The sequence below is a fragment of the Tachyglossus aculeatus genome, chromosome 18, assembly GCF_015852505.1.
Source record: "Tachyglossus aculeatus isolate mTacAcu1 chromosome 18, mTacAcu1.pri, whole genome shotgun sequence".
Classification (NCBI taxonomy): Eukaryota; Metazoa; Chordata; class Mammalia; order Monotremata; family Tachyglossidae; genus Tachyglossus; species Tachyglossus aculeatus.
This window is the reverse complement of record NC_052083.1, coordinates 3,213,907-3,502,264: the sequence shown is the minus strand read 5'-3', so window position 1 is coordinate 3,502,264 and position 288,358 is coordinate 3,213,907. Positions and strand designations below refer to the sequence as shown.

The window sequence follows — 288,358 nt, the reverse complement described above, 5'->3', positions numbered from 1 at the left end:
TATTTATTGAGCGCTTACTGTGTGCAGAGCACTGTACTAAGTGCTTGGGAAGTACAAGTTGGCAACATATAGAGACGGTCCCTACCCAGCAGCGGGCTCACAGTCTAGAAGCACTGTACTAAACACTTGGGAAGTACAAGTTGGCAACATATACAGATGGTCCCTAGCCAACAGCGAGCTCATGGTTTAGGAGCACTGTACTAAGCGCTTGGGAATACAAGTTGGCAACATATAGAGATGGTCCCTACCCAACAACGGACTCACAGTCTAGAAGGGGGAGACAGACAACAAAACAAAACATGCAGACAGGTGTCAAAATCGTCAGGACAAATAGAATTAAAGCTCTATGCACATCATTAACAAAATAAATAGAACAGTAAACGTGTCTGCTGTGTGACCTGGGGCAAGTCACTTTACTTCTCTGTACCTCAGTTACCTCATCTGTAAAATGAGGATTAAGACTGTGAGCCCCCTGCGGGACAACCTGATCACCTTGTAACCTCCCCAGCGCTTAGAACAGTGTTTTGCACATAGTAAACACTTAATAAATGCCATTATTATTATTATTATTATTATTATTATCTGCGATTGTCCGAGCGGGAAATCCCAGGGACCGGTGCTGGCCATTGCTTCTGGCGAGTCCAGGTGTACAGGTTCTTGGCCGCCCAGGACTCCTGCCAGTTCTCAATTCGCCATGGAGGATGGGTGTCGGGGAGAGCACAGATAATTGAAATTCAGATAATCTGGAGACCCATTTCACCCGTCACGTTCTCCCTCTTCCTCCTCCAAACCCATAGGGAAGGACCGTAGCTGATTTCCAACCTCTGAAAAATGGAATGAGGTAAGAGGCGCTTTATGTATTTGACGGCGATTCTGACAAACGAGAGGGTAAGGGGAGGGAGCAGACCCTTGGGGAATAAAAAGGACACAAATCTGGTTTTCCCCGATTGGGTGATGCTGATGTGCATTCGCAGAGGAATGAATTTCATTTTAGGGTCTCTGGGTCTAGCTGTGCCTTTCTACTCCCACTGATCCCTGGCCTTCCTGCATTGCCACCATCTTACCTCCTCACCCTGGGCTTCAAGGCTCTCCATCACCTCGCCCCCTCCTACCTCACCTCCCTTCTCTCCTTCTACTGCCCAGCCCGCACCCTCCGCTCCTCCACCACTAATCTCCTCACTGTACCTCGCTCTCGCCTGTCCCGCCATCGACCCCCGGCCCACGTCATCCCCCGGGCCTGGAATGCCCTCCCTCTGCCCCTCCGCCAAGCTAGCTCTCTTCCTCCCTTCAAGGCCCTGCTGAGAGCTCACCTCCTCCAGGAGGCCTTCCCAGACTGAGCCCCTTCTTTCCTCTCCCTCTCGTCCCCCTCTCCATCCCCCTGTCTTACCTCCTTCCCTTCCCCACAGTACCTGTATATATGTATATATGGTTGTACATATTTATTACTCTATTTATTTATTTATTTATTTATTTTACTTGTACATTTCTATCCTACTTATTTTATTTTGTTGGTATGTTTGGTTCTGTTCTCTGTCTCCCCCTTTTAGACTGTGAGCCCACTGTTGGGTAGGGACTGTCTCTATGTGATGCCAATTTGTACTTCCCAAGCGCTTAGTACAGTGCTCTGCACATAGTAAGCGCTCAATAAATACGATTGATTGATTGATTGATTGATTGATTCCCTTCCCCACAGCACCTGCATATATGTATATATGTTTGTACATATTTATTACTCTATTTATTTATTTTACTTGTACATATCTATTCTATTTATTTTATTTTGTTAGTATGTTCGGTTTTGTTCTCTGTCTCCCCCTTTTAGACTGTGAGCCCACTGTTGGGTAGGGACTGTCTCTATATGTTGCCAACTTGTACTTCCCAAGCGCTTAGTACAGTGCTCTGTACACAGTAAGCGCTCAATAAATACGATTGATTGATTGATTGATTGCCACCGAACTTTCCTGTCAAGAACCCACAGATGACTCTCACCTGCCTTGCCTGGGTCGTTCCAGTTTTATTCCGGCCAGCCCAGTTTTCTGCAGATCTGGGCCAATATCATGGAGGGAGAAAGGTTGGCTTCCCTCGGCCTGTAATTTTTTTAAGCATCTGTATTCCCAGCTAGACTGTAAATTCCTAGAGGGCAGGGTTCATGTCTGCTTTTTTTCTTTTCTGTGGTATTTGTTAAGCGCTTACCAGCCCAGACTGAGCCCCCTCCTTCCTCTCCCCTTCCCCATCCCCCCTGCCCTACCTCCTTCCCCTCCCCACAGCACCTGTATATATGTTTATACAGATTTATTACTCTATTTTACTTGTGCATATTTACTATTGTATTTATTTTATTTTGTTAATATGTTTTGTTTTGTTGTCTGTCACCCCCTTCTAGACTTTGAGTCCGCTGTTGGGTAGGGACCGTCTCTATATGTTGCCAACTTGTACTTCCCAAGCACTCTGCACACAGTAAGCGCTCAACAAATACGATTGAGTGAATGAATGAATGAATGTCCCAGGCAATGTACTAAGAACTGGGGTAGATCCAGGCTATTCATATTGGACACAGACCCTGTATCAAATAGGGCTCACAGTCTTAATCCCCAGCTTGATGTGGGTAGGGAATGTGTCTGCCAACCCTGTTATAGTGCCCTTTCCCAAGCGCTTAGTACAGTGCTCTGCACACAGTAAGCACTCAATAAATATGACTGACTTATTGACAACAAAACTGAGGCACAGAAGAGTTAAACTATGTGTCCAAGGTCCCACAGCTGAGAAGTGGCAAAGGCAGGATTGGAACCCAGGTCCTCTGGCCCCCAGGCCCGAACCCTTTCCACTAGGCCCCACGGCTGGTTCTGTTGTACTCTCCCAAACACTTTTTCAGTGATCTGCCAGCAGTAAGCACTCAGTAAGTACGATTGATTTGGTATCTGGAATTCCTGATTGTCAACAGTGGCCACCAAGGAGAGAGGGGGAGAAAGGGAAGATAAGGTCAAAACCCATATGGCTTAATGATTGGGGTTGCAGGATTCAGCGAAGGTGGGCAGTAGTCCATGTTGACCCAACAACAAGTAAAGAGAAGCTGAGGCAGTGGCAGAATCTGGTCTTCCCTCCCCTGGGGCCTAGTCTCCCTTCCTGTGCTATGGACGACTCCTTCACTCTCTCCTGGTCCCTTAGAGATCAGTAAATGGGAAGCAGCATGGCCTAGTAGAAAGAGTTTGGCCTGCGAGTCAAAGAACCTGCATTCTGATTCACTTGCCTGGTCATGGACGAGTCACTTAATTTCTGTGCGCCTCAGTTACCTCATCTGTAAAATGATGATTAAATCCTCCTCCCTCTGACTTAGACTGTGAGTCCGATGTAGGACAGACACTGTCCAACCTGATTATCCCATATCTACCCCAGTGCTCAGAACAGTGTTTGACTCATACAACAACAAAAAACAATGATAATAGATACTAATAACAGTCTAATCTTCCACTTGGACTGGGATCCCCATGTGTGCGGTCAGGAAATGTGTCTGTTTATTGGTATATTGTACTCTCCCAAGCGCTTAGTACAGCACTCTGCACGTAATAAGCGGTCATAAATGATTGAATGAATGGCTGGATCTGACTTGGTTATCTCATATCTATCCAGGTGCTTAGCATTGTGACTGGCTCACAGTAAAAGCCTAGTATCGTGGTTGGCACATATTAAGAGCTATTATTATTACTATTTGCATTACACCTGCAGGGAGGTCCTGGATGCTCTGATGCTATGGCCCCCTTTAGGGATGGAGGAGTTTAGTGTGCCTTTCTTAATCACTTGCTTATTTCCCAAAAGTGATGTAGGTACTGGGTAGATTTGGGCTCACCGGGTGAGCTTAGCCCTCAGCTTGGCCCAGGTCCCAAGTGAAGCTGGCCAAGGGGAGGCTCAGCTCGGGAGCATCTTGGCTCCAGACCCAATGGGCTGGAGTCCTGGTGGGGCACAGTCCAGTAGGGAGAGGAGAGGGCTACCTTCCAACCAGCCCTACCCGCTGCCCGTCTTCTGCCGGAGACCAGAGTATGGTCGAAGAGGGCAGCCCCGAGTCCAGGCCGGATTCCAACTTGGATAATTACCTTCTGCCTCCCTCGGCAATCCCTGCGGTGACGGCCTCCCCACTCCCCTCCTCCCCAAAGCGGCTGCGGCCCTGTGTGTCGGACAGCAGCAGTCTGTCTCCCCAGCTTCCGGGCCACGGGGGTCCTCCTGGTCTCTGCTGCCATGGAAACCCTTTCCTTCCCACTCCGACTTCAGTGGGATGAAATCAGACGCCCAAAGGTTGCCTCCTATCTGTCCTGGACCTGATTCATTAATTCGTTCATTCAGTAGTATTTATTGAGCGCTTACTGTGTACAGAGCACTGTACTAAGCACTCGGGAGAGTACAATATAGCAAGAAACGGACACATTCCCTGTTCACAATGAGCTTACTGTCTAGATGACAGCCATCAGCTGTTGATGTGCCAGGAGGAGAGTTGCTTCCCCTTTCTCCTGATTGGAGAAGTTCTCCTTTGTCCAGCAACCTATACCCAACTTCCCGTTTGCCATCCAAGTCCTTCCCTCTCGCTCTCCTCCTGGACTTGCCTATTTCCTTACTCAGCTACTCCTCCATCCCTCCCTCTCAGATTTACCCTCACCAGACTGGACTTTTTTATTTAATGACATTTGTTGAGTGTTCTCTATGTGCCAGGCACTGGGGTAGATACAAGCTGATCAGGTGGGACACAATCCCTGTCCCACATTGGGCTGACAGTCTTCATCCCCATTTTACAGATAATAATAATGATGGCGTTGATTAAGCACTTACTATGTGCAAAGCACTGTTCTAAGCGCTGGGGAGGTTACAAGGTGATCAGGTTGTCCCACGGGGGGCTCACAGTCTTAATCCCCATTTTACAGATGAGGTAACTGAGGCAGATAGAAGTGACTTACCCAAAGTCACACAGCTGACAATTGGCAGAGCCGGGACTCGAACCCATGACCTCTGACTCCAAAGCCCCGGCTCTTTCCACTGAGCCACAGATGAGGTAACGGAGGCACAGAAAAGTTCAGTGACTTGCCCAAGGTCACACAGTAGACAAGCAGTGAATCTGGGATTAGAACCCAGGTCCTCTGTCTCCCCAGCTTGTGCTCTTTCCACTAGGCTATGTTACTTCTCTTTGGGAAGTAATATATTATTATATATATTATATACATATGTATATATATTATATATATACATATATATATATACACCTGTATATATGTATATGTGTTTGTACATATTTTTTTACTCTATTTATTTATTTATTTATTTTATTTGTACAAAACTATTCTATTTATTTTATTTTGCTAGTATGTTTGGTTTTGTTCTCTGTCTCCCCCTTTTAGACTGTGAGCCCACTGTTGGGTAGGGACTGTCTCTATATGTTGCCAATTTGTACTTCCCAAGCGCTTAGTACAGTGCTCTGCACATAGTAAGCGCTCAATAAATATGTTTGATGATGATGATGATGATGATGATGGGAATGAGCCCAGGGCTGGGAGAATGCCAAAATCCCAGAATGTGCTCTTCGTCAGACAGGTGGACCTGCCGCCGGTGGGACGGGGAGCCACGTGAGCTGAACTTCTGGCCTTTCTCATCCCAGGTCTCTGATGAGGCCTGAATTTCTAGTCAGGGCTGAAAAAGACCCCAAATGGCGATCTCCCGGCCAGAAAGAGTCTCAGGACTACGTGACTCTTGTGGGAGAGGCCTTCCGGGGCTACTGGGAATAATGGCTCTCTTTATCCACGTGGAAATCCCTAGCAAAAGAAGCGATACAAGGGCTTGTTTTTCCAGCTTGCACAACCATTTAACACCGTGCCCCACTGTGAGATCCTGCAACGACTTTCTACAGGCAGACAGAAATAATCACTCTCTTCCCTCAAGCTTCAACCGCAGGGCAGACGCAGGCAGACCGAACAGCCAAAGAGCTTTCTGGAGGTGAAGAAGGCCTTTTCAAGAAAACAGTCACCTTGAAATGAGCAAACAGCATTTAAATTCTCCCTGCCTTAACCCACAAGGAGTTCTGCCCCCAGGCCCTTCCTGCTTAGCAAGAGCGCCAGAGGTCACCTTGCCTGCTCCTCCATCACCTCCCTGACTTGTAAGGCAGAACTGTCTCTCCATTCATTCAATCGTATTTATTGAGCGCTTACTGTGTGTGGAGCACCGTACTAAGCGCTAGTCAGATGGGGAAGTTGTCCCCTGTCATTCCCGGCAGGAGGGTCCATGATCAATCCTTTCCCCCTCTAGGCTGTAAGATCGCTGTGGGCAGGGAATGTGTCTGTTATATTGTCACAATGTACTCACCCAAGCGCTTAGTATAGTGCTCTGCTCTCAATAAATACAATTGACTGACTGGTCTTCAACCTCCCGGGTGCTCAGGGCTCTTGTGGCTCCTCGCAACGACCTCATCCCAGTTCTCAAAGCGTTCCCCCCAACCCAAGGAGCCGGGAAGAGCCACGGTCAAAAATGGGACAGACATTGCCCCCTGCCCCTTGGGCAGCGGGGTCAACGGCCAGAGAGTCCCGTGACTTCACCAGGAGGATGGGGTACCCCTCTCCCATTCGTGCTAAAGATCTGGGTGGATCTGGGAGAGAGGGCCGAATACTGGGAGAGGAGCCAAGGACTGTTACCAAGGCATTTAGAAATGTGGGAGAAATTATTTGTCCACCAGCTCACCCATTTCCCCCTTATCGCCCTTTTGGACAAAGGGGTCCCGGAGGACAAAAGGCAACTTTAGCTGCCAGAAAGAATTACGGGATCCAGGTTCCTCCTCCCTGTGGATTTCGTTATGGGCAGGGAATGTGTCTGCTAATTCTGTTGTATTTTATTCTGCCAAGTGCTTAGTACGGTGCTCTGCACATAGTAAGCACTTGATCAATCCATTGGATTGATCGATTGTTTGTTTGAAGGAAGCAGCGGCCCGCATAGGAGAGTGGGATTCCACTTTGAGTTGATTTGTATTTCTAACATGTTCTTTCATCTTTCACCCCAGTTAGAGGCGGTTGTAAAAGCAATGGAACCGGAGTCAGGAGACCTGTGTTCTAGACTCAACTTCGCCATTTGTGTCCTGTCCGATGTTGGGTAAGTCCCTTTTCTGTGCTACTTGTTAAGTGCTTATTAGGTGCCAAGCACTGTACTAAACGCAGGGATAGACACAAAATAATCGGAGTAGGCATGCTCCCTCTCCCACAGAGAGCTCGCAGTCTAAGTCGGAGGGAAGAGGATTGAATTCCCATTTGACAGATGAGGCAATTGAGGTCCAGAGGAGTGAAGTGACTCACCCAGGGTCACCCATCTGGCAAGTGGCATAGCCAGGATTAGAACCCAGGTCCTCTGGCTCCCAGGCCCGGGCTCTTTCTACTAGGCCATGCTATTTCCCAACCATCCTCCTCAGGCACGCCACCCCTTATTAACTCTCCAAACTCTAATGCAATAAAGAGCGGGGAACTTCATGAGTGGCTTATCCAGTTGGCAGACTGCGACTGTTTGGCTCTGATTCTTTCACTGGCTTTGGTTGGGATGGCAGACACCAGGGCAGAATATCTTCCGCTTGCTGGCCGACAATTTGTTTCTTTGGAAAGCCTCCATCATCCTTGAAAATGCTGCCATTGTTCTCATAGGAAAACAATGACTGCAGTGATGGGCACATCACAGAGGTAGTTAGCTCTTCTGCACACGCGTTGACTGCTTTTTGAGTCTCGACTGAAAGGCTGAGGTGGGAGGCTTCTACCCCCTAGAAGCCCATCCCTCGCAAGAATCCCCCAAACCCAAATCTGCCCACGTTCCAAATGACGGTTTGGCCTCGTCGAATGGGAGTTTCCCGATCTGGAAAGCCCCATCCCTAGCCCGGAAAGGCCAGTTTGGCCGAGGTGGCAATGGCGGTGGCCGTTGCGATTATCCCTGCTGAAGAAGCAGCTGCTGAGAAGCAGCGTGGCTCCCGTGGAAAGAGCCCGGGCTTTGGAGTCAGAGGTCACGGGTTCCAATCCTGGCTACGCCAATTGTCAGCCGTGTGACTTTGGGCAAGTCACTTAACTTCTCTGGGCCTCAGTTCCCACATCTGTAAAATGGGGGTTAAGACTGTGAGCCCCCCATGGGACAAACTGATCACCTTGTATCCTCCCCAACGCTTGAACGCTGCTTTGCACATACTAAGCACTTAATAAATGCCATTATTATTATTATTAAGAAGGATTTTCCTCCCCCTGCTACTCAGCGCCAGCACCAACAGTTGCCACCACGCGTCCGCAGTCCGAGGGGTCTGCCACCACCCTGAGCCCCCACCTCAGTCTAATTCTCAATGTCCTTGAAGCTCTCCTAGGTGTTTTGGTCGGGGCGGGGGGCATCTGGTTGGCCTGTGACCTGTGAGCTGAGCCACAGGGGATATCAAACTCTCACACTGCAGAGATTCCCCGGTCACCACGAAGGCGTGTCTTAGAACTGGACACTGGGTTCCTGTTAGCTCTGAACCTCTGCCCTGTTGCTGGATTCCTGGATTCCTGGATTCCTGGAACAAGAGAATTGCCATGTTCTCCCTTCCCCTCCGTTTCATCGTTCATAACCAACGGAAAGCTGCTTTTGGGGTAACACTGGGGGAGACAAGAAGAGGAGGGAAGAGAGGGGGAGACTAGAAAGGGACAAGGAGAGAGAGGAGATGGAAAGTTGGAAAGGGGAGAGGGAGAAAGTGGTTTGGTTCTGGCACGGTCTGGGGCCTCCTCATCCCCAGGTTTGGCCCTCCTAAATATTCCTTATCATCAGGGAAGCAGCGTGGCTTAGTGGCAAAAGCACAGGCTTGTAAGTCATGGCTTCTAATCTTGGCTCCACCACTTGCCAGCTGTGTGACTTTGGTCAAGTCACCGCACTTCTCTGGGCCTCAGTTACCTCATCTGTAAAATGGGGATTAAGACTGTGAGCCCCCCGTAGGACAACCTGGTAACCTTGCATCTCCCCCAGCGCTTAGAACGGCGCTTAACAAATATTCATTAATTCAATCGTATTTATTGAGCGCTTACTATATGCAAAACACTGTACTAAACGCTTGGAAAATACAATTCAGCAATAAAGAGAGACAATCCCTGCCCACATTGGGTTTACAGTCTAGAAGGGGGGAGACAGACATCAAAGGAAGTAAACAGGCATCAATAAAAATAAATAGAATTATAGATATATGCACATCTAAACAAGTAAAAAGGCATCAAAATAAATAAATTGAATTATAGATATAGGCCCATCAAAACAAGTAAAAGGCATCAATATAAATAAATAGAATTATAGATAGATACACCTCAAAACAAGTAAAAAGGCATCAATATAAATAAATAGAATTATAGATATATACACATCAAAACAAGTAAACAGGCATCAATCTAAATAAATATAAATATAGATTCATTCATTTATTCAATCGTATTTATTGAGAGCTTACTGTGTGCAGAGCACTGTACTAAGCGCTTGGGAAGTACAAGCCGGCAACATAGAGAGACGGTCCCTACCCAACAACGGGCTCACAGTCCTATATGGGCCTTACTGTCTAAATAGGGGGTAGAACTGGTATTTAACTCTCAGATGAAGAAACAGATGCACGGGACAGTCAGGGGATTTGCCTAAATCACACAGGAGGCAAGTGACGAACTCGGGATTAGAACCCAGATCCTCTGACTCTCAAGCCCGTGCTACTTCCCCTTCTCAGCCTGGCCCAGTGTCCATCCAGGATTCAGAGGTCTGCGGATTTGTCAGAAACACACCAGCCCCGGGCTTATAGAGAATCAAACAGTCATTTGACTCGATACAATCGCTCTCTTTTGTGCTGCCCGTCCCACCCCGGTAGAGAAATGGCCAAGTACTTGTCAATAGACCCTGTCTCTGGCACTAATCACGTGCCCCCCAAAGTCATTTCACAGCTTAGTGTTTTTCCAGTTTCAAAGGAATGAATGACACTGGCTGCTTTCTTCCTCCCGAGGCCTGTGGGGAGAAGCCTTGCCGACATGGGCCTGGAGATCGTCTAGATCCTGAATGGAAGGGGAGAGCCAAACATTAATCGAGTGAAAAGAATCCAGCTCTCTCCGGAGAGATAGTCACCCTCCCCCAGACTCACTCCGAGCACCCAGCTTCCCAGTTCTCTGAAACAGAATGAGTAATATTTCCAGCGTTAGAGCTGATAGAGAGTCGACCCCATTGTAGATACAACACATAATTATAATTAGCAGGCAATGGGAGGAAAATGTTTAGATTGGCCTGCCATTTCAGACTGGCTTCAGAATTGGAAGCGACCGGAAGGCTTGTGGAGCTGACATTCAGGTTGAAATAATTTCACACAAGAATAATTCCTTTCTCTAGTTATGAAGTTTCATGGCATGTAAATGTTTCGAAAGTAGAAGAGAGGAGCCTTTCTCTGACTTGAATGGCAGCTTTAGAAACTTGAGTCTTGTGGTTGGGCTATCATAGGAAAGGGGTCTCATTTCAATCTCCTGATAATGGTGAATATAATAATAAATATTATTATTATTATTATCATGGTATTTATTAAGTGCTCATTATGGGCAAGGAACATGCCTCCCAGTTCTGTCACACTGTACTCTCTCAAGAACTTAGTACCCACGTGGGACAACCTGATAACCTTGTATCTACCCCAGTGCTTAGAACAGTGTTTGGCACATAGCAAATACCATCATCATCATCATCAGTGCTCTACACGGAGTAAGTGATCAATTATCTGTTAGCCCGTTGATGGGTAGGGATTGCCTCTGATGCCAAATGGTACTTTCCAAGCATTTAGTACAGTGCTCTGCACACAGTAAGTGCTCAATAAATATGATTGACTGAAATATCACTGATTGATTGTTTACCATGTGACAAACTCTATACCAAGCGCCAGGGTAGATATAATAATAATAATAATAATAATAATAATAATAATAATAATAATGGCATTTATTAAGCGCTTACTATGTGCAAAGCACTGTTCTAAGTGCTGGGGATGTTACGAGGTGATCAGGTTGTCCCACGTGGGGCTCACAGTCTCAATCCCCATTTTACAGATGAGGTAACTGAGGCACAGAGAAGTTAAGTGACTTGCCCAAAGTCACACAGCAGACAATTGGCGGAGCCGGAGTTTGAACCCATGACCCCTGACCCCAAAGCCCGTGCTCTTCTCCACTGAGCCACGCTGCTTCTCTATGTTACGTCAGTTACCTCATCTGTAAAATGGGGACTAAGACTGTGAGCCCCAAGTGGAATATAAATAAAATATAAACCGATCGGACACAGTCCCTGTTCCCCGTGGGGCTCATAGTCTAAGCAGGATGGAGAACCTATATTTAATCCCCATTTTATAGATGAGGAAACCGAGGCACAGAAAGGCCAAGTGCCTCGCCCAATGACACACAGTAGGCTGGTGGTGGCCTCCTGGCACCCTGTCCTTTTCTCTTTCCAACTGGGCATTTCCCTGTAAACTGAGTTCGAGTCTTTCCTCAGGTTTCAGAGCAGGTTGCAGAATAGTCTGACTGGTGGTCTCTTCTCTGGCCCGGTTCACACCGAGTTCCACCTTAAATACTTTTACCAGAAAATCGGAGCCATGAGGCTCTGAGTTTCCATGAGACTCCTGACATAAAGTTCAGTGTGATGGACTGATCAACCGTAGAACGGAGTAGGAAAGCAGACCCTGCCTGCTTGGTGCCCAAAACAGGCAATGCCAGATTATCTGATATGCCTCTGATAAATAATAGCGGTATTTGTGAAGTGCTTATTAGGTAATAATCACTGCGCTGAGTGCTGGAATAGATGCAACGTAATCAGATTGGATACTGTTCTCTTTCCCTTCCTGTGGGGAAGGGAGAACAGGGACCGTCTCTATACCTTGCCAACTTGTACTTCCCAAGAGCTTAGTACAGTGCTCTGCACACAGTAAGCGCTCAATAAATACGATTGAATGAATGACTGAATATTGAACCCCCATTTTGCAGATGAAGAAGCTGAAGCACAGGGAGGTTGTGATTCCCAAGGTCACACAACAAGCAAACGGCAGAAGCGGGATTAGAATCCAGGTCTTCGGACTCCCAGGTTGAAACTCCTCGCTGCAGACGTCAGAGAATTGTAGAACAAACCAAGAAAGAGGCAGGAAAAGTCTGACTAATGAATAAATTATTTAACAAATATTGATTAATCAGTCAGTGATCGCCCCGAATAAATACCTACATTGAAGAGTTTACATTGAAGACGGAGGGTCCGTGACTTGCTCGGAGAGACTGAAGGAGTTATGGCTTCAGTTTGTGAAGAAGAAGCAGCGTGGCTCAGTGGAAAGAGCCTGGGCTTTGGAGTCAGAGGTCATGGGTTCAAATCCTGGTGCCACCACTTCTCAGCTGTGTGACTTTGGGTAAGTCACTTTCTCTGGGCCTCAGTCACCTCATCGGTAAAATGAGGATTAAGATTGTGAGGCCCCAGTGGGACAACCTGATCACCTTGTAACCTTGTAACCTCCCCAGCACTTAGAACAGTGCTTTGCACATAGTAAGCGCTTAATAAATTCTATTATTATTATTATTATTATTATTATTATTATTAAGACGTAGGCTGAGGTGAGATGTGGTGGAGAGAGTGTGGACAAGACGAGGAATTGTTGCTAAATCCTGCAACAGCAGGCTGATAGGACACCCCTAGAAGCTGAAGGGTGGGAAGTTACAAAAGGAAACACTTCTTTTCACCGTGGGTGGAAACCGTATGGAATTTGTTACTGGAAGAAGTTGTACAGGGAGAAAGTACCAGGAGAATCCAGGGGGATGAGTAGCACTAGGGCAAGTGGTCCATAAATGTAGAGGGTTAGGATTAGGAGTCCATGCCTAAAGATTACGACTGATCATCAGGAATGATGATTATTGTTATTATGGTGTTTGTTAAGCGCTTATTATGTACCAAGACAATCATCACACAGTTCCTCCCAGAATCGAGAAGAAGCTTGGCCTAGAGAATAGAGCACGGGCTTGGGAGTCTGAAGACCCAGGTTCTAATCCCAGTTCTTCCACTTGTCTGCTGTGTGAACTTGGGCAAGTCTTTTAACTTCTCGGTGCCTTAGTTACCTCATCTATAAAATGGGATTAAGACTGTGAGCCCCACGTGGGACTTTGTCCAACACGATTAGCTTGTATCTACGCCAGCACTTAGTAAGCTGTCTGGCACATCTCGGCTCCATCAGTTGTCAGCTGTGTCACTTTGGGCAAGTCACTTAACTTCTCTGTGTCTCAGTTACTTCATCTGTTAAATGCTGTGAGCCCCATAATAATAATGGCATTTATTAAGCGCTTGCTATGTGCAAAGCACTGTTCTAAGCCCCATGTGGGACAACCTGATCACCTTGTATCCTCCCCAGCGCTTAGAACAGTGCTTTGCACATAATAAGTGCTTAATAAGTGCCATTATTATTATTACTGTTATTATTATTATTATTACATAGTAAGCACTATCTGTTAAATGGGGATTAAGACTGTGAGCCCCATAATAATGGCATTTATTAAGCGTTTGCTATGTGCGAAGCATTGTTCTAAGCCCCATGTGGGACAGCCTGATCACCTTGTATCCTCCCCAGTGCTTAGAACAGTGCTTTGCACATAAGTGCTTAATAAATGCCATTACTATTATTATTATTATTACATAGTAAGCACTATCTACCTCAGCACATAGTGTAGAGCCTGGTACATAGTAAGCGCTTGACAATTACCATTAAAAATATGTATATATCCTGTTACCGGCTCCTTTCGGGTGCAGACGAGTTGTATGGATGGACCATTGTGACAACTGCTTGTGTTTTTGTGTGCTAAGCCAAGGCGGCTAAATGGAGAACAAGGGAGAAGATGGCATTTTGAAACATCTGTCCAGAGACAGCCAGCTTATTCTATAAAGCTTTCCTGCTCCAAGATTGGATTGAAATAAGTGGCCCCTAGTCAAAGGGTTTCACATTCCAAGACACCCAAGGAGTTATTTTTAACTTGACTTTAGAAACTTTAGAATTTTTGGAAATGAGTGATTTCTCCCATCTGCCAGAAGATAGTAGCTTGACAATACTCCACGGAGTTAATAAAAGAGCCAAAAATAGAAGCGACGGAGCACAAGGCAGCCTTTGTGGAGGAAGGGAGGAAAAGAAGTCTATGCGTCCCCGGCTGATGGGGTGGTTTTGTGTGCCCCTGACAACCACAATAATGTGCCGGGAATACACTGGGAGCAACACAACTTGGGCGCTGCTCTTTCTTGGGAACAAATTTGTGTTAAGCAGCGACTCCTAAAAACATGACACTACTGGGGACGCAGTGTGGCTCAGTGGAAAGAGCAAGGGCTTTGGAGTCAGAGGTCAGTGGTTCAAATCTCTGCTCCGCCGATTGTCAGCTGTGTGACTTTGGGCAAGTCATTTAACTTCTCTATGCCTCAGTTACCTCATCTGTAAAATGGGGATTAAGACTGTGAGCCCCCCACGAGACAACCTGATCACCTCGTAACCCCCCCAGCGCTTAGAACGGTGCTTTGCACATAGTAAGCGCTTAATAAATGCCATCATTAGCATTAGAATAAGTATTACTGGAGTACTTTTCGATCTGCAGCTCCTCGATTGGGGGGCTGACTTGATTTTAATGGCCAAATGAAATGAGCTGGAACTGTCCCTTCCTTCCATTAGGGCAGAAATGGTTCTTTTCCTTTTAATAATAATAATAATGATGATGATGGTATTTGTTAAGCGCTTACTATGTGCCAAGCACTGTTCTAAGCACTGGGGTTGATGCAAGGTAATCAAATTGATCCACGTTGGGCTCACAGTCTTAATCCCCATTTTGCAGATGAGGTAACTGAGGCCCAGAGAAGTGAAGTGGCTTGCCCTAAGTCACACAGCTGACAAGTGACAGAGTTGGGATTAGAACCCACGACCTCTGACTCCCAAGCCCGGGTTATTTCCACTAAACCACGCTGCTTTTCTGTCCCTCCTCCAGCTTCAGAGAAGCAGCATGGTCTAGTGGGAAGAGCAAGGGGCTGGGACCCAGGGGATGTGGGTTCAAATTCCTGCTCCACCACTTGTCTGCTGCGTGACCTTGGGCAAGTCACTTAACTTCTTGGCACCTCGGTTACCTCATTTGTAAAACGGGGATTAAGACTGTGAGCCTCATGTGGGACAGCGACTGTGTCCAACCTGATTATCTTGTATCTATCCCAGCGTTTAGAACAGTGCTTGGAACATAGTAAGCTCTTAAAAAATACCATACCTTCAGCATTTTTTGAGGGCCCTCAGAGTGCTGTGCTGGGTCATTAGGGACCAGACAAAAGAAGTAAAAATAATTATAGTATTTGTTAAGCGCTTAACTATGTGTCAGGCACTGCAAAAGGTATACAGACTGCCTTATCCTTGAGGAGTTTACAGTCTAATGAATATTTTCCTTTTCCTTCATAAAGGGTAATAATGTCTGGGAATTAAAAAAAAGTCTTGAATTTTGAATTTATTGAGTTCATAATAAGGTACAAATACCTCTGAAATAAAGTGACCAGATTTTCAATCCTTAGCACTTACTGAGGGCTAAATTGGTACAGACCACTGTACTAAGGTATGGAAGAGCACAGTAGAGTTAATATACATGATTCCTGTCCTTGAAAAGTTTAAGGTCTAACCAGTGCAGGACATTGTACTGCGTACTTGGAAGAGTATAGTAGTTAGAAAGCATGATCCCTGCCCTCAAGGAGTTTACAATCCATTTGGGGGGCCAGACACTAAAATAAACTACAGGTAGGGTGTGGCTTGTGGAAACTAGATGAGGATTTTGGAGATAAAACCTAGGGTGTGGTCAGAGTAAATAGTCACAGTTTAGATAATCTAGATTAATGAGTAATCTAGGGTACTGAGTAATCTAGCACTTCCTTCTATGCCGCCCCTGCACTTGGATTTGTTCCCTTTATTCGCCTCCCCTTCTTTCCTACAAAGCCGTAATTTCTTTATTTATCTTACTGTCTGTCGCCCCTCTAGATTGTGAGCTCCTTGTGGGCAGGGAATGTTTGTACCAGCTGTTATATTTTAGTCAGTCAAGCGGTAGTATTTATTGAATGCTTACTGCATGTAGAGCGCTATACTATGCGCTTGGGGGAATACACCATAACAGAGTTGGTAGACACGTTCCCCGCTCAGAAAGAGTTTACAGTCTAGAGGGAGAGACTGTACTTTCCCAAGCACTTAGTACAGTGCTCGACACACGGTAAGCACTCAATCAATCCAGGGCCTAGAAATGTGCTTAACAGACACCATTATTATTAATAATTACAGTCGATTGATTGGTTAATATGTAATTATCTCAACAGGTCCACCCGTAGGCCGGCCCTGGTCTGGCTGCGCTGGATTATAGTCAAAACCACACTGCAATTCGGTTAGGACGTAGCTAGAAATCCCCTTCACTTCCACAATCGATCTCACCGTTCCTGAAGAGGAGACTGTGGTGAATCCCTCCCTGAAGTCTGGTGATGTTTTTTCCGCATCTTACATGTGGAGGAAAAGCAGGTGAAAAGCAGGGTGGTCTAGTGGAAAGAGCCCGGTTCTGGGAGTCAGAGGACCTGGGTTCTAATTCTGCCACTTGTTGATCAACCAACAAAACAAACCCACTGCTTTTACCACAAGCAAAACACCAGATTAAACGCTAGACCGGAGAGTGTTCATTTTTGGATTCCCTGCTTCTCTGAAGGTGGTGGTTTTCACTCTCTGGTTTATCCCGTGTGAGTCATGTTCAAACTGAGGTTTATTTGTTCCAGGAAGTGACAGATTAGCAGGCCGATATGTTGCGGCCATCCCAACAGGGATGAACCGGACTGAGCTTGTGATAAAGAGAAAAGGCCCAAAACACAACCATCGGTTGAGATTTCCTGCTTGAAATCTCTGGACATTGGAGGGGGGCAGTGGGGCCGGACATCCACTTGCTCTCTGCAATTGGGTCCGTATCTCTTAAGCCTTCACCTCCAGCCGGTGCAGAGCACAGTTCTAAGCGCTTGGGAGAGTACAATACAGCCGAGTTGGTAGCCATGTTCCCTGCCCGCAATGAGCTTACAGTTTAGAAGGGGAGTCAGACATAAGTCAGCCCCACAGCACTTATGTACATATCTGTAATTTATTTGTATTAAAGTCTGTTTCCCCATCTAGACTGTAAACTCGTTGCAGGTGGGAAACGCGTCCGGTTTATTGTTGTAAGAGTACTCTTCCAAGCTCTTAGTACAGTGCTCTGCACACAGTAAGTGCTCAATAAATACAATTGACTGAGTGACTGACATTAATATAAATAAATAATCCTTCTACCCCGCTGCTTCCCCTTTCTGTAATGTTTTTTAACGGTCTGCCCCTACTTGACTGTAATCTCCTGGAGGGCAGAGATCGTGTCCACCAACACTACTGTATTGTACTCTCCCAAGCGCTTAGTACAGTGCTCTGCATAGCATAAATGCTCAGTAAATACCACCGATTGATAGACTGTTAAGCGCTTACTAAATGCTAAGCACTATACCAAGGGCTGAGGTCAATATGAGATAATCAGGTTAGCCTTGGTCATTTCCCACATAGAACTCACATTCTAAGGGAGAGGGAGAACGGGCATTTAAACCCCATTTTACAGATAAGGAAACTGAGGTACTGGCTGTGGTCATACATCAGCACTTAGAACAGTGCTTTGCACGTAGTAAGCATTTAATAAATGCCATTATTATTATTATTATTATTATCAGACAAGTGGTGGAACCAGGATTTGAACCCAAGTCCTTTGACTCCCCGCCCTGCACTTTTTCCACTGGGCCTGGCTGCTGCTCTAGATTCGATGGCCTAGATGGATAGACCCGATGACTTTATGAGCCTACTGATTCCTCAAGGGACTGTTTTCTGTAGCCTTTTGGAGTTTTACCAGGAAAATGCACAAAAAGAAGGAAAGAGGGAGGGAATTTAGGGGAGACTACCTTTGTAAAGACACTTGATGAGGAGGTGGGGAAAGGAAGCGGTTTTGGTGAATAATCGCAAGATGACAGATAAAATATGACTTGGAAATTTGCTTCCGATGTACTCTTCAGTGCCAATTTTTGAAAAGCTTGTGGTCAATCAGTGCCTGATAATTTGTGACAAGATGTTTTGTTGTTTGTGTGCTCACATGAAGCAACTGTAAACTGCATTCAGGAAGCGCCCTTTGGAAATAGGAGAGCTAAGCATTTGTTCTCTCCCCACCGATAAATATTGAAAGTTGGAACGTGGCCCATCAGATCTATTTTCCTGGGAGACGAGCAGAGCAATGAGGAGGAGGGAAAGCGAGGGAGAAGTTAAAGCATATGGCAGACAACACAGGAAATCTCCTAATTGACTCTGCCAGTGAACTTGCTTTTCTATAATCAAAAGCTCCTAAAAATAAACGAAGCAGAATGAAGAGCAACTCTCACTGAGCACAGTTAGAAGAACAAGTGAATTTATTTTACCGGCGTTTTAGTCCAAAGCTGAGGAGGCTGAAAGAGTATCTGAGGGGAGAACCAGTTTGCGGTAGAATGGAGGAATATGAAGTTCTGTCAGTCAACCAACCAAGAAAAATTAGTGAGCACCTTCTGGGTGCAGAGCGTTGTACTAAGCACTTGGAGGAATACAATGGAGTTAGTAGACACAAACCCTGCCCTCTATCCTTCTAGACTGTGAGCTCGTTGTGGCCAGAGAGGGTGTCTGTTATATTGTTGCATTGTAATAATAATAATAATGACATTTATTAAGCGCTTATTATGTGCAAAGCACTGTTCTAAGCACTGGGGAGTTTACAAGGTGATCAGGTTGTCCCACGCGGGGCTCACAGTCTTAATCCCCATTTTACAGATGAGGTAACTGAGGCCCAGAGAAGTTAAGTGACTTGCCCAAAGTCACACAGCCGACAAGTGGCGGAGCCGGGATTTGAACCCATGACCTCTGACTCCAAAGCCCGGGCTCTTTCCACTGAGCCATGCTGCTTCCCAAGCAGCACGTACTCTCCCAAGCGCTTAGTAGAGTGCTCTCTTAGACTGTGAGCCCACTGTTGGGTAGGGACTGTCTCTAAATGTTGCCAACTTGTACTTCCCAAGCGCTTAGTAGCGCTTTATTAAGTGGTCAATAAATACGACTGATGATGCTCTGCGCACAGTGAGCGTTCAATAAATACGACTGGATGAATGAATGTCCTTACAATCTAAAGGGCTCAGGCTCTGATCTACTCTCTCCTCCAGTCATTCCCCACCACCTCCGCTGAGGTGGATTAAGGCCAAAAGAAGCTCAGATCCCTCCCAAGAACGGGATGTCAGCATTGGCAGCTGCTTCCTCCCGAGCTGCACTCCCTCTTACTGACTGTCTTTGAAAGATAAAGAGCCCCTTCCTCCATTCTACATCCCCCTCCGCTCCCCCAAGTGTCCCGGGCAGCAGTGGATTGGCAGCGGTCGCCCTCAGAGTGGCACTCTGGCCCACGGCCCGGGCCCAAAACAAAGGCCGGCTTGGAACGGGGCCTGAATCCTGGCACTCACGGGAATCTGCTCAGCTCTCGCTCGCCAGTTAAAGAGTCGAGCTAAATTCCACCTCTTGTTGCAGACCGTTTCCATAAAGCGCAGGGGCGAGCCCTACCCCTCCGGGCCATAGAAAAGACCCGGCCGCTGCTCCTGAGGGGCTCACGGGCATTCCCAGGATCCCAGTGGAGTTGTAAGAAAGCTCAGTGTGAGGCGAAAAAGGGGCGGACCGTTTCAGAGAGCTCAGAATCAGAGGCACCGGCAGATGTGGCCGTGTTTCTGGTTTTAGAGAGAGTTACGCACGGAGCCCAGCTAGGTCTCAAAATGCCAAGCGCTGCTAGAAGAGTGGATGCTAAGAAGAGACTCATCTCCTCCTCCTCCATCACCGGTGGATGACTCTACATCATCTCCTATCAAGAATGACAGACAGCTTTGGTTCTGAGATGTCAGGACAAAGAACCTGGGCATGGGAGCTGATTATAGTGCAAATGGCTTGTGGTGTGCCAATAGCACTGTTGCCCCTGCCAGTTATGTTCCCACTGCGGTGCAAAGTGCAGTGACCGAAGAGGTGGACAGCAGTATAGTACAATGCCAAGTGAGACACTGCGGGGCCTAATGGAAAGAGCTTGGGCCCAGGAGTCGGAGGACTTGGGTTCTAATGCTGACTCCGCTTCCTGTCTGCTGGGTGACCTTGGGCAATGCACTTAACTTCTCTGTGCCTCAGTTATCTCAGCTGTAAAATGGGGGTTAAGACTGTGAGCCCCGTGTGGACTGTGTCCAACCGGATTATTTTGTATCTACCCCAACACTTAACACAGTTCCTTTCCCTCATCTGTAAAATGGGGATTGAGACCGTGAGCCCCACGTGAGACAGGGACTGTGCCCAACCCTATTTGTTTGTATCCACCCTTGTGCTTAGTATAGTGCCTGGAACATAGTAAGTGCTTAATAAGTGCCACTATTATTATTATTATTATTATTTCATAGTAGGTGCTTAACAAATACCATTTTAAAAAAAGTATGTGGGCTTTGCCCACATCAGCCAGCTAGATGGGATCTGGGATGTGATTCCCACAGCCGTGCAACGTCCACTGACCCAACGGCAGAGCTGGGTAACAGATCATGAGTCCATATTGGAGCTCACCAGGGCCAGCTGGAGGGCCTCAAGGGGAAAGAGGACAGAAGAAGAGAGGTGGTGTTTGCCCCAGGGAACTTGGGAGAGCGTGCTTTTGGTGTGGAGGCTTTTCAAGTAAATGCAGGACCAGGCAATTGGTCAATCAATCAATCCATGGTAATGATAGAGTGTTTACTGTGTGTACAGCACTGTACCGAGCACTTGGGAGAGCACAGTACAAAAGAGTAGTCCCTACCCACAAGGAGCTTATGGGAAGACAAGTATTAAAAAAAAATGGTAGATGGCTGTGTACATAAGGGGGGATATCAAAGTGCTTAAGGGAAACAGAGCCAAGTACACAGGTGAATCAGAGCCGAAAAAGGTCTGGGGAACGGGAGGGAGGAGGAGAAGAGCTGGAGTGCCTGAGAAATACAGTCCCCAGCAAAGCTCAGAGACTCACCATACCCAGCCTATTGCAGAAAGAAGTATTGAAATTGACCACAAAAAGAAATAGCTTCTCGGTTTTCTAGACATTGTCATTCTAACACAGGCCACCTAAATGTGGCCACCAGAGATGGGGAAAGGTTAACTTATACATTATCCAGTGGTTAGGAAGAAGGGGACAGGGAATAATAATAATAAAATGTGGTATTTAATAATAATAATGGTACTTGTTAAGCACTTACTATGTGCCAAGCACTGTTTTAAACACTGGGGGAGCTACAAGTTGATCAGGATGGACATAGTCCCTGTCCCATATGGGGCTCACACTCTTGGTCCCCATTTTACAGATGAGGTAACTGAGGACCAGGGAAGTTAAGTGTCTTGACCAAAGTCACCCAGCAGACGTGTGGCAGAGCTGGGATTAGAACTCAAGTCCTCCTGACTCTCAGGCCCGGGCTCTATTTACTGAACCACGCTGCTTCTTCGTGTTCAGCACTTATTTTTCAGTGTGTACTCTGCCATTCACAAAACTAGGCACTAGGATAGATACAAGACAAGATGGTTGGATACAGTCCCTGCCTCATGTGGGGCTCACAGCCTAAGGAGGAGAGAAAACAGGTATTTCATTCTTGTTATACAGATGAGGAAGACACGGAACCAAGAAGCTAAGTGACTTGTCCAAGTTCACATAACGGACAAGTGGTGGAGTCGTTATTAGAACCCAGGTCATCAATCAATCCATTGTATTTATTGAGCGCTTACTGTGTGCAGAGCACTGTACTAAGCGCTTGGGAAGTACAAGTTGGCAACATATAGAGACAGTCATCATCATCATCATCAATCATATTTATTGAGTGCTTACTGTGTGCAGAGCACTGTACTAAGTGCTTGGGAAGTACAAGTTGGCAACATATAGAGACAGTCCCTACCCAACAGTGAGCTCACAGTCTAAAAGGGGGAGACGGAGAACAAAACCAAACATACTAACAAAATAAAATAAATAGAATAGATATGTACAAGTAAAATAAATAAATAAATAAATAAATAGAGTAATAAATATGTACAAACATATATACATATATACAGGTCATCTGATTCCCAGGATGTGGTTTTCCCAAAGGTAAGGAGGAAGGCTTAAAAAAACCCAAACAGATTTGAGCATAAAAGGACCCTCTGATCCATCCATCCCACACCTCTTCCAGGGTCAGACTCCTTGCCATTTAAACTTTAATACTTGGCTCAGTTCAATCAGTCATATTTATTGAGCTCTTATTCTGGGCGGAACATTACTGAGCGCTTTGGATAATACCGTAGGAGCTGGCAGACATGATCCCTGCCCTTAAGGAGCTTACAGTCTAGTGGGGGAGACAGAAACTAAAATCCGTTACACGTAGGGGGAAGTGACAGTTCAGTTCTGTAACTTTCAAGGATTGAAATTTTGTGATCTAATAGCTCTGGCTGAAAGAAGATTTTGTGTATCTAAATGTTGTCTTTGAAAATGACCCCCACTTCCCTCTAAACCCTCCCTGAGTCTTGGCTGTATCAGTCAGTTCTCGCCCTCTGGGTGCCAACACCTTATGAACCTATTCTTGTAGTTACTGATAGAGGCTTTACTTCAACAGAGCTCAGCCAACTTAAACATCTTTAGGACCTTGTTATCATCCTCCCAGGTCAGTCCCTAAGGTTCCCAAAATGATCCTGATTCCTCTTTTGGGAGCTCCTTATTCCGTACATTTTTCTGGGACTGAAATTAACTCAGAATTCCAATCACAGACTCACCTGCACCAAGAAGGCAGAGACTATTACTTCTTTGTTTCATGACTCATTACGTTACCCACCATGGCACTGAGGATCAATGATGTTTTGCTTTTGGCTGCTGTGCTTCATTACAAATCCATCGCCGTCCCCTCTTGAAATCAACTACTGTAATTACTAAGCATTCACTTATCTAAAAATCCCCCTTTCCAGCTTCCTCTTTGAATTATTTCAGTGTTTCTCTCCCTTGCTAGATTGTAAATTCCTTGAGGATAGCGATTGTGTCTTCCCCGTCTATTGTAAACTCCTAAGTGCTTAGTACAATGCTCTGCACACAGTAATCTCTCAATAAGTATTATTGAGGGACTGATTTATTCTTCTGTTCTCTTTTGCTCAGACGTAATAATTTGCAGCTTCCCTTATCGCCTTATTTCCATTGCCTTATTTATTTAAAGTCCCTAGTGTGAGTTCCGCGTCCTGGTTGAGGTGCTGACAACACTTCGATTTAGAATCTGCTGTACGTTTTATGAACATGCTATCTATGGTTTCATAAAAATATTAGAGAAGATTCATCACCAGCTTTATGGTGTAGGGACCAACAGGACCCAGCGTCTCGACACACTGGCAACTGTTACTGTTTTCTGTTCAGTGCCTTTGGCCAGCTTCCATTTCGTGTGGTGTTGTCCATATTGCAGCCAATTTGAATTGAATTTGTGAGGAAAATTTCAGAGGCCTCAAAGATTTAAGGTCCCCTACAGTCCCGTTCACCCTCCATGTTTGATTCGGTCATGGAAATGATCGTTTGAGAATTAAGCTTTGATGACTGGGCTTTCCATATTTCTTCAATCAACAAATCCATAAATCAGTGGTACTTATTGAGCGCTTACTGTGAGCAGAGCACTGTACTAAGCACATGGGAGAGTACAATAAAACACTAGAACAGAGTTGGCAGACACATGCCCTTTCCATAACTAGCTTACAGTCTAGAGGGATGGATGTTCTCTTTTCCATGAATTTCTAATATCCCCTGGCTCCAGTTTTGAAGTCTGGCCTCCAGTAGGAGCCATGCAAATGGGAGAGGATTAATCAACAGCTGGTCCATTAGAGCATGAGCTTGTACATCAGACTTCCTGAAGAGTCATGTCCAGCCTCCCTCCTAAGTGAAGCATCAGTCTCATTTCCCTGAAGAGTTCATGACTTTTTCGGTAATACAGGACCACAATCAATTCATTGGCCCATTTTCTCCACGTCCCGCCGGCCAGAGAGAGATCGTGTGGAGCTCCCTATCTGCCTGGAATGCCGCTTCTTAGCAGCAATGCCCTCAATCAATCAATTGTATTTATTGAGTGCTGCTTGTGGGCAGAGCATGGGATTAATCTCTTGGGAGAGGACAACGGAGTTGGTTGACAAGATCTCCGCCCTCAAGAGTCTTATGATCTAGAGGGGGAGACTTACTATCTGGTGGAGGAAACTGCAGCTGGTTTTGCAAAAATGTTAATTCTCTTTCAGTTGTTCAAATATCTTCCCTTCCTCTGGTTCAGTATTGATTTTGAGGTTCTTTGTTCTGCCATGTACTTCTGCTCAGCGAAAGGAGAGGGTCGCATTTCACTCAGCCATTTGTTCCTCCCAGCAGAAGATTCCAGGATTTTGAGTGGCAGGGCCTTGAATTGAGTGCAATGTCTGGTGGAGAGTTCTGGCATTAGAATGGGCTTTCGTCCAGCCTCCCCATCACACGGTCTGCACTTGGCCGGTCTCCTGGCTTACACCTCCTGTTCTGTACCCTGAGGCTCCTCCCTCTCTATTTTGCTAGTGAGTGGCTTTTGTCTGAGATGGCTAATATTCATCACCAGGAAACCTCACTACCGCATCTCAGCCGCTCATGAAGAAAGGTGGCTTTTGCATCTCGGAAACAAATAGCATATGAAGGAGTTTTTTTTTTTTTTAACCAGATAAGAATTGTGGTATTTACGAAGCACTTACTATGTGCCGAGCACTGTGGTATATACAAAGCAATCAAATCAGAAACAGTTCCTGTCTCACACGAGACTCATGGTCTAAGGGAGAGAGAAAATGGGTCTTCAATTCCCCTTATTCAGATAAGAAAACTGAGGCACAGAGAAAGTAAGCGGAGCAAGGATTAGAAGCCAAATCTCCTCACCCTAATAATAATAATAACTGAGGTATTTGTTAAGCACTTACTATATGCCAAGCACTGTACTAAGCGCTGGGGCGGATACAAGCAAATCGGGTTGGAAGCAGTCCCTACCCCACATGGGGCTACCAGTCAAGTGAAGTGACTTGCCCAACATCACAGAGCAAGCAAGCGTCAGAGCCAGGATTAGAACCCAGGCCCGTGCTCTATCCACTGTGCCGCACTGCTTCTACCCTCTTTTCCATAGACCACAACTGGCTCAAGACATCGGTCCCAGATTTTTCTCTTGATTAAATGATGGTTAGCTCCTTCGTCTAGTTTGATATATTCTAGCAATAAATCCAGGCAAGGAAATGACTTTTTTGTTTTTGATCATTGAGCTCCACAAACAGTCCCATGAACCGCCATTAACCACAGGAAAGAAGCTGTTTTGCTTCTAAAGAAGAAAGCACAACCTGTGCCTCAAATAGCTCATTCAAGAGTAACAGGGAGATGTAGTTCTTTTGTCTTGATGACTGAGGAAATGGGAAATCTATCCAGGGTCATGGAAGAGTAATGCTACTGAACAAATTATAGTACATCTAACTTTAGTGCTGTCATGTCTGTGGGACACATTGCATGCAGGGTACAGTGGCAAGTTACAAAACAAAAAGCAAACGCAGTCCCTGCTCTCAATAGGCTTTAATTCTAATAAAGGATACAGGACAGGCACAAATGAACAAAAAAACCCATAGAAATGGCAGAAGCACATAAACACTAATAAAGGTAACGAGAATGCAAACATCAGAAACACAATAAAAACAATCATGATTATGGTATTTGTTAAGCGCTTATTGTATGTCAAGCACTGTTCTAAGTGCTGGGGGAGATACAAGTTAATCAGGTCAGATACAGTCTCTCTCCCACCTGAGGTTCACAGTCATAGTAGAAGTGGGAACAGGTACTGAAATCCCACTTTATGGATGAAGAAACTGAGGCATAGAAAAGCAAAGTGACTTGCTCAAGGTCACAGAAAAGACGAGTGGTGGAGCTGGGATTAGAACTCAGGTCCTCTGATTCCCAGTTACTTGGTCTTCCACTAGACCGTGCTTGACAAATACGATATGTAGAGCTATGGATACGTACTGAAGTGATTGGGGTGATCGCAGAATGGAGGGGGTTGTGTGTGCGTGCGTGTGTGGGTGATTGCGGAGGGGCAGGGGGAGGCTCTGTATAGGAAGTGGGTTTTCAGGAGTGTTTTGAAGAAGAGGTTTCCAGAAGAATAATAGTAACAATTGTGGTATTCATTTAGTGCTTACTCTAATGCCAAATAATGTATTAAGCCCTGGGGTAGATACAAGGTAATCAAGTTGGACACAGTCCCCGTCCTGAGTGGTTCTCTCAGTCTAAGGAGGAGGAAAAACAGGTATTTCAGTACCAGAGGTAAGGGGTAGTGTACACTTGGTGCCAGGGAAGTTAGAATTGCCAATCCATCCATCAGTGGTATTTATTGAGCCCTTTCATTATGTAGACCATTATACTAACACTTCGGTGAGTACATACAGTAGAGTAGAAAGACGTGATCCTTGCCTAGGGGAAGAGATCAGGGGCACACAATAGGTCAGAGAATAAGGCCAGAAGAAGTAGTGCCATTTGGCGAGTGGGAGAGGAAAGGTCGTTAATGGAGATGGAGGGCAGAATTTCAAGAGGGAAAGCAGAGGCTTGACTTCTGCGAGAAGCAAACCAGTCCGTGGCAGGTTTCATAAAACAAGTAACATTTCAATGGTGGATTAAATTATTTACAAATGCACCTGGGTCCAGCTCTATCCTACTGCTTCTGACCTCTCCGCTATATTACAGTACATCTCAATTCCCCTAATCAATAGATCAGTGGCATTTCATGAGCAGAGGATTGTATTAAAGACCTCAAGCAGTCCGAATGTTCCGGTAGAACATTCTGCCCTTAAAGCAGCTTCCAAATCTATCTTCTTCTTTCCTTCTCCCTTGCTCTTAGGAAAATCCATCCCGGGCTGGAAGAAGTGTCTGTGCAGCTAGAAGAGTGGCACAGAACCTTCATTTAACTCAAAAAAATAAGGTGGCCAAATTTCCAGAGTCCCTTTCTTCTGTCTCTGTGTGGCTTTAGGCATCTTCTCTGTACATTTTATCCACATGATAACAGCAGTTCAGATGCCTTCGTAAAGCAGTGCTCCAAGTCTCCAGACCTGGAATTCGCAGGTGCTCTCAACAGGTCAGGTAATGATGGTAAAAGTAATACTAATAATTATGGTTCTTGTTAAGCACTTACTATGTGCTAAACACTGGGGTAGATACAAGTTAATCACGTTGGACACAGTCCCTGTCCCACATACGGCTCAAACTCTTAATCCCCATTTTTCAGATGAGGTAACTGAGGCCCAGAAAAGTGAAGTGACTTGCTCAAGCTCTCACGGTACCAAGTCCTTCCGACTCCCGGGCCCACGCGCTATCCATTAGGCCACACTTTTTCTGGTAGCAGGGTGGTCCTCCCTGATGCTTTCTCTCTGTTTCCTTGTTCTTTCCCCCCACCACAAGTTTGGATTTTGAAATGTCAACGTGCCATGGGGCAGCTTCCTGGAGGAATTTTCAGAGACTTAGACTGGGGCTGTTGGCAGTTTATTAATAGTTCCTTTTCAGCACTCTTAAGTGTCTGATTTAATGCTTTTAAGCAACAGCTGGAAACTATTACTGACATTCTGTCAACTGACCTGGTAGCCCCCGCAGCTAGCTTTTGGAAAACCCAAATAATGTCAGGAAACAGCAGAAAACTAAACGGTCTGTGGGAAATAGTTAAACGTTAGTCTATGGTAGTAATTTCTTTTTTCTTTCATGGGACCTGTAGGCATGGGAGAGGTGAGAGAAGGGGTCCTTGGTCTCCCGGGGGAGGTTTGTTGTGCTATAGGATCTGCGCCCTCCAATCTCCAGGCCAAAAGAAGTACCTCCCGGTTCAGGAGGGAGCTTTCTGGTACAGCTCCCTGCCCCTTTCTTGTTAAAAATAATAATACTTGTGGTATTTGTTAAGCACTTACTCCGTGGCAAGCCCTCTATTAGGCACTGGAGTAGATACCAGACAATCAGATTGGTCACAGTCTCGACCTCACCTGATGCTCAAAGTCTGTGAAGAGGGGGGAGAATGGGAATTTTATCCCCATTTTACAGATGAGGTAACTGAGGCCCTGAGAAGTTAAGTGACTTGCCCAAGGTCATAAAGGAGGCAAGTGGTGGACTCTTATCTATGACTCTTAACGAATACCATAAACATGAATAATAATAATTATGATAATAGTAATTGTATTTGTTAAGTGCTTACTCTGCGTGAGGCACTGTATTAAGCACCAGTGAGAAGAGCATGGGCCTGGGGGTCAGAAGACGTGAGTTCTAATCCTGATTCTGCCACGTGTCTGCTATGTGACCTCTTTGGGCCTCAGTTACCTCATCTGTAAAATGGGGATTAAGACTGTGAGCTGCATGTAGGACAGGTTCCGGGTCCAATCTGATTACTTCGTATCTACCCCGGTGCTTAGAACAGAGTTTGGCACATAGTAAGTGCTTAACAGATACCACAGTTATTGTTATTCTTATGGGTTTGAATGCTGAGCTTGGAAATCCTTCCAGAGTAGCTCCTCCTGAGGCCTACAGAATTGGCAGATAAGGAGAAGCAGAGAGGGAGAGTTACTAGATAACGAATGAATGTGTTGGCTGAAAACGCCAATCAGATGCCTGAAGAGCATCTAATCTGTCCTAATAGGCAGGGAGATTTCTTGGAAGACCCTCCAAGTCAGCAAAGAAAGGGAAAATGGAAGGTGGGAATACAGAAGAACTGATTGAAGTTGCCTCGGAAAAAGCACGGCAGCTCTTTGGAGTGGGAGTCTTATGGTTCCAAAGGCTGATCCACTTCTCATCACACTGGAGGAATAATATCTGTCTCCCTGGCTAGAGTGAAAGCTCCTTGAGGTCTGGAATTGTATCTGCTTGCTCTGTTGTACTCTCTCCCAGGCGCTTTGTACAGTTCTTTGTACACAGTTAAGCACTCATTAAACAATATTGATGATTGAAGAAATTTCATGGTTGCATCAGAAGTGGATTCTAGAAAATGTTTTCCACGTGATATTGGGCTTGTCCTATGCAGACTGCCATTTTTCCCTGGATTGCCACAGTCTCTGTGAGGATGTAAGCCCACCTTATTCTGCCTGCATTAGACTGTAAGCTCCTGGAGGGCAGGGAGCCTGTTGGTTCTCTGTTTGTACTTTCCAAGCATTTAGTACAGTGCATTGCACCCAATAGGTGCTCGCTAAAATGCAATTACTGTGATTGCTTCTAGGAGAGAGAGGCCACAGTGTCCACTGGAGAAAGAGCAAAATGCAACCTCGGACAATTCCAATTTGGTGTTCCAGGAGAATTTGCGATGTGACTGTGAGCCCACTGTTGAGTAGGGACTGTCTCTATATGTTGCCAATTTGTACTTCCCAAGTGCTTAGTACAGTGCTCTGCACATAGTAAGTGCTCAATAAATACGATTGATGATGATGTTGATCATTAACAGCATTTCTCTCTGCCCTTCTGGCCATCAGTCCCGTTTGCCTCCTGGCTTTCTGACGTCCGGCCGGTCCCTCCCCGCCGACCTGCTGTGTACTGTTCCGAGGCTGTGAGAACTACTTCCCAGAGGTGACAAACATAAAAGCTCTCTAACAGGACTCCAGGATTTCGATACCCGGCTTTGGCCCAGAAGCATATGGAGAGGGACACTGGGTGTTGAGATAACAACTGAGGTGGAATGCCACGACTTATTCTGGAGGGGACCATTGAGGCCATCTCAGTTTTGAGTCTGAATCTCCTTCCAGTGCCTGAAAAATATCCCCTTCAGCTGGGGGCTTTGCCAAGGGCAGCTCAGCTGCTCTTGTGCCGATCTGATTGACAGAAACAGACATTTCACTGGGATGACCGACCTTGCCATTGAAATGTTGCTAACTCTTCGGGGCTGAAAAAGCCTCAGTCATGCATCTCTCCCCATTTTTGTTCATTGCGGTATGTCTGAATTGCTATGTTAGTCAGTCAGTCGTATTTACTGAGCACTTACTGTGTGCAGAACTCTGTACTAAGCACTCCGGAGAGTACAATATAACAATATAACAGACACATTCCTTGCTCACAGTGAGCTTACGGTCTAGACGGGGAGAATATTTGCCAAGCTCTCTGCTAAGCACCGGGGGTCGATCCAAAATAATAGGATGGTGCCTGGGTCCAACTGGGACATACGGTCTAAGCGAGGGGGATTAAGACTGTAAACTAGACCTTAAGCTCGTTGTGGGCAGGGGAACGTGTCTACCAACTCTGTTGTATTGTATCATCATCATCATCAATCGTATTTATTGAGCGCTTGCTATGTGCAGAGCACTGTACTAAGCGCTTGGGAAGTACAAATTACAAATTGAAAGTACAAATTGTACTTTCACAAGTGCTTAATGCAGTGCTCTGCACACAGTAAGGGTTCAGTAAATGCGACTGATGGATTGATTGCCGTCTCGGTAGGCTGAACGGCTAGCAGCTTTTTCCTCCTTCGACATCACAGCCCAGGGGTGGAAGGAGAGGCCAGCTCCGGCAGTGTCCTTCCAACTCAAGAAGCAGTGTTGCCTAGTGGATAGAGCACAAGCCTGGGAGTCGGAAGGACCTGGGTTCTAGTCCCGGCTCTGCCACTTGTCTACGGCGTGACCTTGGGCAAGTCACTTTACTTCTCTGCACCTCAGTTACCTCATCGGTAAAGGGGGGATTGAGACCCTGAGCCCCACGTGGGACTTGGACTGTGTCCAACCTGATTACCTTGCATCTACCCCACCCCTTAGAACAGTGCTTGGCACATAGTATGTGCTTAACAAATACCATAAAAAAAAAATCAAGGAGGAGTGTGAAAGTGTCTGGGCTGCAGCCCCAGCCTGGACTTGTTGCCCTGCCTGTCTCTGCCTCGGGGGCCCGTCAGACCCGATCACTTCATTCCTGCTTCGTCTGGTTTCCCTTCATACCTGATGAGATGGAACAGGTTTGGACTAGATCTGCAGACCAAACAAACCAGGAGAATGTGCAATTAATTATCCCCTAATTAATTATTTGTATATTCCATTATCTATTCAGCTACTTCACCTTGACGTAATTGTATGACCTCCCATTACACCCTTATTCTTCCTCCTGGTCTAAGTCTCTGTAAATCATATTTGCCTGCCAGGCCCCCACTCTATGGTTAATAATAATTGATAATAATGATGGTATTTGTTAAGCGCTTACTATGTGCTAAGCACTGGTCTAAGCACTGGTGTAGATACAAGGTAATCAGGTTGTTCCACGTGGGGCTCATAGTCTTAAGCCCCATTTTACAGATGAGGTGACCAGGGCCCAGAGAAGTTAAGTGATTTGCCCAAAGTCACACAGCTGATAGGTGGCAGAGCCAGGATTAGAACCCACAACCTCTGACTCCCAAGCCCGGGCTCTTTCCACTAAGCCACGCTGCTTCTCTAATTAACGATAACTAGGGAACGTTTTAAGCATTTACTATGTGCCAAACACTGTTCTAAGCCCTGAGATAGATACAAGTTAATCAGGTTGGACACAATCCCTGTCCCACATGGGACTCACACTCTTAATCCCCATTTTACAGATGAGATAACTGAGGCACAGAAAATTGAAGTGATTTGTCCAAGGTCACGCAGCAGACAGGTGGGGGAAGCGGAATTAGAACCCAGGTCCTTCTGATTCCCAGGCCTGGGCTCTAGCCACTAAGCTCTTTGCCAGCAGGGATTGTGTCTACTAAATCTATTGTACTTTTCCAAATACTAAGTACAGTGCGCTGCTCACAGTAAGTGCTCAGTAAATAGCAGTGTTTGATACACTTTTTGAGGACAGGAAATGTATGCCTTGATTCTGGGGTTGTCATCAAAGTACAGTGCTTAATGCTTAGTAGGCACTCAGTAAATACCACGAACTGTTGATTCTGGGGTTGTCATCAAAGTACAGTGCTCTATGCTTAATAGGCACTCAGTAAATACCACCAACTGTTGATTCTGGGGTTGTCATCAAAGTACAGTGCTTTATGCTTAATAGGCACTCAGTAAATACCACCAACTGTTGATTCTGGGGTTGTCATCAAAGTACAGTGCTTTATGTTTAATAGGCACTCAGTAAATAACACCAACTGTTGGGGCGTTGAAGTTGAAAGCAAAACAGCTGGCAAGCTCTAGGCAAAACACACAGCTTGCAATTGAAAACCTTAAAATGCCAACCTCAAGAACCATTTCAACAGCGTTATTATCTGGGTTCGGGGGGTTGCCAAGGCAGGAGGAGGCACCCCAGGATATGGCCAATTAGAAGGAAAGCTGGAACTCCTTAGCCATCCTCTAAAATAGCGGCCCCAGAGAGGAAGATTGTTAGCTCCTTGAGGGCAGGGATCACATCTACCAACTCTGTTGTGCTGAGCCCTCCCAAGCACTTAGTGCAGTGCTCTGCACACGGTAAGCCCTCAATAAATACCATTGGTTGGTCGACTGATTGTTAGGAAAACTGCTGCTCTGTACTGCTCTCCACAAGGGAGCTCCCCCAACCCCGGCTCCTGGCTTTGCATTTCTGGGGGGTTGATCTTTCCTGTCCTTGGGAAGTCTGAGTTTAGAAAGAGGGGCCACACAAATCACCCAAACTTCATGCTTCAGAGCTGGCTACTGGACACGCAATGCCCCGTCCTATACTCCCTTCACACAGTGGAACGAAGGAAATGTCTCTTGCTGCTTGCTCTTAGCATGGGGCAAATGATCCCTTTGGCTTTATCACAAAAATTAATTAAAATAGTTTAACAACCTCCCCATTCACTGCTTCTCCTGGCAACGAGTTCTCTCCTCAGCTCCGGGTCTGCATCGCAGATCCGACATCCGATTGTGTCTGGCTGTAGGGAGGGAACCTTCTCCTTCCCAAGCTACAGTGCTGTCCGTGATTCCGCTGAGCCCCAAATCTGTCAGGAAAGCCTGTGGTCTAGTGGAAAGAGCATGGGCCCGGGAGCCGGACGACCTGTGTTCTAATCCCGGCTCCACCACTTCCTGCTGGGTGACTTTGGGCAAGGTATTTAACGTCTCTGTGCCTCAGTTACTGCATCTGTAAAATGAGGATTCAATCCTCCTCCTCCTCACCGAGACTGTGAGCCCCATGTGGGACGGGGATTATCGTGAATTGACCCCAGCATTTAATATACTGCCTGACACACAATAAACGCTACCTGACATATAATAAACGCTTAACAAATACCTTAAAAAAACAAAAATGAAAGAACTTAGAACAGGAGGATGATTCTGTGAGCTCACCACCAGAAGCACCTGGGGGAGAAGATGGGTTGTTCACACAACTTGCCTTTATGTTCAAGTGTACATTCAACTATTTGTTCTGATTTCATTATTTTTTACATCTTGTCTCTCCTGTTAGAGTGGAAGCTCCTTGCAGTCAGGGGATGTGTCAAGTGCTTCTGTTGTACATTCCCAAGTGCTTAGCACAGTGCACTCAATAGGCACTCAATAAATACCATTCAGCCATTACTAGTTCGACATGCTCCGGACACTCTGGATTCAGGGGATTTACACTGTGTTACAGAAATGTGAATGTTGAGTCCTTTTATCATGGTCTAATGTTTTTTCCCCCTTTCTGAATCTCAGTGTGGCCTAGTGGAAAGAACACAGGACTGGGAATCAGGAAACCTGGGTTCTGATTCTGGCTCCCCACTTGACTGATATGTGATCTTGGGCAAGTCACTTCTTGGTGCCTCGGTTTCCTCATCGGTGAAATGAGGATAAAATACCTGTTCTTCCTCCCTCTTGGACCATGAGCCCTTTGTGGGACTGGGATTGTATCCAATCTGATGATCTTGCCGCGACCCCAGTGCTGGTTACGTAGTAAGCGTCAACAAATCTGACAGTTATTATTTTTAGTCTCCTGATGGACCCTTTAGCACATGGGGACTCCCTTATATAATTTGTCCCCAAGTTTCAGGTGAGGATTCTGCCATTGGAGTTTCCCCCAGCAAACTTTGCTGGCCATTGTGCCAGTAAGTAGCCTGCAAACTTTTAAGAGCGCTGGATTCCTATCCAAAGTACCCCTGACTCCACAGATCTCAGGCTCCTAAGCTTCTCTTTTAAAAAAAAAATGCTCCTGGAGCCACAAAGTGGCATTTTATAGAAGGCATGAATAACCCGCCGTCTATCGACATGTCTCGACAGTGGTTCGCTGGATCATTTGGTTTTTAAGGAAATGAAATGCTTGACAAGTTAAAAGGAAGTCAGTTTTCTCAGGGAGGTTTCGGCTCACAGTCGCGGGCTCCTGAAGGGGTAGTTGGCACCCACGAAATCTCCCACCCTAAGACGAAACGGTCCATGGGCCAGGGTGAAGGTGGTGGTTGCGGTGTGGGATTTTTTGCCAAATCATAGCTCTTTCCCAACTTCTACATGAGAAGTCCTCACTTGGAATTAGGTATAGATTTGGAGGTGGAGTCCAGGATTGTTCCTGAGTTCTTTCCCAAAAAAGGAACTTACATCATGCTTTTCCTTCTCCGAGCCCTTTCCAGCCATTAGCTGATCTCTCCCGTAAAGCAGGGCACAGGCCCTTAAAGATGCAAGTTCTAAAAGATGCAGGCAGAAGGTCAGGCTGCAGGAGTGACCCGGATAGAGCCACAGCCCGGGCGGCTCAAGGCTTAAAGGGACCGTCCAGTGCCAGACACTGAAAGAAAAAAGCCCTCGTCTCCCCACTTGGTCAGTGTCCACCCCTTTCATCTCCTTATCGTCTCCTCTCCCATCTCCTCCCGCTCCCCTCCCCCATTTTCCATTGCAGGAAGAGCTTTGTTTCCCATCTGACATGTTTCCTTACAGTACAAAAATACGTTTGCCTTGGAGAAAGGGAAACTCACAAAGTCCACAACCAGAAGGTTATTGACTTTGTTTAGCCTGTGAGCTTGTTGTGGGCAAATAACATGTCTACCAACTCTGTTGTGCTTTCCCAAGAGCTTAGTACAGTGCTCGGTACATAGGAAGCACTCAATACATACCACTGACTGATTGAAGAGTGGGAAAGGGAGGACGTTGCAGAAGCAGCGTGGCTCAGTGGAAAAGAGCACGGGCTTTGGAGTCAGAGGTCATGGGTTCAAATCCCGGCTCCGCCAATTGTCAGCTGTGTGACGTTGGGCAAGTCACTTCACTTCTCTGGGCCTCAGTTCCCTCGTCTGTAAAATGGGGATTAAGACTGTGAGCCCCCTGTGGGACAACCTGATCACCTTGTAACCTCCCCAGAGCTTAGAACAGTGCTTTGCACATAGTAAGTGCTTAATAAATGCCATTATTATTATAACAGGAAGCCCTCACATTGTTAAATATTTTCTCCAAAGTGTTTTTTTTAATGGTACTTGTTAAACACTTTCCGTGTGCCAAGCACTGTTCTAAATGCTGGGATAGATACAAGTCAATTACATTGGATCCAGTCCCCGTCCCACATGGGGCTCACAGTCTATGTAAGTGGGGGAAAAGATTTAATCCCCATTTTACAGAAGGGATAACTGAGGCCCAGAGAAGTGAAGTGTCTTGCCCAGGGTCACCCAGCAGACATGCGGCAGAGCCAGGATTAGAACCCAGGTCCTCTGGGTCTTAGTCCTGTGCTCTTTCCACTAGGCCACGCTGCTTCTACAGGCGGAAGTTACATTTCAAAGATCAGCAGTGGGAGTTAACAGGATGATTCACCTCGCCCCAAGTTGGGTGATGAAAAGAAGATCATAGACTATTTAGTCATCTCAAAGAGGAATAGTGCAACGCCCTAAAGGGTGGAGAGAGTCAGATCACCTAGTGGGTCCGTAACAAGAGACAGCATCTGTCAGGACAAGACCGGTGCCGATTTCTCGTAACGCAGCTTATATTTTGTTGTGTGCAAATATGACGTTTTCCTGTACTGACTAGGCAGGCTATGAAAGGGATAAAGGTGGACTGAGGCCTTCCCCGATGAAGCCGTCTTTTCCCCGTCTCTCTCTCCCTTGCGTGCCATCTATGCACTTGGATCTGTGCCCTTTGGCTTTGGATATTTACCCCACCCCTGACCCCAGAGCACTCATGTACATGTCTTTAATAAATTGTATATTATAACTTATTCATATCCATGTCTGTCCCCCCCTCTAGTTGGCTGTGGGCAGGGAATGCGTCTGCTAATTCTGCTATATTGTACTCTCCCAAGAGCTTAGTACACTGTTCTGCACATTGTAAGTGTTCAATAAATACCACTGATTGATTGCTCGATTTATGGCCGGGATACTCTGTTGTATGGCTGGCCGTTGACCCCTTGTCAGGCAAACTTGCAGTGGATGAAAGGCTAGTGTTGGGAATAGACAATAAATGGAAGGAAGCAGGCTTGCTGATTCCAAGGAAGCCTGTAGACAATATTACAGCAATGTAATATTGCTAGGAGGGAGCAGAGGACAAGGAAGAGGAGGAGGAAGAGAAGAAGAAAATGGAGAAGGAGCAGGGAGAGAAGAAAGAAGAGGAGGAGGAGGAAGAGGAAAAGAAGGAGGAGAAGGAAGAGGAGGAGAGTTTTTGCTTTCCCCCTTTTAGACTGTGAGCCCACTGTTGTGTAGGGACTGTCTCTATATGTTGCCAACTTGTACTTCCCAAGCGCTTAGTACAGTGCTCTGCACACAGTAAGCGCTCAATAAATATGATTGATTGATTGATTGATTGATTTCAAATCTAGGGTAAATGTGAAGATTCTGCAGGTCCAGAGTCAAATTTTTAAAGATCAGCGCAGTGTGATTGAGAAAGACAGAGAAGCAGCGTGGCCAAGTGGAAAGAGCACAGGATTGAGAGTTAGAGGACCTGGGTTCTAATCTGGGCTCCACCACTTCTCTGCTGTGTAACCCTGGGCAGGTCACTTCATTTCTCCGTGCCTCAGTTACCTCATCTATAAAATGGCGATTGAGATTGTGAGTCCCATGTGAGACATGCACTGTGTCCTATCTAATTAGCTTGTGTCTATTCCAGTGCTTAGTGCTTAGTACGGTTCCTGGCACATAGTAAACACTTAACAAACACCACTGAAATAAGGGAAGAATAAACAGAGTGCTGAGTGAAAGCGAAAGGGGAAGAAGGACCTATTGAATCATAGAAATGTATTGTTGGGGGACGATGGAACAAAAAGTAAACTTAGGAGAAGGGCTGAGGGTAAGGGAGAAGAAGGTAAAACCAGAACCAGGGAGAGGTGTGTCCGGGGAATTCGACTTGCCCCATCTAGAATGGCTAATGATAGACCTTGAGGATTCTGGACACTCAGACACAAAATGAGGGTTTCCCAGGTTACACAGCCTGATGTAATGATGCCATTTCTGTGCAGAGTGTCTGAACCTTGTTTGGAGGCAGGAACGACAGACGACAGAACCTAGAATGTTATTTATTCCTACTAATGTCTGTCTCTCCCTCTAGGCAGCAAGCTCGTTGTGGGCAGGTAATGTGTCTGTTTATCATTATCGTGTAATGATGATGATAATAATGGCATTTATTAAGTGCTTACTATGTGCAAAGCACTGTTCTAAGCTCTGGGGAGGTTACAAGGTGATCAGGTTGTCCCACGTGGGGCTCACAGTCTTAATCCCCATTTTACAGACGAGGGAACTGAGGCCCAGAGAAGTTAAGTGACTTGCCCAAAGTCGCACAGCTGACAAGTGGCGGAGCCGGGATTTGAACCCAGGGTCTCTGACTCCAAAGCCCGGGCTCTTTCCATTGAGCATACTGCTTCTCTAAAGCAGTACTCTACCAAGCACTTAGTACAGTGCTTTGCACACAGTAAGCGCTCAACAAATAAGATTGAATGAATGAATGAATGGATAGAGTTTGACCCATGATCACTCCCTCCCCCAATCTAGTCCTAGAGCTCTTGTGTTTTCTGTTTATTTGATGGCATTTGTTAAGCCCTTACTATGTGTCAAACACTATACTAAGCCATGGGGTAGGTATGAGTTAAATAAATTGGACACAGTCCCTATCCCACGTGGGGCTCATGGGTAGGAGGGAGAACAGGTACTGAGTCCCCATTTTACAGCTGAGGAAACCAAGGCACAGAGAAGTTAAGTGATTTGCCCCAAGTCACATAGCAAGCAATTGGCAGAGCAATTAGCATAGCCAGGATCAGAACCCAGATCCTCAGGCTCCCCTGGCCCTTGCTCTTTCCAGTAGGCCATGCTGTGTTCCCGTTCAGTATCCCCGCAAACACAAATTCCACTTCTAAGCCGAGAATCCCGGCAGCACCAGCCGAGAAGGAAGCAAGATGGACTCTTAAACTAAAAATACCGGACATAAAGACATCTGACACCTTTTTTCTGTTGCTTTACACTCTCCCAAGTGCTGAGTGCGGTGCTCTGCACAAAGTAAGCACTCAATAAATAACCACCGAGTGATTAATTGATCCATGCCAGATAGGGCACAGACAAGCTGATAACAGGACGAATGGCCACCAAAGTCCAACCCATAATTTTTGAATTCTATTTATTTCCTATGTTGGGATTCTGCCAATGAATGCATGGTCTTTCTTTTGAAAAATTTTTTTACTGCATTAGGGAACAGTGAGGCCAATGTGAAAACAGCAGAGATAGAGAAGGAGGCTGGAAATGGCTTAATATAATTTTTCTCACTTTCATGTTGCCATTTTCATAAGCAAATAAGGGGAAAATGGGGAAGAGAGGGGTTTTTTTTATGTTTCCTGGTCCCACTTTGGAATCATGATGGGACCGGTCAGGTCTCTCCGTAGGGAAATGATCTGAACCTGGAAAGGGGAAGAGATGAAGGAGAGATAATAGAGGGCACTGATGAATGGGAAATGGAGCCAGGAGAGTTGAAGACCCCACCTGGAAAAGAAATCTAGGCTGATGTCTTGGGAGGATGAGGGGTTAGGGAAGAGGAGATGCCTGAAGAATTTGGGGGAATGATGTTAAGGGCGCCCTGACAAACTTTTTGGAAGAGTAGGATGGAATTAGTATCTATTGGCCAGAGGAAATATGATGTTATAGTGTCTAGGAGGAAAATGTGCCATTTCTTATATTCTTAAGGTCTTCCCGATATCAAATGCGATTGCAGCGTTGGAAGAAACCATCCTATGCTTTCTTTCATTCAGTGGTATTCATTGAGTGCTTACTACGTGCAGAGCATCGTACTAAGCGCTTGGAGAATACAATATAACCATAAAAAGACACGTTCCCCGCCCACAGTGAGCTTACAAACATTGGTCAATTCCTACTGTCATATATTTCCCTTGACACAGGAATGGTCATAAATTTAACCCCTGTGAACTAGGAGAACTGAGTGTAGACGGATTATTTTCAAAAGCCTTGGCGGGAGCGGGAAGAGGAACAAAATTCAGTAGATGACCAGGCTCTCTGGGAAAGGAAAGGAACCTAAGTGGATGGAAGAGTTTGAACAAAGTCAAAGCAGGGGAACTCTGTTCCCCTTCTCAGAACAGTGTTCAGAATCTCCGAGCTGAAATCCAGACCATTTCCACAGTCTCTTGAGGCAGAATGTGCAGGCTGACACAGCCATGAGGCATCATTAGCAGGAGCCCTGGCCCGAGGCCTCAACTTCTCATTGTGAGTCTAAGGATGAATAATAAGTGCTAGGTTCCCGAGTAAGTATGAGATAGTTCTTGTCCCACATGGAGCTCACTGACTAAGTAAGAGGGAGAAGGGAGTATTGAGTCCCCATTTTACAGATGAGGAAACTGAGCTACTGAAAAGATAACTGACTTGCTAAGGTCACACAGTGGTGAGTTGTGGACATGGGATTAGGATTCGGGCCTGTGCTCTTTCCACTGGGCCGTGCCACTTCTCGAAATGGGGGTGAAGACTTTAGGGGTGAAGTGAGGACTGGGGTGGGATAGGCTTTAAAGAGCTAACAGACCAGAAACTCTCCATTTTGGACTTTTCATCCTGATTTCATCCTCATTCATCCATATCAACCTGTATATATGTTTGTACATTTTTATTACTCTATTTATTTATTTTACTTGTACATATCTATTCTATTTATTTTATTTTGTTACCATGTTTGGTTTTGTTCTCCATCTCCCCCTTTTAGACTGTGAGCCCACTGTTGGATAGGGACTGTCTCTATATGTTGCCAACTTGTACTTCCCAAGCGCTTAGTACAGTGCTCTGCACACAGTAAGCACTCAATAAACATGATTGATTGATTGATTGATTGGGAACTCTTAGGTATTGTTAGAGAAGAAGCTCTTGGGCACCTAATACTACTACTACTACTAATAATAATAATAACAATAATTATGGTACTTGTTAAGAGTTTGCTATGTGCCAGGCACTGTACTCCAAGCTGGGGTAGGTAGAAGCTAATGAGGCTGGACACAGTCCATGTCCAGTGCTTAGAACAGTGCTTGGCACATAGTAAGCGCTTAACAAATACCATCATTATTATGTCCCGCATGAGGCTCAAACTTAATCCCCATTTTACAGATGAGGTAACTGAGGCACAGAGAAGTGAAGTGACTTGCCCAAGGTCACCCAGCAGACAGTATTTATTGAGTGCTTTCTGTGTGCAGAGCACTGTATTAAGCACTTGGGTGAGTACAATATAACCATATAACAGACACACTCCCTGCCCACAACAATCCCAGCGCTTAGCACAGTGCTCTGCAAACAGCAAGCACTCAATAAATACCAATGACTGACTAATTGACTGATTCACTGCCCCCTTGTCTCCCATGGAGCGGGCATCTATGCTTGGAAGCACCCAGGAAAAGTTGAAGGCATTGGCCTAAGTCTCCAAGAGTTCATCCTTCCTTTCTTTACTATTGTCCGAACGATAATGGAGGTGATGACAATGAGCATTTCTATTTGAAAAAAAAGATGCATTTTGTTATCGCACTATAAAGGGCCATTTTGAGAAAGTTTATGCTACAAATGCACCGAATTCTTACTTTCCCATAGCCTTCCTCGTCTTACGTCGTCGAGTCGTTTCCGACCCATAGCGACACCAGGGTTGCATCTCTCCCAGAACGTCCCGCTCTCCAACCGAAATTGTTCGGGTAGTGGATCCGTAGAGTTTTCTTGGTAATCGAGTCTCCGTCCTCGACTCTCTCGCGTGCCGCTGTTGCCCAGCACGGGGGAGTTATGACTTGTAGCAGACTGCCTTCCACTCACTAGCCACTGGAATGGATCCTTTCCCACTGCATTTTAACCCCTTTCCCTTCACAACATTCAGGAACTGTATTATGAACGCTATTTCTGTTTCAATATAAAGAAAAACGAGCATTTTTCTTTGCATTATTAAAGAGGAGACTGAATAAAAAAAAACAACTTTTAGCCGTTATTTGCAAAACGCAAATAGGAAAGCATATAATTTGATTTCTGTATTCAAGCCCAAGGGAGTTATTACATTTAAGCCTGGACCCGTGTCTCATAAGAAAAATCATTAAAAATGTTTTGCGAGTGGTTTTTGTTTTTCTCTGCCATGTTTCGGTTTTGCATACCTTGAAAGGTATTATGCTTCTACTCCTTAAAGAGTTTTAGATTGACCTTTTGAAAATATTTATTTGGATGAGTTCTTAAACTTTCCTGGCTTGTCTTCTATTATTTCTAAAGAGAGTTAGTCCTAAAGCTCATTTGTTAAAAGTTGATATCTCTTGAAAAAAAACTCTTCTTTTTCTGATTTCCTGGTCTCACCTTTATTACAGATATTTCCTCCTCTGATATAAAACAAGTTCTGCTTTTTACCTAATGACACTCCTGCAGTAGGGATTCAAAACAAACAAACAAACAAACAAAAAACCCAACTCTCTTCCGAACTAGCATTTTTCAAAATTTGATGCCTTATAGGTCGGAAAGAGCACTTTAGGCAGATGTTCACAATGGACTTCCCAAGCGCTTAGTACAGTGCTCTGCACACAGTAGGCGCTCAATAAATTCAATTGAATGAATGAATGGGTAGGGCTCTGCTTGTCTCTCCTTCCCGTAGCCGAGACTGGTAGCGTACTGGGAACTCTCCAGGTGCCATCCTGAGCGGGACCGTAGTCTTTAAGTCCATCTAAATTCCTTTCCAACCCTGGGCCAGTAAACACATGCTAATACACATGGCTACAGTAAATATATCACCAAGTGGGGCTGTGAATTATGGCAGCAATGGGAGTCATGGAGCCAGATGGGAATATGATCCGGAGTCATTAATATTCACGTAAACTGTCGGGTAAAGTGGAATGAAAGTTATGATATGCACAGACTTTAAATAGTACAAGCAGGGAAAAAGGACCTCTTGCCCAGAGACACAACCCAAAGGGAAACTGGAAACTTTCTCCCGCCTCAGCAGATCAACAGAAACACGTTCTTGTCAACAGTACTCAGTTTAGGGAAGTTGAAAAAGAACAGCCTCTCTCCCAGCTGGTCAAGCTCAACAAAGTGGTAATGTGTGTAGCGAGTGCTTATTGGGGATATCAACGTTATTGTGACAGGAGGGGAGATCCCATCACTAACCCTCAGTCAGCTGTGTGACCTTGGGCAAGTCACTTAACTTCTCGTGACTCAGTTACCTCATCTGTAAAATGGGGATTAAGACTATGAGCCCGATGTGGGACAACCTGATCACCTTGTATCCCCCTCCCCGGTGCTTAGAACAGTGCGTGGCATGTAGTAAGCGCTTAACAAATACCATCATTATTATTCACCAGGACAGCCGGGAGGAGTTTGTGTGCCAGCCCAGAACATCCTTGGGAATTTGGGAAAATGGTTCTCCAGTCTCAATAACTCCGGGCTGAAAATTGGTGCTCATATAATGATGACATTTGTTAAGCGCTTACCATGTGCAAAGCACTGTGTTTGACTTGCCACGGACACACCATCATCATCTTAAATTGCTCCATCAGCATGTTCCAGGCACCATCCTCACTATCAAATCAAAATAATTCCCCTCGAATGAGAGGGTTGTATTCTCCCATTGTATTCCACAACATATCTGTCACTACACACAATCATACCTGAGTACGACTGTTTCTTCTTTTACTTCTCCTTTTTTTAAAAAATTATCTTAGTTCAGGGCTTACTATGTACCAGGCAGTCACTGTAGAGGTAGATACAAGATAATTAGGTTGGACACAGTTGATGTCGGGACTCACAGTTTAAATCCCTGTTTTACAGATGAGATAACTGAGGGTGTAGAGAAGTTAAATGACTGGCCCAAGGTCACACAGCAGACTGTTGTTGGGTAGGGACTGTCTCTATATGTTGCCGACTTGTACTTCCCAAGAGCCTAGTACAGTGCTCTGCACACAGTAAGCGCTCAGTAAATACGACTGAATGAAAGACAATCAATCAATTGGTCAGTGGTGTTTATTGAGCGCTTACTAGGTGCAGAGACAAGCGGTGGGATCGGGATTAGAATCCAGTTCCTCTGATTCCCAGGCCTGAGTTCTTTCCTCTAGGCCATGAGGCTTCTCTTCTGACGCTGGGCGGTGCGGTCTCCAGACAGGTGCACTTCGTCGAAAGCTAGTTCCCTAATTCATCATCATCAATCGTATTTATTGAGCGCTTACTGTGTGCAGAGCACTGTACTAAGCGCTTGGGAAGTCCAAGTTGGCAACATCTAGAGACAGTCCCTACCCAACAGTGGGCTCACAGTCTAAAAGGGAGAGAGAGAGAACAAAACCATAATAACAAAATAAAATAAATCGAATAGATATGTACAAGTAAATAAATAAATAAATAGAGTAATAAATATGTACAAACATATATACATATATACAGGCGCTGTGGGGAAGGGAAGGAGGTAAGATGGGGAGGATGGAGAGGGGAACGAGGGGGAGAGGAAGGAGGGAGCTCAGTCTGGGAAGGCCTCCTGGAGTAGGTGAGCTCTCAGTAGGGCCTTGAAGGGAGGAAGAGAGCTAGCTGCCGAGTTCAATCAATCAATCAATCAATTGAGGGTATTTATTGAGCGCTTACTACGTGCAGAGCACTGTACTAAGCGCTCGGGAGAGTACAATACAATGGAATCTGCGGCCACGTTCCCTGCCCGTAATGAGTTTACCTACAGTTTGAGCCGAAAGGCGCAGGGAATACTTGCGCTGGAGCAGAATCAAGCGGGGTGAGCTAGGATTAGCATTAACGAAGTCCTGTAAAACAGCAGCTAGCCGTCTGGCATCGAAACAATACCCACTCCAACCCCATTCTACTTGGGAGGACGTTTAAAGAAGATAAATGACAGCAGGAAAAGCCCCAACAGCTGCTGCAGGGTTAGTTGAAGTTGGAAGACCACCAACAGGGTGGGCAGAAGGATGAGTGGAACACATTTCAACGTCGCGACAGGGCTGGAGAAGGCCGTCTGGGTGCCTGAGAGTGGGAGGCTGAAGGTTCGACCATTTCATGTTGTGTGACCTTGGGCAAGTCACTTAACTTGTTTATGCTTCTGTTGACTCACCTGTAAAAAGGGGATTAAATACCCCTTCTCCCTCCCGCTTAGACTATGAGCCCAATCTGGCGTAGTACAAGAGCTTAGTACGGTGCTCTGCACACAGTAAGCGCTCAATAAGTACGATTGAATGAATATTTATTGAGCGCTTACTGTGTGCAGAGCACTGTACTAAGCGCTTGGGAAGTACAAGTTGGCAACCTAGAGAGACGGTCCCTACCCAACAGTGGGCTCACAGTCTAGAAGACTGTGAAGTCTAGAATATCAGTCAATCAATCGTAATTATTGAGCGCTTACTGTGTGCAGAGCACTGTACTAAGCGCTTGGGAAGGACAAGTCGGCAACACATAGAGACAGTCCCTACCCAACAGCGGGCTCACAGTCTAGAAGGGGGAGACAGAGAACAAAACCAAACATACTAACAAAATAAAATTAATGGAATAGATATGTACAAGTAAGATAAATAAATAAATAGAGTAATAAATATGTGCAAACATATATACATATATACAGGTATATACATATATACAGGTATGTATATATGTAGAATATGGGATGGGAACCGTGTTTGACCTGATAATCTTGTGTGTACCCCGGTCCTTGGGACACAGTAAGCCCTAAACAAATGCCACAGTTATTATTATTGTTAATAACGTGGCTCAGTGAAAAGAGTCCGGGCTTGGGAGGCAGAGGTCATGGGTTCAAATCCCGACTCTGCCACTTAGCTGTGTGACTTTGGGCAAGTCACTTAACTTCTCTGTACCTCAGTTACCTCATCTGTAAAATGGGGATTAAGACTGTGAGCCCTATGTGGGATAACCTGATCACCCTGCATCCTCCCCAGCACTTAGAACAGTGCTTTGCTCATAGTAAGCACTTAACAAATGCTATTATTATTATTATTATTGTAGGCGTTGTTGTTTGTGTAATTTGATCAGCATGTAGAGGATATTGCTTCCCCCAAATCCAAATGTCCTGGATGTTAAATGAACTTCAGGCCTAAACAGTGGATCATTCATTCAGTTGTATTTACTGAGCGCTTACTGTGTGCAGAGCACTGTAATAAACGCCTGAGAGTGTACACTATAAGAAGAAACAGACCCATTCCTGACACTGAGCATGCTTTACATAGATCAGAAACTGAGGATCACTGGCCTCACCTTCTAGATTGTAAACTCATTATGACAAGAGAATGTGTCTGCTAATCTGTTTTGTGGTACTCTCCGAAGCACTTAGTACAGTGCTCTGCACACAGTAAGTGCTCAATAAATGTCATTGATTGATTGGGCTAACCACCAACATTTCTCTATGGAATTCACTCTACTTTCACCTATCATTGGTCATGAATATACTTATAAATGATTTTCAAAATCACCTTTTTCCCACTTACTTCTGAGCAGTTTGTGCAAGTTCATTGCGGGCAGGAATGTATCTATATAGTTACAATGTACTCTCCCAAGTGATTAGTGCAGTGCTCTGCACCCAGTAAGTGCTCAATAAATACAATTGACTGACTGACTGCAGACAACCTGACTGAGTAAATTACCCAATAAGGCCAAGAAAAATTCATGGTTTTGCTCTCTACTTGAGTGCATTTTTACCTCTGAATGAAGGAGGCTAAATGCGGTCAGTTAGTATTGAGAATGTGATCATCTGATACGCTTAAGCCTGTAGGATCTTTCTTAAAAGTAGCATACCAATGCAAAATAGCACGGGTCTCAAGGGAAGTTTGAAAAATCAATTAGTGTCATGTAGTGGAAATAAAAGTGGGCTATCCAAAAAAAAAAGGAAAAAAAAGAAACCTGCGAGTAAGGTGCAAAATTCAGGGAGCAAAGAGTATTCCGTGTAATTAGTCCAAGTGATTGCAAACCTTTTTTTTTTTAATGGTATTTGTTAAGCACTTACTGTCTGTCAGGCACTGTGCTAAGCACTGGGCAAGATACAAGTTAATCAGGTTGGACACAGTCTATGTCCCACAAGAGATTCACAGTCTTAATCCCCATTTTATAGATGAGGGAACTGAGGCACAGAGAAGTTAAGTGCCCATGGTTACATAGTCTCAAGTGGTGGAGCCAGGATTAGAACCCAGGTCCTTCGGATTCCCAGGCCCGGGCTCTATCCATTAGTTTATGCTGCTTCTCGCTGCTTGTTTTCTTGTTTACTTGTAAAATGCGTCAAGGGAGGCAGAAAGAGCATGGGGCAGGGGGGCAGGAATCCTGGGATCTAGTTCCAGCTCTCCTACTGGCCTGCTGGGTAACCAAGGGCAAGTCATTTCCCTTTGCCTCAGTTTCCCCAGCTGTATAAAAAGGGATGAGAGATAACAGCTCTCCCTACCTCTTAGGCTGGGACAGGGTCTGATCATCCTGGACTTCCCTTAGTACTTAGCACACGGTCAACCTTAAATAAATAGCACTATTACGGGGAAGAAATGAAACAGTTCTAAGTTAAGATGAATTAAAATTAAGTAAAGGGGTCATATTCATGGGCTTCGGGGGGGTTTCCAGGGATGGGAATTTTATTCTGAAAATCAATCCAAGCAATCCAAAATGAAAACAAAGAACAAATGATTTTGTCAGGGATTTGATTGGGTAAGAGGCAAATGACCTTTTCCCTTTTTCATGAAGCAAGTGTATTTTTCAGGGAGGGCGCGGGAGAGAAGTGATTGCAAAGTGGGTTGATCAGTGTGCAAACATGGAGCTGGGGATAAGGAAAACAAACAGTTATTGATATCCAGAAATAACATTCCCCTTTTAAAACCATAACGATAATAACTGCCATGGGGTGCAGCCTTAATCATCATCATCAAATAGTATTTATGAAGCAGCCGCATGCTAGGCTGCTGTGTGTACTGCGAAGGATCAGTTTCAACAAACACAACCCTCTCCCTTCAGGAGCTTAGGTTCTGAAATGGACCACATGGACACAGGCTCGTTCAAAGACGCCGGAGCTCAATATAAAATATGTACGCAACCGTACAGCGCGTTGAGAAGAGGCCGTCTGATATTTTTCCAATTTATCTGGTCTCTAGGTATTAAATGGGGCATTAGCTAGGTTCATTATGATTTCCGTTGAGATTAAATCTCCTGGTTTTGTGATTGGTTTTCAGAAGAACCACTTTCTGAATCCAGTGGATAGTGAAACCCCAGTTTCTTATATTTTTAAACTATGATGCTGTGTTCAAGCTCATAAGCTTTAAGCTTATGTGGGCAGGGAATGTGTCTACCAACTCCATTGTATTGTACTCTCCCGAGCGCTTAGTAAAGTGCTCTGCACACAGTAAGCACTCAATAAATACCATTGGTGATGGTGATGTTGATGATGATGTTGGTGTTTCTTTCAATGCCTCCCCCAGGCCTGTAGGCTCTTGTATCAATAAACTCTACTATTTTCAAGTTTACCAAACACAAGACAATCCGCTCTGCTAGACAGGATATATAGCTCTGCCATTATAACTTTGTCCCAAAACAATTTATAGTAGCTGCTTTGCAACACAATTTGGGTGTTATATTTTATTGTTAAGCTATTCTAACTTGAGATTGAAGACTAGCTGATGATGTAAATTCTCAGCAACATCACCTTGCCTATTAGTATAATTCACAGCAGTCAAGGTAGGACAGTCCTCCAAACACGTGTTCAGAAATGTCAGTCAATCAATAACATTTATTGAGCAACTACTATATGCAGAACAATGTATCAAGTGCTTAAACTGTAGGAGAAGCAGCTTGGTCTAGTGGTTAGCATACGGGCCTTGGTGTCAGAAGGACCTAGATTCTAATGTCTGCTCCACAACTTGTCTGCTCTATGACCTGGGGCAAGTGACTTAACTTCTCTGTGCCTCAGTTACCTCATCTGTAAAATGAAGATTAAGACTGTGAGCCCTTACGTGGGACAGGGACTGTGTCCAACGTGATTAACTTGTATCTACCCCAGTTTGCAAAACAGTGTCCGGCATATAGTAAGTACTTCACAAATACCGTAAAAAATTGTACTCAGTGCTTAAATGTTCTTTAACCATTTTTAGTGTGTATTTCCCTCTCCGTTTTTCACGTAAATAACCCTAAGCATTTAGTGCAGTGCATTACGTTCAGTAGGTACTCAATAAATCCCGACTCAATCCAGCACAACTGGCAGCCTTGTTTTGGACATGAGTTTGCCAAGTTTCACATATGAGATTTTGACTCATGGATTTTTTGGAAGGTACAACTCTTTTGCCTCCATGTCCGTATTTGCGGTTGAATTCTCGGTAGATTTCCTATTGGATTATTCTCCATATTGCTGATCTTTAATGGTATGGAGCCATGACTGGTTTTATTGACCAGTTTATATAGGTTGCAATAGGACCGGATGTACAATATGTCCCTCAATTTTGCAAATTGGAGGAGATGCAGATTGTAAATCTTAATTGCACTTCCTCTTCCTTCTTTAAGTGATGGATTGCAGTATTGGGGTGATTCAAATGATGCACAGGGAAAGGTATGTCTTACTGTCAGCAGGACATGCATTGGGGTTGTTTCTGCAGTAGCAAGGTTTGTGTCAAGACAATCCATGCATCCACCAATCAATCAATCAATCAATCAATCGTATTTATTGAGCACTTACTGTGTGCAGAGCACTGTACTAAGCACTTGGGAAGTACAAGTTGGCAACATATAGAGACAGTCCCTACCCAACAGTGGGCTCAATCAGTGAATTAATTAATGGTATTTATTAAGAACTCACTATGTGCAGAGCACAGCACTAAGCGCTAGGGAGAAAACAATACCACAGAGTTGGTACCCACGATCCTTGCCCACAGTGAGCTTACAGTCTAGAGGGGGAGCTTATGTTTTAGAAGGGGACATTGTATTGTGACATGTCTGGTAGGGACACCTCCACTGCAAGAGATACACATGAGTGGGTAGAGAAGTAGACGGTGTGACCAAATGCGAGGTAATGCCTCTTGAGGAAAATAATCCAAACTTCAGCTGGCTAATGATGGACTCTGAGCTGTCAGTCATGACTAAGGAACAGAACTGGAGTCATTGTCAATGGTTCTCTCAAATCATCAGTCCAATCTGGGTCTGAAGACCTGAGATCCTAAAAAATTCTGGGCATCATGAGGAAGAGCAGGCAAAATAAAACAGAGTAGGTGGGTGGAGTGGCAGCTCATTGCTAAATACTGGGACACCCACTGGAGCTTGAGGGTTCAAAACAGAAAAAAGAAAATACAGCAAGGTGTGAAGTTGGACAGAGATCAAATATTTGCCAGGTCCAAGGAGGAATGAACTATTCAAGGGAAAGATAGGAATGTTCTATCAATTAATCAGTGGTATTTATTGACTGCTTACTTTACTGTACTGTACTAAGAGCTTGGTAGAGTACAACACAACAATATAACAGACACATTCCCTGCAGTACCAACCAGGAATTGCCTCCCCTTCACATTCTCCAGACCATGTTCCTCACTACCCTCAAAGCAACCAGTTCATTGTACTTATTGAGCACTTATTGTGTGACGAACACCATACTAAGTACTTGGGAGAGTACAATACAGTAAAGTAGACATGATTTCTGTCCTCGAGAAGCTTACAGTCTAATGGACTGTGGACCGGGAACGTGTCTGCCAACTGATATATAGTACTCACCCAAAGACTTAGTGTGGTGCTCTTCGCACGGTAAGTGCTCAATAGGTATGATTTATGGATTGAATGAAATCCCCCCCTCCTTTAGGAGACATTAGTAGTTATATGTACTCTATTATCTATTCATTTCTTCATTTTTTCACACTCTTGCAGTTTCCATCTCTGGCTGTGTAGTGCTACCACTGTATGTAAACCATTTATATCAGCCTATCTTCCCCATCAGATTATAAATTTCTCCAGGACAGGGGTCCTGTCTACCATTCTCGCTGTACTCTCCCAAGCTCTACAAATAGTTGGAGGCTCAGCAAATGAATGAATGAATGAATGAACTGACCATTTAATGTGACTTTGTTTCTACTCTGTACGTTCTTTAACTTCTTGGAGTACTCACAGTTTCCATGTTCAAAAGTGTGACTTTTACACCCCCCCCCCCTTTCTCTCTTTCTCCTCCCCGTTCTCTCCATTGGTTGCAGAGTCAGTAGCTATGTGTGTCTGTCCCACCCAGAGCCAGATATCTGGTCACGGCCTATATATCGTACCTGTATACCACAGAGAGATGTGAAGTCAGGCCTAGGGAGAGCAGAAATAGTTGATTTTGGGCCTCAGCCCTTGTCCTTGAGCAAAGCACTTAATTTCACTTCCTCAGTTTCCCTTCCTCTATTTACAGTTAATAATTCTTCCTGCGGGGTTGTCATGAAGATTAGTAAATTAATTGCTATGACTGACTTTGAAGCTGTTAGATATTATCATCCGTAATTATGATTACCTCTGAAAATGAAACATTTCCTTGCAAACAAACCTGTTTTCCTTCACTGGCTGTAGCCGCTGGCTGCTTATTAGAGTAAGATTGCTAGTGAGCGTTGGGCTGCAGGTAGCAATTTGCTTGCACCACTTAGAAAACCGGGGGATGATGGTATTATTATTAAAACCAAACAAGCCCATTATTAAAAACAAACAAGAAGGAGTGACCCTAAAACAGATTTCTCAAAGGCCTCCCAAATTCAGCCCTGGCCCCCCAGACTGCAAACTCTAAGTTTCAGGACTCTGGCTCCACATTTCTCTCACCTCTTCCTCTCAGTCAATTGTATTTATCAAGTGCTTACTGCGTGCAGAGTACCATACTAAGGACTTGAAAGAGTATACATACAGGCGGAGACAGACATCAAAATAAATTACGGCTATGTGCGTGAGCGTTGTGGGCTGAGGGTGAGGTAAATAAAGGGTACAGAGCCAAGTGCGAGGGGTGATGCAGAAGGGAGAGGGAATAAGAAAAATGAGGACTTAGTCAGGGAAGGCTTATTGGTGGAGGTGTGATTTTAAAGAGGCTTTGAAGTGGGGAGAGTGGTGGTCTGTGGTATATGAAGGGGGAGGGAGTGCCAAGTCAGCGGCAGATCGTGGGTTGGTGGCGAGATGGATGAGAAAGAGGCGCAGAGGTTGGCATTAGTGAAGCGAAGTGAGCGTGCTGAATTATAGAAGGAAATCATCAAGGTAAGATAGGAGGGGGCAAAGCGATTGAGTGTTTTAAAGGAGTTTCTGCAGAGTTTCTGATTGACCCAGAGGTAGATGTGCAACCACTGGAGGTTCTTAAGGACTGGGGAAATGTGGACTGAACAGTTTTTTTAGAAAAAAAGATACAGGCAGCAGAGTAAAACATGGACTGACGTAGGGAGAGACAGGAGGCAGGGAGGTCAGCAAGGAGGCTGAAGAAGTAATCAAGGTGGGAAAGGTTAAGTGCTTGAATCAGCACAGTAGCAGTTTGGATTGAGAAGGAAGGGCGGATTTTATTGTTTTTGTGAGGGTCGAACTGACGTGATTTGGTGACTGAATGAATACGTGGGTTGAATGAGAGAGGTGAGTTGAGTACAATGCCAAGGATATGGGTTTGTGAGACCGCGAGGTTGGTAGTACTGTCTACTGTGATGGGAAAGTCAGGGGGAGGACAGGGTTTGGGTGGGAAGTTGAGGTATCCTCTTTGGGACACACTAAGTTTGAGTTGTTGGCGGGACACCCAAGTAAAGATGTCCTGAAGGCAGCCAGAAATACAAGACTTCGGAGAAGGAGAGAGATCAAGCTAGAGGTATAGATTTGGTAATCATCCGCGTAGAGATGGTATCTGAAGCCATGGGAGTGAATGAGTTCTCCAAAGGAGTGGGTGTAGCTGGAGAATAGAAGGGGAGCTAGAAGTGAATCTCGAGGGACTCCTGCGGTTGGCAAGTGAGAGGCAGAGGAGGAGCCTGCAAAAGATACTGAGAATGAGCAGCCAGGAGAGATAGGAGGAGAAAAAGGAGAGAACGGTGGTAGTGAAGCCAGAGCTAGATAATGTTTCCAGGAGAAGTGGGCGGCCCACAGTGTTGAAGGCAGCTGAGCGATTGAACAGGATTAGGATGGCGTAGAGGCTGTTGGATTTGGCAAGAAGGAGACCACTGGTGATCTTTCAGAGGGCAGTCTCAGAGGAGTAAAGGGGGCAGCTGCCAGATTGGAGGGCCTCAAAGAGAGGAGGCAGCAGGCGTAGACAACCCTCTCTCCTTCAATCTTGTCACAATCGATCAGTAAATCAGTAGTATTCATTGACCACCTACCGTGCCACTGGGGACAGAGCACCGTAACAAGAGCTTGAGATATTAGAGAAGCAGCGTGGCTCAGTGGAAAGAGCCCGGGCTTGGGAGCTAGAGGTCAAGGGTTCGAATCCCGGCTCTGCCACTTGTCAGCTGTGTGACCTTGGGTAAGTCACTTAACTTTTCTGAGCCTCAGTTCCCTCATCTGTAAAATGGGGATTAAGACTGTGAGCCCCACGTGGGACAACCTGATCACCTTGTATCCCCTCCCCCAGCGCTTAGAACAGTGCTTCGCACATAGTAAGCGCTTAACAAATGCCATTATTATTATTATTATTATTATTATTATTATATTAAGTGGTGGCCAAATGGAAAGCACACGGCCCTAGGAGTCTGGGGACCTAGGTTCTAATCCTGCCCTGCCACTTGCTTGCTGGGCGACCTAGGGCAAACCCCTTCACTTCTCTGGGCCTGTTTTCCTCATCTGTAAAATGGGGATCAAATATTTGTTGTTCCTCCTACTCTGACTGTGAGCCTAGTGAGGATAGGGACTCCTCTGTTTGATCTGCTTATCTTGTAGCTACCCCAGTGCACAGTACAGCCCTCTGTGGTAATATGTACAAATTTGTATAAATGTATTTGTATTTGTACAAATATTTGTATTTGTAACAAATACAAGGGGTAGAAAACCCCATCCCTGCTCACAAGGATTTTATAATGTACGGCGGGAGTTACAGGAAGGATGGCTCTGGGTTTAGGCAGTTGGCTGACGGCAACCGAAGGGGTTTGTTTCTAGGCCACCAGCCTGGGGTAGATATAATACAATCGATCAGTGGTATTTACTGAGTGCTGACTGTGTGCAGGGCACAGCACTAAGTGCTTGGGAAAGTACAATACAGCAGAGTTGGTGGACATGTTCCCTGCCCATTAGGAGCTTACAGTCTAGAGGAGGGTACTGTTCCCAAGCTCACAGGGTGCTTAGAATCTTACAGGGTGGGAAAATAGGTATTTAATCCCCATTTTACAGACAAGGAAGCAGAACTAAAGAAGTTAAGTGCTTAAGGTCAATCCAAAGTCAGGTGGAGGCGCCAGGACTAGAACCCAGGTCTTCTGACTCTCAGGCCTGTGCTCTGTCCACTAGGCCACAAACAATCTGAGAGAAGGCAATACATACTTGTTGGCTGTGGAAATACAAAGTGATTTGGGGGAAGAAAAATAAATCCTCAAAAAATATAAATCCTATGCGTACTGAAAAACTATTTTGCTGCTTCAAGGTACAAACTGATAATTCCTGAGGTATCTGCATGTGGACCCATGAGAAGCAGCATGGCTCAGCGGAAAGAGCACTGGCTTTGGAGTCAGAGGTCAAGGGTTCAAATCCCGGCTCCACCAGTTGTCAGCTGTGTGACTTTGGGCAAGTCACTTCACTTCTCTGGGCCTCAGTTCCCTCATCTGTAAAATGAGGATGAAGACTGTGAGCCCCCCGTGGGACACCCTGATCACCTTGTAACCTCCCCAGTGCTTAGAACAGTGCTTTGCACATATTAAGTGCTTAATAAATGCCATCATTATTATTATTATTATTTCTGGAGTTCTGTCCATGTCCACATTCAGCTGTGCTGCACCCTTACAAATAGCCCTAGAACAAAATTATGTAGACTGGGGCTAAAATGCTCTTTGAATTCATGTGGTCCTGGTGGGGAAAACATTTCAGGCCCCTAAGCCACCTACTTATGGAGCAGCATTACAGAGATCCTTCTTCTCATGTGCCTTCTCCTTCTTCTCGTCCCCCTCTCCATCCCCCCATCTTACCTCCTTCCCTTCCCCACAGCACCTGTATATATGTATATAAGTGTGTACATATTTATTACTCTATTTATTTATTTATTTTACTTGTACAAATCTATTCTATTTATTTTATTTTGTTAGCATGTTTGGTTTTGTTCTCTGTCTCCCCCTTCTAGACTGTGAGCCCACTGTTGGGTAGGGACTGTCTCTAGATGTTGCCAACTTGTACTTCCCAAGCGCTTAGTACAGTGCTCTGCACACATTAAGCGCTCAATAAATACGATTGATTGATTGATATGTCTGTACATATTTATTACTCTATTTATTTATTGATTTATTTTACTTGTACAAATCTATTCTACTTATTTTATTTTGTTAATATGTTTTGTTTTGTTGTCTGTCTCCCCCTTCTAGACTGTGAGCCCACTGTTGGGTAGGGACCGTCTCTAGAGGCTGCCAACTTGTCCTTCCCAAGCGCTGAGTACAGTGCTCTGCACACAGTAAGCGCTCAATAAATACGATTGATTGATTACCAATCAATCGGAAGCGCTTACCAAAATGCCATCATTTTATTTTCTTTTTACTTGCTAAGCGCTTCCTATGGGCCCAGCACTGTTCTAAGCGCTTGGCGCATAGGAAGCGCTTGCCAAAATGCCATCATTTTATTTTATTTTTACTTGCTAAGCACTTCCTATGTGTCAAGCACCGTTCTAAGCGCTGGGCAAGTCACCTAAGTTCTCTGTGCCTCAGTTCCCTCCTCTGTAAAATGGGGGTGAAGTCTGTGAGCCCCCTGTGGGACAACCTGATCACCCTGTAACCTCCCCAGCGCTTGGAACAGTGCTTTGCACATAGTAAGCGCTTAACAAATGCCATTATTATGATTATTATTTTCTGTGCCTCAGTTCCCTCCTCTGTAAAATGGGGATGAAGACTGTGAGCCCCCCGTGGGACAACCTGATCACCTTGTAACCTCCCCAGGACTTAGAACAGTGCTTTGCACAGGGTAAGTGCTTAATAGAATGCCATCAGTGTTATTATTAAGGGTGGAGTCGGGGGGGTAATAATAATAATAATAACGATGGCATCTGTTAAGCACTTACTATGTGCCAAGCACTGTTCTAAGCGCTGAGGGATGAGCGAGGAGCACCAAGTCTGGAGTCTCCCAGTGTCCGGCAGAGGAGCAGGAGGGTGGGGGGTGGGTTCTTTTAGACTGTGAGTCCACTGTTGGGTAGGGACTGTCTCTCTATGTTGCCAACTTGGACTTCCCAAGCGCTTAGTACAGTGCTCTGCACATAGTAAGCGCTCAATAAATATGATTGATTGATTGATTTTAGACTGTGAGCCCACTGTTGGGTAGGGACTGTCTCTATATGATGCCAACTTGTACTTCCCAAGCGCTTAGTACAGTGCTCTGCACACAGTAAGCGCTCAAGAAATATGATTGATTGATTGATTTTAGACTGTGAGCCCACTGTTGGGTAGGGACTGTCTCTATATGTTGCCAACTTGGGCTACCCAAGTACTTAGTACAGTGCTCTGCACATAGTAAGTGCTCAAGAAATATGATTGATTGATTGATTTTAGACTGTGAGCCCACTGTTGGGTAGGGACTGTCTCTAGATGTTGCCAACTTGGACTTCCCAAGCGCTTAGTCCAGTGCTCTGCACATAGTAAGCGCTCAAGAAATATGATTGATTGATTGGTTTTAGACTGTGAGCCCACTGTTGGGTAGGGACTGTCTCTAGATGTTGCCAACTTGGACTTCCCAAGCGCTTAGTCCAGTGCTCTGCACATAGTAAGCGCTCAAGAAATATGATTGATTGATTGATTGATTTTAGACTGTGAGCCCACTGTTGGGTAGGGACTGTCTCTAGATGTTGCCAACTTGGGCTTCCCAAGTGCTTAGTCCAGTGCTCTGCACATAGTAAGCGCTCAATAACTATGATTGATTGATTGATTTTAGACTGTGAGCCCACTGTTGGGTAGGGACTGTCTCTATATGTTGCCAACTTGGGCTTCCCAAGCGCTTAGTACAGTGCTCTGCACATAGTAAGCACTCAAGAAATATGATTGATTGATTGATTTTAGACTGTGAGCCCACTGTTGGGTAGGGACTGTCTCTAGATGTTGCCAACTTGGACTTCCCAAGCGCTTAGTCCAGTGCTCTGCACATAGTAAGCGCTCAAGAAATATGATTGATTGATTGATTTTAGACTGTGAGCCCACTGTTGGGTAGGGACCGTCTCTAGATGTTGCCAACTTGGACTTCCCAAGCGCTTAGTCCAGTGCTCTGCACATAGTAAGTGCTCAATAGCTATGATTGATTGATTGATTTTAGACTGTGAGCCCACTGTTGGGTAGGGACCATCTCTATATGTTGCCAACTTGGACTTCCCAAGCGCTTAGTACAGTGCTCTGCACATAGTAAGCACTCAATAACTATGATTGATTGATTGATTTTAGACTGTGAGCCCACTGTTGGGTAGGGACTGGCTCTATATGTTGCCAACTTGGACTTCCCGAGCGCTTAGTCCAGTGCTCTGCACATAGTAAGCGCTCAAGAAATATGATTGATTGATTTTAGACTGTGAGCCCACTGTTGGGTAGGGACTGTCTCTATATGTTGCCAACTTGGACTTCCCAAGCGCTTAGTCCAGTGCTCTGCACATAGTAAGCGCTCAAGAACTATGATTGATTGATTGATTTTAGACTGTGAGCCCACTGTTGGGTAGGGACCGTCTCTAGATGTTGCCAACTTGGACTTCCCAAGCGCTTAGTCCAGTGCTCTGCACATAGTAAGCGCTCAATAAATATGATTGATTGATTGATTTTAGACTGTGAGCCCACTGTTGGGTAGGGACTGTCTCTAGATGTTGCCAACTTGGACTTCCCGAGCGCTTAGTCCAGTGCTCTGCACATAGTAAGCGCTCAAGAAATATGATTGATTGATTTTAGACTGTGAGCCCACTGTTGGGTAGGGACTGTCTCTATATGTTGCCAACTTGGACTTCCCAAGCACTTAGTATAGTGCTCGGCACATAGTAAGCGCTCAATAAATATGATTGATTGATTGATTTTAGACTGTGAGCCCACTGTTGGGTAGGGACTGTCTCTATATGTTGCCAACTTGGACTTCCCAAGCGCTTAGTATAGTGCTCGGCACACAGTAAGCGCTCAATAAATATGATTGATTGATTGATTGATTTTAGACTGTGAGCCCACTGTTGGGTAGGGACTGTATATGTTGCCAACTTGGACTTCCCAAGCGCTTAGTCCAGTGCTCTGCACACAGTAAGCGCTCAATAAATACGATTGATGATGATGATGATGGGCGCTGCGAATGCCACCAGCCCGCTGACAGGGGGCGCGCGTGAGCGCGCCCCGCCGCGCCCGTCGGCCGCGCGCTTCCCGCCGTCGCAGCCCGGGCCGCGGGAGCGCGCGCGGGACGTTCGGGCGCCGCGGGAGCGCGCCTCGGGACGTCCGGGCGCCGCGGGAGCGCGCGTGCGCATGCGCGCGGGGCGTTCGAGCGCCGCGGGAGCGCGCTTAGCCAGGAGGGCGGGGCCAGGACCGGCTTCTCCTGCACAGTCCCCGGGGCTCGCGTGCAACCGGGCTCCCACCTCGGGAGCTCCTGCTTATCCACCCGATAAAAAGCAACCAAAAACACCTTTTTTTTTAAAAAAAAAAAATCGGATTCTATTTTTTTTTTTATGGAATTAGCCAAGGCGTAAACCCTCGGGGGGCAGCAACATGGGATGCGCTGATGCGCTCCGGGGCCAGAGCGGGGGAAATAAAGAGGCCCGAAAGGGGTGGAGGGGGTTTTAATTTCTTTTTTTTTTTAATTATTATTATCTTGGCTTCCCCGCCCCGGTTCGGGTGGGCGCGGGGGTTGCAGGGGGCCGAGCTGCTCGGATTGCAAGGGGGAGGAGGAGCCCCCCTTTCCCGGGGCTGCACCGTCCGGGCAATTTGCAAGCTGTGCGCAGCGCACCCACCCTCCGGACGGACCCGGGGAAAATGGAGGCCGTGATTGAGAAGGAATGCAGCGCGCTCGGAGGCCTCTTCCAGACCATTATCAGCGACATGAAGGTAAGGAAAGAGCTGGGCAGGGAGCAGGAGGGGCGGGGGAGGGGTGTGCATGTAGGGGGGGGGGACCCTTCCTGGGACAACTTTGCAAAAACCCAGGCACCGCCCCCCCCATCAATCAATCAATCTTATTTATTAATAATAATAATAGTTTTTATTTTTAAAAAATAATTTTTTAATAATAATTTTTTCGACTGGGAGCCCACTGTTGGGTAGGGACTGTCTCTGTGTGTTGCCAATTTGTACTTCCCAAGCGCTTAGTACAGTGCTCTGCACATAGTAAGCGCTCAATAAATACGATTGATTGATTGATTAATAGTGGCATTTATTAAGGGCTTACTATGTGGCCTTCCCAGACTGAGCCCCTTCCTTCCTCTCCCCCTCGTCCCCCTCTCCATCCCCCCATCTTACCTCCTTCCCTTCCCCACAGCACCTGTATATATGGATATATGGTTGTACATATTTATTACTCTATTTATTTATTTATTTTACTTGTACATTTCTATCCTATTTATTTAATTTTGTTGGTACGTTTGGTTCTGTCCTCTGTCTCCCCCTTTTAGACTGTGAGCCCACTGTTGGGTAGGGACTGTCTCTATGTGTTGCCAATTTGTACTTCCCAAGCGCTTAGTACAGTGCTCTGCACATAGTAAGCGCTCAATAAATACGATTGATTGATTGATTAATAGTGGCATTTATTAAGCGCTTACTATGTGGCCTTCCCAGACTGAGCCCCTTCCTTCCTCTCCCCCTCGTCCCCCTCTCCATCCCCCCATCTTACCTCCTTCCCTTCCCCACAGCACCTGTATAGATGGTTGTACATATTTATTACTCTATTTATTTATTTATTTTACTTGTACATTTCTATCCTATTTATTTAATTTTGTTGGTACGTTTGGTTCGGTTCTCTGTCTCCCCCTTGTAGACTGTGAGCCCACTGTTGGGTAGGGACTGTCTCTGTGTGTTGCCAATTTGTACTTCCCAAGCGCTTAGTACAGTGCTCTGCACATAGTAAGCGCTCAATAAATACGATTGATTGATTGATTATGTGCAAAGCCCTGTTCTAAGCGCTGGGGAGGTTCCAAGGTGACCAGCTGGCCCCACGGGGGGCTCACAGTCTTCATCCCCATCTTACAGACGAGGGAACTGAGGCCCAGAGAAGTGAAGGGACTGGCCCAAAGTCACACAGCTGACCCTGGGTGGAGCCGGGATATGATATTTATTGAGCGCTTACTGTGTGCAGAGCACTGGGCTAATCAGTCGTATTCATTCAATCGTATTTGTTGAGCGCTGACTGTGTGCGGAGCACTGGGCTAAGCGCTTGGGAAGTCCAAGTTTGGCAACATGCAGAGACGGGCCCTACCCAACAGCGGGCTCGCAGTCTAGAAGGGGGAGGCAGACGACAAAACGTTAACAAAATAAAATAAATAGAATCAATATGGACAAAAAAAAATAGAGTAATACGTACAAACATATATACAGGTGATATACAGGTAGAGTAATAGAGTGATAAATACGTACAGACATATATGCAGGTGATATATATATATATACAGGTAGAGTAATAAATATATGTACAAACATGTATACATATATACAGGTGATATACATATATACAGAGCGCTTACTGTGTGCAAAGCACTGGGCTAAGCGCTTGGGAAGTCCAAGTTGGCAACATATAGAGACGGTCCCTACCCAACAGTGGGCTCACAGTCTAGAAGGGGAGACAGAGAACAAAACCAAGCATGCTGACAAAATAAAATAAATAGAATAGATATGTACAAGTAAAATAAATAATGCCAGCTGCATTGCCAGCTCGGCTGGGAGTAATAATAATGGCATTTCATTCATTCATTGATTCATTCATTCAGTCAGCGCTTACTGGGTGCAGAGCACTGGACTAAGCGCTTGGGAAGTCCAAGTTGGCAACATCTAGAGACGGGCCCTACCCAACAATCAATCAATCGATCGTATTGATTGAGCGCTTACTGTGTGCAGAGCACTGGACTAAGCGCTTGGGAAGTCCAAGTTGGCAACATATAGAGACGGTCCCTACCCAACAATCAATCAATCGTATTGATTGAGCGCTTACTGCATTCAGAGCACTGTAGTAGGCTCTTGGGAAGTCCAAGTTGGCAACATCTAGAGACAGTCCCTACCCAACAATCAATATCAGTCGTATTTATTGAGCGCTTACTGTGTGCAGAGCACTGTACTCAGCACTTGGGAAGTCCAAGTTGGCAGCATATAGAGACGGCCCCTACCCAACAATCAATCAATCAATCATATTGATTGAGCGCTTACTGTGTGCAGAGCACTGTACTCAGCGCTTGGGAAGTACAAGTTGGCAACATATAGAGACAGTCCCTACCCAACAGTGGGCTCACAGTCTAGAAGGGGGAGACAGAGAACAAAACAAAACATATTAACAAAATAAAATAAATAGAATAGGTATGTGCAAGTAAAACAAGTAAATAAATAGAGTAATAAATACATACAAACATGCTCACAGTCTAGAAGGGGGAGAATTTATTAGGGAGAATGGAGAAGGGGGCATTTATTAAGCTCTTTCCACTGAGCCACGCTGCTTCTCTAGTCCAGTGCTCTGCACACAGTAAGCGCTTAGTCCAGTGCTTTACACACAGTAATAATAATAGTGACGACATTTATTAAGCACTTACTATGTGCCATGCACTGTTCTAAGCGCTGGGGAGGTTACAAGATCAGGTTGTCCCACGGGGGGCTCACAGTCTTAATCCCCATTTTACAGATGAGGGAACTGAGGCACAGAGAAGTGACTTGCCCAAAGTCACACACCTGGTAATTGGCAGAGCCGGGATTCAAACCCATGACCCCTGACTCCAAAGCCCGTGCTCTTTCCACTGAGCCACACTAAGCGCTTAGTCCAGTGCTCTGCACCTAGTAAGTGCTTAGTCCAGTGCTCTGCACACAGTATGTGCTTAGTCCAGTGCTCTGCACACAGTAAGCGCTTAGTCCAGTGCTGTGTACACAGTAAGCACTTAGTCCAGTGCTCTGCACACAGTAAGCACCTAGTCCAGTGCTCTGCACTCCTCATTAAGCGCTTAGTCCAGTGCTCTGCACACAGTAAGCGCTTAGTCCAGTGCTCTGCGCACAGTAAGCGCTTAGTCCAGTGCTCTGCACACAGTAAGCGCTTAGTCCAGTGCTCTGCACACAGTAAGCGCTTAGTCCAGTGCTCTGCACATAGTATGCGCTTAGTCTAATGCTCTGCGCACAGTAAGCGCTTAGCCCAGTGCTCTGCACACAGTAAGCGCTTAGTCCAATATTCTGCGCACAGTAAGCGCTCAATAAATACGATGGCGTGAATGAATGGGAGAGCCCACCCTCTCTCCACCTGCCTGAGCCTCCCTGCTTCAGACCTCTCCCGGCCTCACCGTTGTTCACCCTTTCTCCATGACGTATTGGTGTCGGGCTTATTTATTTATTATTTGTCTTTTGCGGGGTGTCTTTGGCTCCTGACAGCTCGGCAGGACCAGTCTCGCTGCGCCTCCCCATTCTCGCTTGAGGGGTCAGGGTGGCCTTTCCCTCTCCACCTTCGGGCCACGGTTTCCAAACTCCAAGTGTGCCGTTGTCCGTTAAGTACCTGCCCCTAAGCAGGTGAGAGCCACCAAGCCAACCCTGCCCCAAAAGGGAGGTCGGCCGCCCACAGACCTGCATTTCTGAAGGATGGAGGAGGGAGGGAGGGGTGATATACACCTGTATATATGTATATATGTTTGTACATATTTTTTACTCTATTTATTTATTTATTTATTTTATTTGTACATATCTATTCTATATTTATTTTATTTTGTTAATATGTTTGGTTTTGTTCTCTGTCTCCCCCTTTTAGACTGTGAGCCCACTGTTGGGTAGGGACTGTCTCTATATGTTGCCAATTTGTACTTCCCAAGCGCCTAGTACAGTGCTCTGCAATAGTAAGCGCTCAATAAATACGATTGATGATGATGATGATGATGATGATGGAGAAGAAGTGGGGTTGGGTTGGAAGGAAAGGGATCCTGGACATCTGTCCAGCGTGTAATCGAATTTAGTGCCCATTAGTCCTTTCCAAAGCATGGTTCTGGGCACCCGTTGCTTCCCACTTTGGGAGAGATGATACTCTTAGCTTCCATAACACAGGCCTTCCACCCTCCAGGAGAGTCTTCACAAGGGTGCCATTGATTGAGGCCAAGTTTTAAAGTTCCTCTTCCCTATCTGAAAGTGTTTCTTCTCCTCCTTCTATAGGCACCCCCTTCCCCCCTGAAAAGCTACCTTATAGGAGGCCAGCTTGCATTTTCTGGACTGCCAGGGACATCAGTTTATCTTTTTAGATCTAGAGCGTCCAGTGAATTTGGATTCTTACACTGTCACAAATAGGATCAGCAGAGAGCGGATTTAATTTCTGTGTGAGGGTGTGTGCTTAGGGAGTTCATTTTTGGCCCTTGTCCAGCCGCAGTTTTGTCTCAACAGATCTGGGGAGATAGTATTTAATTAAAAGCTGGGCCTCTGAAGAGAGTAGGCAGGTTTGGAAGCAGCGCGGTGTTTTGTGTGTGGGTGGGTGGTGCCCTGGTGCTGATGGTGCTGGGTGCTTTTAGGTCTTCCTTGGTTTAATGAAGTGGAAAGGGCTGGGGAGGGTTCATTTCGGTTAAATCCACACTAGAAAGGAATGCTCAACTGATAAAGCCTCCCCCCTCCGCCCCCACCTCCAATGTGACCTGGAGTTTGGCCTCTCCTCTCTTTCATTAAGCCTTCCTTGCCTCTCCCCTATCTTATTTCATTCTCTCAAACCCCCAAATCTCCCATCCAAACTCCACACGTCTCCCTGGGGATATGGTTTTGTCGTTCAGCACTAAGCATGTTACACTGCCTGTACTGGCATCTGCAGTGAGACTTGGCTTTCCAGAAATTCCCAACTCAACAGCTTTTAAAGGGCCGGCTATTCCCCTTGGCCAGGGCATCTCCTCCTCCCCAGTCTCTCCACTTCCCCTTTCCCTTTCCCCCATATTGGGGCACTCCCTGGTTTATGGAGTGATTACTGATAGTAACGAAGGGTTCAAGGGCAGAGAGTGGGCTAGTTGCCTCTTTTCTCTCTGGGTTATAAAGAGTAGAGTGAACTCTGAGATTTGGGTTGGGGCCCTGGAGCCCCAAACCAAATGGTGATTTGAGGTGCCTGCAGATTTACTAATTACGGGGGGAGTGGTTTGGTGCTGTATCATAAGTGGTCGGTTGTGTGTTTGGGTTTTCTTCGATGAGCAGATGGGTGAGTATTTCGAGTCATATGGGCCTCAGAAGTGAAAAGGAACGAGCTTCCTCTCGGCAGCCTGGGAGGAACCAGCGCTTCCATCTGGAGTTCTCCCCGCTCTTTGTTCTTTTAATCCAGAATCAGGGCTCAGTTCCTCCTTCCCAACAGCTCAAATCCTCCAACTCTGGGCCGGGGTAGCGTTGGTTGAGGATTTTGGTCACCCCGCCCTTCCACCTGCCTGCCCTTTCTGGGAGGTTTCCTGCAGCAGGCTCTCAATTGAACCTCGGGGACCGTTCAACGGGTGTTTCTTTGACCCTCTGGAATTCCAGTTAAAAATAAACCCTTCTCTGTCTCTTGCCTCTCCCCGCACCGGATTTATAGTCGGTTGTCATTGTGCTGCTTCCCTTTGGAGTACAGCAGGCTTTCTGTGACATCCTGTGTAAAGCTGGCACCGGGATTGGGGTGCTTTTGTCGGGCAGACCACTGGGTCTTGGGATCAGCAGAATTGCAGACCCCTTTTTTGGGGGGTGGATGGGGAGGGAGGGGGAGAGAGAGCTGGGAGGTGTCGAGTGCTTTCCCGATATGGTTTTCTGCAGTTCAGTTGTATTCCCTTACTAGCTTCCCCGCAGGAGTGGCTGATTTTGCTGCCTCTTTCTGCGGAATCAAAGAGGCAGCAGTGACATTTTCAAAGGGAATTTCAGAATTCGGTTGCCATCTAAAAAAAAAAGTCTAAAATGTGCATCATGTCATTCCATTTGTGAAATGTCAAGCCTGGGGAAAACGGATTTGTTTTCAAAATATGGAGCCCAGCTGACATTCTTACTAGCCTGCCTTTGTTTTTCCTTTCCTGTTTTCCTTTTCTGCATTATCTTCCTGTGATGTGTTTATAGCACCCTGGTGCTTCTGTTTAGACTTTGAAGGACAAACGAAACACACTTGAAGGACAATTAAGGAAATGTTCTAACCTCCTGTGGTATAAAGGTAGAGTCATGCTGATTGGGTGGGTGTGTCTGCTTTCTTGGAGTAGTATCGTCAAGGTACTGCTTTTGAGAGAAGGATAAGAGCTTTTGGGTGAGGGAACGGGAAGGAAAATCATCCAGAGGTGGTTTTCCTGCCACCCTCCCCTCCGAGAGCTAAGGCAGTGTCATTCACTTGCACAGGAAGGGAGTCCATTTCCTCTTTGGAGAATGAAAATGAATAATTTCAAGGGCCGGCTGTCATTCACTCAAGGCACTATTCTTAGTGGAAGAACTGGAGATCTCATTACAAGAGGAAATACTGTTTCCTTCAAAACCCTCTATAATATACATGCACACACCAAAAATCCAAAATGACAACTGATGACACATTGTTTGGGGAAGTCGGTGAGATGGAAATATCAATTAAATTGTATTTTCTATTGCTCTTCCATCTTGTGGCTGTGACTGGCAGCTGCTGAGTAGTCTGGACCGGTCCGCAGAGATTGGTCCCATTTCCTCAAGAAATTGGACTCAGGAGGAGAAATGAGACCAGATGTGGAAGCCCTCCTTGTGTTCCATGAAGAAGGATGTTCAGCTGAAGAAGGAACAAAAATAAAATAAAAGACAGGAAGACGGGAGGTTGGATGAGGCTACTCAACAGGGGCATGGCTGGGGTTCCACAAGCCAGTTTGCTACAGGATCTTGAGTGGGGAATGTTAATTATTTGAGGATTTGGCACTTCACTCCAAATCCCAGGGAGAAGATGATCCGGACACACCGAACTCCATGGCAGCAGCACTCTCTCAGACCCGGTGGGCAGCTCTACCAGTCAGTTTTTTTTTTTTTTTTCATGGCATTTATTAAGCGCTTACTATGTGCAAGACACTATTCTAAGCGCTGAACATACGGCAGTTCTGCCATAACACGTGTTTTTGTTATGTGGGAATAGGATTTAATAAACAGTGCGCAGAGCATGGTACTAAGTGCTGGGAGAGAATATGCAGTTGGGAATTAGGCATGGTTATTTGTTTTGGAAATATCACAGTGGAAAAATTGGGAACTGTTCTTCCCACAGCATGAGTCTTTTCTGCTATATATAACATGACCTGTACTAAACTGAACAACACTTGTTGGTTTTGCAGCCTTATAGCATCCAGCATCCTCTATATAAAAGTGGAAACTGTGTGAAGTGGTAGACGTAATGACAATAAAGACTGTCTAGACTGTAAGCTCTTTCTGGGAAAGTCAACCCTGGCCATGTAATTGCACAAGATGTGTCAGTCCCCAATGTTTGCTTGTGTGGTTTACCTTTATATTGTACTCACCAAAGTGCTTAGAACAGTGCTCTGTTCACAGTAACCGTTCAGTAAATACCACTGATTAAAGGAATTTGTAAAGAAAAATGTCAATTTTGAGGGTAGTTTGGCCCAGTGCAGCCTTTAAAACACATTCGTTTCCACCGAGTCAGTGGAAATGGGATTTCCTTATAACATAGGTTCCACATAGTAGCAAGAATGACTGCAGTTGTGGGGTCTTTTTTTTTGTTTTTGTTAATAATGGATCAGTCATGACTGCAAGTTAGGTCTTCTTCAGGCAGCTGTTGGGATTGGAGTTTGGTCTAACGGTCCTCTGGGTGTTAACTGGGTTGTTTTCTTCTTGAAATGATTAACTTGGCCTAAAGAAAGTGCAGATGCATGGGAAAAAAATCCAACATTTTCTTAACACACATTGCTCAAGAATCAGTGTGTCGTGATTTGAGCTGAATCCGCAGGAAAACTCTGCACAAGGTTAGAGTGTCGCCTGTGTTGGGTTATATAACAAGTTAGGTGTGTTCTGGTGTGTCACTGTGTTCTCGGGTCTCTGCCCCAAGGCTTATGTTAGAAACGGTGTTTGTTCCAGCACTGCAACTAGCCGAACGGGACTGGTTCGGTTTTTTACTATCCCTGTCTCATCCCGGCCTCAGCCTCCCTCTGTCGTGATCATTTTTGACCAGTAAATTGCTTTTGCCTCTTCTGAAATCTACACTGTGGTTCCAAATGATCATTTGACAACCTCCCATGACATTTTTCCTTAATAATAATAATGTCATTTGTTAAGCGCTTACTATGTGCAAAGCACTGTTCTAAGTGCTGGGGGATACAAGGTGATCAGGTTGTCCCGCGCGGGGCTCACAGTCGTCATCCCCATTTTACAGATGAGGTAACTGAGGCTCTGAGAAGTGACTTGCCCAAGGTCACACAGCAGACATGTGGCGGAGCCGGGACTCGAATCCACGACCTCTGACTCCAAAGCCCGTGCTCTTTCCACTGAGGCACGCTGCTTCCTTATCTCATCCTAAGAGAACCTGAGAGGGCAGAGATATTGAGTCCAGTTCTTATCGATTGACTTTAGATTCTTTCCTGGTAGTCAAACGGTCTGGTCAGAACATGGGAACTTGTCTGCCAACTAAGTATTGTACTCTCTCAAGCGCTTAGTATAATGCTCTGTGCATAATAAGCAATCAATAAATGCCACTGATGATGATGATGCTGATGGGCTATGCATATCAACTCAGTGCACTAATCTTTTGTTTTAGTGGACTGTCTTGTCTTTTATTTTTCCCTCACCAGCACATAAACAAAACCCACAGGGCCACGAATTGGAGCAGACAGTAGACCTTGGAGGTTATCTGTGGGTCATGATGAACAGAGGATTGTAAGACCCTAGGGGGTTTGAGGGGTGGGGGGGGAATATAATGATAGACCACACAAGCAAACATTGGGGACTGACACATCTTGTGCAATTACATGGCTGGGGTTGACTTTCCCAGCAACAAATGGTTGATGTTTGACCAAGGTTTTACTGCCTCCCGAGTCAAGGGCAAGGAGGGTGAATGTAGGCAGCAGTCAAGGAAAGATGATTGAACATTAGGAGTGGGGCATAGTGGTCTGCTCGGTTTAGAGTGGTAGATTGTTCTTACCACTACCCCCACAACTTAAAAAATTCCTTGTAATAAAAAAAATGAACAAGATAATTAAAAAAAAAATCCCATGTGGAACAGAGATTGTATCCGATCTGATTACCTTGTATCTACCCCGGTGCTTAGTTCAGTGCTCGGCACATAGGGCTTAATAAATATTATTATTATTATTTTATTTAATAAACTCTTAAATCAGTTATCTAAATTCATAGAGGCCTACTGATTCCAACTATACTAAAGGGCATTCTTTAGCTGACTCTGTTTTGTCTGGGTTTGGGAATTGGATGCTTCAGATTCTGGTGGTTTTACAGTTAACTCAGTTATTATGGGGCTGCTTATCCAATCCCTCTGTGCCTGCATTTCTTTCCTTCTACTGCCTGCCATTTGGCCTTTCCACCCTTTAGCACCTCTTGCCAGGAAGTGGGAGTGGAAAAGGAAAAGAGAAGAATAGCTTGTGGGGCAGTTTTATTACTTGTGAACAATTCTGAATATAAATGTTGGGGGTACAGTCGTGGCTTTTGGCTGAAGGGAATCTTTGGATTATTGGTGGATTTCAGTTGGCCATTCGATGACTCTTAGCCAGGGGCCAAGTGAGTTAATACGTGCACCTCAGAAGGGTTTAAATTATGTTGGAAAAGTGAGATCATGTGAATATTCCCTCCTACCGATTTCTTTCCTAATTGGCAAGCTAAACTTCTCGATGCTTCAGACTTCAGAAAGTCTATCTGATTGTCCTTTGGTTTTGAAGAAGACGCACCTTTGGTGAGATTCAGCTAGGAGCGCGTGTAGGGCTGAAAAGACCAATCTGGGATCCACAGTACTGGCCACATTGGACACACAAAAAGATTGTCTTTTTCTGTGGCGGTGTCTTTGACGTTTGTATCGGCTGGAGTTGTTTTTGCTTTTCCCTCTTTGTCTGTCTCTCTGTATGAAGCCACTCCTACTTCAAAAAATAAGAATTTATGATTTCATTTTGATTTGCTTTTACATCCTTCTAAATTCTAAGCTCATTGCGGGCAGGGGATGTGTCTTTTATATTGTAGTGCGCTTCCAAGTGCTTAGTACAGTGTACCGCACACAGTAAGCACTCAATAAATACAACTGATTGGTTTAACCCAGGCTTGCAGATTACAGTTATGATTTTTAAACGGCTTTGTAGTAGGAACAACAAGGATAATGAATGGGTTTGAGCTGCCCTCCTTGTTGAGAGGAAGTTTCTTGTGGGCAGGAAATGTGTCCCATATATCTGTTGTATTTTATCAAGTGACAGAGATGATGCATTGTCCCGGCCTGCTGGGCACTCAATAATAAATCAGTCAGTTGCTTTTATTGAACACTTAGTGTGTGCAGATCTCTGTACTAAGCCTGTGGGAGAGCACACTGTAGCAGAGTTGGTAGAGAAGTTCCCCGCCCATGATGATAAATACCGTAGATTCTGAAGTGGTCTGAGTCATCATCATCATCAATCGTATTTACTGAGCGCTTACTATGTGCAGAGCACTGTACTAAGCGCTTGGGAAGTACAAAGTCGCAATGCTCTCGGGACTGTTCCAACTGTATGCTTCACAAGCCTTATTTCAACACACTGTATCTTCCCCGAAGAAGCTGATAAGCCTTTCCTAACTCACACTCAGTAGTAACATGGTGACAGTCATTTGATAAATGGACCTCTCCCCTCTCTCTAATCAATTTGGCATAAAATGCCGTACCACCTATTCCTCTCTTTGTAGGCGGTATGGCTTGGCCTAGCATCTGCCAGTTGATTCTCAATATTTTCTTTATGAAAAGACCAAACAGCACCAGGCACTGCAAATAGCAAGTGTAACAGTAATCCAAGAGCAATCTTTATTTGCGTACAGTGTGGAATGAGTTTTCGATCGTGCAGCCTCTTTTCAATCTCACTTGGGCATGTGGATAAAATCTCACCACCAACGCCATCATCCTCAAAACCAAAAGACAGCTATATATACATTCTCTCTCTCTCTCTCCCTCTCAATTTGGATGCAGAAGCTTCATATTTATGTGCTGTTATGTCGTGGGTAAAGTTTTGACCTGGTTTCACTGGACACGATAACCTCTATCTACACTAGCACAGTAGTATAATCCTTGACACAGTAAGTGCTTAGCAAATACCACAATTAATAGTAGGAAGAGTATTTGTTAAGCACTTATTGTGGGCCAATCACTTGTACTAAACGCAGGGGGAAAATACGCAAGTGGGAATTAAAAACAGTCTCTGCCTCTTATGGGCAGCCTGAGTTTTCTGGTCCTGAAAATCTTCACAAATATTTAATATAATATATACTACTTACTCTGCACACAGTAAGCACACAATAAATACCACTGATGATGATGATGTATACAAATATATACCTATTTATATATGTATATATATATATATGCCCGAGTGGTTTGAGTTGCTACATATATAGAAGTATATGGGCAAATCTAATACTTCTGAGTTAGAACAAGCACAATCACACCACTTTTGAATTTAAAGCGTGTTTCACCTTTGCATCAAGTTGGTTTCAAGTTCACAACACTGGCCTCCTTTATGGCACTAACTCCTTTTATCGACTGTGATGGGTCCTTGGAGGCGGGTGTGGAAAAAAGAGGGGTGGAGCAGGGGAGGGGAGGGGAGCGTGAGTCACAGGACCACTGGGTAGAGAAATCCAAGAGGGTCAACCCGTCCAGTTCTTCTTCCAGTGAGGTGAAAGTCGACTTTCCTTTCGTGGAACCTCACTGTCTCAATGTCAGTACCTCAGGGTACCCCCATTACTCTTCTTTAATTAGTAGTGCCTGGAACGTAGTAAGCACTTAGCAAATACCACAGTTATTATTATTATAGTTGATTGAGTGGACAATTTGGAGAAACTTTGGTAAAAATAGGGAGTCCGACCTTGGTGCAGGAACCAGTCCCCCATTTATAGCGTTGTCTTTCCTCCTACCTTACCGCGCTGCTCTCCAACTACAACCCAGCCAGCACAATTTGCTCCTCTAGTGCCAACCTACTCACTGTACCTTGATAGCGTCTATCTTGCCACTGACCTCTTGCCCTCATCCTGCTTCTGGCCTGGAATGCCCTCCCTCTTAATATTCATTCATTCATTCAATCAATCATATTTATTGAGCACTTACTGTGTGCAGGGCACTGTACTAAGCGCTTGGGAAGTACAAGTTGGCAACATATAGAGACGGTCCTAATATCCTACAGACAATGACTCTCCCCACCTTCAAAGCCTTATTGAAGGCACATTTCCCCCAAGAGGCCTTCCCTGATTAGGCCCTCATTTCCTCGTCACCCACTCCCTTCTGCATTGCCCTGACTTGCTCCCTTTATTCACCCTCCCCACACCAGCCCCTCAGAACTTACGTTCCTACCCAGGAAAAGCAGCGTGGCTCAGTGGGAAGAGCCTGGGCTTTGGAGTCAGAGGTCATGGGTTCATATCCCGGTTCTGCCAACTTTGGGCAAGTCACTTCTCTGTGCCTCAGTCACCTCATCTGTAAAATGGGGATTAAAACTGTGAGCCCCACCATGGGACAACCTGATCGCCTTGTAACCTCCCCAGCGCTTAGAACAGTGCTTTGCACATAGTAAGTGCTTAACAAATATCATCATTATTATTATTATATCAATATCTCTATCACCCTCTAGACTGTAAGCTTGTTGTAGGCGGGGAATGTGTCTACTAACTCTGTTATATTGCACTTTCCCAAGCGCTTTCCAGTGCTTTGTGCTCAGTAAGTGCTCAATAAATCTCATTGCTTGATTGATTCATTCCTATGGGAAACTGTGTTCTGACTTGTATCTCTACTTCCAGTGTGGTCTCCAGGAATGAATTCTGCCCGAGGGAGAGTGTTCACAACAATTGACTGAGATTGCAACTCAGTACCAACCTCAAGGCACAGCATAGAAGGGAAATTTTGGGGTTTTTTTGTGTGTGTGTCGCACTGTGCTGCACAGAAATAGACTTAGTATTTAAATGGCTTTTTGCTTCCCCCTTCATTTCCCACTATAATATCTTTCCCCACTCCTTATAAGTAGCGAAGCCTGGTAGTGCTTTGCCTTGTCATTCCCCAAGGTCTGCAGGCAGAGAAAGGGAGAGTGCAGAAAAACAGTCTGGACAGCCCTTGCACTCTTCCTCCTTCCTGCTCATTCCTCTTCCTTGGCTCCAGCCCTCCCTCCTTCCCCCCAACAAAAACTTGGAATCCCTCTTCAATGACAAGCAGGCCAAATAGTCATGGTTTATAGATCTGCAGAGTGCCTCGGTGACCATGGTTATTCTGCTGAAGAAGACTATGTGTCTCCCCCTCCCCCTTTTTTTTGTCTTCAAATTAGAAAAATCAGAGCGAGTTCACTTAAAGTTCATTCCACTCTACAAAAAAGCCTGCCTAACCTTGAGCACTCTGGTTTTTTGGTGTCTCCAGACTTGGAACTCTTTGTAAAACTGCTTTCTGAATTTAATTACAGACTTCTCTGTGGTGGAGGTTCAGTCAGCAGGTTCATTCTGTGTTTGGAGAGGTTGATGAATTTGCCAAAACAGATGATTTCTGTACAAGATCTTGGCATGTTAGTTCTTGGCTAAGGGTTCTAGGTTGGGTTTTCTGGAAATTTAAGTGGGTTAAAAAAATATAAGAAAATCATTTGTGTCTTGCTTTATAATTAATTCTTTCCCCTGCCTTCTCCCCAGGGATTCAGAAGCAATAAAATAATTAGGTGGAAAAGCCTTACCTGGGGAATGGTGTACTAAGGCTGGAAGGATCCTCTTTTGATTAGAAGCTTCCTGTGCTTCTTGCTGACCGCTCCCTGTAGGGAATACTTTGGCAGAGAGGACGGCTGGGGAGTTGAGGGGAAGAAGCCTTAAATTGGGTCTCTCTGGGAGGGGAAGGAGTGAAATATTTGACTTGGAACACACAGACTCCCATCGCTCCACCTATCTTTTTTTTCTCCCCACACACCCCTTTCTCTATGTAGTATCTAAACATCTATTATTTAAGGCAGAGCCTCCATTAATGCGGCATCTAGGAAATGCAGAAGTCAAGGTTTTCTCTGTGGAAGTCATCCTGGTGCTCCTTGTTACAAACTGGGGCAGGCTGAATGCATTTATGTTAGGTTTCTTTGTTTGCAAGCTAGATGTTTGTGCTTGAAAAAAGGTGTGGAGATTATTGAGAGCCTTTTAGGAAAGTACCCTGGAGTTAGGGGGAAGTACTGTTTGTTTTATTGTGTGTGTGTGTGTGTGTGTGTGTGTTTCATATTTGGGTGCTTGTTATGTAACAAGTACTGTTTTAAGCACTTGGATGTGTACAAGATAATCAGGTCAGGCACAGTCCTCATCCCACATGGGACTCACAGGTATTAGAGTTGAAATTATCTGCATTACTCTCGTTGGTTAATCAATCAGTTGTATTGATTGAGTGCTTACTATGTGCGGAGCACTGTACTAAGATTATATCAAACTCAGTGCTTAGCATAAGCATTTAAATAAATACCACAAGTAGTAAATTAATTACAGAATTGCGCACCGTTCTTTGTGAATTGTCTCTGAAGTGAAATCTCCTCTAGCTGCTTTTGTCCGGGATGTTGAGATGGCAGTTCATTCATTCATTCATTCAATCGTATTTATTGAGTGCTTACTGTGTGCAGAGCAGTGTACTAAGCGCTTGGGAAGTACAAGTTGGCAACGTATAGAGATGGTCCCTACCCAACAACAGGCTCACAGTCTAGGCAGTTAAATAGGAACTTTGCGCAAGAGTACCTGGGATGCTGATAATGTTTATTTCTCTGCTATTTTGGGTAAGACCCATGGGTATAGCCGGTGGGCAGAATGGCATGATCTTTATTGAAGAATTTGGAGAGGGTTTTTTTTTTTAATCCCCTATTAGAATATCCTCTTCCTCTCCTCCATACATACCCTTCCCTAAAGGCAAAATTAGAAACAGTACATTGGATATCTGAGACCAGAGGATGCCAACTTTTTACTTTGAGCAAGGGGGTGGGGCTCTGAGGGGTAGAAGCTTTCTCAATTCATTCATTCATTTAATCATTCAGTTGTATTTACTGAGCAGCGCTTACTGTGTGAGTAACACTGTACTAAGTGCTTGGGAGAGTACAATACAACAATAAGTAGTCACATTCCCTGCCCACGACAAGCTTACTGTCTAGAGGGGGTGAACAGTTTAGTCCCCTAATTTCTCCCTTTTTCCTCCTCATCCCCCCCGGGAGGTCAAGATTATTCTAGATAAAAGGCTCTAGATAATAATAATACTAAAGGTAAAATAACAGTAGTGGTATTTAAGTGCTTACTGTGTACCAAGTGCTGTACTAAGTACAGGATAGATTCCATTATGACGGACAACAGTCTGTGTCCCACACAGGGCTCACAGGCTGTGGGGTGGAGAGAGCTGGTATTGAATCCCCATTTTATAGGTGAGGAAACTGAGGCATAGAGAAATGAAGTGATTTGGCCGGGCTTACACAGCAGGCAGGTGACGGAGCTGGGGCCCTCTGAATCCCAGGCACGTGCTCTTTCCATGAGGCCAAGGTGCTTAAGCACCGTGCTTAAATTAAAGATTAATATCTTTAATTTTTTGTGTTTTTCTGATCCATCTAATTGCATCTGCATGAAAGGGAGAGTCACTGAAATTTTTCTGCTGCTTCACTCGCCAGTTAATGTTTACAGTGAATAAAGTTGGTATATGGGGAAAGAGTTTCTAGTGTCTGAGTCTGCTTTGCGGTGCCTTGCTTGTCCATGAGCACAGATAATCAAGATGGGCTAGATAGTGACCCACAGTTAGATAGGGACATGGAGGAAGGGGAGGAAAAGACACTGGAAGAATTGGGACGGGGAAGATAAACCTGAATTTCATGAGGCTGCAATCCCAGGTGGCATTGAGGGATTGTCAGTCAATCATTTGCATTTATTTAGCACTTACTGTTTGCAGAGCACTGTACTAAGCACTTGGGAGAGAACAATATGACAGACACATTCCTTGCCCACAGTGAGTTTACAGTCTAGAGCAGGAGACAGACATTCATAGAAATAAAATTACAGGTATGTACCTAAGTGTGTTCTAGACTGTGAGCCTGTTGTTGGGTAGCGACCGTCTCTATATGCTGCCAACTTGTACTTCCCAAGCGCTTAGTACAGTGCTCTGCACACAATAAGCGCTCAATAAATAGAGAAGCAGCATAGCTCAGTGGAAAGAGCATGGGCTTTGGAGTCAGAGGTCATGGGTTCGAATCCCGGCTCCACCACATGTCTGCTGTGTGACCTTGGGCAAGTCACTTAACTTCTCTGAGCCTCCGTTCGCTCATCTGGAAAATGGGGATTAAGACTGTGAGCCCCCCGTGGGACAACCTGATCACCTTGTATCCCCCCCAGCGCTTAGAACGTGCTTTACACATAGTAAGCGCTTAACAAATACCATCATTATTATTATTAATAAATACGATTGAATGAATGACTGAATGCTGTGAATAAAGGGAGCAAGTCAGGGCGATGCAGAACGGAATGGGAGAAGAGGAAAGAAGAGCTTAGTCAGGGAAAGGCTCTTGGAAGAGATGTGTCTTCATTAAGGCTTTGAAGTGAGGGAGAGTAATTGTTGGGTATGAATAGGTTAAGTAAATGACCCCCTGAATATGTTGGGTTCACAGTGCAGGAGAGGGAAAATGTGTGGTAAGAGGGTGGGATGTGAAGCCTGGCTGGCATCTCCAAGAAGGAAAAGACCTACCCATCATCCCTAAAGGCCCCCATATCGAGGGCAGCGACAACAAGACACCGATCGTACGCGAGCCGTCCGAAACAGGAAGTGCACGAGAGGCCGGATGCCTGGAGAGTATTGCCAGCGCCCTTGGATTTGTTTTCGATGAGGCCTCAGTTCCATTCAAGAGCCCCGGGTTGGTGGATTGTCTACCGTGGCAGAACATAGGTCATTAAGGAAGTTTTTGAATTTATTTTAACGGTCGCTCATTGTTTCCAGCGATCGCGTCCTAAGTAGTTGTGCCTTCCAGCCAAGGGGTGGATTGCGTGAAGGGTAGAGCAGGAATGGAAGTCCTGGCAGAGCACAGCGAGGCAACTTGTCCAAAAAAGAGCACCAGAAACAGGGGCAAGGTTTAGAAAAGAGGATGAGAATAATAGTGACAGGGGGCATTTATTACGCACTTACTATGGGGAAAACACTGGTGTAGATCCTAGGTCAGCCCGGACATAGCTCCTTTCCCACACTGGACTCACAGTCTGTCTTATCCTTATTTTACAGATGAGGGGGGAACTGAGGCCCAGAGAGATTGTGACTTGCCCAAGGTCACACAGCAGGCCGCGTGCTCTCCTGACACGCAGCTGGTGCTCTTTCCATTGGGACACGCTGCGTCCCAGCAGATGACAGACAGTGACATTTCAGCCCCTTACACGTAGGCCCTCAGGGGCTTAAAAGCCAGGAGACTGACTGAGAATGATGCAGAAAGGGTCCCATGGAGTCTGGCCAGGGTGAAAACATAAGAAGGCTAATTAGTAGCTTCCAGCTCTCAGGGGTGCCATAATTGAAACATCAAGAATCACCGGATAAAAAAGAAGTCCCAAATGTGGGTTCACAAAGGGAATGTTTGAAGAGTGGAAGGTAAAGAAGAAGGTTGATGTTGTAGACGCCTCGAGGGCAGAAACCTCTGAGCTTGCGTGGGTTTTGTCTCTCGCTACTGCCATTCTCTGGTTGAGCGGCTGGGCTCAGCACGCTTGCATTTCGAGGGGTGTCGAGATGGGATTTTTAAGTTATCGGCAGACGGCTGTTCCCTCTTTGTTTTCTGGAGTAGGTGGCCTCAGTCCCAGTCTAGAATTCCCAGAGAGTGTGTTTTTCTGAGTCACTGGAAAGTGGCTGGAGGGACTTTTCACTTTAGGGGTCAGTTTTGTAGGGGGGCAGTGTAAGATAACTCCCCTACGATATAGAGAAGCAGCATGGCTCAGTAGAAAGAGCCCAGGCTTTGGAGTCAGAGGTCATGGGTTCAAACCCCAGCTCCACCAATTGTCAGCTATGTGACTCTGGGCAAGTCACTTCACTTCTCTGTGCCTCAGTTACCTCATCTGTAAAATGGGGGTTAAGACTGTGAGCCCCCCGAGGGACAACCTGATCACCTTGTAACCTCCCCAGCGCTTAGAATAGTAAGCACTTAATAAATGCCATCGTTATTATTGTTATTATTATTTATAGAGATCTCTACCATTACCATTTTTCATCAGGAAATATTACCCAGCTTCTACACTATAAGTTGTAACGACCCTGAGCACTGTGGGTAGATACAAAGGATGCCTGTCTTTGCCGACAATGTAATGGAGGAAAATCAAAGCAAACCAGTTATATTTAAATAATAATAAATACAGGGCTCAGGTGTACGTAAAAAACACAGCTACAGCAGTAGAGAAGAGGAAAGGATGAGAGTCAGTGTAGTAATTGAACCTGGGGTTGGGGTGGTGAGTCTTGAGGCTTGTGGTGGAGGTGAGTTTAATAAGCACTTAGTACAGTGGTCTGCACACAGTAAGCGCTCAATAAATACGATTGAAAGAACACAGGATTAGGAGTCTGGAAACCCAGGTTCCAGCTCAGGTTCCTGCCTGCTGTGTGAGCTAGGCAAATCACTTAATCTCTCAGTGCCACACATGTAAGGTGGGGATTGAATACTGTTCCCTCTCTTCCTTAGACTGTGAGCCCCATTTTGGAAAGGGACTGATGTCTGATCTGATTAGCTTGCATCTACCCCAGTGCTTAGCACATAGTAAGTGCTTAAGTACAACAGTGGTTACCTTCCCAGTTGGGCTGTGGATTGTGATTTAAATGATCAAGGAACTGGAGCATTAGTAGCTTGGTGGCTGGGGAGAGAGCAACTTGTACCTCTAAGACTGTGCGCTCCTTGTGAGCGGGGGACTTTTCGTCCAACTCTGTTATACTCCCCCAAAGCGCTTAGTACAGCGCTCTGCACACAGTAAGCACCCAATAAATTGATTGTGGCTTCCTTTGTACTTGTAGGGGAAGCTCTTTGAAGTCTTTGGGCAACAGGGCCGTGTAAATTTCCAGTACTGTTATGAATTGGAGAGTAGTATTTGATCCTGGCAAGGGGGCAGATTAGCACACCCAGGTGCTAACGAGTGCTACCCAAATTGGTTAAAACCTTGTGAGCATAAATAAATAGTTTAAACAGACTACTGGCAGCGTGCTCGCTAGGGAGCCAGGGGAAATAAATCAGAACTCCTCCACATCAAACTGAAGAATGCTACATAAACAAACTGTGGAAGAGCCCATGTTAATGGAGAGCAAGGAAGAGGGGCCATTTTCCTTGCCCAAGGTTCCAGTTATGGAGGTTGCCTTGCTGTCCCTCGATTTGGGAAGTCAGGGAGCTCATTCCTGAGGGAGGGGTGGGACGCAGAGAGAAAGGCTGTTTACATGCTTGAGACACTGGGGTCGAGAATCCAGGAAAAATAGCTCCTGCTGTTGCAGTGTTATGTGGCAGTGACTGTTCCTTGGACACTTTTCTCCAACCCAGGGCCCTCCCAGGCAAGTTGCGTCTGTGAGGGGAAGCTCTCCCATGTTGTAGTGAGAGTGACCCTGCACCTTAGTTGTTGTGACAATGTGCTGCCCTTGGCAATATAAGGTGCTATAGAGAGGCTTCCCCAACTGGGTTTTGCACTGTTTTGTGCTGTTCTTCCCTAGAAAAATCATATCTTCTCCAATCAGCCGGTGGGTTAATGGGCTGAGGGAAAGTCTGACTGTTGCTGGAAGTGACCTCACAGGAGGGAGAGGGTGGGAGAAACTACTTTTGTGAATTAGAAGAAATGATGGGAATGGGGACTAGAGAGAAGAAAAACAAAACAAGAGACATCAAGGTGTTACCAAAAAAATTTAAGAAACAGAATATTTGACATCAAGTATTTTTTATACATACTAGGTATCGTGCATAAGCTAGATAACTGAATCCTTTGGAAATATTCCAAAGGGAGCAAATTAGTTTGGGGAATACCAGGGATTTTCTTGCCCAGCGCTTGCACATAGTGCTTAACAAGTACCATTATTATTATTATCATTATTATTATTAGTATTATTATTATTATCATCTCATAGTTTTTAAGGCAGGTCTGCAAAGGAGAAGACCCCATCCACCAATCAATCAATGGTATCTATTGAGCACTGATGATGCGCAGAGCCCTGAACTAAGCTCTTGACAAGAGAGGAAAGGCTTTAAGAACCAGAACCACTATATTCGGTGGAAAAATATGTCCAGTCATCGAGCATTTCATTAAATCACAGTCAGTTTGACTAAGGAACAATTACTCCTTTTTATGTCGCCCTTGCCCTTGGATTTGTACCCTCCATTTTTTCACCCCATCCTAGGGCCCTTAGCACATATGTACATATTCATAATTTATTTTAATGTCTATTCCCCCTTGTGAGCAGGAAACGTGCCTATTAACTCGGTTATATTGAACTCTCAAGCGCTTAGTGCAGTGCTTTGCACACGGTAAGCCCTCAATAGAGATGATTGATTGAAGATTGTTTTGGAAGCCACTTCTGAGGGATCGTTAAGGCATTTTTAGACTGTGAGCCCACTGTTGGGTAGGGACTGTCTCTATATGTTGCCAACTTGTACTTCCCAAGCGCTTAGTACAGTGCTCTGCACAAAGTAAACGCTCCCACCGCCTTAAGCCAATAGGATCTGACCGTGGTCTGCAATCTCAGGGTACATCCAGGAATATTCTCTGAGAGTCCCAGGGGTGGATGAGCCCTCCCGCTTCCAGCTCCAGATAACAAGCCCATTCCTACATGACATTTATGCAGTTCCTCAATTCCTCACAAGGAAGTTCTTGTCTTTTCTCTTCAGCGATTGCTTTTTTAATCTAATCCAGGTCATTGTATACTGTCAAGAAACAGTTAGGTGGGTCTGACATGCTTTGATACATTGTCAAATAGCATTAATCCCCAAAGAGCTTGTTTTTGACAGCTCTCTTCTGATTGAATGGGGAGGTCCCAGATGAAGTCCGGGGCCCAGGGAACGATCGTTCGGAGCAGCTTCTGCCTCATCTCTACTTTGACAAAAACAGTAATGAGACTCCAGTGGGAGCAGAGAAAGTCCTTTTTCAGTAGCTTGAGCGGATTCATTTTCATACTCATTTGTCTCAGTTTTCAGTACTCAACACCATCGATTTCCTTAGGAATGGTGGATGAACTGGCTATTATCAGTCAGTCAATCAGGGGCATTTATTGAGCACTAACTGTGTGCAGAGCACTCTACTAAGTGCCTGGAACAGTACAAGGTCCTTGCCAGAAGGAGCTTAAAACAAGATGTTATTTTTACTTAGTCATAGTAACCTGATTTAGAAAAAATAACAAACAAAGCATCTTTTGCACTGTGTTATCCTCAACAGAGTCTCAGCCCTTGGGTCGGATTGGGACTAGGAAGGGGCTTCTGGGCACTAACTCGTGATGGCCACATATAAGTCAGGGCTCTCTATTTGCCCATAACTATCCATATCTGTAAAAAAAAGGCCTAGTGGATAGAACATGGGCCTAGGAGTTGGAGGACCTGTGTTCTAATCCCAGCTCTGCCACTTGTCTGTGGTGTGCCTTTGGGCAAGTCACTGAACTTCTCTGTGTCTCAGTTCCCTCATCTGCAAAATGGGGATTCGGCGCCTTTCTCCCTCCTATTTAAACTGACCCCCTTGTGGGTCGTGATTATCTTGTATCTACACCAGTGTTTAATACAATACTTGGCCCGTAGTAAGTGCTTAATAAATCCTGCAGTAGTTATTATTATTATAATTGTTGTAGAGTGAAATGATTAATTCAGACCCCAGGAATCAGGAGTTTAGGAGCATTAATCATCTCTTATCTCTACTGTCAAAGGAAGATGAGTAGACTTTAAAGAAAGAAGTTCATCTTCTAGACCCTAAGCTTCTTGAAGGCAGGAATTACATCAATCAACCCTGTTGTATTGTACACTCCCCATGTGTAGCTCAGTAAATACCGTCAATTGATTGATTAATCTACATTGTGGTAGAGAAAGCCGTTAGGCTTCAAGAGGGACAGGGAAGAATTGGGGTGAAGATGAATGTAGGAGGGAAATGGGGGGCACGAGAATGGTGAGGAAGAGGGGACATGTACTTTACTACATTCATACATGTGCCCATAACGATGCATGGTATTGTGGTAAAACTGCATTTAAAAATTATTCTAAAAATCAAGACTTGCACAGATTCAGGTTAGAGTCCCATTAGTCCAAATTAATGAAGTTTGACAATCCTTCCTTCCCTTCACAGAGGAAGTTAGAATTAATATCCAACAATTTCACGGAAGGGTCAGTCTGTCTAGAAGAAGCCAATATCAGTTGTCCCGCAGGCTATTAAAGTTAGTATTTGAGTGTCCATAAAATGGTACATTGAGTTCTCTTTATAAAAGATAAAGCCCTTGTCCTCTAGAAGCATCTATTTCTTTCCTAGTCATCTGCTCCTAATTAAATATTTATCATATTTGTTTTTGTTTTTTTTTTCAGGGGAGTTATCCAATTTGGGAAGATTTTATAAACAAAGCAGGAAAACTACAGTCCCAACTACGGTAAGCAAAAGTGTTCTTTATTCCAGACTACTTCAGTATTAAATGACTCTTTTGGCAGTGGTAACTAACTGACTTAGTTTGCTTGCTTGGAGTTAGATGGGTCATTAAAATGCAATGTGTAACCTCTAAAGAGGAGGATAGATGCCTTTTCAAGGGTTGAATGGGATACTAATGGTATTTTTCATCCTATATGATTGTGTAAGGAATATAGAGTAAGATCTTAAAGGTCTTTTTGTGGTGCAGTGAAATACCATTGGGAAGAACAAATGTCAATCAATATCCAGCCTATATTGAGCCATCGAACCATTTTGAGAACAGCGTGACCTAGCAAGAACAACACAGACTTGGGAGTCAGAGGACCTGGGTTCTAATCTCAGCTCTGTCATTTGCCTCGTGTGTGACCCTGGGCAACTCACTTCACTTGTCTGGACCTCAGTTTCTTCATCTGTAAAATAATGTAGATTCCATACCTGTTTCTCCCTCCTACTTGGACTGTGAGGCTCATTTGGGACCTGATTATTGTATCTACCCCAGCGCTTAGATCAGTGCTTGACACATAGTAAGCACTTAACAAATAACGTTACTGGAATTATCCCCCCAATAATAATTGTGGTATTTAAGCGCTATGTGCCAAGCACTGTACTAAGTGCTGGGATAGATACGCAGTAATCAGGCCTTGAGAAATTGATTAGACTCAAGGGGTGTGGCTCAGGTTATTGGAGCACGTGGTTGGTCTCTCTGTTGGGAATTATTTGTCATGGACTCCAACCCTGAGCTATGCTGGCAAGTGGGAGCGATGCCTCCTGAGTTATAGCCTATAAACTCCTTTTTTTTCATGGTAATTGTTATGCGCTTACTGTGTGTCAAACATTGTTCTACGGGCTAGGGTAGATTCAAGTTAATTAGGTTGGACACAGTCCTGTCCCGCATAGGGCTCACAGTCTATGTAGGAAGGAGAATAGGAGAACTGAGGCACAAAGAAGTTAAGTGACTTGCCCAAGGTCATAAAGCAAACAATTGGCAGATCCAGGATTAGAACCCAGGTCCTCAGACTCTCAGGCCTGTGCTCCTTCCACTAGGCCATGCTGCTTCTCCTCATGGGCTACCAACTCCGTTGTATTGTACCTTCCAAGCACTCAGTACAATCCCTATACAATAAGTCCCTGCTCTATACACAATCAGCGCTCAATAAATACCATTGATTGAGTGACTGATTATAGGGATGAGTTAAATCACCCTTTTTCTTTCCAGTAATCATCATATATCAGGGTCTGAGTTGCCAGTTCACGCCACACAAATGGAACCAAGAAACTGTGTGGTGGCATCATTCACGTATGGGCTTAGAATTAGAATTTTTTTTAGCTTCCAAAATGCTTCCAGGCTGTTAATCCTTTAGAGTGGCAAATCCAAGCGTTCCATTGGAGTCATGATGAAAATACAATGGCAGTGTCATTTCTTCAGCCAGCTCATTCAATTTGTATAATTGACACTTGGCTCGCCCAAGACCCGCTCCAGTCATCAATTCAGCAGTTAAGTGTAAGCGAGACGAAACTGTTGTAAATTCCAGGATATCTGTTAAAAGTGTGAGTGGACTATTTTTGTCCCGGAAGCTGATGCTGATCTTCCCTAATAGCCTGGAAAACCTCTGGAGGATCGGCCACTCTGTACCGGGATGAAAGCGTTTTGCCGAAAGTCTAGGTTCAGTGGACCTGGCACTCGTGGTTTTATTTTCGGTAAATCCACGGCATTCTGCTGCAAGTTCATACGAGCGGCTCTGCAGCCTTTTGCTGCAGCGACCAAGACAGTGAGTCATTCCTCACGCTTTCGTTATCTGTGTGCATTTCAGGACGACGGTAGTAGCAGCAGCTGCCTTCTTGGATGCTTTTCAGAAAGTGGCCGACATGGCGACCAGCACACGTGGTAAGCAGACAGAGGACTGTGCCTGAGCTTTGACGGGCTTCGGCCTGTGGTTTTTGCATTTACAGGGCGATCCTGTTGACGTTATTCCCGAGGGTCTCTGAGCTGGGTGTGCTGCTCTTCTTTTCCTTTATTCAACTTTGTGGGATTCGAGGGTGTTAGAAGGGCGAGAGTGTGGTTAGTTTGTGTCTTTGCCTAGAAAGATGTGGGTGCTGTAATGAGAAACAGTTGAAGAGGATTAAGGAGTGAAGGGAATCAATCCCAAAATACCCTTTTTCTAAAATGAAAATCATCTGTGTTGCCAAATCTGCTATTTTTGTAATAACTGGATTAAGTCCTAACTTTATGGAAATCTGTTTCCCATGCTCATTTTTTTTTATATCTATATAAAATGATCATCTTTTAAAAATCCATTTGAGTCCTGGGTGGTCCAAGCTAGGAATGGGAGGGAATGGTCTTTGCCCTTCCTCCACTCTGGAAGAGAGCAACTTTTCCATCTTTTCTTCATCCCATCTTTTCATGGGTCAGTGTCTTAATCCCAGCTCCGGTGTGATGTCAAATGCTTTTATAAGATATATAGAGACAGCTCATAGAGCTCATCGTGGTTCCGGGAACCTCTTCAGCGTCTGATGTGCTGCAAAGAACGTCACCTGTCGGTTTGGATCTGAAGCAGTATTGGGATTCAGGGGGTGCGTGGTCAACGATTTCCTTCGATAGCACCATAACTTCCGTAGTCCGCTCTCCTAACTTTTTGAAGATTGTCATTATGGAGGCTTCTTTGAAGTCATGTTGTGCTTCTGCAACCTTCTACGCATTGAAGAAGAAACCCAGGCCAATGTCTAAGTGTTAAACTTCCTTCTGGCTTGGAAATTTTTGCCAGTGTGGCACCTGTGCCAGGCCCTTGAATATTTTTCCTGGCTTTGGAATGAATAATAGTAATAGTAATAATAATAATGGTGGTATTTGTTAAGTGCTTACTGTGTGTCAAGCACTGGGGTAAATACACGCTAATCAGGTTGGACACAGCCCCTGTCCCACATGGGACTCACAGTCTTAATCCCCATTTTACAGATGAGGTAACTGAGGTTCAGAGAAGTGAAGTGCCTTGCCCTAGGTCACACAGCAGACAAGTGGCGAAGCTGGGATTAGAACCCAGGTCTTCTGATTCTCAGGCCCATGTGACTGTACTTCAGGCAGGCTCAAATGCTTCTTTTGTGTTTTGAAACCTGTCCCATACAGAATGAGCCCTGCACATTCAGAATTTGTTCTGAATTTACCCATGAGCCTCGATCTCTCAAAGCAAGAGAAGAGAATTTGACTTTTAAGTGATGCTCTTCTGGGCAAGTGTTCAAAATTTCAAGCTAGCAGACCTTATGGTTTCCATAATATTAGCATTTTGCATTGTTTCCCAAAGGAAGTAACATTAGACTGCTTTTGTCCTTTTTAGCAATAGTGTAGAAAATATATTTATAAAATGTAATTTAAGCCAAAACTGTTTTTAAAATTAACACTGACAGAGGGAAATTAATGTGGTAAATTTCTTTCCTCTAATTATGTTCGCAATATTGAATAGCACATAGGAAAGTGTGGTAGCAGAGCTAATTTTTTCTCTCTTTTTAAAAAACTAAATATAATTACTTTATATATTATATTAATAAACTAAGAAGATGTGTGCATTCCCTTTTGCAAATTAGGAGCTAATTGTGAACAACTTTAAAATGAGAAGCAGCATGGCTTAGTAGAAATAGCGTGGGCCTGGGAATCAGAGGACCTGAGTTCTAATCCCAGATCCACCATTTACTTGCTGTGTGACCTTGGGCATGTCTCTTAATTTTTTGGTGCCTCAGTTTCCCCATCTGCAAAATGGGGAATTCATTACCTGTCCTCCCTCCTATATAGATTGTGAGCCCCATGATTATTACCTGATTATCTCGGATCTTCGCCAGTACAGTCTTGGCACATATTTAATGCCTAACAAATACCACAATCATTATTTTATTATTATTATCATCATCACTATTAAAATTGTATTTGTGAAGACATGGAATGAACTTCACATACATGTTGGCTATGGTGAAACAAACCTCAGAGCCTTTTGAATTCTTATGCATTTTCTGTCTCATTCCCTAAACGATCAGAAATTTTGCTTGTACGTCGTAGGAAATCTATGCGGCTCAGAAATCTGGGGCCCAGCAGTAATAGTGATGGTATCTTTAGAGCAGTCACCAGCTGCAGTGCACTGCCCTGAGTGCTTGGGAAAGGACAACAGAAGCATAAGACACATTCCTTGCCCACAAGAAGTTTATGCTCCAACAGGGGAGGCTGATAAACATATTGACAAAAAGTATTCAGGGGAAATAATGGATTGGGAAGTCGGTGCTATCTATCCACCCAAGTGCTGGGGAAGGGTATTAGTAAATGTGGCTATGTTAGAGATGGCATTTGGGCTGGTCCTGTGCCCAGTCGGGGTCTGCCAGGGTTGGCCTGGCCAGGATAACATGAATTGCAGCGGCAGGGGCATTGCCAAAGTAGAATTGGCCACGTCAAGCTGGAAATGTTCCACAGCTTATTTCTGGGCTCTGCCACTTGTACGCCGTTCTTCCACCACCCAGTCATATTTAGTTAGCACTTATTATATGCAGAGCACTGTACTAAGCGCTTGGGAGAGTGCAGTACAACAGGTTTAGCTGCCATGTTCCCTGCCTACAAGGAGCTTACAGTCTGGTTGCTTACAGTCCCAGCTACCCTTGTAACAACAGCCTTTGGCCACAGTCCTTTACCCTTTATCCCTCCCCCCGAGAAGTGCTTTCTGGTCCCACTTCCAGGGTTTGGTCACTACACTTCTAGACTGTGAGCCCGCTGTCAGGTCGGGACCATCTCTATATGTTGCCAACTTGTACTTCCCAAGCGCTTAGTACAGTGCTCTGCACACAGTAAGTGCTCAATAAATACGACTGAATGAATGAATGAATCCTACACTACATCCCTTTTAGACTGTGAGCCCGTTGTTGGGTAGGGACCGTCTCTATATGTTGCCAACTTGTACTTCCCACTTACTGCACTGTACTTACTGCACACAGTAAGCACTCAATAAATACGATTGAATGAATGAAGGAATCGTAGTCCCAAACTGGGTGGTGTAGGGACCATCTTGAGTTTTGCCAGTTTCATTTTGGACTTACCCCCTGGGGCCCCAGACTTTTTTTTTTTTTGATGGCATTTATTAAGCGCCTACTATGTGCAAAGCACTGTTCTAAGACTTGATACCGCAGGCGCCCTCCCGCCTCTATCGGGCTGTTGTGACCCCTTATGGGACTCTCTGCAGGGTCGTTTGCCATGGCTTTTAGGGTTGAGTTAGAAATGGCTTCTCCAGATGGTAATGGTGAGTCACAGCGTGGTGGTGGTGGGCAAGGAGGAGGGCAGCGAAGCCTCAATCCGAAAGCCAGGTGCCAGGGTGCCCTTCTCACGCTGTTGCCGTTTGATTGGAAGCAGGGTGTTATTTTGAGGGCGGAATTTGAGCTGACGGAAGCACTTTTCTCAGTCAGCAGCAGCCCGTCTTGGCTACTATTTAATCTGCCTGTGTCAGCACTGGACTAAGAGGGAAAAATACTGAGGGGTTCGGGGCGGGGGGCGGTATTTTTATGTATGACTGGGTGATGACTTCAGCGTCTGTTTTGCAGACCGAGGGGTGATGTGGAGCTTGAAGCAGAGCATCGGTCTTTAAAACAAGAGTCTGCTTTATCATTTCTAGGGTATTTTTGAAGAAATGTTGTCTGTCTCCCCCTTCTAGTCTGTGAGCCGCTGTTGGGTAGGGACCGTCTCTCGATGTTGCCGACTTGTACTTCCCAAGCGCTTAGTCCAGTGCTCTGCACACAGTAAGCGCTCAATAAATGCGATTAAATGAAATAAACCAGAATATAGTTCCCAGTCGGCTAAAATTTTCCATCGAAGAGTATTTCATTGATGTGTATCAGATAGTAAAGTGCACATGTTTCTCCAGGTGGACTTTGAATTATAAAGGAGACAGCATGACTAGTGGAAAGAGCAGGGGTCTGGCAGTGAGGAGTTCTTTTGACCTTGAACAAGTCACTTGGTTCCTCATTTTCTTCATCTATAAAATAAGATGTCTGCCCTCCCCACTTCTTAATTCGCAAGCCCCATATGGGAGAGTGACTATGTCTGATCTGGTTATTTTGTTTCGGTCCCACTGTTAGCACAGTGCGTGGTACAGATTTAAGTGCTTAATAAATGCCACAATCATGAATTATTTTAGATAAGACAGTAAAAGGGCTTCTCTTACCTTATACTTCAGTATCTCTCTTTAATCAGTTTTATTTACGGAGCGCTTACTGCATCCAGAGGGCTCTGTATGTAATGCTTGGGAAAGTTCTTACAATAGAGTTGGTAGACACAGTCCCTGTCCCCAGTGAGCTTACAGTGTAAAGGGGGAGACAGACATTAAAATCAGTTAAAGATGAAGGAATAGTAGAGTATAAAGATGTGAACCTAACTGCTGTGGGGTGAGGGGAGTATCAAAGTGCTTAACGGGTGCATAGATGATCCAGATCAAATAACTCTTACGCTTATAGCTCTTTCAGGGCTGGAACCGTGTCTACCAACTGTATTGCATTGCACTGTCCCAAAGCGCTTAGCACAGTGCTCTGCACAGAGTCAGTGCTCAATAAAAACCATTACCATTGATTGATCCCTCTGGTGACATGGCTGATCTTGTACATATTTACTTGTCCATATTTATTCTACTTACTTTATTTTGTTACTATGTTTTGTTTTGTTCTCTGTCTCCCCCTTCTAGACTGTGAGCCCGCTGTTGGGTAGGGCCCGTCTCTATATGTTGCCAACTTGTACTTCCCAAGCGCTTAGTACGGTGCTCTGCACACAGTAAGCGCTCAATAAATACGATTGAATGAATGAATGTTGTGTTGAGTTGGAACTCACCGTCTTCATTTGATTACCTTCTTATTGGTGTTTAGTCGGTCATTCAATAAGTCAGTTGTATTTATTGCGCACTTACTGTGTACAGAGCACTGTACTAAGCACTTGGGAGAGTTCAGTATAACAGTAAACAGACACATTCCCTGCCCACAATGAGCTTACAGTCTAAAGGGGGAGGCAGACATTTATAGAAAGAAATAAATGACAATTATGTACCTAAATGCTGTGGGGCTGGGGGGGGGGGATGAATAAAGGGGGCAAGTCATGGTGATGCAGAAGGGAGTGGGAGAAGAGGAAAGGAGGGCTTAGTCAGGGAAAACAAACCTGGTTTGCTGCTTTTTAGTCCACGAAGATTTCCAGTGGAAAGTGAAGAAAACCAGATTGTGAAATGAGCCGATAGGAGCAACTGGCTGAGAGGCTTGTCCTGAGTGACCTGGTGATGCCTCCTCGCCTTGCGAAAATGGGGTTGTTTGGGAGCGGCAACCAGAAGAGGAGGAGAGCAAAACACTCTGGAATGCCTTCAGAATGTTGAAGCCCATCCAAGGTTTAGGATGCTACGTGAAATAACCGTCTCTTGTTATAGCTTCCATTTCTAGGATTTGTGTCGTTGTTGTTGCTGTTCTCCTCCTGGGTTTATTCCCATGTATTCTGATCTGCAAGTGTGGGGGAAAAAAAAACAAAGCAAAAAATTTTGTGTTACTGGTGCTTGCCTGTTAGGACAAAAATATAATTCTAAGGGCATTTGAAGAATGTGTGTGTGTTTAACCAGATAATAAGGTTTATAGTAGCTACCTAACCATTTTTCCCAGGCAGGTTTTTTTTACCTCCTACATCTAAAGTTAAATTTTGAAGTTGCTTTAATCAACCGGCAATAACTGTGGCATTTAAGTGCTTACTGTGTACTAAGCCCTGGGGGAAAATGCAAGATATTCAGGCCAGAGTCCCTGCTCCCCTGGGGCTCACAGTGTAAGTAGGAGGGAGAATGGGTGTTGAATCCCCATTTTACAGATGAGGAAACTGAGGGCACAGAGCATTTAATTGACTTGCCCAAAGTTACACCGCAGGCAGATGACAGAGCCGGAATTAGGACCCAACTCCTCTGACTCACGGGCCTTTGCTCTTTCCATCAGACCACACTGTTTCTCTTGTCAACCAGACGATTAAAAGAAGGGTACTGAATATTATTTTGCTCCAGAGAGACTATACATGGTGATTGGATAATATCTTTTCTCTGAAAAACCTAAGGCACAGTATTGTTTCTTTCTGTACTGTCCACCACTCGACAGTATGACCATCGACCAGATAGTCTGTTACAGTTTTTCGCCTCCTCCCTGAAGTTTGGTCGCTTGATTTGGGAAAGTTAGGCTTTCCGTGGATCTATACATGGTGATATTTGTTTGTTGCAATATTTAGAGTGCTGAGTTTTACCTCACTTAACCCACAAGGCCAAATCCAGAAAACCACAAGTACATAGATTTGCCAAATAGGAAAATACATCTTTACTAATAATATCACTTATTTTAAGCTAATCTTGAATGTGTTCATCATTCTTTAAAACTTTGATCATCTCTTCCATCAGAAATAGCGTTGCTCAACCACTGACATATAAATAGAAAGGAAGATTTGAATACTAGGTCAAACAGTCTTTTATTGCTTGCTATAAAAAAATTCACATCATCCATGAAAACAGGGCATCATGAGAAGGTGAGTGATGCAGTGTCCTTTGAATCCTGAAGGTTGATTAAGTGTTCCTTAAGGTGGTCAGATCAAAGCTCTTTGCTTTAGGCTTTCCTGTTCTTGTCCCTTTTCCAGAATCGAAGATGAAGCAACAGCACAAGTCCTCTTAGATGGCAAGGTTTTATGCAAAGCTTTTCTTCAGACAGGCTTTTAATGCTCACTACTAGTTAAGCCACACTCTACGTTTAAGATTGATGTAGAAGATGTATACAGTGAGTTCAATCAATCACTCATGTTTATTGAGCTCTATGTGCAAAGCACTGTATTAAGCGCTTGGGAGAGTACAGTATAACAGAGGTGGTAGACAAGGTCCCTGCCCAGAATGAGCCCTTTTTTTTCCCCCGGGGGGGTTGCACATTATGGTGTTTCTTCATTTTGTTGGAAAAAAAAATTCTGGTGGTTGAATAGTTAATTCACATTCTCTGAGTAGTTAACTGATATTACCTTATTAGGTAAAACGATTGTACTCTTTAAAATTGTAAACCTGTGAAGGTGATGCTTGTGTATTTTACTACATCACCTCTAGAGAAGCTGTATAAAACTTCTAGGGTAGCGACATTTGAACTTCAAATTGCTGCACAAAAAGTAATACAAGTTACGAAAGAGTTTGAACCCGTTCTAACTGGGTCTCATTTGATGGTTCATAAAGAGAGAATGGCCTGTATTCCTTTTTTTTTTTAAATCTACCCTCTTGAGGAAGACTGGTTTTGATAAGTAAATGGTGTGACCTTTAAATCAGTTCTAAGAGTCCCTGATTCATGTCCTCAGTGTTAACCTGCTTTTCTTCAGCACATAGCAGGTCTTCCTCTGGAATGAAATCTCTTCATGTTAATTTAGTTGATCTTTTTGATGTTAAAACTGTTGGTGCTTAGCAACAGTTTTGTTGTAACCACAACAAGAGGGCTTTTTACATCAATCTCTGACTGATTGGGGAACAACAGTTGCTAAAGATGTGCTGTTTCCATTGTGGTTAACCAGTTGACGTTTAACCTGTCCGTCTTGAAAATGTTTTTAGAGAGACTATGGATGGACTAGCCGTAGAAGAGCAAGCTCGATGTTCATTTCAGAACCTCATCATAAATCCACTGTGTTGGAACTGTAACTGAAATTCTAGAATTCCAGGTAGCTAGGGTTGGTTTGCTAGGGTTCTAGAATCTCACATCAAAGACGTAATTTATAGTTTCATCTATTTGAAAAGAGTTATTCAGCTATTCAGTCCCATTCAGTCTCTATAGTCCTCTAGACTGTAAATTCCTTGTGGGCAGGGAATGTGTTTACCAACTCTGTTAATTGTATTCTCCCAAGCACTTAGTACAGTGCTCTGCACCTAAGTGCCCATTAAATACCATTGATTGACCCCATAAGAATAATGAACAATTGAACCAGTAGTTCTGGAGTTGTTTATAATAAGGTCCCCATGCTTCTCACACCTCCTGCACACTGTAGGGTGTTTTCCTAGGGTGCTTGTGAGTTTGCTGGCCCCAAGGATCCAACCCCCTGCAGTCCAAAATGTTAGATAATGAAAGCTAGGGTGACTGGGTTGAGGGGTTTTATTATTATTACTGGGCTATTTGTTAAGCACTTACTAAGTGTCAGGCACTGTACTATGTACTAGGGCAGAGTCAAGATAATCAGCTTGGTCACAGCTCTTGTCCCACATGGGGCACACAGTCTTAATCCCCATTTTTCAGAGGAGGTAACTGAGACACACAGAAGTTATGTGCCTTGCTCACCATCTGACAGCAGACAAGTGTGGAGCCAGGAATAAAAATCAGGTCCTTCTGATTCCGAGGCCCGTGCTTACTGGTGATTCTGCTTATGTGCAGCGTGGTTAAAGTGACTAATGCCAGGGAGTTGACACAGTGAAATGATATATTCTGCAGTTGCATTCTAGTTGCTAAAATAAATATAATAATAATAATGTTGGTATTTGTTAAGCGCTTACTATGCGCCAAGCATTCTTCTAAGCGCTGGGGTAGATACAGGGTAATCAGGTTGTCCCACGTGGGGCTCACAGTCTTCCTCCCCATTTTACAGATGAGGGAACTGAGGCCCAGAGAAGTTAAGTGAGTTGCCTGAGGTCACACAGCTGACAAGTGGCGGAGATGGGATTAGAACCCACGACCTCTGGCTCCCCAGCCTGAGCTCTTTCCACTGATCCCCGCTGCTTCACATTTGTAGAACAGCAATAAGGTTTTCTTGTGGGAAGTCTGATGTTCATCAACTGATTCCTTATTTTTTGTTCCTTTCTTTACATGAACTTTTTTGTTTGTTTTAATTAAGCTTAGGAAGACACCTCCCCCTCTCTTCCCTCTTAAAATGTAAAATGTTTGGGGGAGCATCTGTCTTGACGATTCCCCCTCTAATTCTTGCATTAAAAAACAAAAGTTCTTCAGCATTGGACATTTCTGAGAGGCAGAGCTCATTCTTTGAGCAGGTGGTGTGCTTAAAATGCCTCGTAGAGCTGCAGACTTCACTTGATTTGTTTTGGCCAGAGTTGGGATAAAAATAACTAATTTCTGGAATGCAAATATAAATTTGAGACTCTTGTGCTTGCCTAGGACAAATATCTCTGTCACGCCACACCATTTTCTCCCACTCCGTCTGGGTCACTTCCAAGCCAAAAGACAAAAACCCAGGGAAATGAAAAATAATTTCAGACTTTTAGTTCCACTTAGTAGTGTCCTGGCCATGCCTTTTTAGACATATTTTGCTTGAAGAATCGGTTGGAAAGGTCAAATCCCTGTGATGAATATTTAGTTCATATTGTCTCTTAGATGATAGTGAGACAGTACTGTTAAGAAATAATATGCTGCTGATTTATTCTGGCAAAATTCTCTTTGATTTTTTCATGATGTTTCAGAATGGGAGTTGTTTTTTAAAACCACATTCAGCTTGCTGAAGAAGTTTCCCATTTTGCTTTTTGGTCTAATGTAGAGAATGTAGTTCAATTCTCCTAGAGGTTTGAGCAAAGAATTAGGTGCTATTTTCAGCTCCAGTAGTTAAAAAAATGTTAGGAGTATTGCATTAAGTGAATGTTTATGTAAAAATAATACTATTTGGGTTCTATTAATGTCTAGTGCCCTTAGGCTTTAGAAAACTTTAGTGTCTTTGCTCCCCAAATACTCGTGATTTCTGTGTAACTCTTTTTTCCCCAGTCGCGGATGGTGTTATGGAAATCTTCGCTATTCCCTGCTGTGCACCAGGGCCTAGGGACCCTGGTTACCATGGAAACTAATATCCAGAAACTGGCTGGGACTTTATTTGAGAGCCGAATTTGAACGTATTTCACAGTTCGATGCAATTCTGTGATTTTTTTCCCCATTTTTTAAAGAAAAGGGAAAAAGCTGTATATAAGCAAGAGGCTTGGGAAATGTGTTTGTTCTATGATAACAAGACCATGTGGCTTTAAAACATGACCTTGGCTGTGGACCATTATTCTAGGGAGAAGTGGGGCTGAGGTATTGAGGGGATTGGATGGGAGGCAGCGTGATCTGAGAGACAGGAAACCTGAATCCTAGCTGTGATTCTGCTCCTACAGGCTGTGTAGACCTGAGGCAGGTCACTTAAGTGCTTAGTACAGTGCTTTGCAAACAGTAAGCACCCAATAAATATGATTAAATGAACTTTTCTGGGCCTCAGTTTCCTCATCTGGAGAATGGGGAGGCCCATACTTGCCTTTCCCTCACAGGGATGTCGGGAGGACAAAATGAAGTGATTGTTGTGAAAGTGCTTTGGAAAAGAAAGAGCTAAACAAATCCAAGGTCAAATTACTGGGGTTATTAACATTGGCTCCTGATGCTTTATTACTGCGAGTAATGTAGCAAAAGCTGAAGGTAACAGCAAAGGGCGGTGATGTTCATAATAATAATAATAATAGCATTTATTAAGCGCTTACTATGTGCAAAGCACTGTTCTAAGCACTGGGGATCAGGTTGTCCCACGGGATGCTCACAGTCTTAATCCCCATTTTACAAATGAGGTAACTGAGGCACAGAGAAGTTGTGACTTTCATTCATTCATTCAGTCGTATTTATTGAGCACTTACTGTGTGCAGAGCACTGTACTAAGTGCTTGGGAAGTACAAGTTGGCAACATACAGAGACGGTCCCCACCCAACAGTGGGCTCACAGTCTAGAAGGGGGAGACTTGCCCAAAGTCACACAGCTGGCAATTGGCGGAGCTGGGATTTGAACCCATGACCTCTGACTCCAAAGCCCATGCTCTTTCCACTGAGCCATGTTGCTTCTGTAAATGTTCTTCGTGCTTGGTGGACGTTCACCCCCTGGTACATTTGGAAATAAATATATAGGTTCAGTGACTTGACCACTGTGCCACTGCCCTAATCCAGGGGGCTTGCCACAGTTCTTTCAGGAGGGTGTTAGTGCTCCTTATATGAGCTAACTGAAGTCTATTTTTCAACCGTCTTTCTCCACGCCCATGTTAGAAGAACCAGATCAGGGGGTTTGGGGAGTGATTACTCACCTTTAGCTCTGGGTGCCATTCTTTGGACTGCCACCTGACCTCATGAAGACCCACCAGCCGCACTTTTTTGCAGGGTAAGAAGTCAAATGTTGTTACGATAGAGTGGCTACCAGTGGTGCTCAAGAATATCAGACACTTCTCTGCTAACCCTTAGAGAAACAGCATGTCTTGGTGGACAGAGCAAGGGCCTGGGACTTAGAAGTACTTGGGTATTAGTCCTTGCCTGCTGGGTGATCTTGGGCAAGTCATTTCATTTTTCTGGCCTCATTGATATGAATAGAGGTAAAGGAGCACTTCCCCCCTCATCCCCTCCACCTTTCCGGCCTTTGTTGGACAGCTGCGTTTCCAATCTGTTTTTTTTTTTTCTTGAAATGGCCACCCTGACTAGTGTTGTCTCCGTTCTGAGTCTTCTCTTTTGGAATTTGGAAAATCTTATTCTACCTCGGAAAAGCCTGCTTCTGCCGGGGAATGGCAAGAACTGCAAATGGGGAGGGAGGATTGTGTATCTGGATGTAGTTGAGCCTTTTGACCCTTTTGGTCGAACAAAAGGCTTGGATGGATTGTGAATCCCGGCATGCCATTTATAAACTCCAGAGCCCGAAAAGTCTCTCACAGAAGGCTCAGCAAGATTTAATTAGAGATTGGGAGTGAAGCCTCCTGGTATCCACACAATTGCAAAATCTATTCTACCAGGTTCATGTGCACAGGATGCAGTGAAGTATGGTAAATAATTAAAATGAATCTGTCTGAAATTAAAGCACTATAGTTACATAATAGACTTTTGATGTTCAATTTGCTTCATTTTTTTGTTACAACTGTAGCCTGAAATAGATCAGTGTCATACAAGACTCTTCAAACAGCCAAAAGAATCTTCTTTTGTGGTATTTGATTGTAATTGAATGTTAAATTCTAATAATAGTAATAATTTGGGATTTAGGTGAAATGAATCCAATGTAGTGCTTTTTTTTCCCCAAAAGGAACAAAACCTGATGCTTTGACTTGCTTTGTATGAAGTGCTTTCTACGTGCAGAGTACGGCACTAAGCTTGGGAAGAGCTACAAGAATCATTGATTCAGACAGGAAGCTCGTCTCTGGACTGTAAGCTCGTTGTCAGCAGGAAATATGTCTGTTATATTGTTGTGTGGTACTCTTCCAAGCGCTTAGTACAGTGCTCTGCACACAGTAAGCGCTCAATAAATACGATTGATTGATTGATCTCCTGGCCCCTGTGGGCTTACAATCTGGAGTGGGAAGAGGCTAGACAAATTCAGAATGGATAACAAGGAGAATTCATTTAAAAAGAAGCAGCATGGCTTAGTGGAAATAGCAGGAGCCTGGGAGTTAGAGGACCTGGGTTCTAAACTCAGCTCTGTCACTTGTCTTCTGGGTGACACTGGACAAGTCACTTAACTTTTCTGTGCTTCAGTTACCTCATTTTTAAAATAGGGATTAAGACTATGAAACTTCTGTGGCATAAGGACTGTGTCCAACCCAATTATTTTTTATCTCTAGAGATACAAGATACAGGTTCAGATACAGTGTCTGACATAGAGTAAATGCTTAACAAATACCATAAATAATAAAAATAACGATGATGACATTTTTTAAGTGCTTACTATGTGCAAAGCACTGTTCTAAATGCTGGGGAGGTTACAGGGTGATCAGGTTGTCCCACGGGGGGCTCACAGTCTTCATCCCCATTTTACAGATGAGGGAACTGAGGCCCAGAGAAGTGAAGTGACTTGCCCAAAGTCACACAGCTGACAATTGGTGGAGCCAGGATTTGAACCCATGACCTCTGACTCCAAAGCTCATGCTCTTTTCCACTGGGCCACAACAAATGAAAACAATTGAACAAAAACAACAACAAACAGAGAAGCATTGCATTGTTACTTGGAGGTGGAAGGGAAACTAGGCCTTGAGCTCTTTTTGCCTCTGGCGGGTGGTCTTCCTTGAAGTTTTGTGGTCCAAATGTTATTTAATAAGCGAAGGCTGCTCTTCTTCTTCACCCCTGGAGCTGGGGGTGGGTGATTAGGACAGGGAGCCCTCAGAGAGAGTGGCAAGATGGTAGGGTGGGCTTGAGACCACCAGGTATCCCCCAAAGGCCATTTCCACTCATGGAGGGCTACCCTCCTTTTGCCTTCTGCTCCCATGGGGGACAATGGAGAGTATGTGGGGGAGTCTGGGAGTTGCAACAGCATACTTGTCGTTAGGAAGTTTTGTTTGTACCAAAACACCCCTTCTTGAGTGACTTCTTTCACCACTTGCCCTGTATTTTGGGTCTTTTGCTGTCAGAGGTCTGAGCTGAGCAGGGTGATTCAGATTTCTCCCTCCTGGAAAGAATGCTGTCTTAATCCCTGAGTCACTGCTGTTTGGAGGGTGGGTGGAAAACCTCCTGCCATTTGTTGATACACAACAAATGGAGCTGGTCGTGAATTTTTGCTTTCCAGGGTGCCTGGAGAACCAGCTCATATCATACTGGAATTCCATGACCCCTACTTCATCTAACACCACAGTCTGTTCTCTGACGAGAGCAGATCTTTTTCAAATTGGGTTTTCCCTCAAATTTCCTTGGCCAGAGAGTGTTAATTCCTCTCTTCTGTTTTATCATTTCCTTGAAGGTTCAAATGCGTCCCTTTTCAAGGGACTGCATTACTGTGTAAGAAAATTTGCTTGTTGCAAGTAGTATTAAACATTAACGTGGTGGTTTTAAATTGTGTGGAGAGGAAATGGAGCTAGTCGGTTCAACTTACTGTTAATTCACTGTTGTAGAAAGTACCAGCAAGGAGAAGTTAAACAGAAGACAATCAGGGATAGGGCTTTAGCCTCTTGGAGGAAGGCTTTTTTTTTTTCCCATTCCTAAAATGTCATGCTACCTTCCAGAACGCTGCTTCTAAATTCACTGCCCTGTAGCTAGCCAAATGAATTCACTTCACTCTCAAGGATGAGACTGGACAATACTGTTGTCCACAGTGAGGTGACCAGTACTACACCTTTGCATGTTTTGGAAAGGAAAATCCTGCTAGCTGGGTCTCACAGATAACTCCCAAGGATGGCTCAAAGACGATAAGCGAAAACAGCCCCTCCGACACAGTCCACATCCCACTGAGGTGTCCAGGGTTGATCCCTCCCAACTTCTACCATATTTGTGTGATTTAAGATGACTGGTTTGAGTTTTTGTTCTCCTTTTTTTAGGATGCCACAGTTTCCTGTGGAAAGGAGCAAAGTCTGCAGCCTGTTTCCTCCGGAGTTGGTTTACACGTGATTGTAGATTCAAGGAATAGGCCAACGTTTCATTTGCCTACCACGGGGCAAATCTCATCTTGCCTATAGACAAGTTTGACCGAATCTAAAGTTAAAATACCCTATTTTGATATCTGGAGAGGTTTTGAAACCTTCAGGGGTTGGGAGATCTACTCTTACTTACTTCTTCCCTGAGGTCTTAATTTGACCTTTGGACAAAGTGCTAAACTCCTCTGGGTCCATTTATGCATTGAAATAAATAGTTCCTCTTAGGGTCTTAGTCTCAGAAATGATTTCTTTTAAACAGTACTGAACATGGTAGTGGTGGTATGTGAACTACTCTTCTGAAAAGAAAGCCTTCTGAATCTGCTGGTCCAGTTCTACTTTAATGCTGCCTGTGGCATTGGTTGATGCGCTGCCTAAGTTGCAGAATTCAGCAACAGCCTTCAGCTTGGTGTTCCTGGCAGAGTCTTGTCTTTGTGTAGGACTTCCTCTGCCTCTAGTTGTCTAATTGGCAGTCCGTTTTGCTTTTCTAATTCCAAAAGGTGATTCATAATCATCCACATGACCGTCTGTGGGAGTGTTTTTACAATAAAGGTGATGAAAATCTGGCCTGCAGGCTGGGTCGGGCGTTCAAGCGGCGTTCTGGCCTGATCGTAACTGGCCACTTTCGCCTGTGGCTGCTCACGGTAACCTTCCGGTAAGTTGTTGCGTATTTCCCCCAAGTGCTTAGAGCAGTGCTGTGCTCATAAGAAGCGCTCAGTAAATACCACTGATGGATTGATTGACTCAGAGGCCAACCGTGTATTGGGGGTTCCTACCAATTCTCCGTGCTGGCTCAGTCAGGAAGGAGCCCACACTGGTGGAAGTGGCTGCAATTCCGGGATTTCAAAACCTCAGCCCATTCACGCTCTTCCCTGTCAACCAGTCTGCAGACACTACCCTAATATCTGGTATTTACAAGGATGAGCTTGAGGGCCCTGATGGTCCCCTTCTCCAGCGGACCGTCAGGGCCTGGAACCTGGGAGAAGAGCTGTCCACTTCTCACCCCTTTAGAGCATCCCATTAGCCCCTGTTCCAGTCCTGGAAAGGTGAAGAGACACCAGCAACCTGAGGCCTCTCAACCTTAAGAGCACCGAAAAGGTTGCGAATGACCCTATCTGGGGCTGTTACGATTTGGACTGAGCTCTGAGGAGCCTGTAACTTTGATTCTCTAGCCCCGATACTCTAATGCACTTAATTTACTTACCCTTGTAAGTTTCTTTTAAGATTTTGTGTGTATATTGTTTCATCTTTCCGTATGTGTCTATCACCAATTCCCTCCCCCACCTTATTCTTAATGATAATAATAATGGTGCTTGTTAAGTGCTTACTGTGTGCCAAGCACTGTTCTTAGGGCTGAGGTAGATACAAGTTAATATCAGGTTGGACTCAGTCCTTGTCCCACACGGGGCTCACACTCTTCATCTCCTTTTTACAGATGAGGTAACTAACACACAGAGAAGTTAAGTGACTTGCCCAAGATCACACAGCAGACATATGGCAGAGCCGGGACTAGAACCCAGATTCTCCTGACTCTCAGGCCTGTGTTCTATCCACTAAGCCACGCTGCTTCTCTTCTTAGACTGAGGCACTCTTTGGGGCCAGGGATTATGTCTAACTCGCATCCATATTTTCTTTTTCAGTTCTTAGTACAAAGCAGGTGCTTAGGAAGTAATATTGCCATTACTTCACTTAATAAATATAGTAAATAGCCCTTGGGCAAAAATAATTGACTGCCCAGTGGTCACCAAGGTACCACTGCAGTAGATGCTTACTGTGTTACCAACCTCCTTCCTTCATTCATTTATTCAATCGTATTTATTGAGCGCTTACTGTGTGCAGAGCACTGTACTAAGCGCTTGGGGAGTACAAATTGGCAACATATAGAGACGGTCCCTACCCAACAGTGGGCTCCCAGTCTAGAAGGGGGAGACAGAGAACAAAGCAAAACATATTAACAAAATAAAATAAATAGAATAAGTATGTACAAATAAAATAAATAGAGTAATAAATATGTACAAACATATATATACATATGTATGTATACATATATCCTTATGAATATTAGAAGCAGCGTGGCTCAGTGGAAAGAGCATGGGCTTGGGAGTAGGAGGTCATAGGTTCTAATCCCTGCTCCGCCACTTGCCAGCTGTGTGACTTTGGGCAAGTCACTTCTCTGTGCCTCAGTTACCTCATCTGTAAAATGGGAATTAAGACTGTGAGCCCCAAGTTGGACAACCTGATTACCTTGTATCCCCCCAGTGCCTAGAACAGTGCTTGGTATATAGTAAGTGCGTAACAGATGCCATCATTATTATGAATGGTCAAGGACTTTCTATGGTGCTCTTGGCTGAGTTGGAAGTTTCCCAGCAGACAAGAATTATATTCTGACACCATCTTCTTTATATTCTTTTTGGTGTCCTTAAGCCTGGCTGCAAACCATAACATCAAACACCAATCGAGGGAAGACGAGGCCATGTATAATCCCTATCTGTATACTCTTTTCAGTGCTTAGTATAATGCTCTGCACACAGTAAATGTTCAATAAATACTTCTACTTCTACTACTACAAGTTAGAGTTTTAATGTGCAGAGTTAGCTTGTGAATTAGGGTAGTTAAGGATAGGTTGTCAATCCTAAAACAATTTACTAGCCATAGATTAGCATTGTGGATTCTTTGGAAATCAATTCAGTTGTTTTGTTGTTGGCTTTAGAAATTGTGTTTAGAATTTGAAGAGAAAGAGAAGATCTCCAGTTGCCCAAATAAATTCCACATGAAGATGAGCCTCTAATTATTGCAAGACTGTTTCTCTTATTTGAAGCTCCATATTCTGTCACAAAGCCACTGTTTGTTGTAGTGCTTGGAGGCATGCATGCGAGAGATTTCTTTTTCCATTTTGTAAACTACCCAAGATGTTCCTTAGGGATAAGGAGAATTAGCTGGAAGCTTTGGAGTCTTTTTGAAGCTCTTAATTTGTAAGCAAATATGCGCATACTTGACTTGGGCACACCTTATTAGTGCCTGGGTGTGCTTTGCCTTAATGTTTTGGTATTCACAGTGTTTTATTACTGATGGACTTAGGGTTGTCCTTCAACAGATGGACTCTGGTGTTGTTGATGATGAACCAAAGGTCAGACTGTAGGCCAGAGTAAACGAGGGTCTGAAAAGTGAGCCATTTAAGTGTGGAGAACTTCTTATGCTAGTGTTTTTTGGGTTTTTTGTTGCTTTTTTGGGGAAAACCTACAGAGCTTTAAAGAATCAAAAACAACCTTCAACTGTCCATCAGAATCAACAAGTGTGAGGTCTTGGAGTTGGCTGTTTTACTTTTCCCCTTCTTCCAGAATAATGGTTAAATTTTGAATACGATAGAAACTCACCAGCCTTTCAAGTCAGTGAATCAGTGGAGAATATCACAGATAAAGGTTTCTGTCACCCAGGTGGGAAATGAACCTCAGGAACCTATGTCCCTTTGATCCCTAATCAATAAGAAATCCAGTTCCTAAGTGAGGACTGTTCCAGATTGATTCTGGCTCCTCTGCATCTCCAGTTTAAGGTGGAAACAAGGCCAAAATGATTCTATATCTACCTTTATGCCCTAGGAAATGGAGGCATGTTCAGGAGCTCTGTTCTGGGTGAATTAAGGACTTGCTGTTTGAGTGCTACTTATAGCCAAATTTTTCTCCTAATGTAGCTTACTTATCTCAGTTCACTAACCAGTGGTCAATCAATCAGTGGTATTGAGCACCTACTATGTGCAGAGCACTGTACTAAGCACTTGGGAGAGTACAATACAACATAATTCAAAGATATGCACATAAGTGCTGTGGGCTTGAGGGTGAGGCAAATATCAAATGCCCAAAGGTCACAGGTCCAAATGTAATTGATAAAGTTCACAATTCCAGGTAATTTTAGTAAAAATATGGTTTTTGATCCCAATTTGGAAGGCCTAAGATAAAATTGGTTTTGGATTACAACACTTTGGCAGCTGTCAGGAACCAATGAGAAGCTGCATGGACTAGTGGAAAAAGCGTGGGCTCAGGAGTCAAAGGACCTGGGTTCTGATTCTGCCTCTGCCACTTGTCTGCTGTGTGACCAGGGGTAAGTCATTTAACTTCTCCGTGCCTCAGTTTCCACATCTGCAAAATGGGGATTCAGTACTCATGCCTCTTACTTAGATTGTGAGCCCTATGTAGGACCTGATTGTCTTGTATCTTCCCTAGCACTTAATACAGTACTTGACGTGTAGTAAGTGCTTAACAAATACTATTATCGTTATTATTATTTTATTATTAATTGGCATAAGCCTGAGAACCGCCTGTGGTATCTGAGGCAGCTCACCAAGGTGCTTCATTTCATGGGGAAGTGGGCCTAGAAGCTAAATTATCATCTTGTACGTACCAACATTAACTTTTCCACTGATACATGTTAAATCAGGATCCTTCTATAGGGGAGAGAGAAATCAGAGGAGAGAGTAGCCAATTCTAGAATTATCCCTCCTTAATTTTGTGTCCCACTCAAGTAATTTTTGCAGGGCAACTAAACAAAAGGAATACTTTGAAGAATTGGTTAGCCAAGAGCCATATGGTTTCTGGTTCCCCATGTAACGCATGGTGTCATGACATTTTGCTTTGCGTGGCACAGTGTGATGTCACTGCACCATGTGGCTGCTTCTTAGTAACAGTGGCTTGTGGCAGCAGCTGTTGCTGCTGGCATGGATGGGAGAGGGAAGGGAAAAGGAGAGAGGGGAAAAGCGGAGACAAAGGAGGGAGAGATGAGGGCGTGAGGGAGGGAATCCGTCAGCCAGCCGAGGAGCTGCTGTGGCCTTGAAATCAGCGTCAAGGTGCCAGCATCCTCCCCATCCCTAGCTCAGCCTTCCCACATGCCAACTGCTCCCTGGAATCGTGTCCTGGCCTGGGCCCCATCGCTTTCCTCCAAAAGCTGTAGCTGACTCCTGGCTCCAGAGCCTGCCCAGCGCTTAGAACAGTGCTTTGCATGTAGTAAGCGCTTAACAAATATCATTATTATTATTATTATTATTATTATAATGTTCACAATGCTGTTTGAATGCCTTCCATGTTGATTTGTGGAGAGCCTGATTTCAGGATTCCTGTTAAAACTTTCAGCGAGTTGATAAAAACAAGTAAATAACTAACGTAAAGAGATGTCCCTCTCTTCTTCCCAGATGCTCCTTATCTCTGGTTGGATCAGGTGTACAGTAAGGGGCCTGCATTTTTTCTCTCTTGAAAACAATACTTTTCCTTCCTTGTTCATCACACTTTACCTCTGGCCACCATTGTGCCGGGGCTGGAAAGTCTCCTATTTTTTAACTTTTTGTAAAGCAGAACTGTGAAGAAGAGACATTTTTCTGATTTTTTTGGAAGTTGGTGATTGGAAAAGTAAAGTAAGCTGGTGATGGGAAAGTAAGATATGCTAAAATTGATTTTCAATTTGATTTCTCGACCTCTTGCCAAAATAGTAGGAGGAGATTACGAAACTGTGTAGACTTTGCAAGCCAACAACATCCCTTAAGTAATATAAATTCAAATATTTGCTTTAACAAACCCCAAAACCTCAAGACCTTGGTTATCATGTGCATGCCAAATGTGAAGTTCTTTGTTTCCTTAGGGATTATTTTAAAGCTGGCAGAGCGGGGAAAATCTTAGGACCCCAAGAATTATCTACCTAAGGCTGTCATATACAATATCAAGTGCATTGTCAGTGTCCTTTGAATCCATTTGTAAATTTGCAGCTCCTAGGAATGTGTTTTCCAATCAGTTTGGTCTGCAAAGGGCAATTCTGCCCAGAGTGCTTTCTGGGGCAGCTGCCACCTGCACATTTCTGACCTAACGAAACTGAAAAGACGTAATTGCTTTTCCAGCAATTCATCTGTTGCTATTTTTCAAAATTTTTTTAAAGCTCCTTTCAAACCAGCTGACGAGCAAGAAATGAAATGCATCATGGTGTTTGTGAATTGCACACAGATTTTGATTTTCGCCTGCTTATTCAGCGCAACATGTTAACATTTCAGATTTGTGAGCTCAACGCCTGAGAGGAAAGATAGTGTTGTTTTTTAACGGGGTCTCCTTATCTTCCTATAGTAACTGGAATTGAGGAGGTCCATCTGGGCTGTTCAGTAACAAACAAAATGAAGTCATATTTCTTAAAATAGTTCAGGGTGGAAATGATGGGAGCAGTTTTCTTTCTGTAGTCTCTCAAGGGTTCTCAAGGATTTAGAAATCTTGGCTTTCCGTTCAAAGTACTTCCGAGTATCAACATCTGGGCTCTGGATGTTCTTGAGAACCACATTTCCACATCAGCACGCCTTAAGTAGTCATTTTCTTGTAGGTGAATATTTATTAAAAGTACTTGTGTTTGTTTACTGAGCCTGGTTGTTGTTTTTTTTAATGATCCTATTCCACTGTTAGAATGACCATTGTGAGACCATGGACCCAACTTTATAATTTATGTATGTCATAAATATTCACTTCTCAAATTTGGGTATAATAGAGGGAAATATCGGCAAATGTTCCTGGATTGTCTGGGAAAATCTGGGCATTTTGTCCATGAGGGGAAGGTGACCAAATGTGTGGGTACTTCTGTTCAACCACGAGAAGCTGTAGGGGCAGAAAATCTCAGTAGACTTAGAAGTATTTGTATAACCTCATGGATGAGAGTTCTTATTAGGGAGGAAGAGTAGAGATGCTAGAAGGGCTAAGAAGAGCTTAATAGACTTGTGAAAATAAACCCATAATGAGTTATTAGAGAAAACATTTAGAACTGTTGGAAATTGCTAATCTTAAACAGGCAGTTAGGTTTCAAGGAAGGCCATCACCCGTTGTATTTGCAAAGCACAGAGCTTAGTGCATAGGAGAACACAGTGGAGTTGAAAGACACAGTCCCTGCGCTCAAAGGAGTGTACACATCTAGAGGGCTAACAGACATTAAAATAAATTACGGATAGGGGAAACCATGGAGTATAAGGGTTCGTACATAAGTGCTGAGTACTCTCTGACAGAATGCTCGCCTTGGATGGATTATTGGTCTGATCCTCTGTAATATTCATTTCATAGTTCCATATTCCATTTTCTGGGTGTAGAATTTGGTGAACCCATTTGGGTAGTTGTGATTTCACTTGTCATCTCCCCAGCATTCAACGCACTTGGAAGGAAATCACATAGTCAGGTAGTCTTTATTTTTTGTATAGTCTTGCTACACCTACTGAGGCTCATTCTGCCACTCGAGCTGAAAGAAAGACAACAAATTAATTAGTGTTCTTCAGGGTAATTGCAAGTGCACTATGGGCCTCTTGATGTCTAGAGATGAGGTGTTTCTTCACAGCATCAGTGTTTCAGCTTGGCTTTTCTTAAACACTGCTTTTGCTCTAAAAAGCTCTCCTTTGTGAATAGCTTAATCAATCGGTGTTTTTAGTGAGTATTTGCCATGTGCAAAGCACTGCACTGAGTGCTAAGGAGAGTTCATTAGAATTAGTAGAACCGATCCCTCCTCTTTAAGGACTTCTAATGGGGGAGACATACAATAATAATAATGATGGTATTTGGTTTGGTTTTTTTGATGGCATTTATTAAGCGCTTACTATGTACCAAGCACTGTTCTAAGAGCTGAGGTGGATACAAGGTTAACAGGTTGCCCCACGAGGGGCTCACGGTCTTTAATCCCGATTTTACAGATGAGGTAACTGAGGCACAGAGAAGTTGTGACTTGCTCAAAGTCACAAAGCTGATAAGTGGTGGATTTGGGATTAGAACCCATGACCTCCGACTCCCAAGCCCATGCTCTTTGCACTAGGCCATGCTCCTTCTCACTTCTCACTGCATACACTAAAGTAAATTAGAGGCAAGAGGAAGCAATAGGGTGTAAAGATAAATATGTAACTGCAGCTGGGGTGGGGGGGGGTAGAAGTATCCAAGTGCTTAGGTGGCACTAGGGAGGAGAGATGATATTCATCAGGGAGGGCCTCCTGGAGGAGGTGTGATTCAGAAGAGTTATGAAGATGGGAATTGCTGAATGGGGATGTATATGTGTTATGGTTATTTCCTGGGTAGAAGTCATTTTCCTACGCAGTCTATTCAAACAGGAAGAATGCTTTATTTGACTAATACTGAGGTTGTGGCCATCCCAGACGACTGAGTCGAATGAGTGTGTGAAAGTATATGCTACCCCTGTTATTCTCAAATTTCTTCTGTAAAGGCAAATGCATCGTGGTCATTTCAGCTGCCGAAGCTTCAAAATAATTTTACAAACTAGGCAAGGTTTTTGGAAGAGTTTCCATCATCCTGTTACTACCTTGACCCACCCACTTGAACAGTCACAAAGTTTAATCTCAAAAGTTTAACAGAAACCACAGGGAATTTTTTATATTTAAACTGCAGCTCTGATAATGTTCCATTTATAGCCCAAGCTCCATTACACTTGTGTTTTCTGCACTCGAAGTCACGACTGCTAATGTGACTTTTAGGGAATAACTGAAAGTTTCCAGAGGAGAAGCAGCATCAAATCCTGGTAGTCACATCTTTAGTTTTAGGATTACATTTGGCTTGACCAGAAAGTCATTGGGGAACCAAAGGACGTTTGTCCAGCAGCATGAGCCTGATTGGATGGACCCCAACATGGTGTGGAAAGAAACAATGTATGGGATGCATGCATGTGTAGTGACTGGGCAAGTACTTAGTGCAGCCCAAGTTTTCCTGAGCATAGGATTTTGTAGGCAGGAAAACTGGGTGTAGTAGTAGAAGATATAATAAGAGTATTTATTAAAGGGCTTTGTGTGAAAAAGAACTGTTCTAAGTGTGGGTGGGGTGGGGAGGGAGGATACAGGTGAGATTTCCAAATCTAAGAAGTAAGGTGGGAGGAAAATGTGTTTAGTACAGTGCTCTGCACACATTAAACACTTAGTGGATTGATTGGTTGGGGACAGATGCGTCAGAAAAATACACAGAAAAATTACACAGTAACAACTTGTATAATAATAATAATAATGGCATTTATTAAGCACTTACTATGTGCAAAGCACTGTTCTAAGCGCTGGGGAGGTTACAAGGTGATCAGGTTGTCCCAAGTGGGGCTCACAGTCTTAATCCCCGTTTTACAGATGAGGCACAGAGAAGTTAAGTGACTCACCCAAAGTCAAACAGCTGACAGTTGGCGGAGCCGGGATTCGAACCCGTGATCTCTGACTCCAAAGCCCATGCTCTTTCCACTGAGCCACGCTGCTTCTCTACTTTCCTTGCTCTCTTCACAAGTTACCATTCCCTTTTCACTTGAGACCATGATAGATTAATAAATGGCATTTATTGAGCACTGTACTAAGCTCTTGAGAGTGTACAATGGAACAGAGCTGGTAAACATGTTCCCTGCCCACCAGGAGCTTCCAGACTAGTGGGGGAAGACAGGCATGAAAATAAATTACAGATATGTATGTAAGTACTATGGGGCTGAGGGTAGGGTGACTATCAACTTCTTCAAGAGTACAATTCCAACTGCATAGGTAATGTAGAAAGGAGAGGAAGATGGGAAAATGAGTGTTTATTAAAGAAAGGCATCTTGGTGGAGATGAAAGCAGAGCACTATACTAAGCACTTGGAAGACTACAATACACATTCATTTCAAAACTCCTCATCTTCACCTGATTGCCGTCTCCTACTTTTCCTCTAATTTTAGAAGTATTGTCTCGTAAAGTGTGTTCTGCTTCTGTATTCTCCCAAGTGTAGCCCTTTGTAAAGTGCCCCCACAGACTAGGTTCTCAATAAATTCCAATGTTGGATAGACCAGAAAGAGAAATCACTCATTTTGGATGAATAGCGACAATGTAAAACATAAAACCCATCTTAAAGGATGTGTGCCTTCTGGAAAATGAGATGTATCCACTTCAGCTCAGCAAGTGTATAGGGATAAATCTGTTTTCTTCATTAGCAGCGTTTGTCACTGGATCTAGCTCTAGTTGTGGGCAAGCGAGTAACACCTACGCAATTTCTCATGCTGTGCCTTCTACTAATTGTTTGGATAATTAGAAAATGAATAACTACTGGCAGAGAAGATATCATTTTAAAAAATTGTTGGATGGAAACCTTCAGTAATTGTACCATGTATCCTGTCTAAATATTTGAAGGTACATTTTCTATTTTCAATGAAGGATTTATTTCTTGCTTAAGAGGGCAAGCCCATGGCAACATCTACATTTTGAAGCAGAGATTTACCTATAAAATGCAGTAAAATTATTTGCCTAAGCAAAGAAACTGGAGTTGGCATTCTGTATTGGCCAGGAGATGTTTCTTTTGGATCTTTGCGGATCACTAAAGTTTTCTGGGTGTGTGAGCCATTGTTACTTGAAGAAAGCTGGGTGCAGCAGCAGGGTTTGGGGAAAATGAAAGGTGAAGGACATTGCTAGACAGCAGATCCAGCTGTTTGGGTCATTGGGTCCCCTCTGAGATTGGCAGCTCCCTTATCAGTGGAGCATGGGATGGGGAGAAGGAGGAGGGAGAGACTGATATGAAAAATATAATAACTGTGGTATTTATTAAGCACTTACTATGCCTCAAGCACCATACTAATCACTGGGTTAGAAGTCACTCCGGGGAAGTATGAAGACACCAGGAGGTTCCAGGCTAGTGTGGCCCAGCTTTGAGTGTGTGAGCCTTGGCAGTTCAACCTGTAAGAAAAAAAAGAAACCAGTCAGTGAGTCAGTCAATCCTATTTATTGAGTGCTTACTGTGTGCAGAGCACCGTACTAAGCACTTGGGAGAGTAGCAGCATGGCTCAGTGGAAAGAGCATGGGCTTTGGAGTCAGGGATCATGGGTTCAAATTCCGCTCCAACTGTCATTTGTGTGACCTTGGGCAAGCCACTTAACTTCTCTGTTTCTCAGTTACCTCATCTGTAAAATGGAGATTAAAACTGTGAGCCCCCTGTGGGACAACCTGATCACCTTGTAACCTCCCCAGTGCTTAGAACAGTGCTTTGCACATAGCGCTAAACAAATACCATCATTATTATTATTATTACAATATAACAATAAACAGACACGTTCCATGCCCACAACGAGCTTACAGTGTAGAGGGGGAGACCGACATTAATATAAACAAGTAAATTACAGATACGTACGTAAGGGCTGTGGGGCTGGGAGTGCCAGTATCATAATATGTTGATCCAGCCTATTTGGCAGCATAGGAGTGACCATGGCAAATAAAAATCAACGAAAAATTAACTTGGCAGCTCCTAGAGACTTCATCCCTTTCTCTGGCCTCGCTTCAGGGCCAGGCTGGCCCCCAGATTCTCATCGGGAGATCGTGAAGCTGCTTTTCTCCTCGCTGCCTCTCTGCAAATAGGCTCTGAGCTGCTTATTTTCCTCACCAGAAAGGGGATCAGTCAGTCAGTGGCATTTAATGAGTGATTCCTGTGGGCAGAACAATGTGCTAAACGCTTGGGAAAATACAATATAATGGAGTTGGTAGATATGAACCCTGCCTAGAAGGAGCTGGCGTTGTTCAGGACCCGTTCAGAGCCAAAAGCCCCCCCCCGCCCCCAATCCAGAGCAGACCGGCACAGCTTCTCCTGGACACTGACCTGCCGAGATTTTCCCGATACCCTGGCAGGTCATTCCAGCCTGTGCCATCCGTTTTGTTGAACTAGTGTCAATCCCCAATGTATCCTGGGAGGTTGGCAGAGGGGCTCACTAATCCCCGCTCAGAAGTGGAAGAACTGGAAACGGACTTTGATTCTTTCGGTTCCTACCAGATGGTAAGTGCCTTGGGGGCACTAACTCTATTGGATTACCCTCAAGTGATTAGTAAAGTGCTCTACACATAGTAAACACTCAATAAATACCAAGAAATCTAAGAAGTTCTGGTAAACTAATAGGAGTCTTCATTTATCCTTGCAGGGTTAAATTTTTATGCTACGGAAAAGAAGCTTTTTTACGAAAATGCCCCCCAATCACGCGCAAAGTCCGGCTTTATATTTTAAAGTAGAGAGAGCACAATAGTTTTGGAATACAACTCTGTTTTTTCCTGGGTCATTTCAACAACTCACTGCATTCCATGGCCTCTGATTTTGTTTGGCCCCAGTCTCTGAGGCACACATTCTCAGGGCGTCGGCAGGCATTTTACAGTCCTCACTTGTGGGCAAAGCAGATGATTTAGTTGCTGCTGTAGGGATTTGCGTAGGTCCAAATCACCTAGAAGGAAAGAATGCAGTACCCATGGTGGAAACGACTCGGGTGAAAAACCCCAGCTGAGCAGGGCAGCTGTGCTGTGAAATAAGGTTTTTGAGTAGAATCCCGAGGGAGAGGGTAATGTGGGGCGGCATGGAATCAGCATGGCCCTTCTATTCCCAACAGTCATTGCTCCACGTTTGGGGTTGGGAATGGAGCATGGGAAGCCTCCCTAAGCAAGGGGCAATTTGCACAGTGTACTTTCTCAATAAATGAGGCATTCTATTCCCCACAGAATGCAGCTTAGTGGCTGGCCTAGTTGGAAACTTGTAATAGTGTTGAGACAGATTCCCATAGTGCCCAGAACTGGATTGAATCCTGGAAACCCCATCTCTTCTGAGAAGTCCTTGCTGGTCAATAAGGGGACTCTAAATTTTCGGTTCAGAATCACCCCACCAGCCACTGGGCAGCTGTTGACAAAACCCCCGTGAGTGGAGGTGGTTGGGGGTAACTCTCACAGCTATCTGCCCAACCACATCATGTGTCTTTGTGTGTGAAATGGACTTTTGCTAAGAATTGTCCCCTCTCTGGCCACGTTACTAATCCGGTCTGTCCCTCAGCTCCCTCAGTTGACATTATGTAGTTTCCTATATGTGGCGTGGACTATTAAATCAATCACTCAAGGGTACTCGTTGGCCATTCCTTGTTTGCAAGAAAATCCACTTCCTGAGTAAAAGTCTGCACTAGAGAAATCGTGTAAAGATCCTTGGAAAGTTGTCCCCCTTATCTTCAGTATTTCTAGCTATCATTCGGCTTCCTGAGGGTGGTATAGGTTAGGAGGAATCATAAAAGCGGAACAGAGGGAAGAGAGGCACTAGGTAATTCTCAAGGTTGAAATGATTTCTCTCGGCAGGGCTCGGGCGAGTTTGACAATTTTAGTGTCCTCCACACTGGGCCCAGGCTTTGTACAAATGGTGTGATGGCTTTAAATTCTTGACAGAATCAATTTCTAATCTTGAAAATATGCTGGGAAGTTTCTACGAGGCAGGAGCAAAGATGAAAATGGGATAAAATTAGAATAGAGGTGCTTCCTTCTTGATGAACGAGTGGGTTAGTGATCTGTGTCATTGAGTGGGAGGTCGGTGCTAATTTTTGATCCTCTGGGCTTTGTGGGTGTGAGTAGAATTTTTCCCCTTGTGAGATAAGATCCCTGAAGTTAACAGCCAGTGATACCAGTTTGTTTGGCTTCCCCGTGAGGGAAACTGTCTAGAAATGGCATACCATAATGAGGAATGGTTTCAAAGCACCAACAGTCCAATATTTGGACTAGAAAACTAAATGGGCCTCAGCGCTTTTATGCTTTTCATTTGGCTGAGTTTTAACAGTTGCAATTTGACAGCTGTATTTTTAAACTTGTAATTATGGCTACCTGTTAACCTGCTCACCGGCTTGTCCTGCAGGTTTCAGACAAATCCTGAAAGGGACAGAGAGGTAATATAAATTATGTAGTCTGAACAATTTATGTTAATGCCTGTCTCCCTCTCTAGACTGTTAGCTCAGTGTGGGCAGGGAACATATCTACCGACTGTCCTGTTGCACTCTCCCAAGTGCTTAGTACAGTGCTCTGCACATAGTAAGTGCTCAATAAACACCATTGATGAGCATGATGATAATGGCTGTATTTGTTAAGCGCTTACTATGTGCCAAGCACTGTTCTAAGCGCTGGGATAGATACAGGTAGTCAGGTTGTCCCACGTGGGGCTCACAGTCTTCATCCCCATTTTCAGATGAGGTAACTGAGGCACAGAGAAGTTAAGGGGCTTGCCCAAGGTCACACAGCAGACAAGTGGTGGAGCCAAGGTTAGAACCCACATCCTCTGACTCCCAAGTCCGTGGTCTTGTCACCAAGCCACACTCCAACCTCCAGTGCGTATGGACCCACATATGGACCAGGTGGTTTAAGTGCTTAGGAAGGGTGCCAGCCTCTTGAATCGCTTCCACGATGGAGCCTCTAAGGCATTCAGGTGAAAAAGTCTGGCTTCCAGGATAGCTTCCAGGATAAAGTCCAGGGTCCACCCGTCTGGCTGGTGGCAGTGCCGCAAAGACGGCCAATGGGAGGAGAGAGAGAGAGAAATCTGTGTTGTTAGGTGTGTAGCTCCACTATTATCCAAGCAAGTTTTCCAGAAATGTTAAACAGCCAAGGAGAATCTGTTTTTGAGTGTTTGACGTTTTTGTGGGCGAACGTAACTTGGGTGATTGATGCAGTTATCAGGAGGGGTTCAGCCCCTGGAGTGCTTGTTTACACATGCAAGAGATTTACCATAGCTGGTGTTACCATGCCATGCTGTGGGGAGGTGTTGAGGCGTGTGAAGTGAAGTTGTTGCTGTGCTGTCGCTTCAGGTGCCCCCCAAACCTCCCGGGGACGCAGCGGTGAAGCCCAGCTTTAGAGGTGGGTGGAATTATTATCATCATCATCATCACCAGTTATCATTATTATTAACATGGTATTTAAGTGCTTACTACGTGTCAAGCCCTGTTCTAAGCGCTGGGGTTAGAGAAGCAGCGTGGCTCAGTGGAAAGAGCACGGGCTTTGGAATCAGAGGCCATGGGTTCAAATGCTAACTCCACCAATTGTCAGCTATGTGACTTTGTGCAAGTCACTTCACTTCTCTGTGCCTGTTATATCATCTGTAAAATGGGGATTAAGACTGTGAGCTCCCAGAGGGACACCCTGATTACCTTGTAACCTCCCCAGCGCTTAGAACAGTGCTTTATACACAATAAGCACTTAATAAATGCCATTATTATTATTATTATACAAGGTATCTTTGGGCTTCTGAAATCAAGGTGGCACCCGTCTACTCTTTGGAAATGATTAGGAATATGAACAATAATAGAGGTATTTAGTAAGCACTTACTTTGTGCCCTGCACTGTGTTAAGCCTCGGGGTAGGTGCGAAACAACCCAGTCAGACCCACTTCCTGTTCCCAACAGAGCTCATAGTCTAAGGGAATCTGGGCAAGCTCAGATGCTTGGAATCAGGACTATTTCTCGGGGCCCCAAGCCCCTGGAAACGTTGAGGCGCGTCAGCTGCTCCCTCATCTTTCACTTCACGCTTCCACTCCCTATGCCTGACTTGCCAAGACGGGGTGCCCAATATCTTGTTAGACAGGTACCTAGCTGGGTACAGGCACACACGTGTGCTCACATGTACCCACCTGCTGTGGAGTCTAATCTTTCTGAGCTAGAAGGGGAGAGCCACGTTTTTTTGTTTTGTTTTGTTTTTGTCCTTGCCCACTGACCTTGCTGTCTTGGGAGGAGCTGAAATATCTCTCTTTCAATGAGAATCCATCTGTTGGTTCTGCTGACGAATTCACTCACTCACATCCTCTTTTTCAGCTGATGGTGCACCTTTTGGGGCACCCATTTTGGAAAGAAGGGAAAAGGAAGTGCCCTGTCAGCCTTTCCACTTGGGTAGGGTCGTGTCCTGTCCTGCCTCCCTTCAGTCCTGCTACCCACTTCTCCTACATCCCTGTGACACTTCAGATGGGTCTTGGGAATCCTCCTTTGCTGCTCTTCTCTGGCTCTGGGCACGTCCTTGATTTTTTTTTTTTTAGCTCCCCCTTAGAAACCTAATCTGTGAGCGTTAGTTAAGTTACCGAGCTCTTGATTGCTGTAATAATAATAATGGCATTTGTTAAGCACTTAACTATGTGCCAGGCACTGTACTAAGCGCTGGGGTTGATACAGACAAATCTGGTAGGACACAGTCCCTGTCCCATGTGAGGCTCACAGTCTCAATCCACATTTTACAGACGAGGTAACTGAGGCCCAGAGAAGTGAAGTGGCTTTCCCAAGGTCACACAGCAGACAAGTGGCCAAGCCGGGATTAGAACCCATGACCTATCTCTTCATTATCTCTTCACTATCTTCATTATCTCTTCACTATCAATCAATCAATCAATCAGTGGTTTTTGTGGTGCACTTACTGGGAGACTGAGCCCCCTTTTTCCTCTCCTCCTCCCCATCTCCCCCTGCACCCTACCTCCTTCCCCTCCCCACAGCACCTGTATATATACGTTTGTACAGATTTATTACTCTATTTTACTTGTACACATTTACTATTCTATTTATTTTGTTAATGATGTGCATCTACCTTTACTTCTATTTATTCTGATGACTTGACACCTGTCCACATGTTTTTTTTTGTTGTCTGTCTCCCCATTCTAGACTGTGAGCGCGTTGTTGGGTAGGGAACGTCTCTAGATGTTGCCAACTTGTACTTCCCAAGTGCTTAGTACAGTGCTCTGCACACAGTACGCGCTCAATAAATACGATTTAATGAATGAATCAATGGGAGCAGAGCTGTATACCTAGTGCTTGGGAGAATACAGTACAACAGAGTTGTTAGACACTTTCCCTGCCTACAAAGAGCTTACAGTCTTAACAGCCTCTTCTTAATATTCTGTGGGAGGGTTGCTATTGTGGAAGCCACAGAGTCTGTTGCAGTTTGGAAAAGTGTGTGTGTTTGTGTGTGTGTTTATTTGTTCATTGGTTCAGACAGCTGACTTTCCTTTCCTTTATGGCCCCGGGGTTCCACTAGTAGCTACCAAACATGGAGCTACCAAGACTCAGGGAGTGGTGGGTGGATAGAGTGTAGGTTTCCTCCTGAGGAATTCCAGCCTTTAGGGCTTGCGTGGGAGAATTCCTCTCATCTCTCTGGAGTTCAGAAAGCGGTTGTGTCGGAAGTACCAGGAAGCATGCCCACTTCCCTCTCCCCTTGTCAGCTGGGAGAGGGAACTCTAAGGAATTTTCACGTAATTTTCACCTCAGTATCGGTTAAGTGCTTACAGTGTATCAAACGCTGGGGTAGGTATATGGTAATCAGATCAGACCGTCCCTGTTGTCCCCAGGGCTTACGGTCATAGAGGTGGGAGTGTGGTCTAGTGCAAAGAGCACAGATCTGGGAATCTAAGAACCTGGGTTCAATTCCCAGCTCTAGCACTTGTCTGCTCTGTGACCTTGGGCAAGTCACTTAATTCTCTGTGCGTCAGTTACTTCTTCAGTAAAGTGGGGATTAAATCCTCCTCCCTCTGACTTAAACTGAGTCCCATGTGACGCAGGAACTGTGTCCAACCTGATTCTCTTGCATCTAACTGAGTGCTTAGTACAGTGCGTGGCACATAATAAGTACTTAACAAGAGCTATTTTTTTTAAAAAGGTAGGGAAAGCAGGTATCTTACCCCTTTTCTACAGATGAGGGAACCGAGGACCAGAGAGAGAGGGTGTGATGTGCCTGTGTTCGTGCAGCACTTTGGTGACAAGGGACTGGGATTAGAACCCAGGTCTTCTGACTCCCAGATTTAGGGGAGGTCAGGTCAGAGAGGCACTTACTCCTGGTGATGATTGGGATTTAGAGGGTAAGTGTAGGTACCATGCGGTGGCATAGAGAGGTGAGAAGGGAAGGACGGGAGCACCAGGCTGATCCTGTTGGACAGAATTTGATAGCAGGTTAGAGAGTTCGTTCTGCCTGATCTAAGTATTTAATGTGCTTCAGTGTTTAATTTTTTAAATGCTCATTTGTGTGAGCTATTTCACGATCAAGTTTCCAACTATGGCTTCTGCTGATTAGCTTACTTTGCTACCCTTCATCAGCCCTAACTAGTTGTCATTTTTAAAGGCTGGCCGAGGTCTTCTGTTTCCTACTCCCACAAAGGGATCCTTGATGACTTCATTGAAATCAAAAAGCTGTTGTTCTCTAAACGTGGGTATCAACGACATCAACTCATCCTTAGAAAGTGTCCTGGGGATGCTTGGGTGATTCGAATTGTGCCGGTTTGATCCAGCCTCTCAAAGGGACTTCCCTTGTTGCTGCTCGTGCAAAGAGCTTTAGTGGTGGTAGTAATATTTGTAGTAATATTTATTGAGGGTTCAGTGGGCGTAAGTCATTGTACGAAGCACAGAACAAGCAAGTGACACATTCTCCCCCTTTTAGACTGTGAGCCCACTGTTGGGTAGGGACTGTCTCTATATGTTGCCAACTTGTACTTCCCAAGCGCTTAGTACAGTGCTCTGCACACAGTAAGCGCTCAATAAATACGATTGATGATGATGATGATGATGATGATAAACTCTAGTGGAGGGAAATAGGCATGAAAGTATTTTCAGAATAATCAAAATGAACAATCAAATGTACAGTTTAATAAACTGATATAAATAAGTGTCAAGGGAGATTATGACTATGTTCCTAAGTGGTAATAATAATAATTATGGTTTTTGTTAAGCGCTTACTATGTGGCAAGCACTGTTCTAAGTGCTGAGGCAGACCAAGGTAAACAGGTTGTCCCACGTGGGTCTCACAGTCTTACTCCCCATTTTACAGATGAGGTAACTGAGGCACAGAGAAGTTAAGTGGCTTGCCCAAGGTCACACAGCAGACAAGTGGCAGAGCCGGGATTAGAACCTACAAGTTCTGGCTCCCAAGTCTGGGCTCTTTCCACTAAGCCATGCTATGGTAGAGAAGGTTGGTGGGGTGGAGCTGGGGTGGGCCTGAAGGGTTGACCATTCCATCAGCTAATTTGTTTTGCAGATACTGCCTCTGTCCTGAAGGTAGGTTAAATGCTGGTTGCTTGAGGGGGAGCATGTTTGAGGAGGAGGAGGATTGGCACCCGCTCCATTGCACACTCTCAGGCCCCAGAGAAGAGGCCCAGGACTGCTTCTGTCCCCATTTGGGCCCAGCATGGAAGCATTCCCGATCCAGGTGCCACCGTCTGCTCGGCTGGCCTGGCAAGGGTGGATTGGACTTCCGAGGGAGTGGCCACCCGGGCGGAACCCTGCCCAGTGTGCCCCGAGGTACCAGATAGGTTCTGTTGGAGGGACGAGGACGTGCTTCTTCACTATGGGGCATGACATGAAGCCTCCCCGCTTAGACTGCCAGCCAACTGCCCGCTGCCCTGTGGCACCCCCCTGCCACTCCCTTTCTCCATCCCCGAAAGAGAGAAAGCAAGGTGACTGCTCAATGGCCTTTCCCTGAGTCAAATGCAATTGCTGATTTCCTGTGGCCTAAATCCGAGATTTGCAGGGAGTGGGGCATTGCTCCCCTCAAGTAAAGGAAGTGCCACGAGCCCCCCTCTGCGCGTCACCTGAGCCGTGGCCCCTATTCGCATCACTAAGCTGGAGACAAGTGGGGGCTTGTTCCTGAAGATAACCGAGCCCCTCCAGGAAACCTGCAGCTAGAACAGGATTGACCAGCCATGGGAGCTGGTTGAGTTTGGTTTTCTGCCTCTTTGGACTTTCACTTCCTTTACTTGACCGTTCTGCCTGTGCTTTTGGAGAAGAGACGAGACACACCCTGAACTTCTTTAGGAGACACCCCTAGATTGCCAGGAGCCCCTTGGCCCTGAGTGGTTTCCTTAGGTAACTATTTTTTCAGTGCCCCGATGACCCTTTTAGAAAAAAAAAAACCTTCCCCAAATAGAGCTGCAGAGCAGGTTGGTAGGAACGTGGAAATGAAGCAATAGCTCTTTCATCTGAAGTTCTGAGTGCTTGGCAAACTTTTTGATCTTCTCACCTTTATAAAGTGGATCACAAGAAGCTCTGCTTCCCAGAATACCACTGGAGTCAGGGGCCAGGTCGATAGCTCATATGCACACTTCTGTCTCACCGCTTAGTACTGTCCTCTGCACACAGTAGGTGCTTAATAAAGGCTCTCGTGATACTACTTTATCTTTGGAGAAGTTGTTTGTAAAACTTCAAAATCTTGGAGTGGGAGGTGATGTGTGAGTTTCCTGAGTCCGTACACTTACGAATAATTTGATATTCTATGCAAATAGGAAGCTTCCCCATTGGGAACACGTCTCCTAAAATGTTGCTAAAGACATTGAATCCAGCTTTATATCTTTAATAATGATAATCGTAATGGTATTTAGCACTTCCTGGGGGCCAAGCACTATGCTAACCCCCGGGATAGGAACAGGATAATCAAATCAAACTCAAGTCTCCATTCCACCCGGGCTTCCAATCTAAGAATGAAGGGAGGGGGAGCAGATACTGTACCCCAGTTTAAAGAGGAAGAAACTGAGGACCAGAGATGGTAAGTGACTTGCCTGTGGTCCCACGACAGGCCTGAGCTGAAATTAAAACCCAAGGCACCTAACTCCTACCATCCTCTTTCTATCAGATCATTCTAAACCCCCTGCGGGCCATAGCGACCTTTCAAATAGAGGTTCAGAAAACACTGGAAGGTGCATCCTCCTTTGACTTGCTGTTGAATTATTGGGTGTCTAAAAAGGATATGTTCAATCAGTTGAAATGTTGTTATACCAGAGGTATATCTGAGACACCAGAGACTTTTGTTTATAATAATAATAATGATGGCATTTGTTAAGCGCTTCTTATGTGTGAAGCACTGTTCTAAGTGCTGGGGAGGATGCAAGGTGATCAGGTTGTCCCACGGTGGGCTCACAGTCTTAATCCCCATTTTACAGATGAGGTAACTGAGGCCCAGAGAAGTTAAGTGACTTGCCCAAAGTCATACAGCTGACAGGTGGCAGAGCTGGGATTTGAACCCATGACCTCTGACTCCCAAGCCCGTGCTCTTTCCACTGAGCCATGCTTCTTCTCGTATCCCCTGCCAGGAAAGAACTGAGAGATTCGACATCTCAGTCCCTGGTACTTTGTCTTTTCCCTCATGCTAGACCTTATGGAAAACGTAAGAATGAGCAGGAAAACAGGATTTCACATGTGGAAAATTTTCTTCCTTTTCAACAAATAGCTTATGATGTGCTGATTTTCACTTGGTGCATTGATTGTATGGGAGTAGGAGCTATACATGCAATAATAACACTGTGACTTTGCATCTTGGACCTTGTAAAATTTTAGTCAAGCCCTCACAACCATCTGAAGAATTGTGCAAATGTACATATTTTCTCTGTACACCATAAGCACTCAATAAATACGATTGAATGAATATTTTCTGATAATTTTGTTCAGGAGTAATTAAGGTTCTAAAGATACACCTCTTTATGGTGCCAGAGAAGGAATGCATAGTGATTTTTGATGAAGATTTTTATTATGTGATTTACTTATTTGGAACAAACCCAGTCTGTCAACTGGTACCTGAACCCAGGCACACCAAGTACAGCTGCCAAGTAGGGGTCTTTTAAGATCAGAAACATTTTTTCCTTGTTGATCTTTGAGAGTGGAAAATGGGGATGTTGAAACTTAGAATTGTTTGTGAAGCTTCACGTACCACTCTCCCTTTCTCACTTTAGCCCCCAGATATTGCATCAGGTGAAGCCTTTATTGGTTAATTTTGTATTATTTGGAGATTCTTTTTGGTGGTGGTTCGATTACTGAAAGTATTCTTAAGTCACGAAATTGTGTATTTGGTGAATTTGATTAAAGTTGTAAAGAGAGGAGATTCCACTAGGCATTAAGTTTTTTTTAGTAGATGGATTGCTTTTCGGAAGGTTAATTTTGAGTAGTTTTGAAGTGCTAAGAGAAGTAGAAGTGCTCTAAACTCTGAGCTTGTTGTGGGCAGGGAATGTGTGATATTGTTCTTTCCCAAGCGCTCAATACAGTGTTCTGCATACTTTAAGCACTCGAGAAATAAAGCAGTCTTTGAACAGGAAAGGAGAATCTTTGGGACTGCAGATTTACAAGCACTCCATTTCTCCCAGAGATTTTGGTAGAGGAAGGAGTCGATGTGACATGTAAACTAACTTCAAAGTTTGGGCTGATTTTTCCGTTCTGTATATTTACATAATAACCGGCCATAGTGGGCATGCCTATAGCGATGGTGCTGAAGATCAAAGATTCATGATAAAAATTCCATTATGATTTGATGGTGGAAAGAAGCAGTTGACCTTTTTGTTATCTGAAAGAAAGTAAGCAAACTGGGATCCTGAAAGACCGTTCTACTGCCTTTCAGAACAGGTTTGATACGATTCAAAGATAAAGCCAATTTGATGTATTAAAAATGTTTGAACACTCCAAGATTAAAAACAGGGTGGGGACAAAGCATGGGAATCTATGTAAAATCAGCAGTTCCTGCCACTATCCCATAAGCCTTTGTCAGTTAGCTGATGGGAGTTAATGAACCATGAGTCATTCATTGTTTTGAGATGAAAAATGGAGAACTTGGGGAGGAAGGTAGGGGAAGAACAGCGGATCTACAGCCATTTTTCACACGTAAAAATGAGATTGTTGAGTATATCTGGCATTCAATTCATTTTTTTTAATGGCATTTTAGTGCTTACTATATGCCAAGCACTGTACCAAGCACTGGGTTAGATTCAAGGTAATCAGGTTGTATACAGCTCCTGTCCCACAGTCTGAATTCCCATTTTACAGATGAGGTAACTGAGGCACAGAGAAGTGAGGTTCCTTGCCCACAGCAGATAAAAAGCGAAGGTAGAATTAGAACCCAAGCCCTCCGACTCCCATGCCTGTGCTCTTTCCGATAGGCCACACTGCTTCTCCTTCCAAGAAAGGGTGGTTGTTAGACATCCAGAGTAATAGGACAGTTTGGTAGGGCAGTAAAGTTGTAAGATGGCTATTTTGCCTTGTCTTAGATCTCTGAATCAAAAACATGAGCTTTTTTTCCCCTTTGAGAAAAGGCTGAAATCCAAGGAAGTTTTGCCTGCTGTTAACATGTGGGTAACGCAAAGCCTTGGCAAGGTTTAATATAACAACAACAGAGGGATCCTTTCAGAGTTAGATCTTTTAAAATATATAATTTGGGGCTAATTCAGTTAAGCGAGGAATAATTAATTTGGCTGCTCCTCCGTGATGAGAATTTATAACTAAACACCTAGGCTGACAACTGCATTGTGATCAGACTGGATAATGAGTATTGACTAAGCACTCGGTATGAGGACTCAAATTTATTCTTTGGGGTGGGAGGCAAACTGGGAAATAGGCTTAATGAAATTTGTAGTTCCTGGTCTCCAAGATGGTTGCTCAATCCGATTTAGTAATTATTTGGACCAACCCGTAATCAGCAAAACATAATTTATGCCACCTTCAGCAAAGACCAACATGACTCGCCCCTAGTTGCAAGACACATGCTTGGTGGAGCCAAAAACGATTGACTCATGTGTTCTCCTAATTCCACAGACTGGCTGCCTCTCATTTGCCTGGAACTAGTTGAGGCCAGGCTGCATATTATTAAAAAAAAATTGACCTTGGAGCAAACCAAATGATAGGAAAGTTTTGCTGACAAGGGGTTAAGCACACAGGGGTGGAGTTGAACACATAAACAGTTGTTGGCATGAACGGTGCTCATTTCCAAAGTAGCCTTCTCCTGGTTAGCTGGAGTAGAGTTGAATCTAAACGTTTTTCATTTGTATTTGCATTTTATGCGAGTTGGAGAAGCAGTGAGTCTTAAGAAATAAGTGGGTGGTCCTGTGTTAGAATGGATTTAGGGGAGAAAATAAGCTTCTGTGGGATTGATTGAAGGAAAATTAATCTGGAATGTCTGTTTAGCAGGGGACAGTCCTAAATTTCAACTCTGTCTTGAATGACAAAGTTTCCTGGAACGTGTTGTCATCTTCCAAGGGTTTTTTGTTGTTGTTGTTGTTGCTTTTTAATAGTATTTAAGCACTTGCTATGTGCCAGGCATTGTACTAAGGGCTGGGTAGGTACAAGATTTTTGGGTTGGAGCCCTTGTAGGGTGACTAGAAGTTCTGGCATAGAAGGGACTGACTGTTTCCTGCTTTAGCGTCTCTGGGCTACAAACGTGGTTGGTATGAATGCTTATCAGCTGTTGGGAGAGGCCATGAATGGGGAAGAAGGCCCTGGGAGTCAGGGATTTGGGGTTTGGGGAGGCCGAGTCTCTCAACCTGATCCTTGAGGCAGGGTTGTTTCCACGGCATTGAGATTTTAATGCTCCAAGTGTTTCTGACAAAATGTCTTCCAGTTTACGGTCAGTAGATTACTATGTTCAGTGGTGTTTCAGAAGCAGCATAGCCTAGTGAATAGAGCACAGGCCTGAGAGTCAGAAGGACCTGTCCTTTAATCCCAGTTCCATCACTTGTCTGCTGTGTGACCTTGAGCAAGTCCCTTCACTTCTCTGGGCCTCAGTTACCTCATCTATAAAACAGGGATTGAAACTGGGAGCCCTATGTGGGATAGGGACTGTGTCCAACCTGATTAACTTGTATCTACCCCAACGCTTAGTACAGGGCCTGGCACATAGTAAGCACTTAACAAATACCAGAAGAAAAGGCCACAGAAAACAGTCAGACATTTGTTGAGCACCTACTGAGTGCAGAGCACTGTACCAAGTAGTAATAGTGTTTATTAAATGTTTACTGAATGCAGAGCACTATACACTAAGCGCTGGGAAAGAGTACACAGGTGAGAACTAGACACGGTCCTTGGCCTTTAGCGAGTTCATAGTCCTCATGTTTGGGAATGTACAACAGAAGCAAAGTTTATGTTTCCTGCCCACAAGGGCCTTACAGTTTGATGAGTAGTATTAAACCAGAGTGGACTTTGGAAGGTCTAATGACTCAACTTACATTAGCATGTTTTGGACACATAATCAGGAGGACTAATTCTCTGGAGAAGACACTAATGCTAGGAAAAGTCCAGGGAAAACGTAGAAAAGGCAAACCAGCAGCTAGATGGATAGAGACCATAACAACGATAAAGGAAGAACCATTAGAAAGGTTGCAGATTATGGCAGAGGACAGAATGTTCTGGAGAAAATATATCCATGGAGTCGCTATGAATCGGAAACGACTCGATGTCACTTAATAATAGAAAGTAATAATAATAGCGTTTATTAAGCAGGTACTCCCTAGAGTGTGTACTGAGTACTAGGAGAAAAAAACACAGGGAGAATTAATTAAGATCCCTGTCCCTCATGAAGTTCACAATCTAAAAGTTTAAATGGGGAGAGGGATGGGAGACAGATACAACAGGAATAAAGGATTCTATCCAAGAACTTGTGATAGAACTGAAGAATTTAAAGTGTATTTCTCTTTCCATTCCATTTTCTGTTGCTTAATGAAAAGGAATCACCTCTCTTTAAGCAAGACTAGCAATGGTGGTTTTAATAGCACTGGAGTCAGGTCATTTGTAACAAGTTCTCCTGGTATCCATTTATGAGTGTATGAGCATTGTAGCATTACCTTTAAATGATCAAAGAACACTGGCAAGTATATATCCTTATAATTAGATATGGTAGATACACTACACAATATATTTTGCTTCTTTTTTTAATTAAAATTGGGTGAACATGTAATAAGGCCCAGTTGTTCCTAAAAATTCACAATTAAAGGGGCAGAGGGATGGTTGCCATGGGAACCTAATGCTGAGGAGTTGCACTCCAGTTGTCCATCCAGAATGAAATTATAACAGGGTCTGGAGCTGTAGGGGGACTTCATTTGGACCATATTTTTTGGTGGGTGTGGGAAACATAATTTTTTTTTCCTGCAGGAAGGTGTGTTTAGTTGGCAAACAGTGGCTACAGTCATAAAAATCACAGTGGAGCAAGGCAGTGAGAATCCGGCAGAGGCTTCAGGAAAATAATTCTCCAAGTAACCTCAAAGTAACACATTGAGCCTTCCCCGTCTTTTTGGTTTGTCTGGTTCTCTTTGTGTTCTTTGCAGCATTGACCATGGCTACTAACGTTTCACTGGGAAAAAGGAGGATGCACTCATCCCCACAGCACTTACATACTTATCTATAATTTATTTTAATGTCTACCTCCCCCTCTAACTGTAGATTCTAGACTCATGGGCAGGGAATGTATCTAGAATCTCATGGCCTAATGGATAGAACACAAGCCTAGGAGTCAGAAGGACCTGGGTTGTAATCCTGGCTCCACCACTTGTCTGCTGTGTGACCCTTGGGCAAGGCACTTAATCTCTCTGTGCCTCAGCTACCTCATCTGTAAAATGGGGATTAAGTCTGTGAGCCTTATGTGGGAAAGTGATTTGTCCAATTGGATTATTTTATATCTACCCCAGTGCCTGGCACATAGTAAACACTGAACAATTTAAAAAAAAAAAACAATTTTAAAAAAAAGGGCATGGCCAGATGTAGGTGGAGCCAAACAATTGTTGAAGGTAGAAGATAATTTTTCAGGACAAGTGATTTTCTGAAAATGATGTGGAAGACTGGAAAGATTGTAAAGGGAGGTGAAAATGAGTATAAATTGACCTGGTGAGGAGGAGAGAGGTCCAGTTGCCCAGTTTTAAATTGGGGGCTTTGCCTTGTATATGAGCTTATTCCTGCTTCATGTTTCTGCTCAGATGGCCCATTCACTAGGTGTTTTTATAAGGAAAAAAATCGTATATCCTGTTTGAAAGCTTTATTTGTTTGCCTCACCATTCAAAAAAAAAAAAGCCCTGAAATGTTCTGATAATGTTCTGATTGGCATTTGATTTCTGACCACCCCTCAGCATTTATGTGCATGTACTTCATTGCTTCCCTTACCTGTAATTTATTGGTTTTTTTCTCCCCTAGTTAGTCTACAACCTTCTCTAGGGCGGGGACCATGTCCACCAACTGTGTTGTGCTCTTCCAACTGCGTAACACAGTGCTCTGCACAAAGTACTAAGTAAATATCATCGATTAATTGATCTCCCTCTGCTTGTGTCAAATTACAGTCTTCCTATCAGCAATGTGATCTTAAAAGCAAATAATAATAATTATTATTATGGTAATTGTTAAGCACTTACCATGTGCCAGGCACTGTACTGAGTGCTGGAAAGGACAGCAGTACTTTGAAAGCATGCATGGTTTTATTTTACAACAAAAAAGACACTCTTAAACCTGATTTTCTGTTCAATCCGTGGATACGTCATGAGATTTCTCCTTATAGGCAGGGAACATGTCTACTAACTTTGTTTTATTGTACTCTCCTGAGCACCTAGTACAGTGCTTTGCACACAGTAGCTGCTCAATACATGCCACTGATTGATTTGCAGTATAATGTAGCTTTCTCACTGTGATTACCCACAATCTCTGAAGGGAAAACTCTTCTGTTTCAGGTAAACCTAATTGCCTTTCCAGTTTAAGGTTGAAGATAGAATGTTCCCTTTATGATCTAACCTGTGGTCATTGAAAATCCCGTCCTTATTCCGTACCATAGTTAGATGAGGATCTGCAGGTGATAAGTGAATTTACACCAGATGCAAACAGAGAGATAAGAAAGCCACAGCTAAAACTGCTTGTTGTCACTCTAGCCGGTTCTTTAGTTTCTTCACCGGAGACTATTGATAATCATTAGTGGGAAAGGAACCTGTGGTGGTAATTTTGTGTAGGTACGTGTGAGGAAAACATAATGGATTTTTTCCCCCCCATCAGAGCTTGTGTTTAGCTGTCTGGTTGGCAAACAGTCTCTGTGGAATCATTGGATTTAGTAACTGAATAGGGTGGATTGGGTATTTGTGGGTTTTGTGGTACATGAGCACTGTGGAGTGGGTGAAGAGAAAGAAGCATGACTTGTGATAAGGCTAAAGTACCTCTTGGAGTAGCCTGAAATTTTTGAGCAGCTTATTTTTCAAACCTGGCTCAGCTTGGAAGTGAACAAATAACCCCCTGCCTCGCTCCCATCCAACGTCTGGGCGGCATGATGCCTCACAGTGGGCTGATGGCAGGGTTCAGGTGACCGGAATATTCTGATGAGGCCCAAGTCATTAAATCTGTCAGGTTTCCGGGATATTTCAGCTTTACGCTCGAATGGCAGTAATTAGATAGGTGACCCATTTCCATTCTCTCCGGGCCCTCGGGAAGGACAGAGCCGGGTTAGAAAAATGAAAAGTGTGTGACAGCAGGTGAAGATTTTTTTTTTTTCCACTGGGCACCCTATAGCGTTTCCTCAGTGCATCTAAGTAGCAGTGAAGAACTAAGACAAGGGCTCGCTCTCCGTGGAAGAGGCTCTTCTGAACTGATCTGGGTTCCCTCTGCAGAATTGCTTGGCTCTCTCGCCAAACTCAGTAGTGAGAGGTGGGGCTGGGTGTTTGAGGGTAAATGCTCACGTGAGCCATTTCCGATTGAAGGGAAACTGAGGCAGCCTGGCAGGGCCCATGCCCCTTTTCCCCATAGGTCAGTCAGCCAGTTTGTAGAATTCTGAATCGCCTCTGCTTTGTCGAAATACAGAATACCATTGCAATGAGGCTTGTGCGACCCTGAGATTTAGAAGGTGCCCAAGTGGATACCCAGGTCATCATCATCTTCATCATCATCAATCGTATTTATTGAGCGCTTACTGTGTGCAGAGTACTGTACTAAGCGCTTGGGAAGTACAAGTTGGCAACATATAGAGACAGTCCCTACCCAACAATGGGCTCACAGTCTAAAAGACTGTCATGAGAAAGGAACCAGTCATAAGCATAAGCCCAATAACAGTAATAATCACAGTGGTATTTGTGAAGGGATTAATATGTGCCAAGCCCTGGGCTTGACATCAGGCAAATGGCAGAGTTGAGAATAGAACCCAGGCTGCTGGTTCCCAGTCCTCTTTTTTTATGGCATTTGTTAAATGCTTACTGTGTGCCAGGCACTGTACTAAACATCGGGGTAGATACATTGTTCCCAGGTTGGACGCATGCCCTGTCCCACATGGAGCTCAGTCTTATCCTAATAATAATAATAATAGTGGCATTTATTAAGCTCTTACTATGTGCAAAGGACTGTTCTAAGCACTGGGGAGGTTACAAGGTGATCAGCTTGTCCCACAGGGGGCTCACAGTCTTAATCCCCATCTTACAGATGAGGTAACTGAGGCACAGAGAAGCAAAGTGACTTGCCCAAGGTCACACAGCAGACAAGTGGCAGAGCTGAGATTCGAACCCAGATCCCCCTGACTCCCAGTGCCCCTCCCATTAGGCCACGCTGCTTCTGTGTCCTCTCACCTAGACCACACCCACTGTTTCTCATACCCCTTAGGATTTTCAGCAAGATTGCATCACCTGGCGTTTTTGAATAAGAAGGGGTGTGTGTTTGTGTGTGCATGTGTGAGTAGGCGCACGTACACATAAAAACGCCTAGTAATCTTTCCACAAGCAATCAGGCTTCTTTTGCTACTGAAAACTTTTAGTTCCTGCCTGAGCTTGCTGGTTGTGAATACATCTGCCCTGCTACTATAAAACCAAAAGAACTGCTTGGTAGCCAAGCCCCTCAGTGATGATAGTACATTTTTTGTGAGGGAGGAAGAGGGGCACTACAAGGCGGAGTATCTGTCACCGTGCTAGGTTTTCTAAGGGAGGAATGTTGAATGATTGATTTATTGGTTAAGCCTTCCCTGATCCATTCCCATCGCACTGAGTTGTCTCAGTCCAACATTCATTCCCAGCACTGTACCGGTCCTCAGCACTTGGTGTTTAGCTGTCAGTTCAATTGCACTTCCAGGTATTTATTCTGATTCCACTGTATGTAAATATTATTAAGTCCGTCTTCTCCCATTAGACGGTAAACTCCTTGTGGGCAGGGTGCGTGTCTTCTGTGTCTTGAACTTTCCCCAGAGCTTAGTAATCAGTCAGTGGTATTTATTGAGCGCTTACTCTGTACTGAGCACTATACTAAGCACTTGGGAGAGTCCAGTTCATTAGAGTTGGTAGACACGTTCCCTGCCTGCAAGGAGTTCACATTCTGCAGTCCATTACACCCAGTGGGCGCTCAATAAATACCATTCTTTTTCTCAGTGGAATTTAGATTATACAGGTGATACCTTATTGTAACAAGAGTTTGTAGAAGTCCAAAAATATATTTGCCCTGGCCAAAGGAAACCAATTACGAGGTCATGTTGCACTTTCATTTCAGCTCCTTATAATGCGGTTTTCCCTGTAGGCCATATCCGAGTTACACACATTGAGGTTTTACTTGTATACAGAGGCCCATCCTTATTTAAAAGCTTTGTTTCCTTTCACTCTTTTGTGGGTGAGGCGAGCACGGAGAAGGTGAGAAGCTGGCCCTGCCTATTCAATGAAAAATGGACTTTGGTGTAATTTAGGTGGCACTCTGTGATTCTTTGCTCAAAGCCCTCCCCCTCTTTTCTCCCTCTTTTCATTCTCGCCCTCCCACTTTTCGTCCCCTTGTCTCTCCCTCTTTTCTTCCCCTATTCTCCTCCTCCTTTTCTTTCTGTCCTTTCTCCCAGGCCATTTTGATCCCTTCCCTGTCCTGGTTTAATTAAGGCCAGAGTCTACTAATTAGGAAAAGAAATGACACGAACAGTGTTCGGAGAACCCCAGTTTGATTGAAGAGGGTTGTCTCCCCATTGTATTTTCTTCCCCATTTACTGTTGGCAAGCTAATTGGCCTGAGATGGTATTGGAGCTGGCAGTCATTTAATTTACTGACCTCAAGAATAATGCTTTGAATCAAGAATGCAGGACCCACTGACTCATGTACTCCTAGCATTACTTTCAAAAAGTGGACAGAGCCAGCCCCTGGGGAGCTCCTGTGTCAACCTTGGGCATTTGCGTGGAAAAACAGCAGTCTTCAGAGCAAATTTTTAAGAGAAGCCCTGTTCAGTAATGCCTTCCCACAAGTATTTGTGATCCAGAATTTGATCATCCTCTGTTTCCACAGTTGAAAGCATCAGCACTTGATTTGAAAAAATGACTGAACAAATCTCCTTTTTTACTTGGAACTTGGAAAATCATAGTTATTTTTTTAATATAGTATTTGTTAAGCACTTACTGTGAGTCAAACACTGTGCTGAGTGCTGGGTTAGCTGCAGGTTAATTAGGTTGGACATGGTTCCTGGCCCACATAGGGCTCATGGTCATAATCCCCATTTTACAGATGAGGGAACTGAAGCCCAGAGAAGTGAAGTGACATGTCCAAGGTCACACGGCAAGCAGTTGGCAGACCCGGGATTAGCTTGCTTTATTGAGTAGAAAAGTTCTTTGGCTTATTTGCATCTAACTGTTAATCCAAATTCCTTGTGTGTGTTGCAGGCTGGGTGGGTGGAGGACAGCTACCTTAAAACAGCCTTTGGCCCAATCGATCAGTGGTATCTGAGTGCTTATTATGTGTAGAGCACTGAACTAAACTTTTGAATTAATGTGACTAAATTAGTGACTGGAGTGGCAAAGTTTAGGTATCAGAGACTTAGCAAAGAGCTTGCTACTCCCATCTCAGGTCAGATTAATAGCAATATAATAATAATAATAATAATCAGTGTGGTCTAGTGGAAAGAGCACAGCCTGGAAGGCAGAGAAACTAGGTTCTAATCCCAGCTCCACCATTTTTCTGCTGTGTGACCTTTGGCAAGTCTCTTAACTTTGTGCCTCAGTTTTCTCATCTGTAAAATGGGTAGTCAATTCCTGTTCTCCCTCCTACATTGACCGTGAGCCCTAATATGGGACCTGATTATTGTATATCTACCCCAGCACTTAGCACAGTGCTTGACACACAGTAAGTGCTTAACAAATGCCACAGTAATTTATAAGGGCATATTGTAAGCACTTACTATGTGTCAAACATTATGGTAAGCACTGTGGTAGATAAAAGATAATCAGGTAGGACACAGAACCTGTCTCTCCTGGGACTTATAGTCTGAAAGGAAGAGAGAACAGGTGTCTACCTTCTAACGTTTCAAAGGGTAACTGGATTCTGAAACTTCCTCAAGAGCCCAAAATTATCTACCTGAGGGCTTTTGGCCACTTAACATCCTGGGGAAGGCCCAAGAAATAAGATCCGTAGGCAGGATATTGAGGGCAACTCCATAGGTCAGTAAGGTGAGGAGTTCTGCCTTTCTCCATTTACTGAATGTGAAAGCAATAGGGCTACTGCAAAATGTCAAAAGGAAATTGTGGATGAGGCCGAGGGCGTGTTTGTTTCGGGGATGTCTTCCTGTGGTGGCACGGGAAGGATTTCAGCGTTCTGACTTGGACAAGATGCTTTATCTTACTGTCTGGGTGAATGATTGAACATGTTTTCCCGAGTGAAGACCATGATGCATCAGTAATTGTAGTTAAATGATCATGGACGGCTTTTAGGCAAAAGAAGCCCAATTTGTCGCAGCTGTCAGAACGGTCATGTCATGTTCATTGCCCTTTTGGGAAATTTTAGGCTGGAAATTCATTTTCAGTTTTGTCTTTGATGCATTTTCTGGCTGCTAGAGGTGACTTCAAAAAAAAAATCACCTTCTCTGTGCGTTTTCCGTTTAGTAAACGTGGGTTAAACTTCCACCAACCTGTGTTGACAGCTGAACATTTCTTCCCGGACAAAGCCTGTTTCATAGACTTACAGGATGTCCACATCAACCGGGAGAAGAATATTAAGCAAAGAGTCGACTAAGCAAAATGTCTTCTGCCTTCGAGGTGTGTCATAGGAGAGAAGGTGGGGAAGATCCTCAGGGAATTCACAGTATTTTAGTGAACTCGTATGTTTTGGTAAAATCAGCTAATCCCTCTGTCACTTTCTTACCAGGAAGGCAAGCTGATGGCAAGGAAAGCCATTAGGGAATCTAAGTATGAATCCATGTGAACCTTAAAATTAATTCCAAATAGGAGGAGAAATTGTATTTGGCCTCATAACATGTAGGTTACATGAAGACATATTTTCATCCTTTCCCATGTTAGCCTGTCCCTCCCTAAAATGGCAGGCATTTCCGTATAATATTAAGCCAAATGAGCATTCCCTCATTTCAGTTCCTCCAAATGTTTCGATTCCTTGCTAGAAAATGAGGATTAATAGAAATAAGGTTCTCTCCCTGTACATATCTCTGTCTATGTCTCTCTCGCATCCCCCTCACTCTCTCTTGTTAGGGTCTTTTGTGTTCGGAGGGCAAGGTAGGCCCAAGGGGGGGAGTGGTGAGGGCTTGATTTAAATTGTAAGCTTGTTGTGGGCAGGGAATGTGCCTCTTTATTGTTGCATTGCACTCTCCCTAGCACTTATTACAAGGCTCTGCACACTAGTGCTCAATAAATATGACTGGTTGAATTACAGGTCAAAACTGAAAGGTCCCTCTAGGTTGTATAGCTGAATGGGCGGGACCGGGGGGAAGGGCGGCCATCAACAGAGTACGTGGGCAATTTAGGAGGAAGTCAGGGGGCATTCCCTTGGTGGATGGAAATTGAAGGCGGGGCCTAGTTGGAAGAACATGGGATGGTGAGTCAGGAGTCCAAGCTCTTCCCCTCGGGGACTTCATTTTAACCTCTCTGTGCGTCATCTTCCCCGCCTAGAAAATAAGCATAAAAATCCTGCACTTCTAATCTTTCAGATTGCAAACCCACGTAGGGCAGGGATTAGGTCTGGTCTGATCATCTTGTGTCTACACTAGTACTTGGCATTGAGGAAGTGCTTAATCAATATCTTAACTCTACCTGAATTAGTTTAAAAAACTTTCTCGTTTGCCACCTTTGTGAGCTGGTGAAGGTGTTCCTTCCCAAGTGCTTAGTACAGTGCTCTGCACACAGTAAACATTCAGTAAATACGATTGATTGAATGAATGAATGAATGTTATTTCCCCATTGCCCTGGCAACGAAGGGGCCCAGAGCATCTGATGGGGTGGTGATTTGCAGTCAGCTGACCAGGAATTGCGTTTTGGTTTCCAGCCCGAGTTGGCCTATTCACACTAGGTTTCCTTTGCCATAGACTGAAATGGAGAAGCAGGGTGACTAGGGGAAAGATCCTGGGTGGATCTGGGGCCAGGCAACTTCTCCGGCCTTGATATTTCCTTACGTGTCAGATTTGATTCCTGTTCTCCTTATCTCATAGGCTGTTAGCCCCATGTGGGAGAGGGGCCGTTGCTTATCTGTTAGTGCTTTGGCAATAGTATGCGCTAAATAAAAACTATAATTATTATTTATCATTATTAGTACTGTAATCACACACGTTGAAACCTGTGACGTGGGAGGGTGGACTGGAGATAGGGCAGGGCGGAGGCAGCACTGGAGGAAATTCTGAAAAATGGTAGGGAAGAACCCAACTATCTGATGGCTTCCTCATCAAGTTTTTTTGTTGTTGTTTTTTTTAAATTTGGAGACAGTTGCGTGTATCCTCGAACCCTGAGGTGAGGCAGCAAATACAGCTCTGAATTTAGCATGTTTCCTTACTACCTCTCCCTCTCCTTTTCATTTCCCAATCTGGCTTCACCTGGGTACTTTATATGAGGTTTTCCAGGAGAAAGAAACAGTCACCCTGAAAGGAGGAAGATTAGTGTTTTCCAATAGAGGTCAACTTCATAAAAGGGCAGAGCGGTCTTCAAAAAAGAGTAGTCGGCAGTAGCATTCATTGAGTACCTAGTCAATCAATAACCCTTAATTAATAATGATGGCATTTGTTAAGCGCTTACTATGTGTAAAGCACTGTTCTAAACACTGGATAATTGAGTGCCTACTATCAATCAATCAGTGGTACTTACAGCACTTAGTACAGTGCCAGTGCTTATTACAGTGCCTGGAACATAGTATGTGCTTAACAAATACCATAATTGTTATTATTATTGCACGTTTACTATATGCAGAGCATGGTACTAAGCCCCTGGGGGAGTGTAGTAGAGTAGCTAGAGAAACAGGGTGGCCTAATGGAAAGAGCACAGGTCTGGGAGTTAGAGGACTTGGGTTCTAATTTGGCTGTCATCCGAGTCTCATCTGTAAAATGGGCATTAACTCCTCCCCCATCTGATTTACCCCATGAGCCCTTTGTGGAACAGGGACTGTATCCAACCTGATTAGCTTTATTTTCCCCAGTGCTTAGAATAGTACGTGACCCATAGTAAGCGCTTAACAAATATCATTAAAAAAGAAAAAAATTGCTGGAACCCTCGAGTGGAGTTTCCCTCCCACCCACCCCTGTGAGTAGCAATTTGTGGTGGAGGCGGGTGGTGGGCTGGACCTGTCGCTGAGCCCGCAAGAGAACAAAAGAGACGTTTTGATGATCTTCAGGGTTGTGATCTTCATTCCGTCCTTGTAATCTGGCAGATGCCTGACTGGAACCGCAGATCGGACCGATAACCGGCTAAACTAGGGAAGCTAAAAAGAGGAAGCAGATTTCAGGGCGTGGGCCCTTCCGGACAGGGAGCCCGGACCTGCGCCTTTATCCTTTTGCTTAGTGAAATATGGGGTCAGAACCTAAGCGGTGACAGACTGTAGAGCACCATTTGGAGGCGTTAAGAGGTCACCTGCAAAGCCAGGCACGATATTGTTGAATTGGTGAAATGGGCAGAATGCTAATGGTAGTAGTAATATCTCCTTCTCCAGCCCAGCCCACACCCTCCACTCCTCTGCCGCTAACCTCCTCACTGTGCCTCGCTCTCGCTTGTCCTGCCATCGACCCCCAGCCCACGTCGTCCCCCTGGCCTGGAATGCCCTCCCTCCGCTTATCTGCCAAGCTAGCTCTCTTCCTCCCTTCAAAGCCCTACTGAGCTCTCCCCTCCTCCAGGAGGCCTTCCCAGACTGAGCCCCCTTTTTCCTCTCCCCCTCCCCGCCCTACCTCCTTCCCCTCCCCACAGCACCTGTATATATGTTTGTACAGATTTATTACTCTGTTTGTTTTACTTGTACATATTTACTATTCTATTAATTTTGTCAGTGATGTGCATCTAGCTTTATTTCTATTTATTCTGATGACTTGACACCTGGCCACATGTTTTGTTTTGTTGTCTGTCTCCCCCTTCTAGACTGTGAGCCTGCTGTTGGGTAGGGACCGTCTCTATATGTTGCCAACTTGTACTTCCCAAGCGCTTAGGACAGTGCTGTGCACACAGTAGGTGCTCAATAAATGCGATTAAATGAATGAATGAATAGTAGCAATAATAATTATTGTAATTGATAAGCTCTTTCTAATAATAATATAATAATGATGGCATTTATTAAGGGCTTACTTTGTGCAAAGCACTGTTCTAAGCACTGGGGAGGTTACAAGGTGATCAGGGTGTCCCACGGGGGGCTCACAGTCTTCATCCCCATTTTACAGGTGAGGGAACTGAGGCCCAGAGAAGTTAAGTGACTTGCCCAAAGTCACACAGCTGACAATTGGCAGAGCCGGGATGCCATGCAATGCACTAAGCTATGGGGTAGATATAAGATCATCAGGTAGGGCACAGTTTCTTCCCACTGCAGACTCACCGTCTAAATAGGAGGGAGAACAGATATTAAATCCCCAGTTTACCAAAGAGGTACAGAGAAGTTCATCAACTGACCCAAGGTCACACAGCAGTTTGTTCTTTGTTTCTGTGGCCCTGCCAGCCGCCAGAAGGATCCAGGCCAGGGCTGCCTTACTTGCCCTCCCGGTCCTGCCTGCCCACTTTACCGTTTAGAGCACGGAGTAATAATAATAATAATGATGGCATTTATTAAGCGCTTACTATGTGCAAAGCACTGTTCTAAGCGCTGGGGAGGTTACCAGATGAGCAGGTCGTCCCACGAGGGGCTCACAGTCATAATCCCCATTTTACAGATGAGTGAACTGAGAAGTTGTGACGTGCCCAAGGTCACACAGCTGACAATTGTCAGAGCCGGGATTTGAACCCATGACCCCTGACTCCAAAGCCCGGGCTCTTTCCACTGAGTCACGCTGCTTTACGGAAGAGCGAGGGACCATTCCCACAGATAAAGGCCATGGGCATTGTAAACATCATTATGGCTAATATAATTACGCGTAAGCTCCGAGTTCAAGGACCTGTTGTACGCAGTAGCCTCTGGTGGTGATGCTGTTGGATCAAATAATCGATGTCCTGTTTTATCCACTAATATGATCAGGGTGGATGAAGACTAATGAAGATTTGTATTGCTAGAGGCAAAATAATCAATCAGACCCTATTTGCCAGACTTTCCTGAACTCACCAGGATCCCAGCCGTGGGGCATCATGGGGAAGCATAAGGAGTTTGATCCTTTGCAGATCTGAAGCCATAGTTATATTGATAGATTCTCTGAAGCCTATTATTTGCTCAGCCTAATTTATCAGGTCTTAGGCCAGGCGGCCATTACCAGTGGCAGAAAGGACCAGTGGGAAAGATTACATGCCTACCGACTCGATCGTATTCCATTTTCAGGGAAGAGGTGAGTGAATTAAACGTTTAGTACAGCGTTCTGCGCACCATAAGTACTCAGTAATCACCACTGATTGATTATGAGAATCCTTTTTTCTTTCCTTCCCCTACCCTCTCCCACCCTCCTCCTTTCCCATCCCTTGCCCCTTTGCCGTGGCCCCTAAGCTGAGACAGAACTCTGAAATTCGTTTACTCTTCCTGTGTAGACTGTGAGCCCACTGTTGGGTAGGGACTGTCTCTATATGTTGCCAATTTGTACTTCCCAAGCGCTCAGTACAGTGCTCTGCACATAATAAGCGCTCAATAAATACGATTGATGATGATGATGATGGACAGGGAGGAAAGGGAAGATAGAGGAACTGTGGGAGGAACATTTTTGGCTTCCTAGCAGATTTTCAAAAGTTGTGAAATGGGAAATCCGGGTGGGACAGGACCGTACTGAGCCGCTGGCTCTGTGCTGTGAGGAAAGCCACAGAAACATTGCTGATTAGACAGCTGGAAAGGTTAGGGAGACTGTGACTTAGAGTCAACTTGCCCTCTCCTATCCCAGGTTTCCAATTCTTTAATTGTGACCACTCTCCCTGCCACCTATCAGTCAATCAATAGCATGTACTGAGCGCTTACATGCTTCAGAGCACTGTACCAAGCGCTAGGGAGAGTGCAGTAGAGTTAGATAAGATTCCTACCCTCAAGCAGCGTATAAGCTTGTGGAGTTTACAGCCCTTGCTCAGAGTGCCTAAGAAGAAGATTGTCTAGCAACCCACTTGATTGTACACCATGTTGGTCCTGTAAATTGAGCACCTGCTGTGTGCAGAACACCATACAAAATCATTCAGTCGTATTCATTGAGCGCTTACTGTGTGCAGAGCACTGTACTAAGCGTTAAGTAATAATAATAATGGCATTTGTTAAGCACTTACTATGTGCCAAGCACTGTTCTAAGTGCTGGGGGAGATACAAGGTAATCAGGTTGTCCCACGTGGGGCTCACAGTCTTAATCCCCATTTTACAGATGAGGTAACTGAGGCACAGAGAAGTTAAGTGACTTGCCCAGAGTCACACAGCTGACCAGTGCCAGAGCTGGGATTAGAACCCATGACCTCTGACTCCCAAGCCCGCACTCTTTCCACTGAGCTACGCTGCTTCTCTTCTACTCTGCTTCTCTACTACTTCTCTCTTCTCTACCCTCTAGTAAGTACTAATTGCTTGGGAGAGTATGGTAGAATTAATAGACATGAGCCCTGTCCTTAAGGAGCATACAGTTTAGACGCACTAATCCCACACCTGCTCTGAATGAAGGAAAGGGTATGTTCAGCCATTTTCCAAAGGTGTTCAGTTCCCCAACAGGCAGTGATGGAGTTTGCTTTGTGAATTCTCCTAGCTGGTTTTTTCATTTGGACTTCCTGTCGTTCTCCCATGTTGGTTATGTGCTGTAAGGTTAAGGTTGGTTGAAAAATAGTATTTTGTGTGTGAACCGGTAACCTCAGTCCCTTTGAAGAATGAAAATATGCGGCTTTCCTTCTTCCCATTACTCAGCTTCCCTGGCAATACCCTCTGCCTGCTCCCTTTCTCCTCTCCCAGCTGTGAACCAACAGATATTCCATTTTCAGGGAAGAGGTGAGTGAATTAAAAATCCATCCAATTTACAGATAGGAACTTGTTTCACAGTTTGATATGAACCCCTCCTTCCCACTTCGTTCCCCTCCTCCTCTTACTTCTTCCTTCCCCTTCCCTAATTTCGATGTACTGTTTTTGGCTGGTGGGTTTTTTGCCTTCCAGTACAGTAAGCCAAACATATCTACTTGACTGTAGAATGAATTTGTAGTCTTCAAATCTCAGAAGGCTTTTTAAAATTCCTTTTTTTGTCAGAATCAGAGACATTTCTTCTAGCAGTGGCTGGATCTTGAACTATATCTTATGAGGACTTTCAATTTCTGCTCTGTACACAAGCACAGCAGGGCTTAAGTAATGTATTTTTTCTTTCCATTTTACAGACCTAAAAGAATGGTTTCTTAAAACACCAACGCAGATCCCCTCTCTACCTGAAAGACTTATTGGCAGCCTGCAGATACTTTTTCAAAAGTCTTTGAGTCCCTGAACCCCCTTAGGCTTGTGAAATTTCATCACGATGGTATCATAACATCAGAAGCGGCCCTGAAAGGTCACCTGTCTAGTCCCCAGGTTGGATGGCAATACGTGTAACGGCTCCTCCCACAATTACATTTCACATTCCCCTTCTACCCAGTCATAATGGAGAGTTTCTGTATGCAGAGTCTCCCGTGGGTTGGATGAGGGGAGTGGAAAAGAATCAGCAAGAGAAGGGAAAACGAGAGACTAAATATATTCAATTTGACTTGGTCCTGTTACCTGATTTTCATTGGTTATGCCCCACTTCCATAGACCCTGGATACCTAGTCCAGTTCTTATTTTTACGGCTGGGTTAAGATATTAGCCGTGACCCTCTAAAACAGTGGAATGTTTAAGAATTGTGCTTTTCCCATCAGTAAACAGGATTAAAGAAGTGGCTCTGAAATCCCTTCTGCTTGACAGCTCTAGGGATTTTTCTTAAAAGCCAGCTGGGTTCTACTTTGGAAAAAAAAAAGGAAATAAACCAGGGCTAGGTAGCCATCCTTCCTCTTTGTGGGTTTGGTGATGAGAAGAGTCATCTTTTACTGAATCTTTTAAGTTTGTGTTAATTGGAGCAACTGCTTTGGTGTCAAGGAGGAAGACTGGGCTTTGTCATTCATTCGTCATATTTATTGAGTGCTTACTGTGTGCAGAGCACTGTACCAAATGCTTATGGAGGATTTTAGGTTGGCGGGCAGGGGTTGACAAACTGTTCTAAGTACTGGGGTACATACGAGCTAATCAGGTTGGGCAGAGCCTTTGTCCCATATGGGGCTCACAGTCTTAATCCCCATCTTACAGAGGAGGTAACTGAGGCCCAGAGATGATGTGACTTGTCCAAGGTCACACAGCAGACAAATGGCAGAGCCGGGATTAGGACCCAGGCTTTTTCCAATGGGCCACACTGCTTCTGTTATAAAAATGCTATATAACTACTGCTGCTGCTACTACACTTCATTCATTCATTCAGTCGTATTTATTGAGTGCTTACTGGGTACAGAGCACTGTACTAAGCACTTGGCAGAGTTCAGTGCTTGCCCTGAACAAGCTTACAGTCTCGAGGGGGAGACAGAAATTAATATAAATACATAATTTATAGTATATAATCGATCCATGTGTTAAGTGCTGTGGGATTGAGGGTGGGGCAAATATCAAAACCCAAAGGTCACAGATCCATGTGCAAGTGAGCCCGCTGTTGGGTAGGGACTGCCTCTATATGTTGCCAACTTGCACTTCCCAAGGGCTTAATACAGTGCTCTGCACACAGTAAGCGCTCAATAAATACGACTGAATGAATGAATGAAGTGTAGTAGCAGCAGCAGTAGTTATATAGCATTTTTATAACAGAAGCAGTGTGGCCCATTGGAAAAAGCCTGGGTCCTAATCCCGGCTCTGCCATTTGTCTGCTGTGTGACCTTGGACAAGTCACATCATCTCTGGGCCTCAGTTACCTCCTCTGTAAGATGGGGATTAAGACTGTGAGCCCCATATGGGACAAAGGCTCTGCCCAACCTGATTAGCTCGTATGTACCCCAGTACTTAGTACAGTTGCTGGTACATAACAAATATCATTTAAAAAAAATATTGAATACCCACTGAGTGCAGTGCTCTGTACTAAATGCTTGGGAAGTATCAAATGAAGAAGTGACCTGTCCCCTGCCTTTAGCCGACTGTTTTCATAGCATGAGCTTCTTTTGCATTTTTCCAAGGAACTGGAGTGGACACCTCCCCTTTCTTAACCCAGGTGGATGGTCATCTATCAAATGGATGATGAGTCCTGCGGCAGCTGCTGCAGCTGTGTTTACTTTGTGAAACTCGGCAACTCCATTGCATCACCCTGATAGTGGATGGGTCTAATGATAAGACCTTGCAGTGCAGGCTTTCGGGAAACCTTAGAGCCAAACCTGAAGCTGTCTTTTAGAAATGATTTCTTATCAGGCATTCCCTAGGAGTTAGATTACAAAACCCCCTCCCTTTCTGCCTAAAACTATCCTTCTTTTTAGGCAAAGCCCAAGAATAATGAGCCGTGTAGCACATATATTGTACTTTACCAAGTGCTGAGTATAGTAGTCTGCACAAAGTAAGTTCTCAATAATTACCATTGATTGATTAATTAAGCACTTGGGAACACAGCCTCTCTCTCCACCACCACCTCACTCTGTACATACCTTAGCACTCTTATCATGTCTCCCAACATGTAACCTATAACAATGTCCATCTCCCCTGCTGGATTGTAAGCTTCTTCAAGGCAGGGACTGTTCCCACTATCTCCATTTCACTCTCCCAAGTGCTTAGTACAGTGCTCTACACAGAGTAAGTGCTCAATAAATACTGTTAGTTGATATTGACACCCTGAGCCTTGGTAGTGTTGTTAGGAGCTGATATTTTGTTGAGATCCCAGCTTTCCCAGGCACCTGGACCATCTGGGCTGTGAAATTGGGAGGTAAAATGACTTCCTTAAAAGTGCAGATCTGTCAGGGCCCTGATTCCTGTGCTAATCTGCTGGTCTTCTGGGGCAGCACTGCTTCATCTGCAAACTGTTCTTGTCCACTCACACTCCATGCAGCGTGGCCCAGTGGATAAAGCACGGGCCTGATTGTCAGAGGCCCTGGGTTCTAATACTGACTCTGCCACTTGACTGCTTTGTGACCTTGGGCAAGTCACTTCGTTTCTCAGTACCTCAGTTTCCTTATCCGTAAAATGGGGATTCGGTTCAATACCTGATCTCCCTCCTACTTAGATTGTGAGCCTCACTTTGGGGCAGGTAGTGTATCCAATGTGATTAACTTGTATCTACTCCAACACATAGAATAGTGTTTGACACATACTAAGCACTTTAACAAATGCCATAATTGTTGTTATTACGATTAGTAGGTGGCCTCCTCTCACATCCTAGAGCTGTTGGGCCGTAAATGTGGAAGTGACACAAGGAAACTTTAAGCCTTCCAGAGATTCAGGGTTCTCCATGGCCTATTGGCCTGCTCCCTCACAGGCCTGGGAGACAGAAGGAGTTGGGTTCTAATCCTGGCTCCACCAGTTGTCTGCTGTGTGACCTTAGGTAAGTCACTTCACTTCTCTGTGCCTCAGTTCCCTCATCTGCAAAATAGGGGTTAAGACTGTGAGCTCCATGTGGGCCATGGACTGTGTCCAACCTGATTAACTTGGATCTACCCCCATGCTGCACCTAGTAAGTGCTTAACAAATACCATTTCAAAACAAGCAAATGAAAAAAAAAAAACCAAACAATTCCTTGATTCCAGGAAGTTCTGATGTCAAAAATGAATGCTTGTAAATTGCACCCCCACCAAAAGCCAGTGCTCTGCACACAGTAAGCGCTCAATTAATACAATTGAATGAAAAGCCAAGCCTCAGCTTCATTAGGAAGCACAGCTGAGTGCCCTGTGCAAGTGTAATCCTGGGGCCAGAATTTCTTGGATGAGGAAGATTGCTGGGTAAGGTTTAGCTCATGAAAATGTGCGCGTGTATTTCCTGTAATGAGCCATAGCTTAGAAGCCTCTTCATCAAGAAATAAAGAGAAGTGGATGTGATTAATGAAGGCATTGCTGACAGGACTTGCAGCTGTAGAAATAAAGCCCTTTCACAGATATTCTAAGCCAGCAGTTTTCCAACTGGGACCGCTACTGATCTGTGAGGTCCTTACTGTTTCTTTGTTTTGGGACTGGGGGAGATTCAGTTGAGGGGAGAGAGAGGGAGACAGACAGGGAGATAGGAGAGGTGTAGTTTCATCCAGTGGCAGTAAGTCATTTGAGAGTTCTCCAAAAGAATGGTGTTGTCTGCTTAAGCGCTCACTATGTGCCAGGCACTGGAATTGATACAAGATAGTCGTCAGACATAGGCCTTGTCCCATACAGGGCTCACAGCCAAAGTGGGACGGAGCCCAGGTATTGAATCTCCATTATGCGGATGAGGAAACTGAGGCCCAGAGAAGGGCAGTGACTTGCCTGAGGTCACACTGCAGGCAAGTTGTGGAGCCGGGATTAGAACCCAGGTCCTCTGACTCTCAGACCTGTGCTGTATCCACTGGACAATGAAGAATCCTGCCTAGGCCGGGCTGCTTCTGCCCCTTTTAGACTGTGAGCCCACTGTTGGGTAGGGACTATCTCTATATGTTGCCAATTTGTACTTCCCAAGCGCTTAGTACAGTGCTCTGCACATAGTAAGCGCTCAATAAATACGATTGATGATGATGATGATGATGATGGGTAGGGGACATGCCCGGTGATCACTGTGGTAGCTTCAACTGGCTGCCTTTGGCTCAGAGCCGGTTCAGAAGGAGGTCAACCTCCACTTCGGTCCTCCTCGGGATGCCAGCCCCCTTCCTTATAATGATTGGGATGGTCACTAAGGGCGTACTATGCCGAACACTGTACAAAATGCTGGGGTAGAGACAGGATAATCATACTGTTCAAATTCCCTGGCCCAGATCAGACTCACAGTCTAAGCAGGAGGGAGGACAGGAGTTGAATCCCCATTTTACAGATGAGGAAATGGGGGCCCAGAGGAGTGAAGTGGCTTGCTGAAGCCACACAACAGGCAAGTGGCAGAACCTGGATTAGAACCCAGATTCTCTGGCTCCCAGCTGCCTTCCATCTGGAGGAATTCTCTCCCTCCCACCCCTTCCGCCCCCCTCACTCATTAAATGCGTTCCCCAACAGTTAGTGTTATCGGTACCCCCAGTTAGTTAACCTCCACCCCTCCGGCTCAATGGGAGAATTAGAGTTTCCACCCCAAATCCCTTTGGCCATGAGAATTTCCCAAATTGTTATCTCCCTGGGCTTGAATACCCACTCGGGCCTTCACAGTAGGAGTGCCAGGAGTCATCTTCTCCTCGTCTTTCTGCCACCACATCCGCACCCACTGGAGCCATCAATCAGCATGCCCATAACCCATCCTCTTCCTCCACCCCCTAGACCGTAAACTCATTGTGGGCAGGTAACGTGTCTGCAAATTCTGTTGTATCGTGCTTTGTCAAGCACTTAGCACAGTGCTCTGCGAATAGTAAGCGCTCAATAAATACCAATGAATGATTGGTTGATCTTTGGAGATGCCAGAGTAGCTTACCCCAGCTACCCAATGATGTGTAGACATGCTTAGTTACCACACTTCTCTGCCCCACTTTACCTACTGTCTCCCCTTCTAGACTGTGAGCTCCTTATAGGCAGGGAACATGTCTATCAACTCTGTTGTATTTTGCTCTCCCAAGCACTTAGTAGAGTGCTCTGCCCACAGTAAGTGCTCAATAAATACCATTGATTGATCGATGGTGTTGTGCCCACCCATGCCCTTAGCACAGTTCTTAACCAGAGTAAGTGCTCTGTACTGCTGATGGATTATATTGAGGTCTCCTGTAGCCTCCCTCCCCGGTGAGTCAATGACGGTGAATGTCCATTTCATAACTAAATGAGTTGTCAGTCGTCAGGTAATAATGAACACAAAATGTGAAGAATGAAATAGTATAGTTGAAGTAGCAGACTCCACGAACAAATTCGGTCCTGGAGAGGTAAGTGTCTGAACCGGAAGAGGAAAAAGAGGTGATTTGGGTTGTTCAGTGACCAAGAGATCAAATCCTCCATTTTGTCTCCCATCTGAAAGACAGTGGCTTTTAACATCAGACTTTCCCCTAAATCTATGTTGGTTTTTGATTCATACCCCCAAGGGAAAGGCTGTTAAATCCCGGTGGGCAGGGCAGGAACTGTGCCTGACCTGATTATCTTGTATCCACCCCTGTGCTTAGCACAGTGTTTGGCACAAAGTAAGCGCTTAACAGATAGTCACCATCATTGTTATTAGTGTGTCAAACTCAGAAGATCCCCGGTATATACTCCCACTCCCACTCGTTCCAAGCCATTTAATTTCCAACTACCTCTGCCCTCTAGCCTCTCAACATTTTTCTAGCTCTTCCTGACCTCTACTGATCCTAAACTGCCCTTAAGATCATAATCAAAGGTTCTGTGGCTACAGTCAGCAGAGCTCCAAACAAAAATCTGGGAATATTACTGTTTAATTTTTTTCACGGTAACCACAACAAAAGGGTTTTGGGAGCTTATGCGGCAGTGAGAACGGAGGCAGAGCCTTTTTTTTTACGGTATTTCTTAAGCACTTACTATGTGTCAGAAACGGTTCTAAGCGCTGGGGTAGGTCCCTGTATTGCACAGGCTCACAGTCTTAAGTAGAGAGAAGGCATTTTGTCAGCTGTGGTATAGCACATCATAAAACAACTGACATTTTGGCAGCCAATTCATTCAGTGATGGCCTAGTAAAAGTTAAGAAGTTTTCAACTCTGTTCCAGCCCAAAGAAGCGGGCTCTTGCGCCTTTGATTCAAACCAGAAATGCATTTCATTGGGCTCATCAATCGGTGGCCTTTATTGATTGTTTATTGTGTGCAGAATACAATATTAAGCTCTTGGGAGTGCGGTGAGAAGCAGCAGACATAGCTGTCCCTGTCCCCAGGTGGCTTACAATCTAATGCTAGGGGAGACAGGTGTGATGCAATCTTTTGTTACCATGGAACTAAAAAAGGCTGGAAGTGGTGTGGATAGAGAAAGTTACGTTGTGACCACCTGCCTTCTTGAAGGGTAGGTGTAGAATTATTATGCCAAGTGTGCCGGTCAGCTGTTCCCCAACTCTACAGAGATCAGAGCTAGAGGAAATGACACTTTGGTCAGCACTAAGAATTTCCTGACCGGGAGGGTTATATCCTGGAATATGTGACAGCGGGAGGCTGCAGCTCTCCTTCTCCGGAAGCCTTAGAATAGATTTTCATTTGTTTGAAGTGGTTTAGGTGTGGTCCTGCTTGGAGGCCAACCCCACGATTCTCCGATTTTATCCAGGCCTGTAATTAGCAGACACGAGACCATCAAATCCTCTCGAGTTTCCCCAGATGTATAATTTTTGCAGGAAGGGCAGCGCTGTCTGTTGTTGTTGTTTTTTAAGATGTGTTTTGAGTGCATTCTCCAGAGGCGTCATCTCCATTTCCCTGGGCTCTGGGTACCGTTTGATCTCTCCTGCTGGAACCTTTTCTGGAGCCCAGAGCAAGTTGCGGTTAATCCAGAGCCGGTTTGGAAGATTGCACTGTCCTTTCCAGCTTGTTTTAAACTTCCCGAGCCCTTAGGACATCGTGTCATACCTTGGGATCCCTCGATAATGCCATTATTGCTGCTGCCACTACCTGCCTGCCTGCTTCAATTCCCAGCAAAACCGAGCCTTGTCCAGGGAGAAGGCTGCACCTCAGGCATGTGTGACATCTTTGTACAAGTGTGGTTGCCCTGGAGGGATTGGAGACCCTAGAAGCCCACCACGGGTTGCCCACATCCCTACCCGGGCTCCTGGAAGAGAGTCTGGGCCAGTTTAGGACTTAATCTGAGCCGCCAAAGTGTAGGGTTTGACTGGAGCCACGCCAGGCTCAGATGAGAGCTGTTCGGCGCTCTACCATTGAGCCAGGTTCTGCTTTCCCTCCGGAATTTTTGCAGGGATAACGGAATTACCTTAGTGTCCACTCTAGCTTCGCCTGCTGCTACTGTTGCTGCCCCACGTCCTATTTTACACAAGCAAGTAAATAAAAGCCCCTCACCGCTCAGGCAAGGAGAGAGGCACAAAGGCGTAGTGTGAAAATTAATGCTGGAGATGGAAAAATGTGAAGTGGGCAGTTTCCTTATCTGTCACCTAAAAAGTTGGACCTAGAAAGCCTTCTTTAGACTGTGAGCCCACTGTTGGGTAGGGACTGTCTCTATATGTTGCCAATTTGTACTTCCCAAGTGCTTAGTACAGTGCTCTGCACACAGTAAGCGCTCAATAAATACGATTGATGATGATCAGACAACACAGAAATCTGGCAGAAGCACTTATCTGGGAGGTGAGGTTTATTTGAAGTCATCAGAGCCTCAGAATGAGCTATCCTGCCTCAGCTGGGCTCTGTGTGGACTGATCAGCTAATTGATTAACCAGCTTTTCACAATCTGGATTGCTGCTTCACAATATCAACTTTTTTTGGTAGCGTTGTTGTGCACTGTACTAAGCATTGTTGTAGATAGAAGCTAATCAGAGCAGTTGCAATTCCTGTTCCACATGGGCTCCCTGTGTAGCAGGGAGAGAGGAAAAAATATTGAATCCTCATTTCATAGATGAGGAAACAGAAACACAGAGAAGGTAAGTGACTTGCCCAAGGCCACCTAGCTGGCAGGTGGTGGAGCCGGATTTAGAATCCAGGTCCTCTGAACTCCCAGGCCTGCACTCTTTCTACCAGTCCACTTCTCCATGTATTTAGTACCGAAGAAGTAGAAAAGATCGAGTGGCTGCAGCCATAATACAGTTCATAATACTCTTACAGTTCAATTTGCATTTTTGCATTTGCATTGCTCCGTAGCACATTTGTATCTGTGTATTTTGGGTTGTGTATTCCAGTATTTAATCAGCTACTTCATCCTGATATGTTTGTGCCACTTCTTCCTGTATATCCTTGTTCTTCCCCCATGCTCCCATTCTTTGGAAATCATTTACTTGCGTCTCCTCCAACAGACTGACTGTCAGCTCCGGAGGGCAGTGGTCGGGGATCCGGCTACTTTGATGCGTGGCTAAGATTACAGTACAGAGCTGTGCATTGGGAGACTCTCAATGAATTCCACTGGTGATGGTGATTTGGGGAGTGGCTTTCTGAATGTGGGGAGAAAAGTGCTGATTTGGCAACCCAACCAAAAGGGTACCTTTTGGGTGGCCAAAAGTGGTTCTCGTCACTGATCGGGGGACAAACAGCATGGCCTAGCTCCGCCATTTGTCTGCTGTGCGACCTGGGGCAAGTCACTTCACTTCTCTGTGCCTCAGTTACCTCAGCTGTATAGCGGGGATTAAGACTGTGAGCCCCATGTGGGACAGGGACTTTGTCCAATCTGAATAGCTTGTATCCACCCCAGGACTTAGTACGGTGCCTGGCATATAGTAAGTGCTTAACAAATACCATAAAAACCCAAACAAACAAAAAACCAGTGGGCGATTGGAAGAGCGCCTGTTTCCTGACTGGGGGCAGGGGAAGCAGAAAGAGAAGGAAGGAGATTAAAGCCCACGATTTTGGCTGTGGCTTCCAGTTTATGTACATTGAACCTGACGGGTAAAGGGCTGGTGGAACCTGTCGGCAAAGATTTAAATTGGCCTCCTTAAGGTTTAAGGTGTTAGGCCTTGGCCGGGACTTGGGGGTGGGGGGAGCAAATAGTCTAGAGCAAATAGATTGAGCTTGGTAGTAAGGGGACATAGGGGGTGAGGGGGTTGTGTTTGGAGGGGAAGGAGGGAAGCAGTTCTTTTGGACACTAATTCTATTGTATTGCATTCTCCCAAGCACTTAGTCCAGTGCTCTGCACTTAGTAAGTGCTCAGTAAATACCACTGGTAGATTGGGACTAGGTAAACTCGTGAGCTTTCTCTCTAGGCTAACTCTCTGCATTTGTGCAGGAATCTATAATATCCTGGCCTCATTCCCAGAGGCAGTACCACCGTATGCAACAAAAACAGTGGCTTATGTGAACCGAACAAGAATGAAATAGGTGAATAAACTAACATTACACTCAGTTGTGAAAACAGTGTGTGTGTGTGTGTGTGTGTGTGTGTGTGTGTGTGTGTGTGTGTGTATATATATATATATATATATATATATAAAGGGTGCTCATGACGCTTGGTTTTGTTTTTCCAATTCTGCATTCCTATGGTGTCGTGAGGGAACATGGGACCCACCATTGCTGGATCAGGAGCAGTGAGCCTTTCATCCCAGCCTCCTATCTCCAGCGGTAGTTACCGGAAGGGCCCGGGTTGGTGAGCTCCTCCCTCCCCCCTGATCTCCATCCTAAGTGCTCGTGGGTGTGACATCCATAACTTACCTTCAATATGGCCCACTGACCTAGTGTGGCCAAAGTGTAAGTCCCTTGCGGGTAGGGATCCCATTTCGAGCTTCTGCTTTCCTTTCCTAAATGTTTAGGAAAGTCCAGTGGACTCCCAGTGAACACTCAGTAAATACCATTACTACTGCTGCTACATTTCCTACTATTAATGATATTCGGTAAGTGCTTACTATGTGCCAGGCAATGTAATAAGCCCTGGGGTAGATTCAAAGCTTATCAAATTGGACACAGTCCCTGTACCACATGGGGCTCACAGTCTTAATCCTTGTTTCACAGATGAGGTAACTGAGGCGCAGGGAAGTTAAGATACTTGCCCAAGGTCACGCAGCAGACAAGTGGCAGAGCTGGGATTAGAACCCAGGTCCTTCTGACTCCCAGCCCTTGCTCTATCAACTATGTCATGCAGCTACTCCAGCTTTTACTGCTACTCCTACTATTGCTACTTCTACTACTGTTAGGAAAAAGCCACCATGTAAGAGTGGGATCTTCTGAACCAAGTCCTCAGTCTTTAGGATGAGGAATTTAATTAAACTTTTGCCCGGGTGTTTTTTAATAGTACTTCATGGAGGTGCCGAAAGAGCCCGCAATGGCTTGTGGCCCCAATTAAAACAAGGTTTCAGGAGCAGGTTATGGCCCAGTTCCGTATTTCAGATGTAAGGGGGCAGGAAACGACCTTCTGTGATAAATGAATTAGCCTACTTAAAAGTCATTGCTGGGTCAGTGAAGAAACACTGCTTAGCTCTGGTCCTAGAGCTTCAGTAGGTAGGAAAGAAAGCCAGATAAGAGGGTAAGAAAGAAACAAACAGTTGTGTGTGTCTCTCTTGATTTTACAGTCGGTGCTGGTATCCATGCTAGTGGCATAGACGGACTCGCCTATATTGTATCTTATCCTAGCCGTACATTGTAGTTGGATACAGTGCAGAAGACACTGGATTAGGACCAGCTAAAATACTGAGGAATTAAGCCTCGGACTCTGCTCTGCATTATGAGCATTCAGGGCTCAGGCCAGGTATCGATGAGCCTGGAAACTTCCCGAGTTCTCTCATTTCCTCATCTCAACTCTGTAGAGGAAGCCTGTTCTAAGAACAGTAAGAGTGGTACCTTTCAAGTGCTCACTATGTGCCGAGCAAGCACTGCGCTTAACGCTGGGCTAGAGAAGAAACAAGGTAATTGTTTGGTTTTTTAGCTCTTGCCTTATGTGCCCCTTGCTTGCCATGTGGCCTTGAGCAGGTCACTGAACTTCTCTGGGCCTGTTTCCTCACCTGTAAAATAGGAATTAAATGGCAATCCCCCCCCCCCCCCGCCCTCCATTTTATAGTGGGAGCTGAATGAGGGACAAGGACTGTATCTGAGCAGCTTATCTTGTCTGTACCCTAGCACTTAGTTCAGTGCTTGGTATATAGTAAGTGCTTACCAAACACCATGATCACTGTGATTATTATTAGGAAGAAATCATTTGGAAGGAGGAATATAACTGGCACCCAACCCCGTGATTTCCAGAAACATTTTCTGGTTCCTCCTCCTCCTGAGTAATGTCACTGAAATTGCCAGATCTATTGGAACATGGAATTGAGAGGTACAACTACCGCAGCCTCTTGGCTGCAAGACAGATGTAAACTGGACTACTGACGAAAGGATATTAGGGGTGAGTAGGAGGAGAGGCACGTTGATAACGGTGCCTTTCAGGTGAAGTTTAGAATCAGGTGGAAGCAAATTGCCTTTTGGCAGACAAGGGCATGCTGGTAGATCAGAATCTTTGAAGAAGCAATGTGGCTTAGTGGAAGTGTTAAATCTGAGTAGCTTGTATCTACCCCAGCATTTAGAACAATGTCTGGTGCATAGTAAGCGCTTAACAAATACCATTTAAAAAAATCTAATCCTTGCTCCGCCCCTTGTCTGCTTCATGACCTTGGGCAAATCACTCAACTGTTCTGGGCCTCAGTTACCTTGTCTATAAAATGGTGAATAAGACAGAGAAGCCATGTGAGACAGCGACTGAGTCCAGCCAATTGTTTTGTACTTACCTCGGAACTCTGTACGATGCCTGGCACATAGTAAGCACTTAACAAATATCATAAAAAACAAAAGCATTTTGGAAATAAGAACAATGCAACAGGCCAGTGGCTGCTTCTTTTTTTGCCTCAATGGCCAATGTTGGTGCAGGTTAAGGCGGTTCAGAGCCACTCCTTTCTTTGGTGGTCCCTTTGAGCTCCTAACCCTCTTCCTTAAGTGTGCTGGGGTTGGAGGTGGGAGACATGTGACCTGACACCCTTCTGGTGTTTATTTTTTAAATAGGAGAGAAATTCAACGTCTGCCAGGGCCTGAGCCAGTGCCCCCAACCCCAGCAGCACAAGTCCTAGCTGGAAATCCAGCCTGGGGCCTTCCCCCTCCGCTTGGACGGCGGTCAATGGGGATGTGTCAGACTGGAAGGCTCACTTGGCACAGAACACGGGTTCTGTTTTTCTTAGCATAACGCAGATGGAGGCCAATGAATGGGCTGTGTGACTGCCCTCTCCTAGCTGGTTCTCACCCACATAAAGTCATCCTCATTTTCGGAAGGAATGGAGGTTTCAGAATATTTTCTGCCTCTGTTTAAAACCGGTTGACTACTGTACTGTTCACCTGGGTAGAACACATTCACACACACACACGTTCTCTCTCTCTCTCTCTCGCTCCTCAGAGGGGTGGAAGGATGTTGTGAAGGAGCAGACCTGTATTCCATGGAAAAGATGGAACTTTTGCGAGCGAAATTCTGGCCAGTGTATATGTGGATCCATGTATCCATAGAAAAGGTATCCTACTGCTCACAGCAGGATTCACACTTGAGTTGTTCTTGCAGCAGCAGTGATGGGTTGCACTGAACCAGCCAAATCCCTCACCCCAGAACCTATCTGTGCCTTCACCTCTTCCTGTGCTAAAATCAGGAGAGGCCTCGTACATGGGGTTGGGCATCTTCTTTGATGGCTGATGAAAAATTCAGTGACAGTCGGCAAAGATGAAACATAAAAGACCAAACAATAGCAGGGAGAAAATGAAAAATAAGACTCCCAGGATGCTTACTTAAAGGCCAAGAACTCACAACAGACATTTCTCCTCTGCTTTCTTCACAGTCAGAGACATTTATTTAGCTCTTAGTATGTGCAGAGCACTGTACGAAACACTTGGGAGAGCACAATATAACATAGTTGGCAGAGACATTCCCTGCCCACCAAGAGCTTACAGTCTAGAAGGGAAGGCAGACATTACTATAAAGAAATAACTTAGAATATATAATATATAGATATATACCTAAGGTTGAGGGTGTGGCAGTGGCTTAGCGGGAAGAGCAAGGGTTTGGAAATCACAGGCCATGGGTTTTAATCCCAGCCCCGCTGCTTGTCTGCTGTGTGATTTAGGGCAAGTCACTTAACTTCTCTATGCCTCAGTGAGCTCATCTGTAAAATGGGGAATAAGACTGTGAGCCCCACGTGGGACAACCTGATTACCTTGTATCTATCTCAGTGCGTAGAACAGTGCTTGGCACATAGTAAGCGCTTAACAAATACCATAATTATTATTATTATCATCAAATGCCTAAAGGTCACAGATACAGTGTGTAAACATCACAGAAGGGAGAGGGAACTGGGGAAAAGAGGGCTTAATTGGGGAAGGCCTCTTGGAGGAGATGTGACCTTAAAAATGCTTTGAAGGTGGTGAGAGTGGTGCTTTGGCTTATATGGAGGGGGCGGGAGTTCCAGGCCAGGGGGAGGATGTGAGAAAGGGGTCGGCAGGGAGATAGACAAGATTGGGGCACAGTGAATAAGCTGGCGCCAGAGGAGCTAAGTACGCGGGCTCGGCTGTAGAAGAAAATCAGTGAGGTGAGATAGGAAAGGGCGAGCTCTGCATACAGTAAGCGCTCAATAAATACGATTGAATGAATGAATGATCAAATGCTTTAATGCCAATGGTAAGGCGTTTCTGTTTGATGCGGAGGTGGTTGGGCAACCATCAGAAGTTCTTGAAGAGTGGGGAGACAGAACCGAATATGAGGTTGCTGCTGCTTCCTGAATCGTGACGGTAAACTCATTATGGGCAGGGAATATGACTGCTAATTCTGTTGTTTTGTACTCTCCCAAGTACTCAGTATGGTGCACTTGCTATAGTAAGCGCTCAGTAGATACCTTTGATTGATGAATTTCTGGTGGCACCATTGGAAGGGTCCTCCTTGGGCCGATGTTTGAAATGAGCCTCATTACGGTTTGGGAGAAATTCCCCTCCTTTACCTATTGGCACTTTCTCGGTTCAGGCAAACCATACCAGATTAATCACAACAAAAGGGAGCTGGGAGCTTATGCGGCAGTTAGAACGGAGGCAGAGCCTTTCAAAGCGATCCACTCCTCCGTTCCGTCCTGAAAGTCTATCTGGTGATATCCCTTCCTCAGCGGTGCCCCAGAATCAGCTTGAAGAAATTTCTGTGCCTCACAAGAGATCCTTGCAATCGAGAGAGCCCTCTTCTTTTGTCTTCATCTGAGTGATGGTTGCCCTGGCAACCCGGCATCCTATTTCCGTGAGCGAGCGAGGAGCCCGAATGTCTTTGCATTGGAGCCCGAATGTCTTTGCATTGGAGCCCGAATGTCTTTGCATTTTGTCTGCGATCCTTCTGTCAGGGTAAAGGTCCCACGGGACGGTGAACGCTTCTGTAGGCCTGGCTGTTGGGCCGTGGACCGCTAAGCCTCAGCGGTTACAAGCGGTGGTGGCAGGAGAGATATTTTGCCCATTTAAAATGACAATTCCCAGAGGAGCAAGCAATGAATAACTTAGGAGACCACACAAGAAAAGAGAGCCCTCCTCCTATCACTGTGGCAGTTTATTAGCATTTCAGGCTCAGGTTGTTCAAGGGAGATAATTGTAATTTCATGGCTGCCCAAGCATTTAGACCCTGGTTGTTGAGGGGACTGTAGCTTTTTCTTGGTACTTGTTAAGCGCTTAACTATGTGCTGCACTAAGGGCTGGGGTAGATTCAAGATGATCAGGTTGAACATCGTCCTTGTGCCACATGGGGCTCACAGTCTAAACAGGAGGGTGTAGGATTGAATCCCCATTTTACACGAAAGCAAACTGAGGCACAGAAAAGCGATTTGGTCATGGTCATATAGCAGGCCAGTGGTGGAGTTGTTAGAACCCAGGTCCTCCGACTCCTGGGCCTGGACACTTTCAACTAGGCGACTCTGCTTCCCCAGCCTTTCTTCCTCAAGCTGAGGATCTCCTTCTTGCTTCCATAGTTACCAAGGCTGTGCGCGTCATTTACCCAAATATAGCAACGTCTGGCTCCTCCTCTAGACTGTAATCTCCTTTTGGGCAGAGACTGTGTCTAACCGCTCTGTTGCCTTTGACTTTCCCAAGTGCTTAGTATAGTACTCTGCCCGCAGTCAGTGCTCAATAAATACCAGTGATTGATTCACCCAGTGGGAGGAGGACTAGATAACACTATCATGTCAAGGGTTCGGTGTTGGCAGGGTGTCTGGCCTACTAGGGGCAACCGCTCTGGATCTTGGTTTCCTCATCTGTTGTGAGCCCCTTGTGGGACAGGAACTCTACCCAATTTCATAACCGTGAATCAACCCAAGGACAATTATTCTTATTATTATAAATCCATCAGTGGTATTTCTTGAGCACCTAGAGTGCGCAGAGCACTGTACTAAGCCCTTGGGAGAATACAGCAGAATTGGTGGCCATATTATTTGCCTACAACGAGCTTACAAATAAGAACTACAGTCAGAGAGATGGGAATGTCCGAAGGTTGCCTTGCCCTTGACTGACCCTGCCTTAATTTTTTTTGTATTCTTGCCCCTTCCTAAAAGGGCTTAAGAAGAATGAGTGAGGTGGATTTCAACCTCAGAAAAGTGGCAGTATTGGAGAGCCTCGGCGGAGACTTCTTAGGAAAGCTTTTTCGTGACAGGTGGTCAATCAATCAGTTGTATTTATTGAGCACGGGAGTGTACACTATAACAGTGGAACAGACACACTCCCTGCTCACAATACAGTTGTCCGCTTGCTTTCAGTACCCCGGTAGACAAAAGAGTCAAAAAGCAAAGCAATGATTGCCGCTAACTGGTTGGAGGGTGCAGAGGGCTTGCTGCAGTACAGCTGGACGCTTCATCAAATAATCATTTCATTGATACGCGATCATTATTAGTTCTGAACATATTCCCTCTAGTGAAGCAGTTCAGCCTGCCCGTTCTCTGCCCTGATTCCTCTATGGTGTTGCATAACAAATGGCTAAGGAAGTGGGAACCATTCAGCCTTTCACAGTGCCCTCCTTTTGGGGCCGCTTAACTGGGTATTCATGTATTCATTAACTAGTTTATCAAGGAGAGGTATTCTTAGGCCGGAAGAAGCGGGGAATTGTATCCTGGATAGCACATTTTAATTGATGAAAAACCTGAATTCCGTGTCTCTTCCCTCCTCCCCCGCCTGACATTCACACTTGTCAGCATTGGCGGCTGTGGGATCTTTTTGTCGGCTGAACCCGTGTTTTGCCGAATGCAGAGTAGTAGGGTCCCCGTAAGGTGTTGAGGGGGCGTCGTGCTAGTGAGCGGAAGTTGCCGTTACTTGCCTCGGTGGTGGCATCACCCAAATCAGCAGCCAAGGAAGCAGGATGTTGGCTTTGAAATGAGTCAACGCAACATGTTGAGGAGCTCTCCCCGTAGAGAAGCACAGCATGGCAGAGTGGATAGAGCATGGGCCTGGAAGTTAGAAGGTCATGGGTTCTAATCCTACCCCTGCCATCCGTCTGCTGTGTGACCTTGGGTGAGTCACTTCCCTTCTCTGTATTTGTTACCTCATCTGTAAAACGGGGATTGAGACCGAGAGCCCCTTATGGGCCCGGGACTGTGTCCAACCCAATTTGCTTGTACCCATCCCCGCTCTTAGTACAGTGCCTGGCACACAGTAAGTGCTTAACAAATGCCACAACTATTACTTTATTATTATTATTATTACATGGCTAGCCCTCCTAAATTCCCACTTCCTCTACCAAGCCCTCCTTAATTAATACCCACAACGCCAAAAAGCACAGGGCAGCTTTTCAGAGGATGTTTACCGCCTGCCCTCTCTGGAGGCCAGCTGTTTGGCTTTTAGATGCCCACCGAACTATGAAATGGGAACAGCCCGTAAATGAGGAGACCGAGGGATGGAACGATGCCACTAGAGAGGCCGATCACCACTGTCCGGATCGAATAACGGCGTGATCGGGGCCCATTGCAGCTTGGGGATTTAGGCGGGAAAAGCTTATTTTCTGGTTGGAAAGGGGCACTGGCGCTCTCACTTTGCAACCACTTTGCCTATTTTGTGGGCTTTAAAGTGTAACCGCACTCCTGTGCCTGTTACCATGGCACCCGGCCATTCATACATACAGTGTTCGTAATTTTAAGCTGCACTTTTACAGTAATTGTGGCATTTAGCTAATGAAGATCTCCACCTGGATTTCATTGTACCTAAAATCTTGGAGGGGGTATGGTTATGAAGGCTCTTTTGTGAAGGATGTCAAGAACAACTGAGATTTCTCTGTAGGAGGAATCATAAGGGAAATTTCACATCAGTGCCTGAAAGGTGAATGAGTATAGGATTTTACTCTTCTTTCCAGTGAGCTTTGTCTCTCAGAAGTGGAAGAGCTCTTGAATGGCATCTGGTCTAATAATAATAATAAGTATGGTACTTGTTAAGCGCTTACTGTGTGCCAAGCACTGTTCTAAGCGCTAAAGCAGATATAAATTCATCTGGTTGAACAGTCGCTGTCTCACATGGGGCTTGCACTCTTAATCCCCATTTTACAGATGAGGTCACTGAGGCCCAGAGAAGGGACTCACCCAGGGTCACCCAGCAGACACGTGGCTGTCTGCCTGTTTGCCTCCAAGCAGGACCTTTCCTTCATCCCACGAGCTCTTGAACGGCATCTGGTCTAATAATAAAAATAATAAGTGTGGTACTTGTTAAGCGCTTACTGTGTGCCAAGCACTGTTCTAAGCGCTAAGGCAGATATAAATTCATCTGGTTGAACACAGTCGCTGTCTCACATGGGGCTCGCACTCTTAGTCCCCATTTTACAGATGAGGTCACTGAGGCCCAGAGAAGGGACTCACCCAGGGTCACCCAGCAGACACGTGGCTGTCTGCCTGTTTGCCTCCAAGCAGGACCTTTCCTTCATCCCACGAGCTCTTGAACGGCATCTGGTCTAATAATAAAAATAATAAGTATGGTACTTGTTAAGCGCTTACTGTGTGCCAAGCACTGTTCTAAGCGCTAAGGCAGATATAAATTCATCTGGTTGAACACAGTCGCTGTCTCACATGGGGCTCGCACTCTTAATCCCCATTTTACAGATGAGGTCACTGAGGCCCAGAGAAGGGACTCACCCAGGGTCACACAGCAGACACGTGGCTGTCTGCCTGTTTGCCTCCAAGCAGGACCTTCCCTTCATCCCACACAGAAGCCTGCCTGTCCTCACTTAAAATGACTGTAGTGATTCCAGAACCTCCTATTTTAGTGCCTTGAATAATTTACATATTATCACTCTATTTATTTATTTATTTATTTATTTTACTTGTACATTTCTATCCTATTTATTTTATTTTGTTGGTATGTTTGGTTCTGTTCTCTGTCTCCCCCTTTTAGACTGTGAGCCCACTGTTGGGTAGGGACTGTCTCTATGTGTTGCCAATTTGTACTTCCCAAGCGCTTAGTACAGTGCTCTGCACATAGTAAGCGCTCAATAAATGCGATTGATTGATTGATTGATTTACAGTGTTCCTGATGCTTGATCTAGCTCCGTGTTCAGTTACAGATTGCTTGGCAGTCAGTTGTTTCTTGATTTTCCCCCACTGGCGTGTAGATCCAGAGGGGGTCCTGGGATTTGGGAGATCTGGCGTGGCTAATACGATCAAATGCGACTAGGAGAACCCTGCCACAATATGTGCTGGTGAAGATTGCCCCCTGCTGCTATGGTGCATTTGAAATCCACGGTGCCTGATGCTCTTTTCCCTTTTTTCCTTTCCGTGCCATGGTTTTCTCAAAGTCTCTGCGCTAAATAGAGGTCCCATTTCCGATTGCTTCATAATAACCATAATCATCATCATCATGGTATTTGTTAAGCGCTTACCGTGTGCCAAGCACCGTTCTAAGCGCTGGGGTAGATACAAGGCAATCAGGTTGTCCCACGTGGGGCTCACAGTCTTAATCCCCATTTTACAGATGAGGTCACTGAGGCACATCATCATCATCATCATCAATCGTATTTATTGAGCGCTTACTATGTGCAGAGCACTGTACTAAGTGCTTGGGAAGTACAAATTGGCAACATATAGAGACAGTCCCTACCCAACAGTGGGCTCACAGTCTAAAAAGGGGAGACAGAGAACAAAACCAAACATACTAACAAAATAAAACAAATAGAATAGATATGTACAAGTAAAATAAATAAATAAATAAATAAAGTAATAAATATGTACAAACATATATACATATATACAGGTGCTGTGGGGAAGGGAAGGAGGTAAGATGTGGGGGGATGGAGAGGGGGATGAGGGGGAGAGGAAGGAAGGGGCTCAGCCTGGGAAGGCCTCCTGGAGGAGGTGAGCTCTCAGCAGGGCCTTGAAGGGAGGAAGAGAGCTAGCTTGGCGGGTGGGCAGAGGGAGGGCATTCCAGGCCCGGGGGATGAGGCACAGAGAAGTGAAGTGACTTGCCCAAAGTAGTCACACAGCTGACAAGCGACGGAGTCGGGATTAGAACCCACGACCTCTGACTCCCAAGCCCGGGCTCTTTCCGCAAAGCCACGCTGCTTCTCCAGTTGCCAGGCTGATCTCTACCTGGATTTTCCGCAGGGCTTTTCACTGTCCGTCCACCTTTTCTCCGCCGACCCAGTTTCAGCTCACTAAGGACTGTACACCGTAAGCTCGTTGTGGGCAGGGAATGTGTCTACCAACTCCGTATTGTACTCTCCCAAGTACTGGGTACAGTGCTGTGCACCCCGTAAGCACTCAATAAATATGACTGATTGATTGATTAAGGGGAAGTTGCTTGGGTATCCTCATGTGCCCTGCTGGGTGAAGGTGTGATGTAATGAACATCACTTCTAGAACCTCACTGTCTGTATTCGTGCTTTGCCATGAGGTGTGAAGATGCAGGGGTGGATAGAAGTGGTGGAACTGCTCTAGAGAGTTGACCTAGTGCAGTTGGACTGTTTACTATCAGTTTGGGCTGAATCATGATGCCACACTTTTGAACCTCGATTGGCAAGTGTCCTCACTGTGATTTTCTACCTCGTCTTCTATCTTTGCATCAGCTTGTGAGACTCTTGAGGGCAGCGATCGAATCTGTTTACTTTATTGCAAGCTCTAGACTCTAAAGCTTGTCGTGGGCAGGGAATGTTTCTGCTCACTCTGTTGTATTCTCTCCCAAACCCGCCCGTGTGCACTGAAAGGCATTCAATAAATACGATTGGTTGACTGATCCCAAGCGCTTATCACAGAGTCAATCGTAGCAATCAAAACTTTGGAAGGCCAAGTTGGGATTGTTTTAATCAGTACTACTTCATTTCCTTGGGACTTCGGAATTGATTTTTTTTTTTTCAAAATGGGGAAAACGTCCCCTAACTCTGCTGAATGACAAACCGGGGTGAATATTTTTTTATTCAATATGATTTTTCCAAATGCTGGTATGTTTCAATTCTCATTTTTTCTTTAAAAGTTCTGAGTTGGATGAGTCAGAAGGAATGTTTTTAGGGCTTGGGCCCGTCTGCAACCCATGTCTCAACCATTCCTTGTTCTGTATTTTCAGGGGGAACCAGAGAAATCGGGTCTGCCCTCACCAGGATGTGTATGAGACATCGGAGCATAGAGACCAAACTTCGGCAGTTTTCCAGGTTAGTAATCATTTCTTTCTTAGCTGAGATCATACGGATTGTTTTTAAATGGTTTAAAAAAATTCAGTATGTTTCTGGTTTCCTGTGAGCTTATTCACGTTAAACGGGGGTGGAGGAGGGGAAAAAATTCAGTGCTACTTTCCCTACAGCAGTGGAAAAAGCAACTAATATTTTCTTTCAAAGAAGGCAGTGTGGCCTGGTGGAAAGAGGTCGGGGCTAGGAGTCAGGAGTCCAGGGTTCTAGTCCCAGTTCTGTCCCTGACCTGCTGAGGAACCTTGGAGAAGTTACTTACTGCTCTGGGCCTCAGTTTTCTCCCCTGTAAAATGGGGGTGATACCCACTGTCCCTATATTTTGGTCTGAATTTTGGGTGGGACAGGAATGGTGAGTTATCTGATTGTCTTGTAACAACCAGAGAACATGGCGCAGACTAGGCATTTACCAAAAACCGTAATAAAGTACAAGTTAGCTTCCGTGAGGTCCTTGTGGATCCTTCCTGCTGATCTGTTTTAGCCCATCAGACTGTCACCGTTGGGGACTTCCAGGGGGTGGGAGAGAACACCTCTTGACTGAAGTAGTGGTCCTTGTTATCTTCCACCACTTCCTTCCCTTTAACAGCTAATCAATCAATGAGGGTCACCAGTTGGCAGCATCGGGCAATGGAAGTGATTTCTTTATTCCCCAGGGCCGCCGGCTCTTCTCCCGGACACTCAGTCATTTCAGCCAGTGGTATTTACTGAACGTCTGTTGAGTAGCGGACAGATGGCGGAGCCAAGAGTGGAACCCAGGTCCTTCTGACTCCCAGATATGTGCTCTATCCACTAGGCCAAGCTGCATCTACAGAGTTGGTAGACCCATTCCCTCCCCACCAGGAGTTTATAGTCTACAGTGTATGAAGAGTGCGAGCTGGGTTTTAAAGGGAGAAGAGAGTCGATAAGTAGGCGAGAGAGAGCTGATTGAGTGCCTTGAACCAAATTGTCAGGTGATACTCATGATGTATATGGGTAGGAAGTCCTGACCACCCATCAAATCCTTGCTGCATTATTTTAATAGAATTGAGTTGCCTGTATTTTGGCAGTGATCTGGAATCTTGATGGATTTACGTTTCTTGCTTTTTGTCTTTTATAACAAAATCAGTGCTTTAATTGACTGTTTGATAAACCCACTTCAAGAGCAGATGGAAGAATGGAAGAAAGTGGCCAATCAGCTGGACAAAGACCACGCAAAAGGTATTTAAAGAGGACATTCAGCTGTGAAAAAGATTTGAAGCCTCTCATTCCAGAGAACACCAAATCTGAGCTGCTAGATACCAAAACAGCTCAGCAAAGAGCATCCCACAGGGCTCACGTGGAAAGTAGGGAATGCCCACATATGGGTGATTCTCCATGTTTACATGTATGTTTGTGTGGGTGGGTGTTTGTACCCATATGTGTATGTATAAATAGGCTCCCACAGATATCACTTTGATATTTAAGTGCTTACTACGTACCAAGAACTGGGGCTAGATAAAATGTAATCAGTTGGACACAGTCCCTGTTCCACATGGGGCTAACCTATAGGAAAGAGTTGGTCTTTGTAATGAAGACTGGTGAAACTGATGGTGAGATTTTATATGTATGTATGTTTGTATCTAAACTCCCTCCCTCCCTGTAAACACGTAAAAAAAAATCTATTCATTGCTCTGCACACAATAAGCACTCAATAAATGCGACTGAATGAATGAATTCATTATTATTCAGTGAAGCATCTTGGCGTAGTGGAAAGAGCATAATACCATCATTATTATTATTGTTATATTCATCATCATCATCAAAAACACTATGTGCTTAGTATAGGAATAGTCCTGTTCTCTGGACCTGATTATCTCTCGGTTTACTTAAGCACTTAGTACAGTGTTTAGCTTGCAGTGCTTATTCTCTGGCCAAAGAGAGTCCCTTCTTCCTGGCTGTTAGCAGCAGTTTGTAATGAATTATGGTATTTCTTAAGTACTTACTATATGCCAAGCACTGTTCTAAGTGCTGGGGTAAATACAGGGTAATCAGGTTGTCCCACATGGGGCTCACAGCCTTCACCCCCATTTTATAGATGAGGTAACTGGAGCACAGAGAAGTGAAGTGACTTGCCCAAAGTCACACAGCTGACAAGTGGTGGAGTCGGGATTAGAACCCACGACCTCTGACTCCCAAGCTCGGGCTCTTTCCACTAAGCCACACTACGTTTGTCTTCACAAATGTACCGCTTCTTCGTTTTCTCCCGGAAGGCCTTGGGGCTGTCGAGCAGAGAGGGTCTTTAGGACTCCTGTAGTGGGGGCGAAAACGTGGGAACCCCATAATTGACAAGTTCACGTAAGTGTGGATGTGGGTGAGAGTTAGAGGTCCAGGGTACAACTCTATATCAGAGTTATCTTATTTCTTATGAGCAGCTGGGATGCCCTCGATATTGTGCAAATCTGGCTTCTGGAAGTTGCCAGCGTCCAGAGGAGGGGACCACTTTGTCATTATTTTAGTCCTGATGGTTCCTCTTGTTGGCATTCACTTGAAATCCCTCTTCGAAGCCCTTTGTGTATTCATCAGAGAAGCGTGATTTAGTCATTCAATTAAAACACCCCCAACCTCTGCCTCTCTTTCGAGCCGGCCCTCTTTAAAAAGAGAGCTCGGGAATTGAGATTGGGAGGGGGCGTCATCCACTGGGTGGGTTTTTACACTCCAGGCTGCCATTCGGTTCTGTGGTCCTAAGAGCAATGCTTTGATGGTGATTGTGATAGAATCTCAGTTGGACGCTTGGAAATGATACACGTGATTAGATGTTTTTAAATGTAAGAATTTATTTTCTTCAAGATCTTTTTTAATAAAGGAAATGCGAATCTAGGCACTAAATGTATTCGATGTTTTACCTCTCTTTAGAATATAAAAAAGCTCGTCAAGAGATAAAAAAGAAATCGTCAGATACGCTGAAACTTCAGAAGAAAGCAAAGAAAGGTAATTCTTACAATTCTAGCATTCCCGTTCTTTCAGAGGCTTTGAGCAGATAGATATTCCTTCCACTCTGCAGTTATGTAGCATAAAATGTTTAGACCATGACAAACCCATATAGCCGATGGATCGTAAGTGGTTAAACAGAAACCGACGCCTCAGCTAAAGTTCTGCAAGTGCCTAGCTAGGTTTATTAACAGGGGCCACTTAAAATAGTTCATGATTCTTATCTTTTGTTTTTCATATTCAAAACCTGACAGCATCCTGGCCTATTGTGCAAATTAATGAAACCTATAAATTTCCTGGATGCCTTAGGAAAATGCACAAAAGCCTTTATGCAAATGTTCTGTAGTAATTATAGCTGAAATTATGCCATTCTTCCCTCCATCTCTCACAGCCTATAATCTCCCAACCCCTTTATTAAATCTTGTAAGATTCATAAAACGGCTGCTGGGGGAATTTGGGAGTGGAGGCTGCCTAGCTTTCACATCAAGGCCTGGCCGTGGTGAAACGCGCTAGCTGACAACCGAGGAAGTGACCCCTTTCCCCCACAGTTTCCCAGCATCAGTCACAACCCATTTACCTCAGAGGCCAACGCTGTGTCGTATTATTTAGTGCATTTGCCAGCAAGGTAAAGCTTTAGCTCTTCTCTTGGGGGTCTTTGGTGTGAGAGCTTCCTGACTGTCGATAGTCATCTGAGGGAGTTTACGTTTAGCAGTGGCAGGAGCTGAAAGGTCCGTGTTGTCCAGATACCTGGGATTTGGTTCCGGCCTTCCTCGGGAGTAGAATCTCTCGGGATGCCTAGGATTGGTTTGAAAGTGCCCTTTGAGGCCTACTTTGATACTGGTTTTTTTTCCCACTTTGGTTGGAGAAAAACATGGTGAGACCAATCTTCCTTGAAGGCTTCTCTAAGTGGTGTCTTCCTGCCCCTCCAACCCCAGTGGGCATGCCCTTCTCCCAGCCCAGGGTGGCTTAAGTAGAGCAGAGTAGGTGGACCATTGGTAAACCTCCAAGACTTTAGCAGGAGGAAGGGAGTTTACTTTGAATTGGCCTTTTCTTTACTGATACTTGTCAAGTACTCACAGTATGCCAAGCACTGTACTAAGTGCTGGGAAAAATACCAGATAATCAGGTTGGACACATTCCCTAGACACATTCTTCTAGACTGTGAGCCCGCTGTTGGGTAGGGACCGTCTCTATATGTTGCCAACTTGTACTTACTAAGTGCTGGGAAAAATACCAGATAATCAGGTTGGACCCATTCCCTAGACACATTCTTCTAGACTGTGAGCCCGCTGTTGGGTAGGGACCGTCCCTATATGTTGCCAACTTGTACTTCCCAAGTGCTTAGTACAGTGCTGTGTACACAGTAAGCGCTCAATAAATACGAATGAATGAATGAATTCCCTGCCCAACATGGGGCTCACAGTCTAAGTAGGAGGGAGTAAGAGTTAATCCCCACTTTGTAGATGAGGTAACGGAGGCACAGAGAAGTTGTGACTCATTTTTTTCTTTTTTTATGGTATTTGTTAAGCGCTTACTATGTGCCAGGCACTGTACTAAGCGCTGGGGTAGATACAAGCTAGTCAGGTTGGACACAATCCTTGTCCCCCATGGAGCTCCCAGACTTAATCCCCATTTTGCAGATGAGGTAACTGAGTCCCAGAAGTTAAGCGAATTGTCCAAGGTCATGCAGCAGACAAATGGCAGAGCTAGGTTTAGAACCCAGGTCCTTTGATTCCCAGGCCCGTGCTTTCTCTGGCAGGCAATGCTGCTTCTCATTGGTTTTCGTAGTCCCTGAAATTCAATCATTCAATCAGTTGTATTTATTGAGCGCTTACTTTGTTCAGGGCAGTGTACTAAATGCTTGGAAAGTACAGTTCAGCAACAAACAGAGACAATCCCTACCCAGCAACGGGCTCACAGTCTAGAAGGGGGAAGAGCCATCTAAGCGCTTGGGACAGTACAATGAGCTTACAGTCTAGCGGGGTTGACAGAAATTGTTGAGGTTCCCCTATTTAAACATTTTGACCAGACTTTAAGGGAAAAGAGCCCAGTGGAAGTGGAAGGGCCAACGGGGATATTGGGTCATTTGGAGAACGTTCTGGAATAAAAAAAGGAAAAATGGGGATATCTTAAAAGAATGGTTGCCTTTGACCATGACCCCAGCAATGTGCTTTGAATGGCGATTCGTCTCTAATGTTGAATAAAATCTGCCTTCGATTCAAATCCCTTATTCTGTTTTGTCCCCTTCCTGGGTTGAGAATATTCCTCCTAAATTGGCCAAGTAGAAATAGCAGTCTATTTCTTCCAGAACTCGTGTTTTTACCCCTCTTGACGTTAAGGATTGTCACCTCCACCGATGTCTTGAATTCAGAATGTGATCCATAAATCAACTGTCCTTGATTATGGAGAAAAGGAGTCAGATAACCTCCAGGCTTGAATCCAGGCTTGAGTCCTATTACATTCTCAGTTATGAGGTATTGGGGACTAAAGAGGAAACTGAAAACTTTTTTTAAACAATTAGTTTTAGTGGGAGGTTCTTCGCTTCTATTTCAAGGTGGTGCTTTTTTTTTTAAGAACCGGATGCAAAATGTCCTAAGGAGAATATTCAGGAGCGGTTTTAATTCTGCAGGATTCTTGAAGGGTCATTCTGAATCTAGCCCCCTGACTTCGCTAGCATAGGTCCCTAGCGTAGATTTTTCTGGAAGGTTTCATTCAGGTTCTCTTTAATTCTTGAAGTTATTATTTTATGCTTGTCTTTAGGCATGTCCTGAAGAAAACTCCACTCTTCATACCTTTTTAAGGCTGTTTTTCTAAGCCTTATAGGACCTTTTTTTGAAGCGGTATATATCAGTGCCCAGAATCTGAATGAGTTAAATTGCACTCTGCACCTGAAACACGTGAGAAAGTATTCAGGCAATAGTAATAGTATTTAGTTTCCTCGCAGCGATAATATTCTTTCAGATCCTCAGTAGCTTCCCAGAGTTTTTGTTGGGCAGAAAATTTGGGTAATAATAATAATTACAGTTATTGTTAGGCAATTACTGTGTGCCAGGCACTGCACTAAGCACTGGGGAGATACAAGAAAGTCAGGTTGTATCTAGTTCCTGCCCCTTCCACGTCTAAGGCTGAGGGAGTATAATTATTGACCCTGGGCTGCCTTATAATTTAGAGAAAACTCTAGGTGGTCTTTCTCTTTTGTATTGTAGTGGCACTTGATACAATTTGTTAGCATGTTTTAGAACAATTAGAGAGTGGCCCTTTGGACACTTTTATTTGAACTCTTATAAACCTGTAAACTTGAGTCCAAAAAATGTTAAGGTTTTCTCTCAAGGATATTTGAACGAGTTTTGCATCCAGATTGGAACAGGGGAAGCCTTTGAGTCAAAGCAAACTTCCATCTCCTGTTTGCAGCTAAATTGCTACCTGTGTTCTTTCAGTGTTCCTCCTTGATTTGCCAAATGAGTGATACAGTGTTCATGAAGATTCAGACGTTTTCTGTTGAATAATTCTACAGGTTTTAGTTGAATTTGTTCCCTGATCAGAAGAAAGTATCTTGGGATACGGTCCGAGAAGAAAACGGAAATGTGGACATAGTACTGCTAGGGCTCCTCTTTTTGAATCCCATGGTGTTTAACAACCTCTCTTGAATTAGGACCTGGAAAGGCCAACTCTTTCTTCTTTCTGGCTGGCAAGGATTTGTACTCGGAATTTAAAAATTAGCCAGGGTGCAAGTCGCTTCAGCAACTTTTGAAAAGCCCAGGTACTCAAAAGCTTCTTATCATGGAAAATATCTGAGGAAGGAAATGGAAAAGGTTTGCATTCCATTCTTCAACCCTGCCACAATTAAATGATTCCTTGAAAATCTTCTAGCTGTCAGACCACAAACCTAATATCAGGAAATCACCAAAGCGGAGAATACAGGACTTGTTGCAGTATAAAATCAGTCCTGTAGTCATTCCTCTCATCCATTCTTTATCATGATGATCTTAAGTCCTTTATATGTTGAAAACCTGTACTTAGTGTGGGAGTAGATAGAAAATAATAGGACACATGGGGCTCCCAGTCTAAGCGTGAGGGAGAAAAGGAATTTAATCCCCATTTGACGGATGGGGAAACTAAAGCACAGAGAAGTTTCTTGACTTGCCCCTTGTCACACAGCAGGCAAATGGCAGAGCTGAGCAGAGCTGGGATTAGAACCCGGGTCTTCTGACTCCCAGTCCTGCCCTCTTTCCACTAGGCTGAGCTGCTTCTATCCCTTGATTTTCTATTCCTCCCAGCCCTTCCTTGACCCCAAACAGTTCCTCCCAATCTTCCCCAATTTTACCCTCAAAAACTTGAAATGGTCACACAGGAAAATTCGTTGAAGTTGGGTCATCTTAAATATGTGTGTGTGTGTGTGTGTGTGTGTGTGTGTGTGTGTGTGTGTGTGTGTGTAAGAGAGAGAGACCCACCCCATTACTGTCCCTAAATGATGGCAATCATTAAAGTGGTCCTGTTCCAATTTTTAAAATTTATTTTTAAACTCAGAAACGAGGTACTGGTGAACGTGACTTAAATGCTCTTACCCCTCTTGTTGACTACAAGTAGTTGTAAGAGCCGTAGTAGTATTTATTGAACGCCCACTAGGTGCAATGCACCATGCTAAGCACTTAGAGAACTACAATACTAAGTGCCGCACTCCCGGCTAACACTCCAGTGGGTTAAATCGTCACAGTGTGGATCTGTAGCGCCACGTTTCAGGCTGATGATTGAACAAGTGACTGACTGGTAGGTCCCCTGCAAGGCTGCCAGTTTGACTCTGTTTTATTTTCCTTTCTGTGTCAATTTTGTGTCCTGCAATTTCCCCTGCGCACCCCCCTGCCAGCTGATGCTCTGGGTAAGTTTGGGCTGCATCCCTGGTGGCTGGGAACGGTGTGGTCCTCCCGGCCGCGAGCTCTTACCGGATGCCCGGTTCCTTGCGAGCTGTCCAGCTTTCCATAGAAATATCAGTAGCCCTCGTGCTTTCCAGGAATGCAAAAACAGGGGCCTGTAGGACTATGCAAAACACCGAAGCGCTCATTATGAAAGTGTTCAAAATCGCCATAATTCAATGTTCAGCTCCAGGAGAGGAATCCGATTGGAACCTTTTCACGCTCCTCGCCCGAGGAAAGAGGAAAATGTTTCAAAAGTCCAGCTACTGAACAAAAGAATTCCTAAATTAGACGTCGTTCTTATTTTGGTGGCGGAGAATCTTAATGTTCAGATTCTAGAAACCGTTTCTGCTCTTTGAAAACCAAATTCCCAGAACTTAAGTCTTCGTCTGATAAGGATGAACGATCGGCATTTGGGTTTCCGCCAAAGTGAAAAATCGGGTCCTTAAAATCGTGCGACTCTAAATGAGCCACTGTTGTTTACGACTCTGAACGATTAGTTATTTCCTAGGTGGTGTTTACGCGTCTCATAATGTTGTTGGGGCAGTCACTGTTTTTTGTACCTAGGGGCTGCATTGCTTTCAGGCTGAACTTGACACAGATTTTTCAGACTTGGAAATGCTCAGAAATCTGCCATTGGAGAAGTGGGTTGGATTATGGCATTGGGGATCTCGATTCTCCTCTATTTTGTTAGGTCAATCAATCAATAATATTTATTAAGCTCCCCCCATTTGTGGAGCACTGTACTAGGCATTGGGGGTGGCCACAGAAGCATTAATAGATATGATTCTTGCCCTCAAGGGGTTCCCAGGCTAATGGGTAATTTGCAAGTGCCAGTAAATCACCATGCAGAAATGAAATCACTGGGTTGACTTCACATACACGGATTTGCTCTTCGGAGTGTGAGACTGAGCTGAGAGAGTGTCATGATGGATGAGAGGGCTGGATTTGATTCCACTTCAGGAACAGAATGTGGAAATTCCTGCATCTTGTGGGTCTCAGTAGTAGTATAATGATGGTATCTTTCAAGTACCTAGTACGTGCCAAGCACTGTGCTAAACACCAGGATAGATAGAAGATAATCAGTCCCTGTTCCACCTGGGGCTCATGGTCGTAGAAGTAAATGTAGCAATGGTGTTTTTTAAGCTCCTTCTAATGCAGTGCAGTGTATGGCGCACATAGGAAGCATATACGTCCCAGTTCCTGCCCACAAGGAGCTTACTCTCTGAGGAGCATTCCCAGACTAACCCGCTCTTTGCTGAGCGGGTTGGCATTTGGGAAATGGAGCCACCAGGGGATTTGGTGTGATCAGAATGGGGAAGGTAGATGGCTGCTCCAGCCCTGCTGCACATTTTGATTAGAGAAGAGAGACTGCTTCTCCCTGCTCCCCGCTCCATTAGACTAGGGAGATCCATGAGAAATAGACTTGGATGGTAGAGAAACATGAAATGCCCGGGCTGAGGCAGTTGGCCCTCATATGGCTCATTACCTATTTGAACCAGGTTCCGAGGCACCTCATTCTCCATCACTGTTGCCTTGGGATGGATATATATATATATATATATATATATATATATATATATATATATATATATTTATATTTATATTGTTACAAGAGGACATTTTGGCCTACAGGTGAGGACAACAGACCCCATTGTGGACCGAGTCACCTTGGGTCAGGGATCCTGCCTGTAGCTTCTGTCCCATCTCCCCGGTGCCCAGTACAGCATGGGCACATTGTAGTGTGCTTTGACGATGTTTCTGGTGGTGCTGATGATGGATAAGGACCTGTACAGACAGAGAGGAGGAGGAGCTTATGGAAGCCCTGGACTTTGGAGGCCCAGCTGAGCAAGAGCTGCATTGGGTCATGGCTCCGCTAAGTAGAGAAGCGTCATTTGGGGCCTAGCTCCTGCTGTTTTAACTGTAGCTCCAGTCCCTGCCTAAAAGTCTGAATCTGTCAGTCCACCCCGCTGCGTCAGCAGACAGAATGGGGTTAGGCTGAAGATAAGGTTGTAAGGTGTGCGGAAAGAAAGCAATGGATTCTTCCTGCAGAAGATAAAACCATTCCCACCCTTTGACCCCACTCCTTCCCTCGCTCGCTTTCCTCCTCTCCTCACCATTCTCTCTGGCCCCAGCCTCTCCTGATTCCCTGACAGAAACCTGATTTCCCCAAACCTAATGCCACAGCTTGTTTCCTCTGCTTTCTCTGTGCTGAGTTGCCCACTGTGGGCAGGGCAGTGGGAGACCAGAATTCAAGCCAGGGGTGTGAGAGAGAGAGAGAGATTAAGGGGATGCAGCCTGACAAGGTCTTGTCCTAGCCTCTGGGGGCTTTGTCTTGTGGAAGTCTCTCTTTTAAAGAAGACTGATGGACAGGCACCAAAAGCGTCTCCAGATCTTTCTTTACCTTTCTCTATACTCCTGGAGGGTGCACATGGCTCCCTGCTTGGGCTAAGGCTAGACAGAGGTTAGAGAGCCGAAGTAAGCAGAGTTTGATGATGATGAGTATAATCATCATCATCAATGGTATTTATTGAGTGCTTACTGTATTCAGAGCACTGTACTAAGTGCTTGGGAGAGTACAGTATAACAGAGTTGATAGACATGTTCTTTATAATAATAATAGTGGCATTTATTAAGCACTTACTATGTGCAAAGCGCTGTTCTAAGCACTTGGGAGGTTACAAGGTGATCAGGCTGTCCCATGGTGGGCTCACAGTCTTAATCCCCATTTTACAGATAAAGTGACTGAGGCCCAGAGAAGTTAACTGACTTGCCCAAAGTCACACAGCTGACACTTGGCGGAGCTGGGATTTGAACCCATGACTTCTGACTCCAAAGCCCGGGCTCTTTCCACTGAACCACACTGCTCTACCTGCAGTGAGCTTACAGTTTCGAGGGGGAGACAGACATTAATATTAAGATATAGTTTATAGATATGCACATCAAGGGCTGTGGGGTTAGTGGTGGGGCAAATAAATGTCCGGAGGTCACAGATCCAAGTGACAGAAGGGAGAGAGAGCCGGGGAAGAGGGGGCTTAATCGGGGAAGGCCTCTTGGTGAAGATGTGACCTTAATAAGGCTGTGAAGGTGACGATCTTTGATTGAACAGTAGGCCAGCATCCCAGCGAGGTAGATCTGTTGATTGGAGTTTCCCCTTCTTGGATGAATACCTGTTAGAGCATGAGCTTTCTGGGTGACATTATCAAGACAATAATAATTACTGTTGTTATTATTAGGGCCTTCATTAAGAGCTTAGCGTGTGCACAGCTCTAGGGTAGACATAAAATGACCCAGCAAGGTACAGTCTCTGTCTCACACAGGGATTACAGTCAAAGAGGGAGGGAGAGCAAGAATTTCTTTTGCCTCCCTGGGTGATATCAACAGACAGTTCTTGTTTGGAATGTTTTTTTAGAGTCCCTTCTCGGGCAAGAAGCTACCTTGCCTCCAGTCATGGGGATCTGTAGGCTGGTGGCTTTTAGAGTCCTTTGCAATAACCATTTTTCCCCACTCAAAACAAAGCCCTGGTGGTTGAGCAAAGGCCGTGAATCTGAAGCTTAGTGGCTGATGGCAGCATCGGAATGCTCTTCTTCTGCATGCCCCAGGTAGAAAAGTATGTCAACCCATCATCATCTTGGTTCATGCACTGCGATGTATAAATGCTGAGAGTCAGTCCTGTCGTCTTGAGTACCAGATTACCTTGATTCCTGCAGACACTGGAAATGGGACGTGTCTAGTCTCGAGGATTATGACTTTCAAGGGGGCACTGTCGGTGAGGGAGAGGGTTTGGAGGGGAATTGTGCCATCAGGACCGCAAAACCTCCCCATGACTTTCTTCTGGTGTGCAGGGCGAGGAGACATTCAGCCCCAGCTGGACAGTGCGCTCCAAGATGTCAACGACAAGTACCTCCTTCTGGAAGAAACGGAAAAACAGGCTGTCAGGAAAGCCCTGATCGAAGAACGCAGCCGATTCTGTGCTTTCATCTCCATGCTGCGGCCAGTAATTGTAAGTTCTGGGACGTTCGGAAGGGTGACACCAGAATGTCCCCCCCCCCTTTTTTTAATGGTATTAATCGCTTACTAGGTGCCAGACAGTCTGCTAAGCGCTAGGTAGATACAGACTCATTAGGTTGGACAGTCCACATGGGGCTCACTGTCTTAATCCCCATTTTGCAGATGAGTTAACTGAGGCTGAGAGAAGTGCAGTGACTTGCTCAGGTCCACACAGCAGACAAGTGGCAGAGCCGGGATTAAAACCCAGGTCCTTCGGGCTCCCAAGCTCGGGCTGTATACCCTAGGCCATGCTGCTTCTCTAGTTGGTTGTTGGTGGCGGCATGGAGGCCAGTGTGTTTCTAGTTTGTTTTACCTGCTCAAGTCATAGAGCGGGACATCTTACACTGTCCAGGGAAAAATGTCAGGCCATCATTTAGTATCTACTGAGCTCCTCCTGTGTGGAGGGCACTGTACCAACCACCTGGGGAAATGCACCAGAGTTAATAATCCATTACCTGGGTCTTTCTGGAAGGCAGACAGATTGGACGACGATTTCAGACAGAACAGAGAGGGCAGAATGGGGGCTGGCTGGAAACTGCTCCGACTTCTACCCAGAGGCATCCGAGATGTACGATTCGCTCCTAAGGGGGAGGAATTGTGGCTGGGGATCTTTCCCATACGGAATTGATTCGGAATCTTCCTAAATGGAAGAAGCAGAAGAAGCAACCCCAGAATGCTAGAAAGTGAGAGGCCCCTAGAGACTTTCTACCCTGTGGAAATTGTGATACTTTTTTCTAAAAAAAAGGAAAATGTCTCTTTCTCAGGATGAAGAAATCTCAATGTTAGGAGAGATAACTCACCTGCAGACCATATCTGAAGATCTAAAGAGCCTCACCATGGATCCGCACAAACTGCCATCATCAAGTGAACAGGTGACACCCTGCAGGTTTTATAAGTAATAATTGTGGTGATTTGTTAAGTGCTTAATATGTGCCAAGCACCATACTAAGCACTGGGGTAGAGACAAGATAATCGGGTTGGACACAGTCCCTGTCCCACACAGGGCTCACGGCCTTAATTCCTGTTTTACAGATGAGGTAACTAAGACCCAGAGAAATGAAATGACTTGCCCAGGATCTCAGAGCAGGTGGCAGAGCCGGGATTAGAACCCAATTTCCTTTGGATGCCCAGGCTGTAGCCACTAAGCTATTTATGTTGCTTCTCTAACCAGGAGCTACAGCTGGGGCCAATCTAAGGATGAGCAGCATACCCTTAGCTCTTTGTCCGGGGTTAATTTCTGGCAGGCGTTACCTCTTTTTTCTTGTTTTTATGGTATTTGTTAAACGCATACTGTTACCAAGCTCTGTTCTAAACTCCGGGGTAGAGACAAGTTAATCAGGTCGGACGCAGTCCCTGTCCCCCATGGGGCTCACAGCCTGAGAAGGACGGAGAACTGGTACTGAATCAGGTATTGAAAAGTCCTTATTTTACAGTTGAGAAAACTGAAATTGCTCTTCAGTTCCAGTTCGGTGTCTTGGGCTCGTTTGCTCCCCTTCCCACTAATTAATGCCTGATGGCTTGTTTCCTATTACCCCTCACTCTCCTCAATTTCTCCTTCTCTGGTGGAATTCATTATTGATAACAGTCCGTGGCATTTACTGAGCGCTTATTGTGTGCAGAGCACTGTACTGAATGCCTGGGAGAGTACAACGGAGTTGGTGGACACACAAGGAGCTCACAGTCTAGACAAGACACCGTGTACAAATATTTGGATTATGTTTTTCCTTAATGATGTTGTGAAGTCGATAAAAGATATTCATGGCGTGTCTTTTCAGGACTCTCCACCAGAGAACACAATCCGGTTTTTCTCTCAGTGGTTAGAATTACGTCATCGTACTGAAGATCCAACTTAAGTCTTTTATTTTCCCTAGTTTTCTTCACCCTAATGGGGGCCCGCATTATTTAAACAGAAAACACCAGTTTTATGTCTGGAGGGAAAGTGCCTTAAGGGTGGAAACATTTATTCTTAAATTGAATGTTGTTCGTCATGTGGGGAATGGTAACTTGGAATTAAAAAAGGTTTTATGGCCAAACCTTCCCTTCCCCACAGCACCTGTATATATGTATATATGTTTGTACATATTTATTACTCTATTTTACTTGTACATATCTATTCTATTTATTTGATTTTGTTAGTATGCTTGGTTTTGTTCTCTGTCTCCCCCTTTTAGACTGTGAGCCCACTGTTGGGTAGGGACTGTCTCTATATGTTGCCAACTTGTACTTCCCAAGCGCTTAGTACAGTGCTCTGCACACAGTAAGCGCTCAATAAATACGATTGATGATGATGTTGATGAAGTAAGATTGTATTTTCCAGTAATAATGGATTGATGAGTCCTGTCCCCTTATCAGTCAGTCAAGCAGTGGCATTTCTAAGTGCTTACTGTATACAAGTGCTTCGGAAAACCTTCACTTACTAGTGTTGATATTCTGATTCTTTGGAGTTGGCACATTTCTCCCTTCATCTAATACGGGAAATAGGAACTGTGTAATCTGAAGGTCTTTTCCTTTCTTAGCAGGTATTTTACAGGATTTGCCCCCTTTTTTTCTTCTCAATTAGGTCATTCTAGATTTGAAAGGTTCTGATTACAGTTGGTCATATCAGACTCCTCCGTCCTCTCCCAGCACCACCATGTCCAGAAAATCCAGTGTTTGCAGGTAAGTGGAAGAAATGAAAGTTTGCTTTTCCATGGGGGAGAAGTGTGCGTGTGTGGGTGTGTGTATGTACATATATGTTTTGGGGGCAGGGCAGGGCAGATTTCGCATGTCCGGACCAAGGACACACATATCCTCCTGGTTGTTCTGTCTCTGAGTAGCTTCCTTTAAGTAGTTAACCTTCAGAGACATGGTACAATAAATACGATTGATTGATTGATTGATGTAAGAGCCAACTTGTACTTCCCAAGCGCTTAGTACAGTGCTCTGCACACAGTAAGCGCTCAATAAATACGATTGATTGATTGATTGATTGAGCCCTAGGCTACTATAGTGGAACAGAAGCTTATAAAACTCCAAGAAGCAGCATAGCCTAGTGAATAGAGCACAGGCTTGGGAGTCAGAAGGACCTGGGTTCTAATCCAGGCTCTGCCACTTGTCTGCTGTGTGACCTTGGGCAAGCCACTTCACTTCTGGGCCTCAGCTACCTCATTTGTAAAATGGCGATTAAGACTGTGAACTCCATGGGGAACGTGAACTGTGGCCAACATAATTAGCCCCATCCCAACCCCACAGCTTTGTCTTCATCTCTTTAAATTATATACTATAAATTATTTATTCATATTAATGTCTAATGTCTACAGTCTAGTCTTCTATACTGTAAGCTCATTATGATCAGGGCACATGCCTGCTAATTCTATTGTATTGTACTCTCCCAAGCATTCCCTACTTGTACTTCCGAAGCGCTTAGTACAGTGCTCTGCACACAGTAAGCGCTCAATAAATACGATTGATTGATTTAATACAGTGCTCTGCCCATAGGAAGGCACTCGATAAGCACCATTCATTGGATGGACTCATATCTACCCCAGCTCTTAGTACAGTGCCTGGCACATAGTAAACTCTTAACAAATACAAATGAAAAAAAAACCCTCCCCATTACGCACTTCATTACTCAGACTGAATTACTGTGAGACTGAAGCTCTTCATTACTTTCCCATCATTTGATTCATTTCATTCAGTCATTGTCATATTTATTGAGCACTTACTGTGTGCAGAGCACTGTACTAAGCGCTTGGGAAGTACAAGTCGGCAACATATAGAGACGCTCCCTACACTTATTGAGCACTTTCTGGGTACAGTGGTTGGAAGACTCCCTTCTAGACCGTGAGCCCGCTGTTGGGTAGGGACCGTCTCTATATGTTGCCAACTTGTACTTCCCAAGCGCTTAGTACAGTGCTCGGCACACAGTAAGCGCTCAGTAAATACGATTGAATGAATGAATGAGAATCCATACAATAGAGTAAGTACACAAGATCCCCGCCCTCAAGAAGTTTATTCTAATAGGACTTAAGTGCTTACCGCATCACCTCTGCATACTGACCGTGAGTGCTCAGTAAATACAGCGTGGCTCAGTGGAGAAGGGGTTGGGCTTTGGAGTCAGAGGTCATGGGTTCGAATTCCGGCTCCGCCACATGTCTGCTGTGTGACCTTGGGCAAGTCACTTAACTTCTCTGAGCCTCAGTTACCTCATCTGTAAAATGGGGATTAAGACTGTGAGCCACATGTGGGACAACTTGATCACCTTGTATCCACCCCCAGCGCTTAGAACAGTGCTCTGCACATAGTAAGTGCTTAACAAATGCTATTATTATTATTATTATTATTATTATTATTATTATTATTACCATTGGTTGATTTTTAGTAGATCCTGGTGGATGTTTTAATAATAATAATAATAATAATAATGGTATTTGTTAAGCACTTACTATGTGCGAAGCACTGTTCTAAGCGCCGGGGGGGATACAAGGCGATGAGGTTGTCCCACGTGGGGCTCACAGTCAACAGTCTTAATCCCCATTTTACAGTTGAGGTAACTGAGACGCAGAGAAGTTAAGTGCCTTGCCCAAGGTCACCCAGCTGACAAGTGGTGGAGCAGGGATTCGAACCCATGACCTCCGACTCCCAAGCCCGTGCTCTTTCCATTCATTCATTCATTCATTCAATCGTATTTATTGAGCGCTTACTGTGTGCAGAGCACCGTACCAAGCGCTTGGGAAGTACAAGTTGGCACTGAGCCATGCTGTGATGCCTGGTGCCGCCTGTGGAATTAATTGTGTCACCTTTCTTTTACCCCCTCCTCTCCCGCTCGTCCTCCCCTCTGCCTGGTCTTTCGCCCGTGACCCTCCCTCCCCGCCCTCCCCACCGTCCCCGCCGCCCCGATCCCTGGTCTCCTGGCCGCGGACGCCCCCGACAGCAGTCTGAACAGCGTGAACAGCAGCGACTCGCGGTCGAGCGGCTCCCACTCTCACTCGCCCAGCTCGCACTACCGCTATCGCGGCTCCAACCTGCCCCAGCAGGCGCCCATGAGGCTGTCGAGCGTGTCGTCCCACGACTCAGGATTCATCTCCCAGGACGCGTTCCAGTCCAAGTCGCCGTCCCCCATGCCGCCGGAAGCCCCCGGTCAGGTGAGGCCGTCCGCCTGACCCTGGGAGCCCGGGCTCTAGAGAGAGATGACAGTAACAATAATTGCGGTATTTGCGCTGGGGTGGATACAAGTAAATCAGATTAGACACAGTCCCTGTCCCACGTAGGGCTCGTGGTCTCAAGCCCCATTTTACAGATGAGGGAACTGAGGCCCAGAGAAGTGAAGTAACTTGCCCAAGGTCACACAACAGACCTTGTTGTGTGGAGCTGGGATTAGAACCCACTTCCTCTCTCAGGCCCGTGTTCTATCCATTAGGCCACGCTGCTTATCTAAATCATGACATGGGAGGAAATGTTGGCGTCTGAGAAGGATCTTCCCTGGGGTCCGTGAACTGGACTTGCTGGGGCCCCAGACTGAGATAAATTGATGGAGCAGGCTGAGCTGTCCCTCTCAGATGGCTCCGAGCGGCGAGTGCTTCTCCAGGCTCCTTTGTGGCTCGCATCCCCTCTTGGCAAATGCCCTGCTTCCCAGGGATCCCTCACCCCAAGGGTCGTAGTGAAGGAGGTATCAGACGTGAACTCGGTCCCGGGTTCTGGGCGGCAAGCTAACGCCGCATCTCTCACGGTGGTTTCTGTTTCTTCCAATGCCCCCCGGTATTGTCCGGGCATCCTTCCCGTGAGGAGATGCCCCGTCGCATCCCTCTGGGGGTCGTTCTCCCCTCTTCCTCCCAAGGGGTCTGTTTCACTAGAGGTGGCTTGGATTTAGGAAGGGGGCCAGATTGAATCATTTGCCCTCAGTTGGGTTAAAGGACTCGGTGCCCAACCCAAAGCCGTTGTGAATTCCATCGGAGGAAAGAGCAGAAGCTGTCAGCTGCGTCTGCTGAGCTTAAGAGTGTGTCTCATGCTTCTGTTGCTGCTCGCGCCAGGCCTTTTTCTCTCCCTTAGCGTCAGCAGATGGGCGCCTGGCTGGGCACCCGTTGAACGTCACGGGTCATAAAACTATAGGCCGGAGTCCACGTTGTGGGATCCAGACTGGCTGAGTGGCAGGGTGCCTCGGGGAAACTGGCTGGGTGGTTCCAGCGCCCTGCTCCCTGTCTGCTTAATCCCCGCAGACACAGCGGCACCTCCAAACGCCGAGAAAACCGGAGTGCAGAAGTGAACATCGTCAAAGCGTTTTCCGACCTCCCACTCTGTCTGGACGCTGCACTGAGCACTTGGGCCAGGCCCAAAGATAATTGAGCCAATTGATCCGCTCCCTGTCTTACCACAAAAGGAATTAATCTGAACAGAAATGTTCATACGGGAGCATTTTGATGCTGCCTCTTTTTATACTGCCAAGATTCCCTCCAAGACCTTAATGATGATGATGATGATGGCATTTATTAAGCGCTTACTATGTGCAAAGCACTGTTCTAAGCGCTGGGGAGGTTACAAGGTGATCAGGTTGTCCCACGGGGGGCTCATAGTCTTCATCCCCATTTTACAGATGAGGTAACTGAGGCACAGAGAAGTGACTTGCCCAAAGTCACACAGCTGACAATTGGCAGAGCATGCATACTTACTATATGTGGAGCACTATACTAAGAGCTTGGGAAAGTACATTAGAGTTAGTAGACATAGTTCCTCCCCTTAAGATATCATGGCAGCATGGAGGCCAGTGTTTCCAGTTTGTTTTACCTGCTGGACTCCTCATCTTCTCTAAGTTAGAATTGTCGGTCCATCACTTTGTATTTATTGAGCACCTCAGGTGCAGAGCAGTGTAACCAGTGCTTGGGGAAGTGCACGAGAGTTAGTAATCCATTCCCTGGCTTTTTTTGGAGAGCAAACAGACGGGATGATGACTTCAGATGGTGCGGAGAGGACAAATGGAGAGCTGGCTGGAAACTGCTCAGTCTACTGTGAGCAGACCACCGTACTGAGCACTTGGGGGACTACGGTACAATAAACTTAGGAGCACAATCCCTGTCCTCATGGAGTTTACCATTTATCCTCAGAATCAGGATCCGTGTGGCATCCATAAGCCTATAGTTTTATTTTCTTTTTCTTCAGAGAAAAGAAGGTGCTCATCCTTGCTGGGGATGCTTCCGCTCGGTTTTCGAAGGGTCTCGCCTTTTCTCTTCTTGTGCAGCACGAATAGAGCTTGTAGATCAGGGGAATAGGAAATCAGGTAGACCCAGGGAGAATGGAAATTCTGGGCTCATGAGTCTACAGTGGAGTTTTACCCTTCTACCCCGTATACCAAGGTATTTTCACAAGTGGGTATTGAAACGTGGCGGAGTCAAGAAGCCAACGGATCGGTTGGCTTGACTGTCACGTTGGGAGAGGATCGCTTTGGAAGGGAATGATGTCACTCCTTTGAATCAGAGTGGTGGGAGAAGTGAAAAAAGCTTGTGAGGCCTGCCCCAGCCCAGTGGGAAGCTGCACACCCCAGATCCATGAGCCCCTCCTCAGCCAGTTTGGCTAGTCATAGGAAAGTAGTTCATTCTGATGAATCCCCCTCCACAGCTCCAGTTAGAAGTGGCTGTGTTCACTCTTCCTCATCCCGTCATTTTCCCGCTTACTTGGGCAAAGGCAAGGAGTTAAACAGATCAAGAACCTAAAGCAAACAGGCTCGACAAATCAGCGCTAATGTACTAAGTGCTTGGAAGAGTACACTGTAACAGAGTTGGTAGACACGTTCCCCGCCCACAACGAGCTTACAGTCTAGAGGGGAGACAGACATTAAAATAAATCAGTTATGGATATGGCCATAAGCGCTGTGGGGCTGAGGGAGGGGAGAATAAAGGAAGCCAATCAGGGCAACTCAGAAGGGAGTGGGTGAAGAAATGAGGGCTTAGTCAGGGAAGGCCCCTTGGAGGAGATGTGGCTTTTGGAGGTGGGGAGAGTAATTGTCTGTTGGATATGAAGAGGGTGGGCGTCCAGGCCAAAGGTGGGACATGGGCGAGAGGTTGGTGGCTAGATAGATGAGATCAAAGTTCAGGGAGAAGGTAGGCATTAGCATTATCTAGCTCCTGTTGGAAAGCTAGATTTGAAGAACGGCTTTGAGTCGATCGAGCCCCCTTTGGTCTTGAAGGCCGAGTTCTCCCGAGGTAGATCGGCCTCAAAATGGGCATCGGCCTACAGCCCACGTCAGCGCCATTCTCCACTGGAGGCCCCAAGCAATGGCGATGAGAAGAATTTAGAGAGAACTGTGCTCAAGTCTGAAAGCAATGCCTCTGGTTGCAGAGAGATTCCATAACCAGTGGAAACGAGTGCTGTTAATCCCAAGAGTTGATCTGGGAAGCTAAGCACGAGGCTGGGCTCCACTACCCCGGTCTGCAGGAGTAGGTCCTCAGGGAGAAAGGGAGGTGAGGAGTTACTGGGGACCCCTTCCTCCGGCCGCTGGAATAGGGGTGCTTTGAGGAATGGCTTTCCACGTGTGCTCGGAGGGTCTCGCTTCGGCCTGCTGCCCGAGGGCAGGCCTCGGAATCCGGCTCACTGTCCGTCGTGCCGCTCAAAACCTGACCGAAAGCTCCGTGTGCCTTACGCGCAGGGTACCGCGATCTGGACAGAGATTCCTAACCCTCTGCTTCTCTCATCCTTCCCTCTTCTCCTGCGTGTGTGTCCGTCTCTCTCTGCGTGTGCTTCTCCCCCACCCCCCCACCCCGGCACCCACCCCCTCCTCCGTCCCCGGCGGCTTGTTTCTGTTTTTTTTTTTTTTTGTCTTTTGTACTTCCTTTTCCTCGCGCTGCCTTGGTGCCGATCCTGCCGCAGAACTCGTCCAGCTCCGCCTCTTCCGAAGCGTCGGAAACCTGCCAGTCAGTGAGCGAGTGCAGCTCCCCCACCTCAGTCAGCTCAGGCTCCACCATGGGGGCGTGGGCCTCCACAGAGAAGGTGAAGAGCAGAACCCCGGCCCGTTAGCCCCCAACAGAACCGTCGCTCCCCTCCCTCCCCCTCAACCGCGGACAATCGCAAACCGGGTCACTCTCCGTTGGGCAGCGGACGGACAGGCTTGCGGGTGGGAAAGAGCCCGTCCCGAGATGGGGCCTGGTTAGAAAGGGGGTGATCGCGGGAGTCAAGGGCTCACCGGGGGTGCGTGTGGAGACTCCCCTCCGTGTCCTCCTGTTTTTTCATGGCCCGGCGCCGTGGGAACGTATCATTTCAGACATGTCACAGCTCACACCTTTAGCCTCCTTTTCATTTGAGAACCTTTTGTTTCAATCTCTAGGGTTTGCTGGGAGCCGCGTGCACCTTTGGAAGCAGTGGGGGTGGACGGTCCGTTTTTGGGCGCCCTTTGGAATTTAATGGTTGGGCGCTGGGCACGGCAGTTAGCGAATTGGGAAAGTGAGGAAACGAACGGAGGGAATGAAGCTCCCCGGCTCAGGCCTGCCGTGCCAAGTTATTCCAAAATGAGATTGAATCCTTGTGGAACTTTTTCCCGCTTCCCGGCCCGCCTCATCAATCCCTAGTCCCCGACCGCACATCCCCGTTGTTTTGCTTTCAAATCCCGTCTCCCGGTTTTTTGCTTTTCTGTAGAATCCGCCAAAGCCATCTGTATTTCCACATTCATCTTATGTTAATTTTTTCCTTTTTTGTTTTGTTTTTTTTGTTTTCCGTTTTGTTTTGTTTCCAGTTGTCTAACGGGTTTTATCACTGTAGCGAGCCCTATGTAGCATCGGGGGGGCTGGCAGGCCTTTTCCCTCATTACCTGCCTGCCTCCCGTGTGGCCCCTCGGGGGGCCCCTGGCCACCCTCCAGACAACGCTCATTATTACACCATTGGCCCGGGCATGTTACCGTCATCTAAGATCCCTAGCTGGAAGGTTTGTGCCTCTCATTTGCTCTCTCTCAGCCTCCTCTGCCCTTCCCACTTCTCTCTCTCTCCCTCTCTCTCTCCTTCTCCCCCCCACACCCATATAAACACACACCCTTTTTCTGCCACCCTTCCCCTCTCCCGACCTGCAGTGCCCACTTCTCACTCTCTGTTTGGCTCTCCTTTTCGGATAACAGCCCTTCAAGGTCAACCCCTAACCGCAAAACCCCACGTGGGGTTGAGGATCTCGTCGATGGGTTATTTTATTCAACCCCGCCTTTCTTGGGTCAGACGTGATTATGAGGAGGGGGAAGCCAACAGCACCGAAAAGGAAAATGGCAGGTGGCGAGGCAGTCAGTCAGTAGTATTTACTGAGCACTTACTATGTGCAGAACACGACACTAAGAACTTGGGAGAGTAGAATAGAGTTAGTAGACATGATCTCTGCCGTCAAAGAACCCACAGTCCAGCGGGGGAGATAGGCACTAAAAGAACTGACAGACTGGGAGGAAGAAAGAAAAGGGGATTTTTTTTTTTACATGTGACAGTGGACTTTATTTCAGTCTCACTTTGGACTCAGGTCCTCTGAAAGAGGACAGGTCCTTTGCAGAGTCCTGAATTGGTCAGACCTAGGATTACAATTAATCAATAATGATATTGATTGAGTGCTTAGTGTGTGCAGAGCACTCAGCGCTTGGGAGAATATAGCAAAATGGAGTTGGTAGACCCAATCCCAGCCTCAAGGAGCTCACCCTCTAGCCGGGGAGACAGGCCTTAAAATAAATTACAGATGGGGAAGCAGTAATAAGGGCTGGGGGTGGGGTAAGAAGTATTTTGACAGAATCATAACTTGTTTCCAGAGGCAAGAGCCAGGTGCCACTGTCACCTGTGTTTGTAGGATCCAGATCTCCTAGGCTCTACCGTCTCTCCTCTCTGTTTTGTCCCGCAACGTGGGAGCTTTTCTCCCCGTCCTTCAGACATGTAGAGCTTTCAGTGCTCAGGAGGAAGGACTTAGCACTTCCCATCTTCTTAACCATCACCTAGGCCAGACCCCACTTGGGTACAGTGGATTTCCAAAAAAAAAAAAGGTGGGGGGTTGTTGTCAGAAAATCCTTACTACAGTGAACTTCATGTTAGCCAACAAGGCCAGAGAGTTCTTAATCACTTAGTACACTTAGTGTGCTCTGCATACACAGTAAGCGCTCAGTAAATACGATTGAATGAATGAATGAATCACTGAACTTCCTCATATTGGAGAAATGCAGGGAGAGAAAAGGGTTTCACCTAGGGAAGTCATGTCAGGGGTGCAGTGTTTACACTCACCTCCTTACTTAAGTATTTTCCAGCTCCTGTTTTAAAGGAGCAGGCAATCAATCAGTCGATATTGTTTTTGACTGCTTATTGATATGTTTGAGCGCTTGCTCTGTGCCGAGCACTGACTAAGCACTTAGGAGGGTAACAGTACCAACAGGAATAATTATGGCATCTGTTAAGTGCTTTAATACATGGGCAAGCACAGTTCTGAGCAGAGCTCACCATTTAGAGGTCCAAAACGGGCTCTGTAGCCATCCCCCTCTCCCCCTTCCCTACCTCCCCTAAAATCAGGCAGGGCTCTTCTGGTCTGGGTGGGGTCCTTCCGTGCTTTGATGGGTGCTGCCCCTCTCGGGAATTAGCTGTAGGCCTCTCCGGCCTAAAGCAGTAGCCCGGTAAAGCGAGTCCCACGCTAACAGTTGTTGTTTCTGTTCAGGACTGGGCTAAGCCCGGTCCCTACGACCAGCCCGTGGTGAATACCCTGCAGCGCCGCAAAGAGAAGCGTGAGCTGGACCCCAATGCCAACGGAGGAGTGCCCAGCATCCCCCCTGCCCCCCCGGAGGAAGCCCAGAGGCCTCGGAGTATGACGGTTTCAGCTGCCACCAGGGTGATGCTTTTATTTTCCGTATCGAGTTGAGCCTAAGCCATTTGCAGCGCCGGGCTCTCTTCCCTTCCTCCTTTCCCTCCGGGCCCCCGACCCCAACTTTGCCATAGCTTGCAGGCCGAAATCGTGAGGACGTCAGTCAGCCGGTCAGTCCGTGGTATTTATTGAGCGATTACTGCGAGCGGGGCACTGTACAGAGCGCTTGGGAGAGTGCGTGCAACAATATAACAGACACATTCCCTGCCCTCAGCAAGCTTACAGTCTAGAGGGGGATGTCTGAGCCAGACTGGGTTTGGAGACCCAGTCTCCGTCACTTGGAAGTGAGTAGCCGTGACCTGGAGGAAGTCTTTGGGACCTCTTTGCTCTAGCAAGTGGGAGAGGGCCTGGCTATTGGAAAGAAATACCCCCCCAGTCCTTTAGCAACTCAAGCCCGCTGTTCAGTCTTCCCCCATCCTCCCTCTGGCAAGAACTCCCTCCCCCTTCACATCCAACATATCACTGCTATCACCGTCTTCAAAGTTCTCCCAAGTCACAGTAATCAATCAATCAATCAGTGCTATTTACTGAACACTTACTATGTGCAGAGCGCTCTGTTAAGCACTTGGGAGAAAGTACAATGCAACAGAGTTGGGAGACATTTTACCTGTTAACAAAAAGCTTCCATCTCTTCCAAGAAGCCTTCCTTAACTAATACCTCATTTGCCCCACCCTATTTTCTCTCCCTTTTTCCTCATCTTTGCACTGGGGTCTATACCCCTTAAGAACTTCGATATTCATCCTACTCCCAATTCCAAAGCATTTGTTGTCCAGATCCTTATACATATTTATTACTCTATTTATTTATTTATTTATTTATTTATTTTGCTTGTACATTTCTATCCTATTTATTTTATTTTGTTGGTATGTTTGGTTCTGTTCTCTGTCTCCCCCTTTTAGACTGTGAACTCACTGTTGGGTAGGGACTGTCTCTATGTGTTGCCAATTTGTACTTCCCAAGCGCTTAGTACAGTGCTCTGCACATAGTAAGCGCTCAATAAATACGATTGATTGATTGATTGATTATACTTTGCTGCTTCCCTTGGGTGTAATATATATATATATATATTTACATATTTATTACTCTATTTATTTATTTATTTTACTTGTACATATCTATCCTATTTATTTTATTTTGTTAGTATGTTTGGTTTTGTTCTCTGTCTCCCCCTTTTAGACTGTGAGCCCACTGTTGGGTAGGGACTGTCTCTATATGTTGCCAGTTTGTACTTCCCAAGCGCTTAGTACAGTGCTCTGCACATAGTAAGCGCTCAATAAATACGATTGATGATGATGATGATAATATATTTTCATCCCCGTGTCCCCCACTAGGTTTTAAGCTTTTTGAGGGTAGGGATCAAGTCTACCAATAACGGAATAATGACAATAATAATGATAATTACAGTTCTTAAGCACTCACTCTGTGCCAAGCTCTGTACTCCAGCGCTTAGAACAGTACTTTGCACATAGTAAGCGCTTAACAAATGCCATCGTTATTATTACTGAGCACAGAAGAAGATCCAGGATAATCAGGTTGGACACATCTGCGGTCCCCTATGTGGTGCACAGTCTAAGGAAGAGGGAGTATAATTTAATCCTCGCTTTACAGTCAATCAGTACTATTTCATCATCATCAATCGTATTTATTGAGCGCTTACTATGTGCAGAGCACTGTACTAAGCGCTTGGGACGTACAAATTGGCAACATATAGAGACAGTCCCTACCCAACAGTGGGCTCACAGTCTAAAAGACTATTTGAGAGATTACTGTGTGAGGCGCGCTGTACTAAGTGCTTGGGAAAGTACCGTGAAGCTGACTTGGTAGACGTGTTCCCTGTCCAATCAATCAATCAATCGTATTTATTGAGCGCTTACTATGTGCAGGGCACTGTACTAAGCGCTTGGGAAGTACAAATTGGCAACACATAGAGACAGTCCCTACCCAACAGTGGGCTCACAGTCTAAAAGGGGGAGACAGAGAACAGAACCAAACATACCAACAAAATAAAATAAATAGGATAGAAGGCAGGAGGAGATGCGAGCCTGGAGGGAGGGGGAGAGAGCAGGGGCAGAGATGTAGATCTGGGTGTCCACAGCGAGCTTCCAGTCTAGAGAGGGGAAACAGAGAAGTTAAATGACTTGCCCAAGGTCATGCAGACCAGCGACAGAGAGGGGATTAGAACCCGCTGTTTAGGGACCGTCTCTGTATGTTGCCAACTTGTACTTCCCAAGCGCTTAGTACAGTGCTCTGCACACAGTAAGTGCTCAATAAATCCGATTGAATGAACCTACATCTTGTGACTCCTGGACCGGATCAATCAGTGGTATTTTTTGAGCGCTTACTGTGTGCAGAGCCCCAGACTACCGGGGAAAAGGTCCTCCCAGCCTCTTCCCTGGGTGGGGGAGGAACCTGAGGGTGCCGCTCATCCCCCTCCCCCCGGGACCCCAACCTCATGGCCTTGTTCGTCCCCAGCCCGGTGAGGAGATGGAGGCCTGTGAGGAGCTGGCGCTCGCCCTGTCTCGAGGCCTGCAGCTGGATACCCAGAGGAGCAGCCGGGACTCCCTGCAGTGCTCCAGCGGGTACAGCACCCAGACCACTACGCCCTGCTGTTCCGAGGACACGATTCCCTCACAAGGTAAACCGGGAGCCTCGGGTCTCTCGTCAACAACCCCTCCCTCTTCTGCCCCCCGCCACGTCTGGGATCGTTCATCGGGAAGGCCCCCCTGTGCTGGTTCGGGACTTCTGGCTCGTAGAGGTGCCCAGAGAGGTGGCCCTGTGCCTGAGGTGAAGAAAGCATGGGGGACCGGTCACATAAAATCCCGTTGCCCCCACCCCACATCTTCCCGAGGCAGAAATCTGAAGGCCCTTTCTGTCCATTTGAAGCAGCCTTGCAGAGAGCTTCAAGCTGCCTGCCCATGACATTTTCGAGGTGCCTCGATTTGACCCATTTTACTAATGTAGCAGTAATTCGTCCGATCAATCAATCAATCAGTCGTATTTATTGAGCGCTTACTGTGTGCAGAGCACTGTACTAAGCGCTTGGGAAGTACAAGTTGGCAACATATACAGACAGTCCCTACCCAACAGTGGGCTCACAGTCTGATGGCCACCAACACCAGAAGATGCATAGAGGCGATTCTTTTTTTTTTTTAAACGGTATTTGTTGAGCGCTTAACTATGTGCCAGGGACTTTACTAAGCACGGAGGGTCGATACGAGGTTGGACACAGTCCATCTCCCTCTTCATATCGGGCAGATAACCACTCTCCCCACCTCCGAAGCCATATTGAGGGCACGTCTCCAAGAGGCCTTCCTTGACTAAGCCCTCATTTCATTTATTCATTCACTCAATCGTATTTATTGAGCGCTTACTGTGTGCAGAGCACTGTACTAAGCGCTTGGGAAGTACAAGTTGGCAACATAGAGAGACGGTCCCTACCCAACAGTGGGCTGATACTGAGAGAAGGCAGGCGATCTCCTCTTCCTCCACTCCCTTCTGTGTCTTTGTACTATACAATACAGAGTTGCTAGATATGTTCCCGGCCCAGCTTACAGTCTGGAAGGGGAGACAGACGTTAATATAAATAAACTTCAGCTAAGGACATAAGTGCCTTGCGGCTGACGGAGGAGCGAATAAAGGGAGCAAATCTAAGTGCAAGGGCGAAGCGGAAGAGAGTGGGAAATGAGGGCTTAGGGAAGGCCTCGTGGGCGAGATGTGCCTTCAAAAAGGCTTTGAAGGAGGGGAGGGTGACCGTCCGTCCGATACGAAGGGGGAAGGTGTTACCAGGCCAGACAAAAGGCGTGGGTGAGAGGTAAGGTAACGTAGCCCAAGGTAAGTTGTCTGTTGTTCGGCCTTCTTGTTGGAACCTTGAATTGTTCAGCTAGCAATCCCTTGTTGTAGGAAAGACCCGGTTCGTCATTCAGCCCATCCCGTTGGCCCTTCTGGGCGTCCCCTTGGCGGGGTGCTCTCTTCCCCCGGTTTCCCACTGAGGAAATCTAAGCGAGAGGTCCGGTCCTCTCCAGGGGACACAGGGGCAGAGCCTGGTGAGGATGGGGACCCTTCGCTAGCCTACCCAAAGGCTGGGCCTCCCTGCCTCTTGGCGGCCAGCGGAGCGGGGTGGAGACGAGCCCGCCGCCCCAGCCGGTTTCTAACCGGGCCGTTTCCCTCAGTTTCAGATTACGATTATTTCTCCGTAAGCGGCGACCAGGAGGCCGAGCAGCAAGAGTTCGACAAGTCCTCCACCATCCCCAGGAACAGCGACATCAGCCAGTCGTACCGCAGGATGTTTCAGACCAAGCGCCCGGCGTCGACGGCCGGCCTGCCCACCTCCCTCGGCCCCGTGATGGTGACCCCCGGCGTGGCCACCATCCGGCGGACCCCCTCCACCAAGCCGTCGGTCCGGCGGGGGGCCGCGGGGGCCGGCCCCATCCCCATCAAGACCCCAGTCATCCCAGTCAAGACCCCGACGGTGCCGGACCTCCCGGGCGGGTTTCTGGGCCCTCAGGGTGGGGTGGAGGAGGGCCCGGAGCCCAGCCCCGAGTCTCCTCCCGCCGGCGAGGGCCCCCAGGGCGGGGGCGGCAGGGGCGGCGGGGGCATGCCCTCCTCCCTGTGGAGCGGCCAGGCGTCCGTCAACCCCCCGGCGCCCGGCCCCAAGCCCGCCGAGGAGCAGAGACAGGCGGCGGCCGAAGGCGTGGCGGAAGAAGCGGAGAGGGCCGGCTCCTCGGAGGGCGACCCCGGAGAGCCAGGGGCCGGGGCCGCCCCGCAAGGAGAAGACATGCTGAACGCCATCCGACGCGGCGTGAAGCTGAAGAAGACGCTGACCAACGACCGCTCGGCCCCTCGCCTCTCCTAGGGTCGGGAGGACCGCCCTCCCGCCCCCAGAAATCCGGTTTCGTCTCCGTCCGTTCCCACCTGCCGTCGAACCCAACCAACCAAACCGTCTCTGGGAAACGCCGACTTGACCGGGTCTCTGGAGACACCCTCCACGAGGAAACAAAAGAGCAAAAGCACCCAGAGTCACCGACGGATCCCCAGTTGGTGTTTTAATCTGTAAATATGCTCCCGCCCCCCGGGGCCCCACCCTGCCCCCGAGAACCATAGCTTGTTTTCATTTCCTTGGACGGTGCCAAATCCCATCGGACTTTTTTATAGAAACCTTTGTACAATTTTAAATGCGTAAGGAGGCAGGGGAGGAACCATAAAGTAGCTGACTTGGGCAAAGGGGCGGACACGCCTGGCTCTCTTGCCGGCGTCCGTAGGCGCGTTGGGATAGCATGGTTTGAATGAAGCCACATCGAGCTTATTCCATACAGATGAAATTGTACTCTCCCGAGAGCTTAGGACAGCGCTCTGCACGTAGTAAGCGCTCGGTAAATACCATAGGTGATGATGACGCGGTGGGCGAGGAGCGAATCCTCATTTAGACCTGCGTCTCGTCGGGGGAGCCGGGAGGAACCGTTGACGACAAAGCAATAGAACACGCGAAATAAAGCTGGAAACGATAGCTTGTGATGGGCGGGGATGGGGAGGATGGGGAAAATGGGGGGTGGGGGGAGAAGGCGGGGAGGGGACCATCGTAACATAGCGGTCGCCGTTCCACAATAGTAGCCCAGCGGGTCGGATTATCAGTCGCCTCACGGCCGACCCATCCTAACAAGCCATACTGGATTGCAGCGTTTGTTATCGTGGGGGTCGCAAGGACTGGCAGTTTCTCCGCAGTCCCCCTCGACGGCCCGACCTGCCCCCCGCGTACGGCTCTACTTACATAGGCTTAGACTTCTTCACTCACTTTTTCCGTCGTGTTCATGCTCTCGTTGACCCCCGACCCCCCAAGTCCATCCAGAAGGGTATGGCGATTTCTAAAATGTGCAAACATTTAACCGACGACTTTGCAGGGAGTTCGTAGATGTATTCCAATGCCTTTTACGTATTCGTGCCCAGCAGGCTGGGCGCCCGGAGAAGCCCAAATATTTTGAGAAGACGTGAACGGATCGAATGAGGGTAAAGAGTTTGGAAACGCACGCGTTCCGGTCCGGGGGCTTGTTTTTCTAACCTTCTTTTCAACGGCAGTTAACGTCGCCTTCGTGTCCAACATCAGAAAGGAAGAACCGAGGATTAATTTCTTGTCACCGGAAGTCCGACCACGCTGCCGCCTTTTTTGTATTTTCGGAAACGTTACCGACGGGAAGGATTTCGGCGGGCGGTGTTTCTGCGGTAGGATCCGGTGCGCTCCGCACCTCCTAAAGCCAACAAAAATTGGCAGATGGTGAGATGCCCGTGAGGACGGCGGCGGGGAAGGGGTGGGGGGTCCGCCGGTGGTCGTGACTTGGCTCAGATCACCGAATTAAAACACCACCACCACCCAACCAACCCCCCTGGGCTGGTTTCCCACCAAAACCTCTGTGGATTTCCGTCGGCTCGAGTCTCTGACTACATAACTTTATGCTTTACTACATTATCGCCTTGGGTGTGAGACTTCGTGTAGCTGTACAGTCCCTGTTCTCTAGAACATTTACACTGCTGTGGTCGCTTACGCCATTTTATGTTATGGCTTGAACGCAAAGGCATGATTATTAGAAACTATTTAAACCTTCCTTTCTTTGAAAAACAAGCTCCTTTCAGAATATAATCAACAGTAGTGCCTGTGGTTTAGCCCACCTATCTCGATGACAAAAAAAAAGAATAGCTGGTGCATTGTGCATTTGACGCTTGAGACGCTTTTTGCTCCAGCGAAAGCCGTTGCGAGGTGATTACAGTAGTTATAGAGTGGTATTTTAAACCTGGGAAATCAATGGCTGTAAACTGTACAGGAGTACAGCTTTTCACTTGTTTAGTTCTTTAAACGTTAGTATAACCTCAGTAAATTTAATATAAAAATGTCGCCAAACTCAACGTAGAAAGAATGTGACAAAACACTTTGGATAGTTCTATTGTTTGTGTTTTTGCATATTGTAAAAGCAGTGTCACGGCTAAAAATAATTAAAAAAAAAATGTTTCTAATCGTAAATTATTGTGGTTTAGTTGCTAGTTTGTACTGAGAGTTGACCTCTCCCCGTGCGGGTTTTTTTTTTTTTTTTGTTCTTAACAACTGGTATAATCGCTGTAGTCGTGTCTCCCTTCTACATTGTAACAATCGCTTCAGCCTACACTATAAATAAAGGATAGCTGGATATAAATCCTGTCTTCCCGTCCTTCCTAAAATCCTCGTGCGTGTGCGTTGGCTGCTAAGGGATGCCGCGGGTGGTTCAGTAAGACTTGCTGGGAACTGTTTCACCTATAACCCCCATTTGGTTGAAGGTCCTTGAGCCCTTTCAGACCAGACGTTGTTGCCAATACGTTGCCAATTTGTACTTCCCAAGCGCTTCGCACAGTGCTCTGCACATAGTAAGCGCTCAATAAATACGATTGATGACGAGGATGATGATGAGCCGTACACCGAGTTCTGCCGTAGTGGGGTTTCTCCTTATCTATCCTGGCTACGACACGAACGGGTCATCATCATCAGTCGTATTTATTGAGCGCTTACTGCGTGCTGAGCACTGTACTAAGCGCTTGGGAAGTACAAGTTGGCAACGTATAGAGGTCGAGGCCGCAGCGCGGGCTTTCGTAAATCTGCAGCTTTTTCCCCCTATCGTCCGTGTTATAATAATAATAATGGCATTTGTTAAGCGCTTACTATGTGGAAAGCACTGGGGGGGGATACAACGTGATCAGGTTGTCCCACGTGGGGTTCACAGTCAATCCCCATTTTACAGATGAGGTAACTGAGGCTCAGAGAAGTGACTTGCCCACGGTCACACAGCAGACATGTGGCGGAGCTGGGATTCGAACCCATGACCTCTGACTCCAAAGCCCGTGCTCTTTCCACTGAGCCACGCTGCTTCTCTATGGGGGAAGAGAAGTGACTTGCCCAACATCACACAGCAGACATGTGGCGGAGCCGGGATTCGAACCCATGACCTCTGACTCCAAAGCCCGTGCTCTTTCCCACTGAGCCACGCTGCTTCTCTATGGGGGAAGCGGCGTGGCCGGAGCAGGAGCCTGGGGGGGCAGAAGGCCCTGGGTTCTAATCCCAGCCACTTCCCGGCTGACAGACCTTGGGCAAGTCCCTTCCTGTTACCTCATCTGTAAAATGAGGATTGTTGGAGGCCCAGGTGGGATCTGGACTGGGTCCAACGTGATCAGCTTGTATCTACCCTAGCGTTTAGTACCTGGAGCATAGTAAGCGCCTAATGGATACCCTAAAAAAAGGGGGTGCGGGGAGACGGCCGTAGCCTGCTACATTATCTACATTAGAGAAGCAGCGTGGCTCAGTGGAAAGAGCCCGGGCTTTGGAGTCAGAGGTCATGGGTTCGAATCCAGGCTCCGCCACCTGTCTGCTGTGTGACCTTGGGCAAGTCACTTAACTTCTCTGAGCCTCAGTTACCTCATCTGTAAAGTGGGGATTAAGACTGTAAGCCCCACGTGGGACAACCTGATCACTTTGTATCCCCCCCAAGCGCTTAGAACAGTGCTTTGCACATAGTAAGCGCTTAACAAATGCCAACGTTATTATTATTATTATTATTATTATCTGTTCCCAAATCAGAGATCTGGCTCGATAGTGAATGTGGCAGGCTTCCCGCCACCACCCCCGCTCAGCAGCGCTTTGGGGAAGGAGGGTGGAATTGATTCACCGCAGAGGCCATTAAGATCATCATCATCATCATCAATCGTATTTATTGAGCGCTTACTATGTGCAGAGCACTGTACTAAGCACTTGGGAAGTACAAATTGGCAACATCTAGAGACAGTCCCTACCCAACAGTGGGCTCGCGGTCTAAAAGGGGGAGACGGAGAACGAAACCAAACATACTAACCAAATAAAATAGAATAAGATATGCGCAAGGGCTCTGGCACACAGTAAGCGCTCAATAAATCACCATCAATCGTATTTATTGAGCGCTTACTATGTGCAGAGCGCTGTACTAAGCGCTTGGAAAGCACAAATCGGCAACATCTAGAGACGGTCCCTACCCAACAGTGGGCTCGCAGTCTAAAAGGGGGAGACGGAGAACAAAACCAAACATGCTAATAAAATAAAATAAATCATCATCAATTGTATTTATTGAGTGCTTACTGTGTGCAGAGCGCCGTACTAAGCGCTTGGGAAGTACAGATTGGCAACATCTAGAGACAGTCCCTACCCAACAGTGGGCTCGCAGTCTAAAAGGGGGAGACAGACAACAAAACCAAACATACTAACCAAATAAAATGAATAGAATAGATATGCACAAGGGCTCTGGCATACAGTAAGCGCTCAATAAATCATCATCAGATTTGTTAAGTATCTGTTAAGTATTTGTTCAGATTTGTTAAGTATCCCCCTCCCCGAAAACCTAAGGACACCAAACATGACTGCAGTTAACGTTGATTTTATTACGGCAAGCGATTCTGGTCTTGCACGGTTAGGGGGTCCCGCCGGGGGCAGGGGTGGTGGTGGTCGGTAACCGGGCGAGGTTACACGGGGCGCTCACGAGGCCTGGTCACAATGTGCCACCACAGCGGGGGCAGATCCCCCTCTTTGCGAGCTGGGGGCAGGGCTTCGGTCTTGGGACCATCAGGCGGAGTTTCCTCCTCGAGCTGCTTCACCTAGAAGAGGAATCGGAATGGTCACGAGGGAGCTGACCGTGCCCTCCCGGAGCAACTGGAACCTCAGCTGCGTCGCTCGTCATCAGTGGGGTAGCGGGACCAGGAAGAGACGGTGGGATGGAAAAGCCAGAACGGCCCCTTGCCATCGGAGACACCCTGCTGACAGGAGGGTGGCTCGGACTTGAGGGCGCCCCGATGGCTTGCTGCCTCCAGGTGGTCCAAGGACCTCCAGGGTGCAGCTCCTGCCGCTCCTTCTCTACAAGCTTCTGCCTTGGAGAGAAATCTCAGTCCATGTCTCCCCACATCTCTCCTCTGCGGTAAACCAACTCCTTACCTTCAGCTTTAAAGCACCCAATCTGCGCACCCCCCTCATCTTCCTATCTCACCTCACTGATTGCCTCCGACAACCCAATCCAATCCACCCGCTTCGCTCTTCTAACTCCGTCTCGACCTCATCTGTCTCACCAGCAGACTCCTCGCCCAAGTCCTCCCTCTAGCCTGGAACTCTCCCCCTTCACATCCAACAGATGATCCCTCTCCCCACCTCCAAAGCCCTCCTAAAAAGCCCATCTAGGACCTCACTTCCCCTCCCTTCTACATCACCTATGCACTTTGATCAGTACCTCTTAAGCATTTGACATTTGGCCCACAGCTCTTCTTTACATATCCGTCTAGTCTCCCTCTTGCCTTAATTTATCATCATCATCATGAATCGTATTTATTGAGTGCTTACTATGTGCAGAGCACTGTACTAAGCACTTGGGAAGTACAAATTGGCAACATATAATTTATTTAAATGTCCCGTCTCCGCCTCTGGACCATAAGCTTTTTGTGGGCAGGGATCATGTCTACCAATTCTATTGGATTGTGCTCTCCCAAGCCCTTAGAACAGTGCTCTGCACACAGTAAGCACTCAAATACCCTTAATTGGTCACTTAACACTCACCAGTGTAGACATCATAATCTCAGTTCCCTTCCCCTTTTCCTCCACAAAATATTTCGTTAGGGCAGCCATAAACCACCTCCAGGCACACCAACAGAAAGCTGAAAAATGACATCCTCCTAGGTTCCCAGATAGTGGGAAGACCCAAAACTGCCACAGTTTTGCTTTTTTAAACAGAATTTGTTTTGCACCTTATTCACAGTTGTACTCACAGAGCCACGGTCAGTAGAACTTGAGCTTGAACGGTCTGTTTCTTCCAAGCCTGAATCTGAAGTTGACTTAAGTAACTGCAGATCAGTTTCCATCAGATGCTAATGGTGCTAATAAGTACCATTTTTTCCCCTCCCAGCCAGCCTCTCTCTCCCTTTGCTTTTCAAACCAATGTCAATTTGACTTTGGCAGTCTGATGAGCTTTGGAAGACAGGGCAGGGCAGTTGTAAAAAAAAGAAGATAAGATGGTTTGCAGCAAGTCCACAGCTAAGAGGTTTTCCCGCAAACTGGAGAGGCTGGTGTCACGAGTCAACAGACATTTTATTAAACTGACCTTGTTGACCAAGGGTCTTAAGTATAAAACACCAGCAGACCTAAATAAACCCTGAGAACGGTATTTTGCGGGTGGAGAAGTCTACGATAAGTGTGTTGTGTGGGTCACTGAAATGCCTGTGGGACTCACCTCTTTTTCCCAACTCTCCATACGCAGTTTCTTCCACTGTTCCCTCTTGGAGAAGTAATCAGGGTACATGGCTTTCTCCGAGGGATGCCAGTAATCCAGGCACCATTCGGGAATCTGCCGGGAAGAGACAGTCTGTCACTGCTTCATATACACTGCACAGGACACGCTGGGTTGGACACAAGCTAAGCAGGTTGGATGCAGTTCATGGTCCCACGTGGGGCTCCAAGTCTTAATCCCCATTTTCCAGGTGAGGGAACTGAGGCACAGAGAAGTGACTTGCCCAAGGTCACACAGCAGACAAGTGGCGGAGGCAGGATTAGAACTCAGTTCTTTCTGACCCCCGGGTCCGTTCTGTAGCCATGAAGCTACGCTCTCATACTGGGACCTTGTTAGTCATCCCACAGAAACAGTGTGGTTCGGTGGAAAGAGCCCGGGCTTTGGAGTCAGAGGTCATGGGTTCAAATCCCAGCTCTGCCAACTGTCAGCTGTGTGACTTTGGGCAAGTCACTTCTCTGTGCCTCAGTTCCCTCATCTGTAAAATGGGGATAAAGACTGTAAGCCCCCCGTGGGACAACCTGATCACCTTGTAACCTCTCCGGCGCTTAGAACAGTGCTTTGCACGTAGTAAGCGCTTAATAAATGCCATTATTATTATTATCCCAGGCCTAAATCTGACCCGAAGCCAGACACTAACCGATCACCTCCCAGTGGACATACTTCCTTTTTAGGAAAGGACACGGCTGAACAGGAGTTCCTACCTTGTAACATTCATATCTCTCATAGGAGGTGCCTCCGGGAGAATCCGGGAAGATGTAGGGCTGAGGGTGCTGTCTCTGCCAAAACTCTTCCTCGGCAGCCTTGAGTAGCTTGGTTGCCTTTATCATATCCTTTTCATTCTTATGTTCTTCAAATTGGGCTCTCATCAAGCAGGCGAAGTAACGGTACTTGTCCCTAAAAAGCAGATGTGTGTGAGGATTTTTATTATTAATAGTAATAACGGCATGTATTAAGCACTTGCACTGGGGTAGATACAAGGTTATCAGTTTGGTCACAGTCCCTGTCCCAAACAGGGCTTACAATCTATTTTACCCAATTTTACACATAAGGAAACGGGCACAAAGACGTTAAGTGACTTGCTTAAAGGGTTACCTTTGGCTAGTGACCCAGCTGGGACTAGAACCATTGTCTCGTTGACTCCCACCCACTAACCCACCCGGCCTCCCATCTAGAAATTCTCGAGAAGTTAATGTGCTCAGGATTTGTAAATCACCTGAAGCTTTTCTTATGATCAGAACCTAAGCTTCCTTTTGGGAGGGAATATATCTACTAACTCCGCTGTATTATACTCTCCCAAGTTCTTAGTACGGTGTTCTGCACGCAGATTAAATACCACTGATTGATTAGACAATGAAAACTTTAAGATTTTTTAATTTTTTTTTGGTGGGGGGGGGGAGCTTGTTTAACCCTAATTTTAAGGCCCAAGCCCTAACTACAATGACACTGTCTCTCTCTCTCTCTCTCTCACTAGTCTTGGGGTGACCTTGGTGAAGTCACTTGAATCTCTGTTGCCTGCCATTCTTCTATATGACCATTCAGGACAATTGCCAGTACATTTTGTAGGCAGTTCAGCAACTGAGAAAACAATGATCGCTCTCATCGAGGGGTAAGAATGTTGATAAACCAGTGGCTCTACGGCCACCGTGGCATTTTGCGCGATTCAGGGTCAATGGCCTAATCAATATTATTTCACTTCTCCCGCTGTTTCAATCTGGATTCCACGCATTTTGCCGGACTGGGGAAATAGTGCCCGGCAGACAATAATAATTATAATGATGGCATTTATTAAGCGCTTACTATGTGCAAAGCACTGTTCTAAGCACTGGGGAGGCTACAGAGTGATCAGGTTGTCCCACGGAGGGCTCACAGTCAATACCCGTTTTACAGATGAGGTAACTGAGGCCCAGAAGTGACTTGTCCTAAATCACACAGCTGACAAGTGGCGGAGCCGGGATTTGAACCCATGACCCCTGACTCTTTCCACTGAGCCACGATGCCTTCCAGCAGGTGCTAAATAATGGTGTTTCTTGTTTAAGCGCTTACTAAGGGGCAGGCACAATGAGTTAATCAGGGTGAACAAGTCCCCTTGGGGCTGAGTCTTAATCCCCATTTTACAGATGAGGTAACTGAGGCCCAGGCGAATGAAGTGACTTGCCCAAGGTCACAGAGCAGACAGGTGGCAGAGCCGGAATTAGAACTCAGGTCCTTCCGACTCCCAGGCCTGGGCTCTATCCACTTGACCACGCTGCTTCTCTTAGAGAGAAAATAGATAATGGTTGTTTTTGTTAAGCGCACACTATGTGCCAAGCACAACACTAAGCGTTGGTGAAGGTATGAGAAAATCAGGTCGGACAATCACTGCGTTGTGGGCAGGGAACGTGACCGCTAATTCTCTTGTGTTTTGCTCTCCCAAGTGCCTAGTACAGTGCTCTGCACATAGTAAACTCTCAATAAATATGACTGATTGATTGTGGGGCTCACAATCTTGCGATTAGCGATGTGGGGCCTGATGCTGCAGCAGGGTGTAGGTGGGTGCCGAGAATGATGATAAAATAAAATAAATAGAATAGTAAATATGTGCAAGTAAAATAAATTCATTCCTTCATTCAGTCGTATTTATTGAGCGCTTACTGTGTGCAGAGCACTGGGCTAAGCGCTTGGGAAGTCCAAGTTGGCAACATGGAGAGACGGTCCCTACCCAACGGCGGGCTCACAGGCTAGAAGGGGGAGACAGACAACAAAACAAAATGTATTAATAAAATAAATAGAATAGTAAATATGTACAGGTAAAATAAATTCATTCCCTCATTCAGTTGTATTTATTGAGCGCTTACTGTGTGCAGAGCACTGGGCTACGTGCTTGGGAAGTACAAGTCAGCAACATCGAGAGATGGTCCCTACCCAACAGCGGGCTCACAGTCTAGAAGGGGGATACAGACAATACGACAAAACATATTAATAAAACAAACAGAATAGTAAATATGTGCAAGCAAAATAAATTCATTCATTCAGTTGTATTTATTGAGCGCTTACTGTGTGCAGAGCACTGGACTAAGCACTTGGGAAGTCGAAGGTGGCAACATCTAGAGACGGTCCCTACCCAACAGTGGGCTCACAGTCTAGAAGGGGGAGACAAACAACAAAACAACACATATTAACATAGTAAAATAAATAGAATAGTAAATATGTACAAGCAAAATAAATTCATTCATTCACTCATATTTATTGAGCGCTTACTGTGGTGCAAAGCACTGGACTAAGCGCTTGGGAAGTACAAGCTGGCAACATAGAGAGACGGTCCCTACCCAACAGCGGGCTCACAGACTAGAAGGGGGAGACAAACAACAAAACAACGCGTACTAATAAAATAAATAGAATATTACATATGTACAAGTAAAACAAATTCATTCCTTCATTTAATCGTATTTATTGCGCGCTTACTGAGTGCAAAGCACTGGGCTAAGCGCTTGGGAAGTCCAAGTTGGCAACATGTAGGGACGGTCCCTACCCAACAGCTGGCTCACAGGCTAGAAGGGGGAGACAGACAACAAAACAAAATGTATTAATAAAATAAATAGAATAGTAAATATGTACAGGTAAAATAAATTCATTCCTTCATTCAGTCGTATTTATTGAGCGCTTACTGTGTGCAGAGCACTGGGCTAAGTGCTTGGGAAGTACAAGTCAGCAACATCGAGAGATGGTCCCTACCCAACAGCGGGCTCACAGTCTAGAAGGGGGATACAGACAATATGACAAAACATATTAATAAAACAAACAGAATAGTAAATATGTGCAAGCAAAATAAATTCATTCATTCAGTTGTATTTATTGAGCGCTTACTGTGTGCAGAGCACTGGACTAAGCACTTGGGAAGTCGAAGTTGGCAACATCTAGAGATGGTCCCTACCCAACAGTGGGCTCACAGTCTAGAAGGGGGAGACAAACAACAAAACAACACATATTAGCATAGTAAAATAAATAGAATAGTAAATATGTACAATCAATCAATCAATCAATCGTATTTATTGAGCGCTTACTATGTGCAGAGCACTGTACTAAGCGCTTGGGAAGTACAAATTGGCATCACAATCACAATGTACAAGCAAAATAAATTCATTCATTCACTCATATTTATTGAGCGCTTACTGTGGTGCAAAGCACTGGACTAAGCGCTTGGGAAGTACAAGCTGGCAACATAGAGAGACGGTCCCTACCCAACAGCGGGCTCACAGACTAGAAGGGGGAGACAAACAACAAAACAACGCGTACTAATAAAATAAATAGAATATTACATATGTACAAGTAAAACAAATTCATTCCTTCATTTAATCGTATTTATTGCGCGCTTACTGAGTGCAAAGCACTGGGCTAAGCGCTTGGGAAGTCCAAGTTGGCAACATGTAGGGACGGTCCCTACCCAACAGCTGGCTCACAGGCTAGAAGGGGGAGACAGACAACAAAACAGAACATATTAATAAAATAAATAGAATGGTAAATATGTACAAGTAAAATAAACTCATTCATTCACTCGTATTTATTGAGTGCTTACTGTGTGCAGAGCACTGGGCTAAGCGCTTGGGAAGTCCAAGTCGGCAACATCGAGAGACGGTCCCTACCCAACAGCGGGCTCACAGGCTAGAAGGGGGAGACAGACAACAAGACAAAACATACTAACAAAATAAATAGAATAGTAAATATGTACAAGTAAAATAAACTCATTCACTCGTACTTATTGAGTGCTTACTGTGTGCAGAGCACTGGGCTAAACGCTTGGGAACTCCAAGTTGCAGGCCCTACCCAACAGCGGGCTCACAGTCTAGAAGGGGGAGACAGACAACAAAACAGAACGTATTAATAAAATAAATGGAATAGTAAATATGTGCAAGTAAAACAAATTCATTCCTTCATTCAATCGTATTTATTGCGCGCTTACTGTGTGCAAAGCACTGGGCTAAGCGCTTGGGAAGTCCAAGTTGGCAACATCTAGAGACGGGCCCTACCCAACAGTGGGCTCACAGTCTAGAAGGGGGAGACAGACAACAAGACAAAACATATTAACAAAATAAATAGAATAGTAAATATGTACAAGTAAAATAAATTCATTCCTTCATTCAGTCGTACTTATTGAGCGCTTACTGTGTGCAGAGCACTGGACTAAGCACTTGGGAAGTCCAAGTTGGCAACATGGAGAGACGGTCCCTACCCAACAGCGGGCTCACAATCAATCAATCAATCGTATTTATTGAGCGCTTACTATGTGCAGGGCACTGGACTAAGCGCTTGGGAAGTACAAACTGGCAACATCTAGAGACGGTCCCTACCCAACAGTGGGCTCACAGTCTAGAAGGGGGAGACAGACGACAGAATCGAACATATTAACAAAATAAATAGAATAGTAAATATGTGCAAGTAAAATAAATAAATTCATTCCTTCATTCAGTCGTATTTATTGAGCGCTTACTGTGTGCAGAGCACTGGGCTAAGCGCTTGGGAAGTCCAAGATGGCAACAGCTAGAGACAGTCCCTACCCAACAGTGGGCTCACAGTCTAGAAGGGGGAGAGAGACAGCAAAACCGAACATATTAACAAAATAAATAGAATAGTAAATATGTACAAGTAAAATAAACTCATTCACTCGTATTTATTGAGTGCTTACTGTGTGCAGAGCACTGGACTAAGCGCTTGGGAAGTCCAAGTTGGCAACATCGAGAGACGGGCCCTACCCAACAGTGGGCTCACAGTCTAGAAGGGGGAGACAGAGAACAAAACAGAACATATTAATAAAGTAAATAGAATACTGCATATGTACAAGTAAAATAAATTCATTCCTTCATTCAGTCGTATTTATTGCGCGCTCACTGTGTGCAAAGCACTGGGCTAAGCGCTTGGGAAGTCCAAGTTGGCAACATCGAGAGACAGTCCCTACCCAACAGCGGGCTCACAGTCTAGAAGGGGGAGACAGACGACAAAATCGAACATATTAACAAAATAAATAGAATAGTAAATACGTGTAAGTAAGATAAATAAATTCATTCCTTCATTCAGTCGTATTTATTGAGCGCCTACTGTGTGCAGGGCACTGGGCTAAGCGCTTGGGAAGTCCAAGTTGGCAACATGGAGAGACGGTCCCTACCCAACAGCGGGCTCACAATCAATCAATCAATCGTATTTATTGAGCGCTTACTATGTGCAGGGCACTGGACTAAGCGCTTGGGAAGTACAAATTGGCAACACATAGAGACAGTCCCTACCCAACAGTGGGCTCACAGTCTAGAAGGGGGAGACAGACGACAGAATCGAACATATTAACAAAATAAATAGAATAGTAAATATGTGCAAGTAAAATAAATAAATTCATTCCTTCATTCAGTCGTATTTATTGAGCGCCTACTGTGTGAAGGGCACTGGGCTAAGCGCTTGGGAAGTCCAAGATGGCAACAGCTAGAGACAGTCCCTACCCAACAGTGGGCTCACAGTCTAGAAGGGGGAGACAGACGACAAAACAGAACGTATTAATAAGATAAAATGAGTCCGTACAAGTGGGCCTCACCTGTAGATGCACCAGGACTCGAGGTGCCTGAGCGCCCGCTTGTAGAGGCGCAGCACTTTCTGTCGGTGGGTGAGGTAGGCCCCGGCCACCGACACCGCCATCTTGGCCCGCTTCACCTTCAGCGGGGAGGGACGGGGGAAGAAGGGGCCCAACGCGCCTGCGCGCCGCGGGGGCTGCCGGGAGTCCGGGGGGCGCGGGGGGCGCAGTGCGCGTGCGCAGCGCGGGGGCTGCCGGGAGTCTGGAGGGCGGGGGGCGGAGTGCGCCTGCGCGCCGCGGGGGCTGGTGGGCGGGGTTTCCGCTTCCGCCGAAGAGGAGCGAGAGGGAGGGGCCGCCGCCGCCATCATGACCCGATTCCCCCTCATCGGTAAGGGACGCTCCCTCCTGGCGGCTCTGCCCTCGTCTTCATCATCATCATCATCATCAGTCGTATTTATTGAGCGCTTACTATGTGCAGAGCACTGTACTAAGCGCTCGGGAAGTACAAATTGGCTACATGGAGAGGCAGACCCTACCCAACAGTGGGCTCGCAGTCGAAAAGTCTTCATTTTCATTATAATGGTGGCGGTTGTTTCAGCGCTTCCTACGTACTGAGCACTGTAGCACTGTACTAAGCGCTTAGTACAGTGCTCTGCACACAGTAAGCGCTCAATCAATACGATTGATTGATTGATTGAGCGCCGGGGGGGATGCGAGGTCCTCAGGTCGTCCCACGTGGGGCTCCCCGCCTTCATCCCCGTTTTAATAATAGTAATCACCATAGCAATAATCGTGGTATTTGTTAAGCGCTTACTAGGTGCCAAGCACTGTTCTAACCGCCAGGGGGATACAAGGGGATGGTAATGATGGCATTTATTAATCAATCAATTATTTATTAATCAATCAATCAATTGATGATAATCGTATTTATTGAGCACTTACTGTGTGCAGAGCACTGTACTAAGCGCTTGGGAAGTACAAGGTGGCAACATCTAGAGACAGGCCCTACCCAACAGTGGGCTCACAGTCTGAAAGGGGGAGACAGAGAACAAAACCATACTAACAAAAGAAAATAAATAGAATAGATATGGACAAGTAAAATAAATAAATAAATAGAGTAGTAAATATGTATTAAGCGCTTTCCTCTGTACCGAGCGCTGTTGTAAGCGCCGGGGGAGATACGAGGTCATCAGGTCGTCCCACGTGGGGCTCCCCGCCTTCATCCCCGTTTTAATAATAGTAATCACCATAGTAATAATCGTGGTATTTGTTAAGCGCTTACTAGGTGCCAAGCACTGTTCTAACCGCCAGGGGGATACAAGGGGATGGTAATGATGGCATTTATTAATCAATCAATTATTAATTAATTAATCAATTAATCAATTGATGATAATCGTATTTATTGAGCACTTACTGTGTGCAGAGCACTGTACTAAGCGCTTGGGAAGTCCAAGTTGGCAACATCTAGAGACAGTCCCTACCGAACAGTGGGCTCACAGTCTGAAAAGGGGAGACAGAGAACAAAACCAAACATACTAACAAAATGAAATAAATAGAATAGATATGGACAAGTTAAATAAATATGTACAAATATGTATTAAGCGCTTCCCCTGTACCGAGCGCTGTTGTAAGCGCCGGGGGAGATACGAGGTCATCAGGTCGTCCCACGTGGGGCTCCCCGCCTTCATCCCCGTTTTAATAATAGTAATCACCATAGTAATAATCGTGGTATTTGTTAAGCGCTTACTAGGTGCCAAGCACTGTTCGAACCGCCAGGGGGATACAAGGGGATGGTAATGATGGCATTTATTAATCAATCAATTATTTATTAATCAATCAATCAAGTGATAATCAATCGTATTTATTGAGCACTTACTGTGTGCAGAGCACTGGGCTAAGCGCTTGGGAAGTCCAAGTTGGCAACATCTAGAGACGGTCCCTACCCAACAGTGGGCTCACAGTCTGAAAGGGGGAGACAGAGAACAAAACCAAACATGCTAACAAAATAAACTAAATGGAATAGATATGTGCAAGTAAAACAAATAAATAAATAGAGTAATAAATATGTACAAATATGTATTAAGCGCTTCCTCTGTACCGAGCGCTGTTGTAAGCGCCGGGGGAGATACGAGGTCATCAGGTCGTCCCACGTGGGGCTCCCCGCCTTCATCCCCGTTTTAATAATAGTAATCACCATAGTAATAATCGTGGTATTTGTTAAGCGCTTACTAGGTGCCAAGCACTGTTCTAACCGCCAGGGGGATACAAGGGGATGGTAATGATGGCATTTATTAATCAATCAATTATTTATTAATCAATCAATCAATTAATCAATCAATTGATGATAATCGTATTCATTGAGCACTTACTGTGTGCAGAGCACTGTACTAAGCGCTTGGGAAGTACAAGTTGGCAACATCTAGAGACAGTCCCTACCCAACAATGGGCTCACAGTCTAAAAGGGGGAGACAGAGAACAAAACCAAACAGACTAACAAAATAAAATATATAGAATAGATAGGTACAAGTAAAATAAATAAATAAATAGAGTAATAAATAAGTATTAAGCGCTTCCTCTGTACCGAGCACTGTTGTAAGCGCCGGGGGAGATACGAGGTCATCAGGTTGTCCCACGTGGGGCTCCCCGCCATCATCCCCGTTTTAATAATAGTAATCACCATAGTAATAGTCGTGGTATTTGTTAAGCGCTTACTAGGTGCCAAGCACTGTTCTAACCGCCAGGGGGATACAAGGTGATGATAATGATGGCATTTATTATTCAGTCATTCATTCAGTCGTATTTATTGAGCACTTACCGTGTGCAGAGCACTGGGCTAAGCGCTTGGAAAGTGCAAGTTGGCAACATATAGAGACGGGCCCTACCCAACAATTATTAAGCGCTTACTATGTGTTTCAGCGTTTCCTATGTACCGAGCGCTTTCTAAGTGCCGGGGGAGATACGGGGTCATCAAGTTGTGCCACGTGGGGCTCACAGTCTTCATCCCCATTTTAATAATAGTAATCATAATAATAATCGTGGTTTTTGTTAAGCGCTTACTATAATAATAATAATGGCATTTATTAAGCACTTACTGCGTGCCAAGCACTGTTCTAACAGCCAGGGAAATACAAGGTGATAATGATGATGGCATTTATTATCCATTCATTCAATCGTATTTATTGAGCGCTTACTGTGTGCAGAGCACTGTACTAAGCGCTTGGGAAGTACAAGTTGGCAACATATAGAGACGGGCCCTACCCAACAGTTATTAAGCGCTTACTATGTGTTTCAGCGCTTCCTCTGTACCGAGCGCTGTTGTAAGCGCGGGGGGAGATACGAGGTCATCAGGTTGTCCCACGTGGGGCTCACAGTCTTCATCCCCGTTTTAATAACAGTAATCATCATGATAATAATCGTGGTATTTGTTAAGCGCATACTAGGTGCCAAGCACTGTTCTAACCGACGGGGATGCAAGGTGATGATAATGATGGCATTTGTTAAGCGCTTCCTATGTACCGAGCGCTGTTCTAAGCGCCCAGGGAGATACGAGGTCATCAGGTTGTCCCACGTGGGGCTCCCCGTCTTCATCCCCGTTTTAATAATAGTAATTATAATAATAATAATCGTGGTATTTGTTAAGCGCTTACTATGTGCCAAGCACTGTTCTAACCGTCAGGGGGATACAAGGTGATAATAATGATGGCATTTTTTAAGCGCTTACTATGTGTTTCAGCGCTTCCTATGTACCGAGCGCTGTTCTAAGCGCTGGGGGAGATACGAGGTTATCAGGTTGTCCCACGTGGGGCTCACAGTCTTCATCCCCATTTTAATAATAGTAATCACCATAGTAATAATCGTGGTATTTGTTAAGCACTTACTAGGTGCCAAGCACTGTTCTAACTGCCAGGGGGATACAAGGTGATAATAATGATGGCGTTTATTAAGCGTTTACTATGTGCAGAGCACTGTTCTAAATGCCAGGGAGGTTATAGGGTGATCAGGTTATCCCATGGGGGCTCACAGTCTTCATCCCCATTTTACAGATGAGGAAATTGAGGCACAGAGAAGTGAAGTGACTTGCCCAAAGTCACACAACAGACAAGTGTCAGAGTTGTGATCAGGTTGTCCCACGTGGGGCTCACAGTCTTCATCCCCATTGTAAATAATGATGATGGCATTTGTCAACCAATCAGTCAATCGTATTTATAGAGCGCTTACTGTGTGCAGAGCACTGTACTAAGCGCTTGGGAAGTAGAAGTTAGCAACATGTAGAGACAGTCCCTACCCAACAGTGGGCTCACAGTCTAAAAGACTGTGGTAGTAATAATGATGGTGTTTCTTAAACGCTTTCCAAGTGCCAAGCACTGTTCTAAGCGCTGGGTGGGGGGATACAAGGTCATCAGGTTGTCCCCCGTAGGGCTCCCAGTCTCCATCTGCATTTGACAGATGAGGTCACTGAGGCCCAGAGAAGCAAGCTCACCTCCTCCAGGAGGCCTTCCCACACTGAGCCCCCTCCTTCCTCTCCTCCTCCTCCCCATCCCCCCCGCCTTACCTCCTTCCCCTCCCCACAGCACCTGTATATATATTTTTTTAATATAGAGATAATGGCATTTGTTAAGTACTTGCTATGTGCAAACACTGTTCATTCATTCATTCAATTGTATTTATTGAGCGCTTACTGTGTGCAGAGCACTGTACTAAGCGCTTGGGAAGTACAAGTTGGCAACATATAGAGACGGTCCCTACCCAGCAGTGGGCTCACAGTCTAGAAAGGGGAGACAGAGAACAAAACAAAACATTAACAAAATAAAATAAATAGAATAAATACGCACAAATAGAGTAATAAGTTCATACAATTCTGTTGTATGTATTGTTTATGTCTATGTATTATGTATGTATATATTCTGTTGTAAGCATTGGGGTAGATACAAGCTAATCCGTTGGACACAGACCCCCTGACCCACATGGGATTCACAATCCTAATCCCCATTTTACAGATGAGGTAACCGAGGCACAGAGAAGTGAAATTCCCGGTTCAGCTCTACAGTTTTTCCCACGGCCCCCGGACCACAATGACTCGTGGCCGGCACAAGTCCAGCCCCAGAGTAGGGTGCTTTGCACATAGTAAGCGCTCAATAAATACGATTGATGATGACGATGACTATAACCTCGATCTCCTACCAGTCCTGTGCACTTTCCACTGGGCTAAGTTACCAGCTAGTCTTCACCTATATTGTAGTGCTCATGAAGAGCTCTTAAGAACACGTATAGCCGATAATAATTTGCAGAAACAACAAAACGATAGATGTAAAATCCTAATGATGCAGTTTGGTTAGGAAACTTCAGTTTTTTAATAAAAGTTGTACTACATCCCCCCCCCCACCAAAAAAATAATAATAAATGCCATCATTATTATTATTATTATTGGTAGCTCCGGCCTGTGCACCTGCTGGCCAGTGGTACTACAGTGGGCAGAGCACTGTACTAAGCCTTGGGAGAGTACCACAGAGTTGGTGGACATGTTCCCTGCCCACAAGGAGCTTACAGTCTAGAAGGGTGCTTGCACATCAATCCCCTTAAGGCAAAACATGACCCTTTTGATTGTAGAAGTCAGTTGCAAACGGACTCTAGAAACCAAGAGTGCATTTTGTGGAAGCTCTGAAATGCAGCAGGTGCTGTAAAGTGAACCTGTAACTTACGTGCATGCATTTGCTCCGTACAGATATTGGCATCAATCTGACTGACCCGATGTTCAGAGGAATTTACAGAGGGATCCAAAAGCATCAAGGTAAATTCTTGCGGTGCCGTGAGCCGTTTCCTCGGCGAAGGCGTATTTACCTCCGGAGTCACAGAATCGGTTAAAGCTCAATTCCACCCGCCCAGGGCATAGAGATCGTAGTCAGGGCCGGATTCGGGGCAGGGGACCGAGGCAGCTGCCCAACCGAGCCAGGCTTAGGAACCGAACCATCTCACAGAAGGTGAAGCAGCCGTAACGTAGCGGAAAAAGCAGGGACCAGGGAGCTGTGAGGCGGATTCTCATCCCGGCTCCCCCGCTTTCCTGCTGTGTGATCTGGGGCAAGTCGCTTGAGGTAACTGAGGGGAAGATATAGTTTAGACTAGACTGTGTTTAGACTTTTAGACTGTGAGCCCACAGTTGGGCAGGGACTGTCTCTATATGTTGGCAATTTGTACTTCCCAAGCGCTTAGTACAGTGCTCTGCACACAGTAAGCGCTCAGTAAATACGATTGATGATGATATAGTTATCTGTAAATTGGAGATTACCCGTTCTCCTTCCCCTAATATTTCTTACTGAATCGTGTAGTTAACCGTCCGACTTTTGAAAGGGAGGGATTCGTTGATAGGACTGGCTACTCAGCAGATTCCAGGTAGAGGGAAATGACTTCTCCATCCTCAGGATTCATTAAATAAGAATTTTAACATTCACTGAGATTTTTCCAAGCGGTGTCATCATAAGCTACCGGTAGCCTTGCAGGAAGAAATAAAATACACACTCTCTGTGACTTTTGAATGGAAAACTGAGTTTACTTTAGCCAGTATCATGTTCATTCATTCACTCAATCGTATTTATTGAACACTTACTCTGTGCAGAGCACTGTACTAAGCGCTTGGGAAGTACATGTTCAAGGTGTATTAATTAGGTAAGGTCACCGTGCCTGGGGTTCTTTAGTGTTATGAACTCGAGAAGCAGCGTGGCTCAGTGGAAAGAGTTCGGGCTTTGGAGTCAGAGGTCATGGGTTCAAATCCCGGCTCCGCCACTTGTCAGCTGTGTGACTTTGGGCAAGTCACTTCACTTCTCTGGGCCTCAGTTCCCTCATCTGGAAAATGGGGATTAAGTCTGTGAGCCCCACGTGGGACAACTTGATTACCTTGTATCTACCCCAGTGCTTAGAACAGTGCTTTGCACATAGTAAGCGCTTAATAAATGCCACCATTATTATTATTATTAACTCATACCGCATTGATTTCCTCCAGCTTACATTTCACTAAATAAAACATAACATAAAAAGGATGATAATCAGTTTTTGTATACTTATCTCTGCCCAAAGCTTATTTAGCCCATATGATTGGTTCATTTATAGTGACACCCTTCCAGTGAGTACAAAGTGATTTTTAGGTGCCAGGAGGGAGGAATATTTGTGATTGGTAAAAGCGGTCATAAAATCTCTTAAGATGGATTCTTATTTACCTGTTTCTATTTGGGGGGTAAATTTTTACAGATGACTTGTTGGATGTAGTAGAGAGAGCAGTCCAAACTGGCGTTAGAAAGGTAAATTTGCTTCTTTTTATTCTGTTTGTGTTTGGGTGAAATGCACGGAAGTTCCAAGAAATATTAGTGTATTTAGCTGATGCGTGCGGGTTTGTTTTTGTTTTGGCTTTTTTGTTTGTTTGTTTTAAACAGTATTTTAGTTAGAAACGGTTCCTTTGGGGAAAAGGTCACAACCTTTAAAAGCCTCCTGTTCCTTTTAAATCATCACTTTGGAATGGTGAGATCCAGTTCAATTTCCCATGCCTTTTGATCGTGGACTTGGACCTGTCCCACCAGTATTGCAGCTAGTGAGTCAACTAGCTTTTATTATGTTGTATTCTCCCAACAGTGCTCTGCACATATGAGCCCTTAGTGAAAACAATTCATAGCACTTCCCCTTTCTTAGTATACACTCGCAGCGAAGTAAATAATATAAGCATTCTACACTATTCAGTGGATATAAATTGTAGTTCATGAGGTCAAGTGGAAGGTTGGCTGGTTGGGAGAAAAACTGATGTGGACTCATAGAAATTCAAGAAGGAAAAGAACGATTTTCTCAGTCCTTTCCCACTGCATTTTAACCCCTTTCCCTTCAGAACATTCAGGAGCTGTATTATGAACACTATTTCTGTTTCAATATAAAGAAAAATGAGCATTTTTCTTTGCATTGCTAAAGAGGAGACTGAATAAATAAAAAAAACTTTTAGCCGTTATTTGCAAAACGCAAATAGGAAAGCATATAATCTGATTTCTGTATTCAAGCCCAAGGGAGTTATTACATTTAAGCCTGGACACGTGTCTCATAAGAAAAATCATTAAAAATGTTTTGCGAGTGGTTTTTGTTTTTCTCTGCCATGTTTTGGTTTTGCATATCTTGAAAGGTATTATGCTTCTACTCCTTAAAGAGTTTTAGATTGACCTTTTGAAAATATTTATTTGTGTGAGTTCTTAAACTTTCCTGGCTTGTCTTCTATTATTTCTAAAGAGAGTTAGTCCTAAGGCTCATTTGTTAAAAGTTGATATCTCTCGAAAAAAATCTCTTCCTTTTCTGATTTCCTGGTCTCAACTTTATTACAGATATTTCCTCCTCTGATATAAAACAAGTTCTGCTTTTTACCTAACGACACTCCTGCAGCAGGGATTCAAAACAAACGAAAAAAACCTCTCTTCCGAACTAGCATTTTTCAAAATTTGATGCCTTATAGATCGGAAAGAGCACTTTAGGGAGATGTTCACAGTGGACTTCCCAAGCTCTTAGTACAGTGCTCTGCACACAGTAAGCGCTCAATAAATATGATTGAATGGATGACTGAGAGAAGCTGACCTCACCAAACTAAAATGGCACTCCACTCAGCCTTGTGCCTGAAAATTGAACAATAACCCGATGTTCTTGTGGGAACAGGCAAGCTGACCCATGGGAAATTCAGCATGAGTCTGGCTTTTTGCTGAGGCATTGGTAGCGATAAGATAAATGGAACATATCAGCGTCCCGCCAGCTCCCCACTAGAACGTGATTTCACTACGTGTGGTGGACAGAACTCTACGGGAGAATTAAGGGACGCTCTCCAGACAGGGCACTTCCATCTGCACAATACCATGGTGGAAAAACCAGTTGGGAAGCAGTGTGGTCTAGTGGGAAGAGCACAGGCTGGGGAATCAAAGGACCTGGGCTCAAATCCCAGCTCTGCCACTTGCCTGTTGTGTACCTTATCTGGAAAATGGGAGTTCAATATTTGCTCTCCTATTTAGACTCATGTGGGACAGGGACTGTGTCTGACCTAATTAATTTGCATCTTCTCCAATGCCTAGAATAACTGTGGTGTTTGTTAAATGTCTACTATATGCTTAGCACTGTACTAAGCGCTGGGGTAATAATTATGATACTTGTTAAGCGCTTACTAATATGCCAGGCACTAAGATAATCAGGCAAGTGCTTGATTGCAAGGCTTAACAGATATCATAAAAAAAGTTATGTGCACGGGCTGGTGTTCTACAGCACATGAGTTCTTCAGGTGCACAGTTCTTTAAGAACCTAAGACCCCAGTTAAGAGATTATCCATCCCACTTGACCCATCTAGGTCTCCTCCAACATTTCCCTGAGCTGCAAGGGATTTTTTAATAGCCGGACTAACAATTTTTCTTTTCCCTTTTCTTTCAGTTTATGATTACCAGTGGGAGCCTGCAAGACAGTAAAGATGCATTACAATTGGCCCAGACAAATGGTATCTTGGCATTTTATTTTTAAACATAGCCAGCAAATGAAACCAGTTCACGTGGAGACACTTTCAGAGATTTGACACAACTACACCAGAAAGGATTGCCATTGTGAAAATACACTTAAGGCAGAAAACGGGTTGCGTTTTATTAGGTCACTACAAGGATGGAGTGAAATTTCCCTTTGAGTTTGCAAAACTCAATAAGCGCAGAACAAAACGTGCAAGGTTCATGTCCTAATGGGTTTTTAATGTTGCTGCTAATTTGGCAGAGTAACTTATCTGTTTCCATCTTTTTCCCTCATCTGCCAGTCAGATTAGCTAAAGCAAATGGGGCTGCCTCCTCTTGTGATCGTACATATTGGATCAGTGTACTAACGAACAAAGTGTTGTCCAAGTTCTAACTCTTAAAGATTGGAGTTAATGATTTTTTAAATAGCTTGGCTCTATCAACAAACATGCATAATAACCCCAATGCTTCTTCTGCCCCATCTCTATTTACTTTTTTTGTACTCAAAACAGTCATTTCACTTAGGACCTGTATTAAACACAACACAGGCAATCGTCCACATAAGTACTTAGAGTAGCAGCAGCAGTAGTAGTAGTAGTATGGAACTGCTTAAAGGTATAAAGAAAATAAAAGCGGGAACCAGTTTATTTCAGGATGGGTCAGCTATTTTTCAAATCTGGATTTTGAATATGAAACACTTTAGAAATGTTTCAGTGCTGTCTGTACTGGTTTCATTGAAAAATGTAAATCTGTAGAATGTTCACAAGCCCTGTCCTCCTCTAGACTGTAAGCTCCTTGTGGGCAGGGAACGTGTCTACCAACTCTGATTTATTGCACTCTCTCAATCGCCTAGTCATTGCCCTTATTTCCTCTTCTCCCACTCCCTTCTGGGTCGCCCTTTTGCTTGGATTTGCTCCCTTTATTCACCCCTCCCTCAGCCCTACAGCACTTATGTACATATCTGTAATTTATTTATATTAATGTCTGTCTTCCCTTCTAGACTGTAAGCTCATTGTGGGCAAGGAACGTGTCTACCAACTCAATCATACTGTACTCTCCCAAGTGCTCAGAACTGTGCTCTACACACAGTAAGCGCTCAATAAATGTGATTGATTGATATCCACTGTAGAGTGAGTTCAATTTCTCAAGATATGTGAGAGCTAAATAAATACATTTGGCCCCGATATATGCGGTTTGAATAATTTTATTAACTTCAAATGGAACTAGTTTAAGAATTTGATTGGGTGGATTTTACCCAAGTGAAGACTGGAACAGTTTCAAATACGAATGAGGAGAAAATATTCAGGAGAAAATACCGATACATTCAAAAAAATAACTCCAAGGTATTGTCTCTCATTAGAAACGTTTTACAGCACAGTTGGTTGCCATCCCACACGCTGCGGAGAATTTGAAGAGAATAACCCTGACCTTTATTTTACTGAATTGCAAAATCTTGCTGAAAGAAATAAAGGGAAAGTTGTGGCTGTGGGAGAGTGTGGCCTGGGTAAGTACCATTTTGAACAGGTCAGAATTTTGCCCCCGACTGTTGTTTTGTATTTGAATCAAGGGACACAGTTCCAAACTCCACGGTGGAGAGAGGAAAACTGGGGGGGAAATCTCTCTCTCTCTCTGCCTTTCCCCATCTGGCTCTCTCTTCCCACTCCCTGCTCCCTGCCACCTCCCTTTCTAAGTACAACTTGTCCCAGTGTGGAAGGAAATGGAAGAGCCAGGAAGAGTAGATCCAGGATCATTCTACCACAGCTCTCCCTGGATCGATAAGTGCCCTGCCCCAACCTTGCCACCGGGACCTGGCTTTTCTACCCCCTGATTTTCATACCATGCAAGTCAGGACCATGTCTTTAAGCTCATCGTGGGCAAGGAGCGTCTAACAGCTTGGTTGTATAGTAATCTCCCAAGGACTTAGAAGCGGCGTTATGCACACAGTAAGCGCTCAGTAAATACCCTCAGTGATCATTCAGTGGACTAATTCTCCAGGGGCGGATGGGTTAGAGCTTGGATGCTTCCGCGAGTCAGGGATGGAAGCCAAGGGAGGCTTTTCACCTCACCCCGGGCTGGGCAGGTGAGTCGCTTCCCTACAACTCAGCCAGAGAGAGAAAAACAATGAAGAATCTATATTGTCTATAAGCCAGGCACTAATGTTGCTACTTTTCTTCTGCAGATTTTGATCGATTACAATTCTGTCCCAAAGACACGCAACTCAAGTAAGGAAAATTTGATAACCATGCAGATTATCATTCCCTGTTAGAAAACGTTAATGCAAAGGTTCATTAAAGCACTACATACTGCAGTTCTGTCGAGTAGGTAACTTTTATCTGGTGCGTTGATAAGTGGGTGGAGAAAAGCTTCTGTTTTGCGATAAATGTTGGTAAGTTCACTCCGAGCCCAGTCCTCATTTCTCTTTGCGTCGTAGCATGTCTCTTCAGCACAAGAGGGTGAGACCAATTTTCTGTCTAAAGGGCCGGAGCCGACTCTCGGGGAAAGGTTATGTGTTCGATCTGTTGATTCATCAATCACTAAAAACTTGCACAAGAGGGTGAGACCAATTTTCTGTCTAAAGGGCCGGAGCCGACTCTCGGGGAAAGGTTATGTGTTCAATCTGTTGATTCATCAATCACTAAAAACTTGAATAGAGTTGTAGCAAAAGAAAAATTTTAAATTAGAAAATCATTCTAGTGAGGGTTGGCAGTGCACAGACTGGGTAACAACCAAATTCCCCTAGAGACAGCAGTAGCAGCCCACAGAACCACCATGGAATCAGAACTTCCTAGTGCGGGGGTCCCCTCCCTCTGGAAGGATCCCGGGGTCACCCAGAGCCCCCTCATTTTGAAGGCAGTTCTTTGCTCAAAGCATCGAGCGAGATTCATTTGTCCTAAGAATCTAAGGATCTTGTTTCTGGACTGGGTGCTTCTGAGCCTTCAAGTCCCTGTGCTAAACTGAGTAGGCCAGGGGGGAGTGGGGATTCCTAAATGTTCAGTTTAGAGGCTTCAGGAACACAGCAGATTTTAACGCTTTATTTAGTTTCCAGGCAGTGTTAGCAAAGGTTCTAGGATGGGAGTACATCCCAACGGGGCTCAGTGTGACCAAACCGCAACCGGAGAAGCGTAGCGTTGTTGGCTCCCCTTCTTAAAACTAGCAGTGGGGCAGAAGATGAGCTCTCTGGGCGGCGAAAAGCCAGGCAGATGGGACTAAGCTCCAGGAAGTCCTCAGAAAGCTAAGAGGGGGGACCGAAAGATAGCCGACAGATTTCAGTGTGAGCAAGGCCTAAATAATGTATCCAGGGAGAACTAATCCCTACGACAAAGCCGTGAGAGGAGTGGAGCCTTCAGACCCAAGGCAGGAAAGGGATCTTGGAGCCGACGTTGGCTGTTCTTTTCAATCACCCCAATGTGTGGCATCAAATGTTGAGCCTCATCTGAGAGGGCAAAGAAAACAGTGAATATTGTTTTGGTCACCACTCTCCCTACGAAGAGTTATCTCCTTATGTTTGTTTGGAACTTACCACCATTGGAGGGTGGCCTCTTCATCACGTCGTTACTGTCGGGAGACCAAATTCTGAGTTAAGTGGGTCGTTGCCTCAGTGGGTCGTGATGTTTCCTTTGTTCTCATTTATTTCAGGATAACATTCAGTTTAAATACGCAGCTTGGTCAGATGCGTGGGCAAAAAGGTGGAGACGTGAGAGGAAAACGGTGTTGAAATATAGTTGGGAGAAGCAGCGTGGCTTAGTGGATAGAGCTAGAGCCTGGGAGCCACTTGTCTGCTGTGTGACTGTGGGCAAGTCACTTCACTTCTCTGGGCCTCAGTTACCTCATCTGTAAAAGGGGGAGGAAGACTGTGATCGCCATGTGGGATAGAGATCGTGTCCAACCTGATTAATCTGTGTCTACCCCAGTGCTTAGTACAGTCCTTGGCACATAGTAAGCACTTAATGAGACCATTAAAAAAACCCAAACTGCATTGAAGGGAGATACTGTGATTCTTCAATTCAGCAATTCAGTGGCGGGGCAGAAGTTGATGGTTTCAAACTGAGGGTGGGAATCCCAGTTGGAGAGGGAGGGGATTGGGAACCAGGGATTCCACCCCAGAACATCAGAGGACTGTGATGGAGGCAAGCAGTCGCTATTCTAACTGGCAGAGCTGACCACCTTCACCCCAGCAGTAGATCGTGAGGTCCTTGAGGCCAAGGACTGTCAGTACTATGTATTGTATGATCCCAAGCACCTTGAACACCCAGGTTTCTTAAAGTAGGTGTGGTGTTCCTGCCCAGCCCACGTTAAGGAAAACTCAGACGAGTGCATAACCATTCTTCCCAAACCCCATCCCTAGGCTCTATCTAGCCAGGCCCACATTATTGGAAGAAGCTTCTTTAATTCTGCAGTCACGTCCCCGCTGAAATTCTTAGCTAGAGATATAAGGCAGAATGGAGCGTATGGCGTTTTGTACCCAATAGATGCCCAAGAAACACAATATCTGTTTCCCCCATCAGACCGTAAACTCCTGGTGGGCGGAAATTGTGCGTACCAATGCTGTTGTATTATACTCTCATAAGCACTTAATTCAATACACTGCACATGCTAAATGCTCAGGAAATACCATTGCTTGAGTAATTGATTGATTGACTGAATGAACGCCATCCTATGCTTTGCCATCCTCTGCAATCCTCAACGCTTAAGATTTGCTAAGATACAAAGAAGGAGACGGTGAGCTCTTTTCGGGGGCTGGGGATGCTAAAAGTTTGAGACCCACTGAGCTACGGTTAGAACAGTAGTTGTGCAATCGTTTCATTTCCTAACAGGTGCCATTGAGCTAATTCAAAAGTTGAATGTAGCATTTTGCTTTTGCATTCTACAGGTATTTTGAAAAGCAGTTCGATCTCTCAGAGCAGACAAAATTACCAATGTTTCTTCACTGTCGAAACTCACATGCTGACTTTTTGGGTGAGTTTGTGTTGGATTGTGCGGACTCATTTAAGACAGAAGAATAGGGTCGGCACATCCAAGTTCCTTTTTTTCCAATGGTTTTCCTTTTTTCTTCACAGATATAATGAAGAGAAATAGAGATAGGTGCGTTGGAGGAGTGGTAAGTGTAAAATAAAATGAAGTTAAATTAATCCTTAATTCATTTGATAATTCTGTTTGACTTTTCTATATTTTAAAAGATGCTTAAATTCAGGCTCACGGTATTAAGTTGGGGAAAAGATGACATAGAAAGTAAAATGTGGGCATCCCTTTCAGTGAATTCTACAGAGCAGAATTTACCCCTTCAAAATATGGGGAGTCAAACTCTTGTCTTTTGAAAACCCAGGGAATTTTCTCTTTCACTGTGTTGGCTTTCACGTTTTCTTTTTTAGTCCTGCTCTATTCCATTCACTCTGCTAGAACAATTTTTTCATAGATTATGATGTTCATCCAAATTAAGATTCATCGTGAGAGTCAACTAGTTATTATAATCCAAATAGGCACGTTCACATCTTACGTGCCATAAAAAAGTGAAAATTCACTCTAACCCAAGATCACCTGGAATAGTGGTTAAAGTGAAGGCATTGTTTCAACTTAAATTCTTCCCCTGGGTCTTTATGAATCAGAATGATGGGCTAATATGCCTTTTACCCTCCTCTGCTCAAGATTAGGAAAGGTAAATAAACCCTGCTGGTCTTTGTCTGGATGAGAGATGACCTTGGGCCTGAAACAGAGGAGAAACCCTGTTTGGCGATTTCCCTCCCTTTCTTGTAGGTTTAGTAAATAATTAAACCCCAGTTCCTCTGGTTCCAGTGGCCAGATTCCCAGTTTGCTCGGTGTGTGACTCCTAGGTTCCTTTTTTTGTCCAGATTCTTTGTGGCATCTCAGCAGACTGCTCCTTCTTTCACTGTTTTTAAACTAATTGACAGCATAAGGTAAGCATTTGTTAGATAATGGAGTAAATAGATAGTAGACCTGTGGGGGCTTTTATATATGTGCTCTAGGAAGTTTTCAAGCCCTTGGGGTGGATGGCATAAATGGCCTAGATACTACTATTAATAATAATAATAATAATAATGATGGCATTTGTTAAGCGCTTACTATGTGCAAAGCACTGCTGTAAGCACTGGGGAGGATACAAGGTGATCAGATTGTGCCACGTGGGGCTCGCAGTCTTCATTCCCATTTTATAATAATAATAATAATAATAATGATGATGGCATTTGTTAAGCGCTTACTATGTGCAAAGCACTGTTCTAAGCACTGGGGAGGATACAAGGTGATCACATTGTGCCACGTGGGGCTCACAGTCTTCATCCCCATTTTACAGATGAGATAACTGAGGCACAGAGAAGTTAAGTGATTTGCCCAAAGTCACACAGCTGACAGTTGGCAGAGCCGGGATTTGAACCCATGACCCCTGACTCCCAAGCCTGTGCTCTTTCCATTGAGCCACGTTTATTATTACTGACTTTAGTTCTGCACACCAAAACGCTGTCACCACAAAGGGAAGGGTATTCCCTTTCATTCCCAGACCGGGATTAGAACCCAGATCCTCTGACTCTCAGGTCTGGGCTCGCTCCCCTAGGCCTGTGCTCTTTCCACTAGGCCACACTGCTTCCCCACTTAGCATGGTGCTCTGCACCCAGTAGGGGTTTGCTAAGGGTTGTTGATTAATTGATTCTCAGTCCCTTTCCTGGGCACTTCAGGTGCTAGTTTTAAAATCAGACCACTGCAGTGTGCTCCCAGGCTACAGATGATGCCTTTAGAAAGCGAGATTGTGAGTTGAAAACTGGCAAGATTCTGGAACACCACCGATTCCCCCCCAAGGTAGTGTTGTGGTGGGGGTCTCGTGCCCAGCTGAAGCTAAAAAATTGGAGGACCACTCGTCTCCCTCCTTCATCCTCGTCAGCAATTTGTTGCGGGCGTGCTCTATGCAGAGTACTGGATTAGGCCCTAAGAGGTAAAAATCGGTGGTTCCTGTACTCGAGGAACTTAAAAGGGGCCGACAGGCAGACACAAATAGTATACCTAAAATAGGAACAGACGGGAAAACCGTGATAGAAGAGATAACAAAAATCCACGCACAGTGAAAGAAGGGGATCAGAGAAACCGATATGCTTGTAAGTACCAAGGATGGCTAAACGGGAGAGGTTTGAGCAGGAAGCGTGGTTTTTTAAGGGGGGTGGGGGCACAATTTAACTGACTGGGTCACGGAGGGAGGGGGCCGTACCGGGGGAAGAGCTCAGGCGATGAATCTGGGGTGGGAGAGTTGGCCCGAGGGTGCAGTTAGAAGGTTAGCTTGGGAGGAACAAAAAGTTTTCAACTGGTGAGCCGCGGGAAAAGGGAACCGAAAGGGAAGGAGGAGTTGGCTGATAGGATCAGAAGCAGGAGTCTGTTGGATGCTGAGAAATGAGTAGACATGGGATGTTTTTGTGGCGGGAAGTGATGCATCCAGAATGATGTCTTAGGAAGATTGAGCCCTAGTCTAGTAGGGGGAGCACAGGGCTGGGAGTTGGAGGACCTGGTTTTCTAATCCCGTCTCCACCACTTGTCTGCTGGGTGACCTTAGGTGAGTCACTTCACTTCTCCGTGCCACAATTCCTCATCTGTAAAATGAGGATTAAATCCTACTCCCTCCTGGACTGGGAGCCCCATGCAGGACAGGGACTGTGTCCAACCTGTTTATCTTCTCTCCACCCCAGTGCCTAATACCGTGCTTGGCAGAGAGTAAGCGCTTAGTGAATACATAATTGTTACCACTGTTGTTAATATTTACGAGCCAGACAGCAGAGCGTTGGAGAGACCGAAGAGGAGAGGAGAGTGGAGGCTGAAAAAGCAATAAGGGGGCTGATGCATAGTTCCCCTGAGAGATCTGCCATCCATCAGTAGTATTTCCTGAGCACCTGCTTTGTGCAGAACACTGTACTAAGGGCTAGAGAGAATATAGATGAGTAAGAGAAACCTTCCCTGCCCTCGAGGGTTGTGGGCTAAAAGGGTGGAGAGGAGCTGGGACCTTTAGTGGAAAATAATCGAGTGAGATTTAGAGACCTTTCATGTGTCTTTCTTTTCTAGTCAGCCTAGAAGCTCCAGGCAGGAAAGGTAATCAGTCCACGGCAGCAGTCCACAGGAGCAATATTCCCCCGTTGCCAGAAAACAGATGGCCCCCTGAGCTTTCGAACCCGAAAATAATAAACGTATTCTCACTGTAAACCAACGATAACATGCTGAGGTACACACATCTTGGTTCTAGGTGCATTCATTTGACGGCACAAAGGAAGAAGCAGCCGCAATAATTGACATGAATCTTTACATCGGAATTAACGGGTGGTAAGTTCTCAGATTTTCAATCAATCCATGGGTATGCCAATTGGATTTGATCGCATGAAAGGGAAATAGGCTAACTGCCTTGATGTTCTGTTTTCAAAGATCATTTACAGTCTTCACTGAATGCCTTTGGCATCTCCTAATCACTTTCTGCCGGAAGTCAGAGCTTGAGATGTAGTTTCCAGGACGCTGCGGGATATGAGAGATGAGATTCCGAATCCTTGCGATATAATGCAGGCGGGGACTGAAAGGGCCCGGCCCGGTCCACCTTGGTCCAGCGAGGCCAGGGTTTAGGCTCAGGAACGAAAGAAGGCCCGGGATCATTTTCGGATCCTAGGCGGAACTCAGGAGAGGTTCTCCCGAGCCTGCTCCAGGACCCAGAGGGTCCCCCGTTCTGAAAGCGGGGAGGCTGTTTCCAGCCCAGACGGAAAGGGAATAACTGGATCCCATTTTCCCAGCCGGAGGTGGAGTCGTGGACTCTGGCCAGCAGACAGTTCAATGAATGGGAAAGCAGGAGCTGACCCACTTGAACTTTAAGTAGGCTTACTGTTTATCATTTTGTTCTTCCAAGTGACCCGGGGCCGTTCCTGGATTCATTCCTATACGTGGTTCCGCCGGCCAGCCCTTTGGTCCAAGTCGGTGGGAAACGTAGTACATCAGGGGCTGTTATTTTTACCTTCCCGAAAGAAACCTTCATTCACTTGTGAGAAGGAACCTTTGAAACCCTAGTTCATGCCTGCGCCAGGAGTTGGCCAAATTCCCAGTTGGACGTTCAAAGAACGACGTGTCGTTAAGAGGATTTGACCCTCACCAAGTAGGGGAGGGAGAAGCAGCAGCAGCAGCAGCAGTAGTTCACTAGTGTTAGACACAACCAACCTTTGTTTTTTGTTTTTTTACCCCTTTCAGTTCACTGAAAACTGAAGCCAACTTAGACGTGTTAAAGTCGATCCCTAGTGAAAGATTAATGATAGAGACTGGTAAGTCACGTTGCGTGCGGAGTTTTGATTCCTGTGGCGTTCGATTTGCATGAAATTCGGTCTTCAGCTCTGTGGCAGGACTTTCAAATATCGACAGCTCCAGACCTCTCTGGAGTTCTACGAGGGTGCTCTCAACCTGATACTTCAGTGCCATCCTCCTCTAGACTCTTAGCTCCTAGTGAGCAGGGCACGTGTCTACCGACTCTTTAACTTTCCGAAACCCTTTGTTCAGTGCTCTGCACGCAGGAACCGCTCAATAAATATCAATGATTGATTGACTGACCCTGAATCTTGTACTACTCAAAACTTTTTTTTTTTTAATGGCCAGGAGGAGTGAGAGCTGTAAGTACCTTTACGAGTTTAAGGTTGCCCTCCTGATTTGGGGTATCCACATTTATATGGAAGAGCCAATAATTAGAAACGTTGGAATGATCCCCTAGCATACCAATGCTAAAACCAGGTGTGTTTCCCGTTCCAGTTCCGGGTCCCCTTAAAGTCATTTGCTTGAAGGTGACCCTGGGAGGTCAGGCAGGTCAAACACTGAGGCTGAGCGGGAATGTTCTGATTTCAGCTGGGCCTCTTGGGGCTAGAGTTTAGCCCCGGACGTTCGGGAGAAGTGGTTGCCCTCTCCGTTCCCAGTCAGTGGGTCAGTGGGCAGACAAGCCGGCGGACAGACAGGCAAACACCACCTCATCCTCCTCACCCAGAGTCAAATCCAGAGTCACTCTTTTCATCCACCGGTCCCCAAATGAGGAATCACCAGCCCCTACTTGGCTGAAATTATTTTCAGGTCTGGTGGTTAGCCCCCAGAGCAAAAAGGAAGAATTTTAACTAAGGGTCAAGAAGGAACGTGTGTATCTGATCAAAGCTGGCCCACAGTGTGTTGCCCTTTACATATTCAGATTTCAATGGCTACCATTTAATGATACGTTAAAAGTCTACGCTTTGGCTGTTGCTCACTGCATCCAACCATCTAGAGCTTCCTTTTGATTCTTTATTCCATTTACTTAAAGTAAATAGTTATCAAATGCAATAGAAGAATATACATTTATTTGTCTTTACCGTTGCATTAACTGTTACATTTTAGCAAATTGAACAGTACATTTGAGATAAATGAAATAGTTCAAGTTTTCTTCTAAACTGTAAAGCCAGAATTTGTACTAAAATAGAGCCGTGGAAGTATAAATTATTTTTACCTAACATTTCGTCTTTTCCTTTATTTTTACTAGATGGGCCTTGGTGTAGTGTGAAAAACACCCATGCCGGATCCAAGTTTGTCAAGACCACTTTTCCTACCAAAAAAAAATGGGAAAAGGGGCATTGCATGAAGGATAGAAATGAGTCCTGCCATATAATGTGAGTATATCATTTCAGTATCAATACTATTCCAGTGATGGGTTGATTGAATTAATACTGTGTACTCTAAGAATGAATTCAACCACCAGATCCAATTTATGAGACTGACATTAGCATCAGTAGATTATACTTAAAAAAATCAAGCCTGAAAAACTATAGTAGCCTTCCATCTGAAACCCAGAGTGCAGTTCAAAAATTACACAACCTTGGATTTTCTCTTTCCCATCTTCTTCATTTCCGATTGAGTTTTTTAATGTTTATGGAGGAAGAGAAGTATATATATATAGATATATAGATATATGGTGAGAGAGAGAGAGAGAGAGAGAGAGAGAGAGACTGACTCCATCCAATGCAAGGAATCTTTCATCTAGCTCTAATTCAACTGGAGAGATCCCAGGCTACCAGGATGGATGTCCGGAGGAAAAGAGCAGAGAATGAGTCACTTGTATTAACTGAATTTGCTAAAAATCGATTCATAGGACATTGCCCACTGTTGGGTAGGGACCGTCTCTATATGTTGCCAACTTGTACTTCCCAAGCGCTTAGTACAGTGCTCTGCCCACATTAAGCGATCAATAAATACGATTGAATGAGTGAATTGCAGGGCAAGGGGAAAATGGAAAGTTCTAATAGAAATCGCCTTGTGAGACTTGCTCCACCTTGAAATGGGAAATAATTCTATCGAGTGATATGTTTAAAAATAGCCATCTCCACACTGAAGCATTATTAAAATATCTTGTAGAGTTGGAATTCAGCAATTTATGGGGCTTATCTTTTGGATAATCGGACCTAGTAGGAAAGCTTTTACAGAACAGTTACTTTTTTAGATGTTGAAATGCATTTCCATAGTATGTACACATGGTTAGGAAAGCCCACCCTCCCTCAAAGCAATTAAGGGGCTTCCCTAAATATACAGTTGATGTGGCAAATCCAAATCTTAATGTGATTAGTAGGGCTAAAGTTATGATATGTAGGAGCAGCGTGGCCGAGTGGAAAGAGTACAGGCCTGGGAGGGAGGGGCCCTGGCTTCTAATTCCTGATTTTCTGGTGTGTGACCTTGGGTAAGTCATTTAATTTTTCTGTGCCTCAGTTTCCTCATCTGTAAAATGGGGATTTAATACCCCTTAAACTGTGAGCCCCATCTGGGACAGGTACCATGTCTAACCCGATTAACCTGTATCTATCCCAGCACTTAGTACACACTGTTTGGCACAGAGTAAGCACTTAACAACTATCTCCCCTGCCACCCCCCCCCAAAAAAGTTTTCCATATAAATAAATGGCAAGAGCCTAATTTATTGTGGGAAAACTTTTATTTCCAAATGATTGGCCTCTTTTAATAAAAGTTTTCAATGGGCTGATCTTTTTGTTTAATCCTCTAAAGCCAACAGCTACGTACTTGGTTTTACTATGTCCAGATTACTATAAATTCATTATTTATGAAAGAATTTTCTCTTTAAAACCTCAGTGATTAGGGCACCACACAGAGTGTACCCAATCTGAAATACTCTCCAAATTTAACATTTCTGTAGTCCATATAAACATTTAATTCGGCTTCAAAATTGCTTTTAAAATACATTTCATAGAACTTTGTCACCTGTAATACGTAGTGCATGAAAAAACTTTTACAAACAAGGTACTCTTTGATTTCCATCCAGCCTTACCATTTTCAAAAAAGATGGGTGTGTATATAGTAAACTAAACGTTGGCCTTCTTTTTTACGCTCTAGGTCAAATACCTAGGACCTAGTTAATGAAAAACAAAGACTTGTCTTCTAATAATGATAATATTAATAATTGTGGTATTTGTTAAGTGCTAAGTGCCAAGCAGAGCACTAAACCCTGGGGTGGATACAAGATAACCAGGTCAGACCCAAGGTAGGAGGGAGAACAGATTCTGAATCTCCATTTTACAAGTGAGGAAACTGAGGCACACACAGGAGACAAGCCCAGTCCTCTGACTCCAAGGCGCATGCTCTTTCAGTAGGCCATGCTGCTTCTAGAAAATGCAGTCTCTGCCGTGTTCAACTTGCTTTCTATTAGAACAGGGCAGTTAAAGTCTGCATCTGGACCATCAGTAACTCTCAATTTGAAGTAAATATTATAGCGTTTATTGTGTGTGCTCTTGAATATTCTGTTAGTTCAATTCTGGATGCTAACATTGGATTCTCACGGAGTGCGCCCAGTAAACCGATCGATGGAAATATTTGCTTTAAATGATTAGGCAGTGTATGTCTAGTGCAACCCACTAGGCAGAATGTGTTTCTTTTAGTTTGTGTTCTTGAAATTTTTACCTGTCCATTTAACTCCTCTAGACACACCAAACGTTTTAAGAGTGATTTACAGAGCTTGAGGGTTTAAGCTCACTAAATTCTTCTCTGCACATTTTCATAAACGGCAGCTTATCTGTAGAAACATTTGGAAAATTGTCTCATCGCAAGGTTATTTTTCAGTCGTATTGGACAGGTGTACATTAACTCTGATGGCAGAGAAGCAGCGTGGCTCAGTGGAAAGAGCACGGGCTTCGGAGTCAGAGGCCATGGGTTCAAATGCCGGCTCTGCTGATTGTCGGCTGTGTGACTTTGGGCAAGTCACTTCTCTGTGCCTCAGTTCTCTCATCTGTAAAATGGGGATTAAGACTATGAGCCCCCCGTGGGACAACCTGATTACCTTGTAACCTCCCCAGCGCTTAGAACAGTGCTTTGCACATAGTAAGCGCTTAATAAATGCCATCATTATTATTATTATTAATAAAACTTAATGAAAGATTGACCTTTGATGTAAAGGACCAGAAGGGTAGATCATTCCCATCAGCCATGGCCGTTACTGATTAAAAAATATCAAGCTGTTCTTCGGGATTGGAAGCATGACTTTTTCTTCTCCGCAAACAAACTTGCGTTCTACGTCTGCCATCCTGTCCATCGGGAGAGTGAGTTTTACATTTCATCGCTAAGAATTTTAATCTTTCACCGATATGCCAGTTTTCGTTCTGTTTTTTAGTCAGGTCCTGGAGATCATGTCAGCAGTAAGAGAAGAGGATCCCCTTGAATTGGCCAACACGATGTACAACAACACCATTAAGCTCTTCTTTCCAGACATGTAAAGTAGCTGACTTTCACCTTGTACTTTTCAAAAGCTACTAAGAACTTTCCACTCAAGTACTGGGCACTCAAGATCAACGCTCATCATAACCAACACCCACCTTTTCAGCCTATTGAATAAGTGCATAAAAGGCAGAACCTGCCCGTTAGGGTAAAATAGATGGGAGTATGGTTGTAAGAAAAAGCAAATCTGTCATGGCTAAAGTTCCAAAAAAAAAAAAAATATATATATATATATATCAAAACTGAGAGCCCATTGTAACAATCTGCCCTAAAGGGGTGTCTTTCTGGGGCGTTCACGGCTAGGACAAACAGAGCTCCGATCGAGATCCCAAAGCGGCATATGGGGAGGTGCTTTTTAGCGCATGGGACCATCACGTTTCATTTCCATTTTCTTTCCATTAAAAGAATAACGAATCCGATGGATACTCAAACTCATGATAAGGCCCCTTTGGATGCTAACGGAGTCTCCTGTCCAAAGACGGCCAAGGCTCCGTCTCGTCCACGCTCAGTTTACCCCTTAAATACTTGACGGTCACCCCGTCCTTCCGGGATATATCGCCTTGGTAGCCCACGGTTTTCATGATTCCTGCTGGGCTCGTCCACTTCACCAGACATCCTACCACACTAAGAGGTTCTGCCATCCGAAACCTTGAGCGCTGATGACCCAGCCCCAGCGGGAAGCCCCCCTCCTGCTAGACTAGAAGCTCCCAGAGGGCAAGAACCACGTCTACGCACTCCTGTACTCTCCCAAGCGCCGCCTGGTACAGTACTCTGCACCCAGTAAGTGCTCAATACATACCACTGAGTAAGGGAGCTGTTTTTAAAGAACCAAACGAAAACTTACACCCTGATTGAGCCATGGGTTTCTGCAAACCTGGATGCGGGTATATATATTTAATAAAGCGTGATCTAACTGCTTTCCGTTTCAAAAACGTACCAGGTTTGTACCTTTTTCAAAGCGAACTCTCTTCACCTATTAGGTTCTTGTTCGTTCTCCTCTTTCCTTTGGGAGCAAGCAGGGGAGAATACTTCGTTCCTACCAGTGTCACTGCTTTACCTCTTCCCGCTCCCACCCACGTGGAAGAAAAGCCGGGGTCAGTTATTTAGCTTATTGAAGTATGAGTGGCTCTGGCACACCCGCTGCACTGTTCAAACTATTAAAAAGCTGTCTGTCCAAATGTGTCTTAAAAACATGTGAAAACGTTTTATTCTATGTACAATAATGTACACAAATTTAAATAGGTCACCAAAGAGACCAGCAGTGATTAAAGAGGTATATTTACAGTAGCGCATCACAGTCGAGGGAAAAAAACCCATTCCCAGATCCCACATTCTGAGATTCCGTCTCGTGCCTGGTCACGCACCGGAGTAAAAGCGAGCGACTCCCATTCTGTGGAACTGAATTTGAAAGAAAATACCTCAGTGATTGCCAAATGCCGTTTTTAATCAGTCGTTATCATGAAGAAATTCTCCTCCGTTTGGCGGGCCTGGGGGCCGGATGGCATTGGCGGGGTCATCGCCATCCGTGCTGTCGTCTTCGTTCAGTTCGCTGTCGGAGCCGGCGGCCGCTTCCCTGGCCGCCTGGCCGGGGTTCTCGTTGGGCGCGACGAACCCGTTGTTGTTGGAGAAACCGGCGTGCTCCTTGGCGTCGTCGATGTACACTTTCTGGTGGCACATGGGGCAAGTGTCCTGGATGTAGAGCCATTTCCGGAGGCAGAGCGTGTGGAAGTAATGATTGCAGGGCGTGATCCGGGCGGACACCGTGAACTCGTGGTAGCAGATCGCGCACACGTCATCTATGTCATCGAGGCGGCTCCCTTTGATTTCGGGCAGGGAATTTATCTTCTTCACCGCGGTCCTGCGGTTTATGAAAGTCTTCCAGCCGTTCTTGGCTTGTAAGTAGATGTTGAAATAGGCATGGAGGCACATCATGAACGCCCGGATTTTACTTCCGGACTCGAACGCCATGGTGTAAGCCCCGTTGCCGAACATCACCACTCCGAATACGAATTCGATGATGTTGCCCGTAGAGCGGACGTAGTAGACGTAGTCGTCCAGCTTCTCCCAGAGGACGCTGTAGTAGCCGTCGATCATGAAGAGGGTGTAGACCGTGAGGGAGATGACGACCTTCAGGCAGAGCTCCACGCAGAACGCCGTCACCGCGAAGAGCCAGGTGTTGAGGGCGTAGTGGTGCCAGAGGACGTAGCTGAGCAGAACCGGGAGGACGAAGAGGCAGGAGGAGACGAAGAGCACGGGGAAGTGCCTCCGGTAGGACGACACGTGCGAGGCGCTGAGGGACATCAGGACGGGGTCGGTCATCCCGTGGATGAAATGCAGGACGGCGGTCAAGAGAAGGCACATGTTCCGGCTCAGGCGGACCAGTCTCTCCTCGGGCTTCAACCCGCTCAGTCCGGTCTGCAAGGCCAGGATGAAGAACAGGACGGGCGCGACGAAGCCCAGCCGCCGGTCGTCTTCCTCCGTCGACCCAATGAAGGCCAGGATGCCCAGCCCCAGGTAGTGGGCGACAGAAGAGATGATGGCGCTCATGCCCAGCACCGTTAAGGTCGAGTCGCACCCGCTGATGACCAGGCTGCAGGCCAGCTCCCAGAAGTGATCCCAGGAAACGAAGGAGGATCTGTCTTCCGCCTCGCTCTCCGCCACCCTGACCAAGTAGGTCAACACCGCGGCCTGGGCCGCCACTCTGGTGAGCCAGAAGACGCGCAGCACGTCCGGGAAGCGGATCCTCTTCCACGTGTCCTCGATCAAGAGCTGTAATCCGTAAATGCGATACATGTGCCTTACCAAAAGGTAGACGTAGCGGGTGGAATAATACAGCCACTTGATCTTCAGAGCCAGCAGGACGGCGGTGTACAGCGTCAGAACGAGGGCCGACAGGAAAACTAAGGCTTCCCTGACCTGGACCGGCAACTCCGTGACCAGGCCGATCACGGGGACCAAGAGGTCGAAGATGATCAGCTGCGAGTACGACGGCTGAATCTGAAGCAGCGTGACGTAGCCGATCCCAAAGGTCAGTTGGAGGGCCACCAGAGCCATCCACAGGGAGGGCCCTCTGCGAGGAAGGAGCTCGATTCCGAACGCGGAAGCGTTGTAGGCACCGTGGAAGTCAATGTGCAAAGAGGCGTAGTAATTCACTACCACTGAAGATGCAGCTAGGAGAAAGGCCGAGGTGGACATATAGAACTTGAAAAGCGATCGTTGCGATAAGGTCAGGACCACACTGGACCCAAATACGCCTGGAAGACACAAGGTGGAGAGAGATTGAAATACGACTGGCTATTTTGACATAAAAGCAGGCCCCAAGTCTGGGGCTCCGACTACTGCATGCAACTAACTCCAAATGAAATCTTTTTTCCTATTTTGTTGCCATTTCTCTAATCTAGGGGGATTTTTAATGATGTCCCCCAGCTTGAAAACCAACAAAATGGATACAACTGGAGCTCTGAATATTTTCTATGAATACCTGCCTTAGCGCCCATGACTGGATCACCCACTAGAGACCAGAGGCTCTAAACGTTTCATCCCATAAGTTCCCCAGTGGGCTCAAGCTTCAACAGCTCTGTAGAAAGTGGAGGAATTCTAGCCTCAGAGCCGTCTTTGAAGCACCGTCGTTCTGGATTCCGTCTTCCAGACGAATTTATCTAGAAGGCTGCCGCAGGCGAACAAACTCGGGCCTCCTCTGCGGCTGGGGAATGGCAGCCAGTCAGGTTCATTCGCTGTCGAATCCTCAACAATCAATCAATGGTATTTATTGAGTGCTTACTTTGTGCAGAGCACTGTACTAAGCACTTGGGAGAGTCAAACAACAACAACAAAAAACCCTTCAGGTAAACTTTAACCCCTCCCCCTCAAATGAGGTACCCAGATTTTAGAATATCACCTTGGGCCACCAGTGTGTTCACGCAGTTCCCTTCAGTTGACACCATGATCCCAAATCCTCCCTCCACAAACAACTCATCGGCAAAGCGGCCTTTTGGCATAGATTGCATTAGCCGGCAGAATTTTCGGTCCTGGGAGTGGAGTTAAAATTAACCTGACTAGTTTAGATCTGTTGCCTTGCTGTACCTCTTTTGCGGCACATAATTAAAATGAACCTGCACGTCATGGGTAGTGACAGTCATACTAAGGAGGGTGAGCGCTGCAGCGCGCGTCACGTGGCCAAAGAGCCCATCATTTGTGGTAAGACGCTGCGAGAGACAGCTGGCAGAGGCGGTTAGCTGGAAGCCCAGGAAACCCATAAATCAGATCACACTCAAAATCTGAGAACCGAGCTAGAAGCGCCCAAAAGGCCGGGAACTTGGGTACTGGAGACCTTGCTGCCTGCCAGGGGTTAACCCGCGTCGGCTCGCTCAGAAAGTCGGAGTCGAACGCAAGTGCGGTTAGGGAAGAAGTTGCCCGGTGCGGCTTCGGCTACCGAGAGCCGGAGGCCAGAGGAGGAGTTGGGAAGGGCCCGCTGGCTCCTGGAGACAGGGAGAAGCATCGCCTTGCAATCGGGCTCCTGGGACCGGAGACACATTCTCTGCACAGACCGACACATGCCAAAAATGACTTCCAACTACCCGTAGGCCAGCTCTGGAACGCTAGCTTGGGAGAAGCCAGACCTCCTTTCCTCCTTGGAATGATGGTCGGTACACACCTCTTCACTCCCCAAAATAACGATGGCATTTATTAAGCGCTTACTCTGTGCAAAGCACTGTTCTAAGCGCTGGGGAGGTTACAAGGTGATCAGGTTGTCCCACGGGGGGCTCACAGTCTTAATCCCCATTTTACAGTGAGATAATAATAATAATGATGATGGCATTTATTAAGCGCTTACTATGTGCAGAGCACTGTTCTAAACACTGGGGAGGTTACAAGGTGATCAGGCTGCCCCACGGGCGGGCTCACAGTCTTAATCCCCATTTTACAGATGAGGTAACAGGCACAGAGAAGTTAAGTGACTTGCCTAAAGTCACACAGCTGACAACTGGCAGAGCCGGGGTTTGAACCCATGACCTCTGACTCCAAAGTCTCTTTCTACGCAAAACCCACTAAAGGCTCCCCATCACCCTCTACATCAAGCAAAAACTCACCAAACGGTTTACATCTGCCCCTTCACCCCTCCCCAGCTCACCTTCAAATCTAATTCATTCAGATTTTTGAGGTTTTAGGGGCCACACCGGAGTCACTGTTCTGGATCTGCGCTCGCTGAAGTCAGTTTCGGTATGACTGTCCGAAGGACTAAAAAAAAACCCCAGCCTAGGATTGAGTCAAATCAATGCCATGCTTTTTTTTTTTTCCTTCTTCCTTCCTTCCTGTCCCTTTCTCTATTTCTCCATTACTCTTTCTTTTGCCACTCTCTCCCTCTTTTTGGTAATACTCTGATCATCCCTGTAGTCTGGATCTTCTGTCCCTCATTACCTTGCAGCCTTTTCTCTTACTGTTGCTCTCCCCCTACCTTTTTTAAAAACCTCTTACCTCTTCTGCTCTTTAGTGCCCCTCCAGATCCTCGACCAGCCCCTCAAGCTGTTCCTCTCCCTGAGACTCCTGGCCCATTTCGGCCCCCTCTAACAATCAGCTGTATTTATTGAGCGCTTACGGTGTGTGGAGCAGTATACTAAGCACTTGGGAGAATACAACACAATATAACAGACACAACACCTGCCCACATCAAGCTTACGGTCTAGAGGAGCTCCCAGTTTCATTCTCCAATCGGAATTTCCTCTCCAGCCCCCTTCCTGACCACTAGAACCCACGAGGAAGGGCAGCCCAGGCTCAGGGCCCTGCCTCAATAGAGAGAAGGCCTTGTCCTGGCCCAAGATACCATGGGCTAAGTGGCCTTTTCCTGGCCCAAGATACCCCGAACCAAGTGGCAGCTTTTATTCGGAAAAAGGAAAAGCTTTCTTCCTCAACTGGACTGCCCTGGCAGGCAGCATGATGGGGCCCTCTGGGTCAGGTTTAGTCGGGAGGGTGGGCTCTACGCTCATGATACCAATCAATCAATCAATCAATCGTATTTATTGAGCGCTTACTATGTGCAGAGCACTGTACTAAGCGCTTGGGGAGTACAAATTGGCAAAAGGCTGGCCAGAGTGCAGCCGGGCTGCCTGGATTTCTGCTCAGTTTGCCGCGAGGGTGATGGAGGCCACCATGGCGACCTCAACAGCTGCCTTTCCTTTTTTTTATTCACTTGCAGATAACACAATGCAGGTGCTTTATTCCATTTTATTAGGTGCTTTCCGATATTAATTCAGTTCTTAAGTCAAAAACTGTACTACTTCCCTACGCCCGGCACGTGTCACATAGGCAGTCCTCACACCTATGGCGCGGTTAGCTCCTGAAAACGGTCTCAAGGGGAAATGTAAGCAAGCCAGAATCAATTTTCTCCTGGGAACGAGGCTATAAGCGGGGGTCAGATACTATTTTTAGTCAAGACTACCCGGATTGTACAGTCGAAGATGAGTAAGACTGCTACGTGAACGGTTTTATGTTGAGACAGAAAAGTTCCACGCTCTGACGGTCAACCCTTTCTGGTTCTATGGCCAGCGTGCCCGCCCCCTCTTTTTCAACTTCCTCACTTCTCTTTATCACAGCTTTTGCAATGGTTTCCCATTTCTCCAGGGTTCCCATGTGGCTCTCCCCCACCCCACTTCCCTCTGCAGCCAGTACCATATAAAAGAGACGAATGGTAAATCAGAAACTAAGCTCTTGAGGGCAGGGATCACGTCTACCAACTCACACGCCTACCGTACAGTGTTCTTTACACAGTAAGGGCTTAGTAAATACGACTGACCGGCTGATTGTGAAACTGCATACGTTTTAAGAGCTGAAAATGTCACTTGAAATCGATCGAGGAGTACCTACGCCCAATTCCGATGGGGTGTTTAATGCAGCAACTGCCCGACAGTTTAAGAACATGCCGTCTTTACAGAAAGGTAGAGGGTGAGGCGCCGATGGCACACTGCCCTCAAACAACTCTTCGACAAGTAATACCGGACACACGACTCTAGGAGAAATGCTCAAGTCCCCCATTAAACTGATAACAGGGATCGCTCCTTAACCCCCATCTATCAACATTCACTCATTAAAGCGCTGAGTTCCTCATTCTAGATTCATTTAAAATGGTCGGACCTTCGCATCCGAAGCACTTTGCCCCCGGAAGTGTTTTTAGCCTTCTCCTTAATACTTTAACACTTTCTTTTGAACAATGAATTTCAGAAGACCGTCCCAGGAAGGGTTCCTTCGTTTCCAAATTCAACTCCGTGCCGAGGGAACATGATCCCTCTTCAAAGGTGCCGGTAGTTGCTCTCTGAAGCATTTCCGGCTAGCTAAGGGGCTGCCACGGATCGTTTCGGTCGCTTTTACTCAGGAGTTCATCAATCCTGCCAGAGAGCCGTGGTGGACGACCCCTCGGAGCCCCGGTCTCAGCTCCCACAACGCTCGGTCCAGGAGGAAGCGGACGTCTGCTCCTAGACCAGAGGGACGTCCTTCGTTCGGTCGTATTTCCGGAGCGCTTACTGTGTGCAGAGCACTGTGCTAAGCCCTTGGGAAAGCGCAATACAGCAATAAAGGGAGGCGATTCCTGCCCACCACGAGTTCACAGAGTAAAGCAGCAGCAGAAGCAGCATTTGCTAGCGGATAGAGCCCGGGCCTGGGCCTCAGGAGGTACTGGGTTCTAATCCTGGCTCCTCCGCTTGTCTGATGTTGAGCAAGTCACCTCACTTCTCCGTGCGCCGCAGTTCCCTCATCTGTAAAATGGGGATTACTTGGGACAGGGGACTGTTTCCAACCTGATTATCTTCGATCTAAACCCGACGCTTAGAACAGTGTCTGGCGTATAGTAAGCACTTAACAGATACCATTATCATTATAAGACGGTGAATCTAGACTTGACCAGGTCACCTAGGGGGGATTGGTGGGGAGAGAGACGAGGTCACTAGAATTTGACCCGGCCCCCCTCTGTCCCAGGGCACACAGAGTTGCCGCTGAAAACACATCCACAACCGCCCCCTGCCCCGTCTCTCTCTCTCTCTTCCCCTTCCAAAGGGCTGAAACTCAGCTGCGAATCGCAGCTTTTCCCAAGGTCTCTTTTCCAAGATGAAGCATGATACTTTGTGGGTTTTGTCAAGCGCCGTACTAAGCGCCAAGCGCTGTAGTAAGCGCTGGGGTGGATCCAACACCATCAGGTCGGATCCAGTCCCTGCCCAACCTGAGAGCTACTACTGAGCGCTCACCTCCTCCAGGAGGCCTTCCCAGACTGAGCCCCCTCCTTCCTCTCCCCCTCCCCCCGCCTTACCTCCTTCCCCTCCCCACAGCACCTGTATATATGTTTGTACGGATCTATTACTCTATTTTATTTGTACCTATTTATTCTATTTATTTTATTTTGTTAATATGTTTTGTTTTGTTCTCTGTCTCCCCCTTCTAGACTGTGAGCCCACTGTTAGGTAGGGACCGTCCCTAGGTGTTGCCAACTTGGACTTCCCAAGCGCTTAGTACAGTGCTCTGCACACAGAAAGCACTCAATAAATACGATTGATTGAATGAATGAATGAATGAATGAATGACAATCCAATGGCAGGGTGGTGCATTGAAACCCCATTTTAAGAGGGGGAAATCGAGGTCCAGAGAAGTGAAGTAACTTGCCCAAGGTGACCCCGCAGGCAGGTGTTGGGCCGTTGGGGGCCGGCGAGGTACGGGGAGGAGGAGGAGGGTGGTGGAGGGCACGGTGTAGTGCCAAGAGCCCGTGCCTGCGAGTCAGAGGTCGTGGGTTCTAATCCTGCCCCCGCCACTCGCCTGCTGGGTGACCTTGGGCAAGTCACTTCACTTCTCTGAGCCTCAGTGACCTCACCTGTAAAATGGGGACTAAGACTGTGAGCCCCACGTGGGACAACCCGATGACCTTGTATCCCTCCCCAGAGCTTAGAACGGTGCTTGGCACACAGTAAGCGCTTAACAAATGCCATTATTATTAAGTCGCGCAGCTTGGCGCTCAGTGGCAAGAGAAGCAGCGTGGTTCAGTGGAAAGAGCCCGGGCTTTGGAGTCAGGGGTCATGGATTCAAATCCCGGCTCCACCACTTGTCAGCTGGGTGACTTTGGACAAGTCACTTCTCTGTGCCTCAGTTACCTCATCTGTAAAATGGGGATGAAGACTGTGGGCCCCCCGTGGGACAACCTGATCACCCTGTAACCCTCCCCAGAGCTTAGAACAGTGCTTTGCACATAGTAAGCGCATAATAAAATGCCATTATTATTATTATTATTATTCAAATCCCGGCTCCGCCACTTGTCAGCTGTGTGACTTTGGGCAAGTCACTTCACTTCTCTGGGCCTCAGTTCCCTCATCTGTAAAATGGGGATGAAGACTGTGGGCCCCATAGGGGACAACCTGATCACCTTGTAACCTCCCCAGTGCTTAGAACAGTGCTTTGCACATACTAAGCGCTTAATAAACACCATTATTATTATTATTATTATTAAGAGCCCGGGCCGGGGAGTCAGAGGTTGCGGGTTCTAATCCCGACGCCACCACTTGTCAGTTGGGTGACTTTGGACAAGTCCCTTCCCTTCTCTGGGCCTCAGTGACCTCACCTGGCAAATGGGGATGAAGACTGTGGGCCTCATGGGGGACAGCCTGATCACCTTGTAACCTCCCCAGTGCACGGGCTTTAGAGTCGGTCTGGGGTTCGAATCCCGGCTCCTCACGTCTGCTCTGGGAGCTTGGGCAAGCCACTTCTCTGGGCCTCAGTAACCTCATCTGTCAAATGGGGATGAAGACTGTGGGCCTCACGGAAGACAGCCTGATCACCTTGTTACCTCCCCAGCGCACAGGCTTAGGAGTCGGTCAGGGGTTCGAATCCTGGCTCCCCACGTCTACTCTGGGAGCTTGGGCAAGCCACTTCACTTCTCTGGGCCTCAGTTCCCTCATCTGTCAAATGGGGGTGAAGACCGTGGGCCCCACGGGGGCCAGCCTGATCCCCTTGTAACCTCCACAGCGCACAGGCTTAGGAGTAGGTCAGGGGTTCGAATCCCGACTCAACACGTCTGCTCTGGGAGCTTGGGCAAGCCACTTCCGTTCTCTGGGCCTCAGTTCCCTCATCTGTAAAATGGGGATGAAGACTGTGGGCCTCACAGGGGGCAGCCTGATCCCCTTGTAACCTCCCCAGCGCACGGGCTTTAGAGTCGGTCAGGGGTTTGAATCCCGGCTCCTCACGTCTGCTCTGGGAGCTTGGGCAAGCCACTTCTCTGGGCCTCAGTTTCCTCATCTGTCAAATGGGGACGAAGACTGTGGGTCTCACGGGGGGCAACCCGATCACCTTGTAACCTCCCCAGCGCACGGGCTTAGGAGTCGGTCAGGGGTTCGAATCCCGACTCAACACGTCTGCTCTGGGAGCTTGGGCAAGCCACTTCCCTTCTCTGGGCCTCAGTTCCCTCATCCGTCAAATGGGGATGAAGACTGTGGGCCCCACGGGGGGCAACCCGATCCCCTCGTAACCTCCCCAGCGCACGGGCTTAGGAGTCGGTCAGGGGTTCGAATCCTGACCCCCCCCCCCACGTCTGCTCTGGGAGCTTGGGCAAGCCACTTCTCTGGGCCTCAGTTCCCTCATCTGTCAAATGGGGGTGAGGACTGTGGGCCTCACGGGGGGCAGCCTGATCCCCTTGTAACCTCCCCTGCGCACGGGCTTTAGAGTCGGTCAGGGGTTCGAATCCTGCCTCCCCACGTCTGCTCTGGGAGCTTGGGCAAGCCACTTCTCTGGGCCTCAGTTCCCTCATCCGTCAAATGGGGGCGAAGACTGTGGGGCAGCCTGATGACACAGCAAGCGCTTCATAACGGCCACCACCACGATGCTGCTGCTGCTGCTGCCGGTGATTCTCCCGGGCCCCGTTGGGGTGTGGGGGGGGGGGGGGGTCCCTTACCGAGGAGGCGGAGGAGGAGGAGGAGGCCGGGGGGGAGCCCGGCGGCGGGGCGGCCGTGCGGGCCCGGGTCGCGCTGCGAGTTGAAGATGGCGTCGATGATGAAGAGGCAGGGCACCCGCAGCGACACCTCCAGCGCCGCCCGGCCCCGCGCCCCACGCGGGGACGCCCGCACCGCCGCCATCGCCCGCGGGGGGGGGCCGCGCGCGCGCGCGCGCGCGGGCCCGCGCGGGGGGGGGGGCGCGCGCGTCCTCGTGACGCCCCAGATCGCGCGAGACCTCGGCCGCCCCCCTCCCCGCGCTCACCTCATAATCCGGCGGCCGCCAGGGAGCGCGCGCGCGGAGGGGCGTCGTCACCGCCGCCGCCCGTTGCTAGGGACGGTCGTTAAGCATCGTCGCCCTCCCGCCGCCGCCGCTTGGGGGCGCTGCGCCCGCCCCGCAGCCCCCCCCCCAAAATCGGCCCGGTACGTAGTGAGCGCTCCCCGGCGCTGTACTGAACGCTCGGAACGGGCCCGCCGGGACGCTGGCCCGTAAGGAGCCTGCAGTCTACTTGTACGGACTGGGCTGAGCACCCGGATATATGTTTCTGCGTATTAATCAATCAATCAATCGTATTGATTGAGCGCTTACTATGTGCGGAGCACTGGACTAAGCGCTTGGGAAGTACAAGTTGGCAACATCTATTATTATTATATATATATATTACTCTATTTATTTGTTTATTTTACTTGTACCTTTCTATTCTATTTATTTTATCGTGTTCGTATGTTTGGTTTTGTTCTCTGTCTCCCCCTTCTAGACTGTGAGCCCACTGGTGGGTAGGGACCGTCCAATCAATCAATCAATCAATCGTATTTATTGAGCGCTTACTGTGTGCAGAGCACTGGACTAAGCGCTTGGGAAGTACAAGTTGGCAACATATATTATTATATTATATATATATGTATTATATATATTTATTTATTTGTTTATTTTACTTGTACATTTCTATTCTATTTATTTTATCTTGTTCGTATGTTTGGTTTTGTTCTCTGTCTCCCCCTTCTAGTCTGTGAGCCCACTGGTGGGTAGGGACCGTCCAATCAATCAATCAATCAATCGTATTTATTGAGCGCTTACTGTGTGCAGAGCACTGGACTAAGCGCTTGGGAAGTACAAGTTGGCAACATATATTATTATATTATATATATATGTATTATATGTTACTCTGTTTATTTTACTTGTACCTTTCTATTCTATTTATTTTATCTTGTTCATATGTTTGGTTTTGTTCTCTGTCTCCCCCTTCTAGACTGTGAGCCCACTGGTGGGTAGGGACCGTCCAATCAATCAATCATCAATCGTATTTATTGAGCGCTTACTGTGTGCGGAGCAGTGTACTAAGCGCTTGGGAAGTACAAGTTGGCAACATATATTACTATATTATATAATATATGTATTATATATATTACTCTATTTGTTTATTTTACTTGTACATTTCTATTCTATTTATTTTATCTTGTTCGTATGTTTGGTTTTGTTCCCTGTCTCCCCCTTCTAGACTGTGAGCCCACTGGTGGGTAGGGACCGTCCAATCAATCAATCAATCGTATTTATTGAGCGCTTACTGTGTGCAGAGCGCTGTACTGAGCGCTTGGGAAGTACAAGTTGGCAACATATATTATTATATTATATATATATGTATTATATATTACTCTATTTATTTGTTTATTTTACTTGTACCTTTCTATTCTATTTATTTTATCTTGTTCGTATGTTTGGTTTTGTTCTCTGTCTCCCCCTTCTAGACTGTGAGCCCACTGGTGGGTAGGGACCGTCCAATCAATCAATCATATTTATTGAGCGCTTACTGTGTGCAGAGCACTGGACTAAGCGCTTGGGAAGTACAAGTTGGCAACATATATTATTATATTATATATATATGTATTATATATATTTATTTATTTGTTTATTTTACTTGTACCTTTCTATTCTATTTATTTTATCGTGTTCGTATGTTTGGTTTTGTTCGCCGTCTCCCCCTTCTAGACTGTGAGCCCACTGCTGGGTAGGGACCGTCCAATCAATCAATCAATCAATCGTACTTATTGAGCGCTTACTGTGTGCAGAGCACTGGACTAAGCGCTTGGGAAGTACAAGTTGGCAACGTTATATTATATATATGTATTATATATATTACTCTATTTATTTGTTTATTTTACTTGTACATTTCTATTCTATTTATTTTATCTTGTTCGTATGTTTGGTTTTGTTCTCTGTCTCCCCCTTCTAGTCTGTGAGCCCACTGGTGGGTAGGGACCGTCCAATCAATCAATCAATCAATCGTATTTATTGAGCGCTTACTGTGTGCAGAGCACTGGACTAAGCGCTTGGGAAGTACAAGTTGGCAACATATATATGTATATATATATACCTCACGGTACGTAGTGAACGCTTCCTGGGTGCACGGCGCTGTACTGAACGCTTGGAACGGGCCCGCTGTGACGCCGGCTAGACACGTTCCCCGCCCGTAAGGAGCCTCCTACAGTCTACTTGTACGGATTGGACTAAGCACCTGGATATATGTTTGTACGTATTAATCAATCAATCAATCGTATTGAGCGCTTACTGTGTGCGGAGCACTGTACTGAGCGCTTGGGAAGTACAAGTTGGCAACATATATTATTATATTATATATATGTGTGTGTTATATATATTCCTCTGCTCATTTGTTTATTTTACTTGTACATTTCTATTCTATTTATTTCATTTTGTTCATATGTTTGGTTTTGTTCTCTGTCTCCCCCTTCTAGACTGTGAGCCCACTGGTGGGTAGGGACCGTCCGATCAATCAATCAATCGTATTTATTGAGCGCTTACTGTGTGCGGAGCAGTGTACTAAGCGCTTGGGAAGTACAAGTTGGCAACATATATTATTATATTTTATATATATGTATTATATATATTTATTTATTTGTTTATTTTACTTGCACATACCTATTCTATTTATTTTATCTTGTCCGTATGTTTGGTTTTGTTCTCTGTCTCCCCCTTCTAGACTGTGAGCCCACTGGTGGGTAGGGACCGTCCAATCAATCAATCAATCGTATTTATTGAGCGCTTACTGTGTGCGGAGCAGTGTACTAAGCGCTTGGGAAGTACAAGTTGGCAACATATATTATTATATTTTATATATATATGTATTATATATATTTATTTGTTTATTTTACTTGCACATACCTATTCTATTAATTTTATCTTGTTCGTATGTTTGGTTTTGTTCTCTGTCTCCCCCTTCTAGACTGTGAGCCCACTGGTGGGTAGGGACCGTCCAATCAATCAATCATATTTATTGAGCACTTACTGTGTGCAGAGCAGTGTACTAAGCGCTTGGGAAGTACAAGATGGCAACATATATTATTATATGTATTATAGATAGTACTCTATTTATTTGCTTATTTTACTTGCACATACCTATTCTATTTATTTTATCTTGTTCATATGTTTGGTTTTGTTCTCTGTCTCCCCCTTCTAGACTGTGAGCCCACTGTTGGGTAGGGACCGTCCAGTCAATCAATCAATCGTATTTATTGAGCACTTACTGTGTGCAGAGCACTGGACTAAGCGCTTGGGAAGTACAAGTCGGCAACATATAGAGACGGTCCCTACCCAACAGCGGGCTCACAGTCTAGAAGGGGGATACAGACAACAAAACAAAATAAGTAGACAGGTGTCAATACCATCAAAATAAATATAATTAGAGCTAAATACAAATCATTAATAGAATAGAGTAATACATTGAGAAGCCACGTGGCTCAGTGGAAAGATCCTGGGCTTTGGAGTCAGTGGTCACGGGTTCAAATCCCGGCTCCACCAATTGTCAGCTGTGTGACTTTGGGCAAGTCACTTCACTTCTCCCCCTCCACCTGGGCTTCGACTGCGCATGCGCCGCGCTCTCTAGGGCTTATGATATAACTTTGGGGACTATATCGTTCCTTCATTCATTCATTCAATCGTATTTTTTATTGAGTGCTTACGCTGTGTAGAGCACTGTGCTAAGCGCTTGGGAATGGGATAGTATGTCGTGTATTACAGTATGGTATAGTACAGTATAGAGGAGCAGTGTGGTTCAGTGGCAAGAGCCCGGGCTTTGGAGTCAGAGGTCAGGCGTTCAAATCCCGACTCCACTGCTTGTCAGCTGTGTGACCTTGGGCAAGTCACTTCATTTCTCTGGGCTTCAGTTCCATCTGTAAAATGGGGATGAAGACTGTAAGCCCCGCGGGGGGCATCCTGATCACCTTGTAAACCCCCAGCGCTTAGAAAAGTGCTTTGCACATAGTAAGCGCTTAATAAATGCCATTATTATTATTATTATTATTATTCTCTGTGCCTCAGTTGCCTCATCTGTCAAATGGGGATTAAGACTGTGAGCCCCCCGTGGGACAATCTGATCACCTTGTAGCCTCCCCAGTGCTTAGAGCAGTGCTTTGCACGTAGTAAGCACTTAATAAATGCCATCATTATATGTACAAATAAACACAAGTGCTGTGGGGAGGTGTGAGCCCCGCGTGGGAAAGAAATAGTGTCCGAACTGATCATCTTCTCTTTACCCTAGCACTTCGTACGGTGCTTGGCACACAGGAAGTGCTAAAAATGCCATAATAATCATGATTATTACTATCATTCACCCATAAGAGTCAGGAGACTCGGTCATCTTTCCATCTCTAGCCTGCTCCCTCTCTCACCTCCAAGTTGCTGTGAAATGTAACCACAACATGCAAAACCAGAAGTCTCCCTCAGTCCGTGATTTATATGAATTTTGCCTACTCCAAAACTTATTTCCAAACTTGACCCTTATTGTATCCCAATGTGGATAGTTGAAATCCGTCTTTTTTTTACAGCCCCGTCACCATATAGAAAGAGCATAGACCCAAGAGGCAGGAAACCTGGGTTCTAATCCCAGCTGTCCCTCTTGGCTGATGGATGACCTTGAGCAAACGACTTAATAATTAATAATAGCATTTATTAAGCGCTTACTGTGTGCAAAGCACTGTTCTAAGCGCTGGGGAGATTACAAGGTGATCAGGTTGTCCCACAGGGGGCTCACGGTCTTCATCCCCATTTTCCAGATGAGGTGACTGAGGCCCAGAGAAGTGAAGTGACTCGCCCAAAGTCACGCAGCTGACAATTGGCGGAGCCAGGATTTGAACCCTTGTCCTCTGACTCCAAAGCCCGTGCTCTTTCCGATGAGCCACACTGCTTCTCCGCGTCTCAGTTTCCTCATCTGTAAAACGAAAGTCCAAGCGTTCTCCCTGTCTCCTGGATTATACGCCCTGCGTGCGACAGGAGCTACCTCGTTTCTACTCCTCTGCTCAGCCCAGTGTTCGGCACCTAGTGAGGACTTAATAAATGCCATAATTAAGTAAGTGATTAACTGGGGAAAACTGCTAAGCTATCTCTTCAAAGCAGTGATGTGTATTTGATAAAAGGTGATTCAGAAATGCGAATACTTTGTTACTGAATGTGACAGAAGTCCTCAAGAATCTCCAGTGGTTGCCCATCCATCTCCGCATCAAACAGAAACTCCTCGCCATCAGCTTTAAAGCGTTCAATCCTACTACAACCCAGCCCGCACACTTTTCTCCTCTTAATGCCAGCCAACCTACTCATTGTACCTCATCCTCGCCCTTCTCGCCTCCAAATTCTGGCCCACCTCCTGCCTTTGCCCTTGAATGCCCTCCCTCTCCATATCTGCCAATGATTCTCTCCACCTTCAAAGCTTTATCGAAGACACATCTCCTCCGAGAAGCCTCCCCTGACTAATCCCTCCTTTCCTCATTTCCCACTTCCTTCTCCGCTGAACTGATTTCCCCTCTTTACTCACCCTGCCTCAGCTCCGCAGCACTTATGTCCATATCCATAATTAATTTCTTCATATTCACGTCTGTCTCCCCCTCTAGCTGTCGGCTCGTTGTCATCATCATCATCATCAGTCGTATTTATTGAGCGCTTACTATGTGCAGAGCACTGTACTAAGCGCTTGGGAAGTACAAATTGGCAACACATAGAGACAGTCCCTACCCAACAGTGGGCTCACAGTCTAAAAAGTGGGCTCACAGTCGTTGTGGGTAGAGAACGTGTCTACGAACTCTGTTGTACCCTCCCAAGTGCTTAGTGCAGTACTCTGGACACAGTAAGTGCTCAATAAATACGAGTGATCGATTGATTGAAAAGTAATCAACGTTAATTAAGTTTGCCGGGACCTCCGTTTAGGAGAAAAAAAAAATTTCTCCTAAAAAAGGATATCTGGGAAGAAAATATGTTGGAAATGGTAGCTTCTGGGCTTCAGAATCGTGCTGTAAACTCAACTGACCCCAAGGACTCTGTGTAGGAACTTTCTCTCGAAGAGGTTTAAAATTCCATTCCAATAATAACCAGAGGTATAATGTCTGCCCTTAGAGTTTTTAATAGAACATTTTCAAATTGATTCAAAGGCCAATCGCTAAACATTTTCACCTTCAAAAGCCACTCTGCTCTGCTAAGGCCTTGGGGAGAATTGCCCAAAACTGAAATTTGTACCTTGAGAAATATTCGGTTTATTTGCACGATTATTAAAATTCCGAGGCCTGGCTCATTTGGTGTACTCAATGAATACCTCTGCCCCGGGTCTGCTGTGTGACCTGGAACAAGTCATTTAACTTCTCTGTGCCTCAGTTTCCTCTTCTGTAAAATGGGGATTCAACACCTGTTCTCTCTCCCCATAAGACTATGAGCCCCTTGTGTGTCAGGGACTGTGTCTGATCTGATTGTATTGTATTCATTCAATCGTATTTATTGAGCGCGTACTGTGTGCAGAGCACTGTACTAAGCGCTTGGATTGGATTGTATATTGTATTGTAAGCGTATTGTATCTACCCCAGTGCTTAGTATAGTGTTTGACCCTTATTAAGCTCTTCAAAAAATGTCGCTATTATTATTGCTGTTATTGTTATTATTCTCCTTATCACTATCATTATTATTGACAGACTTCTGTGTGAAAAGGGTGGGTGCATATTTTTCCCCTTCTTGGGGCAGCTGAAGATCTAGAGCCTGCCCTCCCTCTCTACCCCTCTCTACCCAGAGCATGGGCTTGGGAGTCAAAGGTCATGGGTTCAAACCCCGACTCCTCCAATTGTCAGCTGTGTGACTTTGGGCAAGTCACATCACTTCTCTGGGCCTCAGTTCCCTCATCTGTAAAATGGGGGTGAAGGCTGTGAGCCCCACGTGGGACAACCTGATCACCTTGTATCCTCCCCAGCCCTTAGAACAGTGCTTTGCACATAGTAAATGCTTAACAAATGCCATCATTATTATTATTTATTATTTTACCCCTCACCCATCTCCAGCACCAGCGCATGAAGGACAGATCATGAAGGACAAAACAGTGCTTTGCACATAGTAAGCGCTTAATAAATGCCATAAAAAAAAAAGGATCGGAATGCAGTAACCTTGAAGAGGTTCAGGGCCTGTGACTCAGTGGAGCCTTTTTTCTGCTCTTCATTCAGATAAACACTTAGCCAACCCAGGGCCAGGCCCAATATCACTACACTGGTGGAAGCTAAATTTTCCTCAGGGGTTTCCTGCCCCTGACAATCCACAAATTAGGAGTGATTTCTCTCTACCCTTGACAAGTGCTCCCTTTAAGAATGCGGGGAGGGTGACTGCATTAGTCTAATGATTTCAAGGGACAGATCTATCAAAAGATGGTGCTGTTAAAATTGTTGTTAAAGGATTGAGAAACCTTTGAAATCAATCCGTCAATCAATGGCATTTATTGAGCATTGACTGTGCGTCGTGCATCGTGCTAGGTTTTTGGGAGGGTGAGATTGATTGATTGAAATGAACTAATAAAAAATTGTTTTTGGTTCTCTGAAAATATTTTAGAGAAAACTCCCGCCTGTGGCCCAGATATTTAGATATTTCCTTTATTGAGAGATTTCCTTTATTTGGCCTGGACTCTCATCAATCCCTCCCCACCCTTGGTCCCCACTTACCTACGTGTTCCGTGAGGATTTCCAAACCAGAGCAGAGAATCAATCAGTCAATCCATAAATCATATTTATTGAGCTCTTACTGTGTGCAGAGCACTCTACTAAGCATTTGGGGGAATGAATACAATTTAACAGTTGGTAGACCCATTCCCTGCCCACAAGGAGCTTACAATCTAGAGGGGGAGACAGACATCAATATAAATACAGGCCTCTGCCTTTCCCCAGATGCCCACGGCTTAAATTAGTGACTCACCCCTAAGATTTTCTCAGCTGGTGAAAGCTAAAGTCTTTTAGACTGTGAGCCCCTTTTAGACTGTAAGCCCACTGTTGGGTAGGGACTGTCTCTATATGTGGCCAACTTGTACTTCCCAAGCGCTTAGTACAGTGCTTTGCACACAGTAAGCGCTCAATAAATACGATCGATTGATTGACTGATTAAAGTGGGACAGTGATTCCTGAGAGTCACAGACCTTGGTGTCAGAAAGACTTGCATTGGAGAGCACCACTATCACCCCATTTTTTGGTGGGGGGGGGGTGGGGGGGGGCAGCTCCCATGTGGTCTTGGATCTCCGCTGAGCCCCGAGAGCCTTCAGTAGAGCAGGAAGAAACAAAAACTGAGAATCCCAGCATGAAACCTGCCATGATCTAGATGTTTCACCTGTACCACGACGGGATGGGGAGAGAGGCAGATCAGAAACTGCTTAGTTTTGGTGGAACCCAGTGACAACAAGTGATTGAAAGCCTTTCATTTTCACTCCATTGCCGGCGGCGATACTGCTGGGTAGCTCTGGACTCCCCACTCTCGCCAGCCAGCAGCCATGGTGGAGGTGAACAGCAGTAAGGAGGAAGGGTGGAGCGGGTGAGGGGATGGCCCGACTTCCTCTGCCTCTTTTTCTGCAGCGACAGATGCTGCTGCTGTTGCCCCTGCCCCTGCCAGGGCCACTTGGGCCATCTGGTAGGACCGTCCTGAGCCCAATCCTTGGAGTTTCTGGTGCGGCTGGACAGAGAGAGAGGCAGGAGAGACTCACTTCCGCTCTTTTCCCCCCCTCCTCTTCTCCTTCCTCCCCTTTCCCTTCCTTCCCCTCCCCTTCCTTCCCTCTCCTCCTCCTCCTCTTCCACTTCCCTCTCCACACTCCTTCCTTTTTCTCTTTTCCATCCTCTATCTTCTCATTCTCCTCCTCCTCCTTCTCATCCCTCTCCTCTTCCTCCTTTTCCTTCCCCCCTACTTCCCTGGCCAAAATTGGGGCCTTAGTGGGCCCCCACTCTACGCCTTTCAGGCTGGAAGATGAACCCCATCCTCCATGTAAAGGGGGCTGTTGGACACCTGACTGCAACACCGAACTAATTTGTTATGTGATTTCAAGGGCTGGATTGGATGTAAGTTTCCCTTCCCTGAAATGTATTCTCAGGACCCTACTATGCCACTGACTAGGGTGTTTATGGGGGAAAAAAAAAACCCACGTCAAAAACTGTAACCAAACGCTTAGCGGTTCACTTCTCACTGTTGTCTGAAATGTCTGAAATTTAATGAGCTTCAGGAGAAAGAAATGAGAAGGATTTCAGACCTGAATATTTTCTCCCTCTGAAAATATTCCTTAGCATATTGCAGAGGCATAAGCACCTGATTGCCTATAAAATACAAAACGATTTCCTACCCATCAGGCGCAAAAGATCTGTAATCCTGAAGCTAGATGAGAAGCCTGTTATTAAGTTTGCAGGAAATAGCCATGATGGTGGAAACTGTCTTTGCTGTTTCCTCCTCTTTTATTATTCCCTTTTTCAAGGGCTAGCTAAAACCTCACTTCTATAAAAATGATGAAAATATGTCAAGCAAAGCTTCAAGATGTAAGGTTTGATCCTTAGTGTGGGAGATAAACTCAGGAAGGGGCACAGATAATATTTTGTAGTACTGATTGCCCTGCCTTTTATGGCAGTCCTTATGGGTACCAAGTATGATTAGCATTTCTCAGTAACTGATATGACTTTTGGGTTTAAGTTGAAGATTACGTCAGTAGGTTCAAAATCGACGCGCTAACATTACAAATCTGACAAAGCCGACTACATCTCAGTAGATGCACAGGAAATACAAATTTACTCCTGATTTTTCACTTCTATGCTTGGCAGGATTTACATGAAAAGGTTTAAGAAACTTTTCAGTGACGTTTTCTTTCTCGTGTGACAATTTAACATATATCACTATAGCAAATTGGTGTCATCGCAGGCTCATTCAACTCAACTAGCAGCAGGAGCCCACCTTCTGATAAACCAGTTTATTTCATGTGTTTAGAAGAACCCGAGGATAGGGGAAAACAGGGATATGTCACTGCCCAGTTAAGGCTCAGTACTTTCATAAGGAAATAATCTTCTGATGCTTGTGGTCTCACCACATGACCTCAAGATTGGCCTAAAATAACGCAAAGGAAATTCCTCTTGGAACACAACGTGTGTGTCGGACGGATACGATTTCTTCTCCGATTTATTCCAGCCCTTCCGGAGCAGTGATCTCTTCCCCAGAGCTCTCTGGCAAAGGTTGGGGGGCTCTGGATTTGGCCCAGCAAACCCCTACCCGATACCCTGGGCGAGGTCACTCAGCTCCTTCTTGCAAGACTGGTGTCCTCTCGTGGGATTTCCTCCATCATTCAGTCCTGGCTTTCAAGGAGAAACTCCCTTCCCTGCAGTAATCATGGAAAATAATGATCAGTCCATCAGGCAGTGGTATTTACTGAGCGCATACTGTGTGTAGAGCACTGTACTGAGCGCTTGGGAAAGTGCAGTACGACGGGCTTTGTCGATGATATCCCACTGTTGGGTAGGGACCGTCTCTATATGTTGCCAACTTGTACTTCCCAAGCGCTTAGTACAGTGCTCTGCACACAGTAAGCGCTCAATAAATACGATTGAATGAATGAATGAATGATATCCCTGCCCATAAGGAGCTTACAGTCTACTAGGGGGAGGCATTAAAATAGATTAGGGATGGGGAAGTAGTTGAGTAGAAGAAGATTTACATGTGAATTGTGGGGCTGGGTCGGTAAGCAGTGTGGCTCGGTGGAAAGAGCACGGGCTTGGGAGTCAGAAGTCATGGGTTCTAATCCCGGCATCGCCACTTGTCAGCTGTGTGACTTTGGGCAAGTCACTTCACTTCTCTGTGCCTCTGTTACCTCATCTGTCAAATGGGGATTAAGACTGTGAGCCCCATATGGGACAACCTGATTACCTTGCATGCCCCCCAGCGCTTAGAACAATGCTTGGCACATAGTAAGCACTTAACAAATACCAGCGTTATTATTATTAATGTCACTGATTATTATTATTATATAATGTCTGTATATATGTATATATGTTTGTACATATTTATTACTCTACTTTATTTGTACATATCTATTCTATTTATTTTATTTTGTTAGTATGTTTGGTTTTGTTCTCTGTCTCCCCCTTTTAGACTGTGAGCCCACTGTTGGGTAGGGACTGTCTCTATATGTTACCAATTTGTACTTCCCAAGCACTTAGTACAGTGCTCTGCACATAGTAAGCGCTCAATAAATACGATTGATGATGATGATGATTGAGGGTTTCAGTTTTGGGTTGAGCACTGGGCTGGAAGTGGGCGGTGATGAATAAAGGGGGCAAGTCAGGGTGATGCAGAAGGGAGTGGGAGAAGAGGAAGGGAGGGCTTAGTCAGGGAAGGCCTCCTGGAGGAGATGGGCCTTCAATAAGCCTCTGAAGCCGGGAAGAGATCCCGTCGCAGGCCAAGCTAGACCTTATCAACATCAGATGGAAGACAACATATGTAGAATGACTGGGGACAGAGTACAGTTGTATTGTACTCTCCCAAGCATTTAGTACAGTGTTTTGCATGTAGTAAGCACTCAATAAATGCCATTGATCAATTGATTGACTTAGAGTCAGGTTTCTCTGGAGGAAAGCAAAAGGAACTCTCTTGTGTGTCATACACTTCAGATAAGAATAATCACTCTGCACCCTAAAAATAAAACAGCCGAACAACTCAAGTCGCTGCTATGGATTGCGGATTGGGGAAACCATGAAAAATCCCGGCAGCCCAAAATGACCTCATCTGCGGTGCGACCTTAGGCAAGTCACATAGCTTCCTAGGGCCTCAGTTACCTCATCTATAAAATGGGGATTAAGACTGTGAGCCCCATGGTGGGACATGGACTGTGTCCAACCTGACGTTCTTCTATCTACCCCAGCTCTTAGTACAGTGCCTGACACGGAGTCACCACTCAAGGGGTACCGTTAAAAAAAGGAATGAGAGAGAGGAGAGAGAAGGGGAGGATTACAGTGCATTCAGGCTGGGATTGATAAAGTTGTTAACTGTGAAGGTATTTAGGCGATGAATAATTTCCCCAGGAAAACCGTCATTGCAACTACCAAGAGGAAAATTAGATTTAACTGTCTGGGCCAATAGTCACCCAGGGATTTACGTTCAGTAATGACTCAGTGTTTCGAAAGATCTAAATTTGTGTGAATTGGGAGGAGATACAAGACGATGTTCTGAGATTCAAAGCGGTTGTAATGGTTGCCGTTTCCAATTACTGCAGCTACCCCCAGGCATTGAACCATTTTGACGAATGGCGATTCAACGGAGGCAGTTGAGGGAAGAATTGCATTATTGATATCACAGCCTCCAGAAAATCCTCTTTTCCCTGCTGAGAGAGACTGTCAGGGAATAGTCTGGGGGGACTGGAGTTTGGGGAGGGCTGAGTGAGAGAAGAGGAGGTAGAAGAGGAAGAAGGATGCATCCCTACTAGAGAAGGGACTGATCTTGCCGGAGGATGCAATTAGGGATTTAGAAGTTGGAGTCGGAGTATGAATTCCGAGTGATCAACCAGGAAACTTTCCCAGCTCCATGGGAACTGCCTCCTGCTGATGACGATGCGGTTGTTCACAAAAAGACAGGTAACGATTTTGATTCGCTTTGCGGATAATTAGGAATCACTTAGCAGATTGTGATACCGCCATCCGGACCAGCATCGTGGTTGCAGAAAATCGGAGTTATTTACCAGCCTACAACCAAGAACCCCCTCTCAGGGTCGCACCTGGAAAATTTCTAGTCCTCTACCAGTCTCGGCTACGGGAGGGAGAGTCAAGCAGAGGCATATCCATTCCATTCCTAGCTTGGGCAGTGGCTAGCGAGCGGAAGGCAATCTGCTACAGGTCAAAACTCACCTGTGCTGGGCAGCAGTGGCTTGGGAGAGACTCGGAGGAGACTCAGTTTACCAGTATTTTTACCAAGAAAACTCTATGGATACACTACCGGAACGTTTGCAGGTGGAGGTGGGGCGTTCTGGGAGAGATTCATTTATTCATTCGATTGTATTTATTGAGAACTTACTGTGTGCAGAGTACTGCAGCGTGGAGAAGCAGCGTGGCTCACTGGAAAGAGCCCGGGCTTTGGAGTCAGCTGTCATGGGTTCAAATCCCAGCTCCGCCAACTGTCAGCTGTGTGACTTTGGGCAAGTCACTTAACTTCTCTGCGCCTCAGTTACCTCATCTGTAAAATGGGGATTGACTGTGAGCCCCCTGTGGGACGACCTGATCAACTTGTAACCTCCCCAGCGCTTAGAACAGTGCTTTGCACATAGTAAGTGCTTAATAAATGCTATTATTATTATTATTATTACTGTACTAAGCGTGTTCATGAGAGAGATCTTCCTCTCAACAGTTCACCACCCAGGATGCTTGGAAAAAAAAAAAAGTACATGAATATATGTGTTCATGCCCATTATAACAGTTACTATTCACAACATAATCACATGTTCACAACCTGTATATATGTTTGTACATATTTATTACTCTATTTATTTATTTTACTTGTACATATCTATTCTATTTATTTTATTTTGTTAGTATGTTTGGTTTTGTTCCCTGTCTCCCCCTTTTAGACTGTGAGCCCACTGTTGGGTAGGGACTGTCTCTCTATGTTGCCAACTTGTACTTCCCAAGTGCTTAGTACAGTGCTCTGCACATAGTAAGCGCTCAATAAATACAATTGATGATAATCGACGCTGTCCCACATTTTTTTCGGGTAAAATTTTGACAGTAGTGTGACGTCGATTATGTAGTCTAAGGGTAAATTCTGCCTGTTATCATTTAGCCTTCAGGAAAAATTCTGAGAGTGCAGAATTAGATTCCCTACTGCTAGTCTCCGGTGACTATATTAGGGTTTGCTGGCTGCCAGGAATATTTGTAATAATAATAATAATGATGATGATGATAATAATGGCGTTTGTCAAGCACTTATGATGTGCCAAGCGCTGTACTGAAGCACTGGGGTGGATCCAAGCAGATGGAGTTGGACACAGTCCCTGTCCCATGTGGGGCTCACGGTCTCAACCCCCGTTTTACAGATGAGGTAACTGAGGCGCAGAGAAGTAAAGTGGCTTGCCCAAGGTCACACAGCAGACAAGTGGCAGAGGCAGGATTAGAACCCATTACCTTCTGTCGTCTCCCACGCCCATGCTCTATCCACTAGGCCACTCCGCTTCTCACCCACTACACTAAGCACTTGGGAGAGTACAGTACACCAGAGTTGGTAATCACGTTCTCCGCTCACAAAGACCTTACATCTTCCTCCTCTTAACTTTCCTCACCTAACTACACTTTGAACACGGCCGAAATGGAAATAAAGCAGTGGCTTTTCAAAACGCATTTGCACTGCTAGAAGAAACACGATAAGCCTATACGGGAATGCCTCCATTTAGCCGGAAGAGGATTTAAATATTGATTCTAAATGGAATCGCGCCTACTGAAAACTGGCTGGCCGTGTCAGATCCCTGAACCCACATCAGCTAGCTAGACGCCGCAGTTGAGGGTTGGGCATTCAGATTTCAGTTAAAGGCAGTCTTCACACTTCCTTATTAAAAAAATCAGATTTTTCAGCGATATTATTAGTCATCTCTCGGCTCCCTTCCCGAGCAAGCGCTGGATGAAGCGGTAAGGGGGTGGGGCGGACGGTGATCGTTTTCCTCCTCTTCATTAGGCCTGATTTAAGCAGCATTTCCAGAGTGATTACTGCCATTGTTCAATGCATTTGAATAAATGAAATGCCTTTTCACTTGAGCCATCAAGAATAGTGTTTATTGAGTGCTTCCAACCCGGAAGGTCCCCTCCTGAACATCTGGGAGAAAAGCGGTGTTCATTCGGATATCGCTAGGAAGTTCACCTCCATGTTCATCTTTTTTTTTCCCTTTAGCCTTCAACCTTCCATTGCTCTCTCTCCCTTCCGTGTCATCCATGCACTTGGATCTGTGACCTTCAGCCTTTTGGCATTCGCCCCACTCCCAGCCCCATGGCACTTGTGAACCTAGCTATAAATGCTATAATTTAAATAATTTATATTAACGTCTGTCCCCTTTCCCTTTGACAGTAAACTCGTTGTGGACGGGGAACGTGTCTACCCCCGCTTCGCTCTCTTCAAAACCTCTAAATATTTATGTTTAGGAATTCTGGCATTGGGGAGGCAATCGGGTTGGCAGTTGGCAAGGCAAAGGAAAAAAAGAGCATTTCTTTTACCCACTGCTAGTGGGGCAGCGACGTGTCACTTCATTATTCAGAACTTTCCAAAACTCTTAGTACAGTGAATCCCACCAAGTGGGATGTTACTATTATGGCTAGGGTAGAAGGAATGGATTTATTTAGCATCTGCTGAGGGCCATGCCTCTCACTAAGCCCTTGGGAAATACAACAAGCCCAAGGTATGTTCTTTGCCCATAAAGAACATAGAAAACCAGCATGGCCTAGGGCTAGAGCACAGGCTTGGGAGTTAGAAGGACCTGGGTTCTAATCCCTGTCTGCTGTGTGACTTTAGGCAGGTCACTTCAGTTTTCTGTGCCTCATCTGTAAAAGGGAGATTAGGACTGTAAACCCCATGTGGGACGTGGACCGTGTCCAACCCGGTAAGCTCGTATCCACCCCAGTGCTTAGAACAGCGCGTGGCACATACTAAGCACTTCGCAGATGCCGCAATTATTATTAGTAGTAGTATTTCATTCTGCGGTTAGAGGTCAGGTCCTTTCTGGTCAATTGGAGTCTGGATAGGAACAGGGCTGGTGAATCCTGACCCCAGCCTGGAGAAATCCTTTGGGAATCCAGGGACATTCTGGGGCTAATTTATAGGTATGATAGTGGGCTATTCAAAAATAAAATAAAATAAAAGCGGCCAGCAATGAGCAAAATTCAGGGAGCAAAGAGTATGCCATATAGTTACTACCCAAGTGATTACAGACTCTTTTTTATGGCATTCTTTAAGCGCTATCTGCCAGGCACTGTACTAATTCCTGGGGGTTGGACATGGTCCACGTCCCACATGGGGTTCATGGTCCTAATCCCTATTTCGCAGATAGGGAACCGAGATTTGTCCAAGGTCACACAGCAGACACGTGGCGGAGCCGGAATTAGAACCCGGGTCCTTTGGATTCCCAGGCCCGTGTTCTTTCGACTGGGCCATGCCGCTCGGGACTCCCAGTGAGGTCGGAAAATGAGGGAAAAAACGTTCTCATCTGTGTTCTGTTAGCATTTTGAGTTGAAGAGAATGTGAGAACTAAACGATTCGGTACTGAATTTCTGACAGGTTAACGACTTGGAGCACAACGCTTCTGCAAATGATGAAACGATTAAGGATTACCCTTGTCACCTTCCCTGTTGCCTTTGAGGAGGCTGTGTCCTTTATTCCCGACGGTATTTTGGGAGGGAAACCGGGATTCCATGACAAGGAATATGATCTAGGCTCAGTGTGTTATGGGCTGTTTTATGAATTGAAGTTTGGTGACCTTAAAGTGGGGGGTGGTCAGGTTTTGTGAACTGCTTTTCACGGCCATAAGGCAATAGCATTGAAACGTTTATAGTGATCTCCCGAGCCGTTGATCTAAGCACTAGGGAGAATGCTTAGTAATAATAATAATAATAATAATAAAATAATAATGGCGTTTGTTAAGCACTTACTATGTGCAAATCACCATTTTAAGCGCTGGGGAGGATGCAAGGTGATCAGGTTGTCCCACTTGGGAGTGCCCAGCGCATAATAAGCACTTAACACATGCCACAATTATCATTATTATTAATAGTATTAGAAACACATTGTATATTTCTCTTTCGATCCTTCGCCGGGAGGGTCAGTTTGTGGGTCAGGGTTGGCCTCTGCCGCAGAGAGGAGACAGATAATCGCTCTCCCCCCCTTCAAACCTTATTGAAGGCCCCTCTCCTCCAAGAAGCCTTCCCTGACTGAGTCCTCCTCCAAGAGAAGCAGCGTGGCTCAGTGGAAAGAGCCTGGGCTTGGGAGTCAGAGGTTGTGGGTTCTAATCCCAGCTCTGCCACTTGTCTGCTGTGTGACCTTGGGCAAGCCGCTTAACCTCTCCGGGCCTCAGGTACCTCATCTGTAAAATAATAATAATAATAATGATGGCATTTATTAAGCGCTTACTATGTGCAAAGCACTGTTCTAAGTACTGGGGAGGTTACAAGGTGATCAGGTTGTCCCACGGGGGGCTCACAGTCTTCATCCCCATTTTACAGATGAGGTTACTGAGGCACAGAGAAGTGAAGCGACTTGCCCAAAGTCACACAGCTGACAATTGGCGGGGCCGGGATTTGAACCCATGACCTCTGACTCCAAAGCCCGTGCTCTTTCCACTGAGCCACACTGCTTCTCTAAAAGCAGTGTAAAATGAGGATTAGGACTGTGAATCCCACATGGGACAACCCGCTTACCTTGTATCTACCCCAGCGCTTAGAACAGTGCTTAGCACATAGTAAGTGCTCAATAAATACATTTATTTTATTTGGTTAATATGTTTTGTTTTGTTGTCTGTCTCCCCCTTCTAGACTGTGAGCTCGCTGTTGGGTAGGGACCGTCTCTATGTTGCCAACTTGTACTTCCCGAGCGCTTAGTACAGTGCTCTGCACACAGTAAGTGCTCAATAAACAAGATTGAATGAATAGCGCTTAGTACAGTGCTCTGCACACAGTAAGTGCTCAATAAATAAGATTGAATGAATAAATGCTTAATACAGTGCTCTGCACACAGTAAGCACACGAGAAGCGGCGTGGCTCAGTGGAAGGAGCCCGGGCTTTGGAGTCAGAGGTCATGGGTTCAAATCCCGTCTCCACCAACTGTCAGCTGTGTGACTGGGCAAGTCACTTCACTTCTCTGGGCCTCAGTTACCTCATCTGTAAAATGGGGATGAAGACTGTGAGCCCCCTGTGGGACAACCTGATCATCTTGTAACCTCCCCAGCGCTTAGAACAGGGGTTTGCACATAGTAAGCGCTTAATAAATGCCATCATTATTATTATTATTATTATTATTAAGCACTCAATAAATGATTGAATGAATGAATTAGTACAGTGCTCTGCACACAGTAAGCGCTCAATAAATACAATTAAATGAATGAATGAATGAATCTCCCACTCCCTTCTGCTCCGCTCTGACTCACTCCCTCATTCATCCTCCCTCCCACCCCCACAGCACCTCTGTAGAGATCTGTGTATAATTTATTAGTTTACCTATTTATTGATATGAATGCCTGTTTCCCCCTCTGGACTGTGAGCTCGGTGTGGGCAGGGAATGTGCCTGTCCACTGTTACCTTGTCCTCTCCCCAGCGCTCAGTACAGAGCTCTGCACAGCGTTAGGTGCTCAGTAAGTAGGACTGGATGCCTCAATCGACGGATCGATTGTGGGATTGACTGACGGTTCGGTTCGGGGCGCTCAGAGGGGGCGCGTTGTAGCGAGAGGGAGGGACTCGCCGAGGGCGCCCCCTGCTGGCCGCGGTCGGGAGGGAGGGAGGGAGGGAAAGGCGGCGCGCCCCCTGCTGGCCGCGGCCCGAAGGGAGGGAGGGAAAGGCGGCGCGCCCCCTGCTGGCCGCGGCTGGGAGGGAGGGAGGGAAAGGCTGCGCGCCCCCTGCTGGCCGAGGCCGGGAGGGAGGGAGGGGAAAGGCGGCGCGCCCCCTGCTGGCCGCGGCCGGGAGGGAGGGAGGGAGGGAGGGAAAGGCGGCGCGCCCCCTGCTGGCCGCGGCCGGGAGGGAGGGAGGGAGGGAAAGGCGGCGCGCCCCCTGCTGGCCGCGGCCGGGAGGGAGGGAGGGAGGGAAAGGCGGCGCGCCCCCTGCTGGCCGCGGCCGGGAGGGAGGGAGGGAGGGAGGGAAAGGCGGCGCGCCCCCTGCTGGCCGCGGTCGGGAGGGAGGGAGGGAGGGAAGGAAAGGCGCGCCCCCTGCTGGCCGCGGCCGGGAGGGAGGGAGGGAGGGAAGGAAAGGCGGCGCGCCCCCTGCTGGCCGAGGCCGGGAGGGAGGGAGGGAGGGAAAGGCGGCGCGCCCCCTGCTGGCCGCGGCCGGGAGGGAGGGAGTGAGGGAAAGGCGGCGCGCCCCCTGCTGGCCGAGGCCGCGCGGGAGGGGCACCAAGCCCCCCCCTCCGCTGGCCGCGGCCGGGAGTGAGAGACAGCGCACCCCCCGCTGGCCGTGGTCGGGAGCGCGGGAAGGAGGGAGGGAGGAGGGGCGGCGCGTCCCCTGCTGGCCGCGGGCGGGAAGGAGGGAAGGAGGGAGGGAGGGAAAGGCGGCGCGCCCCCTGCTGGCCGCGGGTGGGAGGGAAAGGCGGCGCGTCCCCCGCTGGCCGCGGGTGGGAGGGAAAGGCGGTGCGTCCCCTGCTGGCCGCGGGCGGGAGGGAAGGCGGCGCGCCCCCCGCTGGCCGCGGTCGGGAGCGCGTGGGGCTGAGGGCGGCTTGGTGCGCAGGCGCGTCCCCGCCTCCGGCCGCGCCCCCTAGCGGGCACCGCCCACTGGGGGCCCGGGGGGTCGGCCGCGCGGCACCGGGCGCCGGCCACCGAACGCGGGGCTCCGGGCACCGCCGGAAACGGGACGAGGGAACGGAGGAGGGATCAAGGGAAGGGAGCCGGCCGCGCTCCGCCCCCCGCGCTCCGGGCCGCGCACAAAGTTGTAGCGGTGGGCGGAGGCCCGGGAGGGAGGGAGGGAGGAGCGGGAGGAGCGGGCGGCCCGGGGGGCTCGGCCTGTCGGCGGCCCCGAGCCGGACCCCCCCCCCCCCCCGAGCCGGGCCCGCGGAGCATGTGGCGCCTGCTGCCCCTGGTGCGGGCCCGGCCCCGGCCCGGCCTCGGCCTCCCCTTCGGGCCGGGGCCCGTGTCCCTCCTCCGTGTCCCGGCCCCGGCCCCCGCCGCCGCGGCCCGCGGCCTGGGCACGCACCCGAAGAGGGAGCCCATGGAGGCGCTGAACAGCGCGCAGGCCGCCCGGGACTTCATCTACAGCCTGCACTCCACCGAGAGGACCTGCCTCCTCCGGGAGCTGCACCGCTTCGAGTCCATCGCCATCGCGCAGGGTGAGCGGCCGGACCCGGCACACACAGCGTCACGGGTCGCCGCCTTGCACTTCCCAAGCGCTTAGTCCAGTGCTCTGCACATCGTGAGCGCTCAGTAAATGCGATTGATGGTGATGATGGTGATCACACACACCGCCACCACACCGCAACGACGACGACAAGAAGAAGAAGAATAGTAATAACGACGGCATTTAGGAAGCGCCTACTGTGTGCAGAGCGCTGTTCTAAGCGCCGGGGAGGTTGCAAGGTGACCGGGTTGTCCCGCGGGGGGCTCACAGGCTTCAGCCCCATTTGACGGATGAGGTCACTGGGGCACAGAGAAGTGAAGTGACTTGAAGTCACTTCAAGTGAAGTGAAGTGACAGTCACACAACTGACAGTTGGCGGAGCCGGGATTTGAACCCACGACCTCCGACTCCCAAGCCCGGGCTCTATCCACTGAGACACGCTGCTTCTCCTACACCCGGACCCATCGCCGGGCCCTGCCCTTTCCCCTTCCCCTTCCCCATCTCCCTCTCCATTCCCTTCTCCACCTCTGTCCCCTTCTCCTTCCCCATCCCTCTCCCCTTCCCCATCCCCTTTCCCTTCTCCACCCCTTAGCCCCATCCCCTTTCCCTTCCCCATCCCCTTCTCCATCCCCTTTTTCCCTTCTCCACCCCCTTTTTCCCTTCTCCATCCCCTTTTTCCCTTCCCCATCCCCTTTTTCCCTTCTCCATCCCCTTTTTCCCTTCCCCATCCCCTTTTTCCCTTCCCCGTCCCCTTTTTCCCTTCTCCATCCCCTTTTTCCCTTCCCCATCCCCTTTTTCCCTTCCCCATCCCCTTTTTCCCTTCTCCATCCCCTTCTCCATCCCCTTCTCCCCCATCCTCTTCTCCCTTCCCATCCCCTTCTCCCTTCCCTAACCACTTCTTCCTTCCCCATCTCCCTTCAAAGCCCTACTGAGAGCTCACCTCCCCGGACCGAGCCCCCTCCTTCCTCTCCCCTTCCTTCCCCTCCCCACATCACCTATATATATGTATATATGTTTGTACGGATTTATTGCTTTATTTTACTTGTACATATTTATTCTATTTATTTTATTTTGTTAATATGTTTTGTTGTCTGGCCCCCCCTTCTAGACTGTGAGCCCGCTGTTGGGTAGGGACCGTCTCTAGATGTTGCCGACTTGGACTTCCCAAGCGCTTAGTCCAGTGCTCTGCACACAGTAAGCGCTCAATAAATACGACTGAATGAATGAATCTCTTTCCCCTTCTCCTTCCCCATCCCCTCCCCCTGCCCTAACCGCTTCTTTCCCATCGCCTTCTCCTTCCCTATCCCCTGCCCTATCCACTTCTTCCCCATCCCTTTCTCCTCCATCCCTTTCCCCTTCCCCCCTTCTTACCATCTCGGGGAGCAAGTTAGGCAGGTTGAGAAGTCTGCCTGGGAGCAAGAGGCACCCCCCTGGCACTCTCCCAAGCACTTGGTACAGTGCTTTGCACATAGTAAGTGCTCAATAAATACAATTAATAATAGTAGTAGTAGACATCTCGACCTACAAGGCTCAACTGAAGCCCCGTTTGCTGCCTCGGAGAAGTGGTGCCCATGCTCTCTGGGGCTAGGACTTGAGTGCCACCCAAGTGCCCGGTTAGGTCTCCCACCCTCACAGAGTCAATCCATCACTGCTGTTTACCGAGCGCTGACTAGGTGCAGAGCACTGTACTGAGCGCCCGGGAGAGCGCAGTGCAACAGAATTAGCAGACGTGTTCCCTGCCTGTGACAAACTTACAGTGAAGGAACGCGGTAGCCAGCTGCCGGGGCAAACCCATCGACCAGGTGGGAAGACGCATCTTGTGGGGTGGGGGATCATTTGTTTTTAGAGTAATAATTAATAATTCTGGTATTGGTTAAGCGCTTACCATGCGTCAGGCACTGTACTAAGCACAGGGGTGAATACAGGTAAACCAGGTTGGGCCCAATCCCTGTCCTACATGGGACTCACAGTCTCAATCCCCTTCACTGCCCCTTCCAGCCAAAAGTGACTTCCTTCGTACCCAAGGATGCTCTGAGCTACTCCGTGTAGGACATCTAAGGTTGAGGATGCCCGGTAAAGGAATGCTTCCCATAGGGTTTCTTGGGAGGTGCGAGGAAAGGGAGAACACGAAAGATAGAAAGGAGAGAATTCCGAAACGGTGCCCCACTTTTCTAGAGGAAAGGCCCAGAGAGGAAACGGGGGAAAAAACAAACCACCGATCACAGAGTTAAAGCCAGAAGTGTAGGCCGACCGGTGTTGTCGTTGGGGATTTTAAAGGGAGCGCTATATAAAGCAGGGCTATATAAAGCGGTATTCCAGCATCTTTATGGAAAAGCTGCAGCCGAAAGGATATTGAAAGAGTGAGGACGCAGTGAGTCGGAACTGCTTTTCTCTCCTTGGGTGACTTGGAAAAGTGCGATGTGCAGAAAATACAGTTATAGAAATGTGAGAATGCTTTGAATGTTCCTTATGTCTTTCAGTAGGATATGCTGTTGTTCTCAAGGCCATTGACCATTCATTTAAAAAAAACCAAAACTTCAACATACCTCGATTTGGGGTAGGGTTGTTGAAGGTGCATGCACATGGTTTATTTTGTCAGTTGTTTTGCAAAGCATCGTTTACGTTACCTCATTATACTAGCTATAAAATCACGGTAGATTAACTCTTTGACCCCATTTGGAATCGTTTTATCAGTTGAGTTTTTTTGGCCGCAGGGGATTGTAGAATGATTTATAGTATCCCGTGATTCCAGTATTTACATTCACCTGCATTTCACTCTGGGCAGCACCTGCAAATTAAGGTGATGAAAATTCGGATCAACACGCATGAAAAGTGCTCACGATTTAGTCGCGACTATTATCTGGATAAAAATGCACCCTTGTACGTGCAGAGGTGCATAGCCTTGCCCATCAGTGCATATTAAAATGCTCACCATTCCAAATATATGTCTGAAAAGGCAAATAAGTTAGTCGTGTATTTGGAGAGTGGCTTATTCCTGAATTCTGCATGTGCAATCACAACAGGACGTGTTTCTGTGCTGGTTTATACGTATATAGCCACCCTGAAACGTTTGTGGTGTATGCGATATATATATATATATATATATATATATATATATATATATATATATATATATATATATAGACATTGGGACGCCTGTTGTGAGATCTGCTAGAAAAACCTGCTGATAGTGTGCAGTAATTCTTGAAAAGCCCTTTCCACAGTGGAACTGAACAAGTTGAAGCTGAATTTTCAAATTCTTCAGAAAGATTTTCATTTGACAGCAGTACTGACGTGTAGTGGAGTTGTAAAGTTTTACCCTTTCCAAACTGATATTTAGAAATTTACAGTCCTATTTGGAAGACTGTTTAGTGGAGAAATTAAAGGATGCCCATGCTCTCTTCAGAATCCTAGAGCCAGAAGGGAGCTCGCGGGCCGATGTAACAAAATAAATCCCCATAACAATATAGAAAAGTCTTGGATTTAAATTGTCATTCCCTAACGTTACCACTAATAGGATTCTTAATGTTAGCCAAGGTTTTAGTTTGTAAATATGAATGGCTGCTCATATTGCATACGTTAAAAAAAAAAGCATGTTATATTTTTAAAGAAGCATTAGAAAAACATAATAATTAGAGAAATTAAGTTAGCTAAGCAAGTGAAAATTATACTACTGGTGCATTTTTCTTTTACTAGTCCTTTAGAATTAATAGTTAAAAATAACCTCCGATATTGGCTTGAACTATTCAAATCTCGGCTATTTTGGACAAATAAAGCTGCCCCTTATTGCAGCATGCTCACTGTAAGATTTCCAGTGGCATAAAGAAGTCTGTCTTGGCTACTCCAAGAAAAGGCATTCCTGGATATGTGGTAAAGTTTTACTTTGGAAATCCAGAATAAACTCTAGAAGTATTGGGAGTCATCATGGGTTAGCCTTATCTGCCTGCTCCAGTCAGGGAATTAACTTTCTTCTAAATATTAATTTCAAGCATCAGTCGATATTTATCTGATCAGTTATAACACGGCCAAACTCAAAATTGGTAGGTTAGGTTTCTCTTAAAGAGATTTTGTGGCATGCCTTGACATCCAGCGCTTAGAACAGTGCTTTGCACATAGTAAGCGCTTAACATACCATCATTATTATTATTAGTATCGCTGTTTAAAATGTGTAAAAATGCTATTTTAAAATTTAGAAGTAATCTTTAATGTTAACAGCTGTTAGAGACCTCTTTAAGAGATCAGCTACAATTAAGGGGGGCCCGGGGGAAGAACGCTTTTAATCCTGCAACCTTTGAAGTGACTTAATTAAGACAGGTAAGGGTGGGAAGCAGTGTGGTCTAGTGGACCTAGGAGTAAGAGGACCTGGGTTTTAATGCCGGCTCTGTCACTTATCTGCCGTGTGACCTTGGGCAAATCACTTGACTTCTCTGTGCCTCAGTTTCCTCAACTGTAAACTGAGGATTCATTACCTTTTCTCCCTCCTACTTAGACTGTGAGCCCCATGTAGAACAGGGACTGTGTCTGACTCGATTAACACGTATCCAAGCGCTTAGTACAGTGCTCTGCACACAGTAAGCGCTCAGTAAATACGATTAAATTGATTGAATCTACTTGGTACGTAATAAGCACTAAACAGATGACAATAAAAAAGACACTTCCTATGTGCAAGAGTCCAAAAGAGGTGGTTAGATATTTCATTAAAAAAAGCTCCAGAGAAGAGATGTACCCGAATAGTGAAAAGGAAATGATACGGTTGCCAAAATCATCTCTTATGTCTCTTTGTTATGTCCCTGGGTAAACACAGGTATCTGGAAATTGCTTCTAACTCGGTTTCATGTTTAAGGATTGACCCTTAGAAATTGTAGACGGACTAGAATTTTGGAATCCCAAATTGCCGGCTTGCGTAAATAGCAGACTTCCACTGCAGTGAAGAACCTGCAAGTCTTCATCGGTGGTGGAAGTAGGGGATGAGGTCGGCCAAGGACGCTTGTACTCCAGGCAATAAGGAAGAGCCATGGGGGATGGGGTAGGGGGGTCCTGGGGGGTCCTGGGGAGCCCATCCTTAGGGGAGGATGAGGGTTTGGGGTGGCTTATGTCTGATGGAGGTTTCCTGCTTCTCCCCTCTGATCCCCATTGATCTGTGGGGAATCCACCAGGTAAGCCAGGTTTGCAATCTGTGCTTCCTCGGCGGTCACAGGGATCTAAAAAGCCCTGCCTCTCGCTACTCCCCAGGGATGAGGTGCCGTAGAAGGATTGAGAAAAACAAAACATTACTTTGACAGCTGGCGTATAGCATGAGATTCTGAAAGCGTTTATAAAGATCCAAGATCAGGTGATTATTCAAGGGACTTAACCCGTAACTTGCTTAAAAAGTGAATCTGTGAAAAAACCTAAAGTGTGAGTTTAGGGCACTGATTTTGGTGCAGGTGTCTTTTCCTTTGGACTCTCGCCCTGCCTCCGGGTGGACCCCTCAATGCAGTTGTGCTTTGGCATTTAGAGGCGATAAGGACCTCCCATCCCGTCTTCTGATGTCCGCCCTGAATTCCCCAGGCAGCAGTGTACCCTCTGGTTGCCACTCTTTTGCCCTTGGGAGCCCTATTTGTATAGTGTCCTGCGGGGACAGGGTCTTCGAAGGAAACTGCCCACTACTCTGCTTTTTTAAACTCAGGTTTCTCAGCCGTTCCGTGAAAATGATCGGAACACTCTTTAATTCTCCACAGTGGAGCAAGCTCATCCTCCTTGATTTGAACAGCCAGGTAAAAATGTACATTCAAGAGCGTGCTTTAGAATTCGACCTGAGGCCAAACAATTTATTGTAGCCGAAGTTGAAAGTTTTAAGACCTCTTTAATAATTCTTAAAAGTGGATTTTTTTTTCTCATTATCAGCAGCAACCAATAGTGACTCACACTACACTTACAGAGTCACACACCATCAATTCATGAGGCGTTGCAAGGCATCTAGTTGGGAGGAGAAGGGGGAGAGGAAGAGAGGATTGAGAAAGAATTGGGGCAGATTCTCCATGTGTGTGGGTTGTTTGTCCCTGGTAGTATTGAGGAACTGAGAAACTTTCAAATCACTAGGATTCCACTTACTGTAATGTATCAATGTGCAGACTAAACTGGAGGTACTCCAGTTGTTGGATGTGCATCAGTTAGCTTGTTTCTGGACTGTCAGCTCCTCGTGGGCGGGGAACGTGTCTCCCAGCTCTGTTGTACTGTCCCAAGTGCTTAGTACAGTGCTCTGTATCCAGTAAGTGCTAAGTAAATTCCATTGATTGTCAGCTGCCAAATCCATTGACTGGCAGAAATGGAAGACACCCCCCCACACACACACACCTTCCTTCCAGGAGACCATCTCACTCCTTGCTGGACTATGGATGTCCAAAGGCTGGGGTCAGACGCTCCCTCCATCCATCAGTGGTACTTACTGAGTGCTTGCTGTGTGCAGAACACCGTATTAGGCTCTCGGGAGAGAACAACAAAGCAGAATTAGCAGACACTCTGCCCGTAATGAGCTTACAGTCGTTTCCTGCGGGGGAAGACAGGGCTTCCAGACCTCCAACACAGGTGGAAAGGGAGGGATCCCTGAAACTGGGCTGCTGCCAGAATGGATTTCAGCCAGAAAGTTAATGTGCAGCTTAATTCCCAGCATCGCGTTCTACCAGGGTTGCAGTTCAGGGCCTGGACCCCCTGGGTCACGATCCTTGGACCCAAGCCGACCCACGCAGGTCTTTAGGTACCCCACCAGGAAGTAAGCTCTCTGTAGGCAGGGAACATATCACTTGGTTAATCTGGACTTCCCAAGCTCAGTGCACCGCTCGATAAATGCTGCTGCTACTTGTATTACTATGAAAATCTGGCTCCAAGTGGCAGCAAAAATTAGCCTTTGGGAACCATTCCAATGCTTCTCTACCTTTTGAAGTAGACCAGCAGAGTATAAAAATGATTAGGGGGGGGGGAGTGTTTGGCTTCATAAGTACATATTTGAATTGTCTTTGCAACCACAATGTGTTTTTGTGAATGCCCTCTTGTATCTGGCACTGTAAAAAAACGGGGCGGGGGGGCGGGAGGGGATGGGCTCTAGAGAACAACCAAATTCTCTCCTCAGGCTAATTTAGTGAAAATTCAAGAAATAGTGAGAATGTTCAAATGAAAACCCTTAGCAGATTGGAGCTAAATACATTCTCTTCAAATAAAATTTAAGTGGGCTTAAAGGAATTAACCCATTCATTGTCTTCAAAGTACTTTATAATTGGTGTTTATTTTTTAGAGTGACCTTGTGACATGCATTTTTATCATACTTGGTACCGGTAGGTCCAGGATATTAAAGTGAGTCAACCTAGTCTCTTAAACCATCATTCTTTTCTCTGATTGTGAACAGCGCCGCTTCTCTCCATTCTCTCCAATGTAGCAAAGAGAAATGTAAATACGAATGTGCTTCAGGGCCTCTTCAGACTTGTACCAACAATTCCTCTTCATAGAGCAGTAGAGCTGTTTAAGTGTCACTGTGAGGGAACAGACTCTCACTACCTATGCAGATTTGTAAAATACATAACCTGGGAAGGAATGAGAGATTGCTAACGATCGTCATGTGCTTCGTGGACACCTTGCTCTTTTTTTCAGAGTTCAAAGGAAAATGTACACCTTTGCTTACCAATACTAAAGGAAGTTGTATTTTCATACCTGCATAGTCAGTCTTATGGGTAATGTGGGGATACTTAATTTGTCCCCCTCTTTAATGTGAAGGCTTGTTAAAGTCAACAGACAACAGACAGATTGTGGTATGGGAGTTAGCATGCATAAAATGGGCATTTTTCTTAGCGCTCAGGAAATAAAAAAAAATAATTGGATTTGTTAAGTGCTTACTATGTGCCAAGCACTGTTTTGAGTGCTGGGGTAGATACAAGGTAATCAGGTTGTCCCCAATCCCCATTTTGCAGATGAGATAACTGAGGCACAGAGAAGTTAAGCGACTTAACCAAAGTCACACAGCTGACAAGTGGAAGAGCGGGGATTAGAACCCACCACCTCTAACTCCCAAGCCCTTGTTCTTTCCACTGAACCCCACTGTTTCTGTAAACTCATGGGCAGGGATCGTGTCAGCCAACTCTGTCGTACTCTCCCAAGCGCTTAGTACAGTGCTGCACACACAGTAAGCGTTCAGTGTATAACAGTGATGGATCGAGTACAAAAAGAGACAGGAGGGGGGACTCTGAGGATGGAGTGGTGGGGTCCAAGCCTTGGACAGGTGACAGAGGGGAGAAAAGGCAGTGAAAGTGGAAGACAGGCCGAAAAGGGAGACGGGGGAGAAAAGGCAAGACTGACAGGCAGGCAGGCAGGGCAGCAGGCCCTGGGACACTCAATACCACGCAAACCCTCCAAGACACCGGACATGTTCGGTTTAAAGCAGCAGCCGGTCGCGGCTCCCGCTAGCTCAAGGTGACCAGATGGCCTGCCTGAAGTCGGGGAGTGGTCACGTATGTCCGGATCCCCCCTGCTATCCAGCTACCCACGGGTGTAAGGCAGGACCGGTGAAAAGTTCCACTTTTCCCTGGGCCGGCTGGGAAAGGAGCCCCTTTGGTAGCAGAGGCAGTGATTGCACTAGTGCTTGCTACCGCTGTTGCCTTACCACCCCTTATGAATTGGCTTTGCCAACATCAAGCTTCTGAAACTCCTTATTGCCATGGACAAAAGTGGGATTTTTGTCCATCTGCCGACCTCAGGCATGCGGAGGAACCAAGGGGAAAAATTGGGGATTCACAGCAAACCAATATCCACCCGTATGACAACCACAAAAATAAACTCTAAACACTAGATTCTTCTCCTTTGTGACCCTTGGGTGAAAAATGTTTCCTAGGCACTAATTAGTTTTAAAAGTTGGGGGTGCAGAGAGCTAGTAGTAGTCCTGAAAATATGCAACTAGCCGACATGCTTTATAAGTAGGGTCTTTCTAAACATAGGAATTGGACCAAATACTGGATTCAAAACATTATCGGAAGTAGTCTTGGATGCAGCTTCATTCCAGCCTGTGAAGTGGTAATTGTGTGTACTAAGTGTATTTTATTAGTGTACCGAAGCCCTTGTGGAGTAAATTTTTAATGCAAATTTTTATGGCTTGGAAAATTATGAAGCTGTGGTAAGTCCTTGAGGTAGGTGCTCTGTGTTTCTATTAGGAAATCCTTTTACAGTTCATTGTTACCTAGGGGAATGTAGGAATGTAATGATTTTTTTTTAAGACCAAAAAAACTGAACAGATGAAACAACTCTTGACTTTAAAAATATTATTTTTAGCATCCAGATATCCAAAAACTGAGATTCTTTCTGTGAAGCGGGTAGCATCACCCGAAGAGACCGATAGTTTTGGTATAGTACAATCTTCGATTTTTACGTTTGTCACGTTTTTAGTGCCTGTGTGTAGCAAAGCATCGGCTTAATTTCTCGTTTGGAGGAGCTGAACTGCTTGAGCAGTGATGAAGTTAAGTTTGCTATGTGGTTTGTTTGCATTAATTTTGCAATTTCATGCGTGCATATTTATTCTCATTTAATTTTGACTTTGTCAGCTGTGATCGTGTGCAATGATATTTTCTGATATTAGACTAAAATCAAGATGAATTTTAAAAAAGCAAGTTCATCTTTAAATTGAGCAGGTTGAAACTACTTCAACCTGGCAATTACTGCTTGTCCTATGTTGGTTAAAAGTGCAGAGTTCGATAATCACTATAGGAAAACTGCCATAGCGTGAGATCAGAGATAAGCATTTGCCAAGATGATTTTGGCTTATTCCTTCCAGTTCTCAGGAGTCTTGGTTTGAGAAGCCTCGTTTAAAATAGGGCAAATCATTTTGAGAAGAGGCGCAGGAAATGGGAACATAAAACCAATTGCCTTTTCGACAAATGTTTCCAGGTAATTGGGGTGCATGAAGGTTGAACATATCTGGTTTTCCCCCTCTCGCTAGGTTGAGAATCTGTTTCAAACATAAAAAGGTGGTTTCTTCTAGCCAGAAAGGATTTTTATTTTTTTTAACAAAATTAAGAAGCCCAGCTTCCCAAATTGACCTTCATTTGCAAGCCCTTACAGTGCAATTGCCCTTTACAGACAGGTAACTGAGGCACAGAGAATTGAAGTGACTTGTCAAGGCCACTCAACAGACATAACGGCAGAGCTGGGATTAGAACACCTGGCTCCCAGCCCCAGGCTATATACTATACTATATATATATATATATATATACTACTATACTATTTATTGAGCGCTTACTGTGTGTAGAGCACTGTTCTAAGTGCTCGGGAGCATACAGCACTATATAACGGACACATTCCCTCCCACAGTGAGTGGAACACAGTCTCTTAGATTGTATGGCTCAGGAACTGTGGTTAAAATAATTGTAGCGTATCTTACCCCAGTGCTTGGTATAGAGTAAGCTGTCAATAATTGCCATGATGCTCAACCTCGAGAATTTTGCAAAGGAAACCTGAATATTGCTGGTATAGGAACACTAGTGTGGATAGGTAGAAATCACTTAATTAAGCTATCTGTTAAGCGCTTATTATGTGCTGAGCACTGTTCTAAGCGCTGGGGTAGATACAAGGTGATCAGGTTGTCCCACATAGGGCTCACAGTCTTAAACCCCATTTTACAGATGAGGTAGACTCATAAAATTTTCACCCTCCTTTTATTTAGGAATGTCATACAGATGATGCATTTAAAATATGAGCATTAACGATCTAAAACTTGTCTGTGCCTTGAACTTTTGGATTAAGCCAAATAATATTTAGCCTCTGGGTTTTTAGTCCTCTGGGCTGCCCCACGTGTTGAGTATTTAATCAATCAGTTGTATTTATTGCACGCTTACTGTGAACAGGGCACTCTGCTAAGCGCTTGGGAGAGTACATCACAACAATATAGCACTCATTCCCTGCCCACAACAAGTTTAACTTTTCAACTACTAAAGGTTCAGTGTTAAAACACGCTACTGAGAATCAGTTGTTACCTATCCAGTTAAGATAATACAGTAGTTACGTTAGGTTTTGGTTTTATCATTTTGAAATGCTACAGAATGAAAGAAAATAACTTCTATATCTTCCCCCATCCCCTTCATTTAATATTGCCTATTGCCAAACAATATGGGTTTTTTAAAGATTGAGGCAGTTTCTGCTACAAGCTTGGTACTTAGCTCACTATGGGGGGTCCTAAATTTTTTTTTTACAAAAGGTGCCCAAAGAAAGCCAAAACAAATTAGGAAATGGCTGACCTAACCAGGGCATCTTCTACTTGATTTTTTTTTTTAATTGCCTGAAATACCTTTTCTCTCACTGTTTCTCCTTTTTGTGGAGAAAATTTTCTCCTGCTGTGGAGTTCCTGATTAGTTACATAATTTTGAATGCTGTTTATTTCAAAGTGGCATTGGTCTTTTTAGTTCTTTGTTTTGTACTGTTAAAACTGTATTGCAGGTTTGATTTGCTAAAACAACCTTTTTTCTCACACTGCATGTTCCACCTACTCTGACTTTTCTTAAACCTGCGTTTTTAGCATGAGTAAGAACTTGTACATTTTTCATTCTTATTTTGTTAACTTTTATTTCAGTTGAGAAGCAGTGGGAGTTAGTTGATCTGGGTTCTAATCCTGGCCCTACCACTTGTCTGCTTGTGATCCTGGACGAATCACCTAACTTCTCTGTGCCTCAGTTACTTCATCTGTAAATGGGCATTAAGGCTGTGGGACATGGACCGTGTCCAACCTGATTAGCTTGTATCTACCCCAGTGCTTAGTACAGTGTCTCACACATAATAAGCGCTTAACAATGGGGATGTCACTGGAGAGAGTGAGTAGAGCTGCTCAAATCTCTTAGCTGAAGAATCAGTCTCTTCGGGCAGACATTTTTCCATCTTAAACGATGGAAAAAATCTTGATGCCCATGTTTTGCAGAAATCCTCCCTCTAGTAGAAGTGACATTTCTTAGCTTTTATGACAGAATGACTTAAAGGAGGGCAACTTAATACTAAATGTGTTGTTTTTTTCTAATGTTTTGTATTTTTCAAAACAGTCAACCAAGCTATATCACAAAAATATAAACAAACAAACAAACAAAATCAACAAAAGACTTCAACCTTGACTTTTTTTTCCAGGGGAAGAAGATCATTAGGTTTTTGAAAAACACTGAGTGAAAATAGAATGGTGAAGATTGTCAGAAATACCGTTAGTCCAGAGCTTTAAACAGATCAGTTGACAGTTCACTTTTCAGTGTTTTGTTTATTGGATGGGGAATAGCGTATTCAAGATATTACCCTTAAAACCCCATGCATTTATTGATCTGCTTCGTTATCCTCAAATGTAAAGACAATTTGAGATCCCATAGACTGTGTTTCTTTAAACTATTTATGTAAGGTTTAAAATCCTTTATTTTAAACTTAACACTTAAATCTTATGCACTTCTATTTTAAATACATCAGTAACAGTGACAGCTGTAGGATTTTAGTGTGGCATCTTAGTCCAGATTTTCTCAGTTTTTATTTTTGTTTGAGACCTTAATTAAATCTTTTCATTTCAAGAAATCTATCATTCGATTAATTTTGAGGTAGAAGAGTTCAGGTATTGGAATAATTTTCTAAAGACAATTTCTAATATGCATATTTTTCTTAGTGCACTGTGTCCGTATACTTTAAGATATTAAAAGATGGCATTTAAATGTTTAAATGAGAAGAGGGTGTAAGCGGTCTGAGAGAATCTAAGTTCCTTGAGGGCAAGGATCCCGTTATGGGCAGGGATTGTCCCTATTTGTTGCTGAATTGTACTTCCCAAGCGCTTAGTAAAGGGCTCCACGCACAGTAAGCGCTCAATAAATACGAATGAATGAAGGAATGAATGAATCCTGAACACTAATTGCTATCGTACCTCCCAAGAACATCCAGGGGGCATTCGGTAAATACTGTTGATAGGTTATTTTTAAACTTCTGCTTTTCAATTCTCAGAGATTCAGGAGCTGATATGGTATGTGGTTTTCTGGTGCTCGGTGAATGCGCAGTACTGTGCTCTGCACACATTGTGTACTCGGCCATTACAGTGCAACCTTGCATTTTCCTCCACTTGTTCTCTTTCCCCTCTTGCCTGTAAGCTCATTATGGGCAGGGAACACGTCCGCTAATTCTGTTCTGTCACACTCCCCAAAATGCTTAGTACAATGTTCTGCACATTGTAAGCGCTCAGTAAATATTACCAAGTGATTAATTGTTCTCACAAGCCACCTGCCTTGGTGCTGGTTGCTTATAGACCCCCAGTTGGTGGTTGTTGATTTTCATTATATCTGTCTCATGCAGTGTCTGGATGAGGATAAGGGGGTCCCTACGCGCCCCCTCCCCGCTTCTCCACCAACTAGGCCTTCCTTTTCTCAGGCCCCATCCAGGGATGGAGCCTTTCCTTTCTTTCCAGGAGGGAGGGACACTACTCAATGTGGTTGTAAATCATGAACTCCGAGCCCTCTACCTCAAAATAGGGTCTTTTTGAATGGCTGAATGAATGAATTATTCAGGCTTGCCATTGTCACCTTCGGCTGCTAGTCACTTGGGCATTCTCTGAGGAGAAGCGACTACAAAGTGTGCCTGTCCTCTGCAATGGCATGTCTTATTAATAAAATCTTTTTGAATAATACTAATACTTGGCTGCAGTGAAGTGTGTTCAAAAATATGCACACGCTCTAGCCATTGATATAGCTCTGTTTTCCTGTTTGAACAAAACACTCCCTTATGAAATGGTTTGCGGTAAACTTTTCATTTTTAGCCGCGTGAAGGTTAAGTATTTGCATAAATTCATCCGGTTCCTATTATATGCAAACTCATCACATTGGTTTATAGTTTTAACTTTTTGAGTTTAGGATTTTATTACCTACCCAAGGATTGCACTATTTATTGAGTCAAGTTTGTATGAAAAAATTTAATTGTAGTCATATGCTAAATATAGCTTGTTGGTACCTGCAGCAGTTTGAAGAATTTAATGAATCGAAAGGGAATAATTATTCTACGGCTGACCTGTTCCATCAAGTGACCGAGTATGAGAAGCTAATTCCTATGATGAGTCAAGCAAAATGCTTTTAAATAGATTTTATGTGGCTTGAAAACATGACTATTGCTACTGGTGGGGTTAGTCATGTGTTTTAAAGAGCAGAGCTTAGTAGTGTTTGGCACACAGTAATGGGTCTTGAGAGGCGAAAGCCTTTCTTCTAATCTAAGGCCACTCAGCTGCTAATAAAAGGTTGTTAGGCCTTGACACAGAGAGATTGACTGGTCACCTTCTCCTTGAACCTTGCTGGTTCAAGGACTGATGGTATTTCAAACTTTTCCAAGAAGGTAAGTCATCAAGTGATGGGTGGCAGGATTTAGCTGTACAAGGGATTGTCAGTAGTACAGGTAACTGTCAATAATTCAGCCTTTTCGAGGGGTGTTTCATGCCGACTGTAATCAAGGCAGTCAGCTCTCCCCATCTGCAGGGATGACATTCTGTGATAAAGGGCTAGATTTCTATTTAAAGGCCCAAATTTTGGGGGGGTCCTTGAATAAAAATTTCCCGAGGCAATCATTCTGCATACTGGTCTCCCCCCTGGCTGGCACAGTTTTAAAAGGTCTGAGGAAGTGTGACTTCTGACAGCTGGAAACAAATGTGCCAGCTTTACAGAGGGTGCAAACCTGTTTTCCTTAGTGATTAGAACTCCGACCGTACAACACTCCCCGGCATCTACTTGGGGTATGTTTTGGGCTCAGCTCCAAGATTTTATTCCATTGGGTTGATCCAGAATTATTTTTAATTTTAAATAACTTTTAAATAATACACAGAGAGGAATGCATGTGCAACATTTCTAAATAAATAAGGATGCCATCCTAACCAAAGGATCCATGGGAAATAATAATAATGATGGCATTTGTTAAGCGCTTACTATGTGCAAACCACTGTTCTAAGCGCTGGGGAGGTTACAAGGTGATCAGGTTGTCCCACGGGGGGCTCACAGTTTTAATCCCCATTTTACAGATGAGGTAACTGAGGCCCAGAGAAGTTAAGTGACTTGCCCAAAGTCACACAGCTGACAGTTGGCGGAGCTGTGGTTTGAACCCATGACCTCTGACTCCAAAGCCCGTGCTCTTTCCACTGAGCCATGCTGCTTGAAATAGCGCTTAGTACAGTGCTCTGCACAAAGTAAGCGCTCAATAAATACAATTGAATGAAATAGCATGGTAAGTAAAAGTAAATAATAAATAGGCATTCGTACTTAAATATAAAATACTGCTGTCAGTACTTTTTCATGCAATAATATATGATACTGAAGCAATTACCCTATTTTGCCTCTATTCATTTATACAATGTACTTATAAATGGTGGAGTGAAATAAGTTGACTTTTTCATCAGATTTTCCAGGTAGTCCATCAAAGTGGAGAGCTAAGGCTTTTTCTTTCTAAGACTTTCTTTCAAAAATATCTGATATTTTGGAGATCTGGCAAAATTTGGCATTTGGTGGATTGGGGGTTAAGCGTTGGCATGCCTTAAATAGTCTCTTTAAGAGCTGTGTGCTACATTTCTGTTTAAATCTGGATACTTTTCATTTCCCTAGTAAGTGGAAGTTTATAAAGTATTGGGACAGTCTTTAAATGAACCTTTTTAAAGGATCTTCTAAATTCGGTATTCACAGAACTTGTATTTCTATTCATTTGTATATTAAGGACATAAACACCATCAAGGTGAGAACAGTAATAATCCATCCAGTGCCATATTCTGTCAGTGGCCCCAAAGGATTTTGGAAAAACAACATAATAATACCGTTTTTTCTCCTCTTTACCTAATCAGGAAAGATGTGCTGTTGTGTGTTTCCCTTTGAAAATAGGTCATATGTCATTTATATAATCAACCAATTTTTAACTGTTAGAACAGTAAGAATTTGGGTTGACTGTCAGTATTACCCCTCTCCTCATTGTGGGCAGGGAATGTGGCCCAAGTGCTGAATACAGTGCTTTGCACTCACTAAGCACTCAGTAAATATGATTGGAGTCAGGTGCTTTTGGCCACCTAATCAACCCCCAAGACTAGAAGAGCCGGGAAGATCCTGATCGTAGGGCACTATGGACAAGGAAAGGAACAGTAGGAAGGCACTATGGATCAAACTGGCTCTGGCCAGGTTTCCAGCTGCTTCTCCTCTTGCTTCAGTCTCTCCGCTCTTCACCTCGGCTCCCATCAGGAGCCATTTAACCAGTCATTTGTACTAAAAACAGTTTTATCTGGCTCATGGCTCCCTGTCCCCACCCATGTCTGTTTCCCAAATTCCCAGAGCCCTACATCATCTTCCTTGAGCTTCTCCCCCTAATGATCTCATCAGTATGGGGTTAAACCCTCTGGTGGAGGTTTCTGACTCTTAGATAACTGGGATTTTGAATGGACCAGGATCCGCAAACATTCCTCAAGAATATTGATAACAAAAATGAGTGTTTTCACAAGAGATCCGCTGTTTGTAACTCTAGAAGAAAGGCTGTTTTCAAAAATAAGAATTAAAAATAGGGTCCTTACACTTAATACAATAATTTCAAATAGATGTTTAGCTCTGTAAGACAAATGGCCTCAGAGGTTGGATATTTACATTCTATTTCACCACCCCCCTTGGATTTTTTTTTAACCCCGAGATTTTTCTTGGTGGTGTTTGATGTGTTTAATATGGTCAATCTATAAAGAGTTTTTGACTTTCTTTCATTCATTCATTCAGTCATATTTATTGAGCGCTTACTGTGTGCAGAGCACTGTACTAAGCGCTTGGGAAGTACAATTCGGCAACATATAGAGATGGTCCCTACCTAGCAACGGGCTCATAGTCTAGAAGGGGGAGACAGACAACAAAACAAGTAGACAGGTGTCAAAACCATGATAATAAATAGAATTATAGCTATATGCACATCATTAATTTACTGAGCGCTTACTGTGTGCTTGGGGGAGTGCAATACTATAGAATTGGTAGATACGACCCTTGCCCACAAGGAGCTTACAGTCTATTTATGTGTGTACTGCAACTAAGCCCAAGACTCTGTCCCTGTGCTGTGGAGGTGTCACCGGTCCAAAAATGCAGACTTAATTCCTAGATTAGATTTTTTTGGTGTTTTTGTTTTTTATCTAATGGTATTGATTAAGCATTTACTGTATGTTAAATACTGTTCTACGCACTGGGGTAAGTTAGTAACAGCCCTGTCTTGTACGGGGTTCGCCGTCTAAGTAGGAGAACAGGAGAACTGAGTTGGTGGCACCAAAAGTAAGGAAAATAATAATAATAAAAGTAATTATGGTATTGGTTTAGCACTTACCATGTGCCAGGCACTGTACTAAGCACTGGGGCAGATACAGACAAATTGGGTTGGATGCAGTCCCTTTCCCTCATGGGGCTTACAGTCTTAATCCCTATTTTACAGGTTAAGTAACTGAGGCACAGAGAGGTGAAGTGACTTGCTGTGTGCCTGCTTTGAAATAAGTAATGCCAGGACTGCTCTTCTGGAACACATTTTATGGGAATCCCACTTCAGACGGTTCTGGATCGCATTCACCTCCGCTCACATAATCTGTCAGGTTTTCTTTTGAATAAGGTTTTGAAGGCATGTTGAGTTCAGTCCTTCCAGAGCTTAAAGCCGTCCTGGAAGGCCAATGGGAGGACACTTATTTGGGCTGGAGAGCTACTTAATGAAGTTGAGCAGGACACTGAGGATTTACACAGTTTGGTGTTCACAACACCTATCAAGGAAAGTGAGGTGTGGCCCTCAGGGAGCCATGCTCACTCTCTCAAACCCCCGGGGAACTGCTTAGCAATGGTGCATCATATAAGTCGCAGTCCCCAATCGCCTGAAAGATTTAACGCTCCTCCCAAAGTGTCCAACTATGGGACTAATGTGAGGTGATCAGTCAGTGGTACCTATTGAGTGCTTACTATGTGCAGAGCACGGCACCAGGCACTTGGGAGAGGATGCAGCACAGCGGAATTAGCAGACAGGTTCTCTACCCATAAAGAGTTTACAAGTCACTGGGAGAATTAGTCTTTTAATAATAATAATAATAATGATGATGATGATGATAATATTTGTATTAAGCACTTATTATGTGCAAAGCACTGTTCTAAACACTGGGGAGGTTACAAGTTGATCAAGTTGTCCCACGGGGGGCTCACAGTCTTAATCCCCATTTTACAGATGAGGTAACTGAGGCACAGAGAAGTTAAGTGAGTTGCCCAAAGTCACACAGCTGATAATTGGCAGACCTGGGTTTTGAACCCATGACCTCTGACTCCAAAGCCCCTGCTCTTCCCACTGAGCCAAGCTGATTCTCTATTTGTTTAGGGTCCAGGCTGTACTCATTTCATATGTGTGTCAGGGCAGTCTAAACGAGCCATTAAAATACAACTTAAAGATTGCTTAAACTCAAGGTCAGACCCAACACCCATGGTGGTTCAATAAAAAAAAAACAAAAAAAAATTTGAAATTGTTTCTCTCTCTATCTGCTATTTCTATTCCTTCCTCTTCACTGGGATTATTTTCATCTCTTTACTGCTCTTTTGTACCTGGTCTCCATTTGGCCCTTCTACCCTGGGTCTTTATCTTTGCCTGCTTTTCCCCTTTTCACTCATTCTATTAAAACGGCCACATCACTTAAACCGTTTTACTCCTGGTACTTAGAATAGTGGCCTTTGATTTTGATCCTTCCACAATTCATTAAATTGGCCAATTATAAATGAGTTCATCGCATAACATTACCACAGTGAACCAGGTCTGCTGTTACAAACAAGTTTTCTGACCAGCAACTTCAATTCTGAAATTGAATCATTAAAATACTGAGTTTTATCATATTTTTTGATAGTCAAAATAACAAACACAGGACCAGTTGTTTACTCAGTGTAGAGATCCTCAAAATGACCGTATGAACTATCGATGGATGTTTTCCACATCAACTTCACTTTCTCAGGAAGATTATTTTCCTGGGCCCACTTGCTGGATGACCTCTCAACAGGTGAGGCAGGAAAATAAAACAACTCAGCCTTAAATTCGAATTTCATCTCTCAACTAGAGGTTCTCCTCTCTGCTCTGCCTCACTTGCGCTACTTAGTTTTCTTTTTCCCATTTTTTTTTAACTCCATTGCTGTTTCATTTCTATTTATAGTGGTGAAGGAAGGATAGTGATGGCAGCTAACTGATCTAGGTATTCCGGAATTGGAATTCTCTCCTTCACTACTATTGCATATCCAGCTTTCTTAGCAGATTTCTATTCCTTTCTAGCACATTAATGGGTGTAAAAGCAAGGGCTCTGTAAACTCATTCCTCATTCTATTGGGAAGGTCGTGCTTGTTGAATTTTAGGTATTCCAAGAAGTTCCGGTCAACTGGCAAGGACCACTCCTCCCAATGTCAGGACTGTAGTGATGATGAGAGTAATTCATCTAACAGATAGTGCTGGTATGTAACACTACTTCTGCATGTTTACCACACCAGAAAACTGTATGGGCTCAGTGGTAGAATATATGCCATCTATTTGTCATAAAACTTCAAAAGAAACGTTGCATGCCCTATAAATTGGTTTTCTCATTGTAGGGTGTAATAGACAAAGACACTGGTAATTGCAGAATTACTCTGGAAGAGTTGAAAATCAAAAGCTACTGGACCGTCAGCATTTCTGTGAATTCTTTAAGAATTTATATAAACACTGTTGAGACTTTTTTCTTCAGTGAATTTTATAGCCAGTGGACTGCTGGTGGATCTTGTTGTAGAGATACTGGATGACGCTTAAAATGTTAAGGCTTATAAATTGCAAGTCCTCCTGGGTTTTGTTCTTTGTTTCTGGTATGTTAGCCAACAGTAGCCTTGTATCGGTTTATTTTTGGCCTCTTACTGTCAGATTTGAGAGAGCGCCACTCTGCAACTAGTTATCAGTAGTCTTGTAATCTTTAGGCATAATGATAATCCTTTTAAAGTATTTATGTTCTGGTTTAGGTCCAAAGAAAATTATTTATTGTGATCATGAAATACACTGTCGCTGTGTAAAGCTTATGTAAAAACATGTCTCATTTTTTGTTGCCTCCTTAAATAACTGTATTCTAGTCATTGTTGGCCTAAAGTGTAGGTGGTTGAAAATTAAACTTGCCTTTTCATTTTACCAACTTAGAAAAAGCAAAACACTCAAAGCATGAATCTAGGAAGGTCTCTGTTGGTGTTGCAAACGATTGGAAAAGGTATTGGATGTTCCTCAGCTAAGTAGGAGGCATGTTTGTACTTCCCTGTTTTGTAATCCGTATTAAATGCACAATATAGAATTTATAGCACTTTACATTTCACAGATTGGATCATCTGAAATTCCTACATCTTCACAAGCACACTCCTCATTATAAATATAATCATTCCTTGGTAAAATAAGTACCTACGGTTACTTGTTTAAAAGGCTCTTTTACTGAGACAAGAACATTACCCAAGGCCAAGAAATTCCATGTGGACCTGGGATTAGAATTTAATTTTTAATTCTTGAAACTAATTCAGTTACATGATCTGGGTAATAATAACGAGTAATACATATGAACGCTGATTAACAGCCCCAAAAGTGTTATCAGTATGAGTGCTCAACAGTTTTCTCACATTGAATGTCATTCCGATAATGGTGTAATGTATTATGGTGGTTTTTCAATATAGTGAAATTTATAACTCAGTACCTGAGTAACTCATTTTGCCCACCCACCCTCACCCTCTTCTTTCCTTTTTAGAAAAATTGGAAGCTCCTCCTCCCTCTCCTGGAATGCTGAGATATGGTAATGGCTTTGAAACTGTTAAAAATGTGTGTAATTGTTAGCCATTTGGTAAATCCATGCAGTCTTGAGGTGCTCAGTTGTGGAAGATAAAGATTAGAAATAATAAACAATGCTTCCTGAAACTATCTCCCTTTAGTCCTGCATGTTGTACTAGTCACTTCCAACAGTGGGTAGTACTGGGAACCAAGAGTAGATCCTTTGCTTTGCCCGATAATTAGAATGATAAATGAAAGGCCTAAATTATTAGATAAAGAAATTAAATGGTGAAAAAAGTCTTGAAATAATACTAATGCAAATTCAAGAAGGAAGAAAATGATTTAGCACAGGTTATGGATTTGAACAGACCAAACTTAGATTCTGGACAATAATAATAGTAATAATAATAATGATGATGATGGTGGTATTTGTTAAGCTTGCTATGTGCCAAGCACTCTTTTAAGCACTGGGGTAGATACAAGGTAATGAGGGTGGGGGCTCCACAGGCTTAATCCCCATTTTACAGATGAGGGAACTGAGGCACAGAGAAGTGAAATGACATGCCCAAAGTCACACAGACCCTTTCCACTAAGCGACACTGTGGTAGTCACTGTTGCTGAATTATGGAATGGTAGTTTCCCAAAGAAAGTAAGTTAGGAAACTTAATGTAATTACAAATTGTGTACTTTGGAGAGCAATCCCTTATTCACCTAGAAATGGACAATATAGTTGGGAAGAAATTGGTTCAAGTTAGACCAAAGGAGTGACTCTTTCGAGGAGAAGCTTTGCAAGACTTTTAAGATAAGGGCAAAGCAGAGAGACATTGGGCACAGCAAACAGTGAAACCCATGTGGGACAGGAATGTGTCCAACCTGATTATCTCATATCTACCCCAGTGCTTAGAACAGTGCCTGGCACGTAGGAAGTGCTTAACAAATACCATTACATAAAAAAAGATAGAATAGCTCAACAAGGGAGAGTCTTTGTGTATGTTAGATTTGAGACTGATAGTTCTGTATTGGCCTGGTCAGTTACAGATGAACCTATTTCATGATCAACAGTGTCTTCGAGTACAAAGAACCACTATACCACCTTACCCTCTTTTGTACATCAGAAAGGCCAGGTGTCTATTCATGGCTCCACCACTTGTCAGTCGCGTGACTTCGGGCAAGTCACGCAACTTCTCTGTGCCTCAGCTACCTCATCTGTAAAATGAGGATTAATATTGTGAGCCCCATGTGGGCCATGGACTGGGTCCAAACAGATTAGCTTGTATCTATCCCAAAGTTTAGCACAGTTCCTGGCACATAGTAAGCACTTCACAAATACTGTTAAAGAATTGCTTCCCCAAATGTTAAGCCAAGTATAGTTTCCCATGGAAGTTAAGTACATTGATATGCTCTCAGATCCTTCCAAAGTAACCAAAGCACTATATATATTTTAGAACTGTGATAAAACACAATGTGGTAAAATAGCAACATAAATATGTACTAGTATTGAAAACTTCGAGTTCTTCTCCTGGGTGGGACTGGGATTATGTCAACCAATCTGTTATATTTGGTATCTTGCCCCTGTGCTCTCACATAGCACATAATAAAAGGTAGGAATAATAGTATTAAGTGCATGTTGTGTGCAAAGCACAGTACCAAGCCCTGGAAAGAATTCCATAGCTAATTGGATTTTTTACGTGTGCTTCCTGTGCTTCATTTCCAAGTGTCTTCTTTCACTTTCTCTTAAGCAAAAAAAGCACCTGAATAATAGATTAGCCATAACTGTGTGTGTGTGTGTTTAGTGGGACTCGTTTAGCACTTACTGTGCGTCAAACACCATTCTGCGCTTGGGTAGGTACAAAGTCAATTAGATCGGACACAGTCCCCGTCCCGCATGGGGCTCAAGTTTTCAGTGATAAGGAGAACAGGTGTTGAATCCCCATTTTACAGTTGAGGAAACCAAGGCATGGAGAAATTAGGTGACTTGCCCAAAGTCACACAGCTAGCAATTGGCAGAGCAATTAGCAGAGCATTTGGCAGGCCTGGGATTAGAATTCAGATCCTCCAACTCCCAGGCCCACGCTCTTTCCACTAGGCCACTGCAGGGAAGGGAATGCCATAAGGCAAGATAAGGCAAAGGATTATAGGGGACGAGGTTGGGATGGTGTGCATTCTGGGCAGATATCAGGAATACGGGCACTGCTGCCAGGGCAGAGAAGTGGTTCAGGGAACTTGAGTGGAGGAGCAAGAGAAGGAAGGCGGGCGAGGAGTCCTGCTGCGGACCACGGTGTCTCGTGTCCCCCTCTGAGCTAAGGAGTGAACTGACTGCACCACCGTGCTGGCTCCCCACTCGCTCTCTTTTTTGTGGTGTTTAAAAACTGCATTTAAATATGGCATTTTTGGCATTCCTTACAGTATTTGTTAAGTGCTTACTATGGGCCAGGCACTGTACTAAACGCTGGGGGAGATACAAGCTAATCGGGTTGGGCACTCTCCATGACCCACATGGGGCTCACAGTCTTAATCCCCATTTTACAGATGAGGGAACTGAGGCAAAGGAAAGTTAAGTGACTTGCCCAAAGCCGTCACTCAGTATTTATACTATTCTTAGGTGTCAAGCACTGTTTTAAATGCTGAGGTGGGTGCATGCCAATCAGGTTGGAATCCCATTTTTTAAGTTGAGGAAACTGAGACACAAAGAAGTGAGGTGACCAAGTTCACACAGTAGGCAAGTGGCTGAGGCAGGATTAGAACCCAGGTCTTCTTACTCCCAGGCCCGTGCTTCTTCCAGCTGGTTTTCACCTTTGGCCTTTTCCTCCTTCCTTTCCTCTGGAAGACCCTCTAGCCTCTCCGTTGCCGCTCCTGGGGCTGAACATCAGGAGGGATGCTTGTGTTCAGTTTCTTGTCGTCAGTCTCGTGATGTGTGTCTCCTTTGTGTTTTTTATCCTAGCAACCATATCTTTTCTAAATCTCAAATTACCCAGAGAACGCTGTGATAGGGTTTACCAAAATATTTATGACATCAGTCCTTATTAGGCTCTGTTTGATTCTGAGAGTGAGAGGAAGTGATGGATGGTTTGAAAGCCTGTCACAAAGAACTGGGTCAAAATTAGCATGCCTGAAGATAACAGTGGTATATTTGACAGGCATATTTATTTGTTTTACCATGCAAAGTTAAGGCATTTTAAAAAACTGATTTTGTATCCACAACTTATTGCTTTTTCGCCTTTGATGTTTTTCAGTGTTCATCCACAATGCATTGCCTTTCGTAGGGTTTGGCTTTCTGGATAATGCAATCATGATTGTTGCTGTAAGTTTTTTCCCCTCACTTGTTTCTGATTCTGTGAAGACATTAATATGACTTTTAACTTTCAGTGAACACAGTTTTCTCCGCAGATATCTTTCAATTTTAGTGAAATCATCCTTCGAACATATTTTCATATTACTTTGCTTTTCTGAGTCTAAGTGTAACTTCTTCATCATGCATGTACCCTAAAATTTAAATCACCTTATAGCCTATCTGAGACCCCTATGCAGCAAGAACTAGGTCTTTAAGGGATGGAATCTGAAAGTCCAAGGAGAAGGAAGATGGGTAAATTTACCTTTCCCTCACTCTGGTTGAAGAATTCCAAATAGGTAGCTAAACGTTCCTTTTGTAGTTTGTCCCTTTTTAGGACACCTTCAGGTTTCTGAGTCCTATTGGAGGGATTGCCCTTGAGTAAGTTAATCAATAACAGTACTCTACTAGGCACTTAGGAGAGTGCAATAGAATTTGTAGGCATAATCTCTGCCCTCAAGGATCTTGCAAGCTGGTGACACTAATGTAAATTACGGTAACTGCAGTAAGAGGCAGGGTAATTTACAGGTTTGAGCACTGGGCTGGAAGTGAGAGAATCTTAACTCACTTCCTAGTCCTGTCCACATCTCCCTTCACTCCTCAAAAACCTCTCATAGTTGCTCATCCACCTTCTCATCAAACAAACGCTCCTTACTTTAAAACAGTGCTTTAAAGCACTCAATCTGCTCGTTCCTTCCTATCTTTCCCCACTGATTTATTTCTATAACCCAGCTGGCACGCTTCACTTCTCCAACGCCAACCTACTCTTTGCACCTCAGTCTAATTTATCTGGCCACTAACTCCTTGACCACATCTTCCCATCGGCCTAGCATTCCCTCCCCCTTCTTATGTGACAGACCACCACTCTCCTCATCTTCAAAGCCTTATTCAAATTGCATCTCCTTCACGAGGGTTTCTTCGATTAAGGGCTCATTTCCCCTACTCCCTCTCCCTTCTGCATCACCTGTGCACTTGAATTTGTACCCCTTAAGCCCTCGATATTCAACCCACAGTACTTACATCCAGATCCATAATTGATTTTAATGTCCGTCTCCCCCCTACACTGTAAACTGTCTCCTCCCTAAACTGAAAGCTCCTGATGGGCAGGGACCATGTCTACAAACTCTTTTGTATTGTACTCTCTCAAGCAATTAGTACAGTACTCAACACACTGTAAGCACTTAAAACATACCTTTTATTTACTCCTTGAATAACCTCTGGCAATTTCAACCTCTACTATGGCTTCCCACATCAGTAACAAAAGTGATAAACTGACCTCTGTTTTTCTCCAGGGAGGTTGAGGATTAGTGAGTTGAACTAGTTAGTTGGGTGCTGTGAAATAGTGTGGCATCAGATGGGCGTAGTTCAATCAGTGGTATTCAGGTGCCTACTGTGTGCTTGGGGTTATAGTAAGTGTTTGGGAGAGTACTGTAGAGTTTATAGGCATGGTCCCTGTCCTTAAGGAGTTAATCTAGTGAGGGGGATAGGTTCTCATAATTTTCTATAATTTTCAGGTAGAAGGAAGAGAGGTGGATGTATAGATGTATGAGATAAGTTAGTGGTTTAATAGTAAGCTTTTGGGAAATATTGGTTTAGGAATGAAAGCTGTTTCAGTGTTTGCAAGCAGAATGCCTAAGAAAGTACAGAAGTCAGTTTTTAACTTTGGAATTAAAAGTGAGGATGATATTATAGCCTGCAATCATCCAAAGACCTTTTTCTATTTTCTCCTCTTAATAAACACTATATTCTTAATAGCTGGGATTTGTAATAGCTCTAAAAGTGAATTGTCAGCATTATTCTGTATATAGAAATTCTCAAGGGGAAAAAAATATGTGGTCCTGTATATGTTATTTGCAAACATTTTGAACACGGACAGTTTATCTTGCTAACCTATTTATTTTGCATAAATATTTGTATCTGCAATGAAAACACATCTAATTCCTCTGAAATGTTTTGTGCACTTCTGTGGAGAGGAATTCCATTGTCTACCTCACTTTCCATTTAAAAAGAAATTGGCTATCCCCTATTGTAATATTTTCAGATATTTCCAAATATGAATTCCATAAGTATTTAATTTTTCTAAATGTTTATCATTTTCAGGGAACTCAGATAGAATTGTCTATTGGAGTTATCCTTGGAATTTCCACGATGGCAGGCAAGTAGTGTAAAATGTATCATCTCTGTCCTGATTCTTTTAGGCCTTAGCTCACTGCTCAGCCATTGAATTCATATTGAGAATGCTCTTGTTTGATGAAGAGAGTCATTTGTTCATTTGAATGAACTTTAAGTTCTGAAATGTCTTTTGGGACACTATTCAGAATAGAAACTATTCATTCTTCATCTTTTGCATATATAAAAAACACTTCTGAGCCTCAACAATCATTTATAATCTATTATTATCTATTATCTAATGTATCTATTATATTTTATTTATTATGAGAAGCAGCATGGCTTAGTGGAAAGAGCGTGGGCTTGGGAGTCAGAGGTCATGGGTTCAAATCCCGCCTCCCCCACATGTCTGCTGTGTGACTTTGGGCAAGTCACTTCACTTCTCTGTGCCTCAGTTCCCTCATCTGTAAAATGGGGATTAAGACTGTGAGCCCCACATGGGACAACCTCATCTCCTTGTGTTCCCCCCAGCGCTTAGAACAGTGCTTTGCACGTAGTAAGTGCTTAACAAATACCAACATTATTATTATTATTATTATCTGTTACTTCTGATGCACCCTAATAGGTATTTTGTGATTATAATAGGTAGTCCGGGTTCCTAACTTGCTGATCCCATGCAGTGTATTTCTGTGTAGCTTCCCCTCTGCCAAACTTCACCCTCCTAAAATGACACCAACTCACTAGTAAGGGATCAGCTATTCAGTGTGGAAAAGGAAAATTAGAACAGCAGCAAAAAAGCTTCAGGCCATCGTTTCCCCCGTTCCTTTCTGTGACTCCTCTGCTCCTAAAGCTGGAGAATTTAGCCTTATAATGATTAGAGGGCAAGTGGAAAGCAGATGTCATCGTCGTTCAATCAGTATTGAGCGCTGACTGCGTGTAGAGCATTAGTACTAAAGCGCTTGGGAGAGCACAATATAACAGTAAACAGGCACATTCCCTGCCCACAGCAAGCTTACATCCTAAAGTGGGAGACAGACATTAGTATAAATAAATGAATTAAGGATATAAACATATGTGCTGTGGGATCAGCCCACTGTTGTCAGAATCTGTATGTGGTGGTCTGCTTTGTCCCGAGCTGAAGGAGATTGGGGAAAACCGAGGAGATCGATTTGGGTGAATGGGTTTAGAACCCCGAGGTGGGTTGGTCATGGGTGACACAGGGAACAAAAACATTGGGGGTTCAAAAACATTGGGGGGTTCATCTCCCCTCTCCTTGCTGCCTCAGAGCAAGGGCAACAGCGGAAACCCATCTGTGAAGTGTGGTGGCGGTTTGCCCACAGAAAGTGGTCAGAAAACGCTTGAGTTCTTGAGCCAGCAGAAACGCCGTCACCGCCATAGCTAGAATTACCTCTCCTTTTGGGGAATCCGAGTCAGACTTTTACATCGGGGTCCATCCTCCTGGCCGAGTGAGTTTTTCTCTTTGGGCCGAGGAATTGCAGTTTGAGGGGCACTAACCCTTTCTTTGGGTGGCTTTATTTAAATTTCCCCAGTGTTCCTTACAATGCGGGGTATTAAAACTTCCTCAGTTCCATTGAAACTAATCCGTTTTTTTGTTTTTCAATCTTTTAGCTGCTGCTTTGGGAAATCTTGTGTCAGATTTAGCTGGACTTGGGTAAGTTGGAATTAAAAGGATGGAATGAAAAGCAAATTATTTTTTATAAGAGAATGTTTACGGAGCTAATATTTTAGACCCAAGAGTGTAGGAGAGCTACATGAAGGGGGTGTTTATCAAGCCTGTGCAGGTTTTTAAGTCGGTTTGCGGGGGACATGTCAAAGGTACAAAATGACCATTTCCTTCTATAGTATTAACACTTCATAGAAATGATGGTATGTTAAACCCTAAGAATATTTTTGTGAAGTGTTTAAAGCTGCGGGCAGGGAACGTGTCTACCAACTCTATTATTTGTTATATGTTACATGTTCTGCACACAGTAAGTGTTTAATGAATATGTTTGATTGTTGCATCGTACATGTGTGTTGTTCTCTCAGTCTTGCAGGCTACGTGGAAGCTTTAGCCGCTAGGTTAGGCCTTTCAATTCCTGATTTGACGCCGAAGCAAGTCGATATGTGGCAAACACGACTTAGTGCCCACTTGGTGAGTGGAGCTTTTTTCGTTTAATATGTAATTAAGGCATTAGGGAAATTATGCTTATACTGTATAATGTCCTATTCAAATGGTGGGCGGTCCCAGCTGTGAATGATGTATAAAGTGTAAGCTCCTTGAGGGCAGGGACTACTACCCCTTTAGTTTTTTACTGTATGTTTACAGGCACCCAGTACAGTACTCCATAAAGTTGTTGCTCCATAAGGGCTGCTAATGATGATGACTTGGCTGCAGTTTGATATCCCACTTTGAAGTGAAGGAAACTTGACTTGAGAAAAGAAGAAAGATGGAAAGAAGACCATTCATTCATTCAATCGTATTTATTAAGCGCTTCCTGTGTGCAGAGCAGTGTACTAAAAAACAGCCCTTAGCAGGGAAGGCTGAGTTCTGCAAATGACCTCAGAGAGATTTTGGTTGACTCCTTGAGGTTTTTTTTTCCTTGTTAGCTGTAAAATGCAGTGTGTGCTCTAAAAATTTTTAGTTCTAATCACTGCAGAACATGAATGATGTAAAATTTTGGACAGTCTTATTTTTTTCCTTCAGGCAGTCAATTTTAAATCATAGCCATCTCGGTAAGGATAGAACATATATGTAGTGGTAGCGATTCCTATTAAATTAAGAAAACTTCCCTCTGGATTTTGCTTATACAATTTTGATTTCACATTAAGTACTAAGAGTACAAATCACTGATTTTTTACGTGATCAAGATTGGTGATCTATTGACCTTCCTATGCATTTACTGCCTTGTTTTTAAGGGAATATTTAAAGAGTGTATTCTTTTATCTAAAACACACCAAATTCTCAATTACTGCCACCACTCTTCCAAAACATCCAAGCAGTATGTTGGTATATGATTGCCCATTTCAAAAATGCCGTGGAACTGATAAATATGTAGTATGAAAGCAAAGCTGGATAATTCCCTAAGTGGGAGAGGATGAAAGTATTTGACCGAAGTTAACTACGTGTGATAATGTGTGTTAAGGAAGAAAAGAGTTTGTGAGTGCTTCAGTGCCAGTGTTGAATTTTTCTTCTGGCTTAATGGAGCTTCTCAGCAAAGTGCAAATATATATGGTGAAAATGAATGCTCGTGATTTTTTCACAGATGCTTTCTCTGAAAGGTAAAGATCAAGTGGGACATTTCTGATAAGATTCTAGATTTTAAATGGCAAGGGATTAAGATTTTAGCATTCATTTGGACAGGGCTGGTTAAGAATCATTGTTTTCATTTGGGCTTTTCGTATAAAACTTGTCTGAGGCTAGCCGACTTTTTTTCATTTGTTTAAATCTGCGCTTTGCTCATGTTGCCAGAAACTGTCATAAGAATCGTAAGTGTAAGAGAGATGTTTACTATCACTGAGTTTAGAATGTAGTATAGTCACAAGTCTACTCTCACAGTTTTCTTAGGCAAGGACCGCCTTCTATCAATCATCAAGCACATAGAAATTATTATGTTTTCTTCCTGACAGCAAATAATTTTGTTTTTCACCCTTATGTCTCATCAGGGTAAAGGTGTTGGAGTGGCCATTGGTTGCCTTCTAGGAATGTTTCCTTTGCTCTTCTTTGGCGATGAAGAAGAAAAACTGGAAGATAAAAATTAACCCTTTTAGAATACCTATAAAAAGATGTAAACTAATGTACCTCAGTTATTTAGTATGCTGTCATGACATTTAGGAAGTAAGACAGTAACAGTGTATAGACACGGGAACAAAAATCCAGCATGTTTTATGAAAACACTAACTTATTGTGACTTTGTCTTAGTACATACATCTTTTTATAAAAAAAAAAAACCCAAAACAGTTAGCATCCTATTAATGTAAACTGTTGAAATGCCTTTACTGGTGGCAATCAACATTTTTCAGTGCTTTATCTCCATTGTAGTAAAGTTATTTTAAAAAAACTGCCAGTCGAGGATGCATTGAGGGGATTCAGATTTGCATATTTGGTATATAACCTGGCTCTCTGTTGTTCCAATTCAAGCTCTGGCTTTTCCTCCATTTTCCTTTCATTTCAATTAAAAGTTCATGATATTTTTCTTCCCTGACCCTACCCAGGCCCCATTTTCATTTTCATTCTTTTTAAAATATTAATTATGGTATTTGTTAAGTGCTTAACTGTGTGCTAAGCACAGTTGTAAGCACTGGGGTAGATACGAGGTAATCAGGTTGTCCCACATGGGACTCATAGTCTTAATCCCCATTTTACAGATGAGGTAACTGAGGCACAGAGAAGTTAAAAGTGGCTTGCCTAAGGTCATACAGTAGAGAAGTGGCAGAGCCAGGATCAGAACCCACGTCCGCTGATTCCCAAGTCCGTGCTTTTTCCACTAAGCCACGCTGTCCTTCATCTAAGCCCAAGCCCAGAAATATCTTTTTGCCCACCCGCATTGATGAGTCAGAATCACTGTGGATGCAGCGTGCTTGTTTAGGTCTGGCCCCTGCATTATTTTCTGCACTCATTCTGTTGAATTCTGAGTCAGATGTGACTGAGCATTGAAGACTTATTCCCTCCCCACAACCCCAACCAAATACTCGTTAGTTCATACCTTCAAGCTATCTTTTCCCTTAATCATCATATAGTGGTTTCACCCGGTGCCACTATAGCTCATGATGGAAAAATAGCTCGGTGTTGCCCCTTGAACAAAAGCCCAAGTCACTCTAGAAGTGGGAAATAAGATTGAGGAGGCATTGTAGACATTATGGGAATATAAAAAGCTATTTAAAGGAGCAGAAGTTGGGAGCTGGCAAGCAACTTTATGAAGGTTAGTGGGAAGGTTGGAGTTGGATGGGAAGGACTAGCAAGGTTAGTGTGAATCTAGTCACTGGGCTCTGCAGATGAATGATCCTTTTCAAAAAAATTCTGCTTCCTTATGAGTCACGTTTCCAGTATCTGAACCCTGGGACCTGAGTAAGGCTATCATTCAAACTCCTTCCTGGGGAAAGAGAAGGGAAAAATAAATTGAGCACTTACTATGTGCAGAGGACTGTACTAAGTGCTTGGGAGAATACACGGCAGTAGAATTAGCAGACATGTTCCCTGCCCATAAAGAGTTTATGGTGTAGGGATATAACCAAGGGATTTTTTCCCTAAGGGTTCACCTACCAGTTGGTTAAACTGAAAGCATTTTTTTTTCCATTTGGATTTGCAGAACTGACTTCAAAAAATTGGTGTTCACAGGCAAAACTTAGCCTTTTCTGTGTTGTTTTCTTGCTGTGCAAATTGTTAATCTACAGCAACAAACCAAGAGCTTGTATTGCCTTATTTGCTTCCATAACCTCTTTTAAAGTGTAGTCTTCTTAGAATTATTTTGAGTTCTGTATGATTGATCTACATATAATCACAAATTATAGACTAATAATTTAAATTATTTAGCGATTCTTGTGGCTTTTCAGTATTTGTCCATTAACCATGTAATTATAAGTCGGTATTAGCTGTGCAAAATAGTCTTTTGCCTCTTGAAATATATAAAATATGAGAAAAGATTCCCAAAGAAAAAACCAGCTTTGGTCATCCTTGGTCTTGATATTGTTTTTGTATATATGTATAAATATATAAATTTATATATATATACACATGCATATGTATAATTTTAGGTTAAGATTTGCCGAAACTGTATTTTTGGGTTTTTTTTTCAATTGAAATGTTTGCTTTAGCTTTTGTTTTGAAGATAGCTGAACTGTACCATAAAGTAATTTACCATAAATTATTTCTTCAGTAGCAATCAATTAGTGGTATTTAGTGAGCACTTACTGTGTGCAGAGCACTGTACTAAGCACTTGGGAGAGTACAACATAACAGACACATTCCCTGCCCACAAACGAGCGTATCCACATGATTTTGCGCCATTCTTTAGTAGTCCTGGGAGACAGAGGGGAAAAGACTCTGTAACTGTGAACTACCAAACCGGTACACTATACAACTAGAACAGGATGTCTGAACATTTTGTGTACCTTATGGTACAGGATTTATTTTTGACACTTTCTGTTGTCTTCTAGTAAATCAGAGCAGTGGTTAAGAAGCAGATGTGGCGCGAGGAATTGTGGTTTGTAAATCTGTTTGCCCCTTCCAAAATAAAGCTGTTAAACCAACACACATCAGCTATAGGCTGCTTTCAAGTGGAGGTTCATTTCAAGTGAATGAATCTTTTAAAAATATTTTGCCTCTATTTCCTGTTCACCATCTTCTGATAGAAGTATTTCAGTGTGCTGCTTGGAGTTAAAACTCCAGTTTTCCAGAACTTTCCTATTTTGTTCAGAAAGGGCTTTAGATTGTATTTTCCTCTGAATTCATTCGTCCATAAAGGCTATCTTCAGTCACAGTTGAAGTGTCTTCTACAACATTTTCAATTTGCCAGAACATAAATCTCACAGTACAAACTTTTAATTGACATGTACCGTAAACTTTTTATTATTCAGGTATTGAACGGTTATACAGTGAGTGGAGACCCCGTGATCTTAACCAAAGGAATTTGTTGCTTGAAATCATACCTTCTGTAAGATAATGGTGCTTTGCACGAAGTGGTCTCTGAACAGGGTTTCACCATCTAGAGATGTCCTCCTATAAGTCTGTACCTTTCAATCCATTGAGTCTTCTGTTGTGTAATTCTTTATGAACAGATCTAAGCTGGAACACTCTTGTTCTTCTGTAACAGTTTTCTCAACTATAGAGTGTCGAACGGTAACGAAACTACAAACGGTATTAGATGCTCTAGTGCTATTTGTTTAAATTCATAGCCAATCCCTGTATTATATTTTTTGGATTTGTGCATGTGTGTAAACTGATGGCATTTTGTTGCTCCTGTATGTTCAAGACCATATTGTATTGCCAACTGTTTTTAACTAAGAACAATTGAACTAAACACTCTTTTAAGAAATTGAAAATGTAGTTGTGATTTTGAAATGTCCCTGGCAGAAAACTTTTATTTGTTAACTCAAAGGGCACTGGTGGAGAAATAGTGGGGTTTACTCTGTGTCCAAGGAGTGCCAAGTTGGCTAACTGGAAACCAGAAGTATATTGGAAAAGCTACAGGGTCACATGTTAATTCCTGAGAAATTTGGATGTCTTTGACAACCGAAACAGGAGTGCCAAGAGACCCGGACATCATTATTCATTTATTCATTCAATCGTATTTACTGAGTGCTTACTGTGTGCAGAGCACTTTACTAAGCACTTGGGAAGTACAAGTCGGCAACATAAAGAGACGGTCCCTATCCAGCCACGGGCTCACAGTCTAGAAGGGGGAGACAGACAACAAAACAAAACACATAGATGGGTGTCAAAACTGTTAGAATAAATAGACTTATAGCTATATGCACATCATTAAAATAGAGTTGTAAATATGTACAAGTAAAATAAATAGAGTAATAAATATGTACAAATATATACAAGTACTGTGGAGGAGGGAAGGAGGTTGGGCAGGGGGGTGATGGGGAAGAGGAGAGGAAAAAGGGGGCTGCCTATTATTATTATTATTGTTAATAACTGATCCTGTAGGCTTGCTAAGAGCCACTTAGAGGCTTTAGTATTATATTTCTATAAAAGGAGCCCTTAGTGTTTATGTGATATTTTTTTCCCATTTCATTAGCGACCAGTACTCTTTTTTGGAACCTGCATATACACTAACTTTGGTGCAAAGCCAGCATGATCCACTGAAAACAAATTTCTTGCATTATGAACAGCCTGCTTCTCCAACTTCTCGATATGATTCTAAACTGCCCCAAGGCAGGGACTGTGTCGGTAACTTTGGACTAGGTTCCCAAGCCCCTAGTATAGTGCTTTGCCCCCAGTAGGTCCTGAATAAATGTTGACAGTCACTTTACCAGTGGTCACCGGGACAAAGCAAAAAACGTCCTTGATGTCTATAATTCATACATGCCTATAAGTAAATGAGAATATTTTGAAGGAGTGGGAAATACAGAGTCCTGTTACACATAAGAGGCTAAAAGGAAAAGGAAAAAACTCTGTTGAAAAACAAATTAAAGCTGGTTTGACTAAACAAAGCAGAGTAGTCTAGTGGAAAGAGCACAGGCTTGGGAGTCAGAGGACCGGAGTTGTGATTTTGGCTCTGCTACTTATCCTCGTGATCTTGGGCAAGTCACTTAACTTTTCTGTGCCTCAGTTCCCTGTCTACAAAGTGATTCAGGACCTGATCTCCCTCCTACTTGGTCTCACTCAGCCTGTGAGCCCCATATTACTATAATAATAATAAAGCTATGTGATTGCAAATCAT

The 288,358-nt window shown here is 45.2% G+C and overlaps 5 protein-coding genes and 1 non-coding gene across 16 annotated transcripts; 4 read left to right on the top strand and 2 right to left on the bottom strand.

Annotated features, from left to right (window-relative positions):
* The first annotated feature begins 58,272 nt into the window (after positions 1 to 58,272).
* MTSS1 (MTSS I-BAR domain containing 1) lies at positions 58,273 to 186,384 on the top strand. Of its 8 annotated transcripts, XM_038759968.1 has the most exons (16): positions 58,273 to 58,487; positions 81,194 to 81,255; positions 83,102 to 83,175; positions 157,598 to 157,682; positions 158,818 to 158,909; positions 160,584 to 160,658; positions 165,523 to 165,534; positions 169,414 to 169,571; positions 170,383 to 170,490; positions 172,179 to 172,276; positions 174,531 to 174,741; positions 178,454 to 178,573; positions 179,313 to 179,501; positions 181,239 to 181,409; positions 183,916 to 184,078; positions 185,613 to 186,384. In XM_038759968.1, exons 1-16 carry the CDS (start codon positions 58,416 to 58,418, stop codon positions 186,293 to 186,295), a joined length of 2,373 nt encoding a protein of 790 aa, XP_038615896.1. In that variant the 5' UTR covers positions 58,273 to 58,415; the 3' UTR covers positions 186,296 to 186,384. The 8 variants fall into 8 exon arrangements, with proteins under 8 accessions (XP_038615896.1, XP_038615897.1, XP_038615890.1 ...); XM_038759969.1 differs by lacking the exon at positions 178,454 to 178,573; XM_038759962.1 differs by lacking the exon at positions 165,523 to 165,534 and having other exon boundaries at positions 58,333 to 58,487.
* Positions 186,385 to 190,743: 4,359 nt separating this feature from the next.
* On the bottom strand, positions 190,744 to 211,087 carry NDUFB9 (NADH:ubiquinone oxidoreductase subunit B9). Of its 2 annotated transcripts, none has more exons than XM_038760190.1 (4): positions 211,071 to 211,087; positions 193,448 to 193,640; positions 192,690 to 192,803; positions 190,744 to 191,073 (listed from the first exon to the last, which is right to left on the bottom strand). In XM_038760190.1, exons 2-4 carry the CDS (start codon positions 193,610 to 193,612, stop codon positions 190,942 to 190,944), a joined length of 411 nt encoding a protein of 136 aa, XP_038616118.1. In that variant the 5' UTR covers positions 193,613 to 193,640; positions 211,071 to 211,087; the 3' UTR covers positions 190,744 to 190,941. The 2 variants fall into 2 exon arrangements, with proteins under 2 accessions (XP_038616118.1, XP_038616119.1); XM_038760191.1 differs by lacking the exon at positions 211,071 to 211,087 and adding an exon at positions 199,300 to 199,432.
* Positions 199,594 to 223,683, top strand: TATDN1 (TatD DNase domain containing 1). Its single transcript, XM_038760188.1, has 12 exons — positions 199,594 to 199,663; positions 204,998 to 205,063; positions 206,515 to 206,564; positions 208,702 to 208,765; positions 210,127 to 210,270; positions 210,946 to 210,988; positions 213,637 to 213,722; positions 213,824 to 213,864; positions 216,997 to 217,073; positions 217,977 to 218,047; positions 219,277 to 219,403; positions 222,402 to 223,683. The coding sequence occupies exons 1-12, from the start codon at positions 199,642 to 199,644 to the stop codon at positions 222,502 to 222,504; spliced, it is 894 nt and encodes a 297-aa protein (XP_038616116.1). The 5' UTR covers positions 199,594 to 199,641; the 3' UTR covers positions 222,505 to 223,683.
* A 2-nt stretch (positions 223,684 to 223,685) lies between these two features.
* On the bottom strand, positions 223,686 to 233,601 carry RNF139 (ring finger protein 139). Of its 2 annotated transcripts, none has more exons than XM_038760186.1 (2): positions 233,421 to 233,601; positions 223,686 to 225,759 (listed from the first exon to the last, which is right to left on the bottom strand). In XM_038760186.1, the coding sequence occupies exons 1-2, from the start codon at positions 233,599 to 233,601 to the stop codon at positions 223,952 to 223,954; spliced, it is 1,989 nt and encodes a 662-aa protein (XP_038616114.1). In that variant the 3' UTR covers positions 223,686 to 223,951. The 2 variants fall into 2 exon arrangements, with proteins under 2 accessions (XP_038616114.1, XP_038616115.1); XM_038760187.1 differs by lacking the exon at positions 233,421 to 233,601 and adding an exon at positions 227,637 to 227,654.
* A 12,866-nt stretch (positions 233,602 to 246,467) lies between these two features.
* Positions 246,468 to 246,605, top strand: LOC119940446. The gene has a single exon (XR_005454923.1). It is a non-coding gene; the product is annotated as a small nucleolar RNA SNORA7 (small nucleolar RNA).
* A 6,944-nt stretch (positions 246,606 to 253,549) lies between these two features.
* Positions 253,550 to 284,282, top strand: TMEM65 (transmembrane protein 65). Of its 2 annotated transcripts, XM_038760207.1 has the most exons (8): positions 263,107 to 263,129; positions 273,100 to 273,216; positions 274,512 to 274,556; positions 277,765 to 277,832; positions 279,960 to 280,014; positions 281,598 to 281,640; positions 282,018 to 282,123; positions 283,635 to 284,282. In XM_038760207.1, exons 2-8 carry the CDS (start codon positions 273,183 to 273,185, stop codon positions 283,728 to 283,730), a joined length of 447 nt encoding a protein of 148 aa, XP_038616135.1. In that variant the 5' UTR covers positions 263,107 to 263,129; positions 273,100 to 273,182; the 3' UTR covers positions 283,731 to 284,282. The 2 variants fall into 2 exon arrangements, with proteins under 2 accessions (XP_038616136.1, XP_038616135.1); XM_038760208.1 differs by lacking the exons at positions 263,107 to 263,129; positions 273,100 to 273,216 and adding an exon at positions 253,550 to 253,759.
* Positions 284,283 to 288,358: the final 4,076 nt, after the last annotated feature.

Bases quoted from the DNA above. Each gene is read 5' to 3' on its own strand.
- MTSS1 (XM_038759968.1), top strand. From the start codon at position 58,416: ATGGAGGCCGTGATTGAGAAGGAATGCAGCGCGCTCGGAGGCCTCTTC. The intron at 170,491-172,178 runs GTGACACCCTGC...CTTCTCAATTAG, and splicing joins TGCCATCATCAAGTGAACAG to GTCATTCTAGATTTGAAAGG. The intron at 172,277-174,530 runs GTAAGTGGAAGA...CGCCCCCGACAG, and splicing joins AGAAAATCCAGTGTTTGCAG to CAGTCTGAACAGCGTGAACA.
- TMEM65 (XM_038760208.1), top strand. From the start codon at position 253,642: ATGGAGGCGCTGAACAGCGCGCAGGCCGCCCGGGACTTCATCTACAGC. The intron at 274,557-277,764 runs GTAATGGCTTTG...GATGTTTTTCAG, and splicing joins TCCTGGAATGCTGAGATATG to TGTTCATCCACAATGCATTG. The intron at 277,833-279,959 runs GTAAGTTTTTTC...TATCATTTTCAG, and splicing joins ATGCAATCATGATTGTTGCT to GGAACTCAGATAGAATTGTC.
- NDUFB9 (XM_038760191.1), bottom strand. From the start codon at position 199,400: ATGGCGGTGTCGGTGGCCGGGGCCTACCTCACCCACCGACAGAAAGTG. The intron at 193,641-199,299 runs GTGAGGCCCACT...TCTGCTTTTTAG, and splicing joins GAGTCCTGGTGCATCTACAG to GGACAAGTACCGTTACTTCG. The intron at 192,804-193,447 runs GTAGGAACTCCT...TCTTCCCGGCAG, and splicing joins AGAGATATGAATGTTACAAG to ATTCCCGAATGGTGCCTGGA.
- RNF139 (XM_038760186.1), bottom strand. From the start codon at position 233,601: ATGGCGGCGGTGCGGGCGTCCCCGCGTGGGGCGCGGGGCCGGGCGGCG. The intron at 225,760-233,420 runs GTAAGGGACCCC...TGTGTCTTCCAG, and splicing joins CCTCCTCCTCCGCCTCCTCG to GCGTATTTGGGTCCAGTGTG.
- TATDN1 (XM_038760188.1), top strand. From the start codon at position 199,642: ATGACCCGATTCCCCCTCATCG. The intron at 199,664-204,997 runs GTAAGGGACGCT...TGCTCCGTACAG, and splicing joins GACCCGATTCCCCCTCATCG to ATATTGGCATCAATCTGACT. The intron at 213,865-216,996 runs GTAAGTGTAAAA...TCTTGGTTCTAG, and splicing joins ATAGGTGCGTTGGAGGAGTG to GTGCATTCATTTGACGGCAC.